General features: G+C 31.7%; 2 protein-coding genes and 2 long non-coding RNA genes across 14 annotated transcripts; 2 read left to right on the top strand and 2 right to left on the bottom strand.

The window, feature by feature from the left end:
- Positions 1-5,326: 5,326 nt before the first annotated feature.
- On the bottom strand, positions 5,327-44,765 carry LOC139511352 (ETS translocation variant 1-like). Of its 2 annotated transcripts, XM_071298001.1 has the most exons (10): positions 44,679-44,765; positions 38,943-39,058; positions 35,685-35,796; positions 35,186-35,233; positions 32,300-32,368; positions 20,580-20,862; positions 18,353-18,573; positions 17,430-17,534; positions 9,131-9,330; positions 5,327-8,519 (listed from the first exon to the last, which is right to left on the bottom strand). In XM_071298001.1, the coding sequence occupies exons 2-10, from the start codon at positions 39,003-39,005 to the stop codon at positions 8,073-8,075; spliced, it is 1,548 nt and encodes a 515-aa protein (XP_071154102.1). In that variant the 5' UTR covers positions 39,006-39,058; positions 44,679-44,765; the 3' UTR covers positions 5,327-8,072. The 2 variants fall into 2 exon arrangements, with proteins under 2 accessions (XP_071154102.1, XP_071154103.1); XM_071298002.1 differs by lacking the exon at positions 17,430-17,534 and having other exon boundaries at positions 7,946-8,519.
- Positions 44,766-76,252: 31,487 nt separating this feature from the next.
- Positions 76,253-218,990, bottom strand: LOC139511306 (diacylglycerol kinase beta-like). 10 transcript variants are annotated; one of them, XM_071297939.1, is made up of 27 exons: positions 218,869-218,990; positions 202,204-202,387; positions 196,920-197,012; positions 195,858-195,913; positions 192,661-192,787; positions 187,263-187,421; positions 170,578-170,772; positions 167,863-167,912; positions 164,652-164,726; positions 153,742-153,861; positions 152,683-152,800; positions 143,436-143,539; positions 141,674-141,790; positions 139,777-139,875; positions 129,344-129,421; positions 127,430-127,515; positions 126,740-126,814; positions 125,925-126,010; positions 124,931-125,020; positions 124,137-124,303; positions 98,163-98,227; positions 97,373-97,463; positions 94,041-94,254; positions 88,019-88,139; positions 86,675-86,735; positions 85,211-85,308; positions 76,253-81,870 (listed from the first exon to the last, which is right to left on the bottom strand). In XM_071297939.1, exons 3-26 carry the CDS (start codon positions 196,981-196,983, stop codon positions 85,219-85,221), a joined length of 2,508 nt encoding a protein of 835 aa, XP_071154040.1. In that variant the 5' UTR covers positions 196,984-197,012; positions 202,204-202,387; positions 218,869-218,990; the 3' UTR covers positions 76,253-81,870; positions 85,211-85,218. The 10 variants fall into 10 exon arrangements, with proteins under 10 accessions (XP_071154040.1, XP_071154042.1, XP_071154039.1 ...); XM_071297941.1 differs by lacking the exon at positions 218,869-218,990 and adding an exon at positions 218,656-218,831 and having other exon boundaries at positions 143,451-143,539; XM_071297938.1 differs by lacking the exon at positions 218,869-218,990 and adding an exon at positions 218,656-218,793.
- A 52,972-nt stretch (positions 218,991-271,962) lies between these two features.
- LOC139511308 (uncharacterized) lies at positions 271,963-273,084 on the top strand. Its single transcript, XR_011661995.1, has 2 exons — positions 271,963-272,032; positions 272,795-273,084. It is a non-coding gene; the product is annotated as an uncharacterized lncRNA (long non-coding RNA).
- Positions 273,085-283,711: 10,627 nt separating this feature from the next.
- Positions 283,712-288,143, top strand: LOC139510462 (uncharacterized). Its single transcript, XR_011661883.1, has 2 exons — positions 283,712-283,813; positions 287,981-288,143. It is a non-coding gene; the product is annotated as an uncharacterized lncRNA (long non-coding RNA).
- The last annotated feature ends 215 nt before the right edge of the window (positions 288,144-288,358 follow it).

The raw sequence follows: 288,358 nt of genomic DNA on the forward strand, positions 1-288,358 counted from the left end.
AAAATTTTAAACACAAGAAATTATGCAAATTCCATAATTAAAAATAATTCCAAGTTCAAATAATAGCCTGTTAACTATAGATCACTGTACAGCATTGAGAAAAGCCCATACCACATAGCAACGACAAATGTAAAACAATTCACAGGATAACAAACAGCCTGATTTACGTACAAAACAAAGTACTAAAAACATATATGAAATACAGTAGCAAACAACAACCACTGAATTAGAGGCATACTGAATGGAGTAGGATAAACATGTTTGTGTTTTATGTTTAACATTGAATTAGAGGCATACAGAATGGAGTAGGATAAACATGTTTGTGTTTATGTTTAACATTGAATTAGAGGCATACAGAATGGAGTAGGATAAACATGTTTGTGTTTATGTATAACATTGAATTAGAGGCATACAGAATGGAGTAGGATAAACATGTTTGGGTTTTATGTTTAACATTGAATTAGAGGCATACAGAAGTGAGCAGGATAAACATGTTTGTGTTTTATGTTTAACATTGAATTAGAGGCATACAGAATGGAGTAGGATAAACATGTTTGTGTTTTATGTTTAACATTGAATTAGAGGCATACAGAATTGAGCAGGATAAACATGTTTTTGTTTTATGTTTAACATTGAATTAGAGGCATACAGAATGGAGTAGGATAAACATGTTTGTGTTTTATGTTTAACATTGAATTAGAGCCATACAGAATAGAGTAGGATAAACATGTTTGTGTTTTATGTTTAACATTGAATTAGAGGCATACTGAATGGAGTAGGATAAACATGTTTGTGTTTTATGTTTAACATTGAATTAGAGGCATACAGAATGGAGCAGGATAAACATGTTTGTGTTTTATGTTTAACATTGAATTAGAGGCATACAGAATGGAGTAGGATAAACATGTTTGTGTTTTATGTTTAACATTGAATTAGAGGCATACAGAAGTGAGCAGGATAAACATGTTTGTGTTTTATGTTTAACATTGAATTAGAGGCATACAGAAGTGAGCAGGATAAACATGTTTGTGTTTTATGTTTAACATTGAATTAGAGGCATACAGAAGTGAGCAGGATAAACATGTTTGTGTTTTATGTTTAACATTGAATTAGAGGCATACAGAATGGAGTAGGATAAACATGTTTGTGTTTTATGTTTAACATTGAATTAGAGGCATACAGAATTGAGCAGGATAAACATGTTTTTGTTTTATGTTTAACATTGAATTAGAGGCATACAGAATGGAGTAGGATAAACATGTTTGTGTTTTATGTTTAACATTGAATTAGAGCCATACAGAATAGAGTAGGATAAACATGTTTGTGTTTTATGTTTAACATTGAATTAGAGGCATACTGAATGGAGTAGGATAAACATGTTTGTGTTTTATGTTTAACATTGAATTAGAGGCATACAGAATGGAGCAGGATAAACATGTTTGTGTTTTATGTTTAACATTGAATTAGAGGCATACAGAATGGAGTAGGATAAACATGTTTGTGTTTTATGTTTAACATTGAATTAGAGGCATACAGAATAGAGTAGGATAAACATGTTTGTGTTTTATGTTTAACATTGAATTAGAGGCATACAGAATGGAGTAGGATAAACATGTTTGTGTTTTATGTTTAACATTGAATTAGAGGCATACAGAATGGAGTAGGATAAACATGTGTGTGTTTTATGTTTAACATTGAATTAGAGGCATACAGAATAGAGTAGGATAAACATGTGTGTGTTTTATGTTTAACATTGAATTAGAGGCATACAGAATAGAGTAGGATAAACATGTTTGTGTTTTATGTTTAACATTGAATTAGAGGCATACAGAATAGAGTAGGATAAACATGTTTGTGTTTTATGTTTAACATTGAATTAGAGGCATACAGAATGGAGTAGGATAAACATGTGTGTGTTTTATGTTTAACATTGAATTAGAGGCATACAGAATAGAGTAGGATAAACATGTTTGTGTTTTATGTTTAACATTGAATTAGAGGCATACAGAATGGAGTAGGATAAACATGTTTGTGTTTTATGTTTAACATTGAATTAGAGGCATACAGAATGGAGTAGGATAAACATGTGTGTGTTTTATGTTTAACATTGAATTAGAGGCATACAGAATGGAGTAGGATAAACATGTTTGGGTTTTATGTTTAACATGGAATTAAAGGCATACAGAATAGAGTAGGATAAACATGTTTGTGTTTTATGTTTAACATTGAATTAGAGGCATACAGAATGGAGTAGGATAAACATGTTTGTGTTTTATGTTTAACATTGAATTAGAGGCATACAGAATGGAGTAGGATAAACATGTTTGTGTTTTATGTTTAACATTGAATTAGAGGCATACAGAATGGAGTAGGATAAACATGTTTGGGTTTTATGTTTTACATTGAATTAGAGGCATACAGAATTGAGCAGGATAAACATGTTTGTGTTTTATGTTTAACATTGAATTAGAGGCATACAGAATGGAGTAGGATAAACATGTTTGTGTTTTATGTTTAACATTGAATTAGAGGCATACAGAATGGAGTAGGATAAACATGTTTGTGTTTTATGTTTAACATTGAATTAGAGGCATACAGAATAGAGTAGGATAAACATGTTTGTGTTTTATGTTTAACATTGAATTAGAGGCATACAGAATAGAGTAGGATAAACATGTTTGTGTTTTATGGTTAACATTGAATTAGAGGCATACAGAATGGAGTAGGATAAACATGTTTGTGTTTATGTTTAACATTGAATTAGAGGCATACAGAATGGAGTAGGATAAACATGTGTGTGTTTTATGTTTAACATTGAATTAGAGGCATACAGAATGGAGTAGGATAAACATGTTTGTGTTTATGTTTAACATTGAATTAGAGGCATACAGAATGGAGTAGGATAAACATGTTTGTGTTTTATGTTTAACATTGAATTAGAGGCATACAGAATGAAGCAGGATAAACATGTTTGTGTTTTATGTTTAACATTGAATTAGAGGCATACAGAATGGAGTAGGATAAACATGTTTGTGTTTTATGTTTAACATTGAATTAGAAGCATACAGAATGTTTGTGTTTATGTTTAACATTGAATTAGAGGCATACAGAATGGAGTAGGATAAACATGTTTGTGTTTTATGTTTAACATTGAATTAGAGGCATACAGAATGGAGCAGGATAAACATGTTTGTGTTTATGTTTAACATTGAATTAGAGGCATACAGAATGAAGCAGGATAAACATGTTTGTGTTTTATGTTTAACATTGAATTAGAGGCATACAGAATGGAGCAGGATAAACATGTTTGTGTTTTATGTTTAACATTGAATTAGAGGCATACAGAATGGAGTAGGATAAACATGTTTGTGTTTATGTTGAACATTGAATTAGAGGCATACAGAATGGAGTAGGATAAACATGTTTGTGTTTTATGTTTAACATTGAATTAGAGGCATACAGAATGGAGCAGGATAAACATGTTTGTGTTTTATGTTTAACATTTAATTAGAGGCATACAGAATAGAGTAGGATAAACATGTTTGTGTTTTATGTTTAACATTGAATTAGAGGCATACAGAATGGAGTAGGATAAACATGTTTGTGTTTTATGTTTAACATTGAATTAGAGGCATACAGAATGGAGTAGGATAAACATGTTTGTGTTTTATGTTTAACATTGAATTAGAGGCATACAGAATGGAGTAGGATAAACATGTTTGTGTTTTATGTTTAACATTGAATTAGAGGCATACAGAATGGAGTAGGATAAACATGTTTGTGTTTTATGTTTAACATTGAATTAGAGGCATACAGAATGGAGTAGGATAAACATGTTTGTGTTTTATGTTTAACATTGAATTAGAGGCATACAGAATGGAGTAGGATAAACATGTTTGTGTTTTATGTTTAACATTGAATTAGAGGCATACAGAATGGAGTAGGATAAACATGTTTGTGTTTTATGTTGTACATTGCACAGTAAGCACTTTCTCAACTACATTTTTGTTGTATGTTTTATGAAATATATATTTGAGGTTTTTTATCACAAAGGTCGTGGAAGAGTAACCACCAAAGTATTTTACAGGAGTAATACCCCTTAGAAAAAAGAAAATGACATTTTTACTGATATCATGCCTAGATTTCTTGTGAGATATTTATAAAAAGTTTAAAAGGACCCCAACATATTTTGAAAATTATTGCCCTTTTATTGACATCAAAAATAAGGAAATGTGATATAATTGCCAATGAGACAACTGTCCAGCTGAGTTAAAATGAAGTTGATGTAAACAGAAATAGGAAACTGTTCCTCCTTGGAAGACCTGGATGCTTCATATACTATGTTGACAAATTAGTTTTTTGTGTTTTGGTTTGTTTTTTTTTAACTTTAAGCAATAGGTCAACTATATATTTTATATATGTTAGCCTTGCATGGTTATTTGACCTTGACCTTACAATTATTTAACAACAATACAAATATACAAAACTTAAAATCCTTAACTTTGACCACTGAACCCTGAAAATGAAGTCAAGATCAGATGACAGCTGCCAGCTTAACATGTACACCTTACAATCATTCCATATTGCATACAGTAGAAGAGAAACAGACCAAAACTCAAAAACTTAACAATCACCACTGAACCATGAAAATGAGGTCAAGGTCAGATTACACCTGCAAGTTGGACATGTACACCTTACACTTCTTCCGTACACCAAATCTACTAGACCTATTGCTTATAGTACTTGAGATATGGACTTGACCACCAAAATGTAACCTTGTTCACTTATCCATAAAATGAGGTCAAGGTCAAGTGAAAACTGTCTGACGGGCATGTGGACCTTGCAAGATATACACATATTAAATATACTTGTCCTATTACTCATAATAAGAAAGAAATTAACATTACAAAAACTCAATTTGTTTTCAAGAAGTCACTGAACCATGAAAATGAGGTCAAGGATAATGGGCATGTGACAGACAGAAACTTCATAACACGAGGCATCTATATACAAAGTATGAAGCATCCAGGTTTTCCAACCTTCTAAAATATAAGCTTTTAAGTAGTAAACTAACTCAGCCCCCCGGATCACTATCCCTATGTGGACCTTTCTGCAACAAAAGTTTTGTATTTTGTGATATTTTTTCAACCAGAAAAAAATATTACAGTATTTGTTCTTGATGGTAATGAGTGTATAATGTTTTGCCCTTCAGAACAGGTTTTTTTTTTCACTGCACAGACAACTGACAATATTTCTTTTGTAAGGAAAATGAAGCTTTGAATGTATGCTTGCATTACCACATTTGGCTCTCAACAAAATAAAACAATATCATATGTATTTTTATTGTCATGGCAACATGATCACAATTTTTACATATAAATATACAACAATCTGACTAGAAATGGAATTATTAACAAATAAAATATCATTTCCTTAAAAATATAACATTTTGTAAATAATATTTGAACAAAATAAGATCTGTTTTCACTAAATGTCATTATGTGTCCCAAGGATAGAGTAATTATTGATTGTAAACTTTTAGTAAGTAACTATATGTATGTGCAAGTTTAGATCTGATCCTTTTGTCCTAAAATTATTTACACAAGAACAAAATTCACCTATTGAAACTGAAAAATTATGTTTGAAAGTACTTGTTGATTGCAGACAATTTTATGTCATCAAAATGATCAGATATGTACAATGGGATGAAAGCTGCAGGTACAGTACATTGCTTCCCTATGTTTGTTGTTGATATAGAATTTTCTTCTCTTTTTGTTTTATATCTCCAAGTGATAGTCTTTGTTTTTGGAAAATAATGCAAAAAAAAATAGAGGATATTTTTTAAAGTTTAACAGGGTAATTTTTTCTAAGTGCTTGTAGGTACCTTTTAATAAATGAAGTATACAACTGTACAAGTAATAGAATAACCTTCAACTGTTGTTAACAAAGAGAAAAAGCACATCAAATTAGAAATGAGTTTATTTAATTCCTAAATCTGAGACAAAACTTTTACAAAAAGGAAGATTTGAATGACACTTGAATCAAATATTGTTAAATATTTGAAGGAAATTAATAATTATAACATCACTGGTTTATTAGTCCTTTCAATGCAACTTAAACATATTGGAATTATCTCCCTTGCTATGTTAATTTCACAGCTATCATTTTCAATGATTTGTATTATAACTAGATAATCAAAAACTACCACTGATCAGGTAGCTATGTAACTAAGTATTGTAGTTTTATGCTTACATTACAAACAACAAGAGTGTTTCAATAAAGTACACATTGCTATAGCCTTGTTAAAACCTACATAACAATATGGTGGGTGTCTTTAGGGTTTAAGTGTGACACTGGGTTGCCAATTTTTTGAAAGCATGACACGTGAAAAACAAATCATTGTGCTGTGAAAACAGGGAAATGAAGTCTAGCAGGACTCAGGAAATTACAAAAAATGAGAATTGCTTACACACATAGTGTAAGCATGATAGAGGGATCTGACAAAAAAGTAAGCGGCAAATGGGATCAGAACAACCCCCCCCCCCCCCCCCCCCCCCCCCCCCCCAATATTGGTAAGATCAGAGCTATTGATAATAAAAAAGCTTCATAAAATGATTCAATTTTGTTTACATCATCAGGTAATGGCAAAAATAAACAACACTTTAGTTTTGGCAATGAAACTTTTACAAAATGAAAACCAAAATATTGTACCAATTATGGGACTAATTTTGACTCTGAAACTATAAAACAACTACAGTAGTTCAGGACTTCAAAAATTAAATAATAAATACAGACTTTCAACAATGGTAAACATAATCTAAGTATAGGAATTATAGGAAATATTTCAAGATTTTACCTTTCAGGGTACCAGGGTAAAAAGTATAAAATATCAGAAAGCAAACTAAATCTTATTGCATATAAAGATGACTAGCAAACAATATATACTATATACTAACAATATGTTAAGTCAAGAAGGTTAACAGTACATTCAAATGCAGGAAACTTTCAAAAATAAAATGGTCAAATTAACATCTTAAATTACTATAATCATGATAATAAATGATCTAACATCGTGACAATGTCCTTATCATTATTAATGGTTTTGCAGGACATGTGTCCAGTAACTGGCAGTTTAACAAAGAAAAGAAAGCTGAAGCAAGACTACAGTTGCTGGAGGTTGTAAATTCAAAATTACAGCACATTATTTACCAGAAAAACTGACAAAGCTCAGTTGGTTATAAAATTTCAAAGAATCATCAAAAATCATAGTATAAATCAACATACATGTACAAGTTCTAGGCCAATCACAATCATCCCTGGAGTACATGTAATATTTTTAAATGATTGTTACAGTTGCAAATTGTAGTTTAGATCACCATCTACTCCAGTTGAAATATATTATATATTATTACATGGTATGACATTGTCATGGAACACTCAAATAAAAACAAATGGTTATGGCATTTTGCTTTGTAAAAGCTGAGGCACAATTGAGATTAATATTTTCTAACCTGACCAAGTTATAAATAAGATGTAAACTTCAATGTAGTCTTAATAATACACTTACTGAAAATTTTTGACCTCTAAGTTTTATATATGTCAGATTAAAACTACAGAGTGCCACTTACACCATTATAAACAGATCAGATTATATACTTTCAGTGTTCTACTTAGGGCATTTTTATTAACAACCTTGACACTGTCTTAAATGAACTTCTCTTAGTTCTCTATAAAGAAAAAACTGTTATGCTAAAAACATAAGCAGCAAGATAGTATATGAAAAGTTTTCCTATCTCAGGATAGCTGTTGAATGTAAGATTTAAGGCGAGAACATGATTTCCATAACATATTCTTTTTTTAATTTGGTTCTAAGTATTGGTCCAAGTAGGTAACATGAAAACATAAAAGAATTGTTTTGGTCTATAAATTAATTTCAACTGAATAAATCATCTTGTTGACTTTGAACTAATTTATACAAAAGAACAGACAACTGTTGTCCAATCAGTTTCACAGAGACTAATAGTCTATATCCAGTATAATCTGAATTGTTAAGTTCCCTGTTTGAGCCAGTTTCAATACACACAATTTTCCATATAAGGTCCTGAGCTGTATACTCTTTGCATATCCTGCATGTAATGGTACCGCTGCTCCATATTTGATGGTGCCATATTGGACGTGGATGTAGGTGGGGGCATCATATGTACAGGTGTCATGTGACTTGGAGGCAAATGTCCTTGAGAAATGTGTCCTGAATGTAAACTGATAGACTGATTTTCAAACCCGTGGTTTGGTTCACGAAAATATTCGTCTCTTGAGCACTCAGTTTTCAGAATGGGTCGATGATTGTCCGGAAATGCCATTGAAAACAAAGCTTCAGGATCACAAACAAATTTATATACATAGCGTTCTCCTGCAACTTTTTGCATTATACCTTTTTCATAATAATATCTCAAAGATCGACTTAATTTATCATAATTCATGGCTGGACGATTCTTCTGTATTCCCCATCTACGTGCAACCTGAAATGAACATTCAGTCTGAATAACAAAAATTGTAACTCTACAATGCAGATCTACTCATTGAATAACTGGTACATTTGGGACAACTATTTATAAAATATTCTGGATATCAGATTATTCTGCTCCATATGAGCTCTGAGTTCTAAATAAGGGATGTTATTTTGTAATTGGTCATTTTAAATAATTGATGGTTTCAAAGAGTTATTTCCCCTTCATAGCCTTAGTGGAGTTTCCCTTTACTTCTCTAAGTACAGAATATGTTTTTTACATGATATACAGCATGATTAGATTTTCACTGCTATTGTACTTATTGTCCTTATTGGTTTTCTGTGGAAATCCATAAATCATTGATAGATCAACAAACCTACAGACAAAAGTATTTATTTATGCCTATGTTTCTAAAATATAATTTAAGCCATATTATTTAACTTTTGTTGTTTCAAGGCCTTTTATAACTGACTATGCTGTATGGGCTTTGCTCATTGTTGAAGGCTTTGTGTTGACTTTAATAGTTGTTAATTTCAGAGTCATTTTGTCACTTGTGGAGAGTTATCTCATTGGCAATCATACCACATCTTCTTATTTTAATAGGTATTGCCTAAATTCTTTACCTCTTCTGGTTCAATAAGTTTGAATTCTAGTCCCCGACCAGTCCATGCAATAAATGCAGAATTTGCTGGATCATCCAATAAGGCCACTAAGAACTGCCACAACTGTAATGACCCTCGTCTCTGATAGGTTGGATGTGGTCCATCTCTATGGTAACGATCAAAATAGAAGTCTCGATAAAAATCAGCTTTCATTTCAATACCTGTAAATATATAATATTGAAAATTACGATATTTATAATTCAGTTTCTGGATATATGAAACAAATAACAGCACAAAAAGAACTTTTTCATGCTTGTCCAACCCCCACATACAACAAGAGGATGAAGTTGTCTGATCTGATAAGTGATAACATGATACTAATTATCATTGTAAAACTGTCGACTAAACGTAAAATAATTCTGTAGTCGTAATGAAGAAAGGTGTGACAATAAGTTTTTTTTTACCATATTCAAAAAGCTAAAGTACATGTACATTTATCTGCAAACAGGAAGAATATATGTCTGACAAATCGTTAAATGTTCACATATTAAAACTTATCACAGTCAATTCTGTACACAAATACTGTACTTGGACAATGAGTGACAAAAATGTTCATTTTATATAAAAAAAATTAAAAAAAGTATCGACAAACAGGAAGAAGTGTCTGACATAACTGTGGAACATGCATGTTACTTCTCATTACTGTCATACTACTTATCAATGGTAAGGTAATTCTGTTTAGTTGTACTTGGGGAAAAGTCAAACAAATATAAGACAGAAATTGTTCAACAGACGTATGGTCAGATGGACAAGGTGAATACCCTACTTAAAAGGGAAATATCAATAAATGTTTCCTTCAATTACCATTCAACAAGGAGTTTATTTTTTTTGTGAAGAAAAATCATGACCACAAAGTTCAAGAATTTATAAAATGCATCTATACCATCATATTTTAAATTCTTTATTTTGTTACTTTTTTTAAAAGATACAAAATTACAATTACAAATAATCAAAAAATATATAACAGTATCTTCAAACATAAATAATTATCCAAATGAACTTTCCCATTCAAAATTAGCTATGTTTGGTATGTATATCTTTAGTTCGCTTTAATATTAAAGGTGAGCTTTTCATCTAAACAATTGCACACAAAACTTTTTTATTTTATTTCCAATATTTTGAAACAATTGTTTTTGATCTATGTAATCAAATTTCTTTTCCATTGTTAAGATAGAATTGAAATAATTTTTGATTGGTGGATAACAATCTTTTCAAAATCAATCTTTCATAAAAAAAAAAAACACCACCAATATACCTGTATGCACATTATCTTATTAAAGGTTAATGATAACATAACTTTTAATATAGAGGATGTTTAAATCTCAAAGACTTTTTTTCCTTAATACAAATGTATTATGTAAAGCCATTTAGCTTTTTCCAAGGCGAAGCATTAAAAAGATTTTGGCCTAATAACACTTATTTTTCTTACTGTATAGTTTATTTATATATATTAAAAGTATATCTCCAATAAAATTTTGGGGAAATCTTTTTCATTCTTGTAATTTATAATTGTATTTTCATATATATAGTTTAATTAATACCTTTTTGCCCCATTCTTTGGATAAGCAAAATCTACACACATCATAAACTAATCAAAATCCTCATTTTTTTTTTAAATAAAGGCAAATGAACCTTTCTTTACTTTTAAAGGCAAATGGACCTTTCTTTATTTTCCATAAATTTGTGTAGAATACTTCTATTGAAAGAGATGTCATTGATGAAAATGTTGTTATTTCTAAAATTGATGAGTAAACATCTTCCATCTTGTGATATTATTGTAGAGATTGATTAGACATCAAAATGGTTTTCAGATTACAGTGTCCTATTGCACTGAACAAAGGGATTACAATTCTACTCATTTTTACAATACAAATTTTGTAATGTAGGACAGACAATTCATTAACGCACTTTACACTGCTCATACAGTCTAATTTCAAAGCCTGAACATGGGTTAAAACCAGAATGCGCTAATTACCCCTTATATCATTACAAAAGAGTCAATTAGCTAAATCTCCTATTAAGAGTCATATTTCTAAAATGTTCTACCAACCCTTGCCATGGACAGAACATCAAATGATGATTAAATTGTGTTGTTTCTATTTTCATTTGAATGGTTTCAAATGATTAGAACAGAGTAAACCATCAACTTGATACATCTAATCAAACACACCCAGAACCATCAATGGAAGCCTATGTGGTGTCGTATCACTTTTTATTGTCATACTGTATCTTTTAATCATTCGTTACAATCTTTACTTGGTCATTCTTTATGTTTTTGGCTTCTATAATGATCTTATATTTAATATCACGACAGTGGACATGAATAATAAAACAAAATGAAATTACCTTTTGAATCCTTACAAATGTAAACATAATAACATTGAGAAGATATATACAATTATCTTATGATAGTTAGTATCTTATCATTGTCAAAGTCATCATTCTAAATATTTCCTTTTATTTATAGTCTCTTAAGTAAACATGCTATGCAACATTCATCAAATTCAAGATAACTTTTTTTCTATTCTTATTTTATATCAGATTCCAAGACATTTTTTGATAAAGATTTTTTGTAACATTTAGGGAGTTTTATATACATGGTAAAAAATTAAATTTTAGACTGTGATTATACTGTATAGAGTATAGACACTTGACTATTGTTGAAGATTCTATTTTCAACTCTAGAGTCTTTTTGTTTTCAATGGACTTAAAGCAAACAACAATTAATCAATCAAATTTTTTGGTTAATTGTTTTGTTGCTATACTCTACACATTCAATTCACCTAAATCCTTTAAGATTTAAATATTATTAAAAAGTACTCTCTTAATATCTTAATGTATTCACATGAATCTTTCTTCATCCTTATCCTACTATTATGCTATAGTAAATTTCCATGTACATTTTCCAGCGCTTTTATTTCAAAACAACTGCTTCATTGAGCATTCAAACCAAGATTTTCACCTCAAATAGACGAATTACCAACTAATATAATAAAGCGAGAGAAAACTTTTGATTAACAACTAATAATTTTATTCAATTAAGTTGTGAATTGGATTAAGCTAATAGATCAACAATAATCCCTTATCAAACATACGTTTGATCAACAAACTAATTGACTCTCAATCATAGAACCAGCCCTCGGGACCTAAATTGTTTGCTCTTTGGCATTTTAAAATGCAATTTTCCACACTTTACGATGCTCAATTAATAAAGAGGTTGATCCCTAGTCCTAATGAAATAAGAAATATTGAATATGTTCTCCATGGGGAGTTTGCTTGTTAAATGTGACAAATATGGTCGTGAATACTAGAATAAAGCATGTTGGAGTTTGTCTCATTGTTGATAGAACAAATTATACCAACTACAAATTTGTATGTGCAATTGAAAAAGTTAGAACATTTTTTTTGGATTACTGAAGCAAAAGAAATTCATGCAATAAAAAAAATGGCATTATATAACATTTTCCAAAATTAATTTAAACCAAAAAATCTTCTTCTTGAAGGGGGGTTATCTAGGGTCGCCACAAAAGCTCTAACTTAGATACTAAAAACTTCAATCTCTAGCTAGACTATTGAAGTCTTTATTTACTTTTTTTTGTTGTTGATAAAGGGGGGGGGGGGGGGGGGGGGTCAACTAAAGCCTATCAAATAATAGCATCTGGCTACAGGCTGCAATATAATCTCATTTTCCATTTGCATTTCAATTTTTTACCCTTTATTATAGTACCCCTTTTTTCAAGACCTACATAATGTACAGATTCTCAATTTGTTTTTGTTCAGAACATGCATGAAACATTTGCCACTGGACATTAAGCAACAATCTATCAATCATTCAATATATATATATGAGTGATATAACAAGGAAGAACTTGATATATTCACTGATGACACATGAAATTTTAATTTGTGGTTTTTATAACAATTGCGGCTTTTGTAATTTAAATAGTATAAAATACGATATATTCTTGATCACTTTCATATGAACAATTCAGAATTAACGTGGGAAAAAGACAAATTATCTTCTAATGTAAACATTAAATCTATAATTTCAAAAAAAAAAAAATCATCGAGTATTTTGTATAATTATAGAAAATTTAGAAGCAAGCTAGAAGAAAAATTGCAACATAATAGATGTATTGTAATAACCTTTATTCTGTTTTCCTAGTAAATTCCAACCATTACGAAATCTAACGACCATTTTAGAAGAATAGAAATTCAAATTCCAGTGATTTAGAATATACGATTTTGTCAAAATTATACAAAATGATGGTAATTATTTTGTAAATAGTCGATCCTGAACAGAATTGTAGGCTAATTTAAGAAAATGAACAATGGTTAACTGTTTATGCGGTGAAAGCCCCGACTGCATTAATAAGACTATTAACTCAGATAATCAAAAATTAATTACACTAACTAACGCGGCGTTATTACAACCAAACACAATAGAACGAAAGTACAACGGAAGTCTCTTTGATCAAGGACGATGCTACAGATTGAATGGTGAAAATGGCTATCAACCTAGGATCTTATAATAATAAAAGATTCAATCTATTGTGAAAAAATTTAACATTATAGGGATGATTTGGTCAAAATGAATAAAAATTCTGACATTCAAATGAATAGCAAGGTAGAATACACAATTTGATAATTTAAATCCTGATGTTCAAAATGAATAACAGGGTAGATTTTACAGCAAATAATTATCAATTTAGAATTAACTGTAAATTAACAATTAAGTATCTTAGCAATTGTAAAGCTGTAATACTGTGATAATATGTTTTTTTCCATGACTTACTTAAAGTAGAACCTGATTTACAAATCGATTTGCCAAACATTTATAACTATTAAATATATATGTTATTGGGGAAATTTAATTATATTTTTGCGTCAAAAGTTCAAATGCATTTTTTTTTAAACTAGAAAAAGCCAGAGGTCTACACAAGGCATGCTTATATAAACTTTATCATTTTTATTTGTGTTTACACCAACTTTGTAGACCTTACACTATAGAGCTCTGGTGGGTAGTTGTCTCATTGTCAATCATACCACATTTCCTTGTTTATATACTAAACTTAAGTTGCGTTACCTACATTTATATATTCGAATAAGTCTCACGTAAAAATACAGTAAGGGCCTGAATTTTATACATGAGTGTATAGTAAATAATAAAAAAACAAGAATGTGTCCAAAGTACACGGATGCCCCACTTGCACTATCATTTTCCATGTTCAATGGACCGTGAAAATGGGTAAAAAATACAATTAGGCATTAAAATTAGAAAGATCATATCATAGGGAACATTTGTACTAAGTTTCAAGTTGATTGGACTTCAACTTCATCAAAAACTACCTTGACCAAAAACTTTAACCTGAAACTCTCGCTTTCCTTTTCTATGTTCAGTGGACCCTGAAATAGGGGTCAAAAGTTTAATTTGTCTTTAAAATTAGAAAGATCATATCATAAGGAACATATGTACTAAGTTTCAAGTTGATTGGACTTCAGCTTCATCAAAAACTACCTTGACCAAAAACTTTAACCTTAAGCGGGACAGACGGACGAACGAACGGACGGACGGACAGACCGACAGACGAATGGACGGACAGACCAGAAAACATAATGCCCCTCTACTATTGCAGGTGGGGCATAAAAAAATTACATAAGGGTATCTTGCAATGTTTAATAATTCCATAACCGTTAAAAACAGCAGTATAAGAGTTCTTTTAATGATATATGGTCTCTTCAAAATGAACCTTTCCAAATTGTTTCATAAATATTAACAAATGTCTAGGTTTTTTTTTAATTGGTATATGAGAATAGAAAAATAATCAGGATACAAAATCAAAATTTAAAAAGATATGTGAAAAAGATTAGATGTTTAAACATATGATATAAAACCATTATTTGACCCAAACAATACTCAATTAGTAAAACTTCAGACAAAACCAGCTTTCATTTGGTTGCTGTAACATAAATATTAAAGAAATATATTTTATGAGCCAAACCATATCCGGTGTAGACGGTACATGTTTGTAAAATTACTTTGCGACATGTTTTTGATGAATTGTAGTAGTAAAACTTAATATCAATTTGCCCATCATGATAATAATCCAACTACCACTAAGTGAATACAAAAATAATTATAAAGTTTGTACATCATTTTTCTGTGTGCTACCGATGACATTTTCATTATCAAAAGAAAAATTATCGCTAATTCTACGTCAATATGGGCTTTATTCAAACAAGAAAAGATAAAGTAACGACTAACAAAAATCAACTCCTGATCACCTATTGTAAAATTTCATGAATAATTCATGCTCTATTGATTTTTTGTAGAATATCTTTTGGTACAGAAATAAAAACTCATTTCCAAATTTTCTTTTTTTTTTAAAAGAAAACTTGCAATTTCTAGTATAAATGTTGTTTGCTCCAAAAAAATCCTAATTAAAGAGATTTTTTTTAAATCAACAGTGTAAAAAAAAAGTATTCAAAACAGTTAATATTTAAATTCAGCTCAGCGCTGAAACTTCTTTTGAAATCTAATGAAGTATAGCAACTGTATTAAGAACCAATAAACCCCCTCCTTTATCATATACATAAACATATATTAACATGTGTATACCGGTACTTCTTGATAAATTATAGGTGATTAAAACAACTGCTTGCCCTTCCAGAGCCCCTGAGATCATCCTTAGTTTTCAGTGGGATAATCACCAATCTTACTCGATCTTAAGATTTCTGTGTAGTGCTTGATATACTGTTTTGTTTTACTTTGCCCATGTTGATGGCTTTCTTTACTTGTGGTTTTTAATTAATCTCTTGGTATCTTTTTCCTTCCCACCTAATGACTTCTATCTTTTAGAGAAATTTTGGGATTATTTGTTTTATAATTTCATCCTTTTCATCTTTTCTCCATTTTTGTTAACTTCTGTCATCTCTATTTTTTTTATATTTTGAAAGTGATAGAATAATTGAACCAAAGAAGTTTTTAAAGTCTGATAACTATTAACATATTACAACAATTGAACATCCAAATCTATTTTCTTTACAAGAATCGTCTCATGTCTTTATCTGTCAAATCTTCTTAACCTTTTCACATAGGTAAAAAAAGTCAGACAAAAACTGACCTTTCTCTATCAGATAATACCCATCCACTAACGAGATGTCAACCATTCCAGCACATCGATAGCTTCCCAAGATTTTTTCATCAAACAGGATTAAGGTCTCATTATTCTTAAAAGATCAACTCAAAATTCTTCCAGTGGTCAACTTAATTACAAATTGGATTTACGTACAGTGTTGCCGAAGAGTTTTTGATCCCAAATGTAAAAGGATGGTGTTAATTCTAATTGAATTTGATCAGCCGCAGCTTTTCACTTGGGAGTTAATTAGAGTTGATTTTTCTGGTAGGGATGCCTGTGATTAGGAAACTATTACTAGATAAAGTCTCCTGACTCTGTTTAAATAAGACATCAAACTGGATCTTGATTGTGTTTTATTTTATTCTTATTTAAATTAGCTAATCAAACTCCTTTTTTGTCACCAGAAACATTTGTTACTGATGCGAACAGCATACAAATTCACTATGATGTTATTTGTTCTGAGCCTTTGGGATATAGAAACTATTCAACAGCTGATTGCAGTTACAGATAGGAAACAATAAAAAAAATTTACAAGCATTTTTACAAAAGTCAAGAAAATTATGAATTAAAATGTCTATCATAATGATGTTATTTTCATTTTGGGGTACAAAAAAATGAAATTTCTGATAGTCCTTTTGATTCTGAAATGGTGAATTTGTCCAGAACACAATATAAAATTGGAATTTATCTAGACTATCCGTTTGAATGAAAATGTATTACTTTTATTCCATTATTTCCATTTCAATCCCTGTTACCTCAATTATTTTTCTTATTTAAGCATGACCTTCAAAAATGGAAAAAAGGTCACTATCTCATCCCAAGTTTGATGAAGTTCGGTTCAGTCTTTATATTTAAACTAGTCTCAACATTTCTTGATCTATGACCACTGACTTCGAAAATCAAAAAAAACATCAATTTATTATAATAGTGAATATGAATGATAAATAAATGATGTTGGCTAAAGGAGGTTTATTTTAATGTTGATGACTTTGATGTTGTTGACTTTGATGTAAGGGGGATATATAAGTAACCAACAGTAAGAAATTTTCTGATTCAGTAGAAAATCTGCCTTATAATGTTCAGTTTTTTATATTTCTTTTCTTAAACAAAAATCAACAAACCTTCAAATCTCTCCCTGTGTTTTTCTCTAAACCTTTCTAAATATGACGAGTCAGCTGACTCGTGACAGAAAAATCTCATTGGATTGTCGTAGGGACAAGGAAAACCTACAATTTCATAAAAAGTTATAATACATATACATATATTGACAGACAACTCTATGATTGACCTTTTCGTTTGTCTCCCTTTAACAGATTTTATTGTCTACTACAACTTAAACAATGTTTTGGTATTATATACATGTGTAGGTTTGGTTTTTGTAAAGAGAAGTAAAATAGATGAAATTCAAAATCAAAATTTATTCTATTACACCATTTTTTCAAAAAAATCAAAAAAAGTCAACTGTTGCATAGACATGACATCTCTATCCTTATGTCACTGCTAATTTATTGGATAGAGTGAGAGTAAGAAAATCTGAGGGAGCAATAAAAATAATTAGTGAAATTGATCATAAAAATTTGGCAAAAATTGAACATGTGAGTGCGCAAACAAGACCAAGCGGTCAGAATCACAGACAAACAGACAGACAAAAAGGAGAAACACCTGTTTTTTCTATGTACCCTGCAATGTGTTTCACAGGGGACATTTAAATTAAAGGTACTGAATACAGATTCAAGTACAGACATTAAACTTAATACCTTTGTTTACCACATGGCTGGTCATGAAACTACCTCTAATTATAAGAAATCTTTTGAAATCTTGTATGACTAAAAATTGATGTAAGTGCATGTGCTGAACTGCAAATATTCATTTTATATCACTGACAAAACTGGAACAATTAGGATACAGCTTTGGGAAAGATTTTTATTACAATATTTTTTTTTAACGAAAGTCTGTACAAAAATGAACTCCAAGTTACCAAGTAACTGTTTGTCAATCAAAAGAAAATTTTGCTGAGCAATCATCTCCTAAAGAATGAACCTACCATTGTCAAATGTAAATTCCCTCGGCTCCTGTTTAATTGTGGGTGTTTGTGTAGAAGGCAACTGTGAATAGCCATGATTCCTAGAAATATCATAGCTTCTGTCATACAACTCTTGCTTGAAGAAATGATGAGCGTAAGTTGTGGACATAAGACGACAATAGTTGGTCTGTGGGTCAGGTGAGAAATAACCCTTCTGTGGTGCTGAGCTGGGTCTTGGAACTCTGGAGAGAAAGAAAAAGTTATAATTAAAGTTCAAAAAAGAAAAATTGTTTTATATACTTGATGGCTAAGTAAGAAGTACTATAAAAGACGTGTAAAGAAAACCTTTATTTCAACCAAATCTTCATAATTGTACTGTTGTTGAAGTATAATTGTCTTCCCCTTTTCTAATCTGCTTTCCATGCACAATGACCTTAACCACTTTTTTGTTAGAAATTACTCCCTTTTATATTACAAGAAATTATAATTTTCTATCGCACCATCTAAGTGACCTTAAGAACTCTAGAAAAAAAAACACTTGGTTTTTTTTCACTCAAAGTAGCTAAAGATGATACAAAGGATTGTCTTATAAAAACATAACAATTATCTGTGTAAATAAAAAATATTGTAAAATCACTTTTCATAATCTAACTCTTTTTATAGAAATCTTATGCTCTGACATTAATGAACTAAGGCAAATGGATAAAATAATGATTTTGTAGTTCAGGGAAACTGGTATTTATTGCAGCCAAATTTACATTTTATGACTCAATTGTTTAGAAAGTTCTAAAATATTGTTTCCTGTCAATTTATAAATGAGTCGCCTGACTCCTTTTATCAACATTCATCAAGGTATATTGTTTTCTATTAGTATAAACATTTTTAAGGTAAATTTTCTATTGCTAATCATGTTTTGATTTATATATTTTTAAAGACAATTGCTTCTCTTTAGGGAAAATCATTACAATCATAGAAGAAAGTGAAAATAGAGAAATATTCCCTACCACAAATTGTTTTATCAAATATTATTATAAAAATGCATGCAATATTTCACTAAGTTGTTTCCCACTTTCGTCCATTAACTTTTATTTTGTCACCAAAAGCTTGTAACCATTAAGTAAATACTAGGTCGTTAACTGTAAATACACATGCGAAATCCACATTCATTTCTCTCAGAAGCCAGGTATGTCAGTTTCACAATGAAATATGACATCCTCGTAACAATGTGACATCAAATTTATTCCTGAAACTGACAACCTTTCATCCTCTTGTTGCCATGACAACAAAAAGCATAACTTGACAACGAAAATTATTAAAGGTAGATTGCATGTTAAGTTGAAAATAAGTTCCAATTTAAAGTCTTCAAACACAATGGATTTTGTATTGATCATAAATCAGTCAAGTTTCTTAAGTGTACAAGAGATAATACCATTTGCTTTGTATGCATTAACAGCCTCAGATAGTGACAATAATTATAACACATATTAAGACATAACAAGATACCATAGTTCAATCCTTAACTTTTTACACAAGTGATAACACATATTCAGACATAACAAAATAGTTCTATTCTTTTTTTCCCAAGAAAAATCTAACAAGAAGTCATATGTATATATCTAAATAATAAACTATACATATATTATGTACATCCAGGGGAAGCTTGGGTTCACCTAAAACCAAACCCCCTTTCATTAGAAGAATTAAATGGCAGGCCTTCTCTGTCAACGTAATATAACCAAATTTTGTCAAATCTCAAGCAAGAATAACAAAATGCAAATACAGGGTGCACTATATACATAAATGTTTGTCTTAAATTCATGCAGTATGTTCAGTCACCAATTGTTATCTTTTTTAGGCAGAAAAAAATGAAAATTATGATAAGAGTATCCACACAGCTCAAAGACATGACAGGTAATTATTTGTGAACTTTTTTACTGAACCAATCAGATATTTCTTTTCAACCTTTTGAGATAATTTATCAAATTAATCTTAACTTATCTCTTACCTTTTTGAAACTTTAATTTTCATTGATAAGAGTTGTCTCCAATAGTATTTTAATAGCAAGTGGATAAAACTTTTAAAAAACATGGACAAAAATCTTATGAACTTTGAAAGAATAATTTTAAAAATATTAAATAATGTTTATTTTTCAATTATACCTGCTAGAATTATACCTGATTGTATGGGAGTTAACTTTTGCTATTGCCAAGTGATATGGGAGTTAACTCTTGCAAATGTAAAAACATACCTTTCAGGTGATCTGTTCATGTAGGTACATGATGAATCTGTCCCATTTGGATATTGTGCCACGTCTTTACTGCACGGTGACAGACTGGACGATTCCTTTCCCGATGATGATGAACACACAGACCCTGACGGAGAAGATGGTGTGTGGTCACTTCCTGTGAGATATCGTCTCTCTCCGTAGTCATACTTAGATGTACTGTTTCCTTTCTGTAAGCTGTTAGGTATGGCTGGACCACAGCAGGTGCTTGTTTTAGGCTCAGTTTTAATCTTTAAGTATGGATTTACTGAAGGAAGAAAGAATAATACAAAATAAGAAATTTAACAAAATAAATAAACATATGCTGAGACTATTATATAGATAGAGTCTGGTAGACATCATTTTCTGTATATAATCAATTGTTATATTCAAATGCATGTATTTCAAAGTATGCAAAAAAGTCTCAATTATGGTATTTATAACACATTGGGTATATTAAACATCTGTAAATATACTATGAGTGTGACATACAGTACATTACAAGTAGATACCTTTATTTTACCTGCATACTGCAGTCAATACAATCGTCTTTCATTAGATTGGTTGAGATTTCGAAAAATAAAAATTGTGAGTGCTGAGACAGATGTCTTTAGGTAAAGATGGCAAAGAAGCAAAATGTTTCCTCAATGAATTTTAGAAAATTTCTGTAAGTTCAAGTATTTGGGTTTAATTTGAATGACACTTGTGTTAATTATCCCTGGCGGAAAAAGCGTTTTCCTCTTTATTATGTTTAAGCATAGGATTCCTTTGACCTATTGGTCTTGCTGGTAACAATTATTTGCCACACAACACGATTCCAATGCATATCCTGCAACATTGCATTGATGCAGCAGAAATTAACATAACTGCTTTTCTTGTAAAGTAAAAGTAAAATAACCATGTGCAATGTATTTCAATTTCTTCAGAAACTAAAAGGCTTTAAATTTCCAAATTTCATAAACACTTTCCAAAGATGTAAATCAACGATATGAAGTGTTTTTAGTAATAAGTAAGGTACTTTTCATCTATACTTAAATGATGGAGCACCATATTCTGACAGCACAGATATTAAACTCTTTCCAATAGTCAAAGAAAAATAATTACTTTGTCTTTTAGACAGAAACTTGAAAAAAAATTTGTAAAAATAAAAAATATGAAATACAAGTTGAGAAGATGAACAAGACTGAAAATGAATTAAGATGCTGTCAACATCTTTTCTGACAAGACGATCATTAAATCTTAAATTTTAATAACATCTCATTTCTATCCCGTCAATAACGTGTTTGTCTAACATATACAAAAATGGCTGATCATTGACATAGTTAATTGGGATCTTACTGAAATTTTCTTGGATGTGCAGCGTAAATTATTCATAGAAAGACAAGATTGAGTGTCGCCGAGGTTAAAAGGCCCCAACATTCAGGAGTAATTGAGTCCTATGCACCACCTTAATTTGTTTTCATTCTCACAAAAAAATGGTTATTGAAAACGTTAGGGAATTGATTTTGTTACTATGGAGGTGTCCATTTCATCATTTTTAATAATTAAAGAGACATCTTTTGCGGTATGATAATCCGTTAAAATAACGGCATTCCGTCTAGGCTATAACTTTTATAGAAATTCTGACAAATTGTCTGTTAGTTCAAAGAAATTTCAGACACTGTGAAAAACTGTGATTAATTCTAAATTATCTGTGAAGAATATGTGTACTGTTTTCTTTCCTTTTTTAATAGAATTGGTTTTTTTCATCATATTTATTGTCTAGAAAAATTGATTTAATATTAAATGATTATATCATAAATGGGTTTTTGTTAAATGCAGGATAAAGTTATCTATTCGATGAAATAATTAAAGCTTTGAAAAGTGATAAATATTTTCTGGTATTGTATCATAATACCAAGTATAACTTTATTCTGATTTGGATTTTTATTTTATTTATTTTTGAAGAATAATAAAGTTATGATTCATCTTTTACATCAATGCAATTGCACACAAGAGTAGAATAAAGATGCCTTAATTTTTCTTTAGATTACGTAAGCAGGACTTAAAGATTCTATTTTCATAGTATTCAATTTATTTCAAATCCTCTATATATATTTTTTATTCAAATGCAGACCAATTTTATTCTGTAATACATTTAAAGAAAAATTTAAACAGTAAAATTATCTATAGACTATACCTTATGTACAATATAAAAAAGTTCTGAAAAAACTTTGTAGAAATCGGTTTTGAAAAAAGCTGTTAAAAAATAGAATACTTCTCTAATTCTGCAGTAAACAATATAAAATTTGTCATAAATGAGAAATTTCTACAAGAAATGAAGATAAAAATAAACAAAGACAGACATAATCTTATTTTCCAAGATAAAAGACACAATTCTACAAATTCTGTCATCGTGATTCCAATTAAAAGCAGCGCTGAATAGTAATTGTATAATATAGAATGGTTGATTGAGTAAGATCAATAGCTACACCTTTTTCTTGTTGATTCGTCAATGCAGCATAGCTATTGCTAGACCTTTAAATATGGTTATGACAAAAGTCAAATCTAAATCCCGTTAATCTTATCAAAGATTTGATCGTCAAAGTGTATCTTTATTGAGTTGTGAATTACACTATATCTTTATTGCTCCTATCATTGTTCATTATTTTCCAGAATTTAGATAAAAAATCTATAAAGATCTTATTCACTGTATCTGTCACTACATAATGTGCATTGATTATTACTTCAATTGATGGCTCTCATTTTCAATATATCTTATTCATAAAAGAAAAGTAAAATGACTTCATAGTTGATGAACAACATGCCACATAAGCATGTCCCAAGAAAGAAGCAGTTTCAGGAGAGTCAGTTATAGGGAGTGCCATCTTGAATTCCCTAAAAAAAATATTCTTTCCATATCTTGAAAATTTATTCATTAAATCCTGTGTCCAAATAAGTGAAAATCCAAACATTGCTGCAAAAACATAGGCCCAATCCCAACATTTTGAAAAAAGAACATCTGCCACTCTTACAATGGCTTTCCTATGCCATATCTAAATGGTTTGGTTGTTTGTAGAATTTAGTGTTAATGGCAGATATTTGATTGTTTATTTTAAGAATCTTATTTCTAACTTCCTAAATATTTGATTTAATGGCTTTGCCTTCAAATATACAAAGAATTTGTACTTTGTTGAATAATTAAAGATGTGGTATACATACACCCCCACAAAGATGGGGTATACATACACCCCCACAAAGATGGGGTATACATACACCCCCACAAAGATGGGGTATACATACACCCCCACAAAGATGGGGTATACATACACCCCCACATCCACAAAAAATCATCTAATACAAAAAATAATTAATCCACAGTAATTCTTATTTTTTTTCCCACTTTTAAAAACCATTATTTTCCAATGTTTAATTCTTTAAAAAAATAAGGAGATATGTACTATAACAGCCTATGAGACAACTTTATTCACCCAACACTAATGAATATTCAATAGTGTTGGGTGAATTAAGTTCAGAACTATAGGTCACTGAGTAGCCATCAACAATGATAAAACACATAATATATAGTAAACTACAAAAGGCCTCAGGATGACAAAATGTGAAACAACTTAAAATGGAAAACCGACAGCCAAGTTCTTTATCAGCCATATCGTAGGTACTGTCCAACTCAAGGACAAAAGTGGCCATTATTTGGGCTAAATCAAAAAGGCAAGTTAAGAAACTTCTTTGAATTTGAAGTAGTTCCAATTATATATAATTGTTAATTGGTTAATTTTTACAGAAGTAAATGGTATTATGGGGTACTGTTGTGTCAAAAAAAGAAAGGCACCTAGTGGTAAAAATTATTAAGGCTTTAGACTTTAAGGTGAGGTAACCCTTCAAAATGATATTTGTTTACCTTTTTGAAGGGTACCTCACCTTTATATCTCAAGGCTTTATAATTTTCAACGCTATTTGCCTTTCTTTTTTTGACACAACAGTTTTCATATCCCATGCAACCTACCTTAAATTTAAGTTACCCTTAAAATTTATGTTTCTCCTCATTGTATTTATAATAAGACGACATATTCCAAAAAGTTAAATCAGGTCATAGGTTAAAAGGGCAGTGTATGAAGGTCACATTTCATATGACTCTACATATTTAAAAAAAATATTGGTTTGAACTCTTCGAATTAAAATTATCACAAAAAATACTACCGGTATCATACTAGGAGAAATTTTCCAATTGACAAAAATAATGAAATAATCTATTTAATTTTCTTTGAATTTTAATTTTATTCAGAACCTGTTGACTTAATTTTCAATATGCCAAGATAGTCACCAACACAGGCACCATTTAATATTTCCTGTAAAACATGTCGACCATTTGAGACATTTACATAATTGAAAGAAGTTTAGTTTTACCCACTGAGAAAAAGTCAATTTAAAATTAATTTAAGTTTCACTTAACAAAAGATTCGTCTTCAATAATTGGAAAATTTATTTGATAATTGTAATCCTATTCAATCACTATTTTAACGCTGTGTCTTATCTGTTATGTAGATGGTATTCAGACTTATTATGATTGATCTGTAATAATACCACAATGATATTAAGAAATACCATGATAATTTTTATTCTACTGTAGGTGCATTTTATTCTATTTCTTTTTACCGTGAGCTACCTAGGGTTTGACTTAATGGAAAAATGACAATAAAAACAATAAGACGTTTGTTATGCCAGTCAAGACAATTATCATTAAACATAAAGCTGATTGTTATTAGTCAGTGTAGCAGAGATGCTTTACCTGCCAAATGAAAATAAAAATAAAATAGTGTAAGAAGAAATTATGGTCATGTTGACTTCTTAAGACATATGACAGGATAATATACCTTCTAATGTCTTCAAATTAAATGTAGCAAAAAGAAAACTAAATTAAAGATATTTTATCCAACTGGGGGTTGTTAACAATTCATGTAACTTAATAATTGACTCATAATATATAGTGAAAGAAATCACTTTAACGTTTTTTTTATGAAAATCAAACATTCATTTATTTTCAATTTTCTATAAAACCAGTTCTGCAAGTTATTTTTAAGTTGTGTCCTTTTCAGTTTTAAGAAGCAAATCTGCTGGTTTGTTGGTTTTTTTTTAAATAATTTCAAATTTTTTTGGGGTTTATTTTAAGAATGGTTTGATATTAAAATAATCATCATTGTTCATTTCAAAAAAAAATATTTCTGGAAATTGACTTTAAACTCAATTACACCAAAAAGAACAAAAAATCAATTTGTGAAGTATATATGATCTCAAAATATCAAAACTTGAAGAGAACAATGAGTTAGATAATTTGTCAAAGTCTGTAATTCCATCAAATTGTCAGAGCAACGACTGCAGATTTTTATAATAACTGTCATACACCTGCCATCGGCTTCCAACTCAGCAGATAGTCTAAGTTCACAGTAATCTCCCCTGGGAAGACACTCTAATTGACGAATATCAGATTTTTGTAACATTTTGCCAAGGGCTTTGCTCCATCAGATGGTCTCATTCTTGTTTAGGCTTTTTATTTGTAGTCAACAATGTTTTGTATTGAATTATTTATTCGCTTGTTAGACAAGAAATCGGCCTAAGGAGAAATCAGTTGGTCAATTAAACTGGTACAAATAACATTCGGAAATAATTCATATATGATGGCATTCTGTTTTGTAACAATTATAAGGATAACACTTTTGAACTGTGCTTGAGCAGTTGGAATTGCATCTTATACTATCATGCATAAAAACTAGATACAATTGTTTTAGCTAATCACATGTTGTATATTTATTCCCCAAAAAAATCCTAAATTCACCCCTGGTCCCAGACAATTCTTTTATTTTTTTAATTTAAATATTTTTTTATGTCATTTTGCTTCGAGTTTCTACAAAAAAATTACAAAAAAATCTTTAGAAAAAGAATCCACACACTTGCATCTCCAATTGTAAAAAAAAAGTTATATTCTTATATTGGCATTACATTTCATATCATCAAATAAATCAAGGAATTTTGTACAAAATACCATCAACATACTCGGAATTAATTACAAATCATTTCTATATATATATATATGCTCAAAGTAATAAAAGAATTGAATTTTTTTTTAATATATACGAATATGCATATAAGACATGTAAAAGGGCTAATATTCTATAAACTTTGACACAATCCTTAGATTAGTTCAGACATATAGAATTATACACCTTATATTGAAAGCATTTATGTTTTCTACGACTTCAAAAAGGCAACCCATTAGTTCAAACAAATTATTTTGTCATCATGTCATTTACACTAAAATATGCATTTCAGCGGCAAAAATATCAGCTATTATCCAACCTCTTAATTAAGCTACAAGTTTACATAACTAATTAACGATGCATAGCCTTCAAAACAACGGAAGTTATAAAACCGGTCTACTTTGATATCCAAGCAATTTCTGCTTTGCAAGTGACTGGTTTTTTAAACTCGATATAGCATCTGATCAAAGACCACTTTGCACTTATTAAGTGATAATATCATATTTATTTTTATTCAACCTTATGATATTCTGATCTTTAATAATTTTATTAACAGATTTTTATTTCACGACTTCATTATGATCGTATAGATTCCTATAATAATTCCTGATATGAAATTAACATCTTCATTACGCCTTTCTGATAAAATGTAATTTTCGTGTTAACCACAGCCCATCATAATTAAACGGGCTAAATGCACAATTAAACGATATGACCTAAGCATGCAAACCTTACATTGATCAAGACAGGGTGAAAAAATTATAAACAATTAAATAAGCCTTCATAAAGTAAATATTGATGTTTTTTAAAGTACCAGTTTTATGAACACCCTTTTTTGTCTTTATCATTATATGACTTTGTTCAACTTTGTGTTGAGTTAACATCTACCATTCATCACTTTTTGAAGGACAAATGGGCAAACCAAATAGTTTTAGATTTAGGCCTCAAATTAAGAGAAAAAACTTGCATTTTACCACTAGTGTTATTTTTAGTCATGTTGGTCATCTTAGTTGGCAGGCGGATTCATTTGACATACATTGTTTGCAACTAGATACTTCAATGACGCGTGCAAAGTTAAGTTTTATTTGGTCAAGTAGTTTAAGAGGTAAAGAATTTTATAATAGTTAACAGACAATAACCTAACTCTTGTGAGTGAAGGACAAACGCCTACCATTGCCATGACAGTCAGACAGAGATAACGAATATCCAACACATAAACAACCCCTACCATTGCCATGACAGTCAGACAGAGATAAAAAAAAATATCCAACACACGAACTTGCAAAGTGGTAAAGCAAATCAAAAACTTTCTTCCGTTTTTGTTTTCATACAATTTCACAATACATATTTATGAGTAAAGAAACTTAGAATTGCATGCCTGTTGTTCTACATTCTGACCTATATATTGAACATCTGTTTAAAAAAATACACACACCTGACTTCATTTCAAATAACAATCACTGTGGTCTGGTTAAATACCTATGTATGTTTTATAAAATGATATTGCATATGGTGTCTTAATTACATGATATTTTGGCTAAGACTGAATGGAAACCTGGTCTTACTGAGCATGTTTGTAACAAATTAGATACACTCAATTGGAAATTTGTAAAAATTATGAATGAAATATTTTCCCTCTAGTATTTTATGAGTATAACTACTTGTACAACAGAATCAACAAGAATACAAATGAATAAAGATTAAGACTAAACATCAATTAGACAGCAAACCAAGTAAAACAAAAGATAACCAAAATTTAAACATTACAGAAACTCATTTTCTTAGTGGTTGTTGCTCTGGTGTCATTAACATTTTTGGAATAATAATTTACCTGGGTTTCTTACATAGCGGGCAAGTACAGACTTAAATATTTATTGAATAAAATTGAGAATGGAAATGGGGAATGTGTCAAAGGGACAACAACCCGACCATAGAGAAGACAACAGCCAAAGGCCACCAATGGGTATTGAAATACATATTTACCTACGGTAGGTCCTGAAATAAGATATTGACCATGATGGGAGATTTGTAATGCAACTAATAAATGTAATCTATCGCAGAGGGACAGAAATTTATTCTTGCAACAGACCACCTAGTGGCCACTAAAAGAATTGTTGCAAGGGTTCTTATTCACTAGAAAGTAAATTCACTCATTAAAACAACAACTCTTAAAACAATGGCCCTATTCCGCCCTAATGTTGACAAGGCATCTGATGCTGTACTAATTTATACAGACAAATAACATATATACTCTATGTCGACTTAGTCACCAAATTAAGGCTATAAAGTTCAAATTAAACATACTTTTTCTTCCATTTAAGTCTCATTAAATAAAGAAAATAGACTGTCATTCCATTGTGCTCAGAGCAAAAGTTTTGAATTTTCTATTTCATTCCTAAGAGGGGAGGTTACTCCATACATCAAAAGAAAGTGACATTTATTTCTATATCAGTCGGCAAACAAATCAAGTTACACTCAAGTTATGTCGCAGGTATTTTAAAAACATTCTTCTTCAATGAAACTCAAACTTTACTTTATTTAATATTTACTCCATTCATTAAATAAAAGTTGAAATTATCAGTGAAAAGATAAAATCGTTAAAGAAATTCCACTAAGCCATCTTTATAACTGAGTATTTTTGTGTAGCTATGACCAGCGGCATTTGTGAGGACATCACACAACAATTAATTACACCCTTTGGAGATAGGCAGATGAAGTTGAGATAAGTCCGTTTTAGATTTCGCACTACACATGACAATTATCTTAGTTTGTGTCGTCATCCAATTAGTCAATGTTTGTCTGGCGAACAACATTATAACTTTTGTTGTGTCCCTTTACCATTTAGAAAAGAAAAAAAAACTTGCAATCTAACATTGTTATTAAATATGTGGTAGTTAGAATTCATGTTCTTTTCAATACGCTAACTGAAAATTTACAATTCTTAATTTCTAACTGTGATAAATCCTAATGTCTGCTTAAAGTTCTTACCTTATTAAAATTATATTTAATAATGAATAAGCCATACATTACAAGTACTCACTAAACAGGTACTATTGATAGTACCAAATTATGAAATATTGAATGAAATAGACTCTATATATATAAGTATTGCATTTTTTAATTAAGAACTGTAACAATTAGCAGGCATTTAAAAGGCTATTTAAAATGTTTGCATTTATTTCTTCCTGTGTCCTGTGTCAGTGAGGGATCTTAAAAAAAGATATAAAAAATATTCTCAGCTGAATTTTTAATTATCTGGATCATCTTACGTTCAGAGGAGTTTAACAATAATTTGCAAAAAATAAGGGTCTTTCTAAAACCTCAACTGCCTTTCCTTATAATAATCTTTGACAATAAAGATTCATATTTAGGAGAAAAAAAACATTTACACAGGGAAAAATGAAATTGCTCTGAAGAAAACTCTAAATTCTATAATAAGCTATAGAGAAGGTCAAACAGTTGGATAAATTCTTAATGGACAGTTACTAGATAAAGATGCAATATCACTTAAATAAATATTTTTTCTATCTTCAAATAGTAAGTTGTAACTTTATATGAACTATTGTAAACTTTTTCCACCCAGTGATATTAATTGTATCAACTAATGTGAATTTGTTGACTTAGATAGGAACCTTTTCACATCTTAGATATTACAAACTAATTATCGGTATAGTTTGTGGCGACACCTATCTGCATTTCCAAGTAGTCTAGGTGTCAACTGTCATCCAATTCAGTCCATTCCTATGGCATTGTCTTGTAACATATATATACACAATGTAAGTAATATAGAAATAAAATCTTCTTATGGGTAATTCCTAGGAACCAACCGTAATGAAAAAATGTATTTATACAATAAAGAATATTGAGTCCATATTTTGCTTGATTTCAGGCATTTCTCGGTGCTATTGAATAAGATTAAAACTTAAGACATCAAAAGTGGGCACATCCTTTTTAAGAAATCATTATAAAATCCCACTGATTTTTAACTGTTTACAAAGTTTAATAAAAGGATAAAATGATTATTATTTCATTTTCAATTGTCAATAAAATAATGAATCCCACACCATTGCAACAAATGCCCTGCTCCAAACAGATGACTAAATTCAGCTAAACATATAACCTTCTAACTTAAAGGAATGACTTAAGTGACACTCTTATTTAACCTATTTCAAATTTTAATAGCAGTGAATGTCATAACTTCTGACATATCCTCAATTCAGGTAGGAGCTCAATGATAAAAAATTCAAATGATGTGACAATGATTATTTTAAGAAGTTTTAAAAAACATCGTAAAAGAAAATCTCAAATTGGATACTTTTACCCCTAACAATGGGTATACAACTCTTAGAGTGATAACAAAAAATGTCCAAATTAACCTGTGTTTAAAGGTTTTAGAAATAATTCACTATTTAAAATTATTTAGCCAATTAATTGGATATAAAGCTGAAGGGGGGACAAAAAAAGAGAAACCAGTTTAATATTCTGTTATCCATTTTGATTTTTCCCTTAAGCTATGCATTTTATTTTTTACAAAGTAACCCTATATTTCTTAAACTTACATCTTTGAAACAATTATGGATAAAAATATTATGAAATTTTTTTTATATCCAATACATTTTTCATACAGATAAACTTTCAAATCTTCCAATACATTTAATTTGAAAAATCCAAACATCTTTTTACCGCCAATATTTCTTTAAAAATTTCACACCCTCATAAAAACAAGAACACAGATCGACACCTAACTTCTTTATTCCAAAATATTGTTGTAGTGTGCATACATTTATCTGGACATGAAATAATATATAGTGAAACAAATTTGAATAATTTTCTCTGCAAGCATCAAACTTTATTTTTTTTAAAGTTTGAAAGGGAAAATAAAATCATTTCAAAACTTATAATACTGTAATTTATGCAATTCATCATGGTCAACAGAATCAACAATTAACCATACTGTTCCATTAGTCCCTATTTATAGTTTACACAAAATATACACTTATAAAATCAAAAGTCAAATTTTCCCTTTAAAGTTTCCATAATTTTTGCAGGAAAATATCTAAAATTTAATCTCTAAAGATTATATAAGTCAATTAAGATACCACAACTTCCAACAAATTTGTGATAAAACCAATACTATTAGTTGAGTTTGGGTAGATTTAAATGTATTTCACAATGAATGTGACAAGTTAATCCGTGTTAATAGATCTATATAACATAATTGACTGGGTGGAGTGTTAAATCTTGGTGTAAATCTGTTCAATTATACACTCTTGATAACAGGCCTAATGTCATACTTCAAACACATTGGTAAATTATCTCCCTATATCACTGTATTATTGAAGATGTTACCACCACTTCATTTTTATCAGTGAAAAATACCTTTATTGGAACAGGGAAGTCTTAGATTGGTTACCTGGTCCAATTTTTCATTTTTATCAGTTAAACTTTTCATGATAAATTTCTTGCAAATGCATTATTATACACATGTCCAGCTTCAATATACAAAAAGAAATATGTTATGATTGCAAATGATATGTCCCCATTCAAATGCACTTGATTGTCAAAAAAAAAAGGGAGGTTCAAATCCTCCCTCCCCTGGATCCTCCTGGACTACTGTCTCTTCTATAGTTTAAATAGAGATATTCAGCATGTTAGATGGTATGATTGACTTACCATAGTTATTTCCCTTGATTCCAGTATTGCATCCCGGAACATACTGTTCCCTCTCCTCTGTCTGACTCGCTAAAAATATACAAATAAAGATGGTTATTCAAACATATTTTTTTTATTTATAATATATATATATGTATTTTAAAACTAAATGTATTTGTGTTATATCCATTTTTATGTGATTTGTAGGTAGGTATACATGTTTACTGTGAATTTAAATGTTCAATGTTGACTTTTATTTTATGTTGTACTCATTTTCAATAGAAAGATTGTATGTAGGATTTGACAATACAATGAAATCAAATATCCACAAAAACATTATTTGTTCTCAATCATGATGCAACATAATAAATGAATCCACAATATGTTATTCTCAATTTTTTTTTTATAGAATTGTTTTTTTGTTTTTTTTTAAATACATAAAATATTCAAGATATAAAGTTGTTTTAAACATTTAAAAATTATATTCTATGACTTTGCTTCGACCAAGTTGTCTACTGAACAAAACTTTTTTGAGTTTTTGTTTTCTTTAAGATGGTTAAAATCTGTGTCAATTAACAAGCTATGTGAATTAAGAAATAATTGGGTTTATTTATGATAGAAAGACATATAAATGCAATTGCCTGAATCCTACATTTAATTATAAAATTAAAAATTCATGAGATAATTACTCCTATTAAAATTTTCAATATTTAAAACAAAAAAATTAAAACATGTTTCTGGATTTAATGAAGATCTAATGAGTTTTAAAATATGATGACATAATGAAATTTAAAAGATTCAAAATACTTAAAAGTGATAAAGAATAATGCTGTCTATGGGGATGTTAACATATATCACAATCAATTGTTCACAATGTTTAAAGTGATTAAGGCAAATAACAAAGGAATTGGGCCATATAGACATACAACAGACAGACCAACCCATTGCTATACTATAGATCCCAAACTTTACTTCAACAATAAAATGTCCTTTAACTAGTGCACCCTAGATAAATATATATAACATTCCAAACAAATCTACATATCTTTTATTCTACAACATTAAGAAATTGTATGCAACATCATAAGCTTTTGTACATGTAATTTTTTGTATGTCTACAGACCGAGTCAGGCTATGATGACACGAGTCAGAGGTAATCATACAGATAAACATAACATGTGTACCACCTCTTCTTTTGAAAAAGATCTGTACTACTAATCTCTTGTTAAACTTTCAATGATAAAAACCAATTCAAAGGATAGCAGTAATCCCAAGTCAAATCTATACGCAAACTTTTCTATTTAAATTCAACTAGTCATAAGAAAAAGGATTAAACCACACGAGACAAATTTCTCTACTGCAAGGGAAGTCTTATACGCTTCTTTTATTCAACTTTTCTTCTTACAGAAAATTGTCTCCATGTCAAGGTGTAGAAAATTAACACAATCTTTTTTAAAAACTTAGTTCAAAAAGTGAAAGTTGTAAATATATACATTATATATTTGTTCTTTATTTCTTTAATCTTTATCCTTTTGAAATATGCTACATCATACACTATAAAAATTGACCAGACATTTGAATATTGAGTAGCTGTTTATATACAGAACTGGACTATTGTTATTTCAATTGTGATTTCTAGTCTTGGTATTGATCAATTTTCCATGAATTACACATTTGTGTCTTTTTTTTTTTCTTCTTTTTTTTTTTTGCTGAACATTACATTTTTGTATTTTTGCACGTATTTATGTCACAGGTTGCTGTTTTTAATCTACCAGTTGAATTTTCCTTTTAAATATAGTCTAATAATTAACTTTATCTAGACAAAATTTCCTTTTCTGGCTCTTATTTTGGTCATATTATTTCAATGGGACAATATTGGTGCTAGTAGATTCAAGGGAAAACATGAATGTCACACTTTCGTCATTACGTCAAGTTTTTTTTCATTGTCAAGTGTGCCTCTGTGTAGGTTGATCCCCTCCGTAATATACCCAGTATGTCTTTGGAATATACAAATATTAATATTGTCAAGAATTTCAATAACGGCCGGGAAACAGACTAGCCTCTTTGACACGTCTTCGCAGAGATTTGGCGCTAAAAATAAAATTGGTGTTTTCCAGTATTTCTAATTTTGACCAAGACCGGACATTTATCCGGAAAATAATACGCCAACTTACGTTGAAATTACAAATAAAATAGAACGCCAATTTTTTGTTAGAGTAAAATCTCGCTGACTATTTAAGCAAAGCTTCTTAAATAAATAAATAAATAAATAAATAAATAAATAAAAGCTCCACTAACTGAAAACACAAATTTTCCTCCAAAACGAGACATCATGGTACTGTCTCAATCCAGGGACTTTCTAAACTAACTTACGCTTTAGGAAAATTAACGGCATTGCTTTTGAAAGTTAATTGCTTCAAGATTTCGTATTTTATCAAACATATGAAATTGGATTTTGCCATTTTACTGTGTTGCTTTTAAATGTTCTTTTTTGTTTAAAGTGTATGTTAGAAACGACGAACCAAACTCATGACTGGCTAGTCCGGCAGAGCTATACCGTCTGATTTCGATCATACAGAAATGTTTAAAAAGATTTTCATTATCTGCTTGGACATCTTAATTTCAAATCAGCAACAAATTACAAATTAGCAATCGTTACCATACCACATTATCATGGCAAAAATGAAAAATGACAGATAAAATACATATAATTCAGGTGCACCTCAGTTGCTATGTACTGTATTGTATTCGAGTCACTTCAATTGCTACTAATCTCTGGCTGATTTGATTACCATACATATTTGTATCTTTGTATCTTGAAAGGCCATATACAGTAATATGGCTTCGGAAAAAAAACATAACCAGTAGTCCATGCATTGCCAAAAATGAATTAAAGTAGAGACATACCTTCTGTTAACCACGTCTCTTGCATCTGGCTTAGGTCTTGGAAAAGCTCTGAAAAGTAAGAAATGTACCAGAGTTATATTTAATCGACTCAAAACATTAAAAGAGGAATGAGTTAAATTTAGAATCATTTACTATCACCATACGTTATTAGTAAAAACGCGTGTCATTGTTACGTTATTGCAATCAGAGAAAGGGAATATTTCCCATGAGCCATATTTCAGGCAATGTACCAGAATCAAAATCATATTAAAAAGTTTCTCAAAGATTTACTCCCATCGAAGATGAAGATCTACTGTAGTTACAGATATTTTTCATTTTTACCATCACTATTGCATGCTTCGCTCTTTCTCTTACATTGACTTTTATACCACATTAACCTTAAAACACAAGGGTAGCCCAAAAATTTAACAACTGTGCCTGAAATTTTATATATACCGGCAATGCTTTTGATTCGTTATGAGAAGTGAGTTTAACTTTATTAACAAACATAAGTATTTACCGTCTGAAACTTGAAGTAGTTCTGATCCCCGATTCCTTCTTTTTCTATTATCAATACTACGGTCTGCTAATTTGCCTTCTGTTGATTCTGGACTACGATCTTTCTTATCAATCTAAGGTAAAAACCAAAATCATAATATGGTACCACATGTTCTAATTTCAATAAAATAATATATAGTTAAAATAAACTCCTCAAATATATCAGGCTTATAATTTGTGCATGGTTCGACTACTAAAGACTCACCAGTGACGTAGTTGAACAGTATAGAGGACCCCAAAATTACAAAAGGTTTTGACATATACTGATTAAGAAATCTATTATTGGGAGTAAACATTCTTAGTTTTCAGAACAATTCAGATATGTCCTTACTAATGATATCTCATGTCAACACAAAAGTGCTGAGTATTGGGTTGGGGATACCCTCGGTGATGAAACATCCACAAGCAGTGGCATCATCCAAGTGGTTGTACAAATAAACTCATAAAATGTACCAGTCTTGTAAATTTGTACACCTAGTAATACGCGCGTTTCTTTTACTAAAGACTCATAAGTGACGCTCAAATAAAAATGCGACATAACACACGTCACAAATTTTGAAGATTTAGAAGGTTTTCTCCAGAGTCATGCGTATTGAGAAGATATAAAAACTATCAGGAAATGATACTAGTGTAAAATTATATTTGTCTTTCGAGAAAAATAAATAAAAATAAAAGATTATATACAGAGCTCATCAACTCATATTCTGTTTTCTACGTTGTCCTTGATATGACAGAATACATGATTACAATAGGAAATCCCATTTGTCAAACCACACCCAATCCGTGCAAACAGGGAGAGAACTGTCTGAAATGACATCTATGCACGTGCATAGAACCCCCTGTAATGAACAAGACCCACATTTTTTAAATTTCATTCTGTAATGGAATCAATAAAAATAGGGAGCTTGTCGGCAGTGATTAAGGAGGAGTTGCCGTAGCCGGATAGTGAAGAATAATATATTGACAATATTTTAATCAAAACAAAAATTAAAAGGCATAGTTTAGGAATATTTTTGCCGAATTAACATAGAATACAATAAAACTTCACCAAAAACTTTATTTGGCAATCGATTACAAAATAACACAACATCCGTATTTCATATATCTTTGCGGTGACAATATATCAATGTGCCTTGATTCTTATTTCAGTATTTACTTCAATACTAATTATATAAAAATTCCACAAAATTCAGAAACCTATGTCTGGAAAAGAGTAGGTAGATACTTTGAAACTTTTTTTAGAACTAATGTTTTTTTCTGAAAGATATGCAAACTTTTAATGCAGCATAAGAGAGAACTATTGCAATAACAATATAACGGCACCTGGCCTCTTGAAGGCAACAAACACCTGTTTAGAATGGTCGGTTGTCTAATTGGAAATTACCTACGTCTTTTCTTACCTTTTTTCCTACTTTCAAAACAGTAAAAGTTATATGCGGGACAATCGCCCTTATTTTTTTTATGAATATCAATTTGTGTCATAGCTGAATATATTCTTATCACAATTAGAGACAGATTATGGTGGAGACAGGGGGCCCGGTCGTGTCTTATGGATCTTCGTATAATATTAATGTATAGACTTTTACAAGTATCAACCTAAACAAAGGATTGCCAGCCCCTTTTATTAAAACCTGGATCCGCACCTGACCATCACGGTGACTTTCAATTACAGATATCATAAATAAAATTCATTTTACATGGTACCTAGTTTGCACTAAAGCTTCTTATCGACTAATAGACAATAACATTTTTACCAATTCAAAAAGTATCATTGTAAAAAAATGCCTTCCAACACGACAATTAGATAAAAACTGTGGTTAATTATTTTTTTACCTTCCCGTTTGCACAATTGTATTATTGATTTTTTATACTTGCTAAACTAACACTCTTGAACCATATAAAGAACCATTCTGAAATAACATTTATGCACGTGCAGGGACCCCCTGTAATGCAAAAACTATTACACACACGACCGATAATAGCACTGAATAAAGATATTGTATCGAATCAATAATCGGAAAATTGCAAATGCTTTATGCTATCACATTGGTAAAGGATTATTTAGTAACTTTTACATCCTTGGTTCGACCTGTATCGTAACACACCTATTCTAATAAACAACAAAATACTGAAAAAATAAACATATGGTATCTTTACATTACAGTTACATTGTTTGAAATTTTCTCTACGAATCTAAAAATAATTCAAGAATAGTCAACTGCGATATTAGTTATTTTGCATTGCTTAAGTCCAGAGAAGTTCTACTCCTTAATAAAACAAATAATCATTCCAATAAAAAAGGACTTACCGTTTTGTAATGACTGTCTAACATCACGTAGATTAGAATAATCTTACCCTTCGTTAGTGCTCTGTGCCCGTAAATACATCAGGTACTTACCATTTACCAATATGTATATATTAGGAGACTTACCTATGGGTTGCTGCATGATTTATGCCCACATATAAACCATGAGAACTACTCTGTACCTATATCTTCACCTGGAGACTTACCCATTGGATGGTACCTTATGCCTGTATGTGCACCTGGAAACTTACCCATTGGATGGTACCTTATGCCTGTATGTGCACCTGGAGACTTACCCATTGGATGGTACCTTATGCCTGTATGTGCACCTGGAGACTTACCCATTGGATGGTACCTTATGCCTGTATGTGCACCTGGAGACTTACCCATTGGATGGTACCTTATGTCTGTATGTGCACCTGGAGACTTACCCATTGGATGGTACCTTATGCCTGTATGTGCACCTGGAGACTTACCCATTGGATGGTACCTTATGCCTGTATGTGCACCTGGAGACTTACCCATTGGATGGTACCTTATGCCTGTATGTGCACATGGAGACTTACCCATTGGATGGTACCTTATGCTTGTATGTGCACCTGGATAATAAAACTGTTCCTAAATGTACACATAGAGACGTTCCTCCTATATGTTTTGTCTTGTACCTGTGTGTTCACCTGAAGACTTGTCAATTGTTTCTTGACTTATACTCATGTGTAAACATAAAGTCTTTCAACTTGGTTGTTGCCTTATAGCCGTACAACTGGATACTTGCCCGGTGGTTGGTGCTTCGTTCTCAACCCGTTCTCATGTGTGCACCTGGAAACTTACCGGTTAGTTGTTACCTTGTATCTGCGAGTACACCTTGAGACTTAAATCTCAGTTGTTGTCTGAAGTTTACAAAAATCGACTCACCACTTTATTATTGTCTAGATAAGGAACTTCTTGATCTTGTTGTGTGCCAGTATCACTACTCATGGCCCGTCGATGAACTTTGAAGACACATTGGCAAATTCGTCTTCGTGTCAAATCTAAATGAATGAAGGAAAATAGAAAACAAGTTAATCCTTAAATCTCAGACGAATGCACAGTGCTTGTTTTTGTCACATGACATATTCATCAATTTTGGTATCACTTCATAAATTAAAAAAAACGGTTGTTCAAAAATGTTATAATTGTGAAATTTGAGTTACCCAAGGAAGAAAAAAGGGTTTAAGTTATCCGGGATGACACATGCAGGCAGTAAATAAAATGCAACGAACATTTTAGAATGGACCATTCTTAACTTGGGATAGATGGCTTATTTGTTTATTTTGTTTTAGTCATTTTACGATTAAAAGTTTGTAACTTGTTGAAATACAAAAACAAATTGACTTTTCACGTGAGTTCTCAGAAAAAGTGAACGACAAATTCCTCGTGTAGTGACAAAATATTTCCGTGATTAACCATAAAGCTAAACCATCTTGTATGTTTTAATAGTAGCACTGCAGCTGACACTGTAATCTGTTTCGCGGTATGGGGTTCCCGCCAAATTGCACGAGACTTCATCAATAGATCCAAATGTTAAACAATAATTACTCTATATTCGGTTAACTTTTCATAATCAATTTCAAAGAAGCCAGTCTGGATCACTGTTAGGGTTATGCGGGTCTTATGACTTTAGAGTTAATGAGAATCTGTACGTGTTTTAGGAAATATTTCCATTTTATTCCATTTCGTTTGCAGAAGTCTATTCCAACAGTTTTATTAATGGCGCGTGATTATGATCTCCGTAGTTCTTGTTGGTCAAAACTGTCATTTTAAAATTCAAAACGTTTGGACCTCAGAATTTCATTTTTGTAAATACCTAATAATATAAGGCATAACAATCTGGTTTGAAAATACCAATCGCCAAGAATCTAAAATCTTTATATTTTATATTTTATACAAAATTTAAAGGGATAAATGTCAGAGATAGTAAACATTGTTTGAGAAGACACGTTAATTTTTTCTTTCTGTATTATGCTAATTGATTGAAGAGGTTGAGCCGACTTTACAACACAATAAAGATGGTCCTATCGCTGACCAAAAATGTTCTCCAAAATTTTGTATCTTTACCGCAAAGTTTGAGTAATTGATAGACTTTCCCCTCCTTATTTTCTCCTGAATATGAGTTATTCATTCAACTATTCGGTAAAAAAAAAAAAGAGAAGATAAATAATGCTGCCAGCTATCAATTTCACAATTTAAAATTGTAACTGAAACAGACAGATTAATAGACAATTCAAAATAAACCTGTCAATGTTAAAATGTTTTGAGAATTATTTCAAAGATAACATGTCAATTTCTAAAACCAGTTTACATTGATCTGTTGGTTGAAATAAATATATTTCGTTTTGAGATCTACTATGCCTATCGGTCAAAATACCTTACAATGAAAGTTAGCACAGATGATAGTCTATGAAGATATATTTTTTTACAAAAAAAAACCAAATAATCCTCTTTTCTTCCGTTATTAATTAATCCATTGTTTAAAATGACCCTGTATGACGCGTTCTTGCAGTTCCACATTTTATCGAACAAACTCTATTCTACTCGTCATCAAAATTATGTCTTATTTTATATCGATATTGTAAATTGATATCACCGACAAATTTGCCAAAAGCCATTATTTCTCAGATTTCTAACCGACTACTAACATGTATTTTCAATGAATTATTCAAACGTCTATTACAGCCCTGTGCTGTCGTCCTTTTATAACAATTGTGTCGCGTTTTAATTGAAGGGACAGGACGGTTAATGAAAATCAAATAATGTCATATTTTTATGAACAATTTCCTGACAAAAGATGAAACAAAGTATTACTGTTCAATTTGCACTAAATGGTACTAAATTGTACAGACACCATGTTGCTTAATTTAAAATATGATTTAAAGTCCGTTGACTGCTTGTACACCTTAAATGAATACAACATTTTGTTATATCCCAGGACCTCCAAAGTATTATTGGAATCACTGATAAAAACACATTAAGACATAGTAAAGCAATGCTTTCCAAAGAAGTTCTGGAGCAATATTGACAAGAGGAGTTTGTAACTTTAATTGTACTACAAAAATCAGAGTAAATAACATACATTTTAAATACAAAAATACTTGTACCACAATTTGTTGGCTCTGAATAGCTGGATTGTTTTGTGAATAAACAATTTAAAATATAACAGTAAGTTTCAGATAATGAAATCTTAGTCAGCATTAAAAATTCGAAATGTACCATTAAAGCATATACGCAAAAGAAAAAAATCAAAACGATACTAGTAAAACTCGTTTTCAATAAAATGATATATATAGATGTGTGGTCATGGAAATTATATTTAAATTCAATATAATACTTCCATGGTGTGGTTTACTTTATTCCGCATAATTGTGACAATGTTTCTATCCAATATGCAAATCCGTTGTTTAATAAACTAGGTAAAATGCATAACTTCATTTTTACATTTGAACTCAGAATTCCGAATTTATAATATATTTCCTTTATGTTTCAAGTTAGCTAAAACAGCCCAACTTTTGAACAATTGTATCTTTCGTTCCGATATTTCTTGTGTTAATTTACCAATTGAGTTGGATAGGAAAGTAAGAGAACTATTACAATTTTTTATATTGAAATGTAAAACATTTTTCATTTAGAAGTTCTCGCAACATGTTTGAAGCAATCAAAATGACTTTCATCTGACGTATCTGATTATTGGCAGTAATGAATAGGTTTGGGAGTATTTTGGTGTTGTAATAATTGACTTCCAATACCCTAAATTGAGCGTTCATTGGCAAATTCACAGCATATTCACAGTCGGTTTATTAAGTGAAATAAATCCAGGAAAATTGGTCTTCCTTCTAGTTGGGATAATAACATATCATTTTGTTTCTGGTGAATAATGTCTTTACCAATAATATCAGTATCATTTGGTTTGTAATTTAGTGAATAATGTCTACAACAATAATATCAGTATTATTTGTAAACAAAGAAAATCGTGGAGAAAATACTTTAAACAAACTCTTTTTGAAGGAAAATACACACAAACTTAACAAAAAAAAACCGTCTTTTTAAAAACTATGAACCCGGTTCAATCCACCATATTCTACATAAGAAAATGTCTATACCAAGTCAGGAATATGACAGTTGCTATCCATTCGTTTGATGTGTTTGAGCTTTTGATTTTGCGATTTCATTAAGGACTTTTTTATTTATCGTTTTCTCAATATGTCTTATCCAAATAAAATACCGAATAAAAACTTGCCAAGAGTAAAGCTCACGGATGTTTAAATCACAAGTTTACCCTGAGATTAGTACTCCAAAAATAGAGACTTGTTTCGCTTGTTATCGTCATATTTTGTTTTCATGCTTGTTTTTCTAAATGGAATGCTTGACTTCTGTATTGGTTCTTAAAATGATGATTTCATTTATGACAAACAGTCTGTTTAAGTTGGATTTTATGTTTCTGACTTTTCTGCAGATACGATTTTTTCCTCCCGAACGATGCCTCTCATTGCTTGTTTTATTTGAAGCGATATTTTTTCTTCCTCCAGTTAATGTTTGTCCCATTGTTTGGAGTCATTTGTTCCTGGATCAGACTTGAATCCTACCACTCTAGAGATAAATGATTATACTTTGTGATGAAACCGTTTGGTGTATTATACCTCGGGTGAATGTTTTTTAATCTACGATGGTTTTATCGCAGTTTGGGTTTTTTTTATGTCTAAACTGGTTTGTTAAGGATTAAGGATTTTCGTATGTAAACCACGATTGTTTTATGATGTTTATTCGGTTGTATCAAATCACAAATAAGCAGGATATCTAGTAAACCAATGTAATGTCCCATTTTCATTATTTTGTGTGGTGTCAAAATTAATATAATATCACACTGAAGTAGAAGAAGCACCTTACCTCAGATTGTTTGGTGGTTATGATATTAATGAATTTTATTTCATCTGCTGAATGCACTTTAATCAATCATGATTTTAGATATATATTTAGGTAAAATTAAGATAAAATAAAAACCAAAAAATAAAGATGAAAAAAAAAATGAAAAATGAAAAACAAACACCTAACAACTAATAAGACAAATGGCAATTCGATGGTTTAACATTTTAACTATGCAAACACATTCAATTGTCAAGACATGGTTTTCGGCATACCGCGAAATATGTACAATGAAAATAATATTTTCATTAGCAATGCTTACCCCCAAACATTTGAAAGTCAAGGATATACTACCGATACACGCACACAATCATAGTTTACCTTGAGTATGTTAAGATAAAGTGTCAAGTTGAAGTTGACGATTTTGATTTGTAAAAATATGTTGCAGTTATTGTTCTCATGGACATGTTCGTTTATGTTCAAAATGTTATTGCCTTTCCTAAATCACTTTTGACAGAATAAGCAAGAAACCGTTCAATGCATTAGTATATTCTTTTTATAACTTAAAACGGTAGAAAAGGTTTTTGTTCATATGCATAACACATAAAATAAATGAATCTAAAACAGGGAAAGAAATGAAGGACACAATGTGAAACAGAAGAAACCAGATTACAATCTTCTTCGTTGAATGAGATATTTAGAAACTTAAAACATAATGGTCTTGCGCGAACCTGGTGAAAATTATTCCAACAAACACGTGTTATGTGCATAAAAATCAGCATCATACCTTTACTTTAACAATTGATGGATAATTAACAAATTGATATGGTGTATTCACAACTTAAGAATGTATCTGGTTTTTTTTAACTATTAAATATTTGTACACAATGTCACTTTCACAAAGTATGCCGATTCATTAATAAGTTTACTGTTTTCATTTTCCCTTTCTTTTAATTATAAATATTATTTCAGCTAGAAAACAGTTTATAACATTAAAAACATATTTTACAATTATTCTTAACATTTACTGAATATTTAATTTGAATATTTATTTTGAGTTATATTGAACATTCTATAATGGAAAATGATTTTGTGTATAGTTAAATATTGCCGGAGAAATTTTATAAATAGGAAAGATCATAGATGTGAAGAATAATGAAATCCTATTTTCATAATGATTGTGATGAATGTTAATGACATTGAATTATATCCTACTCAGCAAGGTACTAGCAATCAGTAAATTCACATTGAAGGATATGTTTCAGTTTATTTCACACATTTTTGATTATTTTAAAATAGAACCATGTAATACTCTACTATTTCATCTTCTGAATACACTTATAATTTTGTTTTTTATCATTAATTACCTGTACAATATATACCAGTCACATAAACAATTGTGGCAACATAAAATATGTATTTCTAATGTTTAGAAAATCAGAATTAAAAATACAGATTTATTTAAAATAAAATAAAAGATTTACCTCAAATATACATTAAAAAAAAGTAAAAAAGATATTTTACGTGTGAAATTTACTAATTTACTAATGTGAAATAAACAAGTAGTAACCATCAAGCTGTTATAAAAAGTAAAAAAAATAGTAGTTATAATAATAATGACAATAATTATAATAATAATAATAAAAAAGATAATAATAATTATAATAATGATAAAAATTATACATTGAGAATAAAGAAAAAAATCATTATTCTAATTATTATATCAATAAGATAATTTCTGAAAATGTTTCTTACCTTAGAATCTGTTTATTAGGTAATTGTGTCCGATTAATAATCCTCAGGATATCTGCAGTATAATCTTCTAGTAATGAAATACGTCAACTTATCAATAACTGATTCAAACTTTGAAAAACAAGGGCCTTACATCTCCATCTTAGAAGAGCTTCTTTTTGATTGGCTGTTTACATCTATGCACGTGGGGAAGATCCAGACGACAAATCTCTGGCAAGAAAATCTGGTATTGAAGAAAAATATGCTTAAATCACTAATTAAACATTACGGTTTAGAACAGATATGATCTACATGCTTCAGTTGAAGCAAGGTAGCAGTTTCTTGAATTTTGATCTTAATTTTAAAACGTATAAATAACTTCTGATATTTTGCAAATGTTATCAAATGTTATCAAATCTCTTCATACCATTACTGTGAAGCAGTGTCCCATTATAACTGCATTTCTCTTTTTCAGTTGAATCGAAGCTTTTGTTTTTATTTTACTTAAACAGAATAGCCTGTCATTTTGATTTTGTTCGTTTTTATATTTATTTAACTTTATTTTTTAACATTATTAGAGTGTAATTGTCACGTTTCAAAATATCTGAATAGATAAATAAAATGTAAAATTTTAACTATTCCTCCCTTTTTAAATGCGTTTTACGCCTTTTTTGCCGAATTATATGAATTATAATACTAACAGACAATTGTCTTTTTACTCTGTTTTAAATTCGTATTACCTTTTTAAACATATTTTTTTCTACAAAGAAAAGAGAATAAATAAAAAGGTATTAAAACCTCACAATTAATGCACACATTTTGCATTGTCTATTGTCAATATGAGAATGCATTCAATTTTATCGGACAACAGTTGCAAATACAATCATCATTTTCTGTAATGATAATCAATAAACAACAAAATGAAGCGTGACAAGTGGGATAATATAGTAATATTTAGAAGTTTGACAGATTTGTCTTAACCATTTAAAGGTAAGATGACAGGGTTTCTTCCAGAAAACTACTTTTAATCATACGTTTTACTATGAATACAGACAATATTATCTGATAAGAGAATAAGAAAAAAAATGTAAAAAAGTATAATTTTTAAGCATATGAATAATAATGTTCTTAATGAACGTGTGTTGCATCAAATAAATCTTGCCAAAACCATGGAGGAGTGTTACTCAAACTGCCACGAGTCAGAATTATATTTTACGCCTTAATTCATTGAGGCTGCAATAAAAACAACACAATTTAAAATTGAATTATAAGATATTTAAAAAAATAGGAAAATCATCTACATATTTCTAAATCTTTTTATTATAAATATTAATATACCATTTTACAACAACTCAGTTTGATTGAAGATTTAAGTTTCAAGTTTTACGTTCTTAAAGATTTTAACTGGGCAATACGATGGGTAGCAAATATGAAGCAGGATCTGATTACTCTAACGGAGCACGTGAGATCACCCGTATTTAGGTTGGGTAATAACAAGACTTCAGTTTTTTTATTGAGTGTTATGTAGACTGTTATATGTATTTTCATCGTTTTTTTATTTTTAAGCCATGGTTATGTCTTTCTTCAAATCATGAGCTTCACAAGACAAAAATATCAAATCATACTATAAAATACTACGAAATGTTGATTATTTATAAAAAAAAAATGTGCATTTAAAGAATGGATTAACTTTGCTAAGATAGGTATAATATCACGAGGCTGATCAATATTCGTTCAAGCCACTGCTGGCGGAGATTTATTTCCCCGAGGGTATCACAAGCCCAGTTGTGCTGACATCAATTATCATTGATATTGTTATATTTATAAATTAACTGTTTACAAAATTTTGAATTTTTTGAAATACTAAGGCTTTTCTTCCTCAGGTATATATTACCTTAGTCGTATTTGGCAACACTTTTAGGAATTTTGGATCTCAATGCTCTTCAACTTCGTACTTTATTTGGCTTTTTTACGTTTTTGGATTCAAGCGTCACTGATAAGTCTTTTGTAGACGAAACGCGCGTCTGGCGTATATATAAACAATATAAAATTTAGTCCTGGTATCTATGATGAATTTATGAGTTTACTTTTAGCTTTCATTAAAAAATATATTAAAAATTCTATTCTTGACAATAAACATTAACATCACTCCGATCATGTAAAGTCTCTAATTTGGAGTGTATTTTTTTAAATTTACGATCATCATGCACTGATACTTATGTCATTATTTGACTTTCATTTAAGCACACGTAACATTGACGAAGACAAGTAAAAGTTACTTTGTAAATGATCGTCTGCTAATTTCAATACCATTTAATTTTATCTGTAACTTCAGTGATGTTGTAAGTTTGTATATACAACTGAATTTAAACTCGACAAAAACTTCAATCATGTCTTTTGATGTACGATTAGTTTTGCTGTCGGGTGCCCCAAGTTTTTCATTAATCCGCCCTGAAGTCGCATTGGCACTCGACATCAACACAATCATTTATTAGCCATAACTACATTGAAACTTTTAAACAGTGGAATTTGTACGAATAAAATTGTTTTCTTTTCGTGATTTTAGTTTCAAAGTTAACAAGAAAATTAAATGTGTACAATAGAGTTGATGTTAGTTTGATATAGTCCGTTTGATTTCTATAAATCTTCAGAAAATGAATCTTAAAAGTTCATTTTTACAAATAAATATTTTTTTTCTTCATGTATGTTAATGTATGATATATACGAACTCTGACTATGAATAACATAATTTTGAACCAAAAATCAAAAAAGTTACTCATTAGGTCTCTATGTTACTTCTATTGTTTTTAATATTAAATACTCAATGGAGTAAGTATGAGTAGTGTAACAGCCTTCCATTCAAAACAAAAACATAAGACATGTGCTTTAAACCTGTTTCATTGTACCATGTGACTTTACTCATTTGAATATTAAAGGCACTATACATGTTATGAAAAATGACCATCATCTAAGTTTTTTTTATGATTTTATAAATGAACTTACATTTATCTACAAAGATGTTATTAGTGGAAAAAATGTTATAAACATATGTTGTATTTTTTTTCCTTTCTAAACTTTTATTGTAACCTTAATTTGATTATAAATTTATACCTTCTGAAAGAAATTAAGCAAGCTTTTCATGCTTTAAGCATGGTGACAGTAGTAACAAAATGGAGAGGCTCTAAAAAGTTTTACTAATAATTATTTACAGAATATATCTGATATTTACCTTTTTCTTGAAAAAAAAACCAGCTAAATTATGACTTTCAAAAATGAAAATAAAATTAGATAACATATAACCCAAAATACCTTTATTATTTAAAGAGGCCTTTTTTAATATTGTTTTTAAATTATGCATTTTCTCCCTTACTTATGAATATAAAAGAAAGGAATTAACATGCCTCCAAAAATTTCTAAAGAAAAAAAGGATATAATTCTGAAAGTGTTCAACTATTTTCTTGCCGAGTCAAAGCGGGGAGCTCCATTTCATGCATGGCATAATACCACAAAAAGAACTGCCCACTGTTTGAAAGTTAGTGAAAGCTTTATAAAAAAAATGCTTGGTTCAGAAGAAATCTTGAAGTCAAAAAGTGTGTCAACTAAAAAGGACAAAATTGATCAGTTTGACAAAGATCTGATAAAAACTACTGTGCATAATTTATTTAGGAAAAATCAATGTGTGACATTAAAAAAATTAAAACAACTTTTGGAAAAAAATCATGAAATTAGTTTATCAAAATACAAGTTATGGAAAACTCTGCATGAGTAAGGCTTTAGATATAAGAGAGTGGATAAAAACAGAAAAGGTTTAGTTGAAAGAAAGGACAGTGTTAACCAACGCATACAATATCTTAGGACAATTAGGAAAAAGCGTGAAGAAGGTTATACTGTTATTTATTTGGATGAAACTTGGGTTGATACCAACCATACAACTTCCCATCAATGGACTAGTTCAGAAGATGCAAAAAACAGAAAAATACCCCTAGGTAAAGGTCAAAGATTCGTTGTTTTGCATGCTGGGTGTGAAAAGGGTTTTTTAAAGGGATGTGATTTAGTTTTTAAGGGTATCAGTACGGACGGACGAGATTACCATACGGAGATGAACAGCAAAATTTTTGAACAATGGATAGAAAAACAATTAGTTCCAGCTTTGCCAAAACAAAGTCTAATAGTAATGGACAATGCGTCATATCATAGTGTGCGTGTCGAGGGTACAAAACCTCCCACATCTAATTCCAGAAAAGGTGACATGATTGACTTTTTAAATAAACTTGGTGTTGAATTTGACATGAAAAAAACCAAACCCAAGATATATGAAATTATTAAATCCAAAAAAATTGACCCTGTATACAAGGTTGATGAATTTTTGAAAAAGAAAGGACATGAAGTTCTAAGACTCCCACCATATCACTGCGAGTTTAACCCTATTGAACTTATTTGGGGAAATTTAAAGGGATTTGTTGGTCAGGAAAACTCTACATTTAAACAAAATGATGTGAAATCCCTTATTCAAAAAGGATTTGAACAGATACATAGTACAACATGGTTCAATTCATGCAATCATGTAAAAAAACAATATTGAACCAAAATATTGGCAAAAGGATGCTATACAGGATGAAATTCAAAAAATAATCATTCATATTGAATCAGACTCTGAAATTGAAAGCGAAAGTGAGAATGATGATTTAAGTGATGGAGATGAGACTGAAGATTATGAATGGCCTTAATAATAAATTTGTTGTGAGTATTTTGTGTTTGGTTTTCCTCAAATTGATCAAAGTAAGCAGATAAAACTTTCCATAAATAACTAACAAATATGTTTTATATCTTTCACAAAATTTTGTTTCTAAACTGAATTTTGCAAAAAAAGTACTTTGTAGTTTTTTTTTAAAATATAATACTAGTAATGTTCAGTGGAAAATATTACTAAGGACTTATGTGACTCATAGAACAATGAAAAATACAAAATCATTTATACAGAAAGCTCAGTTATCACATGACTTAATTGAATGCTTGTCAGAGTTATTCAAATGAGTTAAGTCACATGGTACAATGAAACAGGTTTAAAGCACATGTCTTATGTTTTTGTTTTGAATGGAAGGCTGTTACACTACTCATACTTACTCCATTGAGTATTTAATATTAAAAACAATAGAAGTAACATAGAGACCTAATGAGTAACTTTTTTGATTTTTGGTTCAAAATTATGTTATTCATAGTCAGAGTTCGTATATATCATACATTAACATACATGAAGAAAAAAAATATTTATTTGTAAAAATGAACTTTTAAGATTCATTTTCTGAAGATTTATAGAAATCAAACGGACTATAATATCCTAATTGGCAGCTCTAAACTTTTGGACGACGAAAATCTGCAGTATAAAAATTAACGGTGATGTGACATGATTAAGTTTGGACTTGAGGCTCGAGCTCATGTTAATCCTTATGCCTTTTTTGTGTATATTTTAGATGGATTTACTAGATTTAAGGCTCCCAGTAAATACTATTGATTCTCATAAATCAATGCATTCCATGCTCCATCACACATTAATTTTGTTCTTTTTAGAAAAAAAACCCCAATAATAACAAAAACTGTTTGATTAGTACATCTAAAGAAGTCACATGGTCCTCCAAATTTAACAAAATAAAGACGAATATGTTTTCTATACTTGAATGAAATTAGCTTTACTGAAAAAAACCGATTGTAATAGACTTTCCTTCAAAAAGAATCTTAAATCTAATCCAATTCATGAGTAATCACTGTCAACCAACTTATTTTCGCGAATATTTTATTTTGCGTTTCGCTCTTCCAGCCCAATTCGCGGCGATTTAATTTCGCATGTACTTGAGGTGATTAGACAAAGAAAGATCCAAGTTTTAAATTTTCGCAAAGATTTTTATTCGCGACATTTTTCTTCTCGCTAAAATAAATCGCTCGCAAAAATTAGTTGGTTTACAGTAACTGCTATTGAAATATTGTCCTCCCGTACTTTGCCGATAGAATCGTTCAGATAATCAGTATTTTATGTCAAGTAAAATATTTAGAAAGTATAAAGCAGTAATTCTCTTATCTTCTACTTTTTTTTAACTTAAGAAATCCGCTCGGAGGTACACCTATTTATATCGTGTTCTAAGAAGTTTTTATATATGTCATTTGAACTTTCATTCTAGACAGCAACTGAAAGTATACTCTTCAGTCGGTACCACTTAATAATTTTGTATTGTTTTTCTGTCATCATTCCAGTTTGTTCAATGTACAGGGGTATGCAATCACATCGCATTTAAATGATAAGAGAGGTTTGCAAGTAAGAATGTGTTGCTCTTCAAATCTGTGCCAATTGTTTTAGTCGTCTTTTTTTTTAAATCCTCTTGGTTTATTAGCTTATATGAGATAATTGGTTGTATACTCAGAAACATTATTTACATTTGATTAAGCTTAGCTGAGAATATGTATGTGTGCCCATTATTGTAAGGTAAACACACTTGCAGATACTTTCTTTCGTTTTCTGCCTTTCTTAAGGAACAGTCATTTCATTGGCAATCACGTTTTTATTTTATTTATATCATGAGTACAATTTTTCAGGCGTAAAACGTCTTAATTAATTACAAAGAATTTTTATCTAAATGCAATGACAGATACATAAACTAGTTAGATAAAAATGTTTGAAAGTGTCAGATATCCTCTTACCTTCAGACGAATATTTAAGGTATTTTTATAATACAATATCCGAATAATTGCAAACGTCACTTCGACCCCATATATCACCGGTCAGAACAAGTTACTGAGTTCAAACAATCAACTAGCTATTTTTATTTATAAAATATTATCTAAGCTCTAACATAAAATACAAACAATTTACTAACTTATTAGTTTTCTTTGATATGGAATTAGTTCAGGATTTAAGTTGTCATCCTAATTTAAACAAACAAGACAGTCTATCCGATAAAAGGTTCCTGAATTAACGTCCACTCTGCCTAATTTGTCCGTTGTATAGAAGGATGAGACACATACTTACATATGTCAATTACACGGTTTGAGGTAGGTATTTTATACACCAAAAATTCACAATGTACACAAAAGAATTTCACACACATAACAAGTCATACTAATTTACATATTTTAATAATGATTTTTTAACATATTTAGTGGATACTTTGATTGTATGAATTAGAGTACCTTTTTATTTTCTATGAATGACATTGGCGAATTTAAAAAAAGATTTGTAACGAACAACGCATAGCATAAATATATCGGAAATAACATTGACAGTTTGCGAAATTCTAACACAGACGTACTCAGTTTAAAAAAAATCACAGTTCTGTTCATATTTTCTAGTGAGTAAAAAAGAAAATAACAAAATCATCGCTCTCCAGCGCAATTTTAAAACGAAAAAAAACAAATGGCAAAAGCGCTAACAAATCAATAAAATGGAAAACAACAGTCATTTGACTGTTGATGCAGTCATTTGACTGTTGGTGCAGTCATTTGACTGTTGGTGCAGTCATCTCCTTATGTAGAATAAGGTTGATTAAACCTGGTTTATTGCTAGCTGAACCTTTCACTTGTATGAAAATCGCTATATTGATTTGATATTGTAAACGGTATCAATTTTACTACACCAATTTAAAACATGTAAATTTACCAAAATGATTATTATAGGAGGAATTATTATTGGTGTCAATGAGACTTATATCCACCATCATTTGTGGCATTTGTATCAAAAATGTGGAAGAAACAATCCCATACAAAGTCTAAGATGTATTGAAAACCAAAATATCCGAAGGTGTGGCAAATATGACGTACGTCATGAATATGGCAATTGTTATCAAATAGTTCTTTTCTGTCTTTGTTGGCGGTTTTCTGTGTTGCACTTCTGTGTTCCTGTTGTTCGTTTGTTAAACTCTCATAGTTGATGGGTTTCCCTCGGTTTCGGTTTGTGATCGAGATTTATTTTCTTTCAGTCAATTAATGACTTTTAAACAGCAGTATACAACCGTTTCGTACTTTATTTGGCTTTTTTAAATTGTTTGATCCGAGCGTCACTAATGAGTCTTTTATAGACGTAACGGGCGTATGGCGTAAATATAAAATGTCAATCATGGTATCTATGATGAGTTTTATTATCTATTTATCATTTATGCATTGAGTTACAGAACATAAGTACTTCGAATTGTTGAACCTTTTATAGACAGTATACACAGAAAATTAAGATATCCACGATATATCTTGACATCACGGGAGTGCTGATTACTTAGGTGGTGGTACCATTGGGTAAAATAACCTTCTAACAGCAGTAGCGTCGATTCCCTAAACTCTTCAAATATGACAGGTTTATAATTCGCAACATTAGACGCGCGTTTCATCTAAAACCAAACTCACCAGTTGCGCCTTATTCAAAGCAACCAACTGGAAGGCAACACCTAATATGAGTTAAAAGAGCATTTGAATGGTAGACAAATACGTCTGAGACCAGTTTTAAATAATCCATAATTCCATAAACAGTCAATTTATTGTAAGTATTACATTAATGCTATATCATTAAAACGCATGAGTGCTGACTACTTGACTGTTTGTACCCTGGATACCAAACGTCAACCATCAGTTGCATCGTTACAATGAATAAACAACTCTGGTTTGCATTTAAAAAAAAACCAAGAAGTTGGAGAGCACAGACATTAATGTAATGGCTATGTTCCGAATCCATTGCAGTCCTCAGCGTTAACACATATCTTGTTGGTCATTATATCTGGAGTCATTATTTCAAGTAAAAATCATTGGAGTAATACATCTTTAAAAAATTCAGATAGTTCATGTACTGCATTGTACTTAATGACCTCATGGACTTATTAAACTTTAGAAGAAATTTCAAGGTTTGTACAAAACATTATTAAAGTAAAACAATAGAAATAATAAAATTAATACACAACTTTGCATTTGCAATTCTTAAAATGTTATCTGCAATGATAGATTCGTCATTCTTTTATTAAAAACCCCAATTTTAAATAAGTTGAAAAATAGATACTTAATAATTTACATTCAGGGACGAGAATAACACAACTTAAGCTTAAGTATATACCAAACACTCGAATTGAGAATAAGATGTAGATTTTGTTTAATGATGTTTATTACAGTTTGATGACTTGTAGATTTCACTTAAATTAGATGTTCTTTGATGTAATGCAAACAATGGTATTACACACTTAAAACATGCACCAATTTATTTTTTGAAAGTTAAACTTGGCGAGTAAAAAGTCATGTTGCCAGTATACTAGCTATATGAATGTTTTTGTGCATAGACAAATCAGAACGCCATTTATGTTACTTTTCGCAAGGTTTTAGTTATAATATATAAAATATTTTCCGTATTTACTTTATACGCCCAAAAATCATCACTTGGTGTCTTCAGTTTTATTGCCTCTAGTGTCTGAAATTAGGGAAATTGAACGAAAATGGTACATGACTTGCACGAAGTTGGTTTATGTTATAAAACCTTCAATAAAACATACATACAAACATACACAAATTAAGGAAAGCTTACATACATTTTGCCGCTTCATTCTGAAATTAAAGAGAGTGATACAAAGCAGACATTGAGCCAGAATCTACGGCTAGTGTTTAATATACTGTTATAACTCATTTGTCGTTTTGTCTTTTCAGAACATATTTGTTTGTCTTTTCGGTCCCCTCGTGTATTTTCTATAAATGTTTTTCACAATTTGATATCATTTGATTTGTTTACGAACAAAACAGCACTAAGAATGAGCAGTACGAACAGAAGAAGTCAATTGCTCTGGATTAGTAGACAATTCATGTCATACAAGTGACAATTTGCCGTGTTACTTGTATAAATAAGTTAGCACATGTACGCCGTGTAACCGTAGTACATTACCAAATATATATATATATGTGTGTATCATAGATATATAAACAAGTTATATATATATTTATATACTACGGTTACACGGTTAACATGTGCTAACTTATCTATACAAGTATACCATAGATATAAAAACGTTTTAATATGCTGTTCAAAATATTGGTAAGCAGCTCATGCTCCACTAGTGTTGCTTTTTAGTCCTCATTATAAACTATTATGCTATGTTATTGTATTTAAAGGGTGGTCATAAATTTAAATATTATATAATTTTTTTGGCACCTTTTCTTTATTTTTAGAAATAATGGCTAATCTGTAATTACTAGATAACTGTATTTTGGACATTTTGCACCCAATTATTTTCTGTTCTTTATAACCCCATTTTCTATCCCCCCTAATCTCTTCACTTTAAACCTCATCCACACCTTTATAAGTGGTCATATTAATTCTTATGACTGAAAAGGTTACGAATATGTTATGATGAGGATATTGCTTACTTATCATCAAACTAAATATAGCATGTGATTGCTATTAAAGGATCATTGAATCTTATACTTCTGGTAAACAATGACTATTTATAAACCTATTTTCTATAGAAATGATTTTAAACGTTAGAAAAATAACAGTGTTGAATTTCTTGTACGCAATCTATATAAATAGCAATATTCTACGTGAATAATCATTTCATATTCTCAAATTATAAAGATTCAAATTGATTGATCTTAGTTGATACATGAAACAAAATAAAATTTTCACTCGACGTAGATCGAATAATGAACAAAAATGAATTAGTTAATGTAAAACTTCCAATTGCAAAGATCTAACTCCAATGAAATGATTTAGACTGTTTCAAATGACATCATAAATTAAGCAGATAAAATTACAACACAATGTTAGAAATCAAAATCTAAATTTGTCATAACCTGACGTAAATGCAATTCGTTTTTATGATTTTAAGTTTTTGATATGATATTCAATCAGTATTTATCTTAAACCGTGTTTCATTTCAAAATTTAGAGTACAAATGTAGATTCATTCATAACTTTCGCGTTTCAGTTTACTTTATTTTGACGTCAGTATTTGAATTTACGTATAACGACTTTAACGTTTTTGGTTTTTACTGTCTGTCGATAGTACTATTATGTTACAACACTGAGTTTGTTCGCATGATAATGCATTAAATACACCAATAATAACATTAAAACATGTAACGACACCACCAGAGACAAACACATCTTAATTCAAAAATAAGTACTTTGAGATTTTAGGGATGACGCCAATAGATAAAAACAAAGAGAACACTTTCATTTCTGTATCTTGTAATTACCACATCATTCTAAATATATCATTATAATTAAGGTATGATGTCGATTTCTTTTATCAAGCTTAGATTAAAAAGTTGTTTGGACAAATTAATGAAACAAGTTATATAAACAAGCACATTAACATCTTAAGAAAGGTGAATTAAGATTAGAAGTTTGTTTTGATTGGTATCAATGTCCAGAGGAAAAGTGAAACTTTTATTTGATTCGTTAAGGTTGCTATATACAGTGGATGGTTGCTGGTAATTTCAAAACATAAGCGTGACTGTTTTTCGTTTCCTAGGTTACGAATTCTTCAGTAATATTTGAATATAAAGAAAGTTTTGAAAAGTCCCATTTACACATATTTACTTATTAGTATATACATTTTCCTGGAATTGTTAATTGATTTGATTTACCAGTTTATATAAAATGAGGGGAGATGGGCGGTTTTTTAATAGTATCAATCATACATTCTACGGAATCAAACCATGTTCACGGTAGGTATAGTGTCCGGCTAGGATCGTGGTTTTTCGAGTGATTTGGTCCATTTTTTCGGGTGTAGTTCCGGCTTTTTCGAGTGATAAAACATGCGATAAGTTAAATTAACGGATATTTCGTAGTTATAACAGTTTTTAACATTACTTCCCATCTTATATTGAATACTATATATGTCTTATTAACAAGGAAGCACATTTTCCTTGTATTTGATCAAAAACAATCAGTGTTTGTTATTGTGCGGGTTTTTTCGAGGGCAACTGTGAAATCGTCCGGGTTTTTAGACAAATGGTCCGGGTTTGTTTACAGAAAATTGGAATAAGAAAAAAGGCATTCTAGACTTTAAAAAATGACTTTTTCAGTTTATAACTGTAATTAAGTGAAGGACAATATCATATATTCCCAATAAGTCATCAAAATGAATCATTTTTCAATTTAATGCAAAATTTCTGTTTGGAGAGCGTTATACTACTACTTTCCAGTATTTATTTAGACATAACGTAATCCTTAACAAAACGGTGTCTAGAACATAATGCAGGGAACTCATATTCATTTTAACTTCATTTCATGCTACTTTTGATCTAACACTTAATAATCATTCTTGTGGTGAACTCCGGAGATTTATAAAAGAAAACTATTTATAAAAAAAAAATATAAAACACACACACACCTAATCCACCCCATTTTTATTGCCATTGAACACAAAATTTGAATAAAATTCAGATAAAATCAACACTGAAATGAATAGTTCATTAGCCTAAATATGATCCTTTAGTAATGATAGACAATACAAAATTTGTATATTATATGCTATCACCAGCTAGATTGTCCAGTGCTTCGATCGACACCAGGAACAACATGGTAATGTCTTGATTAGTATTCATATTTTCCACTTTTTAGACACTGTTCTTTTATTGAAAGGCAGTTCTAATGATGTTTAGTTGCTGTATGATCAATTATTACAATTGCATAATCAGATTCCTCCTAACAATTGCAGCATTTTGTCATTTTCGGTTTCCATTTCTTAAACATTAAATTAAATAATACAACATACAAGACAAAAAGTTAATGAAATATCTAAGATGTATACTCTTTTAAAACCAAAAACATATATCTCATCTTATACAATATATGTATGTACGACTCAATTCAAATTGTCTATGCTTATGTTCCGGACCATATAAATATTAGGATCATATGCGTATACTCATATGGTCAAATTGTATCCGTATGGTCGCACCATATGATATATATAGAAAGATGTGGTATGAATGCCAATAAGACAACTCTCCATCCAAATTACAATTTATAAAAGTAAACCATTATAGCTCAAGGTACGGCTTTTAACACGGGGCCTTGGCTCCCACCGAACAACAAGCTATAAAGGCCCCACAAAATAACTAGTTCTGAAACGAGAAAAATAACGGTCTAATCTATATAAACAACGAAAAACGAGAAACATCTACAGTAATATACTCATTTGGTTATTAACGAACCGTACCATATGAGTATTGAGACCATATAGGTAAACATTAGAAACAATTCATTAATACAATAAACTTATCTATAACAATGACGGTTATATGAAATGTATTAATTTTATAGTTCAAAGGCTACCCAAAACAGCACAAGTTACTGTACAAGTTGAAAACCATTGTCTTCCAATTAATTGTCTTAATCTGGGTGTATCTGTTTTTTGTTCGTCTCTAGTATCAATTATTAGACTCTTAACCATATCGAGTTTTTTTAAGTTAGTAAAACAGTTGAACTCTTGTTTAACAGATAGATATAGGAAGATGTGGTGTGAGTGCCAATGAGACAACTCTCCATCCAAATAACAATTTATAAAAGTAAACAGTAACATTTTTGGAAGTTATCTTCCAAATCGACATTTTGCTCTTCAGTAATATTTTTCCCATGAAGTCAAAATACTTATATGGTTCGGAACACTCACGTCAGATTGTTGATATCACGGATATATACTGTACATGCAATTTATTAGATATGAGAAAAAGAATATATACAAATATGTATTTGTGCCTTGAAAGTACTTAATTTGAACCTTTATTTTATAGTTCTTAAACGTAAACACATAAAAATTTTAGATATAAGAAAATGTGTATAGTCACTCGTTAAAAAAAAAAGAACACACTCGAAAAAGCCCTGACATGAAAAACTGAATTTGGTCTCAAAATGTCGTTTCTAATGCAATAACAATAATTTTTGTAAAGTGTCTATATATCTACAGATATAAAGATTCCATGTATGCATTTCCGTCGACATTTGCATTGATATGTGTAAGAAAATGGCTTTATTTGGTATTTTGGAATAAAAGCATTTTAAGGTTAAATTTAAACTTTTTAACGAAAAGAAATGCCAGAATGATCCTATCTTTATATCTCAAATACTAACAAATCATGTATAACCTTGTATATCAAAGCCCGATCAAATCACTCGAAATCGTGATGTTTGTGTGTCTTATTTATGATTGAATAATTGAAACTTAACGGTTGATTTATTATCATAGGCATTGAATCGAGACCGAAATGCAGTACTCACTTTTCCAGTCCGTATATCCGTCATTAATAAAAGCAACAGTAGTATACCACTGTTCAACAGTAATAATCTATAATGTGATTTTGTTTACAATGAATTTTGTACATTTGTTTACCATCTCCGAATTTTTTTATCTTCAAAATCTTTGCAAAATCGTCAATTTTTTTATCACATGTTCTCTACATTTTGTTTTGGAATGCGATAAAATCTACGAAACGTTTTTTGTGGTGATGTTCATATATTTTTACCTAACCATTTTCGAGTTAGCCGTTCTATGGTTATTGGTTGAATATATATATGGACAATTTTGGACCATAATTTAAGTAAGTCTTATTTAATTCTTTATTTTTTGCTAAAGTGGACCTTAAGATTCTTTAAAGCAAGCTTTATTCACCAACAATTATATAACTGAAATGTTATCTAGTCGCTCTCACGACACTCTATAGGATTTAAACAAAATTCTTTGACCTTTATTGTACCAGTATCTAGTTATCAACAACTGCCCCATATAGTACAATATTCTAAGAAATAATTGCGATCAAACTTATTCCAGAGACCGTCTCAATTTTTAAGTTAGATTTGAGCATCATTATGTTACCTGGGAATATAACCAGCCCAATAGTCAACACTTATTTGTTAACAGTAAATATTAATGATACATTCTTTTCTGTTTAAGATATTAGAGTTATTCGAAGGACAAATGTTTTCTAGTTTCTGGCAAAGATGACCTAGCCGTGTTTGAAAACAGCTATTCGGTATTTTTGGTATATTCAATGTTCATCCTCTTCGTATTAGATAAGACCTTCCAACTGTTTTTGATTGGAGCTCCATTGATGATTTTGGTTTAGACGAAACATGCATCTAGCGTACTTAATAATAAGTCTGGTATCTATGGCCATAAAGAAATGTCACTCTTTAAATTGGAGAATGAGGAGTTCCGTCTTGATTTAAAGTTAAATTGAGCATTGGATTAATGTTGGATGCCTCTCTATGAAAAATAGGCGAATGATACCAAAGGGGAAATTTGAAACTATATATACATCTTTTGCTTGCATATGCATTTGTTTGCGGGTGTTTTTACGTATATATACATTTCTAGCGTTAAACTGCTTTTGTTTGAATGTGTGATTGTACGTACATATAAATTCCTTGCTTACATATGTTTTTGTTTGAGTGTGTGTTCTACGAATATTTATAATTCTTGCTTACAAATGCTTTTGTTTGAGGATGTGTTTCTACGTATTTATATACATTGTTTTCTTACATATGCTTAATTAGTTATCAAAGGTACCAGGATTATAATTTAGTACGCCAGACGCGCGTCTCGTCTACTTAAGACTCATCAGTGACGCTCATATCAAAATTTATAAAGCCAAACAAGTACAAAGATGAAGAGCATTGAGGATCCAAAATTTTTAAGTTTGAGTTGTTGTTTCTACGTATATATACATTTCTTGTTTACTAATGCTTTTATTTGAATGTGTATTTTTACGTATATTTACATTTCTTGCTTACATATGATTTTGTTTGAGTGTGTGTTTCTACGTATAATAAAATATATACACATCTTGCTTACATATGCTTTCGTTTGAGTGTGTGTTTCTACGTATATATACATTTCTTGCTTTCGTATGCTTGTTTTAGTGTGTGTCTTTTCGTTTATATACATGTCTTGCTTACATGTGGTTTGGTTTGAGTTTGTGTTTCACTTACTTACTTACTTAATCCTCTTCGTGCATACTTGCACATGAGGCCACAAACGTGTGTTTCACGTATATATACATTTCTTTCTGACCAATGATATGGTGTGTGTGTGTGTGTGTTCCTGATGAGGCAAAATTAAGAATAGCAAGTCGAACGGACGAACTTATTTTCGTTTTACATATTTGTTTGCAGTCGTTTTAGGATCAGTTCTCTCATTTCAAGTAGGAGGTATTGTAAATGTAAGTACAAAAACTGATATTGATATTTGTTTTTGTCCATAGATTTATGAGTTTTGAACAGCGGTATACTACTGTTGCCTTTATTGTTTATTTTGGTACATTGTAAAATCCTTTTTTTGTGAAGATTTGCATGTGAGTGAGTATGTGTTCATACAGACCGATTACCAAAGTTTGTTGTATTTTATTGCTTAACAAACAGTTTTTGTTATATCCAGTTTAGGGGCCAGCTGAAGGACGCCTCCGGGTGCGGGAATTTCTCGCTACATTGAAGACCTGTTGGTGACCCTCTGCTGTTGTTTTTTATTTGGTCGGGTTGTTGTCTCTTTGACACATTCCCCATTTCCATTCTCAATTTTATTCTGTAACAAAACGTACAATATCGGTTTTTCAAACCACGAAAAGATTGCCTAAACGGTTCCTCTACTTCCATTTTTTGTTTTTAATGCTCTTCAACTTTGTGTTTGATTTTGGCTTACCGCTATTTTAATAAAGGCTCCACTGACTAGTCTTAAGTGGACACGAAGCGCGTGTCTTGCGTATTAGATTATAAGCCTGGTATATTTTTCTCATATGCATGGTTATCTAAAACAGCCCTACCAATAATTGTTTTATAGTGAAAAAAACGTTTTTATGGTTTATTATGACTTTTTAGGTGTATAGTTTGTATCATTATGTTCTATTGTATCCATACATGATCCCTGTTAATAAAAGATCAAGTGGACATTTGACTTTGTAGTCATACAGTTTACTAAAATAATCTAATTAAATACCAGTTGCTGAGATAACATTGTGTAATACAGGCATGTAACAAGATTAGAGGGATTACCAAAGGAAGGCAATCTAACCGAAATTGTTACAAATTCACATTTAATTATTATGTTGGCTCCACTCTCACCTCAGATATTGAATTCACAGTAAGAAATTCCAATTTGATTACAATATACGTATGCATTTTATTATTTCAATTCTTAAAACTGACATATTAACAAGAAAATAATTGATTCAAAAACTAGAGAGATGCTCTTAAAACAATTCATATTCTTACATACTTATTCATGGTACGAATATTACTTCTATTTGGCTATGTAATGGAATTCATTTTATTGACTAGACCTGGGACATACTTTTATTATTTCTATGCTGTTACGTCTGAAACTAAGTAGTAAAAGAAACGAGCTCTAAGTTAATCACATGTATAATAAGTGTCATATTCCTAAACTTGGTGCAGGCATTTTTACAAAGCAAATGATTGGTAAAGCGTGGGTGCATAGCTAGCTCAACCTACCACTTGTATGATAGCTAAGGCACCAAGAATGAGCTTAATTTTATTATTTATGCTTATTACTTCTTATATATTTATATGTATAAAGGTTATTGAATATCAAACCCGCTAGAGATTTTTCTGTTATTTTGCAAAGCACGGTAATGTATGTAGATATATACGAGACGCCGAATTGGACTAGTCTTGCACTTTTTGTAATCAAAATCAATTTTGTGTATACAAAACTATGTGATACTGACTTGTTTTATGATAACTTCAATTTTGTAATGACAAAATTCATTTTTGTAGACAAAATTCATGTAGACAAAATTCATTTTTGTAGACAAAATTCATTTTTGTCATGACAAAAGTAAATTTTGTCAAAAAGGTATGCAAATATAAACTTATTTGTCCGTACAAAATTGAATTTCGAGTACAAAACCACAAGAGTCCCGTTCGGCGCCCCGTAATATATGCATGGAGTTTTCGTATTAGTCTCCCAAAAAAATATTTGACGAAATATTTGTCTTGCATTGACGCAATTAAATCGTATTCGTACCTAAATATTCAGTACATTAGGTGAATGTATATAAAGTAGGGATCTCAATAAGTATTCGCGTACTGGATTGTCGCTCGGTACAAAAATGATACTCGGCTAATCGGTTTCGTGTTGGAATGATGTTGCTTTCTAAAGCATATCCGAAGCGCCTCCCGGTAAATCAAATATGAGTCAAATTCATTACAAATTGAAGTAAGATTCAAATGTTTGCATTTAACTGTCATAAAAATCCTCCAAACAGAGGAAGGCTATGAACAAGAGCACTATTCCAAATCATACACCTTTAGCTAATCTTAGTGATTCCACCGACTCTGTACCGTCAGAGCATATATTTTCATTAGCAGAACTGTTATTTCCCTAAGAAAAAATGAGAAATCGTCTCGTCCAAGAAAAAGTTGACAAGACAATTTTTTTAAATTAGAACAAATTCTTTGCAGCCTGTGTCAACCCTAAGAAAATGATTAAAGACATAAGTAAATTCTAATCAATACCCCTTTGTTGGTTTTAAATGTGTGTTTTTTATAGTTCCCAAATACTGGTGTTTGAGTAAACATTTCTCTATAGATATTAATTAATTATTTGATTAGATTATTGCCAGTTTGTATAATTAGTACATGTAGTATATGAGCTATTATTTATGGTATAAAATTCCGTGGACTTTTATCTAGATGACTTCTACCAGATTCCATCCCTTAAAACTGTTAATGGAACACTTCGCCTAGGTTCATCATATTTTCATCACAATGGAAATCTTCCTTCAATACACTGCAAAGAGTCCGGATGTTAGCAAAAGTTTTTTTTTTAATAACATCCAAAATCCTAATTCTTGTCTACCCCGTTTTTTTTTCGTCATGCATAAATGCTTGTATAAAAAAATGAAAACTATTTCCCAAATTCTGATTAGGAATCCAGAGCAGTGCTCCTATTTTAATCGATTCCCTTATGTTAAAATGGCTATATCAAAAAGCTAAAAAAAAAAAAAGTCATTTTGAGTTACATGTGGTCTCTCACACTTGTGATATAAAAAGAGTTAGTTTTAAGCCACAAAAACCATTTATTTTTTTGTATATACATATACTATTTATTTATTCTATCTTTCGTTTATTCTTCGTTCATTCATGTTCTTAAATGAATTGTGTGTTTATTCAATCATGATTATATTTCAGGTCCATCAATACTCAAATATAAAATGTTTTGATGAATTTAGATTTCTTATACGTTGACTTGGTAATATTGTAATGTTTTAAGTGAAAAATAAAAACAGGAAGACCTTTGTAAAATTAAAGTCAAATAGAATACGAAAAATACCCGACTAATTAAATCAACTAATAGTAGAAACAAGAGAATACCAAAGATACAACTTGACAGCGAAAATTTAAAGGAACAATACATGAGAGTCTGAGTAGAGTTTGTATAATGATGGATAAAAAAAAAACAAAGGAATAATGAGGGTGCTAGAACTCAAAGAAGATAAGAAAGGGCATAAGAAGATAACGTTAAACTAAAATTGCATAACTAAATTAACAGAAAGATGAAAACACAATCCCACAGAACCCACAAAGGCCTTATATACAGACATGACAATCAATGAAGGTGCTAGAAATAGATAATAAGGGGCAAGCATCCGAAAATGGTCTGAGGTAAAGGAAACGAAAATGAATGTTCCTCTGAGTTCAGTATTTTTATGATTATACTTTTTATACAACCCCCATCGACCACACTAAGACCCTCATATACGGACGTGACAAACAAAATAATAGTCCATAAGACACTTAATTATTTTTTTGCCAATTATTTACTATTATTGAAAGGCAAGATGTTACTTCCCATAAATCATGCCCTGATACATATATCATTGGTTGACTGTACCTTTTAATGTGGATATTGTCCGTTTATTATTTCCCGTCACGTTCCTCAGTGACACCATGCTTTTGATCGATCCTGATGTGTACAACTGTTTTATTATTGTTGAAAATTTAGCTATTTGTCATTTTCCTCTTCAATTTTCAGACAATGTTTATAATTTTTTAATATGTGAGTATAGTTAGAAAATGTATATTCCTTTGCATTTATTCCCTAACAGGTCTTTGAAGCTATAATAAAATGCATGACATCTCTTTCCTGTGTGATATATATGTACTCTAAATTTATGTATGACACGTTGTTGTTTCAATTTATGATTCTTTAATGAATTTTGCACATTGAAATTTGCAATTGAATGGATTTGTTAAAACAAAATAACAAAGAAAGGCATTTCAAACGCTTACTCTAACGAGTACGTGTCAATTAATGTAAAGTTGTAAAAACCTTCATCAAAACTGTATCAATTAAATTTGTATTATAGTTCATATCCTTAAATTCACAGTTTTACAAATTATTTATAAGTAGCAGTATTCAATCTAGAAAAAAAGGGCTTCAGTTACTTAATTGATTGATGGGTTAAACTATATGTAAGCAAATTGTAAAAAAGTCCGAATGACTTGTAGATTTTAGTGGGCCTTGTAACATCATCTAAGTTTGGATGTGACTGAACAGACAGTGATTTGTTCAGGAGTCTGTGTTAGTACTGTTTTACATATTGTTAAATAATCATCACTTTTTAAATCAGAGTTACCGAACAATTTACATCGTGCTTGGCACGCGAAAAGTTTCCTGCGTAATGCTAATGTAAACATTGTAATCTATAATGTCTTAATACTAATCTGTATGTAGTTAGAAGGAGTGGGTGCCGTTTCTACGGTAATGGACGTTTCTTAATTTACCACAAATAGGATAACTAAAAACGAATTGACGTTTAAAACTTAAAAATTACTGAGGTGTTCTCTCCATCTGTGTAACAATTGTCAAGTCCCAGTGTCTATCCTTTCATGTCCCTCAATTAATTATACAGTCTACATTGAAAAATTACCTTTACTCCTGCAAGTTGTTTTTAGTTGTCAGGCTTTAAAGGAAATATAGCCTTACAATTCATTTAGAAGTTGACATGGTAAAAGTTAATTTGTGCACTAATTTGGGTATATGAAAATGCATTTTGCAGCCCAAAACACCTTCGTAAATAAATGATATATCATATTGTGCAGTATACATGAAAATTGACAAAAATAGTTTAATTAATTACGGTTTTTGAATAATTGGTTTTTTTTCTCTCCATGCATAGTGCGTAATGATATTGCTACACATTATTGAATCATTCATTGACCCTTCAAGTCATTCACAAATTCAAAAAAAAAATCATTTTATTTGTACCGTGAATGTTATTTCATAAATGCTGGTCCGAAGCATTCCTGTTTACAAAACTTTGAATTATTCGTAAAACTACGGATTTTCTTATCCCAGGCATAGATTACCTTAGCCGTATTTGGCACAACGTTTTGGAATTTTGGATCCTCAATGCTCTTTAACTTTGTACTTGTTTGGCTTTATAAATATTTTAATATGAGCGTCACTGATGAGTGTTATGTAGACGAAACGCGCGTCTGGCGTACTAAATTACAATCCTGGTACTTTTGATAACTATTTACTACAGAGACAGTTATTGTCGAAACGCAGATCTCCTGCAGTAAAACTGAGTCTTTTTTAATCATCCTTTCGTAAATATTACGGACGCCATCACGAGTTGGTTGACCGTTATGGAATAACCGTTTCACAAAATAATATTGAATATGTTCCTTTCCAGAGGGTTGCTGCTCACAAGGAAGCTATTAAACCAAGAGTTCCGAATGGTGAAGTTGAAATCATCCCTTCGTAAATTTTACGGACGCTAACACGAGTTGGTTGACCGTTATGGAATAACCGTTTCACAAATGATATCGGATATGTTCATTACGTCGTAACTACAATCCCCTTCCCTTTCATGAATGTGACCTACCGAATTAAGACTATTTACCGGATTTTTTTTTATCACATAAGCAACATCACGGGTGCCACATGTGGAGCAGGATCTGCTTACCCTTCCGGAGCACCTGAGATCACACCTAGTTTTTTGGTGGGATTCGTGTTGTTTATTCTTTAGTTTTCTATGTTGTGTCATGTGTGCTGTTATTTATTTGTCTTTTTCATTTTTAGCCATGGCGTTGTCAGTTTGTTTTAGATTTATGAGTTTGACTGTCCCTCTGGTATCTGTTATATTTGTTATTCTCGTGGGATTTTGTCTGATGCTCGGTCCGTTTCTGTGTGTGTTAGTTACATTGTAGTGTTGTGTCGTTGTTCTTCTCTTATATTTATGCGTTTCCCTCAGTTTTAATTTGTTACCCCGATTTTGTTTTTTGTCCATGGATTTATGAGTTTGAACAGCGGTATACTACTGTTGCCTTTCTTTATCTTTCGTCCCTCTTTTAATGGTATAAATACCACTTGATTGATATATCGGCTGGATGGCTGTTAGTCCGTTCAAACCCAGACTGGAAAGATACTAAAAGGACATTCAAACTCGTAAGTCAAACACATATTGATAACGCAATGGCAAAAAAAACCGACCAGAGACAAACGGCAGTCTGCATATCACAACTAAGACCACAAAAAGATACTGAGCTACAAGAACCTCACAACAAACCGCGGATAATATCAGGTGCTCCGGAAATATATCCTGATTAACATGTGATACCTGTGGTATCCTCCTTTAATAATAAGAAAAACAAATACTATGACAAGTCAGATTTGGTGACTTCATATTAGAGGCAAAAAAGACGACATTGTGGTCATGACAATTTGTTCATATCCATAGTCATCTGCGAACACCTAAACAATTTCGGTCAACTTAGAATTGTTGTCAGCTTCCGTAAAATTTTCAGAGATGACTTCAGTTCAACCATTTGTAACTTTGACATTGCATTCAAATACAGATGTTGTTCTGTCAAAAATGTGTTGATAAAAAATGTCTGACATCATATAAAATTAAGGAATGATATTTATCGTATATATCTCTTATAACTTACTTTTGGTTCTTTTAGGTTTTATCAGCTCTTCATTATGTTTTTGATTTCCAAATTTTTTGTCATCGAGAGCATCACCGAAGAGACATTTATTATCGAGATACACATCTGGTCAAGACAATGTGATCCCGATAATGTAATCGCTTGCAGTGGCTCTATAATTCTACAGGGGAACTGTGGCCTGCACTTCGTACGAAATTTTTATATTAAATTTTTGTTTTAAAAAATATATTACAATCTAAAAAGAATCAACGAATGTATATCCTCGTGCATAAACGCTGATTGCTTTTCGTTTTTCTTTTTTTTAAGTTTGGATTTGGATTTTCAAATATTTTGGCCTCGAGCATAATTTAAAAAACTGATCGTCAAAATGCACATTTGGTACGGGTTTCTTCCAGGTATTTACCTCTGCTGGTACATTGTTAAGTCGATGCTATCACAAGCCTTGTAGCAAGTTATTCGACACTTGCATGGCTATACGGTTATTGTTTTATTGAAATTTGCTGTTGGAAATTTGGAAATCATTAAAAGGTAAGGAAAAGCTAAATTAACAAAAAATGTCGATTTCTACGGAAAATTATCAAGGGGACGTCCCTTATCAAATAGCAGAATCAAAAGCTCCAACACATCAATAGAATGTAAAAAAAAATGTCATATTCTTGACTTGATACATGCTTGTCGTTATGACGAAATTGGTGGAGTAAACATGGTTTTATAGCTAGTTTGACCTCTCACGTTTATGGCAGTACCAACAATTCCAACATATTGCATACGATATATGAGCAAAACAAACAGAAGTTTTGTAACGTATCACATTTGTGGATTGGTTTTTTTTTTTTTGTTCGCGTTTGTCTTTATATCTTCTCTTAGTTTTTTCAGCTCTTCAACGTCTGTATTATGTTTTAGATAATCAAATATCTGGCCTTGAATAACCCTGAATAGACATTAACTGAGTAAATGCGCATCTAGTACTTCCAAAAACCTTGAGAAAAAAGAATTACAAAATAACCGAACTCCAAGGTAAATTAAAAAAGTCCATAAAATCTGACAAAATCAAACGATATCCATGTAATAGATATTTTTGTATGCTATAGAGAAAAGGAGATGTGGGGTATCATCACAGAGACAGCGATTCAATCACCCTTCAACTAAAGGATCTAGAGGTCGTCACATAGTCTATTACAGTAGACAGGGTTCTATATAAAATGTCTTTGTAATAGGTCTAGCAATGAATCTCTCAAAGTCTAGAAAAGTTTGAATTTTAAGGCGAGACTATTGAAGATCAGCAATAGATTGCTAAAGTACATAAACATCGTCGCATAATACAAGATAATGTTGAAGGAAAAACCGCTCTTTCCTTTATATGGTTTGGATGAAGAGACGGGTTAGCTATTTATAAAGATACTGTTTGCATTAGGTAAATTACTGTCAAAACTATAAAAAAAAAATCAAAGAAATTCAAAACAGCAATCAGAAAAAGAAAAAAACTAACGAAGATGCCAGGGTTAAAATTTGTACGCCAGGCACACTCTTCGTCTACAAACCCTACAAATCAGTGACGCTCATATCAAAAAGTTAAAAAGCCATACAAAGAACAAAGTCCCAAATTTCCGAAAGGTTTTGCCAATTATAGAAAGTTTATAGTTTGTCATAATACTTAGTTCTTCAACTTTTTAACATAACGTTCTACTAGTATACCAATTTGATATCCATGATGAAATATTAGTTGTGATAATTATCATAAAATATTAAATTCTTTCACAATCGAGAAATATAACTTTCCTAGAAAATTGAATTTTTTTATGTATCATTTATTCCTCCCTTGGAAACATTAACAAATCAACAAAACTATGCAGGGAAGCGATATTAATATTTTTTAAAAATATCACTGAAATCATGGCTTAACGTCTCGTGGTTTACACTATTTACCGCTACTTATCATCATATTGGCAAGGTATAACAGTGTTTTTGCTAGGACAAGCCATTCGAGATAAAAAAAGAAAAATAAAAAAAATACCGTACCATATGTACCCTAGTATGACTATGTGACCATTACAATTATTCTTTAGAAACATAATCAGTTGTTGATTTGGCTGTTTGGGGTTTTAGTTTGTTGTCTTATCTTCGATTACAAATATAGAAACAATCTGTCGCGTGTTTACCATTGAATCTTAACATGCAAGGTATTCATGGAAGAGTTTTATCACCTTAATCCGCAATTATGCACATTTCATTCTGTCATTTGACACGCACTGTCTTTTTGTTAAATTTAAAATGCCTCAAATCCAAATATTGTACTACGATTAAAAGAAACTGATTGACTTCGTGTTGTTAATTTGCAGGAGTAGGATTGTAATAAGATTTACGCACATTAATTCTTTTATTGACCGCAAATGAAATAAAGATTTTTTGGTGTATATAATTTGAAGAAAAAATATTCATTACTAAAAAATTACTGTTATGTTCTCTAAATATTTCGTGCGAAATCTTATGCTTTTCTTCTTTTACTCAAGTAAAAGCATGCCTTAGAATAACCTTAGAATGTCGAGCAGTAAATGCGTATTGCCGCTGAATATTTTATCATGTATGTAGAACAAAAATATTGAAGGAAGTTCAAGAAAATGTGTGTTGTCTGTTAAGTTATCTAGATTATTTGTATCATTTTCCAAATCATAAAAAGGCGTCATTTTTCTATAATTTTCTTTTTGGGGCATTATCAATATCAAAATACAGACATAGACATTAAATTCTAAGGTCGTTGTAAATATCATAGTACTATAAAGGTTTTTATTTCACATTGAAGCTAGCATCAGTGGTTCAAGTACAGTATTTATATGCTTTTCTTATTGAAAAATGGTCACAAGTAAACAATTGTTTTGCTCCATCTAAATTCTGAATATACAGTTATAAAAACTCTTCAAGGATACCAGCGAAACTTTACACAGAAACAATGACGATTAAAACACTCTTAATTATAAAAACAAAAGAAGACGTGGAATGATTGCTAATGAAACAACTCTCCACAAGAGACAAAAATGACACAGAAATTAACAACTATAGGTCACCGTACGGCCTGTTAAGTCATGATCACTTCAGCATAATATACGATCAATTTGAAAAGTAGGATTTTTTTCGAAAATTATAGCAGACTTATAATTTATGAACGGCAGACTGATTTTGTCTTCATAGTTTCACCAATCGTACTCTAAGCAATTGGAATTCCAAATAAACACGATGATTAAAAGAGCATTGAAAACCAAACAATCTGAAAAATTGTGCCAAAAACGACTAAGATTACATATGCTTCGGTGAAGAAAAAAATATTTTCTTTTCTCACAAAATTGTCACATTCTATCAACAGTTAACTCTCAGAAAATGATGTGAACACAAAAAGACAAGCTACTGGACCAGTAATAACCCCGGGAGACGAATGAGCTAGTGATACCCCGAAGGACGGAACGTTTACAGACGGGGAAAAGAAAAATCACTGTTTAAAAATAATTAAGCTGATGTAGTAAAATGTAATCACTGACAATACCAGAGTAACTGTAAATGATTTGAATTGAAACAGGCATTTTCAATTGGAAACGTAACAGTTGAATACCGTCCTTAAGCCGGAGTAACAAATTCAAGATTTTACTGCCGTCCTTGATAGTACTATTCCAGATAAAAATTGCACGACTAAAATCAGAAATTGTCCAGGAAGCGTCTAAATTCAACAGTTTCAATCCGAATTTGTTCCAATTATCCCGTATTAAATCCGATTATCACTTGAGTTGTTTCTTTTGCATATTAAAAAAAGAACCAAAAAATGTCCCGACAATGTCCTTATTTTGCCGAATGCGATCCGACAGAGATCAAATATAATATGGCAACAGTAGTATGACACCATTTAAAAGTAATAAATCGATTGAGAGAAAACAAATCCGGTTTCAAAAATAAATCCAGGAAACGACTTCAACTACAAGAAGAATACAAAGGAACAAGAGGAACAATAAAGTGCAACACACGCCAACATACATAAAAGTACACTTTTCAATAACAACTGCCATATTCCTGACTGGGTACAGGACAAGAGAAAATGATTGGTTGACCCTGGTTTTAATTCTAGACAAACCTCTTGCTTATATGACAATATTAAAAACTATAACAACACATGCACACACGAGAGTTTTCATCACAGAGAAATTCAAAAACAAATATAATAGTCAACACAACATGCAAACCGTAGAATAACAACGAAAATATTCCATCAACGACAGACATCACAAACAGTGACGCACTTGTGTAAAGACAGTGACCAGATAGTTAACCAATGATTACGGAAGATATCCGTTAGAAAACAGTTTAATGTGATAGTCCCGTCCTTAAAAAAAAGAATCGCCATATTCATGAATGACTAGGTAATTACGGAAAGCGATCCCATCTGAGTTTGCTGTACTGATTTGCAAACCGCTTGTCGGAACTCCGTCGTATCGTGTTCTGTAATTGTAGGGACTCTGAAACAAAAGTGGTTTGAATTCGGCAATATCTGGTGATATCTGGATTCTATCGGTAAAAAAACAGCAATGACAAATTTCTCTAAATCATGCGCGTTCCCTATGACACCGTTAAAAAAACCAGAACATTGTTACGATTTTGATCCGATACATACGAATATTTTGCAATATAGTGTAGATTGTAATCCGAATAAAAAAAATCAAATCTGTTTCCCCGAATGTGACATGGACGCACCTTATTGCCGGGGTCCTTATCCGACCTCTCCGGACAATTCCCGATTGGTTACGAACATGTGCGACTGCGTTCAGACATTCCAGATCAATGACTTTTTCACTTTTCGTGTCATAGCGCAGTCCGATCACAAACTGGAACCATAATCAGCACTGTGTGAACATTGTATTAACGAACTCGCAAGTTAAAATAAAATAGATAGTTTATACTTAATGTAAAAATCTGAATTCAGAGCAAAATTCAAAGCAGAAAGTCTTTAATAAAATGGCAAAATCAAAAGCTTTAACACATCAAACGAATGAACAACAACTGTCATATTCCTGACTTAGTACAGTTATTTTCTTAAGTAGAAAATGATTGATCAAAATTGGTTGATAGCTAGCTAAACATCTCCCTTGTATGACAGTCGCATACAATTCCAGTATATTGACAACGATGTGTGAACATAGCAAACAGACATTAAAGGTGAAAAAATTTATTCTGAATGCCAAATTATATATTACTTCTTCCGAATTATTCACTGTTCATTAAAATGTGAATCTATTCAAATTAAAATTCATTTGTTAAAAATAATATTTGGATCAGCATTTAATAATGGAGTTCGTATAATTAGTACCTGCCGTCCATCTAGTAATCAGACTTCTGATAGTACTCGTTGGCATATAAATAAGCGTTATTCTTTATATAGCATGACCCGACGTATAATCTTTTACGAAAACAACCAACATATCTATAATCTACGCCGGAATATTTCTAGATATTGTATTTTTAACAGTCATGAAAGTAATGTAAATTAGTTTGGTCTCATTTAGTTCTTGATCAAATGAACAAAGCAGTAAACGCTGTTGTATTGAGAAAAGCTACTACACTTCTTAAAATATTGATAAACGCTGCAGCAAGAAACCGGTCACAAGGACAGATTTGGAAGATATCAAGAGGCTATATAAATATGCAAAAAACACTCTAGTATTGAAAATATAATAACGGAGACAAAAATATAAAACAGAAAATCTACAGATCTATCAACACGAACACCATCAAAAATCGGATTGAAAGTGACATGAGAATTTATATCCGGGAATAAGTTATAATAAAATTAACGGTATCAATTTTCTTGCACCAGATGCGCATTTCGACAATACATGTCTCTTCAGTGATGCTCGTGGCCAAAATATTTGAAATCCAAAGCTTATATAAAAAATGAAGAGCTATAATCCAAAAGGTCCAAAAAGTATAGCCAAATCCGTGAAAGGAATCAGAGCTTTGCATGAGGGAGATACATTCCTTAATTTATAATAATTTCTATCATTTTGTAACAGCAAATTTTAATAACACAAAAAATCCGTATTTTCATGCCGGTACCGAAGTACTGGCTACTGGCTATAAACGAGGAAACCAGAACGAGATCATGACAATGGAAAATGGAACATATACGTGATGATCTGTGGCATTATTTTCCGTAGTAGCCAACCAAATAATGGTGGCAAGAGTAAGACATTAATATAGAGGCAACAGTAGTATACATGTACCTCTGTTTAATTGTCATAAATCGATTGAGAGAAAACAAATTCGCATCACAAACACACATCAACTATAAAAAGAATACAATGGAACAACAGAAACACACTCAGGACTGCTACAAAAGCAAACGCCAACATTCATGAAAACGGACTTTTTGATAAAAATTACCTTATTCTTGACTTGTTTAACCTGGTTTTGTGGTTTCAAATTGAGCACGCTTAACTTCACGTTGAGACACCTTCGTCACTTTGGAAAAAAAACTGAAGCCATGAATTCATATAACATAAATACATTTTATAAGTGTCTGTTCGATCTAAGGAGATAAATAGCTCCATCAAAAATATATGCATGTCTACATGTATCTTGATAGGCGGATTCATTCCTTAGAATATAAATGCAAATATTAAGAACGTGTCACACCTTGAGATACATGTGTTAATACAAATTTAAAAAAAAATATATTTAGGTCGTTTTCTCGTTTATGTATTTTTATTCATTTGCATTATATTATTTTGTAAGATTGCGTTGATTTGAATATCTACGAAAGTTAGACTGTAAAAAGTGAGAGTAAGCAACCATCAACAGATAGTGTCTCGTTTTTAAACACAATTTCTTTATTCAAAATCAAAAACCTGGGAAGAGGGTAACTCACACTGATATGATGTCCCAGGAAATACAATTCGGTAAAAATAGAGATGAATTTTTATAATAATATAATTCTAAATTTTATATATTATATATAAATATATGTTTATCAACACGATAGGATTTGTAGATTCGTTTTTTGTGTTCCCTCCGTTTTAGTTTGTTACCCCAATTTTGTTTTTTGTCCATGGATTTATGAGTTTTGAACATCGGTATACTACTGTTGCCTTTATTTATCTTCCTTTTTTATAGATCAAAATGCATTTACTGAAAGTCCTACTGGATATGTCAGCATGTTAGGGGTGTTCAAGACTTAGGGAGTGTATGTATGTACCTTTCAAATATACTCAATTGGCCTCATATGTTTCATTCTACATCATCAAGTTGTCACATGCATATTTCTTCAAAACATTCAGATTGGCAGTCAAGTTGTGCATTTTTTCAGCCTTGAATTTCATGTATGTGCCTTCAAAATACAAATTTGACGAGAATGCTTGTAATCTTAATTTTCTGAACAAAACTGAAGATTGAAATTTTTGAACAATACAAAGCCATACATGAATCAAAATTGGAAAAGCACTGAGGGAGTAAAAATTGCTTCAATTGCAAATTTTGAACTTAATATTAATTATATATAGGCAATATTTAAAAGTGGGTTATATCCCTTTGTCCATAATAAGTAGCATAGATCATTCATACGCAAAGCACTACTTTCTGCTACTTGATTTACATTTAACCAGAGGCCGATTTAGGGGGAGGGCAAGGGGCCCCAGCCTCCCCCCCTTTTGGAAAAAAATGGTTGATAATATAGGGAATTACTGGAGCATGACTGGAGCGGGCCCCTTCTTGGATCCGTCACTGTTAAAATGGTTTTCTGGGCAAAAATTGAACGACTCCTTCTTGTCATTTTATGAATTAAATAGCAGGGTATATTCTTTTAGTTCATTGATCAAACTATGCATGGATAGGATCTGAAAAATGACTTAATTTTCTTTGTCCATAATTGTATTACCCGATTTATTTCACTTGACTGGGCGGAGTTTAACCAGTTCGCTCATAATAAACCAGTCCATCTATAGATAGGTGTTTTAGGATAAACTCATCAAGAAGTGTCCAGTCAATGTTTTGTAAATTCTTTTGATGACACTGATAGGTGATTAGAAATTAGTAATTATCACACACATCTTCATATAGACTGTCTTTATGCAAATTAAAACGTAAGCTCCGCCCGATCAGTTGAATTAACATTGGTAATATGTAGAACATACAGATTCATACACCAAGCCATACTTTCTGCAGCATGTGTGATTTTTAACAAAGTTGTTTTGGTATTGCTCATACACCACATTTTTTTTAATTTAATATCCGAGTATATATTGTAAGTTTTATTACTTCATATGGGCATAAATAGGAGCTAAATCATGGTGATCTCACTAGGCTAAGATTACTATGTTAGGAATATAACAGTTGTTATCAAATTGTTTGTTTCTATGTTTGTTAAATTGGTACTTCTTTTTGTTGAACTTCAGTGTTTCTTTTCTTCCGATGCTATCCTCTTATAGTTAAGGCTTTCCCTCTGTTTCAGTTTGTAACACAGAATTGTTTTCACTCACTTTTGAACAGCGATATACTACTGTTGTCTTTATTCATATATCTATCCAGCTAGTGACTATTAGGATTCTATTTACCTTTTCGATTTTCCACAAGAATGACCCAAATTTAAAATTATATTTCTCTTTTGCATTTCTTACCACAAGAATGAACAAAAATAAAAATTGAGAAAACATTTTTATTATCATTTTAACAAAGAATATATTGTTAACATACAGAATGAAATAACATTATTTTCTATCACAAAAAAAAATGTTCTATATGGTATAGACAAGAACATTATATAAGTTACACACACGTAAATATATAAAATTGGTTGTACCATAATACACTTATACAGGATAAGTCACAAACATGGAAAACACAATATGTAAGTTCTGTCAGGATAATCGGAGCTCAATGGGATAAAATCGTTAAACAACAGGATCAAATATTTTTTGTTTGTTTACAATTCACTGAGCTATATGGTTAAATGTGTTAAAGTCAGGATTATCAAAGCTAAATGCTCAATGGGATAAAATTATAAAAAACAGGATCAAATATGTTTTGTTTGTATAGATTCATTGAGCTATATGGTTAAATGTGTTAAATTCATATGTAAAATATAAAGGGAATTATTTTAGTTTGTAAATATTAACTGAGATATATTGCTCAATGTATTATTAATATATTCAAAATATCTACGCAAACTTTCAGTCTATTTGTAAAAAATCAACTGAGCTTTATTGCTCAAAAGTTGAGAAATTACATATTTGAATAGGAAGGGAAAAAGTCTAGGCTGTTTTGTGATGTATAAGTTTTTAAAATATAATAATTTGGTATAAATTGTAATTTGTACAAGTTATGAGTATATTATTAATCTCTCAATTCTAAATAGAAGAAGCAGTCGAGTTTTGTTTCAGCCTAATAATGTCATACTTGCAAAACTACATTCAAGACTTTAACATAATATTCATACAAGTTTTTAATGACATTATAAGATGTTTTTATGGACTTAAAATCTAGTATAATAGAAAAAATTCTGAAGTTTGATTTCATGATATGTAAAAGAACCTCCAGAATGGTTAAAATGCCCCATTTATCGATCAACTATTTATCTCCAAAATATATAAATGCCACCAAAATGAAAAAAAACCCATAATGGTGGGTTATTTTCTGTTGTGAAAGTTAGTCTTATGTTGTGAAATTAGTCTTTGGGTATGTTATGAATGAACAATTTAATGCTGTTAAAGTACAATTTGATGTTGTTAAAGTTCAATTTTGTTGTTGATAGATTTACAATTTAATATTGTGAAACAATACAATAGAACAATGCTATAATCTATAGTTTCTTTTTAATTCAAATTCCAAAATATTAGTTGTGTTTCTCCTACTACATCAAGTGGAAAATTCAAGTCCAACATAATCAAACCTCTTCTTATCAGGGGAGCTAATCATTTCAGATATTGTACTAAAATAGGAAATAATGATCTCATTGGTAAGAAGATGTGTCCTATACATTTCAATGTAGATTGAGGATTTACATAGTGACTGTGATCAGAAGTAGGAAGTTTCTCAATTGACATAAGTAATCTTTGGATTTCCTGATTCAACTTTTTGCAAATGCATACAATTTATAGCATAATATATTGTAAATTCAGAAATTATTGCAAGGTTTTTATAAATGCAAATAATGCAGCTTGATAAGTATGGTATTATTGCATTTTTAGATCTGATACATGTACATATATTTGTATACAGATTTTCCTCAAATCACATTAGTTATCTTATCTTTTTGTCCATTTTTTTAAATTGCAATAATAAATACACACAATAATTTTCTGAATTTACAGTAATAGAAAGCATCTATACATGTATACACATCAGAAATGTTGTCTTTAATTGAAAATCTAAGATGTTCTCTAATTCAGTACAACTAACATATTAGGTATACAATATTTATTGTATTTGGTATCTTGTAAAACATTGCATTTATATTTCCAATCAAGGTAAAAGGTTAAGAGTAGCTAATAACTGTAGAACTCAAAAATACATTAAAAATAAAGTTTTTTTCTGACAAGAGGAAAGTTACAGAGGTCTGGGATTACGCACATAGTATAAAAGTGTTGAGCAATAATGACGTTTAATTTAACCACCATAATATTTAATTATACACTCCAGATATAAGTCACAATGTAATTCTTAATATTCGACATTCACTCCCATTTTAATACATGAAAAAATACACATAAGCTACACAATCTCTTTAAAATGAGCATGTGAACGAAATCTGAAAGAAACGTTTTATTGGCATGAGGAAATCATTTTTCATCTTTGGTGGTAAGAGTGTGAATAGCTGGAAATTAAATTGAATAGATCTTTCTCTTCATACTGATATATAGAATTGTGGCTAATATGTCAATGAGACAGCAAGCGAACATCACAAATTATATTCACCAATTTTGAATATTTTTTGTTAACTGTATAAACCTGTTAACCTTTGAACACTGCTTGAGTACTGACTGTAAATAAAACAGGACTTTGATCAAGCAGTTTGCACTGTATCATGTTGGAATACACATTAAAGCACTGACAGGCTTAAACATATTCTCTATTTATAGTCCAATTGTTATTTTCCTTCAACATTTTGGTTCCATATACTTAAATACAGCAAACTACCAGAGCATTCGTGTGATACATTTTCAATAAATTATATTTTGGATGTAACAGGTCTTCTGATTGGCTAAAAGATGTTTTCTATCAGCTCATCGACATATTTTTGTCATCTTACCAAATATTATGTCATTAACGTTTTTTTCCTTAAAACTTGAATTTGAAATTAAATAATAAGGAATGACTGTTATATTTTTTCTGTCTATTTGTTTAGTGTGTACCACGTTTTTGATGTTATTCATTCATAGACAGAACAAAATATTACAGTCATGCAAAAATAATCTGAACTTTATGTGTCTGTCATAACCTGAGATACAGAAATTAAATAATTTTTTATTCATCAAAATATTCTTTCAGTTGCTTAACACATCACCATTATCTATTTTGTATAATATGACATATTTTATTGCACAATATGATTAAACTTATTTATATATAGTACAGTCAAAGTCCTGGTTAAAATAAAATCCTACCGAACACTAAGTCAACATTATTTAATATTTTAATACATTTAAAATAAATACCTGTGACCAATCAAGTGAAAGAACAGTTTAAAAACAATTCTATCTTGCCAAACCCCTTTTCCCATGATTCTCAAATTTTACTCAAAAGTTTTTTGGTTTTTTTAGCACAATTGGGAAAACATTTCCACATAAAGTGTGGTCTTACTATCATTAACCCCCCAGCAAGTTCCAAGGTACACTAGTTTAATCCAAAATTATACCTAAATTATTAACCAAACTTTCCAAGTCAAATTTTTTGTATGTTTTGTTTCAGCTAAATAGAATGAAAATTTTAACACATTGACAAAATTAAATCTAAACAATTTATTTATTTATAATACTCAAAACAAATAAAACTCAATCATTAACAAATATGCATCTATAATATAAAAAAGAAGATGTGGTATGATTGCCAATGAGATAACTATCCACAAAAGAAGTTTATTTTCAGTTCTAGACTCTTAACTTTCATGTGTTTTAAGCCATAACAAAATGAGACTTTTCTTCAGGAGTTACACAACCTTTTTGATATTAATAGTGCATTTTCTGCCATTAATATTTTTGAAACACCACTTTTATTAAATGTAGAATTAAATTTAGTTCATATAACAAACATTTCACTCAAATTAACTTAAACTTTAGAAATTTAATGCAAAGTCTGTGCTGTATTGACCTCAACCAAGAATGCTTAAACCAGAACAATTAAAAGCTAAGAATGTTCAAAATTTTGAAACCAATTCAGAAGACATATGACAAAAGGCATACACAATTGGTTTAATCCATCTAAAGTTGCAGAGCAAGTTATAATTTTAGTTTCTTAAAATAATTTCTGCATTTATATAAGAATAAAATTTACAAGGGTATGTTGTACCAAAGCTCTGACTTTTGTGTTGATGATAGCATTAGCAGTTCATATACAACAGTACTGGACCAGTGCTAGAACTTTATAAAACTTGGTTTAAGATAGATATCCACAAAGTTAAACCACTGACCTGGTTGTTTTGATATCTGATTAACGAATTAATATATTTTAAAAAAAACAAGATATAAAAAATGTTGATCTTAATGTCAAAAGTGAGAAGTTCTATATAACTTGTATTAATATTCTATAAAAGTGAGAAGTTCTATATAACTTGTATTAATATTCTATAAAAGCACACAAAGGAAGCCATTTTATTGAACAATATATATATATATAAATAATTACAAATAATAGCAAATCTCATCTCACTGGACATCATTAAAAAAAATATCCAATTTATTATACATTAATTTAAGGCCATGAAAAATAAAGCTTCAATTTTTAATCATTTTTTAAAGAATATTTGGTGAAAGTTTTAGAATGCAAGTTTTTCCCTCTCGTAATTCTCAAATACATAAGTGTTACGTAAGCTTTTAATAATAACCTAATAAAACACAATATCTCCCTTAAAGGAAGGAACAAATCCAAAGTTGTAGTTTTAATCCTAAAATGACTTATGTCAAAAATTGTGATTTCTCCAGAAACTAGTTGTGATGTCACATTTAGAATGGTATTACTTCCTCAAATCATGAGGCAACCTTTAGAACGGGTCCTATAGGTCAGTTTGGAAGAAAGCTTCTGAATTTTCCAATAAAAATTGATATCATTCTCTATGCTCTCGCTAATGTTTAGTGTAAGGATATCTTCCAATAGAATGCCTAACCATGTGAAAATGAGGCTTGAACATGACGGGAAATATTTTGTTCTTAATTATTTAGATTTATGTAAAAATCAGTAAGTGGATATACAATGAAGGTATGTTTGGTAATAAAAAAACAAAATTCCTTTTTGCAAATATTATTAAAGTATCTTTCGTTTCCATAGTGATGATAAAGGTAGAAATAGCAGCATCCATGAATATTTGAAAATACAATGTAGTATCTACAAAAAGTATTATTGGCCTGACAGTTTCCATGGAGATAGGGTCGCCTCATTTATTATAATGATGCCTTTATGTAAATCAGGTTAAACAGAAAAACTGGTTGACAAAAATAAATTATTTCTTGAATAATCTATCAGACTTTCTTATATAGTGTATAACCAAGAGAATTTTCTCCTACTAACTGAAAAATATAAACCAGTTGAGTTTAATTATTGTGTTTATTACTTTTATTCTGAGTATTGTTCTCATAATAATCAACACTAAACCTTTCATGGATTTAATTAAAAATATAACATATTTGCATGAAGCTATTGCAAAATATACGAAGACTGACTATGAAGGATGAAAAAAGTAAAAAAAATCTGGTGATGATGAATAGATTCTTATAAAGCCAGGACAATCCAAATATAAAGTTATATTAAAGAAAAGAATTGTCATAACTTATTGCCGTTCTACTCTGAAAAAATGGAGAAGAAAGGATAGAACTCGGATTTTTTAATTTAATCACCCGTTTGACCTCTTACATAGACCATTAGTAAAATCTTCCTTTTTTTTCCACAAAGTTTGTATGATTATGTTGTGAGTAAAATGAAGTCTCCCTTTTGTCCTCTTTGGCCTGATGCAGGGATGCTGACCAGCAGCTGGTTCCCATGACGACAGCATACTCAATGTCTATATATGATGCTGCCCTTTGGTTATGTATTGTATTCAGAAGATGAACACCTATAAATAGAATGCAAGTACAAATAGATTTAACACCTAAAAGTAGATTAAGGCCGTTTTTATTAAATAAGTTGGTTTACGGATCCGCCGACCCGAATTTTCGCTTATTCAAATAAAAATAAACGCACATTTGTCCTTAAAAATTATTTCCGCCGACCTCATATTTCTCGATTTACTAAGAAAATTTTAAACGGAATTTTTGTGTTTACGTTTCGTATTCTGGTTCCTATTACTGCATTAAAAAATCGTTAACCAGTGCACCGGAAACGTGACTGGTAAGCTTTCCCCGACACCCAAAAGCGAAAACAAGTCGCCCTCTTCTTGACGATACTCGCTTTCAGTCGCTTCCGTCATCGGACATTTTCAATTTTTACCAAGTTGATGAAACATCATTTTTTTATTGATAATTAAAGAAATTAAGACATAAACGGTTCAATATCTTAAGAAAAGAGGCGGAAGCATTGTATTTGCAGTGTGTAGCAGTTTATTTGATAAAAAATACAACTTTTTATCACCTCGAACATTTTTGCAAGTTCCGGTGCTTGTTACTCGAAAACGTACATCAACCTAAATTTCGGCGGTAAAATAAGTTTGTTACTTCATTTAAACGTGATAAAAGTTGCCTCTAGTAAATGTTTAATCCATTTATTGCATTAAAAACGTCATGTTCCTTTCCAAATAACTTGTCAAACATCGTTTATTTTTGTAAATTTTCTTGCATTCGTCCGCCATTTACCGATTCCTAAACTACGGATCTGAACCGGACCAGCTAAACCGAAATCCGTACTTTTACAATAATTATTACGGACGCACGGATGGAACAGCTGACAGACGAATATTGACCACAAAGGAAAAAATTACGTATTTCACATGCATTAAGAGACTTTTAGTTACATCTAATTGATTGGTGTATATAATTCCCTATATTTTTTATGTATTGAATTTGTTTCAAACTTTATTAAAGTTGCTTAACTCTGAGACTATTACACTAGCTAATATCAATATATTATGGCCCAGCTTAAATTATATATAGAGAGACACTGAATTTCATACTTAAGATAGTTTTGAATTAAATTGTAATTGATATATTATAATTTCTTTACATTTTTTCAAAATAAAAAAAAAATTTTTTTAGTGCTAGATATTAAATATTTAGTTGGAAGTTTCTCACAAGAACCTAAGTAAAACTTTTAATTTGAAATGTTACTGTTAATTGTATACTCAGATATGAATTGAACAATATAAAAAGAACATTATTTAACATATGACCCTTTATACTATAGTAAAATCCAAACATTGTAGGGCACCAAGCGAATGAGCACTTCTCTTTCAAATCTCACCACTTCTCCCTATCAGTTTCAAAAAGAAAAGTCACTTCTCCCTATAATTCTGAAAAAGTGTGAGCCCTGCTGATATCCGTAAACCAAGTAAAAAAAAAAAGCTGGAAAGATCTAGCTAGTTTAAATTTATTTTTTTTCCCTCCTCCTACCCTAAGTTTTTTGGGCTGATGTCCGTAAACCAACTTATTAAATAAAAACGGCCTAAACACTTATAAATAGATTACACACCTACAAATTATAAATATAATACACATACAAATAGATTTAACACCTAAAAATAGATTAAACACTTATCAATAGATTACACCTGTTTTTGTTATGGACCTTAATATGAATTTGTTATGAATTAATCCCCAAATGGAATGTTGGAATTTTTAACTTGCATTATAATCATTATATTTTTTCCAGACCACTAGCAAGTATCTAGATAAAGACCAGCAAAATATTTGTCAAGTTCATCATGTGACTTTCAAGTGACTGCTATTCAATGTTATACTTCAATTCAGGGGCGGATGCAGGAATTTTCGAAAGGGGGGGTGCTAACCCAGGGCACCCAGGGCAAAGGGGGGGTGCAAAACATATGTCCCGATACAAATGCATTGATCGGCAAAAATAAAGGGGGGGTGCGCACCCCCGGAACCCCCCCTGGATCCGCCACTGCAATTTGTTCTGATTTATCGTCTCATTTTATAGAGGTTATATCAAAACAAAACTTAGTCTGTTAAATGACCCATAGCTCTAAGAAACATTCTAAAAATTCAAATCACAAAAATAATAAACTCTGAGGAAAATTCAAAAATGTGGAGTCCCTAGGAACCTTGGAATACTTCATATTGGAAATTGTGTTGTAAGCCATATTTTCCCAGTACTAACACCTTTTTTTTTAAATGAGCACAGAAATAAAGAAATAACCATATTTGTTGTGTTACATAAATCAGACATTATTCTGGGTATTTTTAATTATAAGTACTGTAAATAGATCATGACCTAACAACCTATGCCTTCTACATTGTTATATATCAAAACAGAAAGGGGAAACTTTAACTAATCTTATTGAAGGTAAGTGTTTTTCCATGTTTGAGGTTTTTATTTTCCAAAAGAGGTACAATACAGGCTTTTTCCTATATGCTGATGATTCCTTATAAAATTTCTCCAATAGTAAGTAAATGCTGGACAAGATGTTTTTATAGTAATATCCTGTCGATAAAAACTCAATGTATTAAAGATAAAGCAACAAGCAATTAAGCATACAAACACAATAAACAAACACAATAAACTGAACATACCTCACCAAAAAGCTAGTGTTGTCAAAATTTTACATTGATTGATGTTTTAATGCCACTTTTAAGCACCTATTTTTGGCTATCTTTATTGGGAGGAAGCCGGAGTGCCCTGTGAAAACCCTGAACATCAATAGGACAACTGACAATCCTAGTCAGTTAAGATTGGAGTTGAGTGCACCTGCACAAGCAGGGTTTGAACTCACAACCTCAGTGTTGACTCCATAGTGAGTAGAATCACTAAGAACCCCAAAATTTTACAGAAACATCACTTATTTTAGACATGTGGAAATAAGACGTTTTATGTAAATTAATTTTCAATTTTGTTATAATAATGTACTATGACTGTCTTTTGAAGAGTTAAGTTTGTGGTTTTGTCTTTTATTCAGTTTTGAAAGATTGATGTTCACTGAAGTCAACAACTTAAATTAATATCAGCTTTTCAAAGTCAACCACACATTTACCGAAACAAAAGACAATAATTGTTTTATTCCATATTTCAAAGGAAAAAATCTATTGGATGACAATTATTTTTTGAAAACATTTGTAGATCAAACATGTTACTATTATTTCACAGGCAAATGACCAATGTTCACCCGGCATTTGACATTAACCCAGTCAGTATCACGTATCTTCAGGTGAATATGCAGTTTTATTCAAAATCACCTTTACATAGAAAACCCTTCTAAAATAATCCTAATATGGAATACACATACATACCATAGGTATCATTTCTTGAACATCTTGAATAGAGAAGTTTTTTTACTGGAAGGTGGTCCCATTAACATTGGAACCTGGTTTTTATGAGTTATATTTATCTGCAAAAAAAACCCCAACATATATTTAAATGTAACCCAATAGTCCAATACAACAACAAGATCTCAACTTCTAAATTTCATTTCCACTTGGAGATTTGTAAACTTTATACAATCAATTAAAAAACTTCACATGATTATAAATACAGAGATATCGACTCTTCTTATTATAATTTGGTTATGCCATTGTTCCACTATACACATACAATTGAATAGGAAATTTTTTGCATGGGGTTTATGTTTTGGCTAATTTTATGAAAGTATCTACCTTAGAATAATTACTCAAGCTTAGAGTATAAGCATCAAAAACAAAAAAACATAAAAATAAAAAGCGGCCGTAGGTTTGGCCTACAAAAATAGAACCACTTAAAATGTTTAAATAAATAAAATTCTGTCCTTCATTGTAGACATCAAATGTATTCCCGAGCTAGTTTTAAGAGACTTCTTCAGTACATTTAAGTGCATTATGTTATGAAATCTGGAGTGTTCTGGGAAAAAAACAGTTTCTTTTGTAATTGAAACCAAGCTTCAATAGCATTAGTTGTTCTATATCCTACTATTGTAAACAATAAAGTACATTGTAATTTTAGTTTTAGTTTCTATAGTATTTCTGTATTGAGTAGGATAATATAATAATCTGATTTATTGTGTACTATTATGAAGTTTTAGTATTACAATGTTTTCACTTGACTGATTGTTTGTTAAGTGTGCTTGCCTATGTCAATTAACTTTTGTTTTAATTTGAATGTTTAATAATTAATTCATTAACAAATACAACACATTTCTGAAAGGGACATAAGCTACCTTAAATATGAGATGTACAAGAATTTTAAATATTATCTTTAACTGTTTATATCAATATTACTGTTTATATCAGGTTGGCAGTCTTTGGAGGTCACCTCACTGGTTAATTAGATGGTGTCTTATTATAGATTATCATTGATCATCTCAACAAGATTGACCTTCTTGCTTGACGACATTGTTAATTTCATTGAAAACGGGCAAGTGCGCCCTTAGTTTCTAGTGATAATTTTTCATATCACTCTACTGTGCTGAGAAAGGAAATTATCAGTCAGTAAGATCAAAGGAAAATTACTTAAAATGTTGAAACAAAAATGCACACAAAATGCTGATACATATTATCAATGCATTAAAAATTATTAATTTTATTCTTCTTTTATAATTTAGATGTATGTTTTTTTAGTATGTTATAAATCAAATATGAAAATTTTAGTCAAATCAGTGAATATGAATTTGACAGCTCTTCCCCTTTAACAGTTAAAAATACAAGAGATTTATCAACAATATTTAAACATCCCTTAAAGTTAATTAACATTTGTGCCACTCAATATTTATCAATATTACTCACTGTACAAGGTGGTTGTAACCAGGGTTCACCATCTATCTGCATTGGGAATCTTTTTCTAGTTCTAAAAAAATATTTACAATATTACAATAAAGATAAATTACATAAAAACATTTTTCTTTTTTTCAAACATCAATTTTACTTCAAAATTATAATACTAGAAAACAAGAGTGTGTTCCTAGTACACGGATGCCCCATCCATACTATCATTTTCGATGTTCAGTAGACCATGAAACTGGGATAAAAACTCTAATTTGGCATTAAAATTAGAAAGATCATATCATAGGGAACATGTGTACTAATTTTCAAGTTGATTGGACTTCAACTTCATCAAAAACTACCAGTCTACCTCGACCAAAAATTTAACCTGAAGCAGGTCAGACGGATGAAAGAACAACGGCCAGACCGATGGATGGATGAACGAACGTACACACAGACCAGAAAACATAATGTCCATAAATGGGGCATAAAAATAATTCATTCCCAGTAGCAAAGTGTTAAGATTAATTTAAAGAATATCCAAATCTCAAAGATTTGATGTTAAGTCATCTTTGTTTGAGTACTAGTACCTTTATTTTAATAAAAGTTATGCTGGTTCACATATAAACATTGTAAAACTGACCAAATCTTTTTTAAGACGTCAACTTTGATTATTATCGGCATAGATATTGTTACCTCATAGCAAGATGGTTACATTTAGGAAGACAATTTTAAGACAAAGGTAACTTTGACCAACATCAGTATCAATAGCAGTCTTACCTCATAGCAACATGGTAACATTGAAGAAGACATTTTAAGACAATTGTTAACTTTGACCCCTATCAGTATTAATGGCAGTCTTACCTCATAGCAACATGGTAACATTGAAGAAGACATTTTAAGACAATTGTTAACTTTGACCCCTATCAGTATTAATGGCAGTTTTACCTCATAGCAACATGGTAACATTAAAGAAGACATTTTAACACAATTGTTAACTTTGACCCCTATCAGTATTAATGGCAGTCTTACCTCATAGCAACATGGTAACATTGAAGAAGACATTTTAAGACAATTGTTAACTTTGACCCCTATCAGTATTAATGGCAGTCTTACCTCATAGCAACATGGTAACATTGAAGAAGACATTTTAAGACAATTGTTAACTTTGACCCCTATCAGTATTAATGGCAGTCTTACCTCATAGCAACATGGTAACATTGAAGAAGACATTTTAAGACAATTGTTAACTTTGACCCCTATCAGTATTAATGGCAGTCTTACCTCATAGCAACATGGTAACATTGAAGAAGACATTTTAAGACAATTGTTAACTTTGACCCCTATCAGTATTAATGACAATCCTACCTGATAACAACATGGTTACACTGAGCAAGACGTTTTCCAGATGACCGTAGACCAGCATACACTTGACCCATGTGCATGCTATTCTCCAATCCGACAACCTCTATCATTCTGTCCCCTACATCTGTAAAGAAATAAATAGAAACAATTTAAACCTTGTTTCCCTTCATTTGTAAAGATAATAATGAAATAAAATGTAAACCTTATGTTTACAAGTTTAAGAATGCTAGAATGTTTTAACACTGCAAGTGGACTATTTTAACAGTCCACTTGTAAAACTTTGTTTTTAAATAAAAAGAGATGTGTATATGTCAATGAGACAGCAACCCAATGACCAAAAACAAAAGGCATAGGGATGCACCCATTTAGGCTTAAACCCATCACAAGTATATGACCATAGGGATGCACCCATTTAGGCTTAAACCCATCACAAGTATATGACCATAGGGATGCACTCATTTAGGCTTAAACCCATCACAAGTATATGACCATAGGGATGCACCCATTTAGGCTTAAACCCATCACAAGTATATGACCATAGGGATGCACCCATTTAGGCTTAAACCCATCACAAGTATATGACCAGTGTGTCAAGCTCTGAACTGTCCAAATCTTAGAAGTGAATACATTTAACAGATTCCTAACAGATTCTTAGCGATTTTCCATTTCCATAATAGAACACAAATTGTCAAGATATCCATTGATTCCTGACTTAGAAGACATTTAAACAATTGTCATCCATTGGGGGGATTTAATTCCTGTACTTTAAGTGTCAATGGCTTTGATAATTATTTTTTTTATTAACTACTTTCTTCAACTGTAATATTGCTTTATAGAACCTTCAGTCATTTGCAAGGAGTTGGCAATTTATCAGAAATTGTCGCTTGTTTTATCATAATATTGTCAAACAATTAAAATACCTTAATATTGAAATCCTTTACTTGTATTCTATGACGTTTTTTCCAAGGTGCATTAAATTCATTATCATTTTACGCTCACTGAAGCTCGTACCTATTCCTATGTAAAATCTATAATATTGATATTAAGAACAATGGTCTTCTTCTGAAGTTTAAGATCAATGGTGTTTAGATCAGTTTTCCCCTCATCTTTTTATTCAAATGTTGAAATTGATTACAAAAAAAGAAAATATTATCATATCGTTCACAGGAAGTCTTAAGCTCATCAGCTTTAATCGTGAATTTTAAATTAATATAATTATTCGTCTTTTGGATTTTTGTCTTAACCGAAATGATCAAACATAAATTTGAATATGAAAAGAATAATAAGTTCAAAAACAGGAAACATGGAACAATGTGATTTGTTCTGCAAAAGTGAGAGAAAAGACAGTATCCATTGAAATGTAGCAATCTTTTGACAACTCAAAAAGTCACTTTGATCAAAACATACATTTATTGTTTCCAAAAAGTCACAAAAACTAACATACAAAAGTTTGTGATAGATCAAGGAACAAAATAGTTACACTGAACGATAAGATTTGAAATTTTGATTATCAGCATTGACCTATAGGAAATTTTATTCATTTTACAATAATATCTTTATGCAAATACAATATCATTATCTTTATATTTTAATGTACTTTTTCACTTCATAATATCTATTTTATACATCCACTGGTACTGGTCCCCCTCCCCCCCCCCCCCAAAAAAAGCCAATTTATAGTGAACTTTTTAATATGCAACTATATTTAGTTAAGAATTGAGTGCATCTTTTTGTAAATTTATTGGGGTGTAAAAGCATGTATCGAAGTACATTTTGTTTCCACGTTTCATTCTTCAGAACCCTATAAAATTATTAAAAGAAGCATTCAATATTTGTAATTACATTTTTTTGCTAGGATAATGAAAACAAGATTTCTATCAAGTTTTTCTTTTATTTACCTGTGCACTTTATTGGGGAAGCTGCTGTCATTATGAATGTTACATAGGGTACATTACATTTCATTTTGAAAGGCATAATAATTTCTGAATGATGCGAGATTGCTGTTAGCTAATCAAAATAATGCAGTACGGTATATATAATGACACATACATGTTATGTAATTATATACAAGAACATATTGTTGACAATTTATATTCACAATACTACAGAAAATAACACAGAACAAACGTTACAAATAAATAGTCAATTGCTAATATATGGGAATTAGTTGCATATTCTGGGGTGGGAGTAAAAGGTGAGTGCCCCGTATTTATTGGAAAAATATCATTTTTAGCATACAATTGTCCAAAAGAATGTTCATCATGATCAACTCAGCTGTACAACTTCATTTTCTCCAATTGTACCCTCTATCAAAAATTGCAGAAAATGACACTGAGAATTGATAGCAAAGTTCAGTGACAGTTTTATACAATTTTAACATCTGATATTATCTTTAGTCCATGATCTATGAGCTATGCATATGTTCACTAAGAAGCCAAACTTTCTTGACCACCAGAGATCTGTTAATTGCCAGAGAATTGAGATCAATTCCTGTTGTTGGTTGCCAGACTTAGTTTTTTATGTAGTGTTTTTAGACATATTGTTTGTCTTTTCATAAAATTTCGTCTTTTGCCCTGGCTTTGATACTCTTCAACTGGTGAGGTCTGAATGACAGTACTGTGTGTCTCTTTTTCATTTTACTCCTTTTCTTTTAATACTGGACAGTTTAAAAATAGTTACAACATCTTACATAGTCTACCAATTCCTTTAAATATTCACTCATTCAATAGAGAACAGCAGGTAAACCAATTAGGTGTTTATTTCTAAACAGGTAAATTTATGGATGTCACTTTCATTATAGTGATAATGACAACAATGTCAATCTGACAAATAGTTTATAACATCATTTGATCACACAGTTTCGGACAAAGACATTTTTGCGTCAATTAATTGTTAGTTTCCATGGAAATGATGAATTTATTAAGAAACCGTGTTAAATTTTCTTGACAAATTGTGTTTAAGACATGATTAGGTATCAGAGATAGAAGATGTTTTGCTTCCGTTATAACCCAAACTAAATCTTCCTTATGGTTATAAAACTGTACAGGTAAAATGATGGACTCTAATGATCGCAGTTAATTACTTTCTGAGAGTTAGAGTGAGAGTTAACCTTCATCAGAATGGAAAGCTAAACAGTAACATGTAAAGGGGATTACTCTAATGATCACAGTTAATTACTTTCTGAGAGTTAGAGTGAGATTTCAGCAGGTAGTTAACCTTCATCAGAATGGAAAGCTAAACAGTAACATGTAAAGGGAGGTTACTTGGAAAAGTTGATCAGATATTTTCACCAAGCATTCTCAAAACAAAACATTCTCCATAATACCTTTAACAATAAATAAACTTAAGAGTTTTACCTATAGACAAAGGTATACAGCATAAGAAACATATTCCATACTGCGTTTACAAATAAACAAACAAAGAAATTCAGGTAACAATACATTTGAAAAACAAACCATTTTAAAATAAAATATTTAAAGTTCAACATTTTAGTTTTTTAACTATAGGCAAAAGCTTAAAGCATAACAAAGGTTCTGAAACTTTACAATTAAACACCTTTGTTTTTAGTATTCACAAATAAAACTGAATACAAGTAAATCCCCTCCCAATTTCTGCTTCAATGATAATTAATAACATCTCTTTTACTCATAACTGATTTTGAAAATATTTCAGATGTAAAACAATTAAAGCAGTATATCTCAAGTTATTTTATTTCTCTATGAATTGTGCATTTCAAGTCAGCTTACTTATTTTATGTATCCTTTATTATATTTTTCCTACATACAAAATATGTTTTTAACTTTTAAATTTCACTTATGCATTTATTTTAAAATATGAAGACATGTTATTGCAATTAATTCTTTTTATGTCTGATATAAATTCTATTCAGCTATCAGTTAACTTTGGGGAATTTAATTAAACAAAGGAAAAGACAAAAGAATGGGTTTAATTGAAGGTTCTTGACAAAAAGTTTGTTTTATACGGACTTAAATCTTATTTAAATCATATTAATTGACAGAGAGAAAAACAACACTTTGACATGTGTATGACTTGTTCTTATCATTGTCAACTTGATCTCGTAATAGAAATATTGGTAAAAAGGATGTGGAAGTTCAGAAGAACTTGTTTAACAATAATATAGCAGAAATTCTGACCAATGCAACAAAACGATCGCAATTATAACATCTACTAAATAATTATGTCAGATATTACTGGTCAGTTATGCCTACATGTGTATGTCACACATTCACAGATTTGACGCCAGATTAGCTATGGATACAATCCAGCATCAATCGTGGCAATCTGTATATTTATATAATTTTGATTTCATTCATCTTGAACAATCCTGAAAAAAGGTGGACTATTTTCCTTTAATCTGTTGTGTTTGAACATCAAAAGTCTTTACAAACTTAAACAATACAAATTTAATGAGTTAACTGCTATATACTTGGTGAAATAATTCATCCATTATATTTTACTCTTATTTTACCATCCTATCAATTAATTCACAAATTTTGTTACAAATTTCATCCTTCCGTTTGTTAACCGTGGAACGTTTCTTTGAAGAATATCTTAATATTTCAATAATTGACATTACAACCAAAATAATAGGATCAAATTTCATTAAAACATGATCTTTCTGAATAAAGTTTGGGGAATTTTTGCTTCATTAGAAATTTTAACATGCTCTCTTGTGCTTGCTATGCATCCAAGTCATACCACAGTTGTAATTTCAAAGACAGTATAGAACAATTAAAAACAGAAAAGGAATTAATTATAGAGACACAAGTCAGTAATATGGCGTATTAATTACACTGAAATAATAAACCATTACACAATCATTTAAAAGCATACAAGATATTAGCGCAAATATCATTTGGTGCTTTCATACAGATTTTTTGTTATTTATTTTCTTTAAATAAATGGGGAATGTGTCCATGGGACACAGATGATTCCCCCCCTTGCACATCATATAAATTTATAAAGGACATAACTGAAGAACGGTAAAAGTGAAGCTATCCAAATTTGTACTTGATCTGAGTTATGTGGTAATAACCAATTGTCTATAAGTCTCATAACATTTGGTTGAGGCAACGTAAGTAAGAGAACGGAAAAAATAATTCAACATTTTTTTCCAATTTTAAAGGGCATAACTCTAAGACGATTAAAGTGATAGCCCAAAAATTCAATCTTGATCTGTATTTTGTGGTTATAAGGATTGTGTATAAGTTTCATACCATTTGGTTGAGGCAAACTAAAGTTAGAGAAGGGAAAAGAAAATTTTTGCAATTTGTCCAATTGTAAAGGGGCATAACTCTAGAAAGGTTTGAATGACAACCACCAAAATTCAAACTTGAACTGTATTTTGTAGTTGTAAGCATAATTTATAAGTTTCATACCATTTGGTTGAGGCAAACTAAAGTTACAGAAGGGAAACGAAAAAATTTGCAATTTGTCCAATTGCAAAGGGGCATAACTCTAGAAAGGTCAGAGTGACACCGCCAAAATTCAAACTTGATCTGTATTTTGTAGTTATAAGCATAGTGTATCAGTTTCATACTATTTGGTAGAGGCAAACTAAAGTTAGAGAACGGAAACCAACTTTTGGACATAGAGATGTACAGATGACATACAGACGGACAAGGGTAAAACTTTATACACCCTCCCCTATGGCCGGTGCATAACAATGTAAAGTAGTTATGTGTCCATAGTGATTTTCTGTATTTACCTTCATCAGGAAAAGCCATCATTTAAAGGCAATAGCTCCTACAAGGAGACCTCAAAGGAGACTTCTATCCTTGACTTAAAAGTAAGTTACGGTAAACTTGAAATCTTTTGCAAAGTTTTTTTTTACTTATTTAAGCCACAATGAATGGTTCGTAAGAAGCAATACTATTAAAATGAAGGCTAAACGCTGTTTATGTGCAAATCAAACTGAAACACAAAAATAATATGCCAAAAATATCCATATTTACCTTGGTGCAAAAAAATGACATTTTCGTTTAAATTTATCCTAGAAACGAACCTTGAACTGCAATAGCTAGTTCTGCAGAAGACATGCTACTTGTAGAAAATTCTTTGTCTTTGTCTTTTTTGGCATTCTTTTGAGCTTTGCGTCGTTTTTTCTGACTGGGGTTGTCTCCCCAAAGATTTGTTCCTCCATATATACTAGGGATATTAAGTACAGCTATGCCCTCTAATCGTGGACCATTGGCAAGGTCTAATGATACACCATCACACTGCAAAACAATGGAATCAATGACAGAAACATAACATTGTTATATATAACAGTGCATTCATTTATATTTCTGGGTATTTTTATGGATATTCATTTTCGTGGTTTTGCCAAAGTCTGCAAACAAGCTTATTGAAATTTTTACTTTGTAAAACTTTACAGTTTATGTTTTACCTTTACCCATGAAAATAAGTATTCCTCACATGAATCCACAGAAAGGTGTTTGAATTTTATCTTGAATCTTTGCCATTTTACAACACATTTTATTGCCATTTATTAAACAGCAACAGCAAGGGAAGTGTAACAGATTCCTAAAATGTAACATTCAAGGAGGAAGCATGAAATAGAGCGAGAATTTGTCTCTGAAATTTAAAAAAAAGAGACATCTATCAACCTGAATAGCTTCCAATATCAACAATATAGTTTGCATGGCTGATCATAATAGCTGTTATTATTATAGTTTTTGAGATACAGTGGTTTCATTAATATCATTGGATACCAATTTTAGTGGTTTTCTTGGCAACAGGGAGAACCATGATTCAAATATTCAACTAATTACAAATTTTCTATCTGGTTGTATGCAGACTTTGGCAGAACCATATTATCATGTATCTATGAAAAGGCAAGTTTTCCACAATCCACAAAAACTAGTACCAACGAAAATAAATGAATCACCAGAACAAGCAAGAGTTTGAAAAATAAGTTAAAAAAAAAATTAATAAAGAGAAAGTTATCCTATAAAGAATCCAATTGTTTTGATTTTCTTGGCATTTCTTGTAGATCTTGTATTGCTGTTTATTTTTGTTGTATACAGTTTTATTATATTTTATTTAGATAATAGATTATCACACTGGATAAGAGTCTTCACACACCCAAAAGATACTTAACTTACATCTTGGTAACAAATATCTGATAGCCTAAGGTTTTATTTCTAAACATTAATGAAAAGATCTAAAAATATTTATTTTCAGAAAATGCAAAATAATAGAAGCCCAAAAGCAAGCAAATATACATGACAAAATTTAATCAAAGTGCTTGTTTCAGAGCACAGAGAGCTAAAGGTTGTTTTCATTTCACATTTTTAAGGCAATATTTTGCATTGAGTTATCTTCCTTTGTCCATAATTGTAGGTAGAGCAGATAGATTCATTTGTCAATCACTACTATAAATATAGATAGCAAGCCTGTGATGGCGTCCAATCTTAACCCAAAAGTATTAATCTAATTTTGATGTCTGACTGAATAATTATTTCTGAATGTCAATGTCTAAAGGATAAATAACCCATCCCCTCCCCCCACCACCACCACCACTATTTACAGCTGATAATTTTGAGTGTGTACTTTTACATACAAGTAAAGTTTGAATCTTTGTCAGGTGAGCTATGATTTCTTTATTACTTATTGTAAGAAACAAACTATTTGTTGCTGTATATCATATTTCTTTTGTAAACAAGAATGTGTCCACAGTACACGGATGCCCCACTCGCACTATCATTTTCTATGTTTAGTGGACAGTGAAATTGGAATAAATTCTCCAATTTGGCATTAAAATTAGAATGATCTTATCAAAGGGAACATGTATACTAAGTTTCAAGTTGATTGGACTTCTACTTTATCAAAAACTACCTTGACCAAAAACTTTAACCTGAAATTTGCACTATCATTTTCTATGTTCAGTGAACCGTAAAATTGGGGTCAAAACTATAATTTGGCATTTAAATTAGAAAGATCATATCATAGGGCACATGTATACTAAGTTTCAAGTTGATTTGACTTCAACTTCATCAAAAACTACCTTGACCAAAAACTTTAACCTGAAATTTGCACTATCATTTTCTATGTTCAGTGAACCCAAATCATTTATTTGTGTCCTGGCAATATCACAAGAACCATAACTGATGAACGGTGAAAGTGAAAATCGTCAATATCAAGTTTGACCTCCATTTTGTCATCAGTATCAACATATTAAAATTTGAAAGAGCTTAGGTTGAATGGTTCATGAGTAAATGCAACAACATGAATGGAAACACCATTTTTTTATCTTTCAAAAACCATAACTCCTGAACGGTAAAAGGTCAAAATCTACATTATTGAACTTGACCTCCATTTTGTCATCAGTAACAACATATTAAAATTTGAAAAGCTTTGGGTGAACAGTTCATGAGTAAATGCATGGACACGACTGGAAATGCCATTTTTCAATCTTTCAAGAACCATAACTCCTGAACGGTAAAAGTCAAAATCGTCATTATTGAAATTGACCTCCATTTTGTCATCAGTAACAACATATTAAAATTTGGGAAGCTTTGGTTGAACAGTTCATGCGTAAATGCACGGACACGACTGGAAACACCATTTTTCAATCTTTCAAGAACCATAACTCCTCAATGGTAAAAGTCAAAATCGTCATTCTTAAACTTGACCACAATTTTGTCATCAGTAACAACATATTAAAATTTGGGAAGCTTTGGTTGAACAGTTCATGCGTAAATGCACAGACACGACTGGAAATGCCATTTTTCAATCTTTCAAGAACCATAACTCCTAAACGGTAAAAGTCAAAATCGTCATTCTTGATCTTGACCTTCATTTTGTTGTCAGTAACAATATATTAAAATTTGGGAAGCTTTGGATGAAACCTTGATGAGTAAATGCACGGACAACATTTGGTTGCCGCCCGCACGCCCGACTGCCCACCTGCCGTACATCCCCAAATCAATAACCGACATTTTTGTCACAAAAATCCGGTTAAAAATTACTGTTTTCAGTTGTACATTTGTATAAGAAAATAAAATTATTAGAAAAATAAGCAGGAAATTTCTTAAATTGTGTTCCATTCCAATGTAAAATATATTATCTTTTGTGTTGACAAACTACCATGTATGTCTTTATGACAAAGGCACATTAAATTAGATTAAACACTTCAAAATGGATTGTACTACTGTACAGCACATAGTTTTATTTAATACAGAAGGAAACTGCAAGAGATTTGGCATTAAGCAAACCTTGGTGACAGACAAACAGACAGTCTGACCAGATGTCAACAGTTTACCCTGGTTTAAATTTATTGAAGCTGAAAATGATTCAGAATTTGAAAAGAACAATAAATAATATTTAACTTACCATTATGTCAATATTTTCATGTAAAGCTTTACAAGTTGCAGATAAAGTTTCGGACGTTCCAAATTCAAAATACCACAGTTTATTTTTCATCCTGAAATTAAAAAAAAGAAACATTCAATTTGAAAAAATTTGCACTCTGAATGAAAGTAAATTTTTGTTTACCAACATTAAGTCTGTTTTTGCAATGAAAACAACTAGGTCAAAGAAAGGTGACATTTATTCATTTATTCCCCAATTAATGCTACCATTTCATAATTTTCTTTTTTTAAGGTTTCAAACTAAAAATTTCAAAGTTTTCTGTTTCTCTTTTCTTCCAATAAAATTGGGAATGGAAACAGTGAGAGTGTCAAAAAGACAACAACCTTTGTCACCCTTATTTCCGCTCTTTCCACAATTTTGTTAATTATTTTTCAAATGTGTTTCAGTTTTGACTTTAGTAGTTTACTGAGTTGAACCTTCGTCAGTTTCTTGAGTAACTATTATCGAGTTATCACCAAACAAATAATTCTATGTAATTTAAAGTCATACTATCATGTCTATGTACTAAATTCAACAACCAATTGATTTAGAATGATGGTATACATGTAGTATTGCATGGAATTCCTTCTTATTCTAACAAAATTCAACCTTACTTCAAACTCTTTTGATTTTTATATTTATCTTGTTTAATTTTATATGATTTAATTGACATTTTTATACTGCAGATCTTACTATTTCTTTTTTTAAACAAATGAATACAAACTGATAAAACCAACATTTGTTCTATTTATTTTGTTACTTGTAAAATTACCTGCTGTTGAATTTTTCAGGATGTTTTTCTCTCATTACATGGAATCGATGACATATGGAAGCATCCTGAAATAAATACAAAGGGAGGTAATAGAAGCATGGTTAAATATAAACAAAGGGAGATAATCTATATATTTGCTGCAAATTAAAGTTTGTACTAACTTCAAAATTATATCTAACCTGAAAAAGGTCAATAGTTCACAAAACAAGCAAATGAAAAAAAAGAGAGGGGGTTCTGAAATCCAGCTTAAAATGTGATCAATTGGATACTCACATCAATAAAGGATCTTAACTTCAATTCTGCCAAATATCTTGGCAAAAGTTTGGTTAATCATATATCAAAGATCTCTTTAACTACTGTGGATTCGTTATTATTCATTGGATAACAATTTTCGTGGACTTCGTGGTACAGGTAATTAAACCACAAAATTATATGTTCAATAAATTACAAATTTCCTATAGATTTGAATGCAGACTTTGTTTTCCTTAACCCACAAAAATTGGTACAGACGAAAATAAATGAAATAAAATAAATTTATCATGTTATCTGTAGTTAGTTCATACCTAAATACTAAATCTGAGAATAATACACAATAGAAATACAGAAAGAAGAGAAAACTATAATATTAAAGAAACCCAAAACTAACATACAAGATCTATCTTCTAATTACACAGAACTTCTCATTAAACATAACTTCTCATTAGTCTCAAGGATGGCTGACAAAGTTTGAAAAAAACAGCCATTTAATAAAAATTATGGGCACTAATAAGGTCAAAAGTACAGGGACAGGTAGAACAATATTTAAGGAATAACTGTACTGTACTTTAAGAGTTGCCACCGTCAATTGGCAATTTGATGGTCGCAAAAGCAGTTTTACTGGCAACATTTACAGGAAATTGATGTTGGCAACTCTTCAACTACAGTACTGTTATTCCCATTCTAATGCATTACAAAAAGAAATAATATGTTAGTTTGAAAAAATGTATAAATTTGAAATAAAATAAATTCCGCCAAACTTCATGGATGATTTTGGCGCATAGATGTCATTGCTAAACATGATGTCATACAAATGAAAATTTACAAACTGAAGGTAATTTTGTTACTTCTACGATTCAAATTTAGATAAAATCACATCAAAATGGTGATTATTAGGTCGACATTGTTTTATTTTCGATAATATTGTAGTAATTGACATTTGTTGATCCAATGAATTCAAAATGGCGGTCCCTCCTTAGTTACGACTGGTCAACTGTGGATTTCACGGTAACTTGTAGCCAATGAAAAAGATTGTTACATAAAAAAATGCATTAGAATCAGTGTTTCTCTCCAACTACAATGTATATATAAAAAATAAGAACATATGGAATGATTGCCACAGAGACAACTCTCCACCAGAGACCAAACATGTATATATATATATATATATAGAAAAATAAGAAGATATGGTACGATTGCAACAGAGACAACTCTCCACCAGAGATCAACATGTACATGTTCTTATCACACAACCAGAACTGAAATTTAATATTTGAAAGTCAGAAAAAAATACCATTTTGCCTGTTTTATTTCCTCAATGTTCTAATTTTAGTAGCTGTGTCCATGTTGATTGACAGAAATGATGAGAGTATATTTGAAATTAGATACCCTTAAGAGGATTGCAATCAAGTTTGGTTTCAATTGGTATGGTGGTTTCAGAGGAAAAAAATTGTTAAAAGTTTCCAGAAGGATGACAATGACCACAACAGATAGATCATGTGATCTCATAAAAATGTTGAGTAAATTCATTAACCTTAATGTATTATCCCTTTGATTTTAATAATTATTCCTTAAATTTCACTCAACTGACAAACTTTACAAGTAAGCTGAAACATAAAAGGTAAAAGGTCCTTATGGTAGCAATATTCTCTTTTTTAAACCATACACAGTGTCATACTTTCAAACACTGGTTTTGTTCAACAGAAGAAAAAAACTTGCACTATAATTTTTTGCAGCAGATTGAAAAGTGGTTTACCATTCTCTCAAACTTTGTCACCACCAATTACCGGTTTCAAAACTGTTTTAACTAATACAAATAGGGTAAGTGATTAATTTGTACTCCCTTTGTAGAACCTCATCATGTATACTCGTTTCTCTTACTCCCTTTGTAGGACCTCATCATGTATACTCGTTTCTCTTACTCCCTTTGTAGAACCTCATCATGTATACTCGTTTCTCTTACTCCCTTTGTAGAACCTCATTATGTATACTCGTTTCTCTTACTCCCTTTGTAGAACCTCATCATGTATACTCGTTTCTCTTACTCCCTTTGTAGAACCTCATCATGTATACTCGTTTCTCTTACTCCCTTTGTAGAACCTCATTATGTATACTCGTTTCTCTTACTCCCTTTGTAGAACCTCATTATGTATACTCGTTTCTCTTACTCCCTTTCTCTTACTCCCTTTGTAGAACCTCATTATGTATACTCGTTTCTCTTACTCCCTTTGTAGAACCTCATTATGTATACGTGTTTCTCTTACTCCCTTTGTAGAACCTCATTATGTATACTCGTTTCTCTTACTCCCTTTGTAGAACCTCATTATGTATATGTATACTCGTTTCTCTTACTCCCTTTGTAGAACCTCATCATGTATACTCGTTTCTCTTACTCCCTTTGTAGAACCTCATCATGTATACTCGTTTCTCTTACTCCCTTTGTAGAACCTCATTATGTATACTCGTTTCTCTTACTCCCTTTGTAGAACCTCATTATGTATACTCGTTTCTCTTACTCCCTTTGTAGAACCTCATTATGTATACTCGTTTCTCTTACTCCCTTTGTAGAACCTCATTATGTATACTCGTTTCTCTTACTCCCTTTGTAGAACCTCATTATGTATACGTGTTTCTCTTACTCCCTTTGTAGAACCTCATTATGTATACTCGTTTCTCTTACTCCCTTTGTAGAACCTCATTATGTATACTCGTTTCTCTTACTCCCTTTGTAGAACCTCATTACGTATACTCGTTTCTCTTACTCCCTTTGTAGAACCTCATTATGTATACGTGTTTCTTTTACTCCCTTTGTAGAACCTCATTATGTATACTCGTTTCTCTTACTCCCTTTGTAGAACCTCATTATGTATACTCGTTTCTCTTACTCCCTTTGTAGAACCTCATTATGTATACGTGTTTCTTTTACTCCCTTTGTAGAACCTCATTATGTATACTCGTTTCTCTTACTCCCTTTGTAGAACCTCATTATGTATACTCGTTTCTCTTACTGCCTTTGTAGAACCTCATTATGTATACTCGTTTCTCTTACTCCCTTTGTAGAACCTCATTATGTATACTCGTTTCTCTTACTCCCTTTGTAGAACCTCATCATGTATACTCGTTTCTCTTACTCCCTTTGTAGAACCTCATCATGTATACTCGTTTCTCTTACTCTCTTTGTAGAACCTCATCATGTATACTCGTTTCTCTTACTCCCTTTGTAGAACCTCATTATGTATACTCGTTTCTCTTACTCCCTTTGTAGAACCTCATTATGTATACTCCTTTCTCTTACTCCCTTTGTAGAACCTCATTATGTATACTCGTTTCTCTTACTCCCTTTGTAGAACCTCATTATGTATACTCGTTTCTCTTACTCCCTTTGTAGAACCTCATTATGTATATGTATACTCGTTTCTCTTACTCCCTTTGTAGAACCTCATTATGTATACTCGTTTCTCTTACTCCCTTTATAGAACCTCATCATGTATACTCGTTTCTCTTACTCCCTTTGTAGGACCTCATTTTGTATACTCGTTTCTCTTACTCCCTTTGTAGAACCTCATTATGTATACTCGTTTCTCTTACTCCCTTTGTAGAACCTCATCATGTATACTCGTTTCTCTTGCACGCTTTGTAGAACCTCATTATGTATACTCGTTTCTCTTACTCCCTTTGTAGAACCTCATTATGTATACTCGTTTCTCTTACTCCCTTTGTAGAACCTCATTATGTATATGTATACTCGTTTCTCTTACTCCCTTTGTAGAACCTCATTATGTATACTCGTTTCTCTTACTCCCTTTGTAGAACCTCATCATGTATACTCCTTTCTCTTACTCCCTTTGTAGAACCTCATTATGTATACTCGTTTCTCTTACTCCCTTTGTAGAACCTCATTATGTATACTCGTTTCTCTTACTCCCTTTGTAGAACCTCATTATGTATATGTATACTCGTTTCTCTTACTCCCTTTGTAGAACCTCATTATGTATACTCGTTTCTCTTACTCCCTTTGTAGAACCTCATCATGTATACTCCTTTCTCTTACTCCCTTTGTAGAACCTCATTATGTATACTCCTTTCTCTTACTCCCTTTGTAGAACCTCATTATGTATACTCGTTTCTCTTACTCCCTTTGTAGAACCTCATTATGTATACTCGTTTCTCTTACTCCCTTTGTAGAACCTCATTATGTATATGTATACTCGTTTCTCTTACTCCCTTTGTAGAACCTCATTATGTATACTCGTTTCTCTTACTCCCTTTATAGAACCTCATCATGTATACTCGTTTCTCTTACTCCCTTTGTAGGACCTCATTTTGTATACTCGTTTCTCTTACTCCCTTTGTAGAACCTCATTATGTATACTCGTTTCTCTTACTCCCTTTGTAGAACCTCATCATGTATACTCGTTTCTCTTACTCCCTTTGTAGGACCTCATCTTGTATACTCGTTTCTCTTACTCCCTTTGTAGAACCTCATTATGTATACTCGTTTCTCTTACTCCCTTTGTAGAACCTCATTATGTATACTCGTTTCTCTTACTCCCTTTGTAGAACCTCATTATGTATACTCGTTTCTCTTACTCCCTTTGTAGAACCTCATTATGTATACTCGTTTCTTTTACTCCCTTTGTAGAACTTCATTATGTATACTCGTTTCTCTTACTCCCTTTGTAGAACCTCATCATGTATACTCGTTTCTCTTACTCCCTTTGTAGAACCTCATTATGTATACTCGTTTCTCTTACTCCCTTTGTAGAACCTCATTATGTATACTCGTTTCTTTTACTCCCTTTGTAGAACCTCATTATGTATACTCGTTTCTCTTACTCCCTTTGTAGAACCTCATTATGTATACTCGTTTCTCTTACTCCCTTTGTAGAACCTCATTATGTATACTCGTTTCTCTTGCACGCTTTGTAGAACCTCATTATGTATACTCGTTTCTCTTACTCCCTTTGTAGAACCTCATTATGTATACTCGTTTCTCTTACTCCCTTTGTAGAACCTCATTATGTATACGTGTTTCTCTTACTCCCTTTGTAGAACCTCATTATGTATACTTGTTTCTCTTACTGCCTTTGTAGAACCTCATTTTGTATACTCGTTTCTCTTACTCCCTTTGTAGAACCTCATTATGTATACTCGTTTCTCTTACTGCCTTTGTAGAACCTCATTATGTATACTCGTTTCTCTTACTGCCTTTGTAGAACCTCATTATGTATACTCGTTTCTCTTACTCCCTTTGTAGAACCTCATTATGTATACTCGTTTCTCTTACTCCCTTTGTAGAACCTCATTATGTATACCCGTTTCTCTTCCTCCCTTTGTAGAACCTCATTATGTATACCCGTTTCTCTTACTCCCTTTGTAGAACCTCATTATGTATACTCGTTTCTCTTACTCCCTTTGTAGAACCTCATTACGTATACTCGTTTCTCTTACTACCTTTGTAGAACCTCATTACGTATACTCGTTTCTCTTCCTCCCTTTGTAGAACCTCATTACGTATACCCGTTTCTCTTCCTCCCTTTGTAGAACCTCATTACGTATACCCGTTTCTCTTACTCCCTTTGTAGAACCTCATTACGTATACTCGTTTCTCTTACTCCCTTTGTAGAACCTCATTACGTATACTCGTTTCTCTTACTCCCTTTGTAGAACCTCATTACGTATACTCGTTTCTCTTACTCCCTTTGTAGAACCTCATTACGTATACCTGTTTCTCTTACTCCCTTTGTAGAACCTCATTACGTATACTCGTTTCTCTTACTCCCTTTGTAGAACCTCATTACGTATACCCGTTTCTCTTACTCCCTTTGTAGAACCTCATTACGTATACCCGTTTCTCTTACTCCCTTTGTAGAACCTCATTACGTATACCCGTTTCTCTTACTCCCTTTGTAGAACCTCATTACGTATACCCGTTTCTCTTACTCCCTTTGTAGAACCTCATTACGTATACTCGTTTCTCTTACTCCCTTTGTAGAACCTCATTACGTATACTCGTTTCTTTTACTCCCTTTGTAGAACCTCATTACGTATACTCGTTTCTCTTACTCCCATTGTAGAACCTCATTACGTATACTCGTTTCTCTTACTCCCTTTGTAGAACCTCATTATGTATACTCGTTTCTCTTACTCCCTTTGTAGAACCTCATTATGTATACTCGTTTCTCTTACTCCCTTTGTAGAACCTCATTACGTATACTCGTTTCTCTTACACGCTTTGTAGAACCTCATTACGTATACTCGTTTCTCTTACTCCCTTTGTAGAACCTCATTACGTATACTCGTTTCTCTTACTCCCTTTGTAGAACCTCATCACGTATACTCGTTTCTCTTACTCCCTTTGTAGAACCTCATTACGTATACTCGTTTCTCTTACTCCCTTTGTAGAACCTCATTACGTATACTCGTTTCTCTTACTCCCTTTGTAGAACCTCATTATGTATACTCGTTTCTCTTACTCCCATTGTAGAACCTCATTATGTATACTCGTTTCTCTTACTCCCATTGTAGAACCTCATTATGTATACTCGTTTCTCTTACTCCCATTGTAGAACCTCATTATGTATACTCGTTTCTCTTACTCCCATTGTAGAACCTCATTATGTATACTCGTTTCTCTTACTCCCATTGTAGAACCTCATTATGTATACTCGTTTCTCTTACACCCTTTGTAGAACCTCATTATGTATACTCGTTTCTCTTACTCCCTTTGTAGAACCTCATTATGTATACTCGTTTCTCTTACTCCCTTTGTAGAACCTCATTATGTATACTCGTTTCTCTTACTCCCTTTGTAGAACCTCATTACGTATACTCGTTTCTCTTACTCCCTTTGTAGAACCTCATTACGTATACTCGTTTCTCTTACTCCCTTTGTAGAACCTCATTATGTATACTCGTTTCTCTTACTCCCTTTGTAGAACCTCATTACGTATACTCGTTTCTCTTACTCCCTTTGTAGAACCTCATTACGTATACTCGTTTCTCTTACTCCCTTTGTAGAACCTCATTATGTATACTCGTTTCTCTTACTTCCTTTGTAGAACCTCTTACTCCCTTTGTAGAACCTCATTATGTATACTCGTTTCTCTTACTCCCTTTGTAGAACCTCATTATGTATACTCGTTTCTCTTACTCCCATTGTAGAACCTCATTATGTATACTCGTTTCTCTTACTCCCTTTGTAGAACCTCATTATGTATACTCGTTTCTCTTACTCCCTTTGTAGAACCTCTTACTCCCTTTGTAGAACCTCATTATGTATACTCGTTTCTCTTACTCCCTTTGTAGAACCTCATTATGTATACTCGTTTCTCTTACTCCCATTGTAGAACCTCATTATGTATACTCGTTTCTCTTACTCCCTTTGTAGAACCTCATTATGTATACTCGTTTCTCTTACTGCCTTTGTAGAACCTCATCTTGTATACTCGTTTCTCTTACTCCCTTTGTAGAACCTCATTATGTATACTCGTTTCTCTTACTCCCTTTGTAGAACCTCATTATGTATACTCGTTTCTCTTACTCCCTGTGTAGAACCTCATTATGTATACTCGTTTCTCTTACTCCCATTGTAGAACCTCATTATGTATACTCGTTTCTCTTACTCCCTTTGTAGAACCTCATCTTGTATACTCGTTTCTCTTACTCCCTTTGTAGAACCTCATTATGTATACTCGTTTCTCTTACTCCCTTTGTAGAACCTCATTATGTATACTCGTTTCTCTTACTCCCTGTGTAGAACCTCATTATGTATACTCGTTTCTCTTACTCCCATTGTAGAACCTCATTATGTATACTCGTTTCTCTTACTCCCTTTGTAGGACCTCATTATGTATACTCGTTTCTCTTACTCCCTTTGTAGAACCTCATTATGTATACTCGTTTCTCTTTAAGATTTCTTAAACTAATAGAGGAAATTCCCATTTATTAAAAGATCTTAAAACAATACCACTACTTTTCTTTATGGAAATTTTGTCACTTATTCATCATTTCTAGAAATTACTAGGCAACATATATATAAGTCAGTTGGACTTTTCATCATCATTTCTGGCACTTTCTAGCTCTAAGCTAAAGTCAGTAGGACTTTTGGTGACGTAAATTTTCTATTGTACAATAAAACCTCTGCAGATTTAACAAAAGGGAGAACAATTAATAATAAACATAAAGGTAAGCAGTCTACCCTCTCGGTCTTAATGATAATATCATGGGAATTGGCAATATATCAAGAACCGATTCTGTTAACATTTTGGATATAGTTTCTAAAACTGTTCGTAAAAATCGTTCTCATGGACGCAGAAAAAATCGCAATCAAAGAAAATTTCGGACCAACCATACAAATATTTCGGACCTAATTTCCATTTCAAAAAACAACGGCAGACATTATCTGTTAACCAAGCTTTGTTCTTTACCTATAAAAAAATTAAATAAAATTTTAGAGGATTGCAACACAATTTCATATTACAGTCCTAAGTATGAAATTGTCCAAATTATAATGGCATATTGTTATTCTAAACTGTTTCCAAAAATTGATCGCCCTGAAGATCATAAAAAACATTTTATTAAAATAAAGTATGTCAATAAAGGTTTTGATTTTGTAAATATTGCCGGTATTTTTAACGACCATTCTGTTAAAGACCAAATTCCTGGATATTTTGATAATACTGAACTCCCTCTCATTTGTTATATTTACAAGAAATCTACCCGAAAATATGTGTTTAATTATAGCCAATTGTGTAAAGATGTAAATATCACTGAAAATACACCTATGTCGTGTAATTGCAGTAATTCAGAATACACCTATGGACCAATTTCCCATGTTATAACAGGAGACCTTAACATCGTTCGCGACCGAGAGTTAAAATCATTCCTCAGTAAAGGACCTAAATATCGTCCCCCGTCAACTGTTAACTGGAATGAGTGTCGTAATATCATCAACGACTCACTCCGCGCCTACTGTTTGAAATGGGTAAAACGGGAAAAAGCTGACAAAAAATCTTTGGACTCTTTTTTTAATTCAGTAATGAAGATAGTTGATATTCGAATACAACATTTTAAAGAACATTTTACCCTCAACAAAAACTATAAAAACCCTATTTCGCGTATCAAAAATAAACTAACAGAACTAGCCAAGGAATTTGTTTTTGTCCCGGCTGATAAAGCTGCTAATAATATCATTATTGTTTGACGTAAATTTTATATAGAGGTTCTGCAAAAGGAAATCACGAATTCACCAACATTCCAACTGACTTCATTTTCAGAAAACGACATCTGTAACAAACATAAACTTTTAGCTACTTCTTTACAAGCAGAACCAAACACAATGAAAGTCCCAACTATGTACTGGCTTCCGAAGCTGCACAAAAAACCTTACAAATATAGATTTATTTCATCTTCCAGCCATTGTTCAACTACTAAATTGTCTGTTTTACTTACTAGTACACTTGGTACAATAAAAAACCTGATAATAAATTGTTCAAATAAGGCCTTTGAAAATAGTGGAATTAATTACTTTTGGAGTGTCAAAAACTCGTTGGAAGTACTTGATAAATTGCATGCATATATTGGTGATTTTGAATCTGTTCAAAGTTTTGATTTTTCTACCCTATATACCACTTTGCCTCATATTCTTATTAAGAAAAAATTCACATCCCTAATTAACTGGGCATTTAAAAAGTCGGAATGCGAGTACATATGTTCAAACTCTTTTAGATCATTTTTTAGTAGCAATAAACAAAAGAACTATGTCAATTGGACATGCTTTGATACTATTTATGCACTTGAATTTTTACTTGATAACATTTTTGTTCGCTTTGGAGATTCCGTATATCGTCAAGTTATTGGAATTCCAATGGGGACTAACTGTGCACCACTTATTGCGGACCTATTTTTGTATTGTTATGAGTTACAATTTATGACTAAAATTAGCAAAGACCCATCAAAACAACATTTGATACAAAAATTTAACAATACTTTTAGATATTTGGATGATATATTGGCTCTAAATAATGACGACTTCAGTATGTTTACTAAAGAAATTTATCCTGTAGAACTTACTTTAAATAAAGCTAATGATAACAATGACCACTGCCCTTTCCTCGATCTTGATATCTATATCATAAACGGGAAGCTTAATACAAAAATTTATGATAAAAGAGATGATTTTTCATTTCCTATTGTTAATTATCCATTTTTAGATGGTGACGTTCCCTTGTCACCATCTTATGGTGTTTATATATCTCAACTTGTACGATTCGCTCGTGTATGTAACAATGTATTAGATTTTAGCGAGAGAAATTTATGTATTACTGAAAAATTATTACACCAGGGTTTTCGATATCACAAACTGGTCAAAACATTTACTAAATTTTATCACCGGTATAAGGAAATAATTCGTAAATATAACTCAACATGCAGACATCTTATACGTTCAGGTATTTCACATCCAAAATTTTATGGAAATATTCTTTATAAAGCACAAAAATGTCAGTATTCTCCTCAGAAACTAACAAAACCTTTAAATAGACTTATTAAAAGGGGATATAGTTACGATACTGTTGTCAGGTCATTAAAGATTGCATATTTTGGCTTTAACATTGATTCACTGATAGGGTCTTTGCATCGGAACTAAACACATTTATTTCTAAAAAAACAGTTGTTGGCATGACACGGGTTATGTTCTTCTCATATATTTTATGATAGTATGATACTAAACCCCTAACGGGAGGGATTGTACCTGATATTCATATGATGAAGACATAATCTTTCAATCAGTTTAATTGAGGTCTGGAGCTGGCATGTCAGTTAACTGCTAGTAGTCTGTTGTTATTTATGTATTATTGTCATTTTATTTATTTTCTTTTGTTACATCTTTTGACATCAGACTCGGACTTCTCTTGAACTGAATTTTAATGTGCGTATTGTTATTGTTTTACTTTTCTACATTGGCTAGAGGTATAGGGGGAGGGTTGAGATCTCATAAACATGTTTAACCCCGCCGCAATTTTGCGCCTGTCCCAAGTCAGGAGCCTCTGGCCTTTGTTAGTCTTGTATGATTTTAAATTTTAGTTTCTTGTGTATAATTCGGAGTTTAGTATGACGTCCATTATCACTGTACTATTATGCATATTTTAGGGGCCAGCTGAAGGACACCTACGGGTGCGGGAATTCTCGCTACATTGAAGACCCATTGGTTGCCTTCGGCTGTTGTTTGCTCTATGGTCGGGTGGTTGTCGCTTTGACATATTCACCATTTCCTTTCTCAATTTTATTTTTTACAGAGTTTGTCTTTAGTGCCGTGTGGAGACAGTAGAGTGCCTCCCCGTGCTTAAGGTTTATGCTCTTATATTATACTAGATTATGGAGTGTGTGTCCGAGCGAGAACTTCTCTATGTTCATTACTTTAGGAATATCTATCAAAAAGTAGTATTTTAATATTCAGCCCCATTCATCTATTTAGTCAGACGTCAGTCGCTACCTTGATATACCCTATCTTTTGTTAAATTTGTCGGGTAACTTATGACAATAAGCATTTGACGTCTTGAGCCGAACAATTTTATCATTTTTACACAATTTAATCTACTGTGTGATGGTTCATATTCTGGACGCCAGTCTTTGCTCCTTTGTAATAAATCTACATACCAAAAAACAAATATGAAGCTTAGAAATGGAAAAATATTAAATACTAAACTCGTTCAAAGGGTATCTACACGTCTCAATCTTCAGAATCGCTTATCTAAAAATACTACAATAGCTAACGTTTTTAACAATAAAAATCGTGGTTACCCTTCTATCGATAAGTGTCATGCCAAAAAATGACTTACGTGTCCCCGTCTTTCCACCAACAATACAGTAAGGTCCACATTTAATGGTCGCACATTTTCTCTAAATTTTGAAACTGATATTACTTGAAAAACAAACAGTATTATTTATTTACTCACATGAAACAAACCGGGATGCGGTATTCAGTACGTAGGTGAAACTGGGCGATATTTATCTAAACGCACGCAAGAACACCTGTATCGTTTTAAAAGACCCAATAAATTCAAAAGTATCATTTATCAACATCTTAAGAAGCACAGTCATCCTATTAAATATTTAACAGTTCAACCTTTAGAAGTAGTAAATAAGCAGCCTGGTGAATCTCATTCCAAGTTTGTACGATCACGAAAAATAAATGAATTAAATTGGATTAAAAAATTACAGACAGTCTACCCTCTCGGTCTTAATGATAATATCATGGGAATTGGCAATATATCAAGAACCGATTCTGTTAACATTTTGGATATAGTTTCTAAAACTGTTCGTAAAAATCGTTCTCATGGACGCAGAAAAAATCGCAATCAAAGAAAATTTCGGACCAACCATACAAATATTTCGGACCTAATTTCCATTTCAAAAAACAACGGCAGACATTATCTGTTAACCAAGCTTTGTTCTTTACCTATAAAAAAATTAAATAAAATTTTAGAGGATTGCAACACAATTTCATATTACAGTCCTAAGTATGAAATTGTCCAAATTATAATGGCATATTGTTATTCTAAACTGTTTCCAAAAATTGATCGCCCTGAAGATCATAAAAAACATTTTATTAAAATAAAGTATGTCAATAAAGGTTTTGATTTTGTAAATATTGCCGGTATTTTTAACGACCATTCTGTTAAAGACCAAATTCCTGGATATTTTGATAATACTGAACTCCCTCTCATTTGTTATATTTACAAGAAATCTACCCGAAAATATGTGTTTAATTATAGCCAATTGTGTAAAGATGTAAATATCACTGAAAATACACCTATGTCGTGTAATTGCAGTAATTCAGAATACACCTATGGACCAATTTCCCATGTTATAACAGGAGACCTTAACATCGTTCGCGACCGAGAGTTAAAATCATTCCTCAGTAAAGGACCTAAATATCGTCCCCCGTCAACTGTTAACTGGAATGAGTGTCGTAATATCATCAACGACTCACTCCGCGCCTACTGTTTGAAATGGGTAAAACGGGAAAAAGCTGACAAAAAATCTTTGGACTCTTTTTTTAATTCAGTAATGAAGATAGTTGATATTCGAATACAACATTTTAAAGAACATTTTACCCTCAACAAAAACTATAAAAACCCTATTTCGCGTATCAAAAATAAACTAACAGAACTAGCCAAGGAATTTGTTTTTGTCCCGGCTGATAAAGCTGCTAATAATATCATTATTGTTTGACGTAAATTTTATATAGAGGTTCTGCAAAAGGAAATCACGAATTCACCAACATTCCAACTGACTTCATTTTCAGAAAACGACATCTGTAACAAACATAAACTTTTAGCTACTTCTTTACAAGCAGAACCAAACACAATGAAAGTCCCAACTATGTACTGGCTTCCGAAGCTGCACAAAAAACCTTACAAATATAGATTTATTTCATCTTCCAGCCATTGTTCAACTACTAAATTGTCTGTTTTACTTACTAGTACACTTGGTACAATAAAAAACCTGATAATAAATTGTTCAAATAAGGCCTTTGAAAATAGTGGAATTAATTACTTTTGGAGTGTCAAAAACTCGTTGGAAGTACTTGATAAATTGCATGCATATATTGGTGATTTTGAATCTGTTCAAAGTTTTGATTTTTCTACCCTATATACCACTTTGCCTCATATTCTTATTAAGAAAAAATTCACATCCCTAATTAACTGGGCATTTAAAAAGTCGGAATGCGAGTACATATGTTCAAACTCTTTTAGATCATTTTTTAGTAGCAATAAACAAAAGAACTATGTCAATTGGACATGCTTTGATACTATTTATGCACTTGAATTTTTACTTGATAACATTTTTGTTCGCTTTGGAGATTCCGTATATCGTCAAGTTATTGGAATTCCAATGGGGACTAACTGTGCACCACTTATTGCGGACCTATTTTTGTATTGTTATGAGTTACAATTTATGACTAAAATTAGCAAAGACCCATCAAAACAACATTTGATACAAAAATTTAACAATACTTTTAGATATTTGGATGATATATTGGCTCTAAATAATGACGACTTCAGTATGTTTACTAAAGAAATTTATCCTGTAGAACTTACTTTAAATAAAGCTAATGATAACAATGACCACTGCCCTTTCCTCGATCTTGATATCTATATCATAAACGGGAAGCTTAATACAAAAATTTATGATAAAAGAGATGATTTTTCATTTCCTATTGTTAATTATCCATTTTTAGATGGTGACGTTCCCTTGTCACCATCTTATGGTGTTTATATATCTCAACTTGTACGATTCGCTCGTGTATGTAACAATGTATTAGATTTTAGCGAGAGAAATTTATGTATTACTGAAAAATTATTACACCAGGGTTTTCGATATCACAAACTGGTCAAAACATTTACTAAATTTTATCACCGGTATAAGGAAATAATTCGTAAATATAACTCAACATGCAGACATCTTATACGTTCAGGTATTTCACATCCAAAATTTTATGGAAATATTCTTTATAAAGCACAAAAATGTCAGTATTCTCCTCAGAAACTAACAAAACCTTTAAATAGACTTATTAAAAGGGGATATAGTTACGATACTGTTGTCAGGTCATTAAAGATTGCATATTTTGGCTTTAACATTGATTCACTGATAGGGTCTTTGCATCGGAACTAAACACATTTATTTCTAAAAAAACAGTTGTTGGCATGACACGGGTTATGTTCTTCTCATATATTTTATGATAGTATGATACTAAACCCCTAACGGGAGGGATTGTACCTGATATTCATATGATGAAGACATAATCTTTCAATCAGTTTAATTGAGGTCTGGAGCTGGCATGTCAGTTAACTGCTAGTAGTCTGTTGTTATTTATGTATTATTGTCATTTTATTTATTTTCTTTTGTTACATCTTTTGACATCAGACTCGGACTTCTCTTGAACTGAATTTTAATGTGCGTATTGTTATTGTTTTACTTTTCTACATTGGCTAGAGGTATAGGGGGAGGGTTGAGATCTCATAAACATGTTTAACCCCGCCGCAATTTTGCGCCTGTCCCAAGTCAGGAGCCTCTGGCCTTTGTTAGTCTTGTATGATTTTAAATTTTAGTTTCTTGTGTATAATTCGGAGTTTAGTATGACGTCCATTATCACTGTACTATTATGCATATTTTAGGGGCCAGCTGAAGGACACCTACGGGTGCGGGAATTCTCGCTACATTGAAGACCCATTGGTTGCCTTCGGCTGTTGTTTGCTCTATGGTCGGGTGGTTGTCGCTTTGACATATTCACCATTTCCTTTCTCAATTTTATTTTTTACAGAGTTTGTCTTTAGTGCCGTGTGGAGACAGTAGAGTGCCTCCCCGTGCTTAAGGTTTATGCTCTTATATTATACTAGATTATGGAGTGTGTGTCCGAGCGAGAACTTCTCTATGTTCATTACTTTAGGAATATCTATCAAAAAGTAGTATTTTAATATTCAGCCCCATTCATCTATTTAGTCAGACGTCAGTCGCTACCTTGATATACCCTATCTTTTGTTAAATTTGTCGGGTAACTTATGACAATAAGCATTTGACGTCTTGAGCCGAACAATTTTATCATTTTTACACAATTTAATCTACTGTGTGATGGTTCATATTCTGGACGCCAGTCTTTGCTCCTTTGTAATAAATCTACATACCAAAAAACAAATATGAAGCTTAGAAATGGAAAAATATTAAATACTAAACTCGTTCAAAGGGTATCTACACGTCTCAATCTTCAGAATCGCTTATCTAAAAATACTACAATAGCTAACGTTTTTAACAATAAAAATCGTGGTTACCCTTCTATCGATAAGTGTCATGCCAAAAAATGACTTACGTGTCCCCGTCTTTCCACCAACAATACAGTAAGGTCCACATTTAATGGTCGCACATTTTCTCTAAATTTTGAAACTGATATTACTTGAAAAACAAACAGTATTATTTATTTACTCACATGAAACAAACCGGGATGCGGTATTCAGTACGTAGGTGAAACTGGGCGATATTTATCTAAACGCACGCAAGAACACCTGTATCGTTTTAAAAGACCCAATAAATTCAAAAGTATCATTTATCAACATCTTAAGAAGCACAGTCATCCTATTAAATATTTAACAGTTCAACCTTTAGAAGTAGTAAATAAGCAGCCTGGTGAATCTCATTCCAAGTTTGTACGATCACGAAAAATAAATGAATTAAATTGGATTAAAAAATTACAGACAGTCTACCCTCTCGGTCTTAATGATAATATCATGGGAATTGGCAATATATCAAGAACCGATTCTGTTAACATTTTGGATATAGTTTCTAAAACTGTTCGTAAAAATCGTTCTCATGGACGCAGAAAAAATCGCAATCAAAGAAAATTTCGGACCAACCATACAAATATTTCGGACCTAATTTCCATTTCAAAAAACAACGGCAGACATTATCTGTTAACCAAGCTTTGTTCTTTACCTATAAAAAAATTAAATAAAATTTTAGAGGATTGCAACACAATTTCATATTACAGTCCTAAGTATGAAATTGTCCAAATTATAATGGCATATTGTTATTCTAAACTGTTTCCAAAAATTGATCGCCCTGAAGATCATAAAAAACATTTTATTAAAATAAAGTATGTCAATAAAGGTTTTGATTTTGTAAATATTGCCGGTATTTTTAACGACCATTCTGTTAAAGACCAAATTCCTGGATATTTTGATAATACTGAACTCCCTCTCATTTGTTATATTTACAAGAAATCTACCCGAAAATATGTGTTTAATTATAGCCAATTGTGTAAAGATGTAAATATCACTGAAAATACACCTATGTCGTGTAATTGCAGTAATTCAGAATACACCTATGGACCAATTTCCCATGTTATAACAGGAGACCTTAACATCGTTCGCGACCGAGAGTTAAAATCATTCCTCAGTAAAGGACCTAAATATCGTCCCCCGTCAACTGTTAACTGGAATGAGTGTCGTAATATCATCAACGACTCACTCCGCGCCTACTGTTTGAAATGGGTAAAACGGGAAAAAGCTGACAAAAAATCTTTGGACTCTTTTTTTAATTCAGTAATGAAGATAGTTGATATTCGAATACAACATTTTAAAGAACATTTTACCCTCAACAAAAACTATAAAAACCCTATTTCGCGTATCAAAAATAAACTAACAGAACTAGCCAAGGAATTTGTTTTTGTCCCGGCTGATAAAGCTGCTAATAATATCATTATTGTTTGACGTAAATTTTATATAGAGGTTCTGCAAAAGGAAATCACGAATTCACCAACATTCCAACTGACTTCATTTTCAGAAAACGACATCTGTAACAAACATAAACTTTTAGCTACTTCTTTACAAGCAGAACCAAACACAATGAAAGTCCCAACTATGTACTGGCTTCCGAAGCTGCACAAAAAACCTTACAAATATAGATTTATTTCATCTTCCAGCCATTGTTCAACTACTAAATTGTCTGTTTTACTTACTAGTACACTTGGTACAATAAAAAACCTGATAATAAATTGTTCAAATAAGGCCTTTGAAAATAGTGGAATTAATTACTTTTGGAGTGTCAAAAACTCGTTGGAAGTACTTGATAAATTGCATGCATATATTGGTGATTTTGAATCTGTTCAAAGTTTTGATTTTTCTACCCTATATACCACTTTGCCTCATATTCTTATTAAGAAAAAATTCACATCCCTAATTAACTGGGCATTTAAAAAGTCGGAATGCGAGTACATATGTTCAAACTCTTTTAGATCATTTTTTAGTAGCAATAAACAAAAGAACTATGTCAATTGGACATGCTTTGATACTATTTATGCACTTGAATTTTTACTTGATAACATTTTTGTTCGCTTTGGAGATTCCGTATATCGTCAAGTTATTGGAATTCCAATGGGGACTAACTGTGCACCACTTATTGCGGACCTGTTTTTGTATTGTTATGAGTTACAATTTATGACTAAAATTAGCAAAGACCCATCAAAACAACATTTGATACAAAAATTTAACAATACTTTTAGATATTTGGATGATATATTGGCTCTAAATAATGACGACTTCAGTATGTTTACTAAAGAAATTTATCCTGTAGAACTTACTTTAAATAAAGCTAATGATAACAATGACCACTGCCCTTTCCTCGATCTTGATATCTATATCATAAACGGGAAGCTTAATACAAAAATTTATGATAAAAGAGATGATTTTTCATTTCCTATTGTTAATTATCCATTTTTAGATGGTGACGTTCCCTTGTCACCATCTTATGGTGTTTATATATCTCAACTTGTACGATTCGCTCGTGTATGTAACAATGTATTAGATTTTAGCGAGAGAAATTTATGTATTACTGAAAAATTATTACACCAGGGTTTTCGATATCACAAACTGGTCAAAACATTTACTAAATTTTATCACCGGTATAAGGAAATAATTCGTAAATATAACTCAACATGCAGACATCTTATACGTTCAGGTATTTCACATCCAAAATTTTATGGAAATATTCTTTATAAAGCACAAAAATGTCAGTATTCTCCTCAGAAACTAACAAAACCTTTAAATAGACTTATTAAAAGGGGATATAGTTACGATACTGTTGTCAGGTCATTAAAGATTGCATATTTTGGCTTTAACATTGATTCACTGATAGGGTCTTTGCATCGGAACTAAACACATTTATTTCTAAAAAAACAGTTGTTGGCATGACACGGGTTATGTTCTTCTCATATATTTTATGATAGTATGATACTAAACCCCTAACGGGAGGGATTGTACCTGATATTCATATGATGAAGACATAATCTTTCAATCAGTTTAATTGAGGTCTGGAGCTGGCATGTCAGTTAACTGCTAGTAGTCTGTTGTTATTTATGTATTATTGTCATTTTATTTATTTTCTTTTGTTACATCTTTTGACATCAGACTCGGACTTCTCTTGAACTGAATTTTAATGTGCGTATTGTTATTGTTTTACTTTTCTACATTGGCTAGAGGTATAGGGGGAGGGTTGAGATCTCATAAACATGTTTAACCCCGCCGCAATTTTGCGCCTGTCCCAAGTCAGGAGCCTCTGGCCTTTGTTAGTCTTGTATGATTTTAAATTTTAGTTTCTTGTGTATAATTCGGAGTTTAGTATGACGTCCATTATCACTGTACTATTATGCATATTTTAGGGGCCAGCTGAAGGACACCTACGGGTGCGGGAATTCTCGCTACATTGAAGACCCATTGGTTGCCTTCGGCTGTTGTTTGCTCTATGGTCGGGTGGTTGTCGCTTTGACATATTCACCATTTCCTTTCTCAATTTTATTATCTATCAACGTTTAACATACACTTAAACTTAAAACTAAATATATGCATCAATGTTCACACTCATTAAAGAAAATAAATAGAGAATATGTCTATGTGCCACAGATACATTCTGTATAAGTTATATAACCATTGGTTGAGGCACACTAAAGTTAGACAACGTTAACGAAAAATACAGCAATTTTTTGTTTAAAAAGGAGTATAACTTATGAGCCGTAAAAGTGACACCACCCAATTTCCTACTTGATATGTGTTTTGTGGTAATAAGCATTGTGTATAAGTTTTATAACATTTGGTTGAGGTAAACTTAAGTTAGAGAACAGAAACCAATTGTGCGGATGTACTGACAGACAGGATGGGACGGAAGGGACAAGGGTAACACTAAATGCACCCTTCACTACCGGGTGAAACATACAATTGTTTGACATCAGTATTAGTGATTACTATTCAAAATTTAGTTAATGTTTAGTTTACTCAGATTACAATATAATATCTGTAATTTAATTTATGCTATAATATCTGTAATTTATTTATGCTATGTATACTTTAACAATAACTCAGTATGCAGTGTCAGAATGGAGAAAATTATCTATGAACAGAATTCTCTTCAAAGGAGTAATTAAAGGAATATCTGTATGTGTTGGGGATCAGGGTATTCATTTAAAAGTTTCAATTGCACTGACATTTTTTTTAATTGCAGTTCCTTTTTTTTGTCTTCTATTTCTGTGTTGATAGGCTAGTGATACAGTAGTTAAGAATACTTAGACCACTTGGCCACCGAGCCCACTCTTGACGAAAATGTCATCTATCACTACAAGACTGGCCTTAACAATAGTACATTGTCATATCAACAAATGTTAAATTATTTTTAATTTGTTGAAGATTTTAAACAATATGTGCATTAAAAATAGGAGTTTACATTTAAATAAATATATATATAAAAGAAGATGTGGTATGATTGCCAATGAGACAACTCTCCATAAGAGACCAAAATAACACAGAAATTAACAACTATAGGTCACAGTATAGCCTTCAACAATGAGCTAAGCCCATACCCCATAGTCAGCTATAAAAGGCCCTTAAATGACAATGTGAAATTAATTCAAAGGAGAAAACTAACGACCTAATTTATGTATATAATTTATTATAGTTTTGAGTGAAAATTATTATATATTTTACAGAATTGAGAGGTACCAGTGAAAATGTCCACAGATAAAAGTCTATCAATTCATTTTTATGAGTACCTGTGTAAGAAGATTGGTTCTAAGGAGGATGTTAGAGTTCGGAGATTGACTTACCTTATAAGTGACATTGGTTATATTGAGATGTCAAAGATAAGTAGTGGCAGTAAAGGTGAAGGACTAGACTTAAAAGGCAGTGACTTTGATATAATGTTAATTGATCCAGAATTTACAGTTTATGAATCAGAAAGAGATGCTGTTTTCCCATTCTATCGGATTCCTCTAGTTATGGATACAGAGGATACACATCCATGTTTCACACAATTACGTCTTCCAGATGACTATATTTTCCATTCAAAATTAGCAAAAATGATACTACAACAGACTTGTATGATGAATAAGCTCTCAAATGAACTTTATCTATCTTATTTACAATCTTTTTCAAATAGCAGTCCTTCTTTCAGTAAAATTCATGGACCATGTTTCTCAGATCAGGAAGATTTATATGATTTAGCATTTTGCCTTAAATGTGATAAATGGGTAAGTCAAGCCCAACCATGGGTCAGTAGACCACGCACAACATGGCCTACACCAGAACTTATTACTAAAATAGCAAACTGTGGTGTGTTATTTGTACCGATTGGCTGCAAGGGGTCCAAAAATGAAAATCTCGAATGGAGAATGTCTTTTTCTGTTGCTGAAAAAGTTCTAATATTTTCCTTCAGTCATACACAGCTGTTAGTCTATGCCTTGTTAAAAATCCTTCTCAAAGAAATTGTAGACAAGCACCAGGATTTGAAAGGTTTATTGTGTTCCTATTTTCTAAAGACTTTAATGTTTTGGATATCAGAAGAATCAGACCCATCAATATGCAGACCAGATAACATCATACCATGCTTCATGGCTTGTTTAAAGAGACTTTTGTATTGTGTAGAATATGAAACATTATTACATTATTTCATTCCTGACAATAATTTGTTTTATTTACGATTTAATCGTAACAACAAACTTAAAATGACCAATACCCTAAAGGATTCATATGAACAAGGAATTCACTGTTTCTTACATTCAGAACCTCTGTATCATTGTAGTAGTCTACCCATAGTAAATAACGTCTCAAAGATAAACGCATATTCAATGTGTGATTATCCTAAAATTTCAAACAAAAATGGTCATGTAACCTTGTTTAAAAACTTGCTTTATCATTCAAGAACAGAATTATCGAGACGCATCTTTACACTATTTCTTTCACATATATATCAGAAAAAAATAGAGACTTTACAACTACCAAATTCAAACAACAAACACCAATATTATAAATACAAACAGGACCTAAATCATCTATTGATAGGAACACAATCAGATGCAGTATCTGGATGGCTGATGCTGGCCGCCTTCTTTTATGTTCATAAAAATAACTTAACATCATTATGTATACTAGAACTTGTTTCAAGAATGAAAAGTACAGCAGAATGCAAAGGTGTAAATCAAAACGAGGAATCTGTGCTGAATAAATTAAAACAAAAAAGACCTCACACAGTATTAAAAATACAAACATTTCCTGAAGCTTACTTTCTATGCAAGTCCTTATATGGGACAATATCCCTAATGCGCCTTGAAATGAGGAACTCAAAAGTCACCTGTAAACAAATGACTGAGCTGAACCATTTGTGTTAATTTAGAAAGTAAGGGAACACAGAATAAATGTGTAAAGTCTATGGAGCCATTAAATGTGTTCAAAGTATTAAATTTTTAAAGAACTTATTGTGTCAAAAATGGGATTTTTTACCTTGAGGAGCCACATCGCAAAAGGATACTCGGGGTTTGCTAATTTACGGAAAAATGAATCACACTTTGTACCCCGAAAATTTAACCACATATGTAAAAATGTCTCAGCTTCGAAACAAGCCATCATACATATACAAGTTTACGATATGGGCTGAGCAACAAAAGAAAACATTACCATTACCGCCTATGTAGAAACAATTGCGCATATTGCCCCATATATTCCACAAGAACTACAAATGGATGTTACAGACCATCCTATAATGATAAATCCTGTAGTGTTTGGAGTATTTCTGACATTCCTGTGTTACTACCATCAAGGTGACATTACATCATATAGAATATATCTCCATATGTTACATCAGACAATTATTGATTATTTTAAACATAAAATTTTACATGAAAATATTTCATATTATTCCCTAATCTGTCTTGGTATTGCATATCAGATGATGGGTGATACAATAAATGCAAAACTTCTTTTTCATTATGCATCTCAGTGTGATATATATAACCTAACCAGTGCAGCAAAAAGATTATCTTCCCGTAGTTAACGATATTACTGGTAAATCAAATCAGAGTAGTTACAAACTTAACTTCATATTCGGATAGAAATACATAAGACTATTGGTTTTTTTTAAGAAATACTAAAAAAAAAACAAACAAACTTCATAGATATAGAGTAAAAACATATATATAATAATGATTTCATAATGATATTTTGTCATTGTAAAAATATTTTTTATATATTCTTCAATAAATGGATTTACTTAAAAGATGTTGTACCATTCTTAGTGTAATATGAAACAAGATAATTTCTCCTGTGTAACTTTTTTTCTATTTCATAAGCATCAAGGCCGAGATAATAATGCCAAAAATAAACAACTGTAATGTCAAGTAATGCATGTGATTCATGAATGACAGATTGATTAATTAGTGTTTAACCCCACTTTCAACAATATTGAGTTATTTCGTGACAATCAGTTTTTATTGTTGGAGAAAGCTACAGTCCCTAAAGAAAACCATGACCTTCAATAGAAAAACTGACAATTATAGTCAATTAAGTTTGGAGTTAAGTGAACCCACATAAGCATGGTTTGAACTCACAACCTCAATGTTACAGAGCTGTTATCTTGACTGACAACACCATACATAAAACCCACCTAAAAATAGAGTGGAAAAGAAGTGGTATTACACATCATCTAATAACACAAAATTCCTATACACACTAAACAAAATCTCAGCAAAGATCTTTTTTTTGAAGATCTATATCACAAAGTAACAGTGACTATACTTCACAAGATGAATCCTTTAAAGTACAAATAAAGGAACTTTGTGGTATATATAAACAAGGCAATAATCTAACAGCTTAATTCAACACAGAGTTCTTACATTATGTCAACTAGATTCAATAAAATGTTTGTACTATCTCTCTGACAAAGAAAATACCATCCTCAATGGAGAATAATCTAACAAACTGGTTCTTTAATAACCTATCAGAAAAACGTGGTATAATTGACCTGGAGACAGCAACAAAACATAAAACCAAAAAAAACCATCAAAAACATGCAAAGAAAATGTGACATTCATAATTATCACATGTGTCAGTTATATCACATTTACTGACACTGTGTATTAAAGTCTCATCAGTTGAGAATGGTCTGATTTTTAAGATCACATGGAATCTGTCATCACTTAGCATTTTCCCTTGTAGCAAATGAGATCAAACTTGGCAGATATGTTCCTAAGAAACTTGAAATGAAAGTTTGTAATTCTCATTCTTGTCCATGAAAAAGTAGAGGGAACTGTTTTTAAAAGTTGCCTAAAACTAATATCTAACCTTCATCTTTAGAAGTCATTCAAGAAATGAAAAAGCAGTACAAACTATTCAAGGACTAAAAAGGTATTGAAATTAAAAAAAATAAGAATATATAAATGGTTAATTGGTGGTAATATCTGTTTTCAATATATTTACCTGTAATTATACTAGGGGTTGGGAATGGCCTGCACCCCATACATGGGCAAAATAAATGTCTTGTCATGACAATTCAGAATATTAATGGTTGTCATGACAATTCAGAATATGAATGGTTGTCATGACAATTCAGAATATGAATGGTTCACATGGGTTCCTTTGTTTTTCGTGTATTTTTTAACTATGAAAAAGATGTGGTATGATTAATGCCATAGAGACAACTCTCAATCCAAGTCACATTGTAAAAAATAATTAACAATTATAGGTCATAGTATGGCCTTTAACACAGAGTTTAAATGGAACAGCAAACTAAAAAGTGCCCCAAAATGACAAGTGTAAAACAATTTAAACAGGAACACCAATGGTCTAATGTATATAAAATAAATGGAAAATGTGTCGATGAGACGTACACAGATGATGCCCCACTTGCATATAACATTATAAAGGGACATAACTCAAGAACTGTAATAGTGATGCTACCAAAATGTGTACTTGATCTGAGTTTTGTGGCAATAAGCATTGTTTATAAGTTCATAACTTTTTGTTGAGGCAAACTAAAGTTAGAAAAAGGAAACAAATATTAAAACAGTATAGCAGACTTATATAAACCCTGAAACCCAATTTTAGAAATCCTTGTAAGGTAGTACCTGAGAAAAATGCGATGACAATATTCATGGGACAGACAGAGGGACGGACGGATTGGATGGACAGATGAATAGACAATGGAGAAATAATTATTGATAATGTTATAAGGTATAGGACTTACAACTCCAATGGAGAAATAATTATTGATAATGTTATAAGGTATAGGACTTACAACTCCAATGGAGAAATAATTACTGATAATGTTATAAGGTATAGGACTTACAACTCCAATGGAGAAATAATTATTGATAATGTTATAAGGTATAGGACTTACAACTCCAATGGAGAAATATTTATTGATAATGTTATAAGGTATAGGACTTACAACTCCAATGGAGAAATAATTATTGATAATGTTATAAGGTATAGGACTTACAACTCCAATGGAGAAATAATTATTGATAATGTTATAAGGTATAGGACTTACAACTCCAATGGAGAAATAATTATTGATAATGTTATAAGGTATAGGACTTACAACTCCAATGGAGAAATATTTATTGATAATGTTATAAGGTATAGGACTTACAACTCCAATGGAGAAATAATTATTGATAATGTTATAAGGTATAGGACTTACAACTCCAATGGAGAAATAATTATTGATAATGTTATAAGGTATAGGACTTACAACTCCAATGGAGAAATAATTATTGATAATGTTATAAGGTATAGGACTTACAACTCCAATGGAGAAATAATTATTGATGATGTTATAAGGTATAGGACTTACAACTCCAATGGAGAAATAATTATTGATAATGTTATAAGGTATAGGACTTACAACTCCAATGGAGAAATAATTATTGATAATGTTATAAGGTATAGGATCCCCTTCCTCCTCTTCGCCTTCCTCTGGTTTACTGAAATCAATCTTCCATCTATCCATCATTATTGGTAAGCTATGTGATACACGGAATAAAATCTTGTTCAAACTCTCTCCTTCATAACCTAAAAAAAGAACCTAATTATTAATAAACTTGGGATGCACAGAATTTTTTTAGGTGTGTTTGATAGAAATCGACCATATATGCAAGTGCACAAATACATGGACACTAAAAAGACATTGATTGATATAGGAACATTCAAATATAATTTAATTTTGGATGTAACACGTCTTCTGATTGGCTGACGTTATTTTGTTATCAGCCCATAGACATAATTTAGTCATGTGACCGTGACGTCATCAACGTTTTTGCATGGTTTTCTACGGTTTAAAATGGAATTTAGAATTAAATTTTTAGAAATGACTGTAATATTTTTTTCTGTCTATTAGAAATAACATAAAAAAATTGGTGCACACTGTTAAATAACCCGCAACCTGCTACGCGTGTTATTCAGTGTGCACCAAATTTTTTATGTTATTTCTTCATAGACAGAAAAATATTACAGTCATTCCTTAAACAAAATAAAAGAATTTTGGTCTGTTTTGTGGTGGCAAAAACAACACAATTTTAAATAGAAAAAAATAGTTTAACAGATGTATTGTTATTCATAACTCATTTAGCACAATTTTCAGCTATGTGTTAATTTAGTCAAAATGTATCAGAAATGAGCTATATAATTGTAACTTCTTACCACCACCCCAACGTAAACACCTGGCTAAATCATTTCCTGTCCCTAAGGGTAATACGGCTACTGCAGGTCTTTCTGTGTAATTCATCTTATCTGTAATATATATTCATATGTAAAAGTTTATAAAGTTCACAATTTAGTATTGTATGAATATTGGATCAGGATTTAAAGATCCAGGGCCCCTTTTCTTATAATCAAAATAGAATGTGATTTGTACTGAACATTCATTGTTTACTATAGCACTAAAAAGAGTTTTTTTTCCTTCTCTGAACAAAATGAAGCTTTAACACATTCAGGTTTTATACTCCTATATTATGTATAAGAACATAAACATTATGAAAGAAGTTTTTAAATGGTTTATTGCTTGAAATAATACCAAGTAAAAAAATGCAAAGGTAGAAAAAATAAAAAGTATATCAGCAAAGACACAGCTCTAGAAAAAAATACAAGGAAAGTAGAAAAAAAGAGGATATGGTATGATTGCCAATGAGACAACTGTCCACAAGAGACCAAATTGACACAGACATTAACAACTATAAGTCACTGTACAGCCTTCAACAATGAGCAAAGCCCATACCGCATAGTCAGCTATAAAAGACAATGTAAACATAGGGTTTTGATTTCATTTTACGCAATCTTTACCCCAAAATTAAGTCAAATCTTTAGCTGTCTGTCTTGAAATAGATTAATACTTGGCTAGACCTTGGGGTTAATAAAGGTCTTATATGGTGTGTATAATTTTTCATTAATTACAAATTTATGTTGATCTTCAGATGTCTATTTTTAAGTCCTGTACTTTGATGTTATCCAACTGTCTATGTTGAAATTTTTTACAACTTGTACAAACTCTAATCTTACCATACTGTAAATTCAGAAATTTTTGCATGCATTTATTTTTTAAATTATTTAAATTGTTGCAATTATAACCCTGTCACATATTTTCACAGTTTTAAAAACATGGCAATAATTTTTGAATTTACAGTACTATAAATATTACCCATGGCATCTATGAGCCATCCCACAGTACCGTCTCCACCACAGGCTAATATTCTGGCTCCTGGCACGTCATGAAAAAACTGTAAACTGGAAAATCAAATATAACCTAAGATCAAGTTAAACATTTTGAAAGTATTAATTACAAAGATATCAAAATATAAGTTCCTGTCTGAAAGTGGTGATAATCAATTGTTGATGTACTGTATACCTATTTTCAAATATATGGTTACAATTGCAACACAACAAGTTTTAACTAATTCAATGCAAATCATAATAATCTCTGAATATGCTGAAGAGGAGTAAGACAACTTAATAATGTAATGTCCTTTTTATGATTCTGAGATAACTATGTTCCATGCCAAACATAATCAGTCATGGACTGCCATTTTTTTTCTATCTGATGGTGCTGTGTTGTATTGGCCCCTGTTTAGAGACAGTTTCAAGCACAATGTGTGGGGTCATAGCTAAGAATTGTAATATAAATATTCATTATCTGAATTCAAATCACTCAAATTCATTAAATATCACTTAAGGAGACTTTATGTTGTTGAAGGTTGTGTAGTGACTTATAATTGTTGCTAACATCTACTTCATTTGTAAAGTTGTCTCATCAGCAATCATGCAACATCTATTTATTTCATATTTACAATTGTAATTTTTAATAGCCACATGGCTTTAGAGGAAAAGCCTTTTGAAATTTTTTCCAGATGGATGACAAAAGGACATTGAAAACAGTGTGAGGAAAATAGCTTACATTTGGCAAGTCATTTGTGGATGATGAGCTAAATAATATTACAGACTAAACAATCAAATTACCCCTGCATTGGTCCTCCTTTTAACATATCATACACCTGTCGTGGATTCAACAGATACTGAAATTTTCTCAATAACCTACAAAATACAATAAAATTATTTACACTTCGTCAGGGCCTTCCCATAAATGTTGGCTTGAGCAATTCTAATAAAATTGAGAATGGAAATGGGGAATGTGCCAAAGAGACAACCCGACCATAGAGCAGACAACAGCAGAAGGTCACCAACGGGTCTTCAATGCAACAAGAAATTCTCGAACCTGGAGGCATCCTTCAGCTGGCCCCTAAACAAATATATACTGGTTCAGTGATAATGAACACCATACTAACCTCCAAATTGTACACAAGAAACTAAAAGTTAAAATGAATGTTCATAATCCTGATTTTGGTTCCTAATGATCCATGCATATAATGACCTCTGTTTTCACATCTCCTTTCTTTAACACAAAGAGGCTTGTGTTTATAGGAGAGAATGAATTTATCTAATTTGTGATTAAGATTCCAAACTAGTTGATTGAAAGGGGGACAATTCAATTTGTAATTATATTAAAGGGGAACAACACACCATGTACTTTTGTTGGATAATCATTTGTAAAGAACACGACCTTGTTATCTGAATGTTTTAGGGCATCATTAAAGATTAGTTAATATTTCAACTTGAAATTCAAGAAAAATCTAAAGGGGGATAACTTACTTAGCACCTTGTTTTCCGCCACTTTTTGGATTTAGAAAGATGAGCAATGGATGTGTGCCTGGTAATGGAGTGATTTGAAATGAACCCTGTAAAATAAAATAATAATTATCAATACACATTCTCTCATACAAATATAGTATATAAGAGCCTTGTTTATTGGTTGTTAGACAACTATTGTATGCTAGAGCCTTGTTCATTGGTTGTTAGACAACTATGGAGATATGAGTCTTGATTATTGGTTATACCATTTTTTTTAACTATTGTATATATTAAAGAGCTTTGTCTATTTGTTGTAAGGTCAGTCCCAAGTTAAGAACCTCTTCACTGGTTAAGAATCTTCCATCACTGTATAGACATTAGTGTTGATGTACAGACAATATATTTAGATTAAGAGCTTAAATTTTGTATTGATACTTGGTTACCGTTTCATGATCTCTTTTTGCTGGGTGACTGTCTCCATAATGTCTACTGTACACGATGTCTCCTTTTATTCATATGTTTTGGAGGAATGTAACTAAGGTATATGCAAAATACCAAACTATTTTCAGTTGTTTTCAGTAAGAATGAAAATATGATTAAGTCACACAAGTCTGGAAGAAGGGTAACTGATTGAACAATGTCAAGAGGACCAGACAAAATTTGTACATAAAATAGATACTAAATTACCTCTGCCCCTCTCCCTTCCACTATAATTTCATAATGATTTTGGTATAACAAAAAGTGTATAAAAATATAGTACCTTTTAAAAGCTTTATCTTAAATTGGTAATATGGGGACGAAGTCCCAATAACAGTAGAAAATTCAATAAAAAAAAAAATCTGGAAAATTTTCCCGATATTTTCATTGTACTAATGAACTCAAAATCATTCAATTTTTTTTTGTCGCGTTTTTGAATTTTCGGATCTGCGCAGAAATCTACTTCCGTTTCCGGTCTTGTTTGCATGAGACTTTGAATAAGATGTATATTTATCAGTCTAAGAGAGGAACTCAATACTAATTCATTTTTAAAAATTGTTTGTTATAAAAAAAAACGTTACTTGATGACAGCGTTTCTTCGTTTACATTGAATATGACGTCATAACTTAAATAACGTCACAACTAAAATCCCTAACAACTGAACCAAAATCGGAAACGTTACGTTTTGTTTACATTGAATATGACGTCATAACGTCACAACTAAATCCCTAACAACAGAACCAAAATCGGAAACGTTACGGTAATTCCGTTTCTCTTTTTAACATGTTTGATTTATAAAAAAAATCATACAGACTTCGTCCCCATTCACAGGTTATGCCTGCCTCATATTAATTGTTTTACAAGACTGCACAAACTTGACCATTTTTATTGTACTTAAAGAAATGTTAACAATAAAATACTTACAGGGCCTTCAATGTTAACAATAGAATACTTACAGGGCCTTCAATGTTAACAATAGAATACTTACAGGGCCTTCAATGTTAACAATAAAATACTTACAGGGCCTTCAATGTTAAAAATAGAATACGCAATAAACTACTTACAGGGCCTTCAAATGTGAACAATAAACTACTTACAGGGCCTTCAATGTTAACAATAGAATATGCAATAAACTACTTACAGGGCCTTCAAATGTGAACAATAAACTACTTACAGGGCCTTCAAATGTGAACAATAAACTACTTACAGGGCCTTCAATGTGAACAATAAACTACTTACGGCCTTCAAATGTGAACAATACACTACTTACAGGGCCTTCAATGTGAACAATACACTACTTACAGGGCCTTCAAATGTGAACAATACACTACTTACAGGGCCTTCAAATGTGAACAATACACTACTTACAGGGCCTTCAATGTTAACAATATACTACTTACAGGGCCTTCAACAATACACTACTTACAGGGCCTTCAATGTTAACAATACACTACTTACAGGGCCTTCAAATGTAGTTGAGTCTGTTCTTTGTAAACCTTTTTTGTTCCCTTTGACTTCTGAATTTCTCTGTCTTTCCTGTAACAGACAAGTTACTTATAAATTCTACCAAGTACAATCACTAATGAAACAACTTCAATATACAGTTACACCAAACTCAAATTCAATCAAGCAGTTTCATCTAAAGAGTACAAATCTAATACATAACAGTTTTCTGTATAGCTTTTGATAACATTTACTTGCAATGATTAATTGCAAAGAATAAATTGGATTTACAAATGAATGGTTTCTGCACCTTTAATCTTTTTTGTGATAACTTTTCATATTATGCTACTGGCTTGAGATATAAAATTATCATCATAAACTAAAGCTGTATACATGTGCTGTTGTCAATTTAACATCAATGGCATCATAGGCAAGATAGCATTAAACTGATTATCAATTGTTAACCTCTAGGATGTGTCTCGACCACATCTGATCTCAGGTATGTCACGTCACCCTTTGGTGTTATTCAAAAGTAGGCACCACATGTTTAGGTTTCCAAAAAATAATGTAAATTTAAGATTTGATTCATTATATTCAAATGTATGTGACCATTCAATTATTCGTTAATAGCTACTAGATGGTAAAAGTTTTTAAAAAAATATGATGTCAATTTTTGACACTACATGTATTATAAAATAAGTGAGTTAAAACTACAAAATTTGAACCAAGTTATGGTGATCCAAATGTTACTGAGCTGGGTTGCACTGCATAAGAAGGTTGTAACAGAGAAATCAACAAAGGATGCTGGGATAGATGTGATCCCAAGGTTAAATATAGGTCATACAGAACAAACTGTCATAATAATATATTTACTTAAAATAGATTTAAAGTTAAATTATTATAAATAGGTCTTCATAAGTTTCTAACCATGGGTTGGGCATTTATATTCATATTTTACCTCTCCTCAATGCTCAAGGTAAAATAATTGAATATAAATGCCCAACCCATGGTTAAATGAAAACAAATCTACAACTGCCACAAACTCACTTCAGGTAAAATGTAAGTCAAGGCACATCATATGTTTTTGAAATACTTTTACTGTATTTGAAGATTGCAGAAGTGAAATATTAATGTGTAATCATTGTTATCCAAATCATGGGCCTATAAAAATTTATACAGTAATGGTCTACCCGTACTGACAAGAGATTCAAATTATGATAAACATAAAAACAATAGATGACTCCACAGAGAATGAAGACAATGATTTTTGCACTCCTACTTTTGTTATAGTTAATGACACACACCAACAGTTAAAGCTGAAGGAAGTTGTTTTAGATTTTGAAAAGTTTACTCCGACTAGGAGAATTTAAGAAATATTTTTTGCCCAGTGATTATAATTATAACAGCAGAAGTAACATAAAATAGAAGATGATCCCAAATCTGAATATCCCTTCCACTGAGCATTCCAGAAACCACAAACTCCATGGGTTCAAACAGGTGTATGTGTGGCATAAAACTTCTTGAGTGGAAGTTAAATAACTAATCTTTTTAAACTCTTCATATCATAAACATATGTACAGCAATAGGCTTATCAAAATTATGGCTATATTCCTATTCCATGATCTTACTATTAAAACAAAGCAGTTTTCACTTGCACTTATTTATCAAACTTCTGGGTAAAACAACTGACAGACAAGACTTTATTTTCTTAAGGCTTAACACACACAAAAACATCATGCATTGAATATGGTAGTCGTCTGACAAGGGAGATTACTGTGACTAACAAATCCAATCTGAAAATTCCATGCTTGAAAGAAAATACAAATATATAATTTTGGCTTAAGCTTTGGTATACTTGTTCTATAACTGAAGTGACAATGGAGTTAAATTAACATAAACTGTCCTATTTAAAGCACAGTTCAAATTAGTTTAAAGTCTTCATTGACTATGTGTGAAAAATTGTTGTGCTGCAAAACCTACATAAACAGGGATTGGTGCATGTTTGTGAGAACCATAGATTTACCTTGGCTTACAAAAAACATAAGCTGAAAAATAGGATAAATGAAAAGAAATTAATTTTTCAAATTTAAATTTGGAAGAATGGAAATTCTTTCATTTTAATCTGTTTGTTAAGATTGTTATATTCTACAGGATAAGGCAAAAAAAGAAAAAAAGACCATATGAAGACCACAAATTCTCAAAAAGTGGTGGTCCTAAGGTTTTGACCACCAAATTTGCAAAGGACCAAAGGACAGGCATCATTTCAGATTTTTGCAATAGAAATGATAGTGAAATCCAGCATGTTTCCCTCAAGGATCACCAAGGGAAAAAAGATTTCAAGAACTCTGAGACCAGTTTTCAAAATCTCACAACCTTTCAAAATTTTGAATCAAAAATGCAAAATTATTTCCATTTAGACCAGAAGATACTATTTGCTCATGATTTGTTGATATAGTAAACTGTCAATTGTGAAATTTGTTTTTACTTTCTGATCACATTTACCTCAGTTACGTTAGGGCACATCTAAGACATACCTGCCAAGCTCTAAAACCTTCAAAAAGGAAGTTCTCATCCCTGAGCCAGGACAGATGAGGGGGAAATTTCCAGTGAACAACATTTTTGTTGTTTGTGGGGGAGACTCCCACTCAAAATGGGAGGGTTGGCAGGTATGATTTAAGATGGTATATAATTGCCTGTAATTTTGTTAACATAAACTTCATTTGAACTTTGGTGGACAGTTGTCTCATTGGCAATCATACGAATCATACCTCCTTATTTTTAATCTTACATTTTCCACCTGAGATCACTCTTGGTTTTGGTGGGGTTCATGTTGTACAGTTTTTAGTTTTCTATGTAGTGTTTTACAGACTTACTTGACTTTCATCATATTTAGTGTTTTTCGTGCCAAAAATAAATACCTCATTACCACTACTGATTTTTATTTCTATAAACTGTAAACCAACTTATTATCATGCAAGATTTAGTTTCTTGACTTTTTGCAAATAGAAAATCAATGTAAACTTTGATATCTCGAATATCTATCCTTATTTAACAGCATCAAGTTGTTTTAAACGCCATATAATGGACTAGAAGGGGCTAATCCGGAAATAAACTTAAAAGTATCTGTGAAAAATAATAAAATTTAGAATGTAAAAGGGGAATGTGTCAAAGAGACAATATCCCCACTAAACAGCAGAAAGCCTACAACGGGTCTTCAACACAGCAAGAATATACCACTAACATGTGCTTCAACTTGCCCCTTAAAAAAAGTTGGTTTACAGTAAGTGATACTTGTCCATTCAAAAGACCATAAAATGTATGTTGGATAAATCCCAGTTTCCTTCTCTGACTTAGCATCACAGCTGGTTTTGTTTTAACCATACCACTTTAAGGGGGACATTATACAAATTATACAAAATTAAGAATCTTAAATCCTAAGTCAATGAAAAACTGTGCCATTTATCACAAATGCTATAAGAAGATGTGGTATGAGTGCTCATGAGACAACTATTCATCTAACTCACAATTTTTAAAAGTTAACCATTATAGGTCAAGGTACAGTCTACACTGCTCTCCCTCAAAATTAAGTCAAATACAAAAACCTTTAGTGAGCAAGATTAAATACCCCCATGCCCCCATATAATACGGTCAAAGCTTACAGTGACATAGTTGGCATCCAGAAACCAATGTTTTGCACAAACAAAATCTTTTTTAGTAGCTTTAACCTTGACCTCTGACCTCTTATCAAGAGTGATCTTACCCTCATTGTGTGTAATCATACATTTAAATAAGGTTGCAATCCCATATGAAGTATTTGATTAAACATCTACAAACCACAGTTTTGCACAAATTTCTTTCTTTTTTTACATGTAGTAACTACAACCTTGAACTTAGACCTTCAAATCAATTAAGTGTGACCATACATTTATCATGTGAGATTGCAATCCCATATAAAATATTTGACTAAACATCTTCAAATGACTTTATTTTTTACAGATTTTGTTTCCATTTTTGTACTTTGAACTTGTGTCTTTTAAATTAACAAACATTGAATAAATTTCTCAATACATAGCATTACAATAATCATGGTCATCTGGAATGAATACTATACATAATAATAAACAATGGTAGAAATAATCTAAACTGAAAAAGGACTAGCAAATAAAAAGCTTCTACATTCCTCCCCCAAAATGTCTCACCTGAAAACTTTCTTTATCTGCAACAGTGTCAATAAAATATATATAATATGGTGTGTGTTTTTCATTTAGACTATCCTGTTATAAAATCTGCATAAGGAAAATAAATAAGAATGTGTCCATAGTACACCACTTATACTTCATTTGCTATGTTAAGTGGATTGAAACTCTAATTTGGCACTAAAATAACATGTGTACTAATTTTCAAACTGATTGGACTTCAACATTATCAAAACCTATCTTGACCAAAAACTTTAACATGTAGCAGGTCAGAAAGACGAACAGACTCACAGACCGAAAAACACATAATGCCCAACCTAGGGGGCCTAAAAAACTGATTCTGCCACTATGCTGTTTGAAGAAAAACTTATAGGTGTCATTCAATCAAGTATGAGTTCTGGTACATTTGACCTGATTCAAATTAATAACAAGTCAGGTAAACTAATATTTTATTTCATTATTTTTCTATTAACAAGATTCTTATATCAATAATTAGTTTTGGGAATAATGTGTACGAAAAACAAGTTTGTTTTTTTGGATTTCTTAAAGAGACAAGAACAAGGCACATAAAACAAGAGTGCACACACTGAAATGTCTCCCCTTCTTTACTAATAATTGATATTATGTTGATAGTCCTTAATATAAAGCTTTATTACAACTGTCACATAAACTTAACATAAACCAAGAAAACTAAATATTGACCTTTGAACCATGAAAATGAGGTCAAGGTCAGATGAACCATGCCAGGCAGACATGTACAGCTAAAAATTCTTCCATACAACAAATATAGTTGACCTATTGCTTATAGTTCAATAAAAACAGACCAAAACACAAAAAATTAACACTGAGCCATGAACCGTGAAAATGAGGTCAAGGTTAAATAAAATGTGACTGACATAAAGATTATAAAATATTTCCATACACCAAATATAATTGACCAATTGCATATATTATCAGGAAACCAGATGCTCCGCAGGGCGTAGCTTTATACGACCGCAGAGGTTGAACCCTGAACGGTTGGGGCAAGTATGGACACAACATTCAAGCTGGATTCAGCTCTAAATTTGGATTGTGATTAAATAGTTGACACAGCATAGGTTTCTGACACAGAATGAATGTGTTCAAATGAACTTAAAATTTTTGTTTTCTCTTAGAGCAATTCACTATGCTGTTGAATATTAATCCTCTCAAAAAAATGTTTGAAGAAATTTTCTTTTTTATTTATGAAATTTCAAATGAGAAAAATTGATCCCAATTTTTTTAATCACATCCCCCTTTCCCTTATTCCAAAACTAATCTCAATTAAAATTTCTAATGGAGTTTGCAACAATAACTACTCATTTAAATACATCATAAAATATTAAGATGTAAAAAAACTGCTTGTTATCACTGAATGGTAAAGATTATTTTAATTTATCAGTTGGTGGTAAAAAGTGAATATACATTGTATATTGTATATAACAAAGATTTAAGTTGATTCTGGACAAAGAAAGATAACTCCAATTAAAAAAAAATCTTGCTATTGCACAATATTTTGCAATTAGATATTTCTTGCTTACTATTCTGGACAAAGAAAGATAACTCTAATTAAAAAAAAATTTGCTATTTCACAATATTGTGCAATTAGATATTTCTTGCCATTGCGCAATACTGTGCAATTGAAAAGACTTGCTATTGCACAATACTTAATATAATAATTTTAGATCCTGATTTGGACCAACTTGAAAACTGGGCCCATAATAAAAAATCTAAGTACATTTTTGGATTCAGCATATCAAAGAACCCCAAGATTTCAATTTTTGTTGAAATCAGACTAAGTTTAATTTTGGACCCTTTGGACTTTAGTGTAGACCAATTTGAAAACAGGACCAAAAATGAAGAATCTACATACACAGTTAGATTTGGTATATCAAAGAACCCCATTTATTAAATTTTTGATGAAATCAAACAAAGTTTAATTTTGGACCCCGATTTGGACCAACTTGAAAACTGGGCCAATAATCAAGAATCTAAGTACATTTTTAGATTCAGCATATCAAAGAACCTAACTGATTCATTTTTTGTCAAAATCAAACTAAGTTTAATTTTGGACCCTTTGGACCTTAATGTAGACCAATTTGAAAACGGGACCAAAAGTTAAGAATCTACATACACAGTCATGACAGTTAGATTCGGCATATCAAAGAACCCCAATTATTCAATTTTGATGAAATCAAACAAAGTTTAATTTTGGACCCTTTGGGCCCCTTATTCTGTTGGGACCAAAACTCCCAAAATCAATACCAACCTTCCTTTTATGGTCATAAACCTTGTGTTTAAATTTCATAGATTTCTATTTACTTATACTAACGTTATGGTGCGAAAACCAAGAAAAATGCTTATTTGGGTCCCTTTTTGGCCCCTAATTCCTAAACTGTTGGGACCTTAACTCCCAAAATCAATACCAACCTTCCTTTTGTAGTCATTAACATTGTGTTTAAATTTCATTGATTTCTATTTACTTAAACTAAAGTTATTGTGCGAAAACCAAGAATAATGCTTATTTGGGCCCTTTTTTGGCCCCTAATTCCTAAACTGTTGAAACCTAAACTCCCAAAATCAATCCCAACCGTTCTTTTGTGGTCATAAACCTTGTGTCAAAATTTCATAGATTTCTATTAACTTAAACTAAAGTTATAGTGCGAAAACCAAGAAAATGCTTATTTGGGCCCTTTTTGGCCCCTAATTCCTAAAATGTTGGGACCAAAACTCCCAAAATCAATACCTACCTTCCTTTTGTGGTCATAAACCTTGTGTTAAAATTTCATAGATTTCCATTCACTTTTACTAAAGTTAGAGTACGAAAACTAAAAGTATTCGGACGCCGGACGACGACGACGCCAACGTGATAGCAATATACGACGAAAAATTTTTCAAATTTTGCGGTCGTATAAAAAGACCAAAATTTAAAAACTTAACTTTGACCACTGAACCACGAAAATGAGGTCAAGGTCAGATGACACCTGCCAGGTAGACATGTACACCTTACAATCATTCCATACACCAAATATTGTAGACCTATTGCATACAGCATGAGAAAAACAGACCAAAACACAAAACTTAACTATAACCACTGAACCATGAAAATGAGGTCAAGGTCAGATGACACCTGCCAGTTGGACATGTACACCTTACAGTGCTTCAATACACCAAATATACTAGACATATTGCTTATAGTATCTGAGATATGGACTTGACCACCAAAACTTAACCTTGTTCACTGATCCATTAAATGAGGTCGAGATCAAGGGAAAACTGTCTGACAGGCATGAGGACCTTGCAAGCTACACACATACCAAATATAGTTATCTTATTACTTATAATAAGAGAGAATTTAACATTACAAAAAATCTTAACTTTTTTTTCAAGTAGTCACTGAACCATGAAAATGAGGTCAAGGACATTGGACATGTGACTGACAGAAACTCTGTAACATGAGTCATCCATATACAAAGTATGAAGCATCCAGGTCTTCCACCTTCTAAAATATAAAGCTTGTAAGAAGTAAGCCGTAGCCGCTGGAACACTATCCCTATGTCGAGTTTTCTGTGACAAAAGTCGCAGGCTTGACAAAAATTGTTACTGATAAATATTTGACAGAAACCTAACAATAGATGTTTAACCTTAAGCAGTATTTGTGGGAACAATTCAATTCTAAATGCATTGCATACATAAATGAAGATACAATTTCCCACTTGAAAATTCAGAGTGCGGTAATCGCAAGTTTAGCAATATTTCATTTAAAAAGGAACATTACTCTGGAACAATGGAATAGACATTCATCAAATTCAAACTTGTTGGGCTGTAATAAGAATTTTGTATAAGTTTAATCACATTTGGTTGAGGTAAACTTAAGATAGAGAACAGAAACTTATGTTGAGACTTCCTGAGAGATGATATTGTACAAATAGACAAGGAAAAAACTTAATGCCCCCTCAGTTGCGGCAAGGCATAAAAAGAATCAAAATCATATTCAGATTTTGATGAATATATTTTGAATAATTCAGAATTATATTTAAAAGAACACATAAATTATGTGACATAATACTGCGCAATACAGTATTCCCTCAAACATTTGCATCTAAAGAGATTAACTTCAGGTCCAATATTATTAAGGTTGAAATCGAAAAGCCATCATAAAAATCATGAATGAAGGTATGGATGGATGCAATGAAGTAGAAAGTGAAATAGCATACACATGTAGTTTTCTTTTTTTTTATAGTAAATCTATGAAAAGTGTAAATCTGATTGTATATATATTTTAGCAGTATATAATTGATCGAGCAGGACTTTTCAGGTGAGACATGTAAACAAAACCATGCAGCAGCTAAAAAGCATGTATAAAAGACTTACCCAGTACCCCTGTAAACAAACAAACAAAATCAATCATGCATGACACACAACAAAACATGCAGTAACAATATGCATAAATATTTGTTAAGCTGCAGACTGTTACAATCATGTGATACTAGTCATTATCTATCTACATCCCCACCCCCTACATTAAACATACCAGTAGTTTCTAAAGTTGTAATTATAAATTTGGTTGGCAAAGAAGTTCAAATAGATATTCAAAGATATTTTCTAATATCATAATAAATGTACAAATTAGGAACTTTTTAATAATTTTAAGAAAGATGTTCAAGATATTTTCTGATGCAACAATTCAAAAGATAAATTTCTAGTTTTAAAACTGACATTACAAAATGACAATGACAGATTTTCATGTTGATCATGGAAGTTTCATGACAGCAAAAAAAGATGTGGCAAGCACAATTTTGTTTCCCTTCTTTAGGATGCCAAACAAGTCGAGTTTTCTTTTTCTTTTCCTAAACATTTGTTTCATGCTTTAAATTTCTTGTTATCATATTTGGAAAAAAAACATCATTTAAAATGTCATCTAGAAAAAGAAACTTTTGACAAATTCCAATTAATAAGAAAAAATAAACACACTTTTATAACTTATAAATATTTAGAATGAAATATTAAAAATAGATTTGTCTTCAAAAGATGAGCAAGAAGATATCAATTACTCAAGAACCCTTATATCCAAAATGATACAGAAAATAAAAGTTATGTAACAAACTATCACCATGATTATAACATCTGACTGCAGGACTAATTTGGTTTCCTGTCACTTGGAGTGTCTATTAGAACGACAACAAACAGAATATATTGTACAGTATAACTGCTTCCAGTAATGTTCCAAACTTAAAACTTGACACATACTGTGAATTCATTGTTATTCATCAGATATCAATTTATTTGGTACAAGTCAACCACAAATTAAAACGTTCCACAAATTACATTTTTTTAGACTTGTATACAGGCAAATCCAGAGAATCAAAAAATCATGAAAAATTGAATTTTTACACAATTTAGGAAAATTGGTATCTTAAAAAAATATATAAATCCACAATATGTTAGGTATGCAGTGCTTCAACTTCTATTCTAATTTTCTTTTAAATATTTGCCCCATGATTTGGTAAGATATCCAAGTATCAGGAGACCTACCAATATGTACTAATTACTCCTATATTGGGTGGATTTGTTGGTTTACAAGCTTTAAATCAAGGGGAATGAGCTTGGTAGGTGATGTGTCTAACAAATGCATTGCTCTACACCAGGATTATCTTAAATTTTTGTGTCAATATTTCAGGGATATTTTCCTCTTCCAACATATACAGGGTGTGATCATTTATTTACATGTTCTCAATAAAATTAATCCTTCTTTACAAAGATATTACTTATATTGATATATAAAGGCCAAAACAACATGTGCTTTCAGAATGTTTAACCTATTTTCAAGGTTTGAAGCACTTTGTGAAATATTTGAAATAAATTTTCAATTTATTTAGCAAACCCTTTTTTTTCCAAACCTGTATACCCTAATTTTAGACAGAAACCTGGAACATAATATTTTTTGTAGAAATTACAAGTATCAAAGCAAGATAATTTAGATATTTGTCCAATAAATGTACTTTTGGTAGAGACAGAAATATACAACAATACTAATAATTCCATATTTAGTATGTAAATAATCATTAAATAGGGTAACCTATGAATCATTTGATTAATGAAATAATCTTAAATACAGATTTATTTAGGGTAAAATAGCCAGATAATTTTACAGTACAACAAACACCCAGTTAATCTAGACAACAAATACAGACCAAGATACCAGTACAGAGTTATGTTCCTTTGACTACCTACCAGAACAGCTGGACAGACACAGGTTGGAGGTAATGTATGTTCACGGAATTCTCCTAGATCACATTCTGGTTTGACAAGTGGGGCACATTTGTTGTGTAGCTGTAAAACATTAAAATACACTTATCAATTATGTTTATATGACTATACATGTGTTGTGTAGCTGTAAAACATCAAAATACACTTATCAAGTATGACTTGTGTATATGAGAATCCATGACAAATCGCCCCACTGGCAAATCGCCCCACACCTAATCGCCCCACTTTTTCACAAGCTTGCCCCACTTTCTAAAAAACCGCCCCACTCTTGTTTACCAACTCGCCCCACTTATGAAAAGGGTAAACTCCCATTGCAAATAGTTATGATAACATGCTCCCCTTATGAAAAGGGTTAAAATCTCGCTGAAATACGGTCTGTCAACTGGCCCCACTCATGACAAATAGATAAAACATTAATAAAAAAGATGCAATCCCGTTGTATATCTTTGTCCCTGCTCATGTCAATACCTTTGAACACCAAAGTGAAGTGCTATAAAATCAAATTGCTGTTAAAATCTCTGTTTTTGCAATAAAGTTATATATAAATGTTAATCACGCATCAATAGTATGATTATGATACAATTAACAGGTTTCTTTTCATTTGTTATACAAATAACTAAGCTTACAAGTATAAAGTTATTCTCCAATAATGATACAAAAATGTAATTGCAATTATATTTTTAGAATGTTAAAAAGTTTAATAAATTTCGTTTTTTTCTTGTTGTATTGTGTAGATTACAAAAATCAAAATAAGTTTTCATTTAAGTGCGGCTAGTTGGTAGACCTGAAAATTACATATATAGAAGTAGATTTTTCCCTTTTTTCAATAAGTGGGGCGAGTTGACAGGGGAAAATTAACTGGATTTAACCCTTTTCACAAGTGAGGCGATTTTTTTAAAAAGTGGGGCGAGTTGGTTAACCAGGTTGGGGCGATTTTTTAATTTTTTTAAGTGGGGCGAGTTGGTGAAAAAGTGGGGCGATTTGGTGTGGGGCGTTTTGCCAGTGAGGTGATTTGTCCTGCTTCCGTATATGACTATACATGTGTTGTGTAGCTGTAAAACATCAAAATACACTTATCAAGTATGTTTATATGACTATGCATGTGTTGTGTAGCTGTAAAACATCAAAATACACTTATCAAGTGTGTAGCTGTGAAACATTAAAATACACTTATCAAGTATGTTTATATGACTATACATGTATTGTGTAGCTGTGAAACATTAAAATACATGCTTCAACTGGGTTAATCTATTTCTACATTTGTTGTGAAGCAGTTAAACTTCAAAATACACTTATCAACTATATTTATCAAACTGTACATGTGTTGCGTATTAGTAAAATATAAAAATAATATGTTTCAACTATTTAAATATACATTTGTTGTGAAGCTGTAAAACAACAAAATACACTTATCAATTATTTTAATCTGAATAATTAAAATTATTATATTTGTAAGTCGTTTTCGGTGTAGATAGCAGATCTTTTAGTCTCTGCTAATGAAACCTTTTCTACTTTTCTGTACATATTGTAAAGACAGGACTCTGCTATTGAAGACTTGACCTACAGGTCTTTTTTGGGTTGTTATTTGACTCATTGCCATATATATTACATTGTACAAGTTTATCTATTTGCACAATTGTGGTGCTATTGTGTGGCATTTTTTTCTCAGGTTTTCTGTTTATTTTTTAGTAATAAAGCTTGTTTTAGAGGTTTAAACTTATATGTTAAAGAATATAGTTGCTTTTAAGTATCTGTATTTTTGGAACGAATATTGCTTATAGCTGTTTTTATTAAAATGGATATTCTGGTAATAACACCGTCTACAAAATATTCATATAAAGACAAGCAATTATGTACTTACTGTTACGTGACACCAGCGACAATGTAGTCCTGTCACACCATTTAAAGTCTTTACGGATTTCTTACATTTATCACATTTTCCTGGACAATTTCCTTCCACCCAGTGATGGTTCATCACCTGTTATCAAAATAGTAAATCATATCCAATAATTATACATCTATAGACACTTCGAACATTATATACATCTGTATGATGTTCAATACTAAGTCATGCAATGACAAACTAAACATTTGTTTAAAATTTTTCTTTAAAAATTAACTCTGTTAACAATATTTAATTTTTTTTCATATGAAACAGTTAATTTTTTTCAAATATTCCCTGTGTTTTAATGACTGTAAATGTCCTCATATGTTGGTTCATATATTTCAATACAAGTTCACAATATCTGTTTCTTTGGATTGATGAAAATCTATGAATTTAATTACTGAAACATTTATTAGTTAGCGCTTCATTATAAATCCACTCAATAAAAAAAATAGTTTTTATTTCTTGGCCCATATTTCATACGGCATGACAAAATTTATACATGAACAAGAAAATATTGCTTGGAATCGGTCTACAGGTGTTGAACGGAATCTTACTTTTACCGCAGAGATTTATGAATATATGAACGTGAATTCAAAGCCTATTAAAAAGGTAAGGCTAATCATACATGTCGATCTCATTAAAATACTGCAGCAATCCTTAAAGTGTTATAACCACCTTCACAACAAAATTATTGTTATCCTTAAATTACAAGTTTTTGTGTTGTATAAAGAACACTCATTTCTCTAGGAAAACTTTTCAATAACACAATTCATATACAATGTATAACTTATCACCACAATCCATGCTCCTAAATTGATACTTCACACGAGTAAACAAATATTCTTCTAAAATATTATTCCAACTACTTGACACAAGGTAACACATATTCTTCTAACACACCAAACAAACTACATCTATTCTATTTGTTAGGAGGAGGTGGTGTACAACATAGAAATGTAGTACAACACTCCCAAAGATTTTTGTGATATCTAATGAATGGGAATTAGGGTGGGTCGAAGTGGAAAAGGGGGGTACTTTAGATTTATGTGGATGAAATAGGACTTGTGGGGACGGAAGTTTTACTTTAAATTTTTTGTGATATTTAATGAATAAAACAAGACAAAGAAAAGGAAAACTTTGAAAAGTTATGGACTCAAAAAGTTTTACTTTAAGTAAAAAAAAATTTCTACATTTTTTTCTTAACATTTTGTAGCTAACATAGTCTGAAAAAAATTCCTCAACCATAGTCATATGATGAGATGTTTGATAAGTTAACAAGACAAATACTTCATACAAGCTAAAGGTTTATCATTTATAAACACTCAACTAGAGGAAAGATCAGTAAAACTACTATAAATCAATTTATTTTTCATGGATACTTTTTTTCGTGTTTCGCCTTTCCTAGTCAAATTTGCAGTATTTTCCAAACTTTGTTGGTGCTTATATTTACAAAAGATTGAAGTTTTAACTATTCTGGACAATTTATTTGGCAGTATTTTTTTTATCACAAAAATTAGCTGTTATTTTCATTTTAAATATTGATTCCTTAAATTTCTCCATCTATGAAATATTTAATTTACATTTTGTGGTCAGGCGGTCTGAAGAATTTCAATTCATAAATAAGTTGATGATATTATAAAATGTGGCTTCATTAACATTAGCTGTTATACCTACATACAGACATAGGTTCCCATCACAAAAATCTATGGTCGCATTGTGTATTTAAGTGTTTTACCTGCGGTCTGTTTACCTGTGATGTTTTTTTAGATTTGACATACGTAGTTATACAACAGGCTGGAGCTCTCTGAACACATCTTTCGTGTACTGTGTATTTACAAACTGTAATGAGAAAACACACAAAACAACATTAACAAGAATGTGTCCATAGTACACGGATGCCCCACTTGCGCTATCATTTTCCATGTTCAGTGGACCGTGAAATTGAGGTCAAACTTAAATTTGAGTTAAAATTAGAAAGATCATATCATAGGGAACATGTGTACTAAGTTTCAAGTTGATGTGACTTCAACTTATTCAAAAACTACCTTGACCAAAAACTTTAATCAAAACTTTAACCTGATCTTAGCACTATCATTTTCTATGTTCAGTGGACCATGAAATTGGGGTCAAAACTTAAATTTGAGTTAAAATTAGAAAGATCATATCATAGGGAACATGTGTACTAAGTTTCAAGTTGATTGGACTTCAATTTCATCAAAAACTACCTTGACCAAAAACTTTAACCAAAACTTTAACCTGATATTTGCACTATCATTTTCTATGTTCAGTGGACCGTTAAATTGGGGTAAAAACTTTAATTTGCCATTAAAATTAGAAAGATCATCTCATTGGGAACATGTGGACTAAGTTTCAAGTTGATTGGACTTCAACTTCATCAAAAACTACCTTGACCAAAAACTTTAACCTGAAGCGGGACAGACGGAAGGACGAATGAACGAACAGACGAAAGCACAGACCAGAAAACATAATGCCCCTCTACTATATAGGTTGGCATAATAACGAACAGACGAAAGAACAGACTGACGCACAGACTAGAAAACATAATGCCCCTCTACTATTGTAGGTCGGGCATAATTATGCCTCTACTATTGTAGATGGGGCATAAAAACAATGTAAAAGAGCCTTTTTTGGTTTTTGGGAACATTTTTTGTTTGGAAACTTGAATTTGTAAAGTGTATTACGTAATTTTTTGTTTGTGGTTTCTAAAAATTCACAAAACGTGAGTTCAGAACTACTTGTAAATTATGCATTGTATCATAGAACAGTATGGTCCGAGACCACAATTGTTGTCCCTTGATTTTCGTTGTCCACCAATATAGTCCCTAGTGTGGACAGTGTGTTACTTACCAATTTTTTTTATACCCCTTCCAAATGAAATTGTCTATGTTTTGAGTTAGAGCTGATGAAGTTTTCTATAATTTTGATATAATTTTTCCCAAAAGTAGTACAACACACTGTAAAAAAATTATTGAAAAAGCACAGGTTGGATTTTTTAAATTTTCATTTATTGTCTATAAGAAATGCACTACAAAATAATTGTGGTCTTGGGCCGTACTAAATACTAAAGATTATACCTCAATTACTTGTTTATCTTTTAGGTATATAGGTAAACATATGAAGGTAAGTTTATAAATCAGGTGTGTGTATTATGAAATCAAGTGACACATTGAGGAACCAATTCATTCCGAGTCTTTTTCAAGGTCAAATGAATTTTCATATCTAAATGTACAGTGTTGTGTAATTTACATTTTGTGTAACTTACTCACTGTGTCTAAACCACACCGGCAAAATTTGCTCGGACTCGATGGTATCTAACATCCGGCACAATGACGGAACACCAATAGACAAAAGAAAGGTAGGTTTCTCCTTATTTTTTTATTTTTTTTTATGATATCGCAAAATATATATTCATATACAACTATTTTCTATTGTGAGATGCAATATTTTCTACAACCGTTCTATATTAACGGAGAAATAAGTCAAAATGTATGTCAAAATGACGAATTGAGTGAACCTTGCCTCGAAATTGTTTAATTTCTCGTTAAATTGTTCACATTGTACGGAAAGAAAGGTACGGGAAGATAGAAATTGATACGGAGATTGCAAATTTAGTTATTATGAGCATCTCCATAATTGTATCTCTGTGTATGGAACGAAAGAAATAGGTCATGTCAAAATGGAACTGGCCGGTTTCGTCAATGTATACAACCCGGTTTCGTCATAGATTTCAAAATGCATAACCCGGTTTGGTCAAATAAAAAAAATCATAATCGCATTACATTATAATTGATTAATTAACTTCAGCTTTCAAAAGGAGTTTTGTGGGTCGTTGGAAAACAAGTTCGTTCACCGGAAAACGGCTTATTATTTATGAGTCTCAGATTCAAATAAATAATAAGCAAACACTTGAATTCCTACTCTTATAGAACACAAATATTTTAATTTACTTTGCAGTCCGAAATTTTTTAACAGCATATTGAGATTAAAGCTCTCTAAATATGCGTTTTCTATATGAGTTATGGGAAAATATGTTGAACATGTTTAAACTTGAAATTAAAGTTTACGGTCTTAAAAATCGAAACACACAATTGATATGTGATTTTCTCGCACAAAAGGATGGACACCTTTATAACTTATCTAATCATTCTATGTATGTAATCTTTTCTACAATCGTTAAGGGATAATTTTAACTATGATACAAGCTTTGGCACACATCGCTCATTTACTATACAGGCTCTGTCATCGGATGAGTTAAGGTTTTTTCATTATTTTTTATTATTTGTACTTTTGTTGTACTGTTTGTGTCAGCGACAACACTTTGACTCAGTCCATCCCCGAATCACACGCTTGTAATTCCATGGTTGTCTTTGGTTGCTTTATACCATATGCGTTTTGAACATAAAATAGGCAGGTAGTTTTCTTGTTTGAATTGTTTTACATTTATAATTTAGCGCCCTGTTATAGCTTGCTTTCATGCAGTTTGTGTGTTTTTCTCCTTGTTCAAGGCATACGCTGACCTAAACTTGATTAATTCAACATAATTTTTGTGTCTAAAAGAAAGTTGTCTCATTGTCAATGTTTATGGGATAAGTAATTACCGTCACTTCTTCTTAATAAGACCTAGATATAAATGACGGTCATGTTTTGCAAACCAACTTTTATTCACATTGAAAATACAAAACTGTCAGATATTGTTTTCGAAAGTTATCTTGAAGTTTCAATTGAATTTGAACTGTACAAAAATGAATTTGATTTGTAGAAATAATGTGAAAAACATGCCATGAAAATAAATGTGCCTACCAGAAACGGGGAGAAAGTTACAAATCTCACTGCTATGTTATGGATGCTTAAGTTTGAAAACTTGCTTTAGTGCGCAAGTAACACAGTATATATAGTACCAGAAAATCTGGCAGGACTGCATGCATGATTAATTTTTGCAGAACAGTATAGACTATAGTCGGTTTGGGACTGTTCGTCAATGATTGAATGCATAAATGTATTAATAATTGATAGTAAATATTGTAAACTAAGTGTATATAATATAGTATCTATAATACTAAAATTACGAGGTCCAATTTGTCAGCCGTCATCACGTAAAAACGACGAATCAAAGAATTCAACTTTATATATAACTAATATAGTACAAAGGTGTAGATTAAAAATTACACCAATCCAGGCCCTTTTGTTTTCCACGTAATTAATATTGCCAATAATTGAGAAGTTCCGGGTTGAGTCTGATACCGATACCAATAGTATATTCACCTGTTACCTATTACCTTATTTGTACGTTTCCACGGCCGACACTCGGCTAACCGAGAGATTGGTCGGTTAATCTATATTGAGTATGCGGCTATATGGGAGATTGGTCTGTTAATCGGGTTGGTTATACGTCTGTTAAGAGTAAAACGCACAATTTAATGTTAAACTGTATCAAATATACAGATTTTTGGCATATTATAAGAATCAAATCAAAAAAAGAAAAGTGTCTGACAAAATGATATCTATCATAGAACATTTTCCACTCGTAAAAACATTTTATAGTCTACGCAGTTTTCAGTAAAATTAAAAGGCGTCGCGCAAGTATGTAGTATTTATGCTTATACGCATAGGAATTTTTTAATAAAAGTCGAAACAAACAATTTTAGATATCATTTAAAGGACACAAAATAGTACTTTGGGTCTAAAAAATAAATTTGCATTGGTGAATATTTCATAATTGTAATATAAGGAGAATATTACCACGTTTTAGTGAAAATTATGGGAATAAAGTCTGTTAATGCATGGGTTGGACAATTGAAATTGTGTCAGTTAAGAGTTATTTAGCCACAGTTATTTTTGCTACCTTTATATTTTCCCATAGAAAAAGTTAAGAATGAGATGTTCCTAAGTAATAAAAAAAGGATAATACGGTGCAACAGTATCCTACGAAAGCGAATTAGCGCCACACATTTTTTTAAAAATTTTTCTTCCTATATTTGCGTTATAACGCAAACCTCAAATATCTTGATTGCAATTGTTCATTAAGTTTTGTAAAAAAATGTCAGTCTGTCATTCATTTCGGTTGTGATTTACTAGTAAGAGCATTTTTATTTTGACTTTCTTTTGCATTTTATTGAAGGGTGTCACTTCAATATAGCGTGATATAAATTGGCCGCTGGAATATGCATGAATTTATTATTAATGTTTTCAATCAGCCTCAATGTTTGTGTCTGTGACTCTGTTCAAAGTAGCACGTTTTCAAATCCGACTGAAAGTGTCTTTCTAATACAACACAGGGTACCGGTAAAATAAATATAAACTGTACATCTGTCCATCTGTCCATTGCATATAACGTGTTGTCATTCTCATATGCACATGATATTTGTCACTGGACGAAAAACTCTAATTCGTAAGCATCCTCCAATAGACCACTTTCGAGTTCATCCGTCACCAGCAAAAACTCGTCAATTATGCACGCCTTTATGACGTCATTTACCAGATAGAGGGGCTCGCCTGTATCCCTGCACTATTTACGTTCATCAAGCGTCTAAGTGATCGTTTTTGTGCAGGATAAACTAGAAATAATGGTTGCTCTGTAGGTACTTACTGACAATTCCCTAATGACAGCAGTGTTGATTGTCTATTTTCAGAATTCAATTTGCCGAATAATTCGTACAATATAGAATTATAATTTTCCAACCACTCGCTCAACACTGTAAGGAAGTGACGACGCCCCTAAACGCACAGATGACGGTGATAAAGGCGCGTATAATTGACGAGTTTTTTCCGGTGACGGATGAACTCGAAAGTGGTCTATTGGTTTTTTATTTCTATTACTTAATCATATGTTGTTTACAAAAAAAAAGTACAATCACAAAAATACTGAACTTAGAGGAAAATCAATTCGGAAAGTCCATAATCACATGGCAAAATCAAATAACAAAACGTATCAAAAACGAATGGACAAAAACTGTCATATTCCTGAATTGGTACAGGCATTTTCAAATGTAGAAAATGGTGGATTAAACCTGGTTCTTTAGCGCTAACCCTCTCACTTTAATGACAGTCTCATAAAATTCCGTTATATTTACATTGATGGCGTTAAATAAACAGACACAATAAATAAAATAGTCAAAATATGGGTACATCAGTCATCATTGTATAACAATTTTAAAAGGAACAATTTAACAGAACACAAAAAACATCTACTATCTACGAACACATTCATTGATTTGAGTGTCTGACATCAGAAAATTTTACATAGGCAATGTTAGTCATTCTCAAGAAGTAAATGGAAAGGAGCGAATGCAGCTACATTTGGTCATCTTAAGTTTTAATACATTGTATTCCGTTTAGTTCCTTTCTTCATAAGTGTAGAGGAGAACGGCAGTTGTCCACATGTAAACTTCTAGCATTTGTCACCAATATGAGTACATCGCAATCCGTTCCTGTTTCAACACCCAGGGGTGTTTCAGGTGTGTATTCTTAAACAATTATTAATTTTTCTCTCTTTTTTAGCAATGCATCACTCTCTACTGTCCTTATCTATTATTCTATATTCTGCTACTCCATCCAGATTATCGTGTATACCATGAGGGTTGGGATTGGGGGTGTTGTTTATTTCTGTATTCTTTAAATTGTTATGTCACGTTTCTTCCGTGACGTTTTTTCCTTTTACCTTTTATTTATCTTACTCATTATTCTTTCTCTATTCTTTATATTTTAGCATCCCAATATATTTTACTTACTGATGTTTAGTTACATTACGACGTTTATCTCTGATTTATATACTGAATACCAATGTATGGTGTCATGCATGACAATTAAACAGAATCCACATGACATATGCGACCATTCTTGGATGAAATTAACATTACGTTACTAGTAATATTACACTTTTTGAAACAATTTTTATCAATTTTCTATTTCCATTGTTTAAATTGTTCATTGTTCACAGTGGCGGATCCAGCCATTTTAAAAAGGGGGGTTCCCAACCCAGAGTAAAAGGGGGGGGGGGGGGGGGGGTTCCAACTATATGCTCCCATTCAAATGCATTGATCGGCAAAAAAAGTGGGGGTTCCAACCCCCTGGATCCGCCACTGGTTCATGTGTTGTTTCCGTATATTTTATGTTTCATTGCTCATGTGTTGTTTCCGTATATTTTAGCCGCTCGTCTTGAGCCTACCTATTTGATCCGATAACACCCCATTTATGATACTAAAATTACGAGGTCCAATTTGTCAGCCGTCATCGGGTAAAAACGACAAATCAAAGAATTCAACTCTATATAGAACTAATATAGGACAATGGTGTAGATTAAAAATTACACCACTCCAGACCCTTTTATTTTCCACATAATTAATATTGCCAATAATTAACAAGTTCCGGGTCGAATCCGATACCGATACCAATAGTATATTCACCTGTTAGCTATTACCTTAGCTGTACGTTCCGCATTTGACAGGCGCACCACCAAACGGTGTATTTAGGATTTTGCTATATACACGGTTCATAATCAAAGGGCTGAAAATACTCCATTCCTGGATAGCCAGGACCTTTTGTTTTCCAAATAATTAATATTACCAATAATTGATAAGTTCCAGGTCGACGGGTTCAAACAGAAAGATTTGAAAGCAAAAACGACGGGTTCAAACAGAAAGATTTGAAGGCAAAAAAAACTGTATCTTATAATCGACATGACTTTATCAGATAACAATACCAATTACTAAAATAAGGCTTAGGCATAGTTATATACTTTAAGTCAGTCACGGACCCGCGATATCACGGGTGTGTACTTGTATAGCAATAAAATTATACTTTTATTGCCATTCATAACTCTTAACAGACCAATTAACAGACCGGGTTTTATACATCCGACCCATTAACAGACCAGGTTTTAATTAAAGATTGATTTATGTCACCAAAATACAGATTTTCGTGAAGATTTTTCACACAATGATTTCAGTATGGTTAACAAACATAATGCCTGTCTTTTTTCTATGTTTAAAATATTGCATGCACGTAAATTCAACCAACGTGTCATTTTGTGTACAGTTTGTGTGTGTAAAATGTGTATAAATTTATTGAAGAGTAACCCACCTTTTCATTTTATAGATCGTACATTGAAGCTAGAAAAATAATAATTACACCACTGGATTAAGTACATTGAATTGTTTTGTTAGACATGAATACTTTTTATGATAAACATATATTTAAAAAGTTATACAGTGAAACATGCTGAACTTTCAATGATTTCTCGATAACACCTGATTAACAGACTTTAGCCAACCCGATTAACAGACCAACCGCCGATATAGCCGCATACTCAATATATATTAACCGACCAAACTCTCGGTTAGCCGAGTGTCGGCCGTGGTTCCGCATCTGACCAAACGGTGTATTCAGGATTAATATGCTCTATACACGGGTCATATTCACAGGGTTGACACTACTAGATTGTCAAATTGTTACCTATTGTAGCATTTTAATCAGTAAAACTTTCTAAGATAACAATACGAATACTAAAAATCTGGACTAAAATAAGGCGTATAGGTACAGTTTTCCATTTGTTAGCGGGCATGACGTAAAACAGCGAATCAAAGAATTCAACTTTATGACTAATATAGGACAATGCTGTTGATTAAAAAATATTCCATTCCAGGACCTTTTGTTTTCCAACTAATTAATACTACCAATAATTGATAAGTTCCAGTTCGACGGATTCAAACAGAAAGATTTGAAAGCAGGATAAAACTGCGTATCTTATAATCGGCATGACTTTATCAGATGACAATACCAATATTAAAATAAGTCTTGCGCATAGTTATATACTTTAATTCAGTCACGGACCCGCGATATCACGGGTGTGTTCTAGTAGTAAATTAAAATTATGGCACAATCAAAACACATCCTTTTATTTTTCATCTTTACATACTACTATCATAAACAAAGAAAATATAATAATGTTACAAGATAATTAGATACCAGTGTTTGCAATTCAGTATTTGTATTCCATTTAAAATTAGTTTGAAGTTAAGTGAAATAAGGGATACGCCTTTCATTAGGAAAATGTGTATTATCATAATTAACTATGTCCAAAAGTGCCCGTTTAAAATAGATTTTAACACGCCAAGTTTACTTTACAATAAATATATATTTAAATTCTCGAAAGACAATGTTCAGATCCGTGCCAAAGTTTCTTTTCATAAATTGTTTGTTAAAAAAAACCAAAAAAAAACCAGGTGATATATATAGACGAAACCGGGTGATTGTGTAGTAACAACATTGACGAAACCGGTTTATTTTAATTTGACATGACCCTTTTCTTTCGTTCCATACACAGAAATACAATTATTGAGATGCTCATAATAACTAAATTTGCAATCTCCGTGTCAATATCTATCTTCCCGTACCTTTCTTTCCGTACAATGTGAACAATTTAACAAGAAATTAAACAATTTCGAGGCAAGGTTCACTCAATTCGTCATTTTGACATGCATTTTGACTTATTTCTCCGTTAATATAGAACGGTTGTAGAACATATTGCATCTCACAATAGAAAATAGTTGTATATGTATATATATTCTTCAATATCATAAAAAAAAATAAAAAAATAAGGAGAAATCTACCTTTCTTTTGTCTGTTGGTGTTCCGTCATTGTGCCGGATGTTAGATACCATCGAGTCCGAGCAAATTTTGCCGGTGTGGTTTAGACACAGTGTTACTGGTACATGTACACCACACACCTTGTTTGCCTACACTCATTAATGTATAGGGTTGTGTTAGATTTACATTGTGTAACTTACATTTATATTTACATTTTGAGGAAATTACATGTACATTGACATTTTGTTTAACTTAAATATACAGCACAACCCTTGTTTGCATATGTTGTGTGTGATATACATTTTGTGTAACTTGCATGCATGTATATTTACATTTTTTTGTAATTTACATGTACATTTACTTGTTGTATAACTTACATGTACAGCACAACCCTTGTTTTCCTACACCCATTAACATATTAAGACACAAATTACAGTAAGCTGGTCTCCCAAAATGTTTTAATCTCCAGACATGTGTCCCATCATCTTGCACATTCTGTTAAATAGAAGAAAAAAAAAACATTTAAAAACTGTCATGTCATCAATAATAACTATACATTCTAATTTCAGTCAAGCTGTTTCAATGTTGTTTTTATTGAAAACATGCAACATTGCAATATGAAGTCAATTCTCTATGGGAGTGGTTTTTAAATGGTTTTGTTGGTTATGTTATGATTTGTAATGGATGTACCTTCTTGTAGTGGTTTTTTTTTTGCCATGTTATTGTTGGTTGAGTTATGATTTGTAATGGATGTACCTTCAGAGTCTTTTTCAATTAGCTGTATTCTATTGTCTCGTGTTTAAGAAATGACTATTATCAATTTTGCCTGTCTGTCTGTTGTTCAAGATTCACAGTAATAAATTCTTGTATTATATTTATGAATCTACAGTTTATATTTTATACAGTGCCTTTATTTAAAACACACAAAGATCGATTTTTGTTGTCAGATTAACCAAAGGAGTAGGTCCAGTAAGACCCTCTTTTGGCCCCAAAATATAGCAGTTTTACAAAGTTTTTGACAATACAATGCACATGTATCGGGTACTAGCATCATTAAATCATGATGAATTACTGAAATCTTTGAAATTTTGGCATTTTGGTTAATTGTAGACGGTTTCCATTTGAAATGGAAGTGGCCGCATTTTTGTTTATTCTTGATTTATAAATGTAAGTTGTATTTGATGATAATACATATCATATATAAAGGTTGAGAATGAACACAGATGCGACCCCTTTCATTTTTGACAAAAACCATCTGAAAAGTGACATATTACGGCATATTAGTAACGAACTACGGGAAACAACTCATGCCCAAACCTATCTATCACGATATATAATACAACCCTGTATAAGTCCAACATTATTGTCTTGTCTTTAAAAAAAACTTAATGCAGACTATGAATTGTGAATTGACAATGACATAGAGTATATCGTACTGTATCTAATCCTAGTAAGACTAGTAAAGGTATGGTTGTCATCCCTCCTCTCTTCCATTCCTCCAATGATACTGTACCATCAGAATCATAATCTATCTCTATCATCATATCTTGTAAAATCTAAAAATAGAAAATAATCTTTCTCTATCATCATATCTTGTAAAATCTAAAAATAGACAATAATCTATCTTGTAATATCTATAAATAGAAAATAATTAATCTTTATCATCATATTTTGTAAAATCTAAAAATAGAGAATAATCTATCTATCATCATATCTTGTAAAATCTAAAAATAGAAAATAATCTATATTGTAAATCTATAAATAGAAAATAATTAATCTTTATCATCATAATCTTGTAAAATCTAAAAATAGAAATTGACAGACAGATCCACTCATCAGACATTTTAACTGGATTTCAGTTAGATATTGACTGCCAGATTTGAGTCAACTGACAATTAAATAAACACCATATGGCGTCCTTTAATTGTTTATAATATTTATGTTTCTGACTCTGGTGAGAGTTGTCTCATTGCCTATCATACCACATCTTCCTATTTTTATACAGTATTTATATATTGTGGATTGTTTATTAGTTTAGGATACCAAATTTTTTCTTGGATTTCGTAGGTACAGGTAAACCACAAATAAAAAAGTTTAACAAGTGACAAATTTTCATTAAGCTTGTATGCAGACTTTTGCAAAACCATGAAATTTAGTATCCTTGGACATACAATCTTTTCTCAACCCACGAAAATTGGTACCCAAAAAATGTATGAGACGGGAAAAACAGCACAAGTTGTCAATGAGATGAGAAGGTATAACATCAGTATACTAGGTGTCAGTGAATGCAGATGGTTAAACAACGGATCGATCACAACTGACACAGGTGAGACCATACTGTACTCAGGCCGAACAGACAACAAACACTATGAGGGAGTTGCTTTAGTACTAAGCAAGGAAGCAAAAAGAGCTCTTCTAGAATGGCAACCAGTTGATGAAAGGCTTATTATGGCAAGATTCTACTCAAAATACTCAAAACTGTCAGTGATTCAATGCTATGCACCTACCAACGAAGTTAGTATTGAGGACAAGAATAAGTTTTATGACAAATTACAATCCCTTGTCAGTAAAGTACCAGCACATGATTTATGTCTTGTAATTGGTGATCTAAATGCAAAGATTGGGGTAGATAACTCATGTAAGGAAAGAATAATGGGAAAACATGGATGTGGAGTATGCAATGAAAATGGTGGACTTTTAATAGATTTATGCGGCTTGAATGATCTAGTTATTGGAGGTTCCTTATTTCCACACAAGGACATTCACAAGCTTACATGGAACTCACCAAATGGCAGGGACCAAAACCAGATAGACCACATAATTGTAAATGGAAGATGGAGAAAGTCACTGATGGATGTCTGTGACAAAAGGGGAGCCGATTGTGGAAGTGATCATCACCTTCTACTTGGGAAAATTAAACTTAAACTGAAAAAGGTAGTCAGACCACAGCATAACAGAAAAGCATATAACATCCACCGCCTCAAAGACAACATGATAAGACAAAAATTTAACATCAGCATAAGAAACCAATACCAAACACTACAAAATATCAGTGAAAACAACAACAACATTGGTCCTGATCTAAATGAACATTGGAACAAAGTAAAAACTATGTTTAACGATACAGCTGTAAATGTGCTTGGAATTAGAGACAGTACAAGGAAAAGGTGGATTTCAGATACAACCTGGAATGTTATTGAAAAGAGAAGATCTACAAAAAGTAAGTACAATCAGGCAAGATCAGAAAGGTTGAAAGAAAAGCTACAAATAGAATACTCAGAACTTAATAAAGAAGTTAAGAAAAAAGCTCGAAAAGACAAATTACAATACATTGAAGGATTGGCAAATGAAGCAGAAGAGGCATGCAAACATGGAGAACTAAGTACTGTATATAAGATCACTAAACAGCTATGTGGGAAAAGTAACAACAATGACACACCAGTTTTAAGCAAGAATGGAGAGGTACTAACATCAGAATCACAGAAACTTGAAAGATGGGCAGAGCACTTTCGGGAAGTTCTAAACAGAGAACCACCAGACAAACCAGCTCAATTTGATAACACCGAAGACAAGATTGAAATAGATATATCAGAAGAAAAAATTGAACTTGGTGAAATAAAGAAAGCATTATGCAAGCTAAAAAATAGTAAATCAGCTGGAGTAGATAACATCAGTGCAGAACTCCTTAAGGCAGATGTAGAAACAACAGCATCAATACTACAAACACTATTTAGCAGAATATGGGAGGAAGAAGTTATACCTGAAGATTGGGAAGAAGGACTTCTAGTTAAACTTGCCAAGAAAGGTGACATGAAAAATTGCAACAACTGGAGAGGTATATCTCTACTATCTGTCCCTGCAAAAGTTTTCCTTAGAGTTATTGACAAGCGACTAGAAGTTGCTTTAGATGACACCCTGCGGAAAGAACAAGCAGGTTTTAGAGCCAATAAAGGGTGTAGTGACCACATATTCACACTCAGAAACATCATTGAGCAGTGCATAGAATGGCAACACAACATCGTCATAAACTTTGTGGACTTTGAAAAGGCTTTTGATAGCTTGGACAGAGACAGCATGTGGGAAATAATGAGATCGTATGGCATACCTGAGAAAATAATTAACATGATCAAATTATTTTACAACAACTACAGATGCTGTGTCCTACACCATGGAACCCAATACACCTGGTTCAATGTACAATCTGGAGTTAGACAAGGATGCGTCATCTCTCCCCTTCTTTTCCTCATTGTCTAAGACTGGTGCATGAGAAGAACACTTGGCAACAGAGTAACTGGAATAAGATGGTCGATGAACACAATCTTAGAAGATCTAGATTTTGCAGACGACATATGCCTATTATCAACAACTAGAGCAAACATGCAGAACAAAACATCAAGACTACATGAGACTGCTCTATCTGTAGGTTTAAAGATAAATGCACAAAAGACAAAGATAATTAGCCTGAATTTCAAAACTAGTAAACAACCAATAACACTTAAAGGAGACAACATAGAAGAAGTGGAAAATTTTACTTATCTAGGTACTAATATCAGCCAGGACAATGGCACTAGCAAAGATATCATGGCAAGAATCAACAAAGCCAGAACTTCTTTCTGCAGATTACGAACAGTATGGAAAACAACATCAATATCCAGGTCCACAAAAATTAAAATCTATAATAGCAATGTAAAATCAGTTTTGCTATATGGTGCAGAGTCATGGAGGGTAATAAAATCTGACTTCAACAAACTGTCATCTTTTCACAATACATGTCTTCGGAAAATTTGCAAGATCTTCTAGCCAAAAACCATCAGTAATAAAGAACTATACACCCTAACCTTGAAACGAGACATCAGAACAGAAATTAAAGAAAGGCGATGGAAATGGATAGGCCATGTTCTACGAAAAGACAAACATGACATCACAAGGATAGCTCTTCGTTGGACACCAGCAGAGGGGAAAAGAAAGAGAGGGAGACCGAAAGAAACATGGCGACGTACAATAGAGAGCGAACTAAGAATCATGGGAATGACATGGGGAGAAGCTGAAAGAAAGGCACAAGACAGGCAACAGTGGAGGGCGTTGGTTAATTATAGTGGCCTCATGTGCAAGTATGCACGAAGAGGATTAAGTAAGTAAGTAAGTAATATGTTTGCGTATGTTATGATATATGTATTGCTTTCTGTGTGCTCTGTCTACAAACAAATAATTATATAATAGTTCTTGAAAAACTGGTCATTACCATGATATATGGACTGCCCACAGGACAGTGGTATTGACTAAGATAGTGATAATGACTGAGCCTTCGGCTCAGTCATTATCGCTGTCGCAGTCAATACCACTGTCCTACGGGCAGTCCATGTATCACGATAATGACCAGTTTTTCAAGAACTATTATGTTTATTTCATTGAGAAACCATGTTTTGGAAAATTCTCATAAATTCAAAATGCCTAAAGCGAACTCGAGTAGTTGTACGATCTCTATGGCAAAGAGTGAAGACCAGTCGTAGTAATACTGCCATTCATTTTAGTGCAATTTTTCAGTATATAAATACTTAATCAAGTTCTCTTATGCTATTCAAAATTAACAAACATCACAAACACCTGAACAATATATTATGAATCACTTACAATAATAAGGGTGTAATTAATATCATAACCAAGAAAAATATCCTGAACAACTGAACAAAATAAAACAGTGTAATTTAACATGAGATACAAAGTTTCAAATTCCAGCAAGTAATATGGGAGGATATTACAGCACACTCAACTATAGAAATATTAAAAAGAAACTTCAAAGTCCAAAGAGTCTATTGCAGAATATGTGCAACCTGGAATTCCTGACAATAGGCACACTTTGTGATGCAACAATTAAAATAAAATTCAAAGTTTTATGTTAAGAGAATATTGGTTCAAGCAGTAACAGCAATAAAAATGTTCAACAACTTGACAAACATGAACTAGATTCAGCTACCTGGAATTACCTATGTTTAATTAGTATGATTGTTTTGATAAGCATGCGCTTTTGTTGTGATAACTACTTGCACCTATTCCTCGAATGCCAACATAATTTTACAGGTAAATTGTCAGAAGATCAAAGGATGTTGGCATTCAAGGGATAAACCGTTATAATACTCCAATAAGTAGTTTGTATGTATTAAATATGCTGGAAAATATATTTTAAAAATTTTACTTAGCCATGGTATTTTGACCCCCCTGCGGTATATTGAACCCCCTACTATAGACCTTGAATTTCAAAAATTCTAGCTATTCTAGCTCTTTAACATAGTTATAATACCCCAATAAGTAGTTTGTATGCATTAAATATGCTGGAAAAGATATTTTGAAAATTTTACTTAGCCATGGTATTTTGACCCCCCTGCTGTATATTGAACCCCCTACTATAGACCTTAAATTTCAAAAATTCTAGCTATTCTAACTCCTTAACATGGTTATAATACTCCAATGAGTAGTTTGTATGTATTAAATATGCTGGAAAAGATATTTTGAAAATTTTACTTAGCCATGGTATTTTGACCCCCCTGCGGTATATTGAACCCCCTACTATAGACCTTAAATTTCAAAAATTCTAGCTATTCTAACTCCTTAACATGGTTATAATACTCCAATGAGTAGTTTGTATGTATTAAATATGCTTGAAAAGATATTTTGAAAATTTTACTTAGCCATGGTATTTTGACCCCTCTGCGGTATATTGAACCCCCTACCATAGACCTCAAATTAAAAAAATTAATAGCCAATAAATTTTAAATTAGATTATCTGCAATATTATTTATCAAAAACAGGGGGGTTCAATATACCGCAGGGGGGTTCAAAATACCATATGTGAAAAATGACCCTGGGGTCAAAATACCATGCGGTATAATGACCCCGGGGTCAATTTACCGCATGGTATTTTGACCCCGGGTTCAATTTTTAGGGGGTTCAAAATACCATATGACACCGCTTCAAACATAAAATAAATGTAACTGCTTATATATAAATCATTATTAGTTTAATAAAATATGCTTCTAGGACAATCCATCAGTGCTTTTTCTTTTGAGAGCCTTATTAACATGCCAATGGTAGGATATGAATCTTGTATAAATGACTAAAACCGACTAAGACACAGACACATGATGATTAATTTATCGTGGAAGGAAGAGAAGCGACACACAAAATGAGGTCTTCTCGTTTAATAGTAAAGATAAGACAACTCCTACATTTGTAATATCAATATGAATAAATTGTGCGCATAAAATTTTTACAACTCTTAAACAACTATCATTAAGTACATAAAACTTTTCATATATTTAAAATTTTCTAGTTATTAAGGCCAGACTTTTTTTATTATCTGTTTAACGAGATCCGCCGACTCCACATTGTCCGATTTCAGAATAAAAATAAAAGTGGTGTTTCCTACTTTTATTTTTATTTTTTCCGCCGACTGTTACGAAATCCTCAAAAAAAAAAAAAAAAGTACGAGTTCGGGTCTGCGATTATTAATTTATCTCTTGTCGCATGGTCAAACAAAACGGCAACTTCCGGGAAGGGACCGTTTTTTTACATTAAACTTTAAGTCCGATCACTAGAGAGAAGTTCGTGTTCACTCAAATTTGTTAAGTGTAATAGAGATGAGACGATCGGGGTCATGTTGTCCAATGAGTTACCGGAAGATGTTGGCATCAGCCGCATTATAACCAACGAGGCAGATGTTGAACCTGACATGCCGGTCAACGTTTTGGAAGAGTTTGGGTTTATATTTTTCCTTTGAAGTAGTATCGTAGTATGCATATTAAAATAGTATCAAAGATATCAATTAAAATCAATAATGCTTTTTGAATTTTGTGTATGGATGGGACCAAATCATTTGAAAAACCACTTTTTTTATTCACGTTCACTCCCTTTCACTTTCGCACCCTACAGTACACGTTTGCACCCTACACAGGGATAAAACTTAGGAAACTCAAGCTGGTAGCCCAGACCAAATTATTCCTAAATGATGTTTGTATTTTGAACTAAATTTTATCAAATTTTAGTAGCCCAGCTCGAAATCTAGAGGTCTGTTTTCTTCCATTGTTCTTGTATTTTGATAAATTCTTAAAAAAAAAAAAAAAAAAAAAGGGTCACTTAGATTGGTTTTATTTTTATTTTTAGTGTCGACTGGACCAATTTTGCACTTTTTTTTTTTTTTTTTTTCGTCCCCTCGACCCTATTTTTTTACAAATTTTCTCGTTAAACAGATAATAAAAAAAGTCTGGCCTAAACTCATAAATTCAAAAGATGAAAAAAATGACAATACAGTAAAATTTCATCAAAAATCATGTCAAATTTTTATTTTAATTTGAATGTGATAATATTGTTATCTAACATATCATCACTTTAATATAAAATATTGATGGCCTGAAACTAAATAAACTCCACAGTGATGTGTCAATCAGCTGTTTAATGTTGGGCCAGTGTTATGGGGCTTTGCTACTAACATAAACAAGGATACATCTACAATTCACATGGATGCCTCTCTCACTAATATTTTCTATGTTCAATGGACCATGAAATTGGGGTAAAAACTCTAAATTGGTAATAAAAATTAGAAATATCATATCATAGGGAACTAAGTTTCAAGTTGATTGGACTTCAACTTCATTGAAAACTACTTGACCAAAACTTTAACCTGAAGCTTGATAGATGGACAGAGGAAGGCTGAATGAACAGAAAAAAGAATGCAGACTGAAAATCATTAAACTAGGGGTGTAAAAGGAACAAACATTTATGTTTTCCCACAACTAGTATTGGAAAGATCACTTTCATGGCACAGGTGATTTGCATATCATGTCAAAAATTTGCTTCTGTCAGAAAAAGTCAACACAAAACAAATAAATGCACAGTTTGACTATCTTTGCAATATAACTAGAATGTTTAACACATGGGGTTATTCAAGAAAGTCTTTCATTCTTTATAATTATAAATAAAGCTGTATTTTAATTTATATCAATCTTAATAGCTATTTCAAGTAGTGCATGTTTAATCAAAATGTATAACTGGTTATTTGTATTTTTGTCTCATTGCTACGCCTTTAATTAGAGCAGAGTAATTATCTGTGCCATAAACAAACAGATTATGTTACAAAATAGTATGTCACTTTAGTTCAAACCAAAGTGTATGTTAAACTTCATAAAATAACAGTTAAGAACTTGTTAAAATATACTGTATACAACTCCACTAGATTTTAATCATTTATTAGAATATGATGCTGTTGCTTGTGGTAAAATATTCAACAAAAAGGGCCATTACGTGGTAAAATCCTGATAAATTCAAGCCCCCATGAATTATTTTTTAATCAATCAATTTAGCAAACAAGCAATTATATGTTCACCTCATTCATCTATAAATTAAGAGACAGTAGCACAGAACAAGAGGCTCTCAAGAGCCTGAATCGCTCACCTGGTAAACAATGCCTTATTGAACATATTGAACCATGCCAGGCAAACATGTACAGCTAACAATTCTTCAATATTACAAATATATATGACTTACTGTTTATAAATAAAGAAAATGAGACCAAAACACAAACACTTAAAACTTAGCAATGGACTGTGAAAATGAGGTCAAGTTCAAATAAAACCTGCGTAACCGACATATAGATCATAAAATATTTTCATACACCAAATATAGTTGACCTAATGCATAAAGTATTAAAAAAATAGACCAAAACTAAAAAAGTTAACTTTGACCACTGAATTATGAAAATGAGGTCAAGGTTAGATGACACCTGTCAGCCAGACATGTACACCTTACAATCATTCTATACACCAATTTTAGTAGACCTATTGCATATAGTATAAGAAAAACAGACCAAAACACAAAACTTAACTATAACCACTGAACCATGAAAATGAGGTCAAGGTGAGATGACACCTGCCAGTTGGACATGTACACTTTACAGTTCTTCTATACACCAAATCTACTAGACTTATTGCTTATAGTATCTGAGATATGGACTTGACCACGAAAATTTAACGTTGTTCACTGATCCATGAAATGAGGTCGAGGTCAAGTGAAAACTGTCCGACAGGCATGAGGACCTTGCAAGGAACGCACGTACCAAATATAGTTATTCAATTCTGCCGCCGGATCACTATCCCTATATCAAGCTAACTGCAACAAAAGTTGCAGGCTCGACAAAAATGTTCTATTTAAAGTAAGGGCGGCCATGTTTTTTGACGGATCAAAAATCGAAGCACACACTTTGTGCAGGATAATCTAAGGAACTATCATGCTAAGTTTCATCCAAATTCATTCAGTAGTTTCAGGGGAGAAGATTTTTTAAAGTTAGCAAATATGATGAACAAATTGTGAAAAATTGTCATTAAAGGACATTTACCCCTTAAGGGGTCAATTGACAATTTTGGTCATATTAACCTATTTGTAGATCTTACTTTGCTGATCATTTTTGCTGTTTACAGTTTATCTTTATCTATAATGATATTCAAGCTAATGACCAAAAACTGCAAAATTTCCTTAAAATTACCAATTAAGTGGCAGCAACCCAACAATGGTTTGTTTGATTCGTCTGAAAATTTCTGGGCTGATAGATCTTGACCTAATGAACATTTTTACCCCATGTCAGATTTTCTCTAAATGCTTCCGTTTTTGAGATATAAGCCAAAAACTGCATTTGACCCCTATGTTCTATTTTAAGTAACGGCAGCCATGTTTTTTGATGGATCAAAAATCGAAGCACACACTTTGTGCAGGATAATCTAAGGAACAATCATTTTAAGTTTCATTCAAATCCATTCAGTAGTTTCAGAGGAGAAGATGTTTGAAAAATTGTTAACGACGACAGACGACGACGACGGACGCCAAGTGATGAGAAAAGCTCGCATGGCCTTTTAGGCCAGGTGAGCTAATAAAACAGTTCATGACAAAATTTAAACACATTTGAAGAATAGAAATTCAACTGTAGATTAAGTTAAAATAAAATAGGAGGTCTTTTTAGACTCATCTAACACGAGATAGCATAGGTTTATTCTTTAGTCTGTATGGTTAGTCAGGGAAAGATCTAGCCAATTTTAAAAGGGGGTTCCCAACCCAGGAGAAAGGGGGTTTTCAAATATATGTACCCATTGGAAAACTAGAGGCTCTCAAGAGCCTGTATCACTCACCTGACTCTACTTGGGTTTTTTAAATCATATAAAAAAAGATAAAATTTGGCTACAAAGTAACAACACTTTGGCAGCACCTCATAAGGAGCATTCATGCTATGTTTAGTTTCATTCCATTCAGTGGTTCTCTAATAAAAGTCATTTGTATGAATTTCCCGTAGGGTCCTATCATACTCCTATGTTTAACCAAGTCATCCCACTGGTGGCCATCTTGGATTTTGGACAGGCAACAAAGTAACAACACTTGGTTAGCATCTCATAAGGAACATTCATGCTATGTTTGACTTCATTCTATTCAGTGGTTCTCTAAAAGAAGTCATTTGTATGCATTTCCCATAGGGTCCTATGTTAAAATAAGTCCCCCGCTGGCAGCCATCTTGGATGATGGATCGGCTACAAAGTAACAACACTTGGTCAGCACTTCATAAGGAACATTCATACTATGTTTGCTTTTATTCCATTCAGTAGTTCTCTAAAAAAAAGACATTTGTATGTATTTCCCGTTGGGTCCTATGTTACACTAAGTCCCCTGTTGGGGGCCATCTTGGATGATGGATCGGCTACAAAGTAACAACACTTGGTCAGCACCTCATAAGGAACATTCATGCTATGTTTAGTTTCATTACATTCAGTGGTTCTCTAAAAGAAGTCATTTGTATGCAATTCTCATAGGGTCCTATGTTAAACTAAGTCCCCCGCTGGCAGCCATTTTGGATGATGGATCGGCTACAAAGTAACAACACTTGGTCAGCACCTCATAAGGAACATTCATAACATGTTTATTTTCATTCCATTCAGTGGTTCTCTAAAAAAAGTCATTTGTATGCATTTCTCATAGGGTCCTATGGTAAACTAAGTCCCCCGCTGGTGGCTATCTTGGATGATGGATCGGCTACAAAGTAACAACACTTGGTCAGCACCTCATAAGGAACATTCATACTATGTTTGGTTTCATTCCATTCAGTGGTTCTCTAGAAGAAGTTCAAAATGTAAAAAGTTAACGCTGACAACGATGGACGACAACGACAACGGACACCAAATGATGAGAAAAGCTAATAAAAAAGGGGTCTCAATCCCTGGAACCCTCTCCCTGGATCCACCACTGATAGTTGTCTCTTAGCAATCATACCATATGTTTGTATTTGAATATTTATCCTCTCAATGTGGAGTATACTTACAGGTTTAAGTTCAGAAACATCCCAGCCTAAATATTCTGCCACTGACATCATCTGGTTTACAATACAATCCAGTTCCTACAAAGACAATCACAAACATGTTCAATATCATAGACATAATCACAAACTTGTGTAATATCATAGATATTATCGCAAACATGTTCAATATATCATACACATAATCACAAACATGTTTAATATCATATGGACCTAATCACAAACATGTTTAAAATCATATGAACATAATCACAAACATGTTTAATATTATATGGACATAATCACAAACATGTTTAATATCATATTGACATAATCACAAACATGTTTAATATCTGAAGTTGAATTATCAAAATAATAAGCACTAATTCAAGTTCTCCATTTACCAAAAATTACAGTTATAATGTATAAGGCCATAACATATATTGTGGCTTGGTGGTTGAGTGGTCTAAGATGTCAAACTACTGGTACTGTATCACTAACCTGTCAACACTGAGATTGTCAGTTTGTAACATACTTTTTAAAATAAATTGGTGTTTGGTCTGATACAAATTTAAGCTAGCTTTCTGTGACAAAAATTTTATATTCTAAGCAAAAATTGCAAATTGGTTTAAACTCAGTAAACCTTTTTATCTAATTCTAAAGCTTCTACCTAAATTTAAAGTTATGAAATTTCTACTTTTACCTGGATTATTGCACCTTAATTTGTATAATTCCTATAATTAAGCCTTATCAATTTTCCAGCAAAATTGATTCAATGAAGGCAGCACTCGCACCCACAAAGTGGAAAGGGATTAATATAAGTTGCAAAACTTGTTTCCCAATCCACTAGAAATAAATATGTTTCAACGTTATTCAGCCTTTTTGAAGTTTTTCATATCATCAATTCAAATGTATACCTATGTTACAATTTAATTATTATTCATAAATTCAATACAATTTGTACATATAAAATCTTCCCTAAATTCAGTACTTTTTTTCGTTTTTATGTTTATTTTCAGTATTTAACCAGAAGGTATAACCACTTGTCATATTTTTATTAAAATTCAGTGCTGTATAATTAGTCATATCTTTGAAATGATTACATACATGTAATTCCTTATGGGTTTTTACTGGTTGATTGGAGATAATAGTAATGATATTGGCTTTCATTAAAAGTTAGATAATACTCAAAAGAGCAATCAAACATCATGTCAACACCATCACAAAACAAACAAAAAACAAATTGTTCACAAACCCCTATATAAAACCTACAGATTGAACAATATCAAACGCATTCAATATTTACAAGCATACTGAAATAATACATTATTAAAAGCACAATTAAATTTACTTTTTGATTATTTTTTTATTCCTAGTTAGAACTTAGTAAAAAGTGAATTGAACCAAAATAAACAACTATAATATTATCTGTGAGTCAAGGTATACCATAACTTTAAAAGTTAGTCAGCTCTGAATTACTAATTTGACAGTTGAAAATGCTGTTTCACTTGTGACAAATAGGTAAGCCAGTAAAATAGATAAAAGTCAGAACATTAAGGATTCAAAATATATATTAAGGCATTCAACAATGGACCAACACCCATTTCATGTCAGACCATCAATTATTTGTTTTATCTATCCACCACTTAAGGACTAATTGAAGCAGTCAGTACAGTAAAGTTAGCTTTATTCCTTAAGTTAAAAGTTGTGATTAAATAATACAAACAAAAGTTCTAATGAAGAGAACAGTATGTTGCCATCGAAATTTTGTTTGGTTATTAGCTGGATTGCTGTCTCATTGTTGTATAGACCAACTCTTTTCATTCATGCTTTAAATTGAAACAAGTGAAACTGCAAGCTACTGCTCATTGATTATACCTCTGCCACAAGCAGATAATTTTAATAGTGTAAATATATATATGTGTTCACTTAACAGGAAGTTGTTGAGTGATGAATCTAAAAACACATCACAAAATATAGCTGACTTATATAAACCCAGAAACCAAATTTCAGAAATCCTTATATTGTCATTCCTAAGAAAGATGCGCAAAAAATATTCACGGGACTGAAGGATGGACTGATGGACTGACGGACAGACAGACAGACAGACAGAGGTAAAACACTATACCCCCACTTTTTTAAAGCAGGGGTAAAACTAGATATCATTGAGATGGGAGCCATCTCTGTGGGCCCCGCTGTGAATAATGTGCATTAAAAAATTGTATCTTTACCATAGGACATGGGTTTGTCAACTGAAATCAAAGTTTTTGACCTTGACCTTTGACCTAGGAAGTTGTAAATAAATTATGACACACCCTTTGGTGTTGGTTTATAAACATGTCAAGTATAAACTTTGAAATGATAACGGTTCTCAAGATATAGAGCGGACACGATCTTTACCATAGGACATGGGGTTGTCAACTGAAACCAAAGTTTTTGACCTTGACCTTTGACCTAGGAAGTTGCACATAAATTATGACACACCCTTTGGTGTTGGTTTATATACATGTCAAGTATAAACTTTGAAATGATAACGGTTCTCAAGATATAGAGCTGACACGATCTTTACCATAGGACACGGGGTTGTCAACTGAAACCAAAGTTTTTGACCTTGACCTTTGACCTAGGAAGTTGTACATAAATTATGACATACCCTCTGATATTGGTTTATATACATTTCAGGTATAAACTTTAAAATGATAACGGTTCTCAAGATATAGAGCGGACACAATCTTTACCATAGGACATGGGGTTGTCAACTGAAACCAGTTTTTGACCTTGAACTTTGCCCTAGGCAGTCGTTCATAAATTATGACACACCCTCTGGTGTTGGTTCATATACATGTCAAGTATTAACTTTGAAATCATAACGGTTCTCAAGATATAGAGCGGACACGATCTTCACCACAGGACACAGGGTTGTCAACTGAAATCAAATTTTTTTTTACCTTGACCTTTGACCTAGGAAGTTGTACATACATCATGACACGCCCTCTGGTGGTGGTTAATAAACATGTAAAGTATAAAGTATGAAATCATAATGGTTCTCTAGATATGGAGCGTACACTAAGTTAAAGTGTTACAGACGGACGGACAGACGGACAGACTGATCACTATAGGGCGACCCGCCTGAAGGGGGGGCCCTAATAAAGATCACTGTGCTCAATGTGAACATATCTCTTTGTTTGCATCCCAATTTTCAGAGCCACATGTATGAATATAATCTCTAAATACTCACACTGCTGTCAAGGAGACCGTTACCATCGGTGTCATATAACCTGAACATAACTGAAATAAACAATGGTAATACATGTAGTCAAATTCTAATAAAGGTTGAAAACTGAAAGCTATAAATTAGACTGATTATCAATTTCATATCAGTAAACAAAAATGTGTCCATAGTACAAGGATGCCATTCCACTATCATTTTCTATTTTCAGTGCACCATGAAATTGGGGTAAAAACTCTAATTTGGCATAAAGATAAGAAAGATCATGTCATAGGGAACATGTATTAAGTTTCAAGTTGATTGGACTTCAACTTTATCAAAAACTACCTTGAACAAAAACTTAAACCTGAAACCGTTCAGATGGAAGGATGGTGGGGCACAAAAACTGAAATATTCTCAGCAATAAAACATACGGTAATCTTAAATCAAAGTTCTGTGAACATATTTTGGAGGAAAACCACAATTGAAGTGGAAAAATTTTAATTTTCCATCCCTTTTTACATACTTTCTACACATTTAAAGACATAATTCATAAATTTTTAATTGATTTATATATCTCTGAAATTATTAATGCTATATACACCTAAAAAAGATGTGGTATGATTGACAATGAGACAACTCCACAAGAGACCAAAATGACAAAGCAATTAACAACTATAGGTCACCAAACAGCCTTCAACAATGAGCAAAACCCATACTGCATAGTCAGCTATAAAAGGCTGTACACCTTTCTGTTTCTATTAATTCAAACTTGGGTTACTGTAAATTCAGAAATTAATGCAAGGTTTTTATTATTGCGAAAAATGCTACAGGTTGTAAATGCAATAATTTAAACTCGCATTTTGAAATATTTTATATGAATCAAACAGGATTTTCCTCAAAATCATAAAAATTACAATCGCATTTAAGTCTAGAATGACAAAATCGCAATAATAAATGCACACAATAATTTCTGAATTTACAGTAATTGTAACTTGGTATTTAATTTGTAACTCATCCCATTCTTCTTTTTTGTTTACTGAAAACCAAATTAAATCCCTTAAAGAACCTAGCTTTCATGACATATTTTATTTACATCTGGCCAAGAATAAACGAAAGAACTGCAAGTGATAATAGCATAAACTGACCACTCTATAAATAAACATATGATATAAATATATTTCATATCAATAATATACCCACTGAATAACCTTTAATGTCTTTTTATTGATATATAATTACATTCATAATGACCAGTGGTCAAATTAATGACCATGATATAAAGAGGTGAAAATAGGGAATTAATAAGGAAAACCCATTACGATTGACTGACATAAACAATCAGCATAATGTTCTCTTAAAGTTGGCTACAGTCAAAATGTACTGACCCTTAAGTCTAAATCTTTCTTTGACCTCTGACCCTTAAATCTAAATCTTTCTGTATAACACTGAATGATATCCATCACATTTTTTTCTTTTACTAATTGTTTGCAACAGGAAAAAGCCTCTACTGATTTACAATGAAAAAAGATGTTTTTCTTCCTATATAGTATAAACTTAACACTATAACTTTAGGATGACACTATAACTTTAGGATGATAAACAGGAATAACAGTTGTGTTCTGTTTTTTTAGCGTCAGTGACGTCTTTTGCTGTACATGAACTAATGTTGTGTCATGGATGTATTATAACCCTATTTTCATTTGTTTTTCTATTAATTGTATGCGAAAGAAAAGTATAAAAAAATTCGTAAGGGTTCCACAGAACCCAGTGTCTCGCCTACTCTTTCTGTTAATCGCAAGCATAACAAAAATGAGGAAATAAATCAATAAAATATAATACTATCTTTTGATTGAAAGAAGCTTCTGTCCAAGTTTGGTAAAAATCTAGGATAGTTTATGAATCTAATAAATGTTTAAAAACTTTAACTGCAGACTGAATGTAATGTTAACTGGAAGAAAACAAAATTTCCTTCTAGATACTAGCTTTTGATCATAAACAAGCTTCTGTCCAAGTTTGGTACAAATCCAAAAAAGTATAAGAAAGTTATTAAAATTTTAAAAAGTTAAACCACAGAGTGAATGAGTTGTTTCCTGGCAGAAAATCTAAGTCCATTTAAAAGTAAAATACCAAAAAATGGATTTATTTAAAAAAAAAAATTACCTCTGGATACTATCTTATGATCATAAACAAGCTTCTGTCTAAGTCTGGTACCAACCCAAGATAGTTTAAGAAAGTTATTAAAATTTTAAAAACTTTAACCACAGAGTGAATGCAATATTTCCCGGCAGAAAATTTAAGTCCATTTATAAGTAAAATAAGGAAAAAACAGAATTTTATTTTTACAAAATTAACATCTCGATACTATCTTTTGATCATAAACAAGCTTCTGTCCAAGTTTGGTAGAAATCCAGGATAGTTTGAGAAAGTTATTAAAACTTCAAAAACTTTAACCACAGAGTGAATATTTGTGGCCGCCGTCGCCGACACCGACAACGACAGAAAGTAGGATAGCTTAGTCTCGCTTTTGTGAAGAGTTGTCTCATTGGCAATCATACCTAATCCTCATTTTTATACTAGACAAAACATGTTCTTTTGTCAATCCATGTCAAAATTGTATGTGTTGTGAACCAGAAAACAAACATCTGCCAAAACAGAACAAATTTCAAGTCTTGAAGAGGGTTGTTTTAAACAGCTTCTAACAAATTGGTACCCCACAAAAAATAATGAATCAATAGTACTTACATTCAAGTTTGTCCTCTGGTCTACCGGCCTCTAACAAAGACAGATAACATACTAGATCTTTCAGAAACATGTGTCCATTTTTGATATCATTACTACTGGACCGATTTCTCACTGATTTGAGCTCCACCGGGGCAGTTTTCAGTAAGGAGGAGTTTGACTGTCTAACCCATGGGTCCAATGAATCTATTGAATGGCCTGTAAAATAAATAAATATATATAACACAGGAGGCTAAAAGAAAAGAGGTAACTTATTTCATGAAAGAAAGAAAAGTATAACCTATATTCAACTTTAAAAATTTTGAACTTTCATTCACATATATGACTATTTACAAGCAAACAAAATTTCAGCAAGTTGTGTTTATGAAAGATTTCAGTAAAATCACATATAATTTGTATATAAATATATATCCTTTCAAATAAATAATTTTTCTGAGATACCATTTAGATATGGATTGGGAAAAAAACATGTTAAATTTTATTTCAAAGTTAGATATGCCTTATTCTTTATGTGCCTGTCCCTGGTCAGAAGCCTGTTGTTCAGTGGTTGTCATTGGTTCACGTCTGTCATATTTATTTTTCGGAAATTGTTTAGTCATAAAATAGGCAATAGTTTTCTCATTTCATATAATTCATGTCTGGGTCATTTATAGCTAAGTATACAGTATTGGTTTCTCTTATTGTTGAAAGTCATAAAAAGGCTGCCCAAAGTTTTATTTGCTTACATCCACTGCATTTGAACTAGGCAGACAAACCCATCTGTCTGCATGTAACATTTAACAATATATATAGTTCAAGAGTTACAAAGACTTAGAGAATAGAGTTATACTGCAGGTTTTCTTGCTTCTTTTAAGACACATTGTTGCCTTGGGCTTTTTTTCTGCTTTTTGGTCGGGTTGTTCTCTCTTTAACACATTCCCCATTTCCATTCTCAATTTAATTATGACACACGAAGTATATATTAAATACATCATTATGACAATTATAACATTATAATGATAACATATTATTACACTGCTATATAAATAATATTAATTAGTTCTCTATCAAATAATAGTGTTTATTCTATTTGTAGAAATAATCCTATTTATCCTTCACACTGTTATACAGTAATTATGGACAGTTATTCCAGGAAGCTCTCATGTCTAATGTTTTTAATATTTGATGATGCCTATACATTTTTTTATATTTTAATTCTAGACTTTGTAGTTATCTATAAGAAAGATTAGGCATTGATAAGCGTCTGAGGCCAAGTTTTTTATGATCTCACGAACATTTTACCATATATAGATATAAGAAGATGTGGTATGAGTGCCAATGAGACCAATCTCCATCCAAGTCTCAATTTATAAAAGTATTCCATTAATTTCTCCTTTTGTAGATCAAGATTTTGTTTGAGCCATCATGGCATCTTCTGATATACCATTACAGAATGTACATTACTTAGTCAGTTATCTACCTTGGGTATTGACATTTGTTATGCTGAATATTTAACGCCCACAAATATTAGATCGATGGCCAACAAACACAAAACTGGTACCTCACACATAAAAGCTTACTGGTACCCCATAAAAAGAAGATTGATATCAAAACTGGTATGAAACAAATAATGGTACCCATAATATAAGTTTTATAAGTCCCAATCCATAAAAATGAATGAATCCATAGTAACACAAGCAGGACAAGGTGTCCTATGGACACATATGGTTGTTTATACACAAGCAGGACAAGGTGTCCTGTGGACACATATGGTTGTTTATAGATGTGTTAAGATTTGCAAATCAAATTTCCATCAAATTATCATAATTCAATTAAAATTCAATGTTAAGTCATTTTTTATGGTCATAGCTAATTATTAAAAGCATTAAAGCCATTGCAACAAAGTATATCAAAAAGACCCCAAAAAAACTACATGTACCTACCATAGAATTGACTTCTTGGTATTAAATCCTTAAATCCTTCAGAAGCTACAGCCATCTTGTCCAATATATACCTTCAATTAATCTTTGATAATTTGTTCTTACAGGTAAATATCAAAATTTACCATAATTTATGTACTAAGAAATATCTTCTATTTTCCAGCTTTAATCAGAAATTTTAACTGTTTCTTGAAACGGTTTTTCTCTTATTCAATAAGATATCCACTAAAGAGTTATTTAACACTTCAATCTATTTCCAAGATTTAATCAATTTTCTAAAATGTTGTTGTTTTCAAACCTCAGCTAAACAAAATAATTCCTAATCTACGCTCAATATCACCTTAACAGGAATATATTGTCTCCATAAATATTCAGTTTTACGACATTGTGTCAAATCATGACAAAAACCAGATGTTTGTGATAATTGTACCCACCCACAACTATTACTTTAAGTGCACTGTAAAAAACTAGTCTTCTAAATATCTAATTCTAATGAATATCTCCTGCTTTTATAGCACTATATTGAAATGCAGAAAAAAAAATCCACACAGTACAAAGCGACTTGAGAATGGCCAGAAAATGGATTTTTCCCACCCACATGTCTGTGGGGAAAACCTTTAATCAAACCGTATAAGTTCTCAATTTTAACTTGATATGCTAATGCACTATTCATAGAACATTATACTATTAATGCAATAAAAAAACACACACAACATTAGCATATTTACCAGTGCTAATGGGAGGTATACACTAATAGATATCTTCACTTCAAGGCGCCATATTTGTGGCTAAATTCCTAACTAACACTGGTACATCCAAAACATCATTTCTCTCAAGGTTAAATACGTTAATAGAGGACAAACATTTTATCAATTGACCCAGTACCTAGTGACTGAATACAATCAATGGTTGCAAGAAAACTTTCAAATATTTCTGGGAATTAATTTCATATTCTTTTTAAGATAATGCATATATATGACCTATAATGTTTAGTCAAGGTTTGTCTGATGTTCCAACCATAGTAATAAATCTTTCCATGGGACTATCATGCAATAATGATGGGTATTTCTAATTTGTACTACTGGTATGCTGGACATTTGAGAACACGATTTTATTTTTATTTGTTTTGTGTTTTAAAGCCACTTTTAAACAGTCTGCTTTTGGGCTATTTAGTGGTGGCCAGTTTTTATTTGTGGAGGAAGCCAGAGTGCCCACAAAACCACCAACTTTCTATAGGAAAACTGACTAACATAGTCAATTAAGATTGGAGTCAAGTCCTCATGCACAAGCAGGATTCGAACTCACAACCTTAGTGTTGACGGGCTAAAAATTACAATAGTACATGTAACTACTTAGACCACTTTGCCACTGAGGCCCCATTGAGAACATGAATTCCAAATCTGCAGGTCATCATGGTTAAAGGTCTATGTAAACTCTTGTTATATATGTTTTGGTCAAAGGTCAGCCGGGTCATCAGTATTTGTCTTTTGTCATTTCTTTAAGTGTTTTTACTTTTTTGTGGGTTAAATCTCACCCCTTATTTTATTGATTTTGTAGTAACATTGTGTCATAGATCAAATTTATTCTTGAATGTTCACTTGTTTGTGTTAATATGTCTTTTGATTGAGTTAACTCAAGCCATTTCAATTGATATTTTTAGTGTGTCTTTCTATGTTGTGACTTGTTTCCAGTAAAGGTGAAGGTTGGTACCTTTCAAAATGTTTAAACCCGCTGCATTGTTAATGTTTAAAATCCTGCCTTTTTTTGCATCTGTCCTCTTTCAGAAATCCTTCTGTTCAGTGGGTGTAGTTTGTTGGTGTGGTTCATAAGTGTTTCTGTTTTTCTATATAGATTACACCGTAAGTTTTCCTGTTTAAACGTTTTTATACTAGTCATTTTTGGGGCCCTTTATATCTTGCTGTATGGCTCTGTGTTGAAGACTGTACCTTGACCTAGTTTATTATAATTTAGTTTCTTGTGTACAATTTGGAAATTAGTATGGCGTTCATTATCACTGAACTAGTATATATTTGTTAAGGGGCAAGCTGAAGGACGCCTCCGGGTGCGGGAATTTCTCGCTACATTGAAGACCTGTTGGTGACCTTCTGCTGTTGTTTTTTCTATGGTTGGGTTGTTATCTCTTGACACATTACCCATTTCCATTTTTAATTTTACTATAATGGTTTAGTTTTATGACTTGGATGGAGAGTTGTCTCATTGCCACTCATATCACATATTCTTATATCTTTTTGATGTTGATGGCAGTTCTTCAATAAGTTTTGATTTATTCAGCTCTTCCAAGACTCTGGGTGAGGCAAAGTTCACATACTGTAGTTACATTATAATTCAAGGGACACTAAATTAAATGGATTTAGTGGACAAAGGTAAACCACATATTTCATAAAGGTAAACCACTTATTTCAATGTATAGGCAGTACAAATATTCTATTGGCTAGTAGTGTACCCCTGAAATTATATATACCAAGACCAAGAAATGTCTCGCCTTCTTTATTAATCATTGATATTATTCTGATAGTCCTAAAGATAAAGCTTTATTACAACTGTCACATAAATTTAACCAAGAAAACTAAACATTGACCAATGAATCATGAAAATGGGATCAATGTCAGATGAACAATGCCAGGCAGGCATGTACAGCTAACAATTCTTTCATACAACAAATATAGTTGACCTATTGCATATAGTTTAAGAAAAACAGACCAAAACACAAAAACTTAACACTGAGCAAAGAAAGCACTGTTAAAATGAGGTCAAGGTCAATCAAACCTGCAGGACTGACATATAGATCATAAAATATTTCCATACACCAAAAATAGTTGACCTATTGCAATGAGTATTAGAACTAGAGGCTCTCAAGAGCCTGTGTCGCTCACCTGTTAATGTGTTTACTGATGTCGGCCATCTTTGTTGGTAGGCGGGGTCGTTAGACACTCTTTTTAAAAATAGATACCCTAGTATTATGATTGTGGCCAAGTTTGGTTAAATTTGGCCAAGTAGTTATAGAAAAGATTTTTATACAAGTTACAAAAATGAGGAAAAGTTGTTTAATATTGACTCTAAAGGGCAATAACTCCTTAGGGGGTCCTCTAACAATTTTGATCATGCTAACTTATTTGTAGATCTTACTTTGCTGAACATTATTGCTGTTTACAGTTTATCTCTATCTATAATAGTATTCAAGATAATAACCAAAAACTGCAAAATTTTCTTAAAATAACCAATTTAAGGGCAGCAACCCAACAACAGGTTGTCCGATTCAACTGAAAATTTGTGAGGGGATATATCTTATTCTGATGGACATTAAAATCTTGAAAGATTTGCCCTAAATGTCTTGGTTTCAAAGATATAAAGCAAAAACTGCATTTTACCACTATGTTCTAATTTTAGCCATGTCGGCCATTTTGTTTGGTAGGCTGGGTCATCGGACACATTTTTTAAACTATAAACCACAATGATAATTGTCGCCAAGTTTGATTAAATTTGGCAAAGTAGTTTTAGAGAAGAAGATTTTTAGAAAAGTTACAAAAAATGATGAAAAGTTCTTAAAAATTGACTATAAAGGGCAATAACTCCTTAAGGGGTCGACTAGCAATTTTGGTCATGTTGACTTATTTGTAGGTCTTACTCTGCTGAACATTATTGCTGTAAACAGTTTATCTCTATCTATAATAGTATTCAAGATAATAACCAAAAACTGCAAAATTTCCTTAAAATAACCATTTCAGGGGCAGCAACCCAACAACAGGTTATCCGATTCGTCTGAAAATTTCAGGGCAGATAGTTCTTGACCTGATCAACCATTTTACCCCGTCAGATTTGCTCTAAATGCTTTGGTTTTTGAGTTATAAGCCAAAAACTGCATTTTACCCTTATGTTCTATTTTTAGCCATGGCGGCCATCTTGGTTGGTTTGACGGGTCACGCCACACATTTTTTAAACTAGATATCCCAAGGATGATTGTGGCCAAGTTTGGTAGAATTTGGCCCAGTAGTTTCAGCGGAGAAGATTTTTGTAAAAGTTTACGGACGACGGACGACGAACGACGGACGCCAAGTGATGAGAAAAGCTCACTTGACCTTTCAGGTCAGGTGAGCTAAAAAAGACCAAAACTCAAAACTTAATTTTGACCACTGAACCATGAAAATGAGGTCAAGGTCAGATGACACCTGCAAGCTAAACATGCACACCTTTCAATCATTCCATACACAAAATATAGTAGGCCTATATATATTCATACAGTATAAGAAAAAAGAGCAAAACACAAAAATTAACTTTAACCACTGAACCATGAAAATGAGGTCAAGGTCAGTTGACACCTGCCAGTTGGACATGTACACCTTACAGTCCTTCCATACACCGAATATACTAGACCTATTGCTTATAGTATCTGAGATATGGACTTGACCACCAAAACTTAACCTTGCTCACTGATCCATGAAAAGAGGATGAGGTCAAGTGAAAACTGTCTGATGGGCATGAGGACCTTGCAAGGTATGCACATACCAAATAAAGTTATCTTATTACTTATAATAAGAGAGAATTCAACATTACAAAAAATCTGAACTTTTTTTTCAAGTGGTCACTGAACCATGAAAATGAGGTCAAGGACATTGGACATGTGACTGACGGAAACTTCTTAACATGAGGCATCTATATACAAAGTATGAAGCATCCAGGTCTTCCACCTTCTAAAATATAAAGCTTTTAAGAAGTTAGCTAACGCTGCTGTGGCCGCCGCCAGATCACTATCCCTATGCGTAGCTTTCTGCACCAAAAGTTGCAGGCTCTACAAAAATGCCAGTTTTCCTCAATCAAAGAAAATTAGCAACCACAAAGATAAATAAATCCACATTATCGCTATTTTGTGACTTTTTCCTTTGATCTTTTTTTGTGATATTTTTCATATTATGTTACACGCTTTTGATGGAAAATTATCACTGGAAACTAAGCAGGCACGTGGCGTTGCTAGCGACATAGAATTGACAACGTTGTAATAGGGAAAATAGCAATAAACAGATTATCATTGGTCATCTCAACTCGATTGCCTTTCTCCCTTTCACCGTCCTGGCTCAAGCAAGAAAATCAATCTCGTTGAGATGATCAACGATAATCTATAAGTATTGCAGAGACACCTGTCTGTAATTGAAGACTATATGCTGACCTTTAGATGCATCTTGGAAGTTTTATATGTGGCTTGGTTACTGTCTTGTTGATTTAAATGCGGTACCACATATTCATTTATTCAGAAAGAAAAGCAGCAAGCACAAAATCAAAATCTATGGATTGGTTTGGAATTGAACCCATGACCTCCTGCACTAAAAGTACTTACTGGTATATATAGGAGTACATGTCATATGTCCTAGACCATAATTAGTATAAGTTGACTTACATGCAGATCATTATTACCTATTTATCACAACTGTCACAGAATTATAGCAAATCTATTGACCAATACAATAGGAATAAATCATTGTAAGTCATATAAATGTACTACTAAAAAATATTTAATTTCTTAAAGTACACAGAAAAAATCCATATAATTTCTATCTGAATTTTTCATTAATACTTGCAATAGTTAGAGTTTCTTACAATTTAGTAAATTCATAATGTAAAAATATTTCCTGGAAGTATGTTTGTATAATTATGGAAATTCTGACTTTTAAATATGGAAATTAAGGAATTAATTGCAATAATCACAATCATGTAGTAATTACTTCATTCTGCACATTTTTTGTCCAGCTGCACGTAGATTGTAAACTCTTGTAAAACATTTTGGTATTGATTCTCAAAATATCAACAAACCTTAAAAAAGTGTTTACTTAGTCAATAGACTTATAAAACATATAAAGAAAAACCATTCAAATAAGGAACAATTAGGGAGAAATCTAATTGTATAAATTATACTACGGATTGCTACTGACATTTATTTAAGGAATGACTGTAATATTTTTTCTGTCTATGAAGAAATGACATAAAAAAATTTGGTGCACACTGAATAATGCGCATAGCGGGTTATTTAACAGTGTGCACCACATTTTTTATGTTATTTCGAATAGACAGAAAAAATATTACAATCATTTCTTATAATTTAATTCTAAATTCCATTTTAAACCGTAGAAAACCATGAAAAAATGTTGATTACGTCACGGTCACATGACTAAATTATGTCTATGGGCTCATAACAAAATAACGTCAGCCAATCAGAAGACGCGTTACTGCCGTTACATCCAAAATTAAATTATTCTGGACTATTATAAATGTTTAAATGGGGAATGTGTCCATGGGACACGGATGTTGCCAAATCTTCAGAAGAGACCAAATGACACAGAAATTAATAACTATGGGTCAGCGTACAGCAATAAACAATAAGCAAAGCCAATTCTGCAGAGTCAGCTTTAATGTTTAGACCTCCACTTTATGTTCTGACCAGTGAACTTAGTGAAATACCTCTCATATCATTTATTGGATTACACAGACTAAATACAGAAGAATTTCTGGAGCCTCACATTCAGCACAGCCTTAGAAAATAAATACAATAAAGCAATAATACAACAGCTATATTAATCATCGATTGTCCCTGATTAATTTCACCTAAATAAACAAAATCTGTCAGGAATAGCCATATAGCTATAGGTACTCGCTATTATTTGATGGTCTTTATATCAATTTATCCATTACAATAATAGGAAAACTGACATTAAGAATAAATTAACATGGAGTCAGTGGATATATGAGGCATGATATTAATGATGCCATAGGTACTGATTATAGGGCTTCTTTTTACTTAAGTAATTCCTTAACAGGATTCATAGAGCCAATGAAACCTTCATTTTCAAATTAAAACTTAGATAAATAGGTGTTATGGGGCAAAATATTTCACCTTGTATCATATGGAAAAACACTGAGGAGTCCGAACATTTGACACTAATTCCAAAACCTCACCTAAGAACATCCTTACCAGTTTAAAGACGGAAAATGGTTGTGCCAAACCTGTAGGGATATACCAACAACCAATGACAAGACATCACAAGAGTGCACACGCTGAAATGTCTCGCCTTCTATACTAATCATTGATATTATGTTGATAGTCCTAAGTATAAAGCTAAGCTTTAATACAACTGTCACATAAACTTAACATTAACCAAGATAACTAAACAAAGACCAAGGAACCTTGAAAATGAGGTCAAGGTCAGATGAACCATGCCAGGCAGACATGTACAGCTAACAATGCTTCTATACAACATATATAGTTGACTTATTACTTATAGTTTAAGAAAAATAGACCAAAACACAAAAACTTAACACTGTGCAATGAACCGTGAAAATGAGGTCACGGTCAAATAAAACTTGCGCGACTGACATAAAGATCATAAAATATTTCCATACACCAAATATAGATGACCTATGCCATATAGTATTAGATAAAAAGACCAAAACTCAAAAACTTAACTTTGACCACTGAACCATGAAAATGAGGTCAAGGTCACATGACATCTGCCCGCTAGATAGGTACACCTTACAATCATTCCATACAACAAATATAGTAGACCTATTGCATATAGTATGAGAAAAACAGACCAAAACACAAAAATTTAACTATAACCACTGAACCATAAAAATGAGGTCAAGGTCAGATGACACCTGCCAGTTGGACATGTACACCTTACAGTCCTTCCATACACCGAATATACTAGCCCTATTGCTTGTAGTATCTGAGATATGGACTTGACCACCAAAACTTAACCTTGTTCACTGATCCATGAAATGAGGTCGAGGTCAAGTGAAAACTGTCTGACAGACATGAGGACCTTTCAAGGTACGCACATATCAAATATAGTTATCCTATTACTTATTAATTATAATAAGAGAGAATTCAACATTACAAAAAATCTGAACTTTTTTTTCAAGTGGTCACTGAACCATGAAAATGAGGTCAAGGACATTGGACATGTGACTGACGGAAACTTCTTAACATGAGGCATCTATATACAAAGTATGAAGCATCCAGGTCTTCCACCTTCTAAAATATAAAGCTTTTAAGAAGTTAGCTAACACCGCCGCCGCCGCCGGATCACTATCCCTATGTCGAGCTTTCTGCAACAAAAGTTGCAGGCTCGACAAAAATGGCATCTAAAGATGAACAACAAAAGACAGGAAGGATTCTTTACAATATGATGAATTCTACTTAATGACAAATGAATAAAAGGAACAGAGACCAATTTGGTTAGAATCTAACAAGATCAAAATGGCACTACTTGCATTGGCGGATCCAGGGGGGGGTTCCGGGGGTTGGAACCCCCCTTTTTTTGGACGATCAATGCATTTGAATGGGAGCATATAGTTGGACCCCCCCCCCCTTACTCTGGGTTGGGAACCCCCCCTTTTTAAAATGGCTGGATCCGCCCCTGACTTAGAGGTCAACGCTAAGGTAACATAAAGCAGAAACTATTTTATAAAGTTGTCAATACATTAAACAGAAATCACCAAAGAAAGTTTAACAAAAGAACTGAATTCCTATGTCCCAGGCCCCTTGTTGCACATATTTTTCATAAATTCAATTTAAAATATTTCAATGGGGCATAATTTATTTTTAACAAGAATGTGTTCATAGTACACAGATGCCCCACTCGCACTATCATTTTCTATGTTCAGTGGACCATGAAATTGGGGTCAAAACTTAAATTTGAAATTAAAATTTGAAAGATCATATCATAGGGAACATGTGTACTAAGTTTAAAGTTGATGTAACTTTAACTTCATCAAATAAAATTGAGAATGGAAATGGGGAATGTGTCAAAGAGACAACAACCCGCCCAAATAAAAAACAACAGCAGAGGGTCACCAACAGGTCTTCAATGTAGCGAGAAATTCCCGCACCCGGAGGCGTCCTTCAGCTGGCCCCTAAACAAATATATACTAGACCAGTGATAATGAACGCCATACTAATTTCCAAATTGTACACAAGAAACTAAAATTAAAATAATACAAGACTAACAAAGGCCAGAGGCTCCTGACTTGGGACAGGCGCAAAAATGCGGCGGGGTTAAACATGTTTGTGAGATCTCAACCCTCCCCCTATACCTCTAACCAATGTAGTAAAGTAAACGCATAACAATACGCACATTAAAATTCAGTTCAAGAGAAATCCGAGTCTGATGTCAGAAGATGTAACCAAAGAAAATAAACAAAATGACAATAATACATAAATAACAACAGACTACTAGCAGTTAACTGACATGCCAGTTCCAGACTTCAACTAAACTAAAAACTACCTTGACCAAAAACATTAACCTGAACATCACACTATCATTTTATATGTTCAGTGGACCATGAAATTGGGGTCAAAACTATAATTTGGCATTTAGAAAGATCATATCATGGGGAACATGTGTACTAAGTTTCAAGTTGATTGGACTTCAACTTCATCAAAAACTACCTTGACCAAAAACTTTAACTTGAAGCAAACGGACACACGGAGGGAGGAACAGACGGACGGAGGCACAGACCAGAAAACATAATGCCCCTCTACTATCGTAGGTGGGGCATAAAAAGTTGATCAGCCAATATTATAGAACATGCCTGAGATATTGCTGATAATAACCTATAGTATAAGTTTTATAAAAATCTGGCAAAAATTATACCTGTGAAAGCACTAATAAGACTTACATCCCAGCTCCTTTGTTCTAACTGAGCCGGATCACCCCAGTTTGAGTTTCTTTGTTATGCATGCTTTCCTTTGTTCTGTAACATTTTGGCCGGAATGTCAAATCCACTATAAAACTTATAACTAAATATACAATTATACGGAAAAGACTATCTATTAAAATTCAAGTAGAAAAAATCCAGTGAATATGCTGGGATTCGAACTCCAAGACCTTTAGCATATCAAGCCACGACACAACCACTACACCAGGATGACTGGATATGTACTATTAGTAATTTAACCTACTTAAAGGAAGTAAGATATTTATATAAGTGGGGCGAGTTGGCAGACCTTTATTCAGTGGGGTTTAAACCCTTTTCATTAATTGTGAGTCGATAAACAAGAGTGGGGCGATTTTTTTCATAAAGTGGCGATATAGGTTGGGCCGATTGGCCAGTGGGGCGAGTTGACATTTTTTTATATCTACTCATCGTGCTCTGGGGTCAAAAAGGGAATAAATCATATAGTAATGTATAAAGTATATTATAATGGTTGTGTGGCGTTCTAAACTAGATTTTATGAATTGTAAATGATTTTTCGTCTAATCTAAAACAGCTGGGATATAAAATAGTTATCCCACTGGGACTTGGTGTGTCAGTGTTAGATCACCCTCTGGCCTCCGGCCATCGGGGTGATCTTACACTGACACACCGCGTCTGAGTGGGATAACTATTAATGGACAGACAGTATTTCAATGTCCATTGTAATATTTAAATATTAGGTGGCATTTATAATTAACTTATAAAACTAGACCAAAGAACTTAAAATACTAACTAATCATTTTTATCAAAAGTTCCTCTCTAGACCCTCAAATTGATTACAAGCATTAGTAGCAATTAATATGAAATATGTTCACTATAATTTGCTGACCATAATACATCCCAGAATAAAGAATTCAATCAATATTAAATAAAGTAATTCCATTTAAAGCATGCTATAAACTGTACTATATGATTCAGACTCTATCAACACGGTAAATCACTAAAAATGTGGAATAAATATTTCTGTAGGAGTGTAACTGAATCAACTGGCCTGACAATATCAATCAATAGAAAAATTCTAAATTCAAACAAAACCACAGCTTTTACACTCATACTTAATCATATAATTGTTGGGTCCATTGGTTTCTACAGGTGGGAAGAGAAATCATCTGTAAGTCAGGGGATACTCTAGTGTTACACTCATACTTAATCATATAATTGCTGGGTCCATTGGTTTCTACAGGTGGGAAGAGAGATCATTTGTAACATCTGTAAGTCAGGCGATAATCTAGTTCTTGACATCATCTGCATATCATGTGTAACGCTGGTCTTTGAAGTTATAATAGTGGGAGGGGGAGGATTAATAAACTTTTTACGGGAACTAAAACATCATGATTCCCTGGATCTCAGGGATCCCTACACCAAAAGATTAAGTTTCTCAGGGATTCCCTACACCAAAAGATTAAGGTTCTCAGGGATTCCCTACACCAAAAGATTAAGGTTCTCAGGGATTCCCTACACCAAAAGATTAAGGTTCTCAGGGATTCCCTACACCAAAAGATTAAGGTTCTCAGGGATTCCCTACACCAAAAGATTAAGGTTCTCAGGGATTCCCTACACCAAAAGATTAAGGTTCTCAGGGATTCCCTACACCAAAAGATTAAGGTTCTCAAGGATTCCCTACACAAAAAGATTAAGGTTCTCAAGGATTCCCTACATCAAAAGATTAAGGTTCTCAAGGATTCCCTACACCAAAAGATTAAGGTTCTCAAGGATTCCCTACACCAAAAGATTAAGGTTTTCAAAGATTCCCTGCAGCAAAAGATTAAGGTTCTCAGGGATTCCCTACACCAAAAGATTAAGCAAACCCTTAATCTTGCGCTTCCTTGTGTTCAGGATATTTATAAAAGTTTCCAGGTACTAAATCCTTTAGTCCCAAAAAATCTCAATGAGGCCAGATAATGGACTCAATAAGGATCTTTTGGGAGTTTAGTTTATCAAATATGTATCACTGTGTCTGCATATAATATATGAATCATGTGATTCTCTGATCCCTGGGATCGTTCAGGTGAGAGGTTAAGTCACTGGTCTTCCTAGAAAATATCATACCTTTCTTCTTAGAATATATCATGAAAGCCATTTTTACCAGAGGGAGTTAACTTTTATATTTGGAACAATTACAAATAGATTTTACAGAAGACCTAAATATCTATCTCACAGTTTGGTATTCATTTTCATATAAAAATAAATATCTTATGTTTTGCTAAAAATATGACAATGAAACCGAAAAAGACTTCTAATTCACACTTACACAAATAAATATCTAATTATAGGCTCTAACAATGAAACAAAAATAGTTTGTAGGTCCCAAACAGCTTCTAATTTGGTCTTTACGCCTTCATGTAAATGCATAATTAAGGAGATCTATCATTACAAGTGTTAAAGATATAACTAAAAATATATAGTTCTGCTTTTAGCTCATACAAAGACCAAAACAAAACAACTCCTAAATTGGAAGTCACACTTCTATAAATAAATGTCTTAATTTCACTTGTCTTGCTAACACTCTTGACTATGTGTCGATCACAAATAAACTAATACCATTATCACAGCCTAACCTGTTCCTATGCCCTAAAGAAAGCTCAGAAATCAATTGTTAATTCGGTAGTAAACATGTCAAAATTATGATTAAATATGTTATAAACGGACAATATAATGTCTTGATATTTTATTAAGTATCCTACTCTAGATCTTATTAACCTCTAGTGTATCTACCTCCCGATCTCTACCACCATCTCTACGACTTCTGCCGTATGTTGGAATACTGGATTTATCGGAAATCAATGACAAAAGCATTCATTTTCTTACTCCAAGTAAAACAAAGGAATTAGGCTCTATGATCTACACCATTTTTGTCGTATTATGTGTTACTATTTATAGATTTGCTGTTGCAGCTTGTCATTTGTTTAACATGTTGGTCAGTTCAATAATTGAATATGGAATGACAATAAATTGGTAACACAGATTAAACAACTCTTTATATCAAAGCTGTATTAACATTTGATTGCTGGTAAATAATCAACTTCCATATAAACCCACTTTTGGACAAAAAATGGTGAAACTATTAAAACCAAGTCAATAAAAACAAATATATACAAATATGACAGTAGAAAACCTGGTCTTATTCTATTCTGTTTTTTTCCATCAACACACAATTAACATTGTCCTTTTTTTTACCTAGAATTTAACTTACATTTATACAAAATATCAAGCAACTGAACCCATTTCCCTGGTAAAAAAACATGACATAAATATATTTTCCAACATGAATTCATTGTCTTTCATTGTATGATAGGACTACAACTTTTACCGTTTTAATTTGAAAAAACAAAAAGGATTTCAAATCTACCTTTAGCTATAGGACCCTGCATATTTTTGAAAGGTGTTAAGTATCTTATATTTATGAATCTTGTTTGTATCGAGCATCTAATATGGCTTCAAACTTTAAGATTTAGTCAGGTTTATCACATTATATTGACCACAAGTGTCTTTTCTGCACTAAATGTCCAGAATATATAAAATAATTATCAATAAGTTAAAAGTTCATTTTGACAGGCTTGAAAAATAATTGTTGGATTTTTTATTGCATCTTTACAAAATAATAAACAACAAACAGATACTAGAAGTTCACAATTTACCCACTTATAAGCGAGTAGCTACAAATTTTACCCCCAAACTACACCAGCCAATTTTCCATCAGTAAAAATGGCAAAAAGCATCTGATGTATATAGAAGGGTCATAAGTGTTGGATTTCTGACATGAAATGTAAGCTAATTTATAAGCAGATTAACTTTTACTCAATCATCAAGGTAATGGTCTTAAATAATAAGTATCAGTATCAGGGGTGGATCTAGCCATTTTCAAAATGGGGGTAACCGTTCCAAACTGAGGAGAAAAAGGTAGAGGGGATAAATATAATGAAGGCTATCTTAAAATCACAAAAACACTAATAGAGACCTGATTAAGAAAATGCACATTACAAATACCTAGATTCTCTAACTCCCCTCCTTTCTACAAGCCTCAAGGTGGAAATAATAAGTTTGACAAGACTGTTACATAATTTTGACCACTTACCATTATGTAGAGTATTAACAGTGTGATTGAATGACCTACCATTATGTAGAGTATTAACAGTGTGATTGAATGACTTACCATTATGTAGAGTATTAACAGTGTGATTGAATGACCTACCATTATGTAGAGTATTAACACTGTGATTGAATGACTTACCATTATGTAGAGTATTAACAGTGTGATTGAATGACTTACCATTATGTAGAGTATTAACACTGTGATTGAATGACTTACCATTATGTAAAGTATTAACAGTGTGATTGAATGACTTACCATTATGTATAGTATTAACACTGTGATTGAATGACTTACCATTATGTATAGTATTAACAGTGTGATTGAATGACTTACCATTATGTATAGTATTAACACTGTGATTGAATGACTTACCATTATGTATAGTATTAACACTGTGATTGAATGACTTACCATTATGTAGAGTATTAACACTGTGATTGAATGACTTACCATTATGTAGAGTATTAACACTGTGATTGAATGACCTACCATTATGTAGAGTATTAACACTGTGATTGAATGACTTACCATTATGTATAGTATTAACAGTGTGATTGAATGACTTACCATTATGTATAGTATTAACACTGTGATTGAATGACCTACCATTATGTAGAGTATTAACACTGTGATTGAATGACTTACCAGAGTATTAACACTGTGATTGAATGACCTACCATTATGTAGAGTATTAACACTGTGATTGAATGACTTACCATTATGTATATTATTAACACTGTGATTGAATGACCTACCATTATGTAGAGTATTAACACTGTGATTGAATGACTTACCATTATGTATAGTATTAACAGTGTGATTGAATGACTTACCATTATGTATAGTATTAACACTGTGATTGAATGACTTACCATTATGTATAGTATAAACACTGTGATTGAATGACTTACCATTATGTATAGTATTAACACTGTGATTTGACTTTTTTGACGATGATCTAGAATGAGTGGATACATCAGGTGTACTATCGTCTCCAGCTGCTAACGATTTCTCTATGGCAGGATTGGCGGTTACAGCAACAGCAGGATGTGTGGACGCTGATGTTGACCCTGCAGATAAGAAAATATTTCGATAAAATTTTATATATTGTGTCATATATGCTTTTTCTGACTGAGTTACCAGATAAGGTTTGCCGCCCTTTATGCTGATATTTTAACCCTATCTAATACAAAGGTTAAATATTAAGCATAAATGGCCAACCAGTGGTAAAATCTTTATAAATTCAAACCTCCATGTATTATTTCTTAAACTTTTAACTATTTCAAGAAAATAAGTATTTTGTATATGAATTCAAATATCATCCTAAGCTTGTAAAAAAAGAAGGGTGTAGCAATTAATTTCTATTTCAGGCGTGCATTTTATTTCAGATTAAATTTAGAACATAAATGTCAGGTTCCAAGGTCTTCCCATAAGAAATCATGATAATAGAAGCACAATCTGTCAAATTAATCTTACATAATGTCTATTCTTACTCCCACATCTACTTAATATTTAATGCCTGACATTTATAATATTCTGTCATCATAAAATAGAATTAAAATTAATTAGGTGAGATGGTCCAGAGCGGGGTTGTTGCGTAACCACTACCCTATAAAGTCTGTGCTAAATTATCCGTCAGATTGACACAAACAGACCACAGTGCCAACATTGCTAGACATCAAGATCCTGAAGGCTATAATAATCGGGTGATAATATCAATATATTAAAAAAAAATTGTTTTCCTAATATTCATATTTCATAAGTAGTTATAGTTTTTGAAGTATTTTAATCCCCTGGCACTCAAAAGAATAGCCCACAAAGTTTTCATACTTCCTACACGTCAACATTTTGAGTAAAAATGTGAAAATATGATATATTTTTTTAAATCAAAAGACGTATTAGTTTGGTTGCTGTCTACATTTCCCCGAATTCATCTTATTTCAGTATTTCAAATTATTGAACAAAAACACTTTAAACTCCATCTGGTGAACCAACGCCTGTGTGAATCATTTCTTTAGAGTCCCTGAACACTTTAAAAAGAAAATACATGTATTGTTGAAAAATAAGTATTCAAATTTATGATATTTTCAACTTGATTTAGTTTGAAATATACAAAAAGTGTTGCATTGTTATTACCTCGTGTTTTCCAGATTGTGGTAAAAGACATTGGTCTAATGGTCAAACCATTTAACTTATACAATTGTTGATCTAACAAAATGTGATGTCTGATAAAATTGTGGGAATTTTGAGTTATATCAAATGGAATGTCCAGTGACATTATTTTTCTACCAGTAGTTTTAAAATTCTCCCTTCGAGTATTCAGCATGTTTGATAACTATGATTTTTTAGTTAACACATTAGTACAATATATCATAAAGGCATGTATTATTAAGGTTTAAACTGAAGGCATTTAAACGTCCTATTTTTTAGCTTTTCTGTTGATATGGTCTTAGATTTTTTATTTGAACCCATTTTAGTACATCAATAGTTCAATAGTATTTATAGGGTTATCTTAGCTCCTGTTTACCTATGAGAATTGAGATCAATTACATAATTTACAGTTTAAAAAAAAGTCATAGTTTCAATCTTTTCTGTTTAAAAGATATTTCACGATTTCTTACTTTACACTATTTTTGTACATCAATAATTCAATAGAATTCGGATTACCTCAGTTGAAATTGTGTGTATTTTGCAGCAATTTGAAAGCAGACAGGAATTCATTTTGTCAACAACACATCATACCTACTTAGTAGGTACCTACCAATTTGAATCAGAATTAGTCCTAACATTAAAGTAAGTTTCAACATACACATAATGTATTAACACTCATCCTTTTAGATGATTTGACCAGACAGAAATGACTGTCTGTGTTTTAAAGCATCTTTAACATCTACACACAATACAACACATATCTACAGAGATACCTTGGCCAATGAAAAATGTCATGCAACTTGAAAACAAAGAAGGCATGCATTTTACATTCCTGTTTTTGAAGAGACAGTTAGATAGATAGACAGATTGGTACTATTCATATATATGAATGAAAGGAGACATGATTGATTGATATAAGATTGTTGGGTGTTAAACACCCCTTTCAGTACTATTGACAATTTTGGGGTAGTCAATTTAATGGTGGAGAAAGTCTGATTGCTCTAAACCATTTTCTACTTAAGGAAATGCCTGTACCAAGTCAGGTAAATGACAGATGTTACCCATTCTTTTGATGTGTTTGAGCTTTTGATTTTGCCATTTAATTATGGGCTTTAATTTTGAATTTTCCCTCGAGTTTGTTATTTGTGTTATTTTACTTTTCAGCAAAAAAAAAACTGTCAATTAAGATTAAAGTTGAAAATACTTGCCATAGGTGAGATTGAAACTGCAACAACCCTAGTGTTAAAAAGTAAGATACAATGTGGAACTACTAAGACCACTAGAACTCCAAGGACTTTAGGGAGTCGAGGATATATGCCAATGAAACAGCAACCAAACAATACAAATAACCAAAAGACATCTAGAAGTCAGCATTAAATCCTCAATAGGCTAGCTGATAGTTGTCCACACAATTTACCATAGAAGTCAGCATTAAATCCTCAATAGCTGATAGTTGTCCACACAATTTACCAATCTCTAAATCACCATAACAAATAACATGCATATTGTCCCATACTGTATTACCAGAAATTATTGCCTGCATTTATTATAGCGATTTTTCAAAATTGGACAAGAATGCGAGTTCAATTATTGCAATTTAAGAAAAATTTACATAAAGACCTGGTTTAGTTATCAAAATGCAAGTTCTTATTATTGTGATACTCAACAAGTCACATTATTCGTATATTAAAATGAAAACCTCAAAATAAATTATGACAAGAATTTTCAGTGCTTTAAAAAGCCCTTAAAATTTGAGGACAGACCGCAGTAAATGTCCTGCATATAAGAAACATTTAAGAACATTTACAAAACAAAACACACAGTTAACCAGCAAAACCTTGACTATACTTATACTGGGTATATAGAACCCCTTAAAGGCCTCAAATATGAGGGTGTACTAAAAAAAAAAATGTGTAACCATATATTATATGAAAACTAATCTTATCTTAACCTTGATTTTTATTGACGTAAAAATATATTATAATAAACTAATATTTAATCTAGATAAATAAAACCAAACCAGGAAAAGGAAAGCTTTATCTAACTACTGCAGATTGTAATTTTATCTCCCATGTCACCCAAGAAACATGAATGTACTTTGAACCCTTAAGTTGTGTTTATTTTTATGACAATGATTTTTTTTCTATGATACTGACACTGGAGAATAAAAACTAATGACAATATCAACATAAAATAATTAGAAAAAATAATAAGAGTGGACACAAAACAATGTTAAGCCTGCTGATACCAATTACTTTTAATGACAATCAATTCTCAGGTGAAGATTCCATGAAACTAGTCATGCTCAGGTGCAAATGCTCAGGTACATGTATTGAATTGCCATACCAAGAACATATCACGTTTTATTTCTGAGAAGTAATCTAAAAACTTAAAATAGACCCATGAAAAACAAGTTGATGTCAAGGTAATTGTTAAGACAGATAAATTGTGGATTCATTATTACTAAAGGGGTACTTAATCAGGGAAAGATCCAGCCATTTGAAAAAGGGGGGTTCCCAACCCAGAGTAAAGGGGGGTTCCAACTAAATGCTCCTATTCAAATGCATTGATCGGCCAAAAAAAAGGGGGGTTCCAACCCCAGACCCCACCCCCTGGATCCACCAATGTTATTTTTGTGTATTATGAAGGTATAGGTGCAAAAGCATGAATTTCAGTGCTAAAAAAAACAAATTTCCTAAAGACTTGCAAAAAGAATTAAGTACCCACAAAAATAGATTTTTTTCCTCATGACTACAAATGAAAATAAACATACAGGTAAAATCCTGAAAACAACTCCTCAACAAAATATTGTGGGTCTGCCATGTATAGCTACTGCAGACTGAATCCAGGAAATTATTCTGATCACTGGGGCTTTAAAATGATAGTAAGGCCATATAACATAGGTAATTCAAATGTAGAACTATTGATGATTGATGTTTAACACCACTTTTAGCACTAGTGGAGTAAGTGTGCCAAGAGAGAACCAGCCACCTTTGATAGAAAAACTGACAATCCTAGTCAATTAAAATCAGAGTCAAAATCAACTGTAAAATGCCAGATTTGAATTTACAACATCTGTGTTGACAGGCAAAGGATACAGTAGTTAAATTACTTAGACCACTCAGCCACCTAGGCCCATTTGAGCCAGCTCAGTTACCAAAAACTATATCATTCAAAGTAACCCAGGTGGCTGAGAGTACTCATATTGTACTGAAAACAACCTGAGTACTAAAGCAGAAAAATAAGATCATGGCCATATGTCATAAGTCAGATGAACACAAAGTCCCACACAAACAATCAACTGTTATTCACATGCCAAATACTGTTAATTATTGAGAGGTTTTCATTAATGCAAATAATAGGACATGGTGAGTATCCCAATAATAAATTTGATTCTGAACTCCATAATCGATGCATGTATTTGTATTCAATTTTTTCTTATAAAATGACAGTAATCAATCTCTTTTTTGTCCATTCTTAAAAAATTGCAATAAAGTCCATGAAATTCCTGAATTTATGGTAGTGTTGACTTATCATGTATAGCTGTTGAGGAACAGACCTAATCCTGAAAACTTAACCTGACCACTGAAGCATGAAAATTAGGTCAGGTGACAATGACAGTATAACAAGAACAACAACTATATCAGTTTTTGTAAACTTATGTGAAACTTGGAATAAGATATTGAGGTATTTTGGAAGCTTTAAACAGCACTGCAATTTCCAAAGTAATATTAAATGTAAGATACTACAAAAAGAAACCAGAGCCATAAAACAGATCGGAAAAATATTAGAATTGAGAACAGAAACAAGACATGCATATAACAGCAAGATTTACATTTAAATTTGTAAAAAAACAAAAGAATAGATTCCATTCTGCACTGACATATAACTGATACAACAAAACACATGCAGCCATCAAAGGGGTACCTGCTCGACTACGTTTCCCAGACTCCCCGCTGTCATGACGACTATGACCTTTCTCACCATGGAGACCTAGTCCTTGGAGTTTTTCTGTCAAACCATGAATTTTTTCTACAAAGCCTTGGTGTTTTTCGCCTTTGTCAATATGTATATCTGCACCAAGGTGCGTTATGGGAGCACAGACTGTCTGTGTTGCCGTGACAGCAGCCACATCTCTGACATGGTGATAATCCTTACCAGTTGTTGTTGGTGGTCCAATCGGCTTTTTCATTAATGATAAAAACAAATGTTTACATAATTCCTCTGGTATCTCTGCCTCCATATAGCTGTCCATAAACTTTCTAAATCCATCATATACCATGGGCTGAAAATACATGAAAATAAATTGTATTCTTTATAAAACTATGTTGGGGGTTGGTTTCTGGATTTCCAGGTCAAATCCAAGCTTCCTCTGGTTGATGGGGATTAAACAACATGTTCTATACATTCAAGCACTTTTACATTGGACTTTTTTACAGGGTAAAACCATTGACTTTTCTTACATTTATCAATAACTACATACTTCCAGTGGATAAAAGAAAATACTTTAAGGAAAATTTATCTAAAAATTAGAATTTTCAAAATGTTAAGGTTTTATCCAAAAAAAACTTTTACAAAAGGTGTTGAAATTGAAACAAGAACTGCTTTCCCTCCTGAGGACATCAGTTCACCCTGGTATGAAGGTATTTGTGTTTTTTAATCTGTAGGAGTCTTTGTTTGTGTTTTGTTTGTTTTCCTGTTATTCTGGGGGAGGGTGGTGGGAGGGGATATGTTGTTGTTTAACTTTTATTCAACTTATGTTTTTTTATTGTTCCCCTTGAGTAACATCTCCCTCTTTTTTTTGGCAAACAACAAAGAAAGCTTAAGAACAAAAATTAAGAAAAGAATGTTTTAATTAAGTTTTCTCATTTGTGTGAACCATATATATAATATTCCTCAAATTATCAAAAAAATATCATAATAACCTATATAGATAAGAGCTATAGTTACACAGCTAATAAAGCTGCTTTATTAGATATGAAGCAATAATATATGGTCAATGCCTCTTTATATGGCATGGTTATGATAAAACAAATCTAGAATATCATATACTGCTGTTCCTTTGATTTTTTCAAGTTCAAGAGTCAGTTTACAATAGTATATTTGACAGACAAAAAAGATATTGCCATATATTCAATCATATCTTTATTTTGTGACTCAGATAGAACTACACAAGAAAATAAGCTTTGAAGAATATAATATTTGTTTTACAAATTAATAACTGGTTTACAATATGTTTGTTTTATATCAGCATAAAAATAATAATTGTTAATAAATATTTATTATATCATTGTAATGTATAGTATAGGGTCAGAAAAATCATACTTTAAATATTGATTAAGTTATTTTACTTCTTAATAAATAAAGGATATTAAATATGATACTGTATTTGATACTTGATTAATATAGATAAATAGTTTATATTTAGGACAACAAAATTTAATAGAAGATTTATGATTTAAAATTTAACTGATTCTTAAGTTGTATATATATATGTGAATAATAGATGATAGATGTACGTCAATTGGTTTGTTTATAGTATTGATATGGTATTTGTCATGTATTAGATTATATTTTTATAAACTAATGTCACTGAATGACAAACAAAGGCATCAATAGCAAGTCATTATACAGATTTATTTTTTTAGTAAATAAAATCTCAGCAATTCTTGAAACAGAGTTGTTTATCTCAAAAACTGTACAATATTTAGGAGTTTGTGAAAAATGCTCTATTTTCTCTCATATGTGCTATGTATCCTTTTGGAAAGTACTGGTCACATTTTGTAACAGATGGATGAACAAATGGACAGAAGGACGAACCAACGAACAGACCAAGGAAGGGACGCACAGACCAGAAAACATGATGTCACTTTACCATCATAGAAGATATAAACAAAAACAAAATAGCAAAAACAAATGTCTAAACACTGTCAAGGTCTCAAGTGTCACAAGTCTCAGAAATAAGTAGAATATAAACTTTTTTTTTGTTTCATTGGCACTCATACCACAATTTTCATAAAAATTCTAGCACAAAAGATGTTTCTCAAAAAACATTAACATAATGGTTTTGGCCTTATATTATTTGCTGATAATTATAAATTAATGATTATATCGTTAATGATCCATTCAGTCTGTTGAGTAGTATATTGTTTGATTTAAAAACTTATTGACTCAGTTTCAATTATATATTTTGTATCGCATAATACAAGTTTTTATGAACTAAAGTTAATATCAGTTAATGGCCTCAAGTCAATATCAATCTCCCTAAAAACTAACGCTGACCTCTACCAAATATTCTATATGTAAAATGTTTAGCAAGATGTATATAAATAGGCTCTAGGAATCAAGCTTTCAGGACAAGAAACATTATCATTTATTATCAGCTGTGGCACATAAGGCTTTCACATTATCACTGTAAAAATGATTTTCTTTTCTTTAATTCAGAAAAGAATATCAGTCCAAAATGTTTCTTGTCCTGTTTTCTGTATATCCCCTGACAACATTTATCTGTTCAATTTAATTAAACTAGATCCTAGCTGGGTTCTGTATATTTTTATACAAATACTACTTGATTTCACATTATTTCACCAATACAAAAACACAAAAGTATACAAAATAAAATAAACATTTGTAACTGCTAGTAGTCCTTTGTTAATTTACGTATTATTGTCATTTTGTTTAGTTTCTTTTGTTACCTATTCTGGCATCGGACTCAGTCTTTTCTTAAACTGAGTTTTACTGTGTGTATTGTTGTATGTTTGTTTTTCTACATTGGCTAGATGTGTAGGGGAGGGTTGAGATCTCAAAAACATGTTTAACCTCGCCACATTTTTGCGCCAGTCCCAAGTCAGGAACCTCTGTCCTTTGTTAGCCTTGTTTGATTTTTAATTTTAGTTTCTTGTGTATAATTTCCAAGTTTAGTATGACGTCCATTATCACTAGTATACATATTTGTTTAAGGGTTAGCTGAAGGACTCCTACGAATGCAGGAGTTTCTCGCTGCACTCCTCAGGCAAAGTTGACCTTTAATAGATTTTAGTTGTTATTTTTAGGTCCTATTTGGACATATCAACTGTTTTAGTTAACATAAAACCTTTGCTTTCAAAAATTCAGCTTTAAGCATTCAATAAGCAGGTAAATCCAGAAGAGTTCTGGATGCATGGAATTTATGTTTTTAATAGGTTTTTTTTTTTTTATGTTGTTGGAATGCTTTGTCACTGAATTTGCCTTTAAACCACCTTATAAAATTAGTAAGATAAGTGAGAAAAACATATTTTAGTATATTTTGAGACATTATAACATCAAAACAGATACCATTAATGGTGATAAAATAATTAACTAACAAAGATACCTACCTCGTCACAGGAGATGTGTAAATCCTCCAGAACATCTTTTAACTTCTTAGATGAATCTGTAATATAAAAATTCATTATAATATACAACATCAAAGATTTTTATTTATGTTCAATTATTTTCATGGATGCCAATTTTCATAAATTGACACTGAATTATATATGAGATTAATGTACTCCTTTGAACACTAATTTGGTGACCATTTTATTTCCAAGAGTTGAAAAATATCAAGAACATATAATGTAAACATTTTATCTTCGGCTTATACAAATACATACAGAAATTTGGAAATTGTGAAAAATAAATCACAGCGACGTAGGCAAGAGAGTACAAAGCCAATCATACAGTATCAGTGAAAGTATGTTGGTTTACAGAACAGAAAACATGTTGGTTTATCCACAGTAGGCAACTTAAAGAATGTTTGAATTACAGTTAATGAACTTATAATTATTTCTGTGTTTTAACCCTTGTTTGAAACACCTTTAATCAGCACTGCACAAGTCCCACAGTTGAGAAAGGTAATAATTTATAAATATTTTAGATGGATATTTACACCTCAAAATGATAGGAAAGACTGAAATAAGTGGTTTTTTTTCACAGTAATTGGACAATTTCACTTAAGCAGGAAAAAGTAACATTGGCCATTGAACCATGAGAATCAGGTCAACTGACACCAGTTAAATAGGCATTTAGGTATCAGAAGCCTGTAGTCTATCATAGTTGTTTTTTTCATAAATTGTTTTGTTATAATAATAAATAAGTAACTAGTTTTCTCAATTGAATTGTTTCACATATTCATGTTTAGGTCTTTTAAAGAATGGGTTTTCTTACTTGTTGAAGGCCATACATTTGCCTATAATTGCTTACATCCACTTCATTTGAACTTTGATGGAAAGTTGTCTCATACCATGTCTCTTTATTTTGATGTATGTACATCTTACACTGATTCTATTTACAAGATAAGGCTAAATTATAACTTATAGTAATTGATTTAAGCAAGAAAGCTTTTAACTTTATTCATTGCTCCCAAAGAGGTCAAGGTCATTTTATGCTTTTATACTTACAAGATATATATTCCTGGAGTTGATGGAACTCGGTAGGACTTAACTTTTGCCACTGAAATGTCATTCTCTCATCATTTTACTGTACAAACAAACCTGAAAACAAATAAAATTATATCAATGGTTATCACATATGAACAATTCTAAACATACTGAAAAATCTTCAATAAATTTTCGACAAAACTAATTGTTTCCATGCAAATGTTTTCCCTCGGACTATTGGTGTACATACATTGTACTCTATTCTTCTATTAGAAAAAATGTTGGTAACAAAACGTATGTTGTCCAAAATCGGGATAGCTTTTAGTATTTACTTATGGTTGAGTTGTTTCTCACTGGCGTATACTTATCTCCATGCACAAAGTTCCCATCTGATCATTTACAATTCAATTGTTTTAGGTTTTTTTCCATTTAATTGTTTAACAATAAACCTATTATGTTTCTGATTACATAGTAAATTACTGAATGAGATTTGTAATATGAGACTGTCAAGTACTTTCTCTATGGGTTTACAGGTGAAAATTGAATCCAGTCTTTACAAGGCAAGAAATGTAGGAAGTTTTGTGGTATTGTTTTGTAGGGTGATCTTGAGATACAATTCAGTGTTTGTCTTTCCTGGCTTGCAGAATCAACTCAAGATGACTCAAAGCAAAACAGGTATTTGGGTATCAGTATCTTGGACATTGTTTATTTCAGACAATTTTAGTCTTAATGACATTGTATACTTCTAAATACATTAAATTGATTGACTGCTGTTTGTTTTATGCTGCAACTGTCCGAAGTAAGAAACCTGCTGTTCAGTGGTTGTCGTTTATTGATGTGGTTCAAAGTGTTTCTTGTTTGGCGTTATTTTAATAAATAAGACCATTGGGTTTGATGTTTGAATTGTTTTACACTAATCATTGTGGGGCCATTTATAGCTTGCTGTTTGGTGTGAGTCAAGGCTTCATGTTGAAGGCCTTACTATGACCTATAATTATTTACTGTTTACACATCGTGACTTGGATGTTGAGTTGTCTCATTGGTACTCATACCACTTTTTTTTCTACATCATGCAAATTAAATTAGGATATTGAATCATTATACAGCACACCATATAAATATGACTGAAATGAGATGTTGGGTATAAATCATCAGACAGCAACCTAGGTACTGTACACAAAAATCATAACAAATCTTTAAGTCATTGTACATACTTCCACAATAAACAAGTTGCTGCACCATATATATATCATGATTTAAATAATCCCAAATGTCAAAACTTGTACTGCTAACAACACTAATTACCTATAAATGACATGTTTATTACCCTAATTAAAATTGATAAGTTGATATGCTTCTATATACATATGTGTATAATACCAGAAATCCATCCTCCATGAAGACCCTCATAACATGGGGAAAGTTAAATTTTAAAGTTTGAAACAACATTAAGTAGTTTTGGCAGGTGTGAGATCCTCCTCCCCCTCATAAGAACTTGGAACATTGCCAAAATCCAATCTGTTTCTAATATGCACTGCTTTGATGCCTTAATGTCGAACAGGAGTTTTATTGACAATGTAATGCTTTAACTTTAAACAGAGGAGCTCTATGAAAACACAGGTTAAATTAAGTGAAAAAACAAAAGTCATAAGTTTGTAATCATACAGAAATCTGTAGAAAAAACATTTCTGACTTCACTTAGCACATGACTGAAGATAACATGTAGATATAAAACTTGCCAGATTTACATTAGATATTGTATTTTACAAGGAGATTGTTACTAGTAGTAATTTTCTCTTTTGAACTGTTTAATATTGTGTTGTCCTTTCTATACTATCTTAGATTTCTATTAAGTATGTGGTGTCAGCTCATTGTTGAAGGCTGTACATACAGTGACCTTTAAATGTATTGTATTTATCCTTGTCTATTGGTCTTATGTGGATAGTTGTCACATTGATATTCCACTTATAAATCTCCTTATTTTTAACCCAAAAAGTAGATAATTCTAGAGAAATCAGCCCAAGCCAATCAGGGTAAAAATTACAAATCATGAAGATTTGGTATGAATGCCATTGAAACAACTTTCTACCAGAGGCCAAATGATGTAGATGATAACAACAATAAGTCATTGTACAGCATTCAACAATGAGCAAAACCCACAACGAAAAATAAACTATAAAAGGCCACAAAGCCTAAAAATAGCCATCCTTACCTGAATCATACAGCACTATATAAATCAAACTGGTTTATAAAGACATGATTTATCAGCCTGATACTTAGAAGTAATGATTAAAGCAAGGTTATTGAAGTTCATCATAGGTTACCTTAAACCTATTACCATCATCACAAGAAATGAAAATAATCCATTAGTATATGTACAGCATGGCTTGGGTTACAATTGATACTGTAATACTATCAATAATCTTCATTAAATGTCTTATGCATCAATGATTACACGATATTTCCAATGATCATCTAATATTCCACTTTTTGATTGGTTACATCAAAATTACATCATGTTTTCATGGTTGACTGAGTGTGTATTGCTCCTTTCTGCATGAATGATTACAGTTTATTGATCCAGTACAAGGGGTCAACATAATGAAGTTCTGCCTGAGCTTATCAAAAACAAGATTTGAGAATAGCAACAAATATTGATTCTTAACAGAGAAATCTTGGTCAAACAGCATTCATCTCAAACATTTTATGTACTGTCATTTCCTCATTTGCAAGCAAACTTTTTGACATCTTGAATTGCTAATGGTTTATCCCTTTGTCCTAAAATTAAATAGTTCTGTGGCTGCATTTTGATTGGCTTGGAACCAAAATGTGTTACAAAATGTAATATTTGCATATACAAATGTATATATATAGAGAGATTATGCCAGAGCTTCACACGATTCTGACATTTCCTGTACTTGTGCGGGTCATACATTTTAAATGTCATCATTACGAAGCAGGTTTCACATTTGATACCAATACTTGTAAGTACAAAAGTGTTATAAATCTGATAATACACTCATGTCCATGTTATATATTATTACAACAATTGAAAATGTAAAGTGCTTTCAACACTACCGGGTATATCAAAGGCATTTAAAAAAACATGCAATTTTTGTTTACACAACAAAAGCACATGGCAAAATTGGCAAGAAAAGTAGTAACAGTAAAGGAAATCTGGGGCGTAGCTCCATATACGCTGTCACGCCATGGCGTGCACATCGTGGGGTCTAAAAAAGTTATTTACGCCGGAAAATAAAATAAAAATACAAACGAGTAATAACGAAATATAAAATTTAACTTAACCAAGCAAATTAGAAAACGATACAGTATAACTATTTTAATAACGTCACAATTATATTTCAATATGTAAAATCAACTCTGACCGAAATCGTTTTTAATTTATTTGCGTGAATTTTCCGGTACTCAACGTAAAAAGCATAAAAAGCAACATAAACATGAGCAGTTCAAAGCGTGACAAGCCTAAATGGCAAACTTTAGAGGATTTTTTCACTAAAAATCCTACTAACAGTACCAATAGTGATAGTCATGCAGAAACACAACCAGCAACAAATCAGGACAATATAGACTCTGAAACGTCACAAATTGACGATGTCAGAACTTAGCTTTAGCGCCACATCAGTGTCAATGTCAAAGACAGTACAAAAAAATCTGGGACCATCTTATCCAGATATTTCTTTGTTGAAAGATTCGACATCCTTAGGAAAAGATGTAAAATTACAACTTTTGACCGACAAATGGAAAGATGTCCACACCTTCAAATTTCCGACAAGGTATATTAACTCTATTTCAATAAAAAAAATATATAATGCGCTTCGTGGAACTAACAGGGCTGCAGGGGTTGTAAACCCACGTCTTTGTTTGGATATAAGGGTTGTAAATTTCGTACATAATTTTGGCAAAACATAACCAATTGACTTTTGTTCCATTTTTATCTCGCAACATTGGATCCGACCCTGAACAATTTAATGAATTACAGTAACCTTTATACAAGTTTGACTGTCCCTTTGGTATCTTTCGCCCCTCTTTTATACGTAAATTACGATAACGGTAATCATGGTAATCTGAATTCCCTCTTTAAATTATTGTGATATTTTGAAAGGCTACTTCATATTGTTCTGTTTTGACACCTTCCTGTCGGAATAAGGCGTAAACCCATTCAAGACTTCAAGAGAGAGGTTGAACGCTGGCGAGCTCGCTGTCGAATCCTACCTAGTGATAAAGTGCCGACAACACTGTGTCAAACGCTTGATATCGTTAATCCCGCATTGTATCCGTCTATTGATACAATTAATACTGTGTGTTCTAACAATGTCCGTTTGCTAGTGCTACAGCTGAAAGGTCGTCTAGCGTACTAAAAGGTTTGAAAACGTACATCCGTTCCACAATGAGAAATGACAGATTGTCAGCTTTGGGTTTAATGCACATCCACCGTGATTTTCAGGTAAACTTAGACAAGGCCATGAACGTTTTTGTTGCAGCTAAAAAACAAAGGGCAGATTTTTGATGTTTCTCAATAAAAAATTATTAAATACAGTCTTAATAATTTGCTATTCAAACCAATTTTAGGCCTTCAGAACGCACCATTTTGCGTCTAGCCAAAAAAACCTTGGGGGGGGGGGGGGGGGGCAATCCCCCCCAACCCCCCCCCACTGGTTGGCGTGCACTTCAAAAGGACCCAGCTACGCCCCAGGAAATAGAAGTTCCTAGGGGAGAAATTAAATGAAAGATTTATTTATTGAGTTTATTTGAGTTTATTTTGATTCATGGTTAGTCAATTTGTTGATCCTAAAATAATTCCTGAATTTGACCAGGTCCTTACTGTGAAGTTCTTGAATTGAGTGTGAAAGATACTTCTCTGTCTTCTTTCAACCAGTTTCTTCCCCGAGTTTATTTGTTCAAAGTTTTCTTTGAGAAAGTTTTTGATGGAAAACTATGATAGTGATTGTGAATGCAAGATAATTTGCAATGTAATATAAAATGATACAGGCACAGAATAAGATCCCCAAACAATGTAATATAAAATGATACAGGCACAGAATAAGATCCCCAAACAATGTAATATAAAATGATACAGGCACAGAATAAGATCCCCAAACAATGTAATATAAAATGATACAGGCACAGAATAAGATCCCCCAAAAACATTGACAACTTTTTAAACATAGATGAAAACCTTACCCAATAAAACACTCAAAATCAAAGGAGCACAAAAAACATATTTTATCAAATTTAATCCATCATAAAATGTTGCAATCTTTCGATATCTTTTGCTATACCTTACCTTGAATTTCTAATCCTAATATTCCTCTAAAACGACAGCGAATTTCATTTACTTTTTGACACCACTGTTTTGTTTTGGTTGTATTTCTTCAGCTATAATATTTCTGTTTTAATCTGTCACTACTATTAGCTACATTTGTTCTTGGTTCTCACTTAGCAGAAGGGACAATCATGTTTATAATATCCTGAAAACAGAAGAATATTGAACATTTAGCACTATACATAAAAATATGAATGCACAAGATTTTATCTTTATAAGTTCAAACTGCAATCATAAACTTGTCTGCCCTAAAATTAAGAAAGAGGAGACTGTGAAGTTGTTGATGGGAAATTTGCAGAAGTAGAATTGACATAAAAATGGGCATAATCTACTTAAATAAAAGAGATTGCTTATGTCGTTGCATGGAATAATGAAACTAGCATACTAATTTTTTAAATTTTAGTTCAGTTGTATGTTTTGGAGTTAAGTCTGATGTCCATTTTCACTGAATTAGTCCACATTTTGTTTAGCCTTTCGGGGCCAACTGAAGCACGCCTCTTGAAGCAGGTTTTCTCCCTGTGTTGAAGACCTAATGGTAGCCTTCAGCTGTTTTCTGCCCTTTGGTCAATTTGTTGTCTCTTTGACAAATTCCCCATTTCCATTCTTAATTTCATGACTTACAATGATAGAAAAGGGACAAAACAAAAAAAACAAAAAGATCAAAGCACTTCATTCACAGTTAAATCTACAACATTAAATTTTTTTAAATGATTATTTTCAACAACAAAAGTTTGAAAACCCCTCTTTACATGTATTACAGGTACTGATGTCCTCTCACCAGTAGCCAGTTAATTTTGTATGTAAACAAGGATTAGCTAAATCTATACTTGTATTTAACACAGCTTTACGCCTACAACAAAAATATTTATATTTCACTTCATTCATCATAAAAAAATCAAGGGCATACTTAAAATCTCATGTTACATACATATTTGGTAGATAAAACTTATTGTATTAGGTAAGACTCAAATCAAATACATGTAACAAATGTACAGGGAAATAAAATGGTAATAAAAAAAAACTAAGGAAGTTCAATTGACATTTATCAACAGTCTTTACATGATATTTGTTTTTTTAAAGATCAATGCGGTTTAATATACAACAATAAATTTCAAATTAATTGTGTGTAACAGATGCAAAATAAAGTTAGTAAGCCAGTACAGATATGTCAACCAAATTTCTGATGTCCCCCTTAACAGGTTTATGTTTGTTTGTCACATGAAATATGTGATGCACTTTTCTTAGATCAGAGCTTCACCAATGTTGGTATCAAGCTTCTAGTATGCTAGCTTCACTCTGTGATGAATTTTATGGCTCATCAACTTCCTGTTGACGGAATACTTACATTATCTTACACCAAATGTCGCCACAACATTAACTTTAAAAGAATAAAATTTCTAACATTGTACAAATCACAAAATATTGTTTAAAATGCAAAAGCAACACGACGGGTGCCACATGTGGAGCAGGATCTGCTTACCCTTCCGGAGCACATGAGATTACCCCTAGTTTTTTGGTGGGGTTCGTGTTGTTTATTCTTTAGTTTTCTATGTTGTGTCATGTGTGCTGTTGCTTGTTTGTCGTTTTCATTTTTACCCATGGCGTTGTCAGTTTCTTTTAGATTTATGAGTTTGACTGTCCCTTTGGTATCTTTCGTCCCTCTTTTACAACAGATTTCTATAGTTTTTGTGTTCTGTTGTTGCACCACTGTCCAAGGTTAGGGGTTAGTTGTCATGTAATTATGTGGTTGTTGTTTGTTGCATTTTATCATTTTGTTTTTTGTACATGAATCAATTCATTGTTTTCTTTTTAGAAATTTTTAACATTGATAATTTCACTGTTTTCATTATAGCTTGCTATGCTTTAGGGGTTTTGCTAATGTGTATCATAGGCAATAATGCCACATCTTCTAATTTTCAAAAATACTGAATGGAAATGAATAAATATTTTCTTACACAATTTACGATTAGTTTGGTTGATTTACAAATCACCCTCTTGTAACTTTGTCCCAAGGACATTTCCTATTTCATATAAATTCATTAAATTACAAGTGGTTGTTAAAACCATTAAGATAGTCTCTTGGATACTTATGAAGTTATTAGGGGGATCTTTACCTGAAAAATATTCATATTAATAATTTAACATATAAATTTGATTTTACCCTATTTAATTCAATCTTGGATAGAAAACTGTGTTTTTTCTTTTTAATTTTTTTACAAGCAATGGTTTTTTTACAAGCATTAAAATGTGTTGCAGTTTTCTTATAGACTGATTGTAAGTCATCTATTATTATGGTTATGAAAATCAAAAGACAATGTTCTTTGTTTTTTTTTCTCTTCATAATCATGGAACATTGTCTGTTTTTTTTGTTTTTTTTGGTTATTAAAAACATATATCATTGAGTTGAATCGTGTATTCCCTAAAAATCATTCTTTCCAAGATAGTCATTAATTCCATAGTCCTTACATTAAATACTGTAAGACCTGAATTCCAGTAAAAATAGTGGACTAATCAAGAGGTCTCTAAAAAGGTCACGTTGACCCTCAAATAAGAATGAGATATGAATAAATCCTGCTTTGAATTTGACCAACAACCTAAATCAACTTTTAAAATGCTTTCTGAAAACATTCTTCAGGAAAACACATCAGGCATCTAATCAGATGCACTATTTCATCTCTGAGGTTAAGTCTACAAGTTTATGTCATAATCCCTTAATGATGTATGTTCACTAAAGAAGCAGCAAATATTTAAGACTTTAGTTTGACTGGAGATCCACAAAAACCTGAGCGCAGAAAATATATAAAAAAAGAAGATGTGGTATGATTGCCAATGAGACAACTCTCCACAAGTGACCAAAATAACACAGAAATTAACAATTATAGGACTAAGGTCACCGTACAGCCTTCAACAATGAGCAAAGCCCATACCCCATAGTCAGCTATAAAAGGCCCCAAAAGGACAATGTAAAAGCACACTACAAGAAGACCATCAAGGTGTTAGCATTATTGTCGTTGTACTACTGGTGCTTAGAGCAATACATCTACTCAAGTACATTAGCAAAAAAATGTATTTGGTAACTGTTGTCAGTTTCATATTTTATTTTTGCTTGGATTTCTGTATTTGTCATATATACCTGAATCAAAGGTATTTTATATGAAAGTCCAAAAATTTTTCATTGCTTATCTTGGCCTTTTTCATCTTTCCTCCTATTCATAGCAAAATTAGAGTAAAAAAAGAATAACGTGTTAAAATCTAATTTATGTCTTCTCTTTATTTAGAGAAGATGTTTAATGATTACCAATGAAACAGGTATTCAACACAAACCAAATGACGTAGATTTAACTTTTTTATATTCATTTTTTTAAATTTTCAACTGCCCTCCTGTGAAATCATAAACATGTGTAAAATTTGATATTCAGTTTTACAAAAACGGGGAATTTGACTTGTCATACATCGAAAATGATTAAAATTGTATAGTTGTCATAATGTAATATATAAATATCACTCCTCTAAAGCAAACATTATCTCTACATTTTTACATATTTTTAGTAAAACACCCCAAAGGTAGTTTTGTCAGTCACAGATGTCAATGATAGAATTAATCAATACTGTTACCATGGAAACCAATATATCTGGAAATAATGGATGTATTTTTCTTATTTTTAGTAGTTAATTATCAAATTTGGATAATGAAATTCATTGGATTAGTTATATTTAGTTGAGATGAGATGTCAATATGGAGAATGATTTTTGTGATGTTACTCTGACAAGCTGGGAATTGTGACGCCACTGATACAAGCTTACATTGTATTAGATAAGGCCACATTATAAAGCATTGTTAACCAAATAATCAACCTAAATATAGCAAATCAAATACTATTTGTGTGTAATGTAGCTAGCTTGGGAAGATGACCTGGCTACATATTTACAGCAATCAAATTCTACTACATGTATATATATATCAATAAATCAGTCAACTCAATACCACTAAAACATCTTGTTATTCAAGACAATTTAAGATGTTTGAATTCCCAGGACATGTTTCTGATTTTTTCATTGTTCCTCTCAATTTGTTTTAATTACTGCAATCATTGGTGTCAATGTTACATTCTTATTCAGTGAGTGTGTGTCATCAAGGGGTTGAGGAGGCATTGTTCTTTCAAGTTTTTTTTTACAGTTTTTCATAGTTATTGACACGTACTAAGCCTCATAAATTTCGTTTATTGTAAAAGTTGTTTTATCATTATAACAAGACTTTAAAAATAATGTTCACAAATTTGACCAAAATTTTCATTTCTTTTTTATTTATAGAAAAGAGAATGGAAATTTGGAATATATAAAAGAGACAAAACCTGACCAAGGAGTAGAAAACATCTCAAGGCGAGTTGACCAATGAGTCTTCAACGCAGAAAGAAAATCCTGCTCATCTAAAACACAACACACATAAACTGTATATGTTGACACAGGGAGATGTCTTGCCTTTTTGTCATTTCGGTAGAACACATAAATTTATAATTCCAATATAATGAATGGAATAGCAATACTTAAACATGTAAACTATGCAAATCAATCAATGTAACATAACCAAATAACATAATGATAACATCCTGTTACAACTTTCTTCTTTGGCCAAAAAAACATGTTTTATTTTATTTTTTTGTGGAATGCCTATCTAATGCCCTTTAAATTCAAGTTTTTCTTCAGAAATATTTGTTCAAATATAAAATCTAACCAGGTGCTCCACAGGGCACAGCTTTATATGACCGCAGAGGTCGAACTCTGAACATTTGGGGCAAGTATGGACACAACATTCATGCTTGATACAGCTCTGATCATGTGATCAAATTCTTGACATAAGTTTCTGACACAAAACAAATGTCAAGATCTTACAAATCTATTATGCAATATTGTGCAACTAATATTACTTCTTCAAAGTTTTCAAAAACTTGGAATTTGAGAAATTTGGAAAATAAATTGAAAACTACCACCTAATTCCAAAATCACCCCCCAAAGTCATTACTAACCATCACTTAATGGTATGGAAACTTGTGGTATAATTTCTGAGAGATTCATCCACTTTAACACAAGTTATTGTTTGAAAACAACAAAAATGCTTATTTTGGACCCCTTTTTGGCCCCTAATTCCTTAACTATTGGGACCATAACCCCCAAAATCAATCCCAACCTTCCTTTGGTGGTATTAAACCTTCTGGTAAAAATATATAGAGATCCATTCACTAAATGTAAAGTTATTTTCCAGAAACTAATGTGTCTTCGGACGACGCAGACGACGACCAGGACACCAACAACATGATACCATTATACGATGCAAAATACCCTGCATTTATCAAACTTTTTAATAACAAATAGTCAAATTGGTGAAAGACCCCCTCCATAATTATTGCTGAAAGACCCCCTCCAGAAAACTATTTTTCTGTATTGACCATAATATTTAGTGTAAATTAGATATACCCAACCAGGCTAACATGTTATCATGGTTATAGGTGCATCTACATTGTAATACATACACCCAAAACATAAAAGGCAATATCACATGTGTGTTACAAGATATTGTTTCAAATTCTCTGTTTTCATTTATATTATTTTTATATTTAAAAGTCCTCTATGATCAAATAGAAACTGTGACCTTCATTCAAATATTATGTGCTATAAAAAAAAATTGTAATATCAGATTTTTTGCATGTTATGTGTGTAAATAATTGTAGTAGCTATATGTTATATCTCCAATTTATTGGTTGATTAATGACTGCTTAACATCCAGCAGCAAATCTTAAATGCATAATCAGAATATGAAATCTGCTTGATTTTAGACCAACACATTGAGACTACATGTTTTACTCTCAACATGACAAAGAATGTCTACAAGGTAAACTGTCTATATGTGCATGACATACTTTCAACATGATTGTCAGCTGTGCATGACCTAGACTGTTGACATGACTCAGATGGTCAACATGGCACAGTTTATGCGACACAGATTGTCTACATGACACATACAGTCAAAATGACACGGTCATAATGACTAAGATTGTCAACATGACAGACTATTTGACACAGATTGTCTACATGACAGATTGTCTACATGACAGATGGTGTACATGACAGATTGTCTACATGACACATATAGTCAAAATGATCAAGATTGACAACATGGCAGTCTATTTGACACAGATTATCTACATGACACAGAATGTCTACATGACACATATGGTCTTCATGACACATATTGTATACATGACACAGATAGTCTACATGACACAGTATGTGACACAGAATGTCTTCATGACACAGTATGTGACACAAATTGTCTACATGACATATATTGTCTATTTGACACAGATAGTCTACAAGACAGAGTCTGTGACACAGATTGTCTACATGGCACATATAGTCAAAATGACACACAGTCATACACCTTATCGCTAATCCCGGATGACTTGGCCGCTTGAACTCTTTGACGCATACAGTACAACAATCACTTTTCTATTGTGGCGTCAAAATTTTACGGGAACCTGTGTGATATACAACAGCGGCGGACAAATAGCGATAAGGTGTATTATGACTCAGATTGTCAACATGGTACAGTCTGTGACACAGAATGTCTACATGACACAAAATGTCTACATGACAGATTGTTTACATGACACAGAATGTCTACATGACACAGATTGTCTACATGACATGTATTGTCTACATGACACACTGTCCATACATGACACATATTGTCTAAAATGACACAGACAATCAACATAACACAGCTTCCTACATGACACAACTGCAACTCTAAAATTCTAGTCAGGAACAGGTCTGGCATGTTTATTTACATATTTTGTCCAGTAGGCTTCACAAAAGATTCTGTTAATCTACAACAACTCTGACAATCAAATGTAAGATAAATGAAGAATGTGTACCCATGGACAAAAATGATGCCCTTGCTTGCATACAACATTATAAAGGGACATAACTCAAGAATAATAAACATGACACTTCATAAATTTGTATTTGATCTGAGTTTTGTGGTAATAAGTATTGGTTTCATAGTGTTTGGTTGGGGCAAACTTAAGTTATGGTCAGAACAGAACCTAAAGATTTTGTTTTTTTTTCGATTTATAAAGGGCATAACTCGATAATGGTTAAAGTGACACTACCCAAATTCAGCTTGATCTGTGTTTTGTGGTAATAAGCATTGTGTATAAGTTTGATAACATTTGGTTGAGGCAAATTTAAGTTAGAGTATGGAAACTAAAACTTTTGCAATTTTTCCAATTTATAAAGGGGCATACAGTTTGTAACTGTAGAACTTTTAAAGTGACACCATCAAAATTCAAATTTGATCCGTGCTTTGTTGGTAGTAAGCATTGCGTATAAGTTTGGTTATATTTGGTTGAGGCAAACTTCAGTTTAGAGATCAGAAATTAAAATTTTTGTAAGTTTTCCAATTGTTAAGGGGTATAACTCTAGAACAGTTAGAGTGATGCTACCAAAATTCATACTAGGTCTGTATTTTGAGATAATAAGCATTGTGTATAAGTTTCATAACATTTGATTGAGGTAAACTTAAGTAAGAGAACGGAAACTTAAAATTTTGCAATTATTCCATTTATAAAGAGGCATAGCTGGAGAACATTTAAAGTGACGCCACCAAAATTCAAACTTGATCTATGTTTTGTGGTAATAAGCATTGGGAAAAAGTTTGATAACATTTGGTTGAGGCAAACTGAAGTTAGAGAACGGATACCAATTTTGATACTTATGTACAGACAGACAAGGGTAAAACCTAATACCCCCTCTGCCACAGCAGGGGCATAAAAAATACAGAATGCACATCAAGGTAAGGGTAAAAAGAGGGAGTGAATGAGAAGAGCCATTACATTATCTTGATCCTAATATTGCAAAATAAGTAAAAATATGAAATCTTTTGTAAGTTTTATAGGTTATGAGTATGAAGGATAAAGGTTATTCACTCCAGTGCAAAAAGTTATTTGTGACAACAATTTAACACCTACATTCCTATTTTATTTTAAATGCAATAGTACACAGTTTTTGTTAAAATTCAGTCTTAGGCAAAAAGATTGATTGATTGATAGATTGCTGATATTTGCACTTTTAGTGGCAACAAGTTACTATTGGTTTAGGAAGCCAAAGTCAGTATAGAAGAACCACCAAATCTTGAAAATGCTAGAGAAAAAGATTGGAGTCAAACTTAGTATAGGTTGACAGGTTAGAAATACTTTGAGTAAGATAACTATTTATATAATGGGACCCTGGGTAAACTGATTCCCAAAAAGATTAGAGTCAAACTTAGTATAGGTTGACAGGTTAGAAATACTTTGAGTTAGATAACTATTAATATAATGGGACCCTGGGTAAACTGATTCCCAAAAAGATTAGAGTCAAACTTAGTATAGGTTGACAGGTTAGAAATACTTTGAGTTAGATAACTATTAATATAATGGGACCCTGGGTAAACTGATTCCCAAAAAGATTAGAGTCAAACTTAGTATAGGTTGACAGGTTAGAAATACTTTGAGTTAGATAACTATTAATATAATGGGACCCTCGGTAAACTGATTCCCAAAAAGATTGGAGTCAAACTTAGTATAGGTTGACAGGTTAGAAATACTTTGAGTTAGATAACTATTAATATAATGGGACCCTGGGTAAACTGATTCCCAAAAAGATTAGAGTCAAACTTAGTATAGGTTGACAGGTTAGAAATACTTTGAGTTAGATAACTATTAATATAATGGGACCCTCGGTAAACTGATTCCCAAAAAGATTGGAGTCAAACTTAGTATAGGTTGACAGGTTAGAAATACTTTGAGTTAGATAACTATTAATATAATGGGACCCTCGGTAAACTGATTCCCAAAAAGATTAGAGTCAAACTTAGTATAGGTTGACAGGTTAGAAATACTTTGAGTTAGATAACTATTAATATAATGGGACCCTCGGTAAACTGATTCCCAAAAAGATTGGAGTCAAACTTAGTATAGGTTGACAGGTTAGAAATACTTTGAGTTAGATAACTATTAATATAATGGGACCCTCGGTAAACTGATTCCCAAAAAGATTGGAGTCAAACTTAGTATAGGTTGACAGGTTAGAAATACTTTGAGTTAGATAACTATTAATATAATGGGACCCTCGGTAAACTGATTCCCAAAAAGATTGGAGTCAAACTTAGTATAGGTTGACAGGTTAGAGATACTTTGAGTTAGATAACTATTAATATAATGGGACCCTCGGTAAACTGATTCCCAAAAAGATTGGAGTCAAACTTAGTATAGGTTGACAGGTTAGAGATACTTTGAGTTAGATAACTATTAATATAATGGGACCCTCGGTAAACTGATTCCCAAAAAGATTGGAGTCAAACTTAGTATAGGTTGACAGGTTAGAGATACTTTGAGTTAGATAACTATTAATATAATGGGACCCTCGGTAAACTGATTCCCAAAAAGATTGGAGTCAAACTTAGTATAGGTTGACAGGTTAGAAATACTTTGAGTTAGATAACTATTAATATAATGGGACCCTCGGTAAACTGATTCCCAAAAAGATTGGAGTCAAACTTAGTATAGGTTGACAGGTTAGAAATACTTTGAGTTAGATAACTATTAATATAATGGGACCCTCGGTAAACTGATTCCCAAAAAGATTGGAGTCAAACTTAGTATAGGTTGACAGGTTAGAAATACTTTGAGTTAGATAACTATTAATATAATGGGACCCTCGGTAAACTGATTCCCAAAAAGATTGGAGTCAAACTTAGTATAGGTTGACAGGTTAGAGATACTTTGAGTTAGATAACTACTCATATAATGGAACCCTCCGTAAACTGATTCCCAAAAAGGAAGTTTAATCACATTTACATTATAATATTTTAATAATAAAATTGAGAATAAAAACAGGGAATGTGTCAAATGTGTCAAAGAGACAACAAACAGACCAAAGAGAAGAAAATAGCACAAGGTCATCAGTGTGTTGTCAACACACAAGAAAATTCTGCACTTTGAGGCAAATTACAGCTGGCCCAACAAGAATATGTACTTGTTCAGAAAAATTATGGTTAAGGAAAATTTTATTTTGAATAAGGCTTTTTTCTCATAGATTACAGAAAGAGAAAGACCTCAAAACATTAGGCACTTTGACAGTTGTTCCATCCATGCAAAAAAAAATTGATAGAGGGACAAATTCCCGACAAAACAAATTTTGTAAAGTACTGTTTTAATTTTTGGTAGAAATTGTTAATTTCTGTATTAACCAAACAAGGTCCCCCGGTTTTTTTCTACTGGCATTTTATCAAAATCTGATTTTAATCATACTGGTAATTTCTTTACAGATCAGTTGTCATGTTAGGGGATATTTTGAGATTTTATCTTAACCATGTAATGGGGGGAGGGGAAGGATTTAACCCCTCACGAAACATTTCACAATATACAGTATGCAAGAGCAAGTCTTATTGTCATATTGGACACAGACAATTGTCTGGATCTTTATAATATTTATATCATCATGTACTAACCTTCTTTATTGTTTTATGACACCTGGGCTCTCGGTCATAAAACTTTACTCAGTACTCCGAGTACAAAATTAGTGCTCGAAACACAAAATCCTGTATTTTGATTGGTTGATTTTCGAGTCCGAGTACAAGAATCATGCTCGAAACTTTTATGACCGCAAGGCCTGAAATCAAAGTTTGGTCAAGTTTATAACTTCTGTCTATATGAAAAAGAGAAATCCCTCTTAGACTGTTGCAAAAACTTTATGCAAAATTGTATTCTTTATTAAAAAAAACTATAAATTGAAAACTTGAAAAAAAATCCCCATTTTAAATTAAAAATAAGTTTTCATAGGTGACTTACCTGCATGTACTTTAATTCCACATTCATGTATTATAAATTGTTATTACTCTACACTTATATGTTTATATGTACATACATCTCTACCTGTTTAAACATTGGCCATCAGTCCATCCAATAACCTATGGCTATAACAGTTAAATTGTAAAACTTAAACGAGGGTTAATAAAATGTTACGTAACATATTCAATTTATATTCAATTTTAGATAACCTGATCAGGTGTCAATTTTTTTTTTTCTATTATTTTAGATAAAATCGGTTTTATTGAGTACAATGGCTACTTGACCATTTATAATAAGGGAAGCGATTTGATTTTTTCGACAATGATGTGATAACATTATTACAATAAACACTCAAGCATTAGGAAAAACAAAAATGCAAAATATTTGCTAACATATTCTGCAACAGTTGTTCTGAATTTAGGAATATAAAAACATGAAGAACTGGTATGGCATCTTCACTAGCCAAGGGTTAGGATCCACTCCCCTCCTCTCTAGCCAAGGGTTAGGATCAATGTTCATAAGTTCAGGATAAATAAAATTGGTAAGCTATTTGTTTTAGTTGCTTACATATTTGTCAGAATAAATGGTAACTTTTGGCATTTTCAAAATAAGAGATATTTTTCTTTCTTTACTTTCCTTTTTACTCAAATTCCTGAGTGTATGGAATTCTAAATGTAAAACAGTAATGCTTTGAAGAAGAAATCAAAGAGCAGATTGCTCTGAGGGATACGATTGCCATTCAACGGTTTTCATTGACACATGTATACATGTAGCTGGATAATATTATTTTCAAAACTAATTCAACTGCACATGTAAAATGTAATTTATCTAATCTGAATAGTTACAAAATAGCCAATCCCGGTTAAAAGTGTCTGAACAATGTACTTAGGCCTATTGTGTTTTATTTTTGTACTATCAATTCCAAGTTTACTTTCCACAGCAGTCACTGAGACTCAGAGTGAGAGAAGTATTTCACCTCGTATATTATCACCTTTTTTCCTACGTTAATTCTAGGAGGAACATCATTCCTAACTCTTTAAATATTTAATTTCCTTTGGGTCAGTGATCATGACTCCTTTCCGTACACATACCTCGGTTTAAACTGTGATCGTTTTTAATATAATACGACGTTTATCGACAGAACGAGTTAATTTTTCTCAACGTAATGTTTTGGTTCAGAATTCACGGAAGTGACTTCCGGAAGGGAGACATCTGATACGATAATATGGAAGACTCCATTTCGCCTGAAGGTGTGTGGAAAATAAATCTTAACGATGTGGACTAATTTATTTTAATTCAAATGATGCATATGATTTAAAATTATGCAACAACAGTAACCCTCAATAGCAGACATACATAGAAAGGATCCGATGAGTTATAAATTAATTAATCGAGTGGGGAATCCAGAGCAACCATTTAACCTAGTACCCCTTGAAGTCAAGAAAACTATACGCATGCGCATAATTACCTAAACAAACACTGTAGTAAGAACGTATATTAAACCTAAATGGTTCTCTATTTTTTATGGAAGTATACAATATCAAATATCAGTTTAATAACGGTGACATATAAGTAAAACTCCACTTCAGTTCTTATATGACAGAAATAGATTTATTGGAATTCAAAGAACTCTCGCATTTTTAACACAACTGGGGAATTCCCTCTGACGTGTTTCTAAATTTATAAAAACACTAAATATAAATACTGCTTGATTCTAATTTTCCGTGTTGTTAAAAACACACATACAAGTCTAGGGAAATATCAAACATGAAAATTATGAAAAGAACATTATAGAAAAGTTGTTTAAGTTCAATCCCTTTGTTTGTTTTTACCTTTTAAACCAAGACAATCATAAGAATCTGAGACGGTCATTAATGTTTAGAATAAAACGGTTGATGTGAGGGCATTGTCCTGAGCCACTGGTATAAGTCTACAGATTGCTTGAAAGCAATTGTATCCCAAAAAATGTCCTTCATGGTTTACAGTGAGTTATACAATTATTTGGGTATGATTTTTGTCCTTATTTATCTTAATAGATATTTTAAACATTAACTGAATATTTTTAGAATAGACTGAATATATACTTTGTAAATACAAGATTTTTTCTTCTACAAATGAAATGTGTCAATCTCACGATTAGAAGAATTTTTTAAAAAAAATCTCCAGATGACAACCATGCTCAGGACTATGACAACAGCTTTAAGACTAAGCTGGACAAGAACTGGGGATTGATGACAAATGATGGCAAAAGCTCCAATGGATCTTTTGGTCAAGGTGATTTATAAGACCATATGTCAAAGTTTAATGACGAATCTCACTGAAATTCAAGAGTCACCCCTTACTTTTTAAATATCAATTATATAAAAAAAAATACAATACATATATGTTCTAATTTACTTTAAGTAAATGAATTCAATTGCAAGTTTGTTTGTTTTTATTTTATTTTAAATAAAAGGTTTCCACTGGTTCATTTATCTTTATACGTGTCATTTGAATTTCTTTCGAGTCTTATGTTCATTAAGAATTTAGAGGAAAAGACTTAGAGAAAACAGAGAGATTTAAATAGCTTTTAATTCATTCAAGTCTAATTAGAAAACATTTTCTGAATTTATATGAAAAATTTATACACCCATTTATTCAATGTACATAGTATCATATTACATGAAGATATATTTGTATGATTGTACACAGTAGAAAACATCAGAAGTAAATGTAAATTTTGACAGGTAAAAGTTAAATAGTTTTGAAGCACCTAAAGGGTTTTTTTCTTCAGGCCAATTCACAAATATAATGGTTCTGAAAAAATGATTAAGTTTTTCCCTCAACTGATGACAGTGTTAATAAAATGTTGACACAGATAAATGTCTCACCTATTTGTTATTTTTATAGGGTGTGAGGCAAAATTTGAAATTAAAAAAAGGGTATACTTCAACACCTAAACTCAACATAACACTTAAAGTCAATGACAATGAACCATGACTGATGGGGTCGGAATTGAGAAATGCCATTCTAAATACAAAGTCTGCATACCAAAAACCAAAGCATAAACTAAACATACAAACTATACAAAACAATCTGAAGGTTAATCATGACCTCAGGGTGCCTATATCTCTATATGGATATAATTCTTCATAGATTCATGTTCCAGGATTAAATTATACAAAAAAGTCATGCCAAATGAGACCAGCATATGCTAATACAGCTGCATACCAAATATCATTGACTTACCATTAATGGTTCATCTTTTATTGTAATCACAAACTTTAAAATGTGAATGTTTCAAAAGTTTTAAAGTCAATAGACCTGAAGGCACAGAGTCAAATGATGGTCATGGAAATGAGATGTATCAACACTTAACAACTGTACAAGAATATGCATACCAAATATCATTGAACTACCACTAGTGGTTCCAATTAAACTGACCTTATGACAAACTCATAAATTGTTGACCTTCAGATGGCGGAAACGACATACTTCAGTCTTTATTCTAACATCTTTAATAAGTAAGGTAAAGCTTGGCCAGAATTTGTTATATTAGATGTAATTCATTTCAGTTGTATTGAAATATTGTAACTTATTTCATTACAGTTACAAAACAGTACATGTAGGTTATTTCTCAATCTTTTTACTTCTTTTTTCCCTTTTTTGTTAATGTAAAATGTACAAAAATGTATAAGTTATTACCTATATAGTTACATGACATTTTATGATAACCATTACTAGTATGTATGATTAATAATTTATATGATTAGTAAATATATGTTTTTATCTTTGCAATAATCTTTAATATCAAAATATTAAAAAAAATAAAACTTAGTTATATAGTCATGATAACCTCAAAATAACACTTATTCAAACTTCCTCACTGTCACATGAACAAAAATGTATAAGCTCAGAATATAGGGTTTGTTGAAAAAAATAGTGCTTGAATTCCAAGGGATGTGCTAAAAAATTGAGGGTGGAAAAGTGTTTAAGGTGGTATGGGAGTCTAAAATAAAAATGATAGAATTTGTTCATACTTTGCCAAAACGTTGTATCTATTGATACATGTTGAAAAATATAATAAAAATGATAGGTCACCGCGCATTTTCTCAAGCTACAGGACGGGACAAAATGACACATTTTGTATGGATTATACAGGAAAAAACACCATTTTGTGATTAGAAACTAAACAAAATGATAGAATTGTTAAATACTTCAGGAAAAGATAGTTTTCAGACACTGCTTTGAGAATATCAAAAGAAAAGATACGGTCACCATACGTTTTTTCCGGCTAAAATACAAAATAGGAAAATTCCATACAGAATCCTTCAGAAAATGCACTTTTTTAGAGTTACCTCCCCTTAAAATGCTTATTTAAAAAAAAAACAACCAAAAATAATTAGCATTTGCAAAAATATCAATATTTAGAAGTTATATTCTTATAAATTGGTACTTTTAAATGAAAATTTACATTAAACATCTGCATTCCTGCATCAAATTTTGCTAACTTGATGGAAAATCTGGACCTTTGATTCTCTGTTTTTTACAATCCAAGATGGAGGAAGACACCCATACCACCTTAAAGATTCCTGCTACAGTCATTTCAAGAAATTTAAATTGGGAGAAAATAAAGTGGAATACACATCGACTTTTTAAATGTTCCTTTAATGTATACAACATGTTTCATTGATGCCAATCATCAAAATTATATATGTAGATCAGTATGATTATATCATGTATGTTGTCAAGTTTTAATTAAATAAAATCTTTTATGAGACTTTATTCAAATAAAGATTATAACCATCCTGTTAACTGTTTACTGAATACACAAGTACAAATGTACACATATGAATACAAATGTGCATCTACAAGGATGCAAGTACATACTCAACAAGCCCCCTCTTCTCAGTTCTACTACATGTTTATATAGACAACTTTCTAAAGAAAAAAACGTGGATTTTCAAAGTGCCATGACATAATAAATGAGAATGTTTACATAAAAAAATTCTTTCATAATGAATCAAAATGTTATTCCTTTTACCTCAGGACCTGAGAATACTACACTATCCCAGCTAAGAATAAATAATGAACAAATATTTATTTACTGCACACACACAAAAACAAATTTAAGAAACATACATATTTGTGTAAGCTGGAAGTAATTTTTCTTAAGTTTCTGTTAGTCAGTTTAATATTCGCCAGATGTTTCTTATTTATCCCTCAACTACACCCCCGCAAAACAGTAAGCAACTGGTTATCTTACTGTAATTTATATTGTTGTACTAATTAACGTTTTGCAATCAAATAATAATAATTCTACTATTAACTTTTCATCACCTTGTAATGTTCGTTATTGCGATAAATTTACGGACATTTATTTCGTTAGAGGTGATTTATAATCGTCATGGTACGTGGCTTCATATGTAAACAATCTTTGTTTAACAAGGTCACTCAGCCATAAAGTATTACACAAAACCACGATGCAATACACATAATCAGTCTGCCTTCTTGCGGAATTCATAGCTAAATTTCAATCACTTACCTTAATCATATAAATTAACACCTCATCATTAAATATTACAGTTTGTATTATATAAATTCCATTTTGTTGACACTGAACGTGTTGCATTCTATCACCCGGTACTTTTCGCATGAAGATGTTACGCGCGCGCATCTAGTCAACCTCCCACGCACTTGTTGTGTGAATGAGAATTGATTACTTGAGGCTCATAACGAGTGATAATATAGCACTTACCTGTAATGACAAACTGCAGCGATGTCAGGAGATTATTGGGATAATATCATGCATGAATATTTTAAGACTACTTAAACATCTTTTCCTTCCGGCAGATTTACGCGTCTTCACTGGGATTAAACATTTTTCAGTTTGGAAAAAAAACAAGTGTGGACACAGAGTAATGTTTCGGAGGAGCAATAGATAGTATTTTAACGCCGTTTTAGAAAAGAACAAAATCAGATATACCATAGGCTATTATATCATGGCTATTATAATATGGATCATGGTTATTATATCTATGGATCATGATGGCTATTATATTATCTATGGATATACATACCGACCATTTGCAGTTAAAGCATTACTTTACTAAAATGAATGCGAAAAAAGCTACTGGTATAAACAGAGTTTGTTCAAAACGTTTACATCATTTGTCAGGTTTAATTCAGTATGGCAAAGCCTTTATGAAAAGGGTAGATTTATCGCAACAAGGTGGCAACTCATGATAATAAAAATTCTTCGGAAAATTTCAATTCCATAAGTATACTATCAGTTTTCTAGTTGTTTTTTTTTAAATGCCATTAAAATACAATTTGTTGATTTTATTAAAAATATCTGCTCGATCCATTTTTTTTTTAGAAGGTTTTTTTTCAGGTTTTAGCTGTCATTCTATGACTCTTTCAGCCTGATCAAAGAGTCCAAATAACACTCCACATCTGATCGAAAATGTATAGACCAGCATTCAATTTGTTTCAATTCTGATAAAATTAAGATTTATATGCAAACACAGTTACGAGTACCCCGTTAAAGTCTAATTATCATAATACAAAGTGCAAATTATTGAATTATTATGGAGTCCTATGGATAATATTCCTAAAATGAAAGTGCTACGTGAATGTTTGCACATGTAAATGGAAAGAGGAAACACTGGAGTTAGTTCATTTGTTTTATAGTTTTTTACTCATCCAATCCTAACTTTTAATTTGTCATTGATCGTCATTGTTGAAGCGGGGTATATTTCAAACGGATAGATGGATGGACGGATGAATGGCTGACTGTTTAACATTCAGTGGCTAATCAGGACTAGAACATGATATCGCGATACGAGTATAAACCCTGTGTTGTACTAAATCGGAAAGCTTAGCCGAATTTGAATGTTATACTATAGTTCATAAGGTAACAGTTTGCGAAAGACTTGTTATCTTATCCTTGCACAATATTCTGAATCTAAATTATTACACCTAAATATCGTTGGCTTAGCGGAGACGCAGTATTTTTAAAGTCTTTCATTTGATCCAGCAGACTAAAGACACGAAGCCACGACTTCCCGTACTCGAAGCGACCAAACTACCACGAGAGCACCGAAATGGTTCAATGGCCGGTTAAATGTGGTCAACCAAATTACCGAGTTGACGAGAAGAAAAACAGCAGAAAACAGAACGTTTGAATGTTTTATAAGACATGCCATCAAAGCATAGAGTCTTAACGTAGGATACATGTAGAGTTCATACGACACATATATTTCGGAATATTCATCAGGTACGCTCAGAGCTGAAGGATTCGGAAAGACAAAAATGTCCTGTACCAAGTCAGGAAAATGGCTATTGTTATATTATACTACGTTTCTGTGTGTGTTACATTTTAATGTTGTGTTTCTGTTGTGTCGTAGTTCTCCTCTTATATTTGATGTGAGTAGTAGGGAGTGAGGAGTTTGAGGCACCCCAAAAACGCGTGGCGCTGTGGCGCATCCAAATATGGTCAAACCCCATCTCCGGAAGTGACGTCACGGGTGAATGGTTAAACAATGAATCACGCATAGGGACGCTGGAAGTCCTAATAAGGCCATGACGCTCGTACCCTATGACTCATACCATACCAACTTACCAAATTTGGTGATGTGCCATGATTCATACCAGGAATCATATTTGGTCATGACGCAACCATGAATCATCAGGATGCAAGATCAGGACATGACTCACTACATGACAATACCATGATGTACGGATGAAAATTCGAGAAGTATTTTTTCTGTTCGTTATGATGTTTTATGCAACCACAAAAACGCAAGGCGCTAAGGCGCTGACGTCATATGAACAGTATGACTCGCGTAGATCTTTGCCAATTCTAGTATGAAGGGATATATATATCAAAACGGAAGCACCAGATGTCGGAGTATGACTCTTGGACCACCATATGGGTCAGGATCCCTAATAGACCTTGAGATGAGGAACTCAGATGACGTAATTAAAAAAAAATATTAGTCCGCCATACAATTGTGGATGCTGTGATTTTAAAAATGGACATAAATGAACAATAAGAACTGTTTTATAGAGCTGATGTGATGAGAAAAGAAAGATGTAGATTTGACCTGAAATAAATTATTAGAAAGGACAATTTTTTTATTGAATTTTATGATCAGAATTTTGGGATTATTTCATGAGGAGAGTGACATTTTTCACCATCTTCCGGGGTCCAGCAATTTGCGAAAAAAGTAATCTCACTTGCCACCCCGAAAATTTAACCAGACATGTATAAATGTATCAGCTTCGATATGAGCCATCATACATGTTCAAGTAAACGATATGGACTGAGCAACGGAGGAAAACGTTACCATTACGGCCTATGGAGAATTAATTGTAAATGTATACCCAAATTAGAAGCTTAATTCCAGAAGTTTTCAGGCTGATTTATGGATGATTTCACCTTGTACACCACCGAAAATGATGGTTAGTAGTTTTTTATTTATACCTAGTTATTATAAATGGTTTAAGATAAATATTATTGATAAAGATCAGCAAAAACTCAATGAAATTTTCGCTTTTAAAATGCATTACTGGCACGGGGCTGAACACTTTTTTTAGGCACAATCATAACTTTGTTTACTTCCGAGATATCCGAAAGGAATTTGTTTACTATATTGAAAAAGGCAAGAAATAACTTTTAAATATTATTAAATTGTAAGTAAACATGACACAATATAGTCTTTGTTATGTAATTATCACTTCGGTCTACAGGAATACCTGATAATCATGGGAGATAACACACTTCATACGAGTAAAGTGAGATACATCATCGCATGTGCTTTTATCCAATGATTTGACCCCTGGTCAGTAGATATATGCAAAAAAACAGAAAACACATGTACATGTTTTAAGAAAATCATGAATTATTATTTTTAATGCACTTGAGCAAAACAAAAGATATTGTCATTTCTCAGTGAAAAAGGGGGAGGGTCAAACCTTTTTGAAAACAATATTTCTACACCGATTCAACTATTAAGCTAGTTAGCTACTACCCATTGCTTCTAATATAAAAGGTTTAAATGAAGGTTACTAAGCCACAAGGGAGAAGCATTTGTCTTTCTTTGTAATTAAACTTTCAAGAAATAGATTTTTCTCTCTCAATAATACTTATGTATTTAAATCAAATGATAACACAGCCTGAGTAATTTTTTTTTTGTCTTATTTCAGTTCCAGACATATCATTACTTTTTAACCTGAGATGGCAAACTAGAGGTTTTAAAAAGTCCTGAACAACTGGTAAGCATTTTGTTTTGTTAGGCAAGCTCTAAATTGTTTATTTATGGTATTTATGCAATTGAAATTACAGTCGGTATGTTAAAAATATGCAAATATGAAAACTGTTGCTATGGTCTTGATATTGAATGGAAAGGCTTAGTTACAGATGATTTCGACTCAATATTTCGAGTTAAATCTTGCGGCAACTGTTTCTCACGTAACACCGCAAACTATATTTAGCACTATTTTGATCTGTCGTTATTTAATGACGCCATAATACATGTGATGTCACAATGTTTCCTTTAAAACCTAATGTGGATTTCTCACTGATAAAAGGTTTTCACTGAAATACATGTTAAAAACATTTTTTCTCAAATAGAATTATGTGAAAGGACAAGTTTTGAAAATTTGCACTATATTGCACTCTAATTATATGATAAGGATGACTTTCCCAGTAGTTTAGAGTGCTTTCCACAGTTTTAAATACCAGATTTCCACTAGTAAGAATAATTATTTTGGTGTTGGTTTTTTTATAAAATCTTCATTTTTGCATAATTTCTCTGCCAAAATGCACTTTAAGACACAAGAAAATTTTATAGAATGCTTTAACAGGGTCTGTGTATTGTAATTAAAGGTTATAATCAGAAGTTTTGTCCTTGTTTTGACTAGTGAATGTATTCTGGAAGAAATTAATAATACATACACATTGTATTCAAAATAAATGAATATAGCGACGAAAGTATCATTGCCTTATAGTGCTAAAACAACTTTATTTTTTTTCAGAAATGGACAAAAATACACAGATTTATTCAGAATGTTATACCGATGAAGATCACATAAAAATATTTGGAAAAATCAGAAGTATTGATTTCAAAATTAGAAGCTTAATTCCAGAAGTTTTCAGGCTGATTTATGGATGATTTCACCTTGTACACCACCGAAAATGATGGTTAGTAGTTTTTTATTTATACCTAGTTATTATAAATGGTTTAAGATAAATATTATTGATAAAGATCAGCAAAAACTCAATGAAATTTTCGCTTTTAAAATGCATTACTGGCACGGGGCTGAACACTTTTTTTAGGCACAATCATAACTTTGTTTACTTCCGAGATATCCGAAAGGAATTTGTTTACTATATTGAAAAAGGCAAGAAATAACTTTTAAATATTATTAAATTGTAAGTAAACATGACACAATATAGTCTTTGTTATGTAATTATCACTTCGGTCTACAGGAATACCTGATAATCATGGGAGATAACACACTTCATACGAGTAAAGTGAGATACATCATCGCATGTGCTTTTATCCAATGATTTGACCCCTGGTCAGTAGATATATGCAAAAAAACAGAAAACACATGTACATGTTTTAAGAAAATCATGAATTATTATTTTTAATGCACTTGAGCAAAACAAAAGATATTGTCATTTCTCAGTGAAAAAGGGGGAGGGTCAAACCTTTTTGAAAACAATATTTCTACACCGATTCAACTATTAAGCTAGTTAGCTACTACCCATTGCTTCTAATATAAAAGGTTTAAATGAAGGTTACTAAGCCACAAGGGAGAAGCATTTGTCTTTCTTTGTAATTAAACTTTCAAGAAATAGATTTTTCTCTCTCAATAATACTTATGTATTTAAATCAAATGATAACACAGCCTGAGTAATTTTTTTTTTGTCTTATTTCAGTTCCAGACATATCATTACTTTTTAACCTGAGATGGCAAACTAGAGGTTTTAAAAAGTCCTGAACAACTGGTAAGCATTTTGTTTTGTTAGGCAAGCTCTAAATTGTTTATTTATGGTATTTATGCAATTGAAATTACAGTCGGTATGTTAAAAATATGCAAATATGAAAACTGTTGCTATGGTCTTGATATTGAATGGAAAGGCTTAGTTACAGATGATTTCGACTCAATATTTCGAGTTAAATCTTGCGGCAACTGTTTCTCACGTAACACCGCAAACTATATTTAGCACTATTTTGATCTGTCGTTATTTAATGACGCCATAATACATGTGATGTCACAATGTTTCCTTTAAAACCTAATGTGGATTTCTCACTGATAAAAGGTTTTCACTGAAATACATGTTAAAAACATTTTTTCTCAAATAGAATTATGTGAAAGGACAAGTTTTGAAAATTTGCACTATATTGCACTCTAATTATATGATAAGGATGACTTTCCCAGTAGTTTAGAGTGCTTTCCACAGTTTTAAATACCAGATTTCCACTAGTAAGAATAATTATTTTGGTGTTGGTTTTTTTATAAAATCTTCATTTTTGCATAATTTCTCTGCCAAAATGCACTTTAAGACACAAGAAAATTTTATAGAATGCTTTAACAGGGTCTGTGTATTGTAATTAAAGGTTATAATCAGAAGTTTTGTCCTTGTTTTGACTAGTGAATGTATTCTGGAAGAAATTAATAATACATACACATTGTATTCAAAATAAATGAATATAGCGACGAAAGTATCATTGCCTTATAGTGCTAAAACAACTTTATTTTTTTTCAGAAATGGACAAAAATACACAGATTTATTCAGAATGTTATACCGATGAAGATCACATAAAAATATTTGGAAAAATCAGAAGTATTGATTTCAAAATTAGAAGCTTAATTCCAGAAGTTTTCAGGCTGATTTATGGATGATTTCACCTTGTACACCACCGAAAATGATGGTTAGTAGTTTTTTATTTATACCTAGTTATTATAAATGGTTTAAGATAAATATTATTGATAAAGATCAGCAAAAACTCAATGAAATTTTCGCTTTTAAAATGCATTACTGGCACGGGGCTGAACACTTTTTTTAGGCACAATCATAACTTTGTTTACTTCCGAGATATCCGAAAGGAATTTGTTTACTATATTGAAAAAGGCAAGAAATAACTTTTAAATATTATTAAATTGTAAGTAAACATGACACAATATAGTCTTTGTTATGTAATTATCACTTCGGTCTACAGGAATACCTGATAATCATGGGAGATAACACACTTCATACGAGTAAAGTGAGATACATCATCGCATGTGCTTTTATCCAATGATTTGACCCCTGGTCAGTAGATATATGCAAAAAAACAGAAAACACATGTACATGTTTTAAGAAAATCATGAATTATTATTTTTAATGCACTTGAGCAAAACAAAAGATATTGTCATTTCTCAGTGAAAAAGGGGGAGGGTCAAACCTTTTTGAAAACAATATTTCTACACCGATTCAACTATTAAGCTAGTTAGCTACTACCCATTGCTTCTAATATAAAAGGTTTAAATGAAGGTTACTAAGCCACAAGGGAGAAGCATTTGTCTTTCTTTGTAATTAAACTTTCAAGAAATAGATTTTTCTCTCTCAATAATACTTATGTATTTAAATCAAATGATAACACAGCCTGAGTAATTTTTTTTTTGTCTTATTTCAGTTCCAGACATATCATTACTTTTTAACCTGAGATGGCAAACTAGAGGTTTTAAAAAGTCCTGAACAACTGGTAAGCATTTTGTTTTGTTAGGCAAGCTCTAAATTGTTTATTTATGGTATTTATGCAATTGAAATTACAGTCGGTATGTTAAAAATATGCAAATATGAAAACTGTTGCTATGGTCTTGATATTGAATGGAAAGGCTTAGTTACAGATGATTTCGACTCAATATTTCGAGTTAAATCTTGCGGCAACTGTTTCTCACGTAACACCGCAAACTATATTTAGCACTATTTTGATCTGTCGTTATTTAATGACGCCATAATACATGTGATGTCACAATGTTTCCTTTAAAACCTAATGTGGATTTCTCACTGATAAAAGGTTTTCACTGAAATACATGTTAAAAACATTTTTTCTCAAATAGAATTATGTGAAAGGACAAGTTTTGAAAATTTGCACTATATTGCACTCTAATTATATGATAAGGATGACTTTCCCAGTAGTTTAGAGTGCTTTCCACAGTTTTAAATACCAGATTTCCACTAGTAAGAATAATTATTTTGGTGTTGGTTTTTTTATAAAATCTTCATTTTTGCATAATTTCTCTGCCAAAATGCACTTTAAGACACAAGAAAATTTTATAGAATGCTTTAACAGGGTCTGTGTATTGTAATTAAAGGTTATAATCAGAAGTTTTGTCCTTGTTTTGACTAGTGAATGTATTCTGGAAGAAATTAATAATACATACACATTGTATTCAAAATAAATGAATATAGCGACGAAAGTATCATTGCCTTATAGTGCTAAAACAACTTTATTTTTTTTCAGAAATGGACAAAAATACACAGATTTATTCAGAATGTTATACCGATGAAGATCACATAAAAATATTTGGAAAAATCAGAAGTATTGATTTCAAAATTAGAAGCTTAATTCCAGAAGTTTTCAGGCTGATTTATGGATGATTTCACCTTGTACACCACCGAAAATGATGGTTAGTAGTTTTTTATTTATACCTAGTTATTATAAATGGTTTAAGATAAATATTATTGATAAAGATCAGCAAAAACTCAATGAAATTTTCGCTTTTAAAATGCATTACTGGCACGGGGCTGAACACTTTTTTTAGGCACAATCATAACTTTGTTTACTTCCGAGATATCCGAAAGGAATTTGTTTACTATATTGAAAAAGGCAAGAAATAACTTTTAAATATTATTAAATTGTAAGTAAACATGACACAATATAGTCTTTGTTATGTAATTATCACTTCGGTCTACAGGAATACCTGATAATCATGGGAGATAACACACTTCATACGAGTAAAGTGAGATACATCATCGCATGTGCTTTTATCCAATGATTTGACCCCTGGTCAGTAGATATATGCAAAAAAACAGAAAACACATGTACATGTTTTAAGAAAATCATGAATTATTATTTTTAATGCACTTGAGCAAAACAAAAGATATTGTCATTTCTCAGTGAAAAAGGGGGAGGGTCAAACCTTTTTGAAAACAATATTTCTACACCGATTCAACTATTAAGCTAGTTAGCTACTACCCATTGCTTCTAATATAAAAGGTTTAAATGAAGGTTACTAAGCCACAAGGGAGAAGCATTTGTCTTTCTTTGTAATTAAACTTTCAAGAAATAGATTTTTCTCTCTCAATAATACTTATGTATTTAAATCAAATGATAACACAGCCTGAGTAATTTTTTTTTTGTCTTATTTCAGTTCCAGACATATCATTACTTTTTAACCTGAGATGGCAAACTAGAGGTTTTAAAAAGTCCTGAACAACTGGTAAGCATTTTGTTTTGTTAGGCAAGCTCTAAATTGTTTATTTATGGTATTTATGCAATTGAAATTACAGTCGGTATGTTAAAAATATGCAAATATGAAAACTGTTGCTATGGTCTTGATATTGAATGGAAAGGCTTAGTTACAGATGATTTCGACTCAATATTTCGAGTTAAATCTTGCGGCAACTGTTTCTCACGTAACACCGCAAACTATATTTAGCACTATTTTGATCTGTCGTTATTTAATGACGCCATAATACATGTGATGTCACAATGTTTCCTTTAAAACCTAATGTGGATTTCTCACTGATAAAAGGTTTTCACTGAAATACATGTTAAAAACATTTTTTCTCAAATAGAATTATGTGAAAGGACAAGTTTTGAAAATTTGCACTATATTGCACTCTAATTATATGATAAGGATGACTTTCCCAGTAGTTTAGAGTGCTTTCCACAGTTTTAAATACCAGATTTCCACTAGTAAGAATAATTATTTTGGTGTTGGTTTTTTTATAAAATCTTCATTTTTGCATAATTTCTCTGCCAAAATGCACTTTAAGACACAAGAAAATTTTATAGAATGCTTTAACAGGGTCTGTGTATTGTAATTAAAGGTTATAATCAGAAGTTTTGTCCTTGTTTTGACTAGTGAATGTATTCTGGAAGAAATTAATAATACATACACATTGTATTCAAAATAAATGAATATAGCGACGAAAGTATCATTGCCTTATAGTGCTAAAACAACTTTATTTTTTTTCAGAAATGGACAAAAATACACAGATTTATTCAGAATGTTATACCGATGAAGATCACATAAAAATATTTGGAAAAATCAGAAGTATTGATTTCAAAATTAGAAGCTTAATTCCAGAAGTTTTCAGGCTGATTTATGGATGATTTCACCTTGTACACCACCGAAAATGATGGTTAGTAGTTTTTTATTTATACCTAGTTATTATAAATGGTTTAAGATAAATATTATTGATAAAGATCAGCAAAAACTCAATGAAATTTTCGCTTTTAAAATGCATTACTGGCACGGGGCTGAACACTTTTTTTAGGCACAATCATAACTTTGTTTACTTCCGAGATATCCGAAAGGAATTTGTTTACTATATTGAAAAAGGCAAGAAATAACTTTTAAATATTATTAAATTGTAAGTAAACATGACACAATATAGTCTTTGTTATGTAATTATCACTTCGGTCTACAGGAATACCTGATAATCATGGGAGATAACACACTTCATACGAGTAAAGTGAGATACATCATCGCATGTGCTTTTATCCAATGATTTGACCCCTGGTCAGTAGATATATGCAAAAAAACAGAAAACACATGTACATGTTTTAAGAAAATCATGAATTATTATTTTTAATGCACTTGAGCAAAACAAAAGATATTGTCATTTCTCAGTGAAAAAGGGGGAGGGTCAAACCTTTTTGAAAACAATATTTCTACACCGATTCAACTATTAAGCTAGTTAGCTACTACCCATTGCTTCTAATATAAAAGGTTTAAATGAAGGTTACTAAGCCACAAGGGAGAAGCATTTGTCTTTCTTTGTAATTAAACTTTCAAGAAATAGATTTTTCTCTCTCAATAATACTTATGTATTTAAATCAAATGATAACACAGCCTGAGTAATTTTTTTTTTGTCTTATTTCAGTTCCAGACATATCATTACTTTTTAACCTGAGATGGCAAACTAGAGGTTTTAAAAAGTCCTGAACAACTGGTAAGCATTTTGTTTTGTTAGGCAAGCTCTAAATTGTTTATTTATGGTATTTATGCAATTGAAATTACAGTCGGTATGTTAAAAATATGCAAATATGAAAACTGTTGCTATGGTCTTGATATTGAATGGAAAGGCTTAGTTACAGATGATTTCGACTCAATATTTCGAGTTAAATCTTGCGGCAACTGTTTCTCACGTAACACCGCAAACTATATTTAGCACTATTTTGATCTGTCGTTATTTAATGACGCCATAATACATGTGATGTCACAATGTTTCCTTTAAAACCTAATGTGGATTTCTCACTGATAAAAGGTTTTCACTGAAATACATGTTAAAAACATTTTTTCTCAAATAGAATTATGTGAAAGGACAAGTTTTGAAAATTTGCACTATATTGCACTCTAATTATATGATAAGGATGACTTTCCCAGTAGTTTAGAGTGCTTTCCACAGTTTTAAATACCAGATTTCCACTAGTAAGAATAATTATTTTGGTGTTGGTTTTTTTATAAAATCTTCATTTTTGCATAATTTCTCTGCCAAAATGCACTTTAAGACACAAGAAAATTTTATAGAATGCTTTAACAGGGTCTGTGTATTGTAATTAAAGGTTATAATCAGAAGTTTTGTCCTTGTTTTGACTAGTGAATGTATTCTGGAAGAAATTAATAATACATACACATTGTATTCAAAATAAATGAATATAGCGACGAAAGTATCATTGCCTTATAGTGCTAAAACAACTTTATTTTTTTTCAGAAATGGACAAAAATACACAGATTTATTCAGAATGTTATACCGATGAAGATCACATAAAAATATTTGGAAAAATCAGAAGTATTGATTTCAAAATTAGAAGCTTAATTCCAGAAGTTTTCAGGCTGATTTATGGATGATTTCACCTTGTACACCACCGAAAATGATGGTTAGTAGTTTTTTATTTATACCTAGTTATTATAAATGGTTTAAGATAAATATTATTGATAAAGATCAGCAAAAACTCAATGAAATTTTCGCTTTTAAAATGCATTACTGGCACGGGGCTGAACACTTTTTTTAGGCACAATCATAACTTTGTTTACTTCCGAGATATCCGAAAGGAATTTGTTTACTATATTGAAAAAGGCAAGAAATAACTTTTAAATATTATTAAATTGTAAGTAAACATGACACAATATAGTCTTTGTTATGTAATTATCACTTCGGTCTACAGGAATACCTGATAATCATGGGAGATAACACACTTCATACGAGTAAAGTGAGATACATCATCGCATGTGCTTTTATCCAATGATTTGACCCCTGGTCAGTAGATATATGCAAAAAAACAGAAAACACATGTACATGTTTTAAGAAAATCATGAATTATTATTTTTAATGCACTTGAGCAAAACAAAAGATATTGTCATTTCTCAGTGAAAAAGGGGGAGGGTCAAACCTTTTTGAAAACAATATTTCTACACCGATTCAACTATTAAGCTAGTTAGCTACTACCCATTGCTTCTAATATAAAAGGTTTAAATGAAGGTTACTAAGCCACAAGGGAGAAGCATTTGTCTTTCTTTGTAATTAAACTTTCAAGAAATAGATTTTTCTCTCTCAATAATACTTATGTATTTAAATCAAATGATAACACAGCCTGAGTAATTTTTTTTTTGTCTTATTTCAGTTCCAGACATATCATTACTTTTTAACCTGAGATGGCAAACTAGAGGTTTTAAAAAGTCCTGAACAACTGGTAAGCATTTTGTTTTGTTAGGCAAGCTCTAAATTGTTTATTTATGGTATTTATGCAATTGAAATTACAGTCGGTATGTTAAAAATATGCAAATATGAAAACTGTTGCTATGGTCTTGATATTGAATGGAAAGGCTTAGTTACAGATGATTTCGACTCAATATTTCGAGTTAAATCTTGCGGCAACTGTTTCTCACGTAACACCGCAAACTATATTTAGCACTATTTTGATCTGTCGTTATTTAATGACGCCATAATACATGTGATGTCACAATGTTTCCTTTAAAACCTAATGTGGATTTCTCACTGATAAAAGGTTTTCACTGAAATACATGTTAAAAACATTTTTTCTCAAATAGAATTATGTGAAAGGACAAGTTTTGAAAATTTGCACTATATTGCACTCTAATTATATGATAAGGATGACTTTCCCAGTAGTTTAGAGTGCTTTCCACAGTTTTAAATACCAGATTTCCACTAGTAAGAATAATTATTTTGGTGTTGGTTTTTTTATAAAATCTTCATTTTTGCATAATTTCTCTGCCAAAATGCACTTTAAGACACAAGAAAATTTTATAGAATGCTTTAACAGGGTCTGTGTATTGTAATTAAAGGTTATAATCAGAAGTTTTGTCCTTGTTTTGACTAGTGAATGTATTCTGGAAGAAATTAATAATACATACACATTGTATTCAAAATAAATGAATATAGCGACGAAAGTATCATTGCCTTATAGTGCTAAAACAACTTTATTTTTTTTCAGAAATGGACAAAAATACACAGATTTATTCAGAATGTTATACCGATGAAGATCACATAAAAATATTTGGAAAAATCAGAAGTATTGATTTCAAAATTAGAAGCTTAATTCCAGAAGTTTTCAGGCTGATTTATGGATGATTTCACCTTGTACACCACCGAAAATGATGGTTAGTAGTTTTTTATTTATACCTAGTTATTATAAATGGTTTAAGATAAATATTATTGATAAAGATCAGCAAAAACTCAATGAAATTTTCGCTTTTAAAATGCATTACTGGCACGGGGCTGAACACTTTTTTTAGGCACAATCATAACTTTGTTTACTTCCGAGATATCCGAAAGGAATTTGTTTACTATATTGAAAAAGGCAAGAAATAACTTTTAAATATTATTAAATTGTAAGTAAACATGACACAATATAGTCTTTGTTATGTAATTATCACTTCGGTCTACAGGAATACCTGATAATCATGGGAGATAACACACTTCATACGAGTAAAGTGAGATACATCATCGCATGTGCTTTTATCCAATGATTTGACCCCTGGTCAGTAGATATATGCAAAAAAACAGAAAACACATGTACATGTTTTAAGAAAATCATGAATTATTATTTTTAATGCACTTGAGCAAAACAAAAGATATTGTCATTTCTCAGTGAAAAAGGGGGAGGGTCAAACCTTTTTGAAAACAATATTTCTACACCGATTCAACTATTAAGCTAGTTAGCTACTACCCATTGCTTCTAATATAAAAGGTTTAAATGAAGGTTACTAAGCCACAAGGGAGAAGCATTTGTCTTTCTTTGTAATTAAACTTTCAAGAAATAGATTTTTCTCTCTCAATAATACTTATGTATTTAAATCAAATGATAACACAGCCTGAGTAATTTTTTTTTTGTCTTATTTCAGTTCCAGACATATCATTACTTTTTAACCTGAGATGGCAAACTAGAGGTTTTAAAAAGTCCTGAACAACTGGTAAGCATTTTGTTTTGTTAGGCAAGCTCTAAATTGTTTATTTATGGTATTTATGCAATTGAAATTACAGTCGGTATGTTAAAAATATGCAAATATGAAAACTGTTGCTATGGTCTTGATATTGAATGGAAAGGCTTAGTTACAGATGATTTCGACTCAATATTTCGAGTTAAATCTTGCGGCAACTGTTTCTCACGTAACACCGCAAACTATATTTAGCACTATTTTGATCTGTCGTTATTTAATGACGCCATAATACATGTGATGTCACAATGTTTCCTTTAAAACCTAATGTGGATTTCTCACTGATAAAAGGTTTTCACTGAAATACATGTTAAAAACATTTTTTCTCAAATAGAATTATGTGAAAGGACAAGTTTTGAAAATTTGCACTATATTGCACTCTAATTATATGATAAGGATGACTTTCCCAGTAGTTTAGAGTGCTTTCCACAGTTTTAAATACCAGATTTCCACTAGTAAGAATAATTATTTTGGTGTTGGTTTTTTTATAAAATCTTCATTTTTGCATAATTTCTCTGCCAAAATGCACTTTAAGACACAAGAAAATTTTATAGAATGCTTTAACAGGGTCTGTGTATTGTAATTAAAGGTTATAATCAGAAGTTTTGTCCTTGTTTTGACTAGTGAATGTATTCTGGAAGAAATTAATAATACATACACATTGTATTCAAAATAAATGAATATAGCGACGAAAGTATCATTGCCTTATAGTGCTAAAACAACTTTATTTTTTTTCAGAAATGGACAAAAATACACAGATTTATTCAGAATGTTATACCGATGAAGATCACATAAAAATATTTGGAAAAATCAGAAGTATTGATTTCAAAATTAGAAGCTTAATTCCAGAAGTTTTCAGGCTGATTTATGGATGATTTCACCTTGTACACCACCGAAAATGATGGTTAGTAGTTTTTTATTTATACCTAGTTATTATAAATGGTTTAAGATAAATATTATTGATAAAGATCAGCAAAAACTCAATGAAATTTTCGCTTTTAAAATGCATTACTGGCACGGGGCTGAACACTTTTTTTAGGCACAATCATAACTTTGTTTACTTCCGAGATATCCGAAAGGAATTTGTTTACTATATTGAAAAAGGCAAGAAATAACTTTTAAATATTATTAAATTGTAAGTAAACATGACACAATATAGTCTTTGTTATGTAATTATCACTTCGGTCTACAGGAATACCTGATAATCATGGGAGATAACACACTTCATACGAGTAAAGTGAGATACATCATCGCATGTGCTTTTATCCAATGATTTGACCCCTGGTCAGTAGATATATGCAAAAAAACAGAAAACACATGTACATGTTTTAAGAAAATCATGAATTATTATTTTTAATGCACTTGAGCAAAACAAAAGATATTGTCATTTCTCAGTGAAAAAGGGGGAGGGTCAAACCTTTTTGAAAACAATATTTCTACACCGATTCAACTATTAAGCTAGTTAGCTACTACCCATTGCTTCTAATATAAAAGGTTTAAATGAAGGTTACTAAGCCACAAGGGAGAAGCATTTGTCTTTCTTTGTAATTAAACTTTCAAGAAATAGATTTTTCTCTCTCAATAATACTTATGTATTTAAATCAAATGATAACACAGCCTGAGTAATTTTTTTTTTGTCTTATTTCAGTTCCAGACATATCATTACTTTTTAACCTGAGATGGCAAACTAGAGGTTTTAAAAAGTCCTGAACAACTGGTAAGCATTTTGTTTTGTTAGGCAAGCTCTAAATTGTTTATTTATGGTATTTATGCAATTGAAATTACAGTCGGTATGTTAAAAATATGCAAATATGAAAACTGTTGCTATGGTCTTGATATTGAATGGAAAGGCTTAGTTACAGATGATTTCGACTCAATATTTCGAGTTAAATCTTGCGGCAACTGTTTCTCACGTAACACCGCAAACTATATTTAGCACTATTTTGATCTGTCGTTATTTAATGACGCCATAATACATGTGATGTCACAATGTTTCCTTTAAAACCTAATGTGGATTTCTCACTGATAAAAGGTTTTCACTGAAATACATGTTAAAAACATTTTTTCTCAAATAGAATTATGTGAAAGGACAAGTTTTGAAAATTTGCACTATATTGCACTCTAATTATATGATAAGGATGACTTTCCCAGTAGTTTAGAGTGCTTTCCACAGTTTTAAATACCAGATTTCCACTAGTAAGAATAATTATTTTGGTGTTGGTTTTTTTATAAAATCTTCATTTTTGCATAATTTCTCTGCCAAAATGCACTTTAAGACACAAGAAAATTTTATAGAATGCTTTAACAGGGTCTGTGTATTGTAATTAAAGGTTATAATCAGAAGTTTTGTCCTTGTTTTGACTAGTGAATGTATTCTGGAAGAAATTAATAATACATACACATTGTATTCAAAATAAATGAATATAGCGACGAAAGTATCATTGCCTTATAGTGCTAAAACAACTTTATTTTTTTTCAGAAATGGACAAAAATACACAGATTTATTCAGAATGTTATACCGATGAAGATCACATAAAAATATTTGGAAAAATCAGAAGTATTGATTTCAAAATTAGAAGCTTAATTCCAGAAGTTTTCAGGCTGATTTATGGATGATTTCACCTTGTACACCACCGAAAATGATGGTTAGTAGTTTTTTATTTATACCTAGTTATTATAAATGGTTTAAGATAAATATTATTGATAAAGATCAGCAAAAACTCAATGAAATTTTCGCTTTTAAAATGCATTACTGGCACGGGGCTGAACACTTTTTTTAGGCACAATCATAACTTTGTTTACTTCCGAGATATCCGAAAGGAATTTGTTTACTATATTGAAAAAGGCAAGAAATAACTTTTAAATATTATTAAATTGTAAGTAAACATGACACAATATAGTCTTTGTTATGTAATTATCACTTCGGTCTACAGGAATACCTGATAATCATGGGAGATAACACACTTCATACGAGTAAAGTGAGATACATCATCGCATGTGCTTTTATCCAATGATTTGACCCCTGGTCAGTAGATATATGCAAAAAAACAGAAAACACATGTACATGTTTTAAGAAAATCATGAATTATTATTTTTAATGCACTTGAGCAAAACAAAAGATATTGTCATTTCTCAGTGAAAAAGGGGGAGGGTCAAACCTTTTTGAAAACAATATTTCTACACCGATTCAACTATTAAGCTAGTTAGCTACTACCCATTGCTTCTAATATAAAAGGTTTAAATGAAGGTTACTAAGCCACAAGGGAGAAGCATTTGTCTTTCTTTGTAATTAAACTTTCAAGAAATAGATTTTTCTCTCTCAATAATACTTATGTATTTAAATCAAATGATAACACAGCCTGAGTAATTTTTTTTTTGTCTTATTTCAGTTCCAGACATATCATTACTTTTTAACCTGAGATGGCAAACTAGAGGTTTTAAAAAGTCCTGAACAACTGGTAAGCATTTTGTTTTGTTAGGCAAGCTCTAAATTGTTTATTTATGGTATTTATGCAATTGAAATTACAGTCGGTATGTTAAAAATATGCAAATATGAAAACTGTTGCTATGGTCTTGATATTGAATGGAAAGGCTTAGTTACAGATGATTTCGACTCAATATTTCGAGTTAAATCTTGCGGCAACTGTTTCTCACGTAACACCGCAAACTATATTTAGCACTATTTTGATCTGTCGTTATTTAATGACGCCATAATACATGTGATGTCACAATGTTTCCTTTAAAACCTAATGTGGATTTCTCACTGATAAAAGGTTTTCACTGAAATACATGTTAAAAACATTTTTTCTCAAATAGAATTATGTGAAAGGACAAGTTTTGAAAATTTGCACTATATTGCACTCTAATTATATGATAAGGATGACTTTCCCAGTAGTTTAGAGTGCTTTCCACAGTTTTAAATACCAGATTTCCACTAGTAAGAATAATTATTTTGGTGTTGGTTTTTTTATAAAATCTTCATTTTTGCATAATTTCTCTGCCAAAATGCACTTTAAGACACAAGAAAATTTTATAGAATGCTTTAACAGGGTCTGTGTATTGTAATTAAAGGTTATAATCAGAAGTTTTGTCCTTGTTTTGACTAGTGAATGTATTCTGGAAGAAATTAATAATACATACACATTGTATTCAAAATAAATGAATATAGCGACGAAAGTATCATTGCCTTATAGTGCTAAAACAACTTTATTTTTTTTCAGAAATGGACAAAAATACACAGATTTATTCAGAATGTTATACCGATGAAGATCACATAAAAATATTTGGAAAAATCAGAAGTATTGATTTCAAAATTAGAAGCTTAATTCCAGAAGTTTTCAGGCTGATTTATGGATGATTTCACCTTGTACACCACCGAAAATGATGGTTAGTAGTTTTTTATTTATACCTAGTTATTATAAATGGTTTAAGATAAATATTATTGATAAAGATCAGCAAAAACTCAATGAAATTTTCGCTTTTAAAATGCATTACTGGCACGGGGCTGAACACTTTTTTTAGGCACAATCATAACTTTGTTTACTTCCGAGATATCCGAAAGGAATTTGTTTACTATATTGAAAAAGGCAAGAAATAACTTTTAAATATTATTAAATTGTAAGTAAACATGACACAATATAGTCTTTGTTATGTAATTATCACTTCGGTCTACAGGAATACCTGATAATCATGGGAGATAACACACTTCATACGAGTAAAGTGAGATACATCATCGCATGTGCTTTTATCCAATGATTTGACCCCTGGTCAGTAGATATATGCAAAAAAACAGAAAACACATGTACATGTTTTAAGAAAATCATGAATTATTATTTTTAATGCACTTGAGCAAAACAAAAGATATTGTCATTTCTCAGTGAAAAAGGGGGAGGGTCAAACCTTTTTGAAAACAATATTTCTACACCGATTCAACTATTAAGCTAGTTAGCTACTACCCATTGCTTCTAATATAAAAGGTTTAAATGAAGGTTACTAAGCCACAAGGGAGAAGCATTTGTCTTTCTTTGTAATTAAACTTTCAAGAAATAGATTTTTCTCTCTCAATAATACTTATGTATTTAAATCAAATGATAACACAGCCTGAGTAATTTTTTTTTTGTCTTATTTCAGTTCCAGACATATCATTACTTTTTAACCTGAGATGGCAAACTAGAGGTTTTAAAAAGTCCTGAACAACTGGTAAGCATTTTGTTTTGTTAGGCAAGCTCTAAATTGTTTATTTATGGTATTTATGCAATTGAAATTACAGTCGGTATGTTAAAAATATGCAAATATGAAAACTGTTGCTATGGTCTTGATATTGAATGGAAAGGCTTAGTTACAGATGATTTCGACTCAATATTTCGAGTTAAATCTTGCGGCAACTGTTTCTCACGTAACACCGCAAACTATATTTAGCACTATTTTGATCTGTCGTTATTTAATGACGCCATAATACATGTGATGTCACAATGTTTCCTTTAAAACCTAATGTGGATTTCTCACTGATAAAAGGTTTTCACTGAAATACATGTTAAAAACATTTTTTCTCAAATAGAATTATGTGAAAGGACAAGTTTTGAAAATTTGCACTATATTGCACTCTAATTATATGATAAGGATGACTTTCCCAGTAGTTTAGAGTGCTTTCCACAGTTTTAAATACCAGATTTCCACTAGTAAGAATAATTATTTTGGTGTTGGTTTTTTTATAAAATCTTCATTTTTGCATAATTTCTCTGCCAAAATGCACTTTAAGACACAAGAAAATTTTATAGAATGCTTTAACAGGGTCTGTGTATTGTAATTAAAGGTTATAATCAGAAGTTTTGTCCTTGTTTTGACTAGTGAATGTATTCTGGAAGAAATTAATAATACATACACATTGTATTCAAAATAAATGAATATAGCGACGAAAGTATCATTGCCTTATAGTGCTAAAACAACTTTATTTTTTTTCAGAAATGGACAAAAATACACAGATTTATTCAGAATGTTATACCGATGAAGATCACATAAAAATATTTGGAAAAATCAGAAGTATTGATTTCAAAATTAGAAGCTTAATTCCAGAAGTTTTCAGGCTGATTTATGGATGATTTCACCTTGTACACCACCGAAAATGATGGTTAGTAGTTTTTTATTTATACCTAGTTATTATAAATGGTTTAAGATAAATATTATTGATAAAGATCAGCAAAAACTCAATGAAATTTTCGCTTTTAAAATGCATTACTGGCACGGGGCTGAACACTTTTTTTAGGCACAATCATAACTTTGTTTACTTCCGAGATATCCGAAAGGAATTTGTTTACTATATTGAAAAAGGCAAGAAATAACTTTTAAATATTATTAAATTGTAAGTAAACATGACACAATATAGTCTTTGTTATGTAATTATCACTTCGGTCTACAGGAATACCTGATAATCATGGGAGATAACACACTTCATACGAGTAAAGTGAGATACATCATCGCATGTGCTTTTATCCAATGATTTGACCCCTGGTCAGTAGATATATGCAAAAAAACAGAAAACACATGTACATGTTTTAAGAAAATCATGAATTATTATTTTTAATGCACTTGAGCAAAACAAAAGATATTGTCATTTCTCAGTGAAAAAGGGGGAGGGTCAAACCTTTTTGAAAACAATATTTCTACACCGATTCAACTATTAAGCTAGTTAGCTACTACCCATTGCTTCTAATATAAAAGGTTTAAATGAAGGTTACTAAGCCACAAGGGAGAAGCATTTGTCTTTCTTTGTAATTAAACTTTCAAGAAATAGATTTTTCTCTCTCAATAATACTTATGTATTTAAATCAAATGATAACACAGCCTGAGTAATTTTTTTTTTGTCTTATTTCAGTTCCAGACATATCATTACTTTTTAACCTGAGATGGCAAACTAGAGGTTTTAAAAAGTCCTGAACAACTGGTAAGCATTTTGTTTTGTTAGGCAAGCTCTAAATTGTTTATTTATGGTATTTATGCAATTGAAATTACAGTCGGTATGTTAAAAATATGCAAATATGAAAACTGTTGCTATGGTCTTGATATTGAATGGAAAGGCTTAGTTACAGATGATTTCGACTCAATATTTCGAGTTAAATCTTGCGGCAACTGTTTCTCACGTAACACCGCAAACTATATTTAGCACTATTTTGATCTGTCGTTATTTAATGACGCCATAATACATGTGATGTCACAATGTTTCCTTTAAAACCTAATGTGGATTTCTCACTGATAAAAGGTTTTCACTGAAATACATGTTAAAAACATTTTTTCTCAAATAGAATTATGTGAAAGGACAAGTTTTGAAAATTTGCACTATATTGCACTCTAATTATATGATAAGGATGACTTTCCCAGTAGTTTAGAGTGCTTTCCACAGTTTTAAATACCAGATTTCCACTAGTAAGAATAATTATTTTGGTGTTGGTTTTTTTATAAAATCTTCATTTTTGCATAATTTCTCTGCCAAAATGCACTTTAAGACACAAGAAAATTTTATAGAATGCTTTAACAGGGTCTGTGTATTGTAATTAAAGGTTATAATCAGAAGTTTTGTCCTTGTTTTGACTAGTGAATGTATTCTGGAAGAAATTAATAATACATACACATTGTATTCAAAATAAATGAATATAGCGACGAAAGTATCATTGCCTTATAGTGCTAAAACAACTTTATTTTTTTTCAGAAATGGACAAAAATACACAGATTTATTCAGAATGTTATACCGATGAAGATCACATAAAAATATTTGGAAAAATCAGAAGTATTGATTTCAAAATTAGAAGCTTAATTCCAGAAGTTTTCAGGCTGATTTATGGATGATTTCACCTTGTACACCACCGAAAATGATGGTTAGTAGTTTTTTATTTATACCTAGTTATTATAAATGGTTTAAGATAAATATTATTGATAAAGATCAGCAAAAACTCAATGAAATTTTCGCTTTTAAAATGCATTACTGGCACGGGGCTGAACACTTTTTTTAGGCACAATCATAACTTTGTTTACTTCCGAGATATCCGAAAGGAATTTGTTTACTATATTGAAAAAGGCAAGAAATAACTTTTAAATATTATTAAATTGTAAGTAAACATGACACAATATAGTCTTTGTTATGTAATTATCACTTCGGTCTACAGGAATACCTGATAATCATGGGAGATAACACACTTCATACGAGTAAAGTGAGATACATCATCGCATGTGCTTTTATCCAATGATTTGACCCCTGGTCAGTAGATATATGCAAAAAAACAGAAAACACATGTACATGTTTTAAGAAAATCATGAATTATTATTTTTAATGCACTTGAGCAAAACAAAAGATATTGTCATTTCTCAGTGAAAAAGGGGGAGGGTCAAACCTTTTTGAAAACAATATTTCTACACCGATTCAACTATTAAGCTAGTTAGCTACTACCCATTGCTTCTAATATAAAAGGTTTAAATGAAGGTTACTAAGCCACAAGGGAGAAGCATTTGTCTTTCTTTGTAATTAAACTTTCAAGAAATAGATTTTTCTCTCTCAATAATACTTATGTATTTAAATCAAATGATAACACAGCCTGAGTAATTTTTTTTTTGTCTTATTTCAGTTCCAGACATATCATTACTTTTTAACCTGAGATGGCAAACTAGAGGTTTTAAAAAGTCCTGAACAACTGGTAAGCATTTTGTTTTGTTAGGCAAGCTCTAAATTGTTTATTTATGGTATTTATGCAATTGAAATTACAGTCGGTATGTTAAAAATATGCAAATATGAAAACTGTTGCTATGGTCTTGATATTGAATGGAAAGGCTTAGTTACAGATGATTTCGACTCAATATTTCGAGTTAAATCTTGCGGCAACTGTTTCTCACGTAACACCGCAAACTATATTTAGCACTATTTTGATCTGTCGTTATTTAATGACGCCATAATACATGTGATGTCACAATGTTTCCTTTAAAACCTAATGTGGATTTCTCACTGATAAAAGGTTTTCACTGAAATACATGTTAAAAACATTTTTTCTCAAATAGAATTATGTGAAAGGACAAGTTTTGAAAATTTGCACTATATTGCACTCTAATTATATGATAAGGATGACTTTCCCAGTAGTTTAGAGTGCTTTCCACAGTTTTAAATACCAGATTTCCACTAGTAAGAATAATTATTTTGGTGTTGGTTTTTTTATAAAATCTTCATTTTTGCATAATTTCTCTGCCAAAATGCACTTTAAGACACAAGAAAATTTTATAGAATGCTTTAACAGGGTCTGTGTATTGTAATTAAAGGTTATAATCAGAAGTTTTGTCCTTGTTTTGACTAGTGAATGTATTCTGGAAGAAATTAATAATACATACACATTGTATTCAAAATAAATGAATATAGCGACGAAAGTATCATTGCCTTATAGTGCTAAAACAACTTTATTTTTTTTCAGAAATGGACAAAAATACACAGATTTATTCAGAATGTTATACCGATGAAGATCACATAAAAATATTTGGAAAAATCAGAAGTATTGATTTCAATATGGGTCAGGATCCCTAATAGACCTTGAGATGAGGAACTCAGATGACGTAATTAAAAAAAAATATTAGTCCGCCATACAATTGTGGATGCTGTGATTTTAAAAATGGACATAAATGAACAATAAGAACTGTTTTATAGAGCTGATGTGATGAGAAAAGAAAGATGTAGATTTGACCTGAAATAAATTATTAGAAAGGACAATTTTTTTATTGAATTTTATGATCAGAATTTTGGGATTATTTCATGAGGAGAGTGACATTTTTCACCATCTTCCGGGGTCCAGCAATTTGCGAAAAAAGTAATCTCACTTGCCACCCCGAAAATTTAACCAGACATGTATAAATGTATCAGCTTCGATATGAGCCATCATACATGTTCAAGTAAACGATATGGACTGAGCAACGGAGGAAAACGTTACCATTACGGCCTATGGAGAATTAATTGTAAATGTATACCCAAATTAGAAGCTTAATTCCAGAAGTTTTCAGGCTGATTTATGGATGATTTCACCTTGTACACCACCGAAAATGATGGTTAGTAGTTTTTTATTTATACCTAGTTATTATAAATGGTTTAAGATAAATATTATTGATAAAGATCAGCAAAAACTCAATGAAATTTTCGCTTTTAAAATGCATTACTGGCACGGGGCTGAACACTTTTTTTAGGCACAATCATAACTTTGTTTACTTCCGAGATATCCGAAAGGAATTTGTTTACTATATTGAAAAAGGCAAGAAATAACTTTTAAATATTATTAAATTGTAAGTAAACATGACACAATATAGTCTTTGTTATGTAATTATCACTTCGGTCTACAGGAATACCTGATAATCATGGGAGATAACACACTTCATACGAGTAAAGTGAGATACATCATCGCATGTGCTTTTATCCAATGATTTGACCCCTGGTCAGTAGATATATGCAAAAAAACAGAAAACACACAGTGTTCTCCCCAGGATTTTTGGATAGCACCAGGGTAACGCGTGACGAAATGAATTTTACAATATTTTGTGTCACGTTGCGTCGCTTATTTTTTTCTTGTAAGTTTTTGTCATTACCTTTTTGCCTTTGTTTTGTTTACTGTGGTACTGTGTTGTATGGACTTTGGGTCAGAAAATTATTGGTAGAAAAAGTAAATCAATAAACAGTTTGTATACGTTAATATCTTTGAAAAATAAATAATAGAAAGCACAATTAGTCCTTAAACTAAAGTCACTTCTTATATTTTGATCAAGCCATTTTGTCCTGATACTTGTAGTTACACTACACATTCCCCATGTTAGATTTCACAATAACAATGAAATTTGAACAGAACCTTCAGTAAATTAAAAACTATTTTCCATAGTTTAAGACCTGATTGTTTTAAACAACAACAAAATTATTTTTGTAGTTAATACTTTGTTACAGACATATGGAGCTGAATGGAGCACTTTCTTTATATTTATCTATACACTAGTCCATATCTAGCTAAAGTCCTGAATGAGGTTATGTTACATTTCAAATGATAATTGGCAGTCATATTAGGTTTTTCAGCCCTGACATTGTCTAATTAATTAGTGAAGAAAAAACTCCCCATTTAATATAATATGTCTGTGCATCAATAAAAGTATGATTCTCCAAAATAATATGCAAAACATTTTTGTTGGTATGTTCTAATAAAGTTTTTATCCTTAATGTAATATTCTAATATAATTTTGCATTCAATTTGTACTTTATTTTTATTTTCAATGAGAAATTATATTTGAGGAGCATTTATTTGTAATAAGCAAAATCAGGGGAAGTAACTCCACCAGGCAAATTATTTTGACTAAAGACTGGCGTAATAGAGTTCATTAACAGATGTCTGCTTGTCCCTCACAAGTCTGTTATTAAAATTGTGATCTCTTAATTAATTAAAACACAAAAGAATTATGTACATCGATTAAAGATCATTAAATCCAATCATCAAGGTTAACCTCAAAAGGTAAATCGATCACGTGGTGTAAACAATCTACCTGTCAGAACTGGATTAAACTAGTTAGAACTGGTCAATTTTCATCTAAAATTTAAAACCTCACGGAAAGTTGAACTTTACCAATTTACGATCGATTTTTTTACCGAAAACTTTAGCACCACGGAGAAAAATTATACATCGCGGCAAGAACGATACCACCGCGGTAGAACATTATACATCGCGGGCCCGTGGTCCTTTAAGGGCCTGGGGAGAACACTGACACATGTACATGTTTTAAGAAAATCATGAATTATTATTTTTAATGCACTTGAGCAAAACAAAAGATATTGTCATTTCTCAGTGAAAAAGGGGGAGGGTCAAACCTTTTTGAAAACAATATTTCTACACCGATTCAACTATTAAGCTAGTTAGCTACTACCCATTGCTTCTAATATAAAAGGTTTAAATGAAGGTTACTAAGCCACAAGGGAGAAGCATTTGTCTTTCTTTGTAATTAAACTTTCAAGAAATAGATTTTTCTCTCTCAATAATACTTATGTATTTAAATCAAATGATAACACAGCCTGAGTAATTTTTTTTTTGTCTTATTTCAGTTCCAGACATATCATTACTTTTTAACCTGAGATGGCAAACTAGAGGTTTTAAAAAGTCCTGAACAACTGGTAAGCATTTTGTTTTGTTAGGCAAGCTCTAAATTGTTTATTTATGGTATTTATGCAATTGAAATTACAGTCGGTATGTTAAAAATATGCAAATATGAAAACTGTTGCTATGGTCTTGATATTGAATGGAAAGGCTTAGTTACAGATGATTTCGACTCAATATTTCGAGTTAAATCTTGCGGCAACTGTTTCTCACGTAACACCGCAAACTATATTTAGCACTATTTTGATCTGTCGTTATTTAATGACGCCATAATACATGTGATGTCACAATGTTTCCTTTAAAACCTAATGTGGATTTCTCACTGATAAAAGGTTTTCACTGAAATACATGTTAAAAACATTTTTTCTCAAATAGAATTATGTGAAAGGACAAGTTTTGAAAATTTGCACTATATTGCACTCTAATTATATGATAAGGATGACTTTCCCAGTAGTTTAGAGTGCTTTCCACAGTTTTAAATACCAGATTTCCACTAGTAAGAATAATTATTTTGGTGTTGGTTTTTTTATAAAATCTTCATTTTTGCATAATTTCTCTGCCAAAATGCACTTTAAGACACAAGAAAATTTTATAGAATGCTTTAACAGGGTCTGTGTATTGTAATTAAAGGTTATAATCAGAAGTTTTGTCCTTGTTTTGACTAGTGAATGTATTCTGGAAGAAATTAATTATACATACACATTGTATTCAAAATAAATGAATATAGCGACGAAAGTATCATTGCCTTATAGTGCTAAAACAACTTTATTTTTTTTCAGAAATGGACAAAAATACACAGATTTATTCAGAATGTTATACCGATGAAGATCACATAAAAATATTTGGAAAAATCAGAAGTATTGATTTCAATAAGAAGCTTAATTCCAGAAGTTTTCAGGCTGATTTATGGATGATTTCACCTTGTACACCACCGAAAATGATGGTTAGTAGTTTTTTATTTATACCTAGTTATTATAAATGGTTTAAGATAAATATTATTGATAAAGATCAGCAAAAACTCAATGAAATTTTCGCTTTTAAAATGCATTACTGGCACGGGGCTGAACACTTTTTTTAGGCACAATCATAACTTTGTTTACTTCCGAGATATCCGAAAGGAATTTGTTTACTATATTGAAAAAGGCAAGAAATAACTTTTAAATATTATTAAATTGTAAGTAAACATGACACAATATAGTCTTTGTTATGTAATTATCACTTCGGTCTACAGGAATACCTGATAATCATGGGAGATAACACACTTCATACGAGTAAAGTGAGATACATCATCGCATGTGCTTTTATCCAATGATTTGACCCCTGGTCAGTAGATATATGCAAAAAAACAGAAAACACATGTACATGTTTTAAGAAAATCATGAATTATTATTTTTAATGCACTTGAGCAAAACAAAAGATATTGTCATTTCTCAGTGAAAAAGGGGGAGGGTCAAACCTTTTTGAAAACAATATTTCTACACCGATTCAACTATTAAGCTAGTTAGCTACTACCCATTGCTTCTAATATAAAAGGTTTAAATGAAGGTTACTAAGCCACAAGGGAGAAGCATTTGTCTTTCTTTGTAATTAAACTTTCAAGAAATAGATTTTTCTCTCTCAATAATACTTATGTATTTAAATCAAATGATAACACAGCCTGAGTAATTTTTTTTTTGTCTTATTTCAGTTCCAGACATATCATTACTTTTTAACCTGAGATGGCAAACTAGAGGTTTTAAAAAGTCCTGAACAACTGGTAAGCATTTTGTTTTGTTAGGCAAGCTCTAAATTGTTTATTTATGGTATTTATGCAATTGAAATTACAGTCGGTATGTTAAAAATATGCAAATATGAAAACTGTTGCTATGGTCTTGATATTGAATGGAAAGGCTTAGTTACAGATGATTTCGACTCAATATTTCGAGTTAAATCTTGCGGCAACTGTTTCTCACGTAACACCGCAAACTATATTTAGCACTATTTTGATCTGTCGTTATTTAATGACGCCATAATACATGTGATGTCACAATGTTTCCTTTAAAACCTAATGTGGATTTCTCACTGATAAAAGGTTTTCACTGAAATACATGTTAAAAACATTTTTTCTCAAATAGAATTATGTGAAAGGACAAGTTTTGAAAATTTGCACTATATTGCACTCTAATTATATGATAAGGATGACTTTCCCAGTAGTTTAGAGTGCTTTCCACAGTTTTAAATACCAGATTTCCACTAGTAAGAATAATTATTTTGGTGTTGGTTTTTTTATAAAATCTTCATTTTTGCATAATTTCTCTGCCAAAATGCACTTTAAGACACAAGAAAATTTTATAGAATGCTTTAACAGGGTCTGTGTATTGTAATTAAAGGTTATAATCAGAAGTTTTGTCCTTGTTTTGACTAGTGAATGTATTCTGGAAGAAATTAATTATACATACACATTGTATTCAAAATAAATGAATATAGCGACGAAAGTATCATTGCCTTATAGTGCTAAAACAACTTTATTTTTTTTCAGAAATGGACAAAAATACACAGATTTATTCAGAATGTTATACCGATGAAGATCACATAAAAATATTTGGAAAAATCAGAAGTATTGATTTCAATATGGGTCAGGATCCCTAATAGACCTTGAGATGAGGAACTCAGATGACGTAATTAAAAAAAAATATTAGTCCGCCATACAATTGTGGATGCTGTGATTTTAAAAATGGACATAAATGAACAATAAGAACTGTTTTATAGAGCTGATGTGATGAGAAAAGAAAGATGTAGATTTGACCTGAAATAAATTATTAGAAAGGACAATTTTTTTATTGAATTTTATGATCAGAATTTTGGGATTATTTCATGAGGAGAGTGACATTTTTCACCATCTTCCGGGGTCCAGCAATTTGCGAAAAAAGTAATCTCACTTGCCACCCCGAAAATTTAACCAGACATGTATAAATGTATCAGCTTCGATATGAGCCATCATACATGTTCAAGTAAACGATATGGACTGAGCAACGGAGGAAAACGTTACCATTACGGCCTATGGAGAATTAATTGTAAATGTATACCCAAATTAGAAGCTTAATTCCAGAAGTTTTCAGGCTGATTTATGGATGATTTCACCTTGTACACCACCGAAAATGATGGTTAGTAGTTTTTTATTTATACCTAGTTATTATAAATGGTTTAAGATAAATATTATTGATAAAGATCAGCAAAAACTCAATGAAATTTTCGCTTTTAAAATGCATTACTGGCACGGGGCTGAACACTTTTTTTAGGCACAATCATAACTTTGTTTACTTCCGAGATATCCGAAAGGAATTTGTTTACTATATTGAAAAAGGCAAGAAATAACTTTTAAATATTATTAAATTGTAAGTAAACATGACACAATATAGTCTTTGTTATGTAATTATCACTTCGGTCTACAGGAATACCTGATAATCATGGGAGATAACACACTTCATACGAGTAAAGTGAGATACATCATCGCATGTGCTTTTATCCAATGATTTGACCCCTGGTCAGTAGATATATGCAAAAAAACAGAAAACACATGTACATGTTTTAAGAAAATCATGAATTATTATTTTTAATGCACTTGAGCAAAACAAAAGATATTGTCATTTCTCAGTGAAAAAGGGGGAGGGTCAAACCTTTTTGAAAACAATATTTCTACACCGATTCAACTATTAAGCTAGTTAGCTACTACCCATTGCTTCTAATATAAAAGGTTTAAATGAAGGTTACTAAGCCACAAGGGAGAAGCATTTGTCTTTCTTTGTAATTAAACTTTCAAGAAATAGATTTTTCTCTCTCAATAATACTTATGTATTTAAATCAAATGATAACACAGCCTGAGTAATTTTTTTTTTGTCTTATTTCAGTTCCAGACATATCATTACTTTTTAACCTGAGATGGCAAACTAGAGGTTTTAAAAAGTCCTGAACAACTGGTAAGCATTTTGTTTTGTTAGGCAAGCTCTAAATTGTTTATTTATGGTATTTATGCAATTGAAATTACAGTCGGTATGTTAAAAATATGCAAATATGAAAACTGTTGCTATGGTCTTGATATTGAATGGAAAGGCTTAGTTACAGATGATTTCGACTCAATATTTCGAGTTAAATCTTGCGGCAACTGTTTCTCACGTAACACCGCAAACTATATTTAGCACTATTTTGATCTGTCGTTATTTAATGACGCCATAATACATGTGATGTCACAATGTTTCCTTTAAAACCTAATGTGGATTTCTCACTGATAAAAGGTTTTCACTGAAATACATGTTAAAAACATTTTTTCTCAAATAGAATTATGTGAAAGGACAAGTTTTGAAAATTTGCACTATATTGCACTCTAATTATATGATAAGGATGACTTTCCCAGTAGTTTAGAGTGCTTTCCACAGTTTTAAATACCAGATTTCCACTAGTAAGAATAATTATTTTGGTGTTGGTTTTTTTATAAAATCTTCATTTTTGCATAATTTCTCTGCCAAAATGCACTTTAAGACACAAGAAAATTTTATAGAATGCTTTAACAGGGTCTGTGTATTGTAATTAAAGGTTATAATCAGAAGTTTTGTCCTTGTTTTGACTAGTGAATGTATTCTGGAAGAAATTAATTATACATACACATTGTATTCAAAATAAATGAATATAGCGACGAAAGTATCATTGCCTTATAGTGCTAAAACAACTTTATTTTTTTTCAGAAATGGACAAAAATACACAGATTTATTCAGAATGTTATACCGATGAAGATCACATAAAAATATTTGGAAAAATCAGAAGTATTGATTTCAATATAGAAGCTTAATTCCAGAAGTTTTCAGGCTGATTTATGGATGATTTCACCTTGTACACCACCGAAAATGATGGTTAGTAGTTTTTTATTTATACCTAGTTATTATAAATGGTTTAAGATAAATATTATTGATAAAGATCAGCAAAAACTCAATGAAATTTTCGCTTTTAAAATGCATTACTGGCACGGGGCTGAACACTTTTTTTAGGCACAATCATAACTTTGTTTACTTCCGAGATATCCGAAAGGAATTTGTTTACTATATTGAAAAAGGCAAGAAATAACTTTTAAATATTATTAAATTGTAAGTAAACATGACACAATATAGTCTTTGTTATGTAATTATCACTTCGGTCTACAGGAATACCTGATAATCATGGGAGATAACACACTTCATACGAGTAAAGTGAGATACATCATCGCATGTGCTTTTATCCAATGATTTGACCCCTGGTCAGTAGATATATGCAAAAAAACAGAAAACACATGTACATGTTTTAAGAAAATCATGAATTATTATTTTTAATGCACTTGAGCAAAACAAAAGATATTGTCATTTCTCAGTGAAAAAGGGGGAGGGTCAAACCTTTTTGAAAACAATATTTCTACACCGATTCAACTATTAAGCTAGTTAGCTACTACCCATTGCTTCTAATATAAAAGGTTTAAATGAAGGTTACTAAGCCACAAGGGAGAAGCATTTGTCTTTCTTTGTAATTAAACTTTCAAGAAATAGATTTTTCTCTCTCAATAATACTTATGTATTTAAATCAAATGATAACACAGCCTGAGTAATTTTTTTTTTGTCTTATTTCAGTTCCAGACATATCATTACTTTTTAACCTGAGATGGCAAACTAGAGGTTTTAAAAAGTCCTGAACAACTGGTAAGCATTTTGTTTTGTTAGGCAAGCTCTAAATTGTTTATTTATGGTATTTATGCAATTGAAATTACAGTCGGTATGTTAAAAATATGCAAATATGAAAACTGTTGCTATGGTCTTGATATTGAATGGAAAGGCTTAGTTACAGATGATTTCGACTCAATATTTCGAGTTAAATCTTGCGGCAACTGTTTCTCACGTAACACCGCAAACTATATTTAGCACTATTTTGATCTGTCGTTATTTAATGACGCCATAATACATGTGATGTCACAATGTTTCCTTTAAAACCTAATGTGGATTTCTCACTGATAAAAGGTTTTCACTGAAATACATGTTAAAAACATTTTTTCTCAAATAGAATTATGTGAAAGGACAAGTTTTGAAAATTTGCACTATATTGCACTCTAATTATATGATAAGGATGACTTTCCCAGTAGTTTAGAGTGCTTTCCACAGTTTTAAATACCAGATTTCCACTAGTAAGAATAATTATTTTGGTGTTGGTTTTTTTATAAAATCTTCATTTTTGCATAATTTCTCTGCCAAAATGCACTTTAAGACACAAGAAAATTTTATAGAATGCTTTAACAGGGTCTGTGTATTGTAATTAAAGGTTATAATCAGAAGTTTTGTCCTTGTTTTGACTAGTGAATGTATTCTGGAAGAAATTAATTATACATACACATTGTATTCAAAATAAATGAATATAGCGACGAAAGTATCATTGCCTTATAGTGCTAAAACAACTTTATTTTTTTTCAGAAATGGACAAAAATACACAGATTTATTCAGAATGTTATACCGATGAAGATCACATAAAAATATTTGGAAAAATCAGAAGTATTGATTTCAATATAGAAGCTTAATTCCAGAAGTTTTCAGGCTGATTTATGGATGATTTCACCTTGTACACCACCGAAAATGATGGTTAGTAGTTTTTTATTTATACCTAGTTATTATAAATGGTTTAAGATAAATATTATTGATAAAGATCAGCAAAAACTCAATGAAATTTTCGCTTTTAAAATGCATTACTGGCACGGGGCTGAACACTTTTTTTAGGCACAATCATAACTTTGTTTACTTCCGAGATATCCGAAAGGAATTTGTTTACTATATTGAAAAAGGCAAGAAATAACTTTTAAATATTATTAAATTGTAAGTAAACATGACACAATATAGTCTTTGTTATGTAATTATCACTTCGGTCTACAGGAATACCTGATAATCATGGGAGATAACACACTTCATACGAGTAAAGTGAGATACATCATCGCATGTGCTTTTATCCAATGATTTGACCCCTGGTCAGTAGATATATGCAAAAAAACAGAAAACACATGTACATGTTTTAAGAAAATCATGAATTATTATTTTTAATGCATTTGAGCAAAACAAAAGATATTGTCATTTCTCAGTGAAAAAGGGGGAGGGTCAAACCTTTTTGAAAACAATATTTCTACACCGATTCAACTATTAAGCTAGTTAGCTACTACCCATTGCTTCTAATATAAAAGGTTTAAATGAAGGTTACTAAGCCACAAGGGAGAAGCATTTGTCTTTCTTTGTAATTAAACTTTCAAGAAATAGATTTTTCTCTCTCAATAATACTTATGTATTTAAATCAAATGATAACACAGCCTGAGTAATTTTTTTTTTGTCTTATTTCAGTTCCAGACATATCATTACTTTTTAACCTGAGATGGCAAACTAGAGGTTTTAAAAAGTCCTGAACAACTGGTAAGCATTTTGTTTTGTTAGGCAAGCTCTAAATTGTTTATTTATGGTATTTATGCAATTGAAATTACAGTCGGTATGTTAAAAATATGCAAATATGAAAACTGTTGCTATGGTCTTGATATTGAATGGAAAGGCTTAGTTACAGATGATTTCGACTCAATATTTCGAGTTAAATCTTGCGGCAACTGTTTCTCACGTAACACCGCAAACTATATTTAGCACTATTTTGATCTGTCGTTATTTAATGACGCCATAATACATGTGATGTCACAATGTTTCCTTTAAAACCTAATGTGGATTTCTCACTGATAAAAGGTTTTCACTGAAATACATGTTAAAAACATTTTTTCTCAAATAGAATTATGTGAAAGGACAAGTTTTGAAAATTTGCACTATATTGCACTCTAATTATATGATAAGGATGACTTTCCCAGTAGTTTAGAGTGCTTTCCACAGTTTTAAATACCAGATTTCCACTAGTAAGAATAATTATTTTGGTGTTGGTTTTTTTATAAAATCTTCATTTTTGCATAATTTCTCTGCCAAAATGCACTTTAAGACACAAGAAAATTTTATAGAATGCTTTAACAGGGTCTGTGTATTGTAATTAAAGGTTATAATCAGAAGTTTTGTCCTTGTTTTGACTAGTGAATGTATTCTGGAAGAAATTAATTATACATACACATTGTATTCAAAATAAATGAATATAGCGACGAAAGTATCATTGCCTTATAGTGCTAAAACAACTTTATTTTTTTTCAGAAATGGACAAAAATACACAGATTTATTCAGAATGTTATACCGATGAAGATCACATAAAAATATTTGGAAAAATCAGAAGTATTGATTTCAATATAGAAGCTTAATTCCAGAAGTTTTCAGGCTGATTTATGGATGATTTCACCTTGTACACCACCGAAAATGATGGTTAGTAGTTTTTTATTTATACCTAGTTATTATAAATGGTTTAAGATAAATATTATTGATAAAGATCAGCAAAAACTCAATGAAATTTTCGCTTTTAAAATGCATTACTGGCACGGGGCTGAACACTTTTTTTAGGCACAATCATAACTTTGTTTACTTCCGAGATATCCGAAAGGAATTTGTTTACTATATTGAAAAAGGCAAGAAATAACTTTTAAATATTATTAAATTGTAAGTAAACATGACACAATATAGTCTTTGTTATGTAATTATCACTTCGGTCTACAGGAATACCTGATAATCATGGGAGATAACACACTTCATACGAGTAAAGTGAGATACATCATCGCATGTGCTTTTATCCAATGATTTGACCCCTGGTCAGTAGATATATGCAAAAAAACAGAAAACACATGTACATGTTTTAAGAAAATCATGAATTATTATTTTTAATGCACTTGAGCAAAACAAAAGATATTGTCATTTCTCAGTGAAAAAGGGGGAGGGTCAAACCTTTTTGAAAACAATATTTCTACACCGATTCAACTATTAAGCTAGTTAGCTACTACCCATTGCTTCTAATATAAAAGGTTTAAATGAAGGTTACTAAGCCACAAGGGAGAAGCATTTGTCTTTCTTTGTAATTAAACTTTCAAGAAATAGATTTTTCTCTCTCAATAATACTTATGTATTTAAATCAAATGATAACACAGCCTGAGTAATTTTTTTTTTGTCTTATTTCAGTTCCAGACATATCATTACTTTTTAACCTGAGATGGCAAACTAGAGGTTTTAAAAAGTCCTGAACAACTGGTAAGCATTTTGTTTTGTTAGGCAAGCTCTAAATTGTTTATTTATGGTATTTATGCAATTGAAATTACAGTCGGTATGTTAAAAATATGCAAATATGAAAACTGTTGCTATGGTCTTGATATTGAATGGAAAGGCTTAGTTACAGATGATTTCGACTCAATATTTCGAGTTAAATCTTGCGGCAACTGTTTCTCACGTAACACCGCAAACTATATTTAGCACTATTTTGATCTGTCGTTATTTAATGACGCCATAATACATGTGATGTCACAATGTTTCCTTTAAAACCTAATGTGGATTTCTCACTGATAAAAGGTTTTCACTGAAATACATGTTAAAAACATTTTTTCTCAAATAGAATTATGTGAAAGGACAAGTTTTGAAAATTTGCACTATATTGCACTCTAATTATATGATAAGGATGACTTTCCCAGTAGTTTAGAGTGCTTTCCACAGTTTTAAATACCAGATTTCCACTAGTAAGAATAATTATTTTGGTGTTGGTTTTTTTATAAAATCTTCATTTTTGCATAATTTCTCTGCCAAAATGCACTTTAAGACACAAGAAAATTTTATAGAATGCTTTAACAGGGTCTGTGTATTGTAATTAAAGGTTATAATCAGAAGTTTTGTCCTTGTTTTGACTAGTGAATGTATTCTGGAAGAAATTAATTATACATACACATTGTATTCAAAATAAATGAATATAGCGACGAAAGTATCATTGCCTTATAGTGCTAAAACAACTTTATTTTTTTTCAGAAATGGACAAAAATACACAGATTTATTCAGAATGTTATACCGATGAAGATCACATAAAAATATTTGGAAAAATCAGAAGTATTGATTTCAATAAGAAGCTTAATTCCAGAAGTTTTCAGGCTGATTTATGGATGATTTCACCTTGTACACCACCGAAAATGATGGTTAGTAGTTTTTTATTTATACCTAGTTATTATAAATGGTTTAAGATAAATATTATTGATAAAGATCAGCAAAAACTCAATGAAATTTTCGCTTTTAAAATGCATTACTGGCACGGGGCTGAACACTTTTTTTAGGCACAATCATAACTTTGTTTACTTCCGAGATATCCGAAAGGAATTTGTTTACTATATTGAAAAAGGCAAGAAATAACTTTTAAATATTATTAAATTGTAAGTAAACATGACACAATATAGTCTTTGTTATGTAATTATCACTTCGGTCTACAGGAATACCTGATAATCATGGGAGATAACACACTTCATACGAGTAAAGTGAGATACATCATCGCATGTGCTTTTATCCAATGATTTGACCCCTGGTCAGTAGATATATGCAAAAAAACAGAAAACACATGTACATGTTTTAAGAAAATCATGAATTATTATTTTTAATGCACTTGAGCAAAACAAAAGATATTGTCATTTCTCAGTGAAAAAGGGGGAGGGTCAAACCTTTTTGAAAACAATATTTCTACACCGATTCAACTATTAAGCTAGTTAGCTACTACCCATTGCTTCTAATATAAAAGGTTTAAATGAAGGTTACTAAGCCACAAGGGAGAAGCATTTGTCTTTCTTTGTAATTAAACTTTCAAGAAATAGATTTTTCTCTCTCAATAATACTTATGTATTTAAATCAAATGATAACACAGCCTGAGTAATTTTTTTTTTGTCTTATTTCAGTTCCAGACATATCATTACTTTTTAACCTGAGATGGCAAACTAGAGGTTTTAAAAAGTCCTGAACAACTGGTAAGCATTTTGTTTTGTTAGGCAAGCTCTAAATTGTTTATTTATGGTATTTATGCAATTGAAATTACAGTCGGTATGTTAAAAATATGCAAATATGAAAACTGTTGCTATGGTCTTGATATTGAATGGAAAGGCTTAGTTACAGATGATTTCGACTCAATATTTCGAGTTAAATCTTGCGGCAACTGTTTCTCACGTAACACCGCAAACTATATTTAGCACTATTTTGATCTGTCGTTATTTAATGACGCCATAATACATGTGATGTCACAATGTTTCCTTTAAAACCTAATGTGGATTTCTCACTGATAAAAGGTTTTCACTGAAATACATGTTAAAAACATTTTTTCTCAAATAGAATTATGTGAAAGGACAAGTTTTGAAAATTTGCACTATATTGCACTCTAATTATATGATAAGGATGACTTTCCCAGTAGTTTAGAGTGCTTTCCACAGTTTTAAATACCAGATTTCCACTAGTAAGAATAATTATTTTGGTGTTGGTTTTTTTATAAAATCTTCATTTTTGCATAATTTCTCTGCCAAAATGCACTTTAAGACACAAGAAAATTTTATAGAATGCTTTAACAGGGTCTGTGTATTGTAATTAAAGGTTATAATCAGAAGTTTTGTCCTTGTTTTGACTAGTGAATGTATTCTGGAAGAAATTAATTATACATACACATTGTATTCAAAATAAATGAATATAGCGACGAAAGTATCATTGCCTTATAGTGCTAAAACAACTTTATTTTTTTTCAGAAATGGACAAAAATACACAGATTTATTCAGAATGTTATACCGATGAAGATCACATAAAAATATTTGGAAAAATCAGAAGTATTGATTTCAATAAGAAGCTTAATTCCAGAAGTTTTCAGGCTGATTTATGGATGATTTCACCTTGTACACCACCGAAAATGATGGTTAGTAGTTTTTTATTTATACCTAGTTATTATAAATGGTTTAAGATAAATATTATTGATAAAGATCAGCAAAAACTCAATGAAATTTTCGCTTTTAAAATGCATTACTGGCACGGGGCTGAACACTTTTTTTAGGCACAATCATAACTTTGTTTACTTCCGAGATATCCGAAAGGAATTTGTTTACTATATTGAAAAAGGCAAGAAATAACTTTTAAATATTATTAAATTGTAAGTAAACATGACACAATATAGTCTTTGTTATGTAATTATCACTTCGGTCTACAGGAATACCTGATAATCATGGGAGATAACACACTTCATACGAGTAAAGTGAGATACATCATCGCATGTGCTTTTATCCAATGATTTGACCCCTGGTCAGTAGATATATGCAAAAAAACAGAAAACACATGTACATGTTTTAAGAAAATCATGAATTATTATTTTTAATGCACTTGAGCAAAACAAAAGATATTGTCATTTCTCAGTGAAAAAGGGGGAGGGTCAAACCTTTTTGAAAACAATATTTCTACACCGATTCAACTATTAAGCTAGTTAGCTACTACCCATTGCTTCTAATATAAAAGGTTTAAATGAAGGTTACTAAGCCACAAGGGAGAAGCATTTGTCTTTCTTTGTAATTAAACTTTCAAGAAATAGATTTTTCTCTCTCAATAATACTTATGTATTTAAATCAAATGATAACACAGCCTGAGTAATTTTTTTTTTGTCTTATTTCAGTTCCAGACATATCATTACTTTTTAACCTGAGATGGCAAACTAGAGGTTTTAAAAAGTCCTGAACAACTGGTAAGCATTTTGTTTTGTTAGGCAAGCTCTAAATTGTTTATTTATGGTATTTATGCAATTGAAATTACAGTCGGTATGTTAAAAATATGCAAATATGAAAACTGTTGCTATGGTCTTGATATTGAATGGAAAGGCTTAGTTACAGATGATTTCGACTCAATATTTCGAGTTAAATCTTGCGGCAACTGTTTCTCACGTAACACCGCAAACTATATTTAGCACTATTTTGATCTGTCGTTATTTAATGACGCCATAATACATGTGATGTCACAATGTTTCCTTTAAAACCTAATGTGGATTTCTCACTGATAAAAGGTTTTCACTGAAATACATGTTAAAAACATTTTTTCTCAAATAGAATTATGTGAAAGGACAAGTTTTGAAAATTTGCACTATATTGCACTCTAATTATATGATAAGGATGACTTTCCCAGTAGTTTAGAGTGCTTTCCACAGTTTTAAATACCAGATTTCCACTAGTAAGAATAATTATTTTGGTGTTGGTTTTTTTATAAAATCTTCATTTTTGCATAATTTCTCTGCCAAAATGCACTTTAAGACACAAGAAAATTTTATAGAATGCTTTAACAGGGTCTGTGTATTGTAATTAAAGGTTATAATCAGAAGTTTTGTCCTTGTTTTGACTAGTGAATGTATTCTGGAAGAAATTAATTATACATACACATTGTATTCAAAATAAATGAATATAGCGACGAAAGTATCATTGCCTTATAGTGCTAAAACAACTTTATTTTTTTTCAGAAATGGACAAAAATACACAGATTTATTCAGAATGTTATACCGATGAAGATCACATAAAAATATTTGGAAAAATCAGAAGTATTGATTTCAATAAGAAGCTTAATTCCAGAAGTTTTCAGGCTGATTTATGGATGATTTCACCTTGTACACCACCGAAAATGATGGTTAGTAGTTTTTTATTTATACCTAGTTATTATAAATGGTTTAAGATAAATATTATTGATAAAGATCAGCAAAAACTCAATGAAATTTTCGCTTTTAAAATGCATTACTGGCACGGGGCTGAACACTTTTTTTAGGCACAATCATAACTTTGTTTACTTCCGAGATATCCGAAAGGAATTTGTTTACTATATTGAAAAAGGCAAGAAATAACTTTTAAATATTATTAAATTGTAAGTAAACATGACACAATATAGTCTTTGTTATGTAATTATCACTTCGGTCTACAGGAATACCTGATAATCATGGGAGATAACACACTTCATACGAGTAAAGTGAGATACATCATCGCATGTGCTTTTATCCAATGATTTGACCCCTGGTCAGTAGATATATGCAAAAAAACAGAAAACACATGTACATGTTTTAAGAAAATCATGAATTATTATTTTTAATGCACTTGAGCAAAACAAAAGATATTGTCATTTCTCAGTGAAAAAGGGGGAGGGTCAAACCTTTTTGAAAACAATATTTCTACACCGATTCAACTATTAAGCTAGTTAGCTACTACCCATTGCTTCTAATATAAAAGGTTTAAATGAAGGTTACTAAGCCACAAGGGAGAAGCATTTGTCTTTCTTTGTAATTAAACTTTCAAGAAATAGATTTTTCTCTCTCAATAATACTTATGTATTTAAATCAAATGATAACACAGCCTGAGTAATTTTTTTTTTGTCTTATTTCAGTTCCAGACATATCATTACTTTTTAACCTGAGATGGCAAACTAGAGGTTTTAAAAAGTCCTGAACAACTGGTAAGCATTTTGTTTTGTTAGGCAAGCTCTAAATTGTTTATTTATGGTATTTATGCAATTGAAATTACAGTCGGTATGTTAAAAATATGCAAATATGAAAACTGTTGCTATGGTCTTGATATTGAATGGAAAGGCTTAGTTACAGATGATTTCGACTCAATATTTCGAGTTAAATCTTGCGGCAACTGTTTCTCACGTAACACCGCAAACTATATTTAGCACTATTTTGATCTGTCGTTATTTAATGACGCCATAATACATGTGATGTCACAATGTTTCCTTTAAAACCTAATGTGGATTTCTCACTGATAAAAGGTTTTCACTGAAATACATGTTAAAAACATTTTTTCTCAAATAGAATTATGTGAAAGGACAAGTTTTGAAAATTTGCACTATATTGCACTCTAATTATATGATAAGGATGACTTTCCCAGTAGTTTAGAGTGCTTTCCACAGTTTTAAATACCAGATTTCCACTAGTAAGAATAATTATTTTGGTGTTGGTTTTTTTATAAAATCTTCATTTTTGCATAATTTCTCTGCCAAAATGCACTTTAAGACACAAGAAAATTTTATAGAATGCTTTAACAGGGTCTGTGTATTGTAATTAAAGGTTATAATCAGAAGTTTTGTCCTTGTTTTGACTAGTGAATGTATTCTGGAAGAAATTAATTATACATACACATTGTATTCAAAATAAATGAATATAGCGACGAAAGTATCATTGCCTTATAGTGCTAAAACAACTTTATTTTTTTTCAGAAATGGACAAAAATACACAGATTTATTCAGAATGTTATACCGATGAAGATCACATAAAAATATTTGGAAAAATCAGAAGTATTGATTTCAATATAGAAGCTTAATTCCAGAAGTTTTCAGGCTGATTTATGGATGATTTCACCTTGTACACCACCGAAAATGATGGTTAGTAGTTTTTTATTTATACCTAGTTATTATAAATGGTTTAAGATAAATATTATTGATAAAGATCAGCAAAAACTCAATGAAATTTTCGCTTTTAAAATGCATTACTGGCACGGGGCTGAACACTTTTTTTAGGCACAATCATAACTTTGTTTACTTCCGAGATATCCGAAAGGAATTTGTTTACTATATTGAAAAAGGCAAGAAATAACTTTTAAATATTATTAAATTGTAAGTAAACATGACACAATATAGTCTTTGTTATGTAATTATCACTTCGGTCTACAGGAATACCTGATAATCATGGGAGATAACACACTTCATACGAGTAAAGTGAGATACATCATCGCATGTGCTTTTATCCAATGATTTGACCCCTGGTCAGTAGATATATGCAAAAAAACAGAAAACACATGTACATGTTTTAAGAAAATCATGAATTATTATTTTTAATGCACTTGAGCAAAACAAAAGATATTGTCATTTCTCAGTGAAAAAGGGGGAGGGTCAAACCTTTTTGAAAACAATATTTCTACACCGATTCAACTATTAAGCTAGTTAGCTACTACCCATTGCTTCTAATATAAAAGGTTTAAATGAAGGTTACTAAGCCACAAGGGAGAAGCATTTGTCTTTCTTTGTAATTAAACTTTCAAGAAATAGATTTTTCTCTCTCAATAATACTTATGTATTTAAATCAAATGATAACACAGCCTGAGTAATTTTTTTTTTGTCTTATTTCAGTTCCAGACATATCATTACTTTTTAACCTGAGATGGCAAACTAGAGGTTTTAAAAAGTCCTGAACAACTGGTAAGCATTTTGTTTTGTTAGGCAAGCTCTAAATTGTTTATTTATGGTATTTATGCAATTGAAATTACAGTCGGTATGTTAAAAATATGCAAATATGAAAACTGTTGCTATGGTCTTGATATTGAATGGAAAGGCTTAGTTACAGATGATTTCGACTCAATATTTCGAGTTAAATCTTGCGGCAACTGTTTCTCACGTAACACCGCAAACTATATTTAGCACTATTTTGATCTGTCGTTATTTAATGACGCCATAATACATGTGATGTCACAATGTTTCCTTTAAAACCTAATGTGGATTTCTCACTGATAAAAGGTTTTCACTGAAATACATGTTAAAAACATTTTTTCTCAAATAGAATTATGTGAAAGGACAAGTTTTGAAAATTTGCACTATATTGCACTCTAATTATATGATAAGGATGACTTTCCCAGTAGTTTAGAGTGCTTTCCACAGTTTTAAATACCAGATTTCCACTAGTAAGAATAATTATTTTGGTGTTGGTTTTTTTATAAAATCTTCATTTTTGCATAATTTCTCTGCCAAAATGCACTTTAAGACACAAGAAAATTTTATAGAATGCTTTAACAGGGTCTGTGTATTGTAATTAAAGGTTATAATCAGAAGTTTTGTCCTTGTTTTGACTAGTGAATGTATTCTGGAAGAAATTAATTATACATACACATTGTATTCAAAATAAATGAATATAGCGACGAAAGTATCATTGCCTTATAGTGCTAAAACAACTTTATTTTTTTTCAGAAATGGACAAAAATACACAGATTTATTCAGAATGTTATACCGATGAAGATCACATAAAAATATTTGGAAAAATCAGAAGTATTGATTTCAATATAGAAGCTTAATTCCAGAAGTTTTCAGGCTGATTTATGGATGATTTCACCTTGTACACCACCGAAAATGATGGTTAGTAGTTTTTTATTTATACCTAGTTATTATAAATGGTTTAAGATAAATATTATTAATAAAGATCAGCAAAAACTCAATGAAATTTTCGCTTTTAAAATGCATTACTGGCACGGGGCTGAACACTTTTTTTAGGCACAATCATAACTTTGTTTACTTCCGAGATATCCGAAAGGAATTTGTTTACTATATTGAAAAAGGCAAGAAATAACTTTTAAATATTATTAAATTGTAAGTAAACATGACACAATATAGTCTTTGTTATGTAATTATCACTTCGGTCTACAGGAATACCTGATAATCATGGGAGATAACACACTTCATACGAGTAAAGTGAGATACATCATCGCATGTGCTTTTATCCAATGATTTGACCCCTGGTCAGTAGATATATGCAAAAAAACAGAAAACACATGTACATGTTTTAAGAAAATCATGAATTATTATTTTTAATGCACTTGAGCAAAACAAAAGATATTGTCATTTCTCAGTGAAAAAGGGGGAGGGTCAAACCTTTTTGAAAACAATATTTCTACACCGATTCAACTATTAAGCTAGTTAGCTACTACCCATTGCTTCTAATATAAAAGGTTTAAATGAAGGTTACTAAGCCACAAGGGAGAAGCATTTGTCTTTCTTTGTAATTAAACTTTCAAGAAATAGATTTTTCTCTCTCAATAATACTTATGTATTTAAATCAAATGATAACACAGCCTGAGTAATTTTTTTTTTGTCTTATTTCAGTTCCAGACATATCATTACTTTTTAACCTGAGATGGCAAACTAGAGGTTTTAAAAAGTCCTGAACAACTGGTAAGCATTTTGTTTTGTTAGGCAAGCTCTAAATTGTTTATTTATGGTATTTATGCAATTGAAATTACAGTCGGTATGTTAAAAATATGCAAATATGAAAACTGTTGCTATGGTCTTGATATTGAATGGAAAGGCTTAGTTACAGATGATTTCGACTCAATATTTCGAGTTAAATCTTGCGGCAACTGTTTCTCACGTAACACCGCAAACTATATTTAGCACTATTTTGATCTGTCGTTATTTAATGACGCCATAATACATGTGATGTCACAATGTTTCCTTTAAAACCTAATGTGGATTTCTCACTGATAAAAGGTTTTCACTGAAATACATGTTAAAAACATTTTTTCTCAAATAGAATTATGTGAAAGGACAAGTTTTGAAAATTTGCACTATATTGCACTCTAATTATATGATAAGGATGACTTTCCCAGTAGTTTAGAGTGCTTTCCACAGTTTTAAATACCAGATTTCCACTAGTAAGAATAATTATTTTGGTGTTGGTTTTTTTATAAAATCTTCATTTTTGCATAATTTCTCTGCCAAAATGCACTTTAAGACACAAGAAAATTTTATAGAATGCTTTAACAGGGTCTGTGTATTGTAATTAAAGGTTATAATCAGAAGTTTTGTCCTTGTTTTGACTAGTGAATGTATTCTGGAAGAAATTAATTATACATACACATTGTATTCAAAATAAATGAATATAGCGACGAAAGTATCATTGCCTTATAGTGCTAAAACAACTTTATTTTTTTTCAGAAATGGACAAAAATACACAGATTTATTCAGAATGTTATACCGATGAAGATCACATAAAAATATTTGGAAAAATCAGAAGTATTGATTTCAATAAGAAGCTTAATTCCAGAAGTTTTCAGGCTGATTTATGGATGATTTCACCTTGTACACCACCGAAAATGATGGTTAGTAGTTTTTTATTTATACCTAGTTATTATAAATGGTTTAAGATAAATATTATTGATAAAGATCAGCAAAAACTCAATGAAATTTTCGCTTTTAAAATGCATTACTGGCACGGGGCTGAACACTTTTTTTAGGCACAATCATAACTTTGTTTACTTCCGAGATATCCGAAAGGAATTTGTTTACTATATTGAAAAAGGCAAGAAATAACTTTTAAATATTATTAAATTGTAAGTAAACATGACACAATATAGTCTTTGTTATGTAATTATCACTTCGGTCTACAGGAATACCTGATAATCATGGGAGATAACACACTTCATACGAGTAAAGTGAGATACATCATCGCATGTGCTTTTATCCAATGATTTGACCCCTGGTCAGTAGATATATGCAAAAAAACAGAAAACACATGTACATGTTTTAAGAAAATCATGAATTATTATTTTTAATGCACTTGAGCAAAACAAAAGATATTGTCATTTCTCAGTGAAAAAGGGGGAGGGTCAAACCTTTTTGAAAACAATATTTCTACACCGATTCAACTATTAAGCTAGTTAGCTACTACCCATTGCTTCTAATATAAAAGGTTTAAATGAAGGTTACTAAGCCACAAGGGAGAAGCATTTGTCTTTCTTTGTAATTAAACTTTCAAGAAATAGATTTTTCTCTCTCAATAATACTTATGTATTTAAATCAAATGATAACACAGCCTGAGTAATTTTTTTTTTGTCTTATTTCAGTTCCAGACATATCATTACTTTTTAACCTGAGATGGCAAACTAGAGGTTTTAAAAAGTCCTGAACAACTGGTAAGCATTTTGTTTTGTTAGGCAAGCTCTAAATTGTTTATTTATGGTATTTATGCAATTGAAATTACAGTCGGTATGTTAAAAATATGCAAATATGAAAACTGTTGCTATGGTCTTGATATTGAATGGAAAGGCTTAGTTACAGATGATTTCGACTCAATATTTCGAGTTAAATCTTGCGGCAACTGTTTCTCACGTAACACCGCAAACTATATTTAGCACTATTTTGATCTGTCGTTATTTAATGACGCCATAATACATGTGATGTCACAATGTTTCCTTTAAAACCTAATGTGGATTTCTCACTGATAAAAGGTTTTCACTGAAATACATGTTAAAAACATTTTTTCTCAAATAGAATTATGTGAAAGGACAAGTTTTGAAAATTTGCACTATATTGCACTCTAATTATATGATAAGGATGACTTTCCCAGTAGTTTAGAGTGCTTTCCACAGTTTTAAATACCAGATTTCCACTAGTAAGAATAATTATTTTGGTGTTGGTTTTTTTATAAAATCTTCATTTTTGCATAATTTCTCTGCCAAAATGCACTTTAAGACACAAGAAAATTTTATAGAATGCTTTAACAGGGTCTGTGTATTGTAATTAAAGGTTATAATCAGAAGTTTTGTCCTTGTTTTGACTAGTGAATGTATTCTGGAAGAAATTAATTATACATACACATTGTATTCAAAATAAATGAATATAGCGACGAAAGTATCATTGCCTTATAGTGCTAAAACAACTTTATTTTTTTTCAGAAATGGACAAAAATACACAGATTTATTCAGAATGTTATACCGATGAAGATCACATAAAAATATTTGGAAAAATCAGAAGTATTGATTTCAATATAGAAGCTTAATTCCAGAAGTTTTCAGGCTGATTTATGGATGATTTCACCTTGTACACCACCGAAAATGATGGTTAGTAGTTTTTTATTTATACCTAGTTATTATAAATGGTTTAAGATAAATATTATTGATAAAGATCAGCAAAAACTCAATGAAATTTTCGCTTTTAAAATGCATTACTGGCACGGGGCTGAACACTTTTTTTAGGCACAATCATAACTTTGTTTACTTCCGAGATATCCGAAAGGAATTTGTTTACTATATTGAAAAAGGCAAGAAATAACTTTTAAATATTATTAAATTGTAAGTAAACATGACACAATATAGTCTTTGTTATGTAATTATCACTTCGGTCTACAGGAATACCTGATAATCATGGGAGATAACACACTTCATACGAGTAAAGTGAGATACATCATCGCATGTGCTTTTATCCAATGATTTGACCCCTGGTCAGTAGATATATGCAAAAAAACAGAAAACACATGTACATGTTTTAAGAAAATCATGAATTATTATTTTTAATGCACTTGAGCAAAACAAAAGATATTGTCATTTCTCAGTGAAAAAGGGGGAGGGTCAAACCTTTTTGAAAACAATATTTCTACACCGATTCAACTATTAAGCTAGTTAGCTACTACCCATTGCTTCTAATATAAAAGGTTTAAATGAAGGTTACTAAGCCACAAGGGAGAAGCATTTGTCTTTCTTTGTAATTAAACTTTCAAGAAATAGATTTTTCTCTCTCAATAATACTTATGTATTTAAATCAAATGATAACACAGCCTGAGTAATTTTTTTTTTGTCTTATTTCAGTTCCAGACATATCATTACTTTTTAACCTGAGATGGCAAACTAGAGGTTTTAAAAAGTCCTGAACAACTGGTAAGCATTTTGTTTTGTTAGGCAAGCTCTAAATTGTTTATTTATGGTATTTATGCAATTGAAATTACAGTCGGTATGTTAAAAATATGCAAATATGAAAACTGTTGCTATGGTCTTGATATTGAATGGAAAGGCTTAGTTACAGATGATTTCGACTCAATATTTCGAGTTAAATCTTGCGGCAACTGTTTCTCACGTAACACCGCAAACTATATTTAGCACTATTTTGATCTGTCGTTATTTAATGACGCCATAATACATGTGATGTCACAATGTTTCCTTTAAAACCTAATGTGGATTTCTCACTGATAAAAGGTTTTCACTGAAATACATGTTAAAAACATTTTTTCTCAAATAGAATTATGTGAAAGGACAAGTTTTGAAAATTTGCACTATATTGCACTCTAATTATATGATAAGGATGACTTTCCCAGTAGTTTAGAGTGCTTTCCACAGTTTTAAATACCAGATTTCCACTAGTAAGAATAATTATTTTGGTGTTGGTTTTTTTATAAAATCTTCATTTTTGCATAATTTCTCTGCCAAAATGCACTTTAAGACACAAGAAAATTTTATAGAATGCTTTAACAGGGTCTGTGTATTGTAATTAAAGGTTATAATCAGAAGTTTTGTCCTTGTTTTGACTAGTGAATGTATTCTGGAAGAAATTAATTATACATACACATTGTATTCAAAATAAATGAATATAGCGACGAAAGTATCATTGCCTTATAGTGCTAAAACAACTTTATTTTTTTTCAGAAATGGACAAAAATACACAGATTTATTCAGAATGTTATACCGATGAAGATCACATAAAAATATTTGGAAAAATCAGAAGTATTGATTTCAATATAGAAGCTTAATTCCAGAAGTTTTCAGGCTGATTTATGGATGATTTCACCTTGTACACCACCGAAAATGATGGTTAGTAGTTTTTTATTTATACCTAGTTATTATAAATGGTTTAAGATAAATATTATTGATAAAGATCAGCAAAAACTCAATGAAATTTTCGCTTTTAAAATGCATTACTGGCACGGGGCTGAACACTTTTTTTAGGCACAATCATAACTTTGTTTACTTCCGAGATATCCGAAAGGAATTTGTTTACTATATTGAAAAAGGCAAGAAATAACTTTTAAATATTATTAAATTGTAAGTAAACATGACACAATATAGTCTTTGTTATGTAATTATCACTTCGGTCTACAGGAATACCTGATAATCATGGGAGATAACACACTTCATACGAGTAAAGTGAGATACATCATCGCATGTGCTTTTATCCAATGATTTGACCCCTGGTCAGTAGATATATGCAAAAAAACAGAAAACACATGTACATGTTTTAAGAAAATCATGAATTATTATTTTTAATGCACTTGAGCAAAACAAAAGATATTGTCATTTCTCAGTGAAAAAGGGGGAGGGTCAAACCTTTTTGAAAACAATATTTCTACACCGATTCAACTATTAAGCTAGTTAGCTACTACCCATTGCTTCTAATATAAAAGGTTTAAATGAAGGTTACTAAGCCACAAGGGAGAAGCATTTGTCTTTCTTTGTAATTAAACTTTCAAGAAATAGATTTTTCTCTCTCAATAATACTTATGTATTTAAATCAAATGATAACACAGCCTGAGTAATTTTTTTTTTGTCTTATTTCAGTTCCAGACATATCATTACTTTTTAACCTGAGATGGCAAACTAGAGGTTTTAAAAAGTCCTGAACAACTGGTAAGCATTTTGTTTTGTTAGGCAAGCTCTAAATTGTTTATTTATGGTATTTATGCAATTGAAATTACAGTCGGTATGTTAAAAATATGCAAATATGAAAACTGTTGCTATGGTCTTGATATTGAATGGAAAGGCTTAGTTACAGATGATTTCGACTCAATATTTCGAGTTAAATCTTGCGGCAACTGTTTCTCACGTAACACCGCAAACTATATTTAGCACTATTTTGATCTGTCGTTATTTAATGACGCCATAATACATGTGATGTCACAATGTTTCCTTTAAAACCTTATGTGGATTTCTCACTGATAAAAGGTTTTCACTGAAATACATGTTAAAAACATTTTTTCTCAAATAGAATTATGTGAAAGGACAAGTTTTGAAAATTTGCACTATATTGCACTCTAATTATATGATAAGGATGACTTTCCCAGTAGTTTAGAGTGCTTTCCACAGTTTTAAATACCAGATTTCCACTAGTAAGAATAATTATTTTGGTGTTGGTTTTTTTATAAAATCTTCATTTTTGCATAATTTCTCTGCCAAAATGCACTTTAAGACACAAGAAAATTTTATAGAATGCTTTAACAGGGTCTGTGTATTGTAATTAAAGGTTATAATCAGAAGTTTTGTCCTTGTTTTGACTAGTGAATGTATTCTGGAAGAAATTAATTATACATACACATTGTATTCAAAATAAATGAATATAGCGACGAAAGTATCATTGCCTTATAGTGCTAAAACAACTTTATTTTTTTTCAGAAATGGACAAAAATACACAGATTTATTCAGAATGTTATACCGATGAAGATCACATAAAAATATTTGGAAAAATCAGAAGTATTGATTTCAATATTAGAAGCTTAATTCCAGAAGTTTTCAGGCTGATTTATGGATGATTTCACCTTGTACACCACCGAAAATGATGGTTAGTAGTTTTTTATTTATACCTAGTTATTATAAATGGTTTAAGATAAATATTATTGATAAAGATCAGCAAAAACTCAATGAAATTTTCGCTTTTAAAATGCATTACTGGCACGGGGCTGAACACTTTTTTTAGGCACAATCATAACTTTGTTTACTTCCGAGATATCCGAAAGGAATTTGTTTACTATATTGAAAAAGGCAAGAAATAACTTTTAAATATTATTAAATTGTAAGTAAACATGACACAATATAGTCTTTGTTATGTAATTATCACTTCGGTCTACAGGAATACCTGATAATCATGGGAGATAACACACTTCATACGAGTAAAGTGAGATACATCATCGCATGTGCTTTTATCCAATGATTTGACCCCTGGTCAGTAGATATATGCAAAAAAACAGAAAACACATGTACATGTTTTAAGAAAATCATGAATTATTATTTTTAATGCACTTGAGCAAAACAAAAGATATTGTCATTTCTCAGTGAAAAAGGGGGAGGGTCAAACCTTTTTGAAAACAATATTTCTACACCGATTCAACTATTAAGCTAGTTAGCTACTACCCATTGCTTCTAATATAAAAGGTTTAAATGAAGGTTACTAAGCCACAAGGGAGAAGCATTTGTCTTTCTTTGTAATTAAACTTTCAAGAAATAGATTTTTCTCTCTCAATAATACTTATGTATTTAAATCAAATGATAACACAGCCTGAGTAATTTTTTTTTTGTCTTATTTCAGTTCCAGACATATCATTACTTTTTAACCTGAGATGGCAAACTAGAGGTTTTAAAAAGTCCTGAACAACTGGTAAGCATTTTGTTTTGTTAGGCAAGCTCTAAATTGTTTATTTATGGTATTTATGCAATTGAAATTACAGTCGGTATGTTAAAAATATGCAAATATGAAAACTGTTGCTATGGTCTTGATATTGAATGGAAAGGCTTAGTTACAGATGATTTCGACTCAATATTTCGAGTTAAATCTTGCGGCAACTGTTTCTCACGTAACACCGCAAACTATATTTAGCACTATTTTGATCTGTCGTTATTTAATGACGCCATAATACATGTGATGTCACAATGTTTCCTTTAAAACCTAATGTGGATTTCTCACTGATAAAAGGTTTTCACTGAAATACATGTTAAAAACATTTTTTCTCAAATAGAATTATGTGAAAGGACAAGTTTTGAAAATTTGCACTATATTGCACTCTAATTATATGATAAGGATGACTTTCCCAGTAGTTTAGAGTGCTTTCCACAGTTTTAAATACCAGATTTCCACTAGTAAGAATAATTATTTTGGTGTTGGTTTTTTTATAAAATCTTCATTTTTGCATAATTTCTCTGCCAAAATGCACTTTAAGACACAAGAAAATTTTATAGAATGCTTTAACAGGGTCTGTGTATTGTAATTAAAGGTTATAATCAGAAGTTTTGTCCTTGTTTTGACTAGTGAATGTATTCTGGAAGAAATTAATTATACATACACATTGTATTCAAAATAAATGAATATAGCGACGAAAGTATCATTGCCTTATAGTGCTAAAACAACTTTATTTTTTTTCAGAAATGGACAAAAATACACAGATTTATTCAGAATGTTATACCGATGAAGATCACATAAAAATATTTGGAAAAATCAGAAGTATTGATTTCAATATGGGTCAGGATCCCTAATAGACCTTGAGATGAGGAACTCAGATGACGTAATTAAAAAAAAATATTAGTCCGCCATACAATTGTGGATGCTGTGATTTTAAAAATGGACATAAATGAACAATAAGAACTGTTTTATAGAGCTGATGTGATGAGAAAAGAAAGATGTAGATTTGACCTGAAATAAATTATTAGAAAGGACAATTTTTTTATTGAATTTTATGATCAGAATTTTGGGATTATTTCATGAGGAGAGTGACATTTTTCACCATCTTCCGGGGTCCAGCAATTTGCGAAAAAAGTAATCTCACTTGCCACCCCGAAAATTTAACCAGACATGTATAAATGTATCAGCTTCGATATGAGCCATCATACATGTTCAAGTAAACGATATGGACTGAGCAACGGAGGAAAACGTTACCATTACGGCCTATGGAGAATTAATTGTAAATGTATACCCAAATTAGAAGCTTAATTCCAGAAGTTTTCAGGCTGATTTATGGATGATTTCACCTTGTACACCACCGAAAATGATGGTTAGTAGTTTTTTATTTATACCTAGTTATTATAAATGGTTTAAGATAAATATTATTGATAAAGATCAGCAAAAACTCAATGAAATTTTCGCTTTTAAAATGCATTACTGGCACGGGGCTGAACACTTTTTTTAGGCACAATCATAACTTTGTTTACTTCCGAGATATCCGAAAGGAATTTGTTTACTATATTGAAAAAGGCAAGAAATAACTTTTAAATATTATTAAATTGTAAGTAAACATGACACAATATAGTCTTTGTTATGTAATTATCACTTCGGTCTACAGGAATACCTGATAATCATGGGAGATAACACACTTCATACGAGTAAAGTGAGATACATCATCGCATGTGCTTTTATCCAATGATTTGACCCCTGGTCAGTAGATATATGCAAAAAAACAGAAAACACATGTACATGTTTTAAGAAAATCATGAATTATTATTTTTAATGCACTTGAGCAAAACAAAAGATATTGTCATTTCTCAGTGAAAAAGGGGGAGGGTCAAACCTTTTTGAAAACAATATTTCTACACCGATTCAACTATTAAGCTAGTTAGCTACTACCCATTGCTTCTAATATAAAAGGTTTAAATGAAGGTTACTAAGCCACAAGGGAGAAGCATTTGTCTTTCTTTGTAATTAAACTTTCAAGAAATAGATTTTTCTCTCTCAATAATACTTATGTATTTAAATCAAATGATAACACAGCCTGAGTAATTTTTTTTTTGTCTTATTTCAGTTCCAGACATATCATTACTTTTTAACCTGAGATGGCAAACTAGAGGTTTTAAAAAGTCCTGAACAACTGGTAAGCATTTTGTTTTGTTAGGCAAGCTCTAAATTGTTTATTTATGGTATTTATGCAATTGAAATTACAGTCGGTATGTTAAAAATATGCAAATATGAAAACTGTTGCTATGGTCTTGATATTGAATGGAAAGGCTTAGTTACAGATGATTTCGACTCAATATTTCGAGTTAAATCTTGCGGCAACTGTTTCTCACGTAACACCGCAAACTATATTTAGCACTATTTTGATCTGTCGTTATTTAATGACGCCATAATACATGTGATGTCACAATGTTTCCTTTAAAACCTAATGTGGATTTCTCACTGATAAAAGGTTTTCACTGAAATACATGTTAAAAACATTTTTTCTCAAATAGAATTATGTGAAAGGACAAGTTTTGAAAATTTGCACTATATTGCACTCTAATTATATGATAAGGATGACTTTCCCAGTAGTTTAGAGTGCTTTCCACAGTTTTAAATACCAGATTTCCACTAGTAAGAATAATTATTTTGGTGTTGGTTTTTTTATAAAATCTTCATTTTTGCATAATTTCTCTGCCAAAATGCACTTTAAGACACAAGAAAATTTTATAGAATGCTTTAACAGGGTCTGTGTATTGTAATTAAAGGTTATAATCAGAAGTTTTGTCCTTGTTTTGACTAGTGAATGTATTCTGGAAGAAATTAATTATACATACACATTGTATTCAAAATAAATGAATATAGCGACGAAAGTATCATTGCCTTATAGTGCTAAAACAACTTTATTTTTTTTCAGAAATGGACAAAAATACACAGATTTATTCAGAATGTTATACCAATGAAGATCACATAAAAATATTTGGAAAAATCAGAAGTATTGATTTCAATATGGGTCAGGATCCCTAATAGACCTTGAGATGAGGAACTCAGATGACGTAATTAAAAAAAAATATTAGTCCGCCATACAATTGTGGATGCTGTGATTTTAAAAATGGACATAAATGAACAATAAGAACTGTTTTATAGAGCTGATGTGATGAGAAAAGAAAGATGTAGATTTGACCTGAAATAAATTATTAGAAAGGACAATTTTTTTATTGAATTTTATGATCAGAATTTTGGGATTATTTCATGAGGAGAGTGACATTTTTCACCATCTTCCGGGGTCCAGCAATTTGCGAAAAAAGTAATCTCACTTGCCACCCCGAAAATTTAACCAGACATGTATAAATGTATCAGCTTCGATATGAGCCATCATACATGTTCAAGTAAACGATATGGACTGAGCAACGGAGGAAAACGTTACCATTACGGCCTATGGAGAATTAATTGTAAATGTATACCCATATGATGAATTCCATATATGGAAAGCGACCACAATACCCTATGACCATATATGGAAATTATGACCAAAATTTGGTAAGAACCTTATTTTCACTCAAAATAAACATACATGACCATATATGGAAATCGACAAAACAACCTATGACCATATATGGAAATCATGACCAAATTTGGTAAAAACCTTATTTCCGTTGAAAAATCAAAATAAAATACATGACCATATATGGAAACCGACCAGATACCCTATGATCATATATGGAAATGATGACCAAATTTGGAAAAAAAAACTTTTATTTTCACTCAAAAATCAAAATAAACATATATGACCATATATGGACAGCAGGTCACGTGATCGTATCGAGGAACGTTAACTCTGGTACAGAACAAGGGAAGCAACTCTGTATATATATCTCTCGTGGAGTGACAATTCAACGAGGCAAGGTCACGTGATCGTAACGAGGAACTCTGATACAAAAAAGGGAAGCAACTCTTCATGATGTGAACATCAATCACCGATTAATCGTATCGTGTTCGGGGCAAATAGAAAAAAATACCAACGCAGATGTCAGTTTCATATATATTTATTACATTTATTCATACAATGCAAGCAGTTTGTCGTCGTTACTCATCAAGTCTCTAGACGAAAAGTCTTTCACAATGTCTTCCATGCTAATCTTTCTATATCTCATCTTCACGAAATGTACGCAATAGAGTCCGCACGTATCGGATGATCCCGGTTGCACTTGAGTCGTACTGAATCTGTATTGAGGTCCATTGGCGATGAGCACGTTCCTGAAGCGACGAAGGTAATACTCCGGAGAACGTCCGAACGAATCGAAAAATTCGACGGGTCCCTCTCGCGGGAAGTGGAACGCCACCCAGTGAATGCCCTTGCCGTCGCAGTCGTCCGTGTTGACGACGAAACTGCGGGGCCTGTTAGAGACTTCATCCGGCAGTTCATCGACACAAAACACGGTCGCCGGCAGGTCTTCGAGATAACACTCCAGTTCGTATCCGTAGGTTCCCTCCACGCCGTCGTCTTCCGTTCTGCATCGTTTGGCGGATGGTTCGTCGCCACAGTCCCTCTATTGATGGATCTCGAGTCCCCGGGCGTGCGCAAATACCAGTCCGCATGCGAGGCAAGCCATCAGGTCCGATTCGCTCTTGACGTCTTCTCCGCGTGTTCCATGGTGTTAGATTCGCTTCCGGTGGAATCGAAGTCTTCGTCCTAGGCTTCGGCGTCGTCCTCGCCTCCGCCCATGGCATCGCTACGTAATCTCAAGTTTTCGGGTGTAGCGGCCTTCAGATCCACCAGAAGTTATCCGAAGGGTCTCCTCGTGGCCTCTCGGAACGTTTGCATCAAGAGGTGTCTCTGACTCGGATACATCTGTCTACCTAGCGTGGCGACGGGCTGGCGATCGACTGGATTGTCGAAGAGGACCAGGTAGTGACAGTTTCTCCTCTGAGTCGGATCCTTCCCGAAATACAGGATCTGATTCACAGCCACCACCGACAGGTTCCGATGATGCGATCCTTCCGTGAACAAGTCGTTGATGCGACGGTCTTTGGCCGAGGTCGACATCAGGTCGTCCAGCACGAGTAAGTTTCTGGTCAGTGCATCGAAGAAGTGATCGGCTTCCAACTCGGTCGGGATACCGCGAACGAATTCCACGGTGGGCACCACCGTCTTTCGAATCTCGTCGTAGAGGGGTTGCCATCGTCGGTACAGCCAGACGATCCTCTCCGGCACTGGGTTTCACGTGGATCTTCGCAATGCTTCCTTCACGAAAAACGTCTTGCCGCAGGAGGTCGGTCCGGAGACGATCATGGTGAACGGGTGTTGAAAACGAAAACTTTCTTGCGTCGCATTTTGCGGTGGCGGCGGTGGCGGCGGCGGTGGTGGTGGTACGCCAGTACCATGCTCATTTCGATGATGTCTCAACATGACGTCTCTTCTCGAATACATTCTTTGACAGCTAGGACACTCCATCCTCACTTCAAGGGTTGAACTTTCCCTCTTATAACTTTTGTCGGAAATGAAGCAAGCAGAACACGTGATCATCTTTGCAACGGCACACGCGAAGTCGATTGTCTCTCAAGGTGATTTCCAATATTTCCGTCTCGCCTCCCCTCGACGCGAGGTAGAGCGGTCTCTCGAAAATTATCTCCGTGGTCTCTTCTTTTCTGATGGCTACAGATTGAAGCAGTGGCAGGTAAGTGTCTCTGACGTAAGATTCATCCCTTACCAGATCGCAACACGTACATCCTCTGCGTAGACGTTTCAAAAGCCGGTACAAAGGTCATCTCCAACAGAGCACACTCCCACGTCCCTTTCTAGGTAAACGTATTCTGAACTGTTCTCCCCTATTCTGGGGGAAAAGTTGGAGCGAGTCTCCACTATTGACGAATAAGTAAAACTCGTCCATGGTTTTGATTAAGCATTCGATCCTCTTCCTCTTATAACCATCGCCGCCGCCGCCACCGCATGGACCTCAATACAGATTCAGTACGACTCAAGTGCAACCGGGATCATCCGATACGTGCGGACTCTATTGTGTACATTTCGTGAAGATGAGATATAGAAACATTAGCATGGAAGACATTGTGAAAGATTTTTCGTCTAGAGACTTGATGAGTAACGACGACAAACTGCTTCCATTGTACGAATGAATGTAATAAATATATATGAAACTGACATCTGCGATGGTATTTTTTCTATTTGCCCCGAACACGATACGATTAATCGGTGATTGATGTTCACATCATGAAGAGTTGCTTCCCTTTTTTGTATCAGAGTTCCTCGATACGATCACGTGACCTTGCCTCGTTGAATTGTCACTCCACGAGAGATATATATACAGAGTTGCTTCCCTTGTTTTGTACCAGAGTTAACGTTCCTCGATACGATCACGTGACCTGCTGTCCATATATGGTCATATATGTTTATTTTGATTTTTGAGTGAAAATAAAAGGTTTTTTTTCCAAATTTGGTCATCATTTCCATATATGATCATTAGGTATCTGGTCGGTTTCCATATATGGTCATGTATTTTATTTTGATTTTTCAACGGAAATAAGGTTTTTACCAAATTTGGTCATGATTTCCATATATGGTCATAGGTTGTTTTGTCGATTTCCATATATGGTCATGTATGTTTATTTTGAGTGAAAATAAGGTTCTTACCAAATTTTGGTCATAATTTCCATATATGGTCATAGGGTATTGTGGTCGCTTTCCATATATGGAATTCATCATATGGTGGTCCAAGAGTCATACTCCGACATCTGGTGCTTCCGTTTTGATATATAGCCCTTCATACTAGAATTGGCAAAGATCTACGTGAGTCATACTGTTCATATGACGTCAGCGCCTTAGTGCCTTGCGTTTTTGTGGTTGCATAAAACATCATAACGAACAGAAAAAATACTTCTCAAATTTTCATACGTACATCATGGTATTGTCATGTAGTGAGTCATGTCCTGATCTTGCATCCTGATGATTCATGGTTGCGTCATGACCAAATATGATTCCTGGTATGAATCATGGCACATCACCAAATTTGGTAAGTTGGTATGGTATGAGTCATAGGGTACGAGCGTCATGGCCTTATTAGGACTTCCAGCGTCCCTATGCGTGATTCATTGTTTAACCATTCACCCGTGACGTCACTTCCGGAGATGGGGTTTGACCATATTTGGATGCGCCACAGCGCCACGCGTTTTTTGGGTGCCTCAAACTCCCCACTCCCTACTACTGATGTGTTTACCTCAGTTTTAGTATGACGCAACGTCAGATATAATTGCTACCATATACAAGTAGAAATGCCGGGAGATTCCAATCCAAATGATTTTAAAGTTTACATAAGATATTAAATTTTACTGCTAGTAATTATGTGGTTTTGTTGGGGAATATTGCTGCATTATATATTCAACCCGAGAATGATTTTATTCGAGCAGTGGTTTAAGAGACAATACAATGGCTTATATTTATGGTACTGAAGTTTTCTCACTTTTTGATCGTCTTATTGATGTGTATTGTTGAAATATGTTCCTCATTTCATTTTTTAAAAGCGGGGAATTTACATCAAGTGGAGGAAGAAACCCGCGAATGCCGTTCTTAGCATATTACACTTGTAGCGACGTCAAATAATGTTAACGGACAACCTTGAAAGACATTTCCATTAATCTGTATTTTTTATAGATAACCCTGTAATCTTTATACAATTTGGTGTACCAACTTCAACTTTTAAAGTACTTTTTATTGGTATAGTAATCAAAGCCGAAAAATAATCTTCACAAAATCAAATCTCTGTTTTTTGGCCGTAAAAGTTTTGTGAAGGCATGAAAGTTTAAGTCGGACATTTCCGCAAGACATTGCAAACCTATTGTTTTGAATTGAATATGTATCTCAATTTATTTATCAATTTGAACTTTTGGAGCTTACACTTAGTACAAAAGGATCGTGCTTACAATTCAATAAATAATCTGTTAAAATTTTATTTTTAACTGAAATGTTTCAAGTTTCCAAACTAAATTTCTCCTTGGACATTTCCGTACACCATATTCTTTTCAAAATTTCTATGAGAATTTAAAATGGTGACAGCCATGTAAACCAATACTGATATTTATCACGTCATAGAACGTTCATACAAAATTTCGAAGAGTTACTTGAACATTTCGCGAATTGTTCGAGTTTTATGATTCAAGGTTGTTACATGGGACAACTCTAGGTCAACGTTTTTTCTGATAATTTGTGTCTTCCGAAGCCTATGAATATTATATTTTTATTCTTTCTCTATCATGATGTAAAAATTTGAGATACAAACTTTATTTTCATATATAATTTGAAATATTTATTTCAGCATTTCTGAGAAAATTTACCCGTCAAATATTTACTTAGCGCTATTTTTCTTGGTAGTAGCAATATCTAACGTTGCGTCTTTGTAACCCGGATTTGTTTTTTTCTCAATCGATTTATGAATTTCGAACAACGGTATAGTACTGTTGCCTTTATTTAACGATTGAATAGCACTAACTCACCATGCGCCCCTTTCAGGGACGTAACTACATTGAGGCAAATGAGGCAAATGCCTCATGTTAGAAAATCAAACAAATGAAACAAAACATTGTCTTCATATCAAATAGTTTTCACAGAAAGTGTCTAGCAAGAAGCAAGTTCTCTTCACTCTCTGGTGTCGTCCCTGCATGTTTTTTGTGATCCATTAGCCTAGTACGTTCTCCTATTTATTTGTATTGTAGTCCTGTAATATCATGTTGTCATTTTAATGTTATATTTAACATTGCCATTAAAGTGCGAGGTTTGGCATGCCACAAACCAGGTTCAACCCACCGTTTTTCCTTTAAAAATGTCCTGTACCAAATCAGGAATATGGCCATTGTTATATTATAGTTCGTTTCTGTGTGTGTTACATTTTTATGTTGGGTTTCCGTTGTGTCGTTTGTTTTCTCTTATTTTTGAGTGTGAATTCACATTACTATAAGACGTGTCACGGTACTTATTTATCCCAAATTCATGTATTTGGTTTTGATGTTCTTATATATTTAACAATAGAATTAATTAGACACAAATAAATGTAAAAGGTTGGATAAAAGGATTAATAAATTGTCACTATAGCACTTAAAATATATTGTCTGAATTTGATTTATTTCTAATCGCAAATAGTCCAAATCTTCCTGGTTATAATCGCCACTACTCCGTCTAAACTCGGTCTCCGAGTTTGCCGAATGAATTTTGTTATCGTCGTGGGTATCTTCCTCCTCCGCGCCGATGACGTTGCTGCGAATTGCCACGCGAACAAAATTTCAAGGGTCGAACGCACATCTTGGTTTGAATGTTATATGTCTAGATGTTGAATCTTGTGTTTACTATTTACGTTCTCTTCCTAAAAGTCTCTGAATTTCGACTTCCATATCATTTAAGATGCGATTGTACTGTATGTCAGAATTTTTAAACTGCATTGTAAAGCGTTGTCTGGTGTTGGTTAAATTATGGTTTTCCTCATTCAACCGCACTATTTCCCTCTCAAAATTTTCAGTTCTATTGGTATGCTCGGCCAACTCATGTTCGATCTTTTGGATTAACCTAACGTGTTCTACACGATCTGAATTCAATTCACACTCGAGTACAGATGATGAAGTTTCGGTTAGACACTTTCAACTTGTTTAGGTGTTGTTTCAACAATTTGAAGAGAGAAAACAATCAACGTGTTTATGCTTTTTTCCGAAGTCAGAAACTTCATTGTAAGTCATTGTATCTCTGTGCCTTTTCATTCCGCCCTAATCGCGTTATAGGTGTTTGTAGTTGCCTCTCCAAATAAAAATAAGACTAGAGACCAAAAATGACGTACGTAGTCAATGTCTTGATCCATTCACGTTAACATCTCGTCACAAGGTCTCATTGACGTTCATTCAGTCAGAATAGCGATCGTGTCTTGTAATATCTTTCCATGTCTTTTTAATTAAGTCAGAATCCTTTGTTTCAATCTGATTAAAATACAGCTCCTGTGTCAAAGCTTTGCTTACAAGGACACATACCAAAGCTGTAATTAATCAGATTGTCTGTCTATCTTCTTCTTATATTTAGCCAGAAACATGTCAATGTCATTAATTCTGTCTTTCAGAATCATTCAGAATACTAGTAATGTTAAAATGTGTCATGAACTCCATGGCTTTACAAATATAACAGAATAAAGTCAGTATAAAAAAAGGTGACTTGATATGATTGCCAATGAGACAATTATCCGTCAGAGTTCAAGTTACGTTGATATAAGCAACGGATGCCACGGATATAATCAGTTTTGCTCTATAACATATACTAGTACATGATAATTTGGACCAGTTGAGACAAGACTTAAAAACAACAAATATATGCAAAAGGATAAAGTTTAAGTCATCCCCTCTAAGTTTTTACGAGCACCATCATGATTCGGATGGTTTTAATAGCGTATACCTCTGTCCAGTATTGCTTGTCAAGTCTACTAAGTTTTCTGTGTTTTGTTTGGTATACGGTTGTTTTTTCATCATGGTATTGTCTGTTTAGTTTTTGAATGCCCCATGGTATCTTCCTACTCTACTATTAGGAATTTACCAAATATTTCGTTCACCTAAACATGTATAGCAACAATTATTGGGTTATAGGGGTATTAGCTGTCAAATTGATGTTCACCGATTTGACTCAAATTCTCATATTTGATTTATAACCTGGTAAAACGTATATCAAAATTATAGAAAAGTTTAAAATGAACAATGTACAATGCATGGATTCGATAATAGTATCAGCATTTCGTGTGTATTTTAGTCTAAAGGCCTTCTAATCAACCATCGATGAGACCTCGCCGAAGACTGTCGACGGTCAAGTAACCGAATATATAAATAGATATACCGAATTCGTCGATTTTTATTTAAGATTTCATGTAGAGATACGTCCTTCCCACATTCAAGACACTACAGATTATCTTCGTAAAATGGAATCCATGAACCCTCTTCCTACGGAAACTCTCCTTGTCACTTTAGATGTCACCTCATTGTATACCAACATACCTCATGATGACGGCATACAATCTTGTAGGGAAATATGGGACTCGCGCAACATTTTAGAACCATCTACTGAATGTTTAGTCCAGCTGCTGACTCTGGTCCTGAAATGCAACAATTTCACCTTTAATGGTGATCATTACCTTCAAATAAACGGGACAGCGATGGGGACGAAAATGGCACCGTCTTACGCCAATATTTTCATGGGCAAATTAGAAAAACAAATTATTGCAGCATCTTTATCCAAACCTCTGTCTTGGTTCCGTTTCATTGATGATGTTGACATGAAATGGATTGAATCCCAACAAAAACTGGATTTTTTCATCAAACATGCAAACAACGCCCATCATTCAGTTAAATTTACGTATGAAATTTCCGACTCTAAAATATCTTTCTTAGACACAACCACATCTATGAAGGACGGTGTCATATCAACAGACCTCTACTGTAAACGGTAGGCACTTAAAGTTAACCATCGAGAGACGTTAACCACCGAGAGTCGGTTTTTAGACCCGCCCAGTGCACCTAAGCACGCCTACTTTTGGAGCTCTTTTGTATGAAGATAAGAAAAATATACGAAATTACGGAACTGTGTACCCTGTTTTATCCTTGTTGTTGGTGTTTATTGCGCATGCGCACAAAGCACGGTGAAAGTTACGGTTACTGACTCAGGAACCTTGTATATTATATACCTCGGTTTACAGACGTTTAATAAACTGGATCCCTGTTGTCAGGTTGTGTTCACTTATCGATACACTACGATGGAATTACGGACCAGTTTAACATAAACATGGTAAATAGATAGACAGCTGATAATTATAATTGAGGTTTATGTACCCTTCTGTAGCCATTTGTGTACGAACTTTTCAAACTTCAATTGTATCAAAACTACAGATATAATGAATAATAGAGATAGGCCATTTTGTACATATTCCAAGGGGAAACTTGATGCAAAGCATTATTTTTTACTGTTCCATTGCATTTAATAGAAAAAGAGGACTTTGTGGCAAATAAATCAAGATTTTTATAGAAAATCCACAGCCTTTATCCTTGTATTCTCATATTTGGCAATTTGATGACTGATAGATATAGGATTATTGCATGCAGTGCTAGCATTGATTTCCTTAAAACAAGTTTATAAATGTAGTTATTGGTTAAAACAAGTATAAATATGGCCAAAATCAAGTACACCTTTTAGGGTGCGCTCGACTTAAGTGACTCAGCACGAGGTGTTTTGGAATTTACAGGTTACTTAGAACTTTTTGTAAAAAATAAACACTAGCACATCATAGAAAATCAAGTGAGTAATTTATGTTTCAAATTTTATAACAAAAATCTCTGTATTAAAGGCTGTGGATTTTCTATAAAAATCTTGATTTATTTGCCACACAGTCCTCTTTTTTTATCAAATGCAATGGAACAGTAAAAAATAATGCTTTGCATCAAGTTTCCCCTTGGAACATGTACTAAATGGCCTATCTCTATTATTTATTATATCTTTAGTTTTGATACAATTGAGGTTTGAAAAATTCGTACAAAAATGGCTACAGAAGGGTACATAAACCTTAAGAAATAACCTGGAAGAAGAAATGAGTTAACTATTGATTATAACAGAGACGAGAATGCCATCGTGTTTGTTCTGCTAAAAAAAGCAGGAACATTGGAGTTTATTTTAAATATTTCTTGTCTCCAAACTGGGTAAATTTGATATAGTAACAACCCCCCCCCCCCCCTTTTTTTTAAAATAACTCGAGAACCACACATCGCGCTCGCTTAACAAAGTAACAATAAGAAATAATTATTGTTAGTTTAAAGAATAATAAATCGTCAAAACTTATCCCCTCCCCGACATCAAAGGAAGTTAAATGTATTATCCCAAAATTAGACCAAATTATTATGATATAAGGTCGTCTTGACAGGCTATTATTTTATTTTGTTTTGTTGGGTTTTTTTGTTGCTTTGACGTCTTCCTCCTGTATGAAAAAAACATAATAGACCCCCCCCCCCCCCCCACCACCACCACCACCACCTTTTCCCCCATAATATAGTTTTTTAAGAAGTCATAATTATTTGGACTATCCCTGAATATATTTCAGACAGACTCTTCTTTAAAAAATTTAAACATGATTTGAGAGAAATCTTTGGAATAGTTTTTTAAATGATTTAATTATTATGTCATGTATATAATTAACATTAACATAGTTATAAACTGAGACTACTAGTATAACACATAGTGTTATAGTAGTCTCAGCTATAAACTTTCCATTGTATTGACCAATATGACTAACTCATATGCTCTTTCCCATTAATGTCACAATATCAATATATTACAGTAAAACTGATAGTTTGATGACATTGTTTAAGACTATTGACCTCAAGTCAGCCTAAACTAAGTTTAAAAACTGTAATTTATTCATTAAAACAGTTCAAGACATGTACCTTCTGAAATGTGATTGCATCAAAATTAAACCTAAGGCATAACATACTTAGTGTGCAGGAAGTGCCACCAAATAAATACTGATTTGTAAAATTAGATGATGATATTTGTGAAGTCAAAGATATTATAGCTAGTTATAACTGGTTTTAGATATAAATCTGAGTAAAAGGTTGATTTATATGTGCTCTTTCATGTTTAGATTATAATTTAAATTTAATCTTTTGAAGTTTTTTTTATAATATTAAGACATTAAAATCACAATTATTTATTTATACACAAAAAAATAATTTTTGTCCTTTTTTAGTTGAATGACTGTACACAAACATTATACACACATAATTTTGATAATTCTGTAATATTTTTTTTCTATAGCCCCAGAATGTGACAAAAAACTTATTAATCCAGATTTACAAAAAATAGAAATAGTTCAGCTACCATAAGACTGCTATGACAAAAATTCTGCAGTTTCCAGAATTTGAGGTAGAGTATAGTTAGGAATAGTTTGATTATGCAGATGCTTAGTTTGCCATAAACGATTATGCCCTTGATACAAAAGCAGAGGAAACAGAAAAGTATGAAAATAGTTGAAAAAAGTAATCATTATTACCTAGTCATATACTGTAAATAGAAAAAGAGAAAAGCACTGGTTATGATTTGGTATTTTTAATAGCATTATCATTTGTCCATAACTTGGAATATATACTGGATTGAGCTTGACATTTATTTAATATCATTGACACATGGTTTGCAAGAAATGAAAGATGGTAATTTAAACCTAGCAATTTTATTAAGATTCAAAAAAAAGCTTTTGATTTGGTAGAATATGACTTTCTTTGTTTAAAGCTCGACATGTATGGATTTAGTGAGACTATTGTTAGTTTTTTTAAGTGTACCTGAATAACAAAAGGTATACATTTGTAATGTTAACTTTGAACAACAACATGTAAAATTTGGTGTTCCCCAATGTTCTATACCTTGTCCTCTATTGTTTGTGCTATTTATAAATGACCTTCCCTTATGCATTAAAAATTGTGAAACAGACCTATATCGTTGTATATGCTGATGACACCACTATTCATAAATCAGGGGGAAACATCTAGAAAATATAAATGATGATGTTCAAGAAGATTTATACAGGGTTGAAGAGTGGTGTAAAATGAATAACATGTTCATAGATGCAAATGAAACAAAATGTTTGATAACTGGAACAAAGCAGAAACTATTCAGACTTTTCAACCAAACTTGATAATAAATTAAAGTATTACAAAATTCTTCATGTGAAAAAATATTAGTTTCAAAATTGACAGCCCACTAAGTAACTGGAGAAATCAAATTGACCAAGGTTGTGCTAATATATCATCCAGAATAAACCATCTTTCTTAAATACATTTTTTTAATATAACTGCAAGAAAACATAATACAATGGGTGTTCTGCCCCTAATTGACTACTGTTGTATTATTTGGGATGAATGTAAAAATTGAGGGATAACAAGAATTTTAAAAATCAAAAAAAAAGGGCAGCATGATAAATTCTAGATGCAGATCCGTTATCCCTCTTGGTATATAGGAGCACTATATTCTATGTTAAACTCCGACAGTAGGTATAAACAAATACTGTTGATAGCCGGTATATAGGAGCACTATATTCCATGTTAACCACCGACGGTAGGTATAGACAAATACTGGTGATAGACAGTATATAGGAGCACTATATTCTATGTTAACCACTGACGGTAGGTATAGCCAAATACTGTTGATAGATGGTATATAGGACCACTATATCTTATGTTAACCACCGACGGTAGGTATAGACAAATACTGGTGATAGACGGTATATAGGAGCACTATATTGTATGTTAACCACCGACGGTAGGTATAAACAAATACTGTTGATAGACGGTATATAGGAGCACTATATTGTATGTTAACCACCGACGGTAGGTATAAACAAATACTGTTGATAGACGGTATATAGGAGCACTATATTGTATGTTAACCACCGACGGTAGGTATAGACAAATACTGTTGATAGACGGTATATAGGAGCACTATATTGTATGTTAACCACCGACAGTAGGTATAGACAAATACTGTTGATAGACGGTATATAGGAGCACTATATTGTATGTTAACTACCGACAGTAGGTATAGACAGATACTGTTGATAGACGGTATATAGGAGCACTATATTGTATGTTAACCACCGACGGTAGGTATAGACAAATACTGTTGATAGATGGTATATAGGAACACTATATTGTATGTTAACTACCGACAGTAGGTATAGACAAATACTGTTGATAGATGGTATATAGGAGCACTATATTGTATGTGAACCACCGACGGTAGGTATAGACAAATACTGTTGATAGATGGTATATAGGAACACTATATTGTATGTTAACTACCGACAGTAGGTATAGACAAATACTGTTGATAGATGGTATATAGGAGCACTATATTGTATGTTAACCACCGACGGTAGGTATAGACAAATACTGTTGATAGACGGTATATGGGAGCACTATATTGTATGTTAACCACCGACGGTAGGTATAGACATATACTGTTGATAGATGGTATATAGGAGCACTATATTGTATGTTAACTACCGACAGTAGGTATAGACAAATACTGTTGATAGACATCAACGGTATATGGGAGCACTATATTGTATGTTAACCACCGACGGTAGGTATAGACAAATACTGTTGATAGACGGTATATAGGAGCACTATATTGTATGTTAACCACCAACGGTAGGTATAGACAAATACTGTTGATAGACGGTATATAGGAGCACTATATCTTATGTTAACCACCGACGGTAGGTATAGACAAATACTGGTGATAGACGGTATATAGGAGCAACTACCGACAGTAGGTATAGACAGATACTGTTGATAGACGGTATCAAAAAGCACTATATTATATGTTAACCGGCGACAGTAGGTATAGACAAATACTGTTGATAAACGGTATATAGGAGCACTATATTGTATGTTAACTACCGACAGTAGGTATAGACAAATACTGTTGATAAACGGTTTATAGGAGCACTATATTGTATTTTAACTACCGACGGTAGGTATAGACAAATACTGTTGATAGACGGTATATAGGAGCACTATATTGTATGTTAACCACCGACGGTAGGTATAGACAAATACTGTTGATAGATGGTATATAGGAGCACTATATTGTATGTTAACTACCGACGGTAGGTATAGACAAATACTGTTGATAGACGGTATATAGGAGCACTATATTGTATGTTAACCACCGACGGTAGGTATAGACAAATACTGTTGATAGATGGTATATAGGAGCACTATATTGTATGTTAACTACCGACGGTAGGTATAGATAAATACTGTTGATAGACAGTATATAGGAGCACTATATTGTATGTTAACTACCGACAGTAGGTATAGACACATACTGTTGATACACGGTATATAGGAGCACTATATTGTATGTTAACCACCGACGGTAGGTATAGACAAATACTGTTGATAGACGGTATATAGGAGCACTATATTGTATGTTAACCACCGACGGTAGGTACAGACAAATACTTTTGATAGACGGTATATAGAAGCACTATATTGTATGTTAACTACCGACAGTAGGTATAGACAAATACTGTTGATAGACGGTTTATGGGAGCACTATATTGTATGTTAACCACCGACGGTAGGTATAGACAAATACTGTTGATAGACGGTATATAGGAGCACTATATTGTATGTTAACCACCAACGGTAGGTATAGACAAATACTGTTGATAGACGGTATATAGGAGCACTATATTGTATGTTAACTACCGACGGTAGGTATAGACAAATACTGTTGATAGACGGTATATAGGAGCACTATACTGTATGTTAACTACCGACGGTAGGTATAGACAAATACTGTTGATAGACGGTATATGGGAGCATTATATTGTATGTTAACAACCGACGGTAGGTATAGACAAATACTGTTGATAGATGGTATATAGGAGCACTATATTGTATGTTAACTACCGACAGTAGGTATAGACAAATACTGTTGATAGACGGTTTATGGGAGCACTATATTGTATGTTAACCACCGACGGTAGGTATAGACAAATACTGTTGATAGACGGTATATAGGAGCACTTTATTGCATGTTAACCACCGACGGTAGGTATAGAAAAATACTGTTGATGGATGGTGCAAAGGAGTACTATATCGTATGTTAACCACTGACGGTAGGTATAGACAAATACTATTGATAGACGGTATATAGGAGGACTGTATTGTATGTTAACCACCGACGGTAGGTATAGACAAATACTGTTGATATACGGTATATAGGAGTATTGTATTTTATGTCAAACATCGACGATAGGTATGGACAAAATCCCACAAATACTGTATACAGACAGTGTATAGAAGTACTGTATTGTATGGTAAACACTGACGGTTGGTATGGACAATTTCTGTATCATGCATCAATTGTAAATAAAAGTATCATGTGAGTGACACAGGCTCATTAAAGCCTCTAGTTTTGATATTATTAATGTGGAGATCTGGTCTAATTTATCATTTTCTCTATTACATGCATGATAACTGCAACAATTGAATTGAAATAAAAGTGATAATATTTCTGTTGTAGGTTATCAAGAGTTAGTGTTTCCATACAAGTGATAAAGATTGAACAACAAAAACATCTCAAACTTTACAGGACAGAGTAGACTTTTTTCACTGTGCTTAGTTTTGTCTTTATGTCTAAATTATGATACCTTTAAAAAAACCAATAAAATATGGAATAACATTTATTTCTATCTTATAAAGTGGAGTGAAGAAATAAGGGGTCATTGAAAACATAAGAATATATTGCTATCATATATTGCAATATTGCAGATCAGCAGCCCATACATTTGCTATAGCACATAAATATGGGACCAATAATTTCAAGTTGCCTTTTAAAAAAGACCTTAATAATGTTATGCGAGATACCACCAAAGACCACTAGGTGTTGATCAAATGATAT

This window comes from Mytilus edulis, chromosome 2 (assembly GCF_963676685.1).
Source record: "Mytilus edulis chromosome 2, xbMytEdul2.2, whole genome shotgun sequence".
NCBI classification, from domain to species: domain Eukaryota; kingdom Metazoa; phylum Mollusca; class Bivalvia; order Mytilida; family Mytilidae; genus Mytilus; species Mytilus edulis.

Excerpts from the sequence above, each read along its gene's own strand:
- LOC139511352 (XM_071298001.1), bottom strand. The coding sequence starts at position 39,005 with ATGAGTAGTGATACTGGCACACAACAAGATCAAGAAGTTCCTTATCTA. Across the intron at positions 18,574-20,579 it reads ATGAACAGATCACCTGAAAG|AGTTCCAAGACCCAGCTCAG; the intron begins GTATGTTTTTAC and ends CTTTCTCTCCAG. Across the intron at positions 9,331-17,429 it reads ACACAGGGAGAGATTTGAAG|GTATTGAAATGAAAGCTGAT; the intron begins GTTTGTTGATTT and ends ATATATTTACAG.
- LOC139511306 (XM_071297934.1), bottom strand. The coding sequence starts at position 196,983 with ATGACATTTCAGTGGCAAAAGTTAAGTCCTACCGAGTTCCATCAACTC. Across the intron at positions 86,736-88,018 it reads TGTAACCATGTTGTTATCAG|AACTAGAAAAAGATTCCCAA; the intron begins GTAGGATTGTCA and ends ATATTTTTTTAG. Across the intron at positions 85,309-86,674 it reads GGTTACAACCACCTTGTACA|ATAAATATAACTCATAAAAA; the intron begins GTGAGTAATATT and ends TTTTTTTTGCAG.